General features: G+C 46.0%; 5 protein-coding genes across 9 annotated transcripts; 1 reads left to right on the top strand and 4 right to left on the bottom strand.

Annotated features, from left to right (window-relative positions):
• Positions 1-18798: 18798 nt before the first annotated feature.
• On the bottom strand, positions 18799-40395 carry PBLD (phenazine biosynthesis like protein domain containing). The gene is made up of 9 exons (XM_056113413.1): positions 40251-40395; positions 29861-29960; positions 29326-29424; positions 26759-26868; positions 25974-26003; positions 23614-23702; positions 23217-23395; positions 20569-20631; positions 18799-19538 (listed from the first exon to the last, which is right to left on the bottom strand). Exons 1-9 carry the CDS (start codon positions 40332-40334, stop codon positions 19426-19428), a joined length of 867 nt encoding a protein of 288 aa, XP_055969388.1. The 5' UTR covers positions 40335-40395; the 3' UTR covers positions 18799-19425.
• Positions 40396-55869: 15474 nt separating this feature from the next.
• HNRNPH3 (heterogeneous nuclear ribonucleoprotein H3) lies at positions 55870-64517 on the top strand. 4 transcript variants are annotated; one of them, XM_056113409.1, is made up of 10 exons: positions 55870-55986; positions 59095-59229; positions 59719-59857; positions 60333-60517; positions 60963-61049; positions 61295-61410; positions 62315-62450; positions 63076-63171; positions 63247-63339; positions 63473-64517. In XM_056113409.1, exons 2-10 carry the CDS (start codon positions 59118-59120, stop codon positions 63547-63549), a joined length of 1041 nt encoding a protein of 346 aa, XP_055969384.1. In that variant the 5' UTR covers positions 55870-55986; positions 59095-59117; the 3' UTR covers positions 63550-64517. The 4 variants fall into 4 exon arrangements, with proteins under 4 accessions (XP_055969384.1, XP_055969385.1, XP_055969383.1 ...); XM_056113410.1 differs by lacking the exon at positions 55870-55986 and having other exon boundaries at positions 58854-59229; positions 60333-60472; XM_056113408.1 differs by lacking the exon at positions 55870-55986 and having other exon boundaries at positions 58856-59229.
• A 3549-nt stretch (positions 64518-68066) lies between these two features.
• RUFY2 (RUN and FYVE domain containing 2) lies at positions 68067-107387 on the bottom strand. Of its 2 annotated transcripts, XM_056113406.1 has the most exons (18): positions 107378-107387; positions 104744-104917; positions 96889-97006; positions 95872-95973; positions 93851-93974; positions 93603-93664; positions 92517-92582; positions 91769-91838; positions 88880-88981; positions 88645-88761; positions 85304-85471; positions 83059-83156; positions 80555-80674; positions 77596-77725; positions 74645-74739; positions 72350-72398; positions 68376-68453; positions 68067-68286 (listed from the first exon to the last, which is right to left on the bottom strand). In XM_056113406.1, the coding sequence occupies exons 1-18, from the start codon at positions 107379-107381 to the stop codon at positions 68143-68145; spliced, it is 1821 nt and encodes a 606-aa protein (XP_055969381.1). In that variant the 5' UTR covers positions 107382-107387; the 3' UTR covers positions 68067-68142. The 2 variants fall into 2 exon arrangements, with proteins under 2 accessions (XP_055969381.1, XP_055969382.1); XM_056113407.1 differs by lacking the exons at positions 68067-68286; positions 68376-68453; positions 72350-72398; ... (1 more) ...; positions 77596-77725; positions 80555-80674 and adding an exon at positions 81631-82287.
• A 2765-nt stretch (positions 107388-110152) lies between these two features.
• On the bottom strand, positions 110153-149796 carry DNA2 (DNA replication helicase/nuclease 2). The gene is made up of 21 exons (XM_056113371.1): positions 149723-149796; positions 146804-146986; positions 143755-143938; positions 139497-139642; positions 137187-137318; positions 135766-135985; positions 133637-133754; positions 131697-131862; positions 128828-129022; positions 127479-127709; positions 125518-125634; positions 125324-125433; positions 124924-125038; positions 122765-122984; positions 119937-120130; positions 119391-119480; positions 119098-119302; positions 115550-115639; positions 114559-114741; positions 113183-113329; positions 110153-110430 (listed from the first exon to the last, which is right to left on the bottom strand). The coding sequence occupies exons 1-21, from the start codon at positions 149794-149796 to the stop codon at positions 110362-110364; spliced, it is 3189 nt and encodes a 1062-aa protein (XP_055969346.1). The 3' UTR covers positions 110153-110361.
• Positions 149797-161898: 12102 nt separating this feature from the next.
• On the bottom strand, positions 161899-196934 carry SLC25A16 (solute carrier family 25 member 16). The gene is made up of 9 exons (XM_056113412.1): positions 196761-196934; positions 190083-190175; positions 184671-184804; positions 179885-179948; positions 174249-174370; positions 173955-174021; positions 170068-170230; positions 167757-167825; positions 161899-162333 (listed from the first exon to the last, which is right to left on the bottom strand). Exons 1-9 carry the CDS (start codon positions 196882-196884, stop codon positions 162177-162179), a joined length of 993 nt encoding a protein of 330 aa, XP_055969387.1. The 5' UTR covers positions 196885-196934; the 3' UTR covers positions 161899-162176.
• Positions 196935-220967: the final 24033 nt, after the last annotated feature.

Here is a 220967-nt window from a genome sequence, read left to right on the forward strand (position 1 = left end):
CCTTCCAAAGAAAACTGGCCTGCTTAACACGGAATTGGAAAAGAAACATAATGCTTTGAGGACTTACAAATAACACACAGCATTTTTGATCAACCCCCAGGTCCCACCATTACTCTGGCTCAGCCTCACTGGCCTCAGAGGCTTTAATACAACTATCAGCGCGTTGTGAAGACGTTGCACTCCACTGGGACAATCCTGGGAGGATGCTTTGAGCTCTGCCTTGCCCATTAGGGGCTGTAAATTTGTGCAAATAACCATAAAATTAAACCTACCCAGGGAGGGAGGGACATTGATTTCCAATTGGCGTAGTTCGCCAGATGCTTCTTGGTCTGAGAATTGACCTCTGCTAGCCAGGCCACCTGCCCTGGGCCCAGCAGGGAGACCTCTCCGCTGTCCTTGCTGGCACTTCTGTTGCAGACCTTGGTGGGTTCCCCATATGTTGTCAAGGAGTCATCCACCACACTCGGGGTGGGAGTCACCATTTTATCCCACTCAGAGGCGAAAGCTTCCCCAGGAGATTACAGCCTGTCCCACCCCCAACTAATTAACTAGGTGGCCTCCTGCTGCGACCAGGGAATGAGGGCAGAAAAACAGAGAATGCCTGATTTAACTCAGAACCGGCCAAGTGGCTCCCCAGCCCAGACCCAGAAGCCAGCCATGCGTGCCTAAACCTGCCCTAATGGTCACAGCGGTGTGTGCCGGAGACCCACTCTTCTCTTTAACCTCGGCCCAATCTGTAGTTTGAAACCTTGTGAGAGATTGGTCCAAGAAGTTTTACAAAATGGGCAAAGGGTATTACTATCATTACATACAATCCTTGTGTTCAAATAACACGATGAAACAAGCCAAAGAGGATTCTATTTGTGTTCTTATACACATTTGTATTCTTATACACAAAGAGGGTTCTATGTGTATTCTTATACACATGCACATGAACACACCTTCACACCCAGTGAGAGAACAGCCTGCAGGCAGCCAGAGAGATAAGACAGTGGCGAGGAGTTTGCCGTGCGTGCAGGTTCGATCCCCGGCACCACCTAGAGTTTCCTGAGTATTGCCAGGAGTAATCCCTGAGTCAAACCCAGGAGTACGCTCTGAACACAGTCAGGTCTGGCCAAAAAATGAAACAAAACAAAAAACAAAAGAGCAGCCTGCTAGATTCCCTTTTTTCCTTTGGCTTTTTGGGTCACACCTGGTGATACTCAGGAGTTCCTCCTGGCCCTGCACTCAGGAATTACTCCTGGCAGTTCTCAGGGTACCGTATGGGATGCCAGAGATCGAACCCTGGTCAACTGCATGCAGGCTGACTCCTACCTGCTGTACTATTGCTCCGGCCGGCCTGCTAAACTCTAAGCCAGTGTCACCTACATTACCAGCACACAGTGGGCAGGGAGGGCAGGGATACTGCTCAAAGGGCCGAGGGACCTGCTGTGTCGGCTCCCAGACACAGCAAAGTCCCCTGAGAACCACTTGGAGTGATCCCCAGAATTGTGGCATGTGTACATTTAAATTGTAAGTAAAACACTTGTAAATTTAAATAGAAATTTTTTGAACAAATAGCATTTGTAAACAAATAGTGCTTGTAAATTTGAGTAGAAATCAAAAGCAGAATTTAGATTAAGGAAATCATGGTTTCAGTGTTTTTCAGGAAGGAGTTCAGTCTCACAAGTAAATTCTTAGTTATTCTCTTTTCCTTTTTATGTTTCTTAGTTACAAATCATATATAAGAAAAGAGGATCTGAAGACACAAAGAGGAAGATAGTCGTCATATGAGAAATTGAACTAAATTAAAATGATACCAAGTCAGAGCACCACAAGGCCTCTTTGCTGCCAACTTTTGACATTCGAATTAGGATTAGGGCTACGCAAATCTAGTGGGTCACTCATGTGGCCCCTAACTCCAGTGCCTGGGATTATTCCAAGGAACATTGCTGAGGATATAATGAAGGCTCTCCCGAAAATTAGATGGTCATTGGAGGACAAAGATGCCCTCATTTGTGAGCAGCGCTGCACAGCTGTCCCTTTGTCCACACCCTATAGTTGTTCCTTCCAGGACAATAGTGTGTGATACTGGTGGTTCTCCAGCTTCCATTCCGGGACCGGAGTGGGGACACAGGCAGACAGGAGTCGCTGGGACCCGGAATCACCTCCTTCAGGGTATGGCCAGTGGAGGAAATGAGGTTGTCGGGTGACTCTGCGAGAGCGCAGGTCACCTGGGTTTGGGGAGAACATGAGGCAAAACTGGCAACAAGCTGACAGCTATAGAAGCCGCAGGGTGGGGACACTGAGGGTGTTGATGGGGACAGTAGTTGGTGGGGACACTGTAGGTGATGGGGACCCTGCAGGGCGGCAACCCTGAAGGAGTACTTCCGGCCCTAACTTTCCTCAGTTTTTCCCCAGCTCTGAAGAAGACAGAGGGGGCCAGGCTTACTGAGAAAAGAGAGCTCAAAGGGGGGACCTCCAGAATGGAGGAGGAAAGTGAGTTATGATAAAGATGCAGAAGACACAATCCAGGGGCATGGAGAGAGAGTCCAGTGGGTAAGGTGCTTGCCTTGCACAGACCAGCCTGGGTTTGATCCCCAGTGTCCCATAATGTCCCCCCAACCCACCAGGTGACTTCTGAGTTCAGAGCCAAGAGTTACCCCTGAGCACCACCAGGTGTGACCCAAAAGACAGACAAAAAATAGACAACTGCTTGAGGCCATAAAGGTATTACAGTGATCAGGGCACTTGCCTTCCATGCAGCCAAGCAGAGTTCAATTCCCAGTCTACCACGTGGTCCCTTGAACCCCACCAGAAGTGACCCTTGAGTGCAAAGCTAGTGATAAGCCCAACACCCCACTCCACCCCCTCAAAAAAAATCCTATTTTAGTTCAGAAGAAATTCAAGGAGATATATCAATGGGTTGACCATATGCTTTATATGTGGGAGACCTGGGTTCAATCCCCAGCACTGCATGGTCCCCCAAGTACCACTGGGAGTAACCCCCAAGTGCCTTGCCAGGTATAGCTTCCAAGCAACACCAGATGTGGCCCCCAAACTAGCAAACAAACAAAAAAATTAAAAGAAAAATAAGTGAAGCTTCCAAATTTATAAAATAAAAAGTGCCTGAGGGTCAGATGTAGATTCCCTCATGGTTAGCAAGTCAGGAGTAAAGAAGCAGTTGGTAGGTTCATTCCAATTGGTGGAAGGTTTTCAAAGACAAGGTGTCCATGGCTACCGGAATTCGGGTGCAGAATAACTGTGGCATCATTGACCTTTCCTGGTACAGAACGATGCTTTTTGGCTTGGTTTGGTTTAATTTGGGGTTTTGGGGTTACACTTGGTGGCTCAGGGGTTACTCTGGGCTCTACACTCAGGAATCACTCCTGGCAGTGCTCAGGGAACCATGGGGGTACACAGGACCGAACCTGGGTCTGGTGTATGCAAGGCAAGTGCCTTACCCGCTGTATTATCTCTCCAGTCCTGAATGATATATTTTTTCTCTTTTCTCATCCATGATGGGGATGACAGTAATTTATGAGGTAGTTAAAAAAAACTGCTCCAGCCAGGTTGTGCCCAGTATTTCAATGCTTTGTTAGGAAAACTTGGGAGAATCAGTGTGGGCTAATTAATTGGTCTTCAGGTAGTAACTAAATCAAAGGTGTCTGTGGGGCCCTAGGAAGCCTGAGCTTCCTCTTTCTTAGAATCAATCAGCTCAAGATTGATGAAGGGCTGCTAAGGTCAGGTTTAACATCACAAAACCATCTGCCAACCCTCTAGGGCTGGGACTTGCAGTAGAGCAATTTTAGAAGAACAGGTGTTCATTTTCAACTTACCTTTTCCTTTTTTATGCTGAAATTGTGATTTTAGATTTTTTTTAAATAAAAAACCTCCTGTTGGTTGACAAAATTCACAAACTGTCTATTGTAACTTAAAATAAACTCACCCAAAGGTATTGTGATAACCTCTGGGCAAAGTCACAGACCATTCAACACAGCCCCTACTCTGGTATCTGCAAAGCACTTGGCAACATCAGGAAAGAGCATTCATGGGGCATTTACCCCTGAAGAACTGCGGGTAAATTTTTTGTGTCTTCCCAAATTCTATGTTCCCAAAATTAATGGTACTTGAGGAAGCATCTGGGTCATGAGCCTGGAACCATCATGAGTGGGATTAGCGCCAATTTGAAAGGTCCTGTGAGAGACCCCATATGTCCCAGGAGGACACAGAAATGATGACCATCTGTGAACCAGGATGTGGGCTCTCATCAGACACTATTTCTTATGGCAACTTGATCTTGGATTTGCAGAACTGTGAGAAATAAATGCTTGTATCTTATAAGCCCATGACCCAGCAAGTCCATCTAGAAATCCATTCTAGAAAACTTTTGCATGTGTCCATTGTGATACACGAAAAAATAAAGTAGTTCATAGCAGAACTTTTTGGTAACAAAACATGAAACGACTGTGCAGAGATGTTCTTTCAATAAAACTATACAACAACAAAAGGAAAATAAAAAATGTTAAAAATCAGACCAAAGATAAAGTACAAGGAATAAGTACCTTCTTGCATTTCATGTAACCAAGCAGTTTTATCCCCACAACTACTCTGTCAAGAGTGATTCTTGAGCACAAAACCAAGAGTCAGCCCTGGGCACTGCTGGGTGTGCCCCAAAAAATAAAGAAAAAATGCTACAATTGCAGAAACAGAATTCAGAATCCACAGAAAATGTTAATATATGGCAGAAGAGGTATTTTCATTTGGTGGAAGAAGAATGGGTTATTTAGCAGTTTGGGCACAAGCAGTAATCCATCTGAAGAAAAGAAAACATCTCCTATACAAAATAAGTATCACATTTACTTTTTTACAGATCTTTGTCAGGGTAAATGTTTTCATATGTATGACATGTAAAAGTTTACTATACATAATACATGGTGTTTTTGCAAACTGATAACAAAATGCAAATCAAAACAGAAGCCAAATACATGAGTAGGGCTAAAGAAAATGAAATACAAATGCCAAGTAAATCATCAAAAAATGTCCAACTTCCTCCATCAGGTAAATAAATGCAAAGTGAACAATGAATTCTTGGGAAAATATCAGATTGGCAATATTCTTCTAGTGGAGTTCAAGTGAAAAGGATACAGTGCTAATGGCTCAGGGAAGAGCTATTGGACAAGAGCTGTTAAAATTAAAAATGCCAGCAAGAGTGATGGTACAGGGGCTGGAGCAAGAGCTCAGCGGGGAGGGCGTTTGCCTTTCATGTGGCCAACCCAGGTTCAATTCTCAGCATCCCATATGGTCCCCCGAGCACCTCCAGCAGAAATTCCTGAGTGCAGAGTCAGGAGTAACCCCTGAGCATCGCTGGGTGTGACCCAAAAAGCAAAAAAAAAGAGTGATGGTACAAGGATTCTTACATAGGGCCTGGCCCCCATTATAAATGTTACTTCCCTGAGACATTAGCACTGTATCCTTTTCACTTGAACTCCACTAGAAGAATATTGCCAATCTGATTATTTTCCCAAGAATTCACAACTGAGTACCACTAGGAGTAACTCCTAAGTACAGAGCCAAGAGTTAAGCCCTGGACACCACCAGATATGCCTCCCGCCCTCTAAAATGTATATAAAGTTAAAAAAAATTCACTTAGAAAAAATTTAAAATGTAAAAACATATGCTTTTATAAACCATAAATTCCTCTCTTTCAAATCTAAAAAACCAAACAATCCAAGTCCTAGAGGCCCAGGATGGATTTAAGCAGAGAGCACACGACTGCATGTGCATGACTATGGTTCAGGTCTTGGCATTGCAAAAAAAAAAAAGTGAGCAAACAACAAACCAAAATTCCTGCCTTGCATGTATGAGATTGTGAGCTTCAGTCGGGTGTGTCACACCACAACCAAGAGTGAACCCTAGCAAGCACCACACAAGTGTAAAGTCCCCTGTCACTGTAACAACATAACAACACAAAGGGAAGGAAACAGGGAGAATTCATAAATAGAAGTACTAGGATATTAAAATAAAATCAAGTTTGTCTCCTTATGGCTTAAAATAGTAAAAATCTGGAAATAAGGTGAAAAGTCTTCAATAGGAGATAGAGAGGACAGATTGAGTAAATGTTGACAGTTCTGTGTTGGGATAATATTCTACCATTAGAAATATCCAAGAGGCTCAAAGTGTCCCAATGAAAACAGAACAAAATCGAAACATTTCGATGATAATAAAATTATTTAAAAAATTCTGATTATAATGCACTGTAGCACTGTCCTCCCATTGTTCATCGATTTGCTCGAGCGGGCACCAGTAACATCTCCATTGTGAGATTTGTTACTGTTTTTAGCATATCTAATACATCACGGGGAGCTTGCCAGGCTCTGCCATGCGGGCGGGATAGTCTTGGTAGCTTGCAGGGCTCTCTGAGAGGGACAGAGGAATCAAACCCGGGTCAGCCGCATGTAAGGCAAACGCCCTACCGGCTGTGCTATTGCTCCAGGCCGCTGATTATAATAAGAGAGAAAAAAGATAGGGCCAAGGAGATAGTGTGTTGGGTGAGGTGCTTGCCTTGCAAATGGCTGACCTGGGTTCCATCCCTGGCACCACATAAGGTCCCTCGGGCCCAGCTACAAATGATTCCTGAGCACGGAGCCAAGAGAAAGCCCTGAGCACAGCCAAGTGTGACCAAAAAACCAAACAAACAAAAGATGTGTTCCAGGAATACAAAACTGACTTAACATTCTAAAACCAAAGAAATTCACCTCACTAACAAATTAAAGGATAAAACTCATTGACTTCTCTCAGTAACTTAGAAAAGGCATTTACTAATGTGCAATATCATTTATGTTTAAAAAAATCTCAGAAGGGTCTGGAGCGATAGCACAGCGGGGAGGGCATTTGCCTTGCACGCAGCCGACCCGGGTTCGATTCCCAGCATCCCATATGGTCCCCTGAGCACCGCCAGGAGTAACTCCTGAGTGCAGAGTCAGGAGTCACCCCTGTGGATTGCCGGGTGTGACCCCCCAAAAAAATCTCAGAAGGGGCTGATATATTTGTGCCAATTTGTGCTTTTGACATACAAATTTATTGCACCATTAGCAATATGCCCAAACCTTGCATCTCTGATCTCTGATCTCTGAGTTTTCTGCTCCACCCCGTCTCTCAATCCTTCCTACCACCTCCCACCCAACTTGACAGCCTCAGTTGTGTGGTCAGAGCTCAAGGGATTGTTTTCACTGGACACAGTCCATTCCCTTACTTCTTTAGGGATGGGTGTTTTTTGTTGTTTTTCTTGTTACTGAGGGTAGGAGAGAAATTTTGAGATAATAGAAACATTCTATACCTTGATCAGGATGATTGATATCCAGTATGTGTACATATATGTGTGTATGTGTATATGTGTGTGCATACATATATATTTGATTAAAGGCACTGCATAACTTTTTTCCCTCTGTTGTGATGAACCTTTGGAATCATGCAGTATCAGATTGCGAGTCTCCTAGTACCCTGAAATTCTCACTGGTACCCTGAAATTCTTACCAACACAGAGGCAGTAGGCAACTTCCTCCAAGGAGTTAAAGTGGCTGGATGATCCCTCGCCCTGAAATCCAGGAGGTGGTTCAAGCTCAGGCCAATCAGAAACAGGCCCGAAGGACAGCTGGCGCACTTCCGATGCCAGCTCTAAACCCCACCCCGCAGATCAATGGTATCTGTTTAATCGAGACTCTATAAAGAGTTTGCATGTGAAACTGAACATAGAAACAGAGAGTACCTTCTGCCCTTTAGGGTATAGGGATCAATTCCTGCTGGAGAAGATTGCGAAATTATTTTGCGGTGGACGATTAACTCAGCCAAGCCAATCCCTAATATTGCACAGAACAAAGTAGGTGTGGGCTCTCCTAAAAATCCATGCTGCTTATTCTTGCAGGTCTCAGCAGCCCAACTTGCTCTGCATATGGTTGCATGTTTAATTAGTGATCCTTCTGTAAGTGTCTGCAATTAGCACCATGATGATTAATAAAATAACTCTTTAAAAGCGCCATTTAGCTAGCAGAACTGCACGATCAGGTATAATTGATTCCTCATTAATAAATCATCGCTGATTAACTAGCCTATTTATCACCAGCACACTACCGAACGGCTCCCACCTGAGCGCAGCTAATTTTTCTATGCTGAATTGAACTAGAAGTTCCTGCGGGTGTGGGGTGGACTCCCTGTCCAAAACTGCGCTAAGCAGCAAGAACATTGGCATGGTCAGGCAGATGTTGGGGGAACGCACACTTCAAAGTTACTGAGCTGCATATGTGATTGTGACTTGGAAGAAAAGAAGAGACTGAGTCTGGAAGCCTGAGTACTAGTGGTTTCTACACTTACGCATACGCCAGAGCTATCTAAACGAATTCTTTGGGGGTGTGTTTTGTTTAATTTTTTTTCTTTTGGCTCTGGGTTCATACCTGACAGAGTTTGGGGGCTACTCCTAGTGGTGCCAGGGATCAGACCCAGGCCTCCATGTGCAAAGCACATGCTCCTTGTGGCTTCTACACACCCGATTTGCAGTCTCCACCTCCAGAGTTTCTGACTCAGCAGGTCTGGCTACAGCACCCAGGTGTTGTCAATGTGCAGCTCAGTGCATCACACTGGAACCTTGGTTCGACCCTCTCTCAGATCTGGGGAAGACTCAACTTGCTGCAAGTCCCCCAATCCTTCCTACAAATATCAACACCTTTTGAAAAAAAACATTAAAAAATGGAGGAGAGAAATCTGGGGGTCGCGGGGCGGGGGGAGAGAGAGAGCTCAAAGGTCAGAGTACATGCCTTACATGCAGGGGACCCCAGTGAGTACCACATAGTCTCCAAGCAACACCAAGAGCAACTCCTGAGCACCAAGTCAGCAGTAACCCTTGAACACCACTGGGAAAAGCCCAAACAAAGCAAAATAGCAATAAGCACAAGCTTCTATATTAAGTATCTGTCCTCATACTTGCATGCTATAACTTCAACTTTTTAAATTCTCTCTTTTATTCTCTCTCCCTACACACAGAATCTGGCATCTATTTGATAGCGGTAAAATCTCAAGGCAATAGAGAAATAGGCTTTGTGCTTTCATCTCTTGTTCTTTGTTCATGATCCTGTCTACCTAAGGCCTATCAGAACTGTGTTTCAGAGGGGTTCCCTGATAAACCTTGGCCCCAAAATACAGGGAAGAGAAGGGAAAAAAAGAGTGGAGGGGAGGGAGGGAGAGAAGAGACAGATGAGAAGCAACAAGGGCCAGGAAAGGGGATCCAGGTACAAAGGGGTTGCTGAGGAACGATAGAACCAAATATCCAAAATGCAGAATGAATAACACTGAAATCAAGACACGCAAACTTTAACAACAAAATTTAGAAATTTGAGAGCCCGGCAAACTACCGAGAGCATCCCGCCCCCATGGCAGAGCCTGGAAAGCTCCCCGTGGCGTATTCGATACACCAAAAACATTAACAAGTCTCACAATGGAGACGTTACTGATGCCCGCTCAAGCAAATCGATGAACAAGAGGAGGACAGTGCTACAGTGCTACCTGACAAGAGGGCAGACTGGGGGGCAGGGGCAGAGGATATGGGAGGGACCCCGGGAACATTGGTGAGGGAAGTTGACACTAGCGGTGGGGTCGGTGCTACGATATTTTTTTGTCTAAAACTCAACTATGAATAACTTTTAAATAACAGTGCTTTAATTTTTCAAAGGTAAAGGGCTGGAGCAATAGCACAGCAGTAGGGCGTTTGCCTTGCACGCAGCCAACATGGCCGACCCGAGTTCGATTCCTCCGCCCCTCTCAGAGAGCCCGGCAAGCTACCGAGAGTATTCGATATGCCAGACACAGTAACAACAAAGTCTCCAATGGAGACGTTACTGGACCCGCTCGAGCAAATCGATGATCAACGGGAGGGCCTTTATTATTATTATTATTATTAATTTTTCAAAAATGGGGGGGAAAGAAGGCTATGATATATTAGATAACCTCCATTCAGGTATGAACTATATGAACACTGTGATTGTAATTTCAATGTCAATAAGTAAGAAATACATATTTAAAGAAGTTGGTGGGGTAGGGACAGACAGCAATGGCAGAGGTCTACAGAGCTCTCAGGGGACTCATCCTCTAATGTGGGGGACCAGCCTCATTGTTCATGAACAGATGGACACTGATCTTGATTAGGGTCTACATATGGCTCAGAGACCCAGAGCATGAGTGCTGTCAGGAGAGTTAAGGATAGGCCTTACCTTGCATGCAACCAACCTTAGTTCAATCTCTGCCACCATATGGAGACTGTATAGAGTCTCCTGAGCACTGCAGGAGTGGTCCCTAAGTACAGAGCCAGAAGTAGCCCCTGAGCACTGCCAGGGATGGCCCTAACCCACCTGGTAGAATCAGAGGAGAGAAAAACAAGCTCAACTTAAAGTTTTGGTTTTCGATCAAGGTGCTAAACTTGCCTCTCATCCCATCGCAGGGCTACCTGGGAATGTCTGATGACACTGATGGATGGAACTTGATGTAGCCTGATCCGAGCTCACGAGGAGGGCAGATAGGCAATGGGGACCCTGAGGAAAGTTGTTGAGGAAAACAAAGGTCCAGCCGGGTCAATTCTGGGAGAGAGACTGAGTAATGAAATAAAAATCCAGGCTTTGCTATAAGGCAGGTTATAGATAGTGAACGCACATCCAGTTCAGGCTCAGACTGACATCAGTGTGTCTTACAATCCTGTCAAACAGTGGACTGGAGAGACTGTCCAGGAGGTCAGGCTCTTGCCCTTCACGCTGCCTGCCCAGTTCAATCTCTGGAAGCACATGAGGTGTCCCAGGCTCTAACCAGGGAACGCTCCTGAGATCCCCAGGGCAGGGTACAATCCCCCTCACCTCCCAAAATATACATGAAACAATTCAGGAAGTAAAAATAGTAACTGAATATTCAATAATATGTAGTTCTTTGCTATAATCAATGTTCATCTCTATGTAACAATTACCGCAAACATAGTGGCTTAAAACAACTGTTCCAGTGGGTCAAGAGACCCGGCAGGGCTCACCTTGGTCTTCTGTAAGAAGGGCTGGAGCCAAGTTGTGAGCTAGGACTAGGGTCTGGATCTGAAACAAATATTCAACTCCAGGGCAGATCTACTTCCGGATCTATTAGTCACATATATCCTGTCATGTCACTCCAGTTGTGAGCAGAAGTCAGCTCGTTGCCACTAAAGAACCAAGGGCCTCATTTTCTTGCTGGCTGTCAGCTGAGAGGGGAATACTCTCAATTTCCAGAGGGCATACACATCTCCTTCCAGACTTCCCTAACAAAGGACTTTGCTTCCTCAAAGACAGCACAGAGAGAATCCACTGGTGAGACACTCTTATGTAACACGACCATATAATGTACATGTTGTCACATCTATTCCATCATCTTGGTCATAGTTTGCTGTTTGGAAGCAAGTCACACTCAAGGTGACCATACATCCCAGAGGCACACAAACCAATCTCAGAACCCAGCGGATTCCAGTAGAAATGATTCTGGACTGTGAATTAAGCTATGGCCCTGTGCTACCCCGGGGGGAAAGGGCATTGTCCCTTCCGCCTTCTTCCCCTCGGCAGCATGGTGACCACCATCTTTCAGAGCCTACTGGACTGAGAGGTACGCGCCTGCAGTGATGAGACACGCAGGACCTCACAGGATGGGGGCTGGAACCGGCCCTTCTTCCCGCTCTGAAGAGACCCCGAGTTGCCACCCACAAATGGCTCCTCCAACTCCTGAATGGCCATGATCCCAGATGCTCACAGACCAATCTCGGAACACGGCAGCTTCCGGCAGAAATCTCTTTAGACTTTATTACTAAAATATCAGAAATCCAAAATTGCACCAAGACATCATATGCGCTCTTCATTATCAGCAATAGAAAACAAATTATCTAATGATGCCTTCTCGGCAGGTCTGAATGCTGGGGGGAAATTCCAAATAATAATGATAAGTCTTCTGTCAAAAAATTGAATGTAATCAAAGTAGAGAGAGACTAACGTGGAAGTCATCTGCCACGCTGGCAGGGGAGGGATGGGCGGGGGCATACTGAGGTTCTTGGTGGTGGAAAATGTGAACTGGTGGAGGGATGGGTGTTTGATCATTGTATGACCGAGACTTAAACCTGAAAGCTTTGTAACTGTTCTCACGGTGGTTCAATAATAAAAAAAAAATTTTAAAAGGTGATTATACAGACTCGGGAGCATAAGGAGGCAGATATCATAGGGTCACCTTGAAAATTTATTCATGAAGATAAGATACTGACTTGGAGTATCTTATATTTTAGAGCTAAATAACAAACTTACTCACCTATGAAAGTGTGTAATGATATCAGTCTGGGATGACTTCAAAATATTTCAAGGGGGTACAGAAGTGGGTGAAGAAAGAGAAAATTGAAAATAGAATTGAAAATTGCAAGCCAGGACCATAGGGATTACTTACTGCAAGTTAAGTAATCATTACACTTGCCCTGCATGCATTGCAGCTGCTACCCTGGTTCAATCCCTGGCACCACACACAGTCCCCCAGTCCTGCCAGATGTGGGCCCTGAAAACTACAGGGTAGGACCCCAAAATTAAACATCAACCAAAATAAGGGACTTATTTCTGGGGCTAGAGATAGCATAAGGGTTAAGACATTTTGCCTTACACAGCTGTGCACAGTTATGATGCCTGAACCTCTGTACGTAGTTGACCCCAATTCAATTCCCAGCACTAGATATGGTCCCCCAAGTACTACCAGGGGTGATCCCCAAGTGTAGCCACGTGTGACCAAAAGCAAAATTCAAAGATGGAATATTTAAATCAAGATCAAAAATGGAACTTACATACAAAGGGAAACCCAAAAGAGTCACAGCAGATCTATCAGACCCTATAAGGCACAAGAGAATGGTGGGATATAGTAAGACAAACAAACCAACCTCAGAGAAAATGAACATCTTGCCAAGAATACTCTATCCAACTTCAGATCTGATTATCATTCAGATCTGAAGGAATGATATAGAGCTTCATAGACAGGCAACAGCTTAGGGAATTCAGAGTCTTGAAACCAATTTTGCCAGAAGTGCTAAAGGATCTTTATTTTTTTAAGTTTTTTAAATTTATTTGTTTACTTTTTATTGAATCACCATGAAGTGCACAGTTACACAGTTGTTCATGATCGGGTTTCAGTCATACAATGTTCCAATACCTATCTATTCACCAATGTACATTTCCCACCTCCAATGCTTCCAGTTTCCCTTCTACCATCCTCCCCCACCCCAGCATACCTCAATGACAGACACACTCTCTCTCTCTGTCTCTCTCTCTCCGTCTCTGTCTCTCTCTCCTTCTCTCCTTTTGAGCAGAATCATTTGCAACACAGGCACATAAAGGATTATACATACATAAAGGATCTTCTTGGGCTGAAATTATAGCACAGTGGGTATGACGTTTGCCTTGCATGCAGCCGTCCTGGGTTTGCTTCCCAGCATCTTATATGGGTCCCCTGAGCACCGCCAAGAGTAGCTCCTGGGTGCAGAGCCAGGAGCAACCCCTAAGTATTGCTGGGTGTGACCCAAAAAGAAAAAAAATATTCTTTAAAAGACAAAACAGGGCTGGGAAGGCAAGGTGTTTGTCTTGTACACGGCTGACCTGGATTTGATCCCTGGCCCCACATATGGTTCCCCCAGTCCCCCCCCCCCCCCAGCAGCCAGAAGTAAGCCTGGAGCACTGCCATGCTTGAAATAAAAACTTCCATATTTTTTAAAATGTAATAATAAAATTAAAGACAAGTCAAACTTCTTAGCACTTGTCTTTGAGTATGGCATTCACTTATGGCATTAATGAACACCTTGTTCCTAGCTTGTTGAGGGACTTTATACTTGGAAAATTGTGAATTAATATATTTTACTTATGTTGAATGTTCTATATCTGTTCAGGTAATTCTTTTACATTTATAAAGATTTTTATTATAATCTTTTCTATTGAATTCAGATACTTAAGAAATTCTGTAATATAATATTTTTCTAGCATAAGGTCAGTATTCCCTGTTAAGAATAAAAGACAGGGGCTGGAGCAATAGTACAGTGGGGAGGGTGTTTGCCTTGCATGCAGCCAACCCAGGTTTGATTCTCCGCATCCCATATGGGCCTCCAAGAACCACCAAAGGTGCAAAGCTGGGAGTAACTCCTGAGCATTTCCAGGTGTGGCCCAGAAAGAAAAAAAAAAGAATAAAAAACATTTTATACTTTTATAGGCCTCCACACATTTTCCTTTAAAATTCTCTTTATTGGGTGCGGGAGCAATAGCACAGCAGGTAGGGCATTTGCCTTGCATGTGACTGACCCAGGTTTGATTCCCAGCAGCCCCTATAGTCCCCTGAGCACTGCCAGGAGTAATTCCTGAGTGCATGAGCCAGGAATAACCCCTGAGCATTGCCAGGTGTGACCCAAAAAGAAAAAAAAATTCTTTATTGTCTTCTTCTCCCTCTTACTAAATTATATATTTGTAGGACTTATCTATTTCATGTAACTTTTTAAGCTATCAGTAGAGAATTGTTTATGCTATTAATTTTTAAAAGTTATATGTTCTTAAAAAAGAAAGATATAAGGGCAGGAGCGATAAAACAGTGGGTAGGGTGTTTTCCTTGCACTTGGCCGACCCAAGTTCAATTCCCAGTATCCCATAAGGTCCCCTGAGCACTACCAGGAGTAATTCCTGAGTGCAGAGCCAGGAGTAACCCTGTTCATTGCCAGGTATGACCCAAAAAGCCCCAAAAAAGAAAAAGAAAAGGAAAAAAGAAAGATATAAAGTCCTTAGAACTGAGTTTTCATGGGTAGCTTGCCTGGCTTTGCCATGCGGGCAAGATACTCTTGGTAGCTTTCCGGGCTCTCCAAGAGGGGCAAAGGAATCAAACCCGGGTTGGCCGAGTGCAAGGCAAACACCCTACCCTCTGTGCTATTGCTCTAGCCCTGTATGATATGTGTGTGTGAAAAATATAATTACTGCATTGCAAATCCTGGTACCTCAATATAAGTGGATTCTTAAAAACTTACTAGAACAAAAGAAGATGCAATCTTTTACAACCTCATCTCAGAAGAGACAAATCACCACTTCCAGGTGGAGTACTGGTCACGCAGCTCCAGCATGGGACAGGATGGGAGAGGAGCTAGCCCAGTTCTTAGGAGCCGAGACCATTTCCTGACAGCTGTTTTGGGAGAAAGCTACCTTGTGCCTATGGCACAAAAACAAGTATTGCCAAAATGAACCTTGAAAATCCTATGGATAACTTAGAAATCAGACAAGCAGATAAACTGAGGCACAAGCCAACACTGCCAGATTTTTCTCTAGTGCTAGAATGCATGACAGTTGTTGGGCATTAGCCGAAGTTGTTGTCTTAAATTAGATTGTTCCAGAAGTAATATAACTAAACACTAAGACCACATGCGAACCAGTTGTGTGCGACTATAGCTCAATTCAAGTAAATTAACGTAGTATAATAAGGTTCCAATGCACGGTTCAAGTAGAGGGTCCTAAAGGCATCTGTCATTTTAGGTCCATTTTGATGGTTCTCTTTGTTTCAGATTCATCATCACCAAGTTGGGTTTTTTTTTTTTTTTTTTTTTTTGCTTTTTGGGTCACACCCGGCGATGCTCAGGGGTTACTTCTGGCTCATGCACTCAGGAATTGCTCCTGGCAGTGCTCAGGGGACCATATGGGGTGCTGGGAATCGAACCTGTGTCGGCCATGTTGGCTGCGTGCAAGGCAAACGCCCTACCCGCTGTGCTATCACTCCAGCCCCAGTCATCAAGCTTTTTAATGATAATTTGACTTCTCAGGGCAATGGGATATATCAAGAAGAAGAAAATGTTCAGGTGCAATCCATCCCACAACCATAAGTCTTGTCATAAAGATTTTAAACGGTGTTCTGTCCTTACGTCTCTATGTGCTCGCTCAGTTCATGTGAATCTGCTCCTGAGAGATATATTCACTCTTAGTGCATTTACATAATAGACTTATGAGCCTGCTTCCCTGAGTCAGTGAACTGTGATGAATTTACCAAATAGCATCCTAGAAAGAACTATCCCAAAGGGCCTCAAATCTTGCCCAGGTGTGGCATCTATGTTCACTGAACACAGGCTATTAACACATACATCCTCACATTTCCCAGCTTCCCTGATATGGGTTAGGGGAACGTGACAGTGATGGCCAAGAGGCTATGAGCAGAACTGACTGTGTGTAACTTCCGAGCCAAAACACAGTGAAGTTTCCTCTTACTGCAGCCCTCACAGCAGTCTGCTGCTGAGATGACAGAACATGCAATCAACCCGGACCCCTGAGTGGGAGGAAGAGAACCCTTCGCAACCTGCATTAGACAAGTAAGAAGAGTGCAAATTAGCACTTGCTAGAATAAGCCTCCGTGACTTTGTAGGTCAGCATGACTTCATCTAAGCAAGCACACGAGGGTCGCCTACTCTGCCGGGAGCACTTCTTTAGAGTCAATGGCAACATTGCACCTGACCTTCTCCCTCCACACTCCCTGTCATCCCTAGGAGAAGGCAAGGGGACGCAGACAAGACAGCGAAAGATCTAGCTAGAAGTGGAGCTTTCAGACCTTCTCATAGCAGAGGAAAAGTTACTTTAAATAAAATACTCATCTGGCGCTGGAGCGGCAGCACAGCCAGGAGGGCGTTTGCCTTGTGCGTGGCCGACCCGGGTTCGATTCCCAGCATCCCATATGGTCCCCCGAGCCCTGCCAGGAGTGATTCCTGAGTGCATGAGCCAGGAGTAATCCCTGTGCATCACTGGGTGTGACCCAAAAAGAAAAAAAATAACATACTCATCCAACAGGCTCTTTGTTCCTGCTACTCGAAGCTGTCGGTTTCGTTTTCTCTCATTTATTTCTTTAGATGTTCTGTCCTTGTCCTCATCCCTACACCTTGTTGCCACTTCTAAATCCTATTCTTTGGAGTGGTGTTGGCACGGGATCAAACCCATGACTTGACACATGTGAGGCCTATGCTCTACCACGAATCACATTCCCCGAGAAATCACATTTCCTAGAGCGCTACTTATGCTTCAGTCAGTCAATCTTTGGCAAACTGGCTGAGAAACGACAGAATCAGTTGCCCTGACTTGATTGTTTTAGAGGAAGTGAGCAGGGAGGAACTGGAGATAGGGGCCACGTCTCTAATGGATCATATTACACCTCCAGTGAGCATTTGTGAAAGCTTGGTCATAAGGCTTCATAAGATCATCTTACAAAACCGTATAAAGGCCTATGAACTCTGACCCATCATCCCACAATCATCCCACACCTTCATTTGCTTATGCAACCATGTTGGCTGTTCTGGTCAGATGATCTCTTACAGTAAGACCAATCAGGGAGCAGAAATAACTAATGGGTGGGTAGTAACCCCTAAGCATCACCAGATATGACCTTTTAACTATGAATTTGCAAGTAAGGGGCAGGAGAGAGAGAGTACCACAGATAAAGCACTTGCCTTGCACTCAGCAGAGTTGGGCTCAATCCCCGGCACCACATATGGTCCCTGAGCACAGAGCCAAGAGTAAGCCCTGAGCACTGCCTGAGTTAGCCAAAAACCAAAAAATGTGAAAGGCCAGAGAGATATTACAAAGGCCAAGGCACTTAGTTGCAGACAGTCAATCCCAATTCCATCCCTCGCACTCTTAATAGTCCCCTGAGCACCACTGGGAGTGATCCCTGACCACAGAGCCAGGAGTAAGTCCTGAACGGTACTGAATCTGACCCAACCCCTCACCTCCAAAAACAAAAACAAAAATTTAATGGTACCAGGAAGATTGCACAAATGTCTGTGTTCCGTGCCCTGAGCACCACTGAAGAAATAACAAAAGAACTTCAAAAAGAACTTCACATATACTTGAGAGGTAAAATTCAGGCTGTACCAACCACTCCTTTATGTGTATTTTTATAAAATTATTCACATAGTTCATCCCCAACTGGGAAAATCTTGTACCCTGTGAAAACCCTGCAGGGATTCTCCCCTTAGAACCATGAGTCACTAGTGACTCAGTAAGTTAAAGCATTGAAGCTGGTAAATGATGAACTGATTTGCCAAGTAGGGAGAACACTAGATTTTTTTTTTAATTAATTTTTTTTTTTTTTAGTGAAACACCATGAGTTACAGTTGTAGATTTACAATTTTTTGTGCTTGGGTTTTGATTATACAATGATCAAATACCCATCCCTCCACCAGTGCCCATTTTCCACCACCATGGATAATATCCCTCCCACCCCCATCCTTCCCATCTCACCCTGCCTCTGTGGCAGGGCAATCCCTTGGAGAACACTAGATTTTTGCTGGAACCAATTCATCCTTCCATGCCTTAACAGAAGTAAAGGGATCCAAGGCACACCGCTCAGGGTGAGGCCCACTTGCTCCTGGGCTGGGGAGGTCCCTGAGAAGCACCATTACCACCACAATAAAAGCATCACGGCCACAGTAGGATTCCCCAAAGTCTATTCCTCACTCTGTGATCAACAGTCAGAATTCAAGGTGACAACATCGGTCTCTGTTATTGAATGCTAATATTTCAAACACACTCAAGTGGCCTTAATCAGGAAACCCTGAATCTCCGATTTGGAGCTGCGAATGCAGCTCAATGGTAGAGCTCACGCCTCTCACAGGTGAGGTTCTGGGCTTGACCCCCAGCACTGCAAAAAAATAAATCTCCATTTACACGTCATCATTTTCCCATATGGATCATAAAAATTAAGCCCCTGCTAATACTCTCCAGCTTGCTAAGACAGCACTTGCATTTCTTTTTTTTTATTTTCAACTACAGTTTTTAATTTTAAAAATGATTTCCTAAAATTTAAACCATTTTATAAGTATATTATTTAAAGGTTTAATAATATTTTATTTGAAAATGAGGGAAATTTATTTGTAGTATACATTTATTACTTTAAAGAATAAAATTGTTAGTTTTTTTTGTTATTGTTGTTTTTATTTTTTTTAATTTTTTATTAGTGAAACACCATGAGGGACAGTTGTAGACTTACAAACTTTCGTGCTTGGGTTTCAGTTATACAATGATTGAGTACCCATCCCTTCACCAGTGCCCATTCTCCTCCACCAATGAACCCAGCAGCCCTCCCAACCCCCACCCCAACCCCTCTCATTCCACCCCTCCTCTGTGGCAGGGCATTCCCTTTTGCTCTCTCTTTCCTTTAGGGTGTTGTGGTTTGCAATAGAGGTATTGAGTGGCCATCAATAATGGTCTATAGTCCACTTTCAGCACACATCTCGCATCCCAAGCGAATCAATCCTCCAAACACCCTTTCCTTGGAGTTTCCTTCTCTATCTGAGCTGCCATCTCCCCCTTGCATTTCTTCTTTATGCAGAAAATCCATGGTTGTTCGAGAGAGCAGCATGTAGTGTCACCAGGTCTAGGCTGTCAGGGTGCCTTCTAAGACCACCGCGGCACCACCGCGAATGTCAACTCTTCCATCAGAACGCAGGGAAATGCCCAGTTCTCCTCCTCGGGGGGAACACTGAAAGGCTAAATCAAACATAAGATGAGTCACAAATGAAAATCATTTTCATCCTTTTAGACTAGCCAAACAGCTTTTATTATGAGCTCTAGAGGTCCACGATCGGTGTCATGTAGAAATTCCTCCATTTGTTGATCACAGCTCCAGCCTCTTCCTGAGGACTGAGGGGTCACAATGGCAATTTGATCAACAAAACTCACAGCTCAGCATTTTCCCTTCCTGAGCCTTTTCCCTTGGGCCACTTGCTCAATCTCTTCCTGGAATGCTCCAGACACACCCACCTACAGGTCCCTCCACGCTCTCACCAGGAGTTAGCATGGATATATGGAGGGAAAAAATAGACAAAGAGACATAAGCTTTGCAGGTTAAGCTAATAAAGAGGATTGGTTTGGGCTCATTGTTCCAGCTCTGAACAGGCCAATGGGGGTCCACTCACTGTGCTTAGTAAGAAACTACACCTCAGTCAAGAGAGAGACGGTCTCAGCCTTCTTCAAGCTCAGTGCTAAGGGGAGTGACTAGTCTCGCCTAGGAGAACAGCCTCCCTGCCATCCCGAATCAGTTCCCATAGGCCTAATTCCTCCTGGTGAGTGAGACCTGACAGTTTCATTAGTGGCAGACTCCAGCTTTGACCGAAAAGGACAATTAATCGCTAGGATTCTTGGTTTGAAAACGACTGTTTGATTCAATTGTGTGACTGGCCACAACAGTAAAACTTGGTGACCTCCTACCTCAATTTGTCTTGTTATAAACAACCTCTTTGAGCCAAAGTTATAGAACCAATTAAATTCTTTCAGAAAATATTTACTGGGCACTTACCTCCTGGATGTGTGTCCATAGGTTGGGAGGGATGTGAGTGAGAGGTGTTTAGGATATAGGATATACAGCGTATAGAGGACTCAAGGGAAAGGAACTCAAATTTTTTTCCATGTGGATAATACGGAACATTTTATGACATCTTCAGTTGGGTGGTACTTATGAGAAGGCATATGTGCTTAGAGTTAGGCAAATAAGAAAGAAATTGAAAAAGAACTATCTTACCACGCATCTCTTTCTTCCCCAGTTGCTGAGACCAGTAGCTGCCGAGAACAGTATGTGCAGACCCTTAAAAGAAGTGAAAAGTTTTGCTGTAATTATGCAACAAAAACAAGGATGACTTTGTGTAAGCTTGTAAGCATTATAATCATTGTAAGCATTGGCCAGGCCATAGGCACCTCAACCATCATGTCAGTGTGGCCACCCAGGGAGTGCAAACAGGAATGAAGACATGAAGAAAACACATGGGCCATGCATGCAACCAAACCAGGTTTGATCCCTGGTACCACATATCGTCTCCCAGCCATGTCAGAAGGGACCCTTGAGCACAGAGCCAGGAATAAGCCCTGAGCACTGTTGGATGTGGCTCCAAAAACCAAAAAGAATTTGTAAACCCTGAGCACTGCCAGTGTGGCCCAAACACCAAAAAAAAAAAAAAAAAAAGTAAAAAGGAAAGAGATAAAAAAAGATAGACACAGAATTTAAGGATTCTTCTCTAAATGATGTGTCTACTCCATCTTAAACTTTCTGAAGGCTGGGGGCTGGAGTGATAGTACAGTGGGTAGGGCATTTGCCTTGCATGCATCTGACCCAAGGTTCGATTCCCAGCATCCCATATGGTCCCCCCAGCACTGCCAGGTATAATTCCTGAGTGCAAAGCCAGGAGTAACCTCTGTGCATCACCGGGTGTGACCCAAAAAGAAAAAAAAAAACTTTCTGAAGGTTAAGACAAGGGCAGGTTCTAATTCTTTTTTTTTTGGGGGGGGGTCACACCCGGCGATGCACAGGAGTTACTCCTGGTTCATGCACTCAGGAATTACTCCTGGCGGTGCTTGGGGGACCATATGGGATGCTGGGAATCGAACCCAGGTTGGCTGCGTGCAAGGCAAACGCCCTACCCGCTGTGCTATTGCTCCAGCCCCAGGTTCTAATTCTTGTCCAGCCTTCCAACACCACATTGTCAGCCCTTGGAAGGAAAATCAAGATTATATATATATCTATATATATATATATATATATATATATATATATATATATATAGAGAGAGAGAGAGAGAGAGGTGCCTTGCTTCCTGCTGACCCCAGTTCAAATCCCTGGCACCACATATTTTTCCCCAAACACTGCCAGTCGTCACTCCTGAGCACGGAGCCAGAAGTAGCCTGTGAACCCTGCAGGGTGTGGCCCCAGAACCCCCCCTAATAAATTAACAAATAAAACAAAATAGATTGCCACTGACAGAAAAGTCTTTGAAGGGTGGGAAAAAAACATGCAAGAGGGGCTGCAGAGATAGGTAGTACAATGGGTAAGGCACTGTACAATGCATGAGGGGGACCCAGGTCCATTCCCCAGGTCCATTCCCAGCACAGCATACAGGCCCCTAAGCCATGCCAAGCGTCACCCCTGAGACACGTCCAGGAGCTGGGTGTGGCCTCAAAAAGTGTGGAAGAAAAGTTTCATTCTTTAGAAAATCCTAAGAAGTGTTATCCGAGAACCCTGTGGGATCACCAGCCACCCCAGGGTGCCCACATTCTTGTGTTTGTTTGTTTGGGGTTTTGCCAGGGGGTGGAGTAAAACTGGCAATGCTCAGGGATTACTCCTGGCTCTGCCCTCCTGAACTCTTGCTGGAAGTGCTCAGGGAGCTATATGGGACGCTGGGGACAGAAACCTGGGTCAGCCACATGCAGGGCAAGCACCCTACCTGCTGCACGGTCTCTCCCATCCAGTTTCACATTCTTACCCGAGTTTCATTTCATTCCTAAATACCCAGGATCCCAGACTCAGGCCCAGACTTAGGGTAAGGCTGGCCCCCAGAAGGAAAAAGGGGCAAAACATTGTTCGATTTCTAGCTCCCAACCACCACCTAAGCGTCTTTCCTTCAGAGACCAAATCTCACCGAATCCTACATCAAAGCTCAGGTAGACTGAACAATGATAAAAAGCCAAAGTCTTTGGGAATCTAGGGACCTGAGTGACTCCTGGCAGGTTCGAAGGACCAGATGGGATGCCGAGGATCAAATCTGGGTTGTCTGCATGCAAGGCATGACTTTGTGGTAAATTGGTAAGCAATTACAATCAATTACCTGATTTGGCCAAGCCAGAGGTGACTTAATCATCAAGTTAGCATGGTCACATCAGGGAGTGGAAACGGGAATGAAGATGGAAAGAAAACACATGGGCCACGCATGCAGTCAACCCAGGTATGATCCCTGGTACCACATATGACCTCCCCATCCCTGCTAGGACTGATTCCTGAGAGCAGGACCAGTAGTAATCCCTGAGCACAGCCAGGTACAGCCAAGAAAACAAATAAACAAAAGGGATAAAAGGGGAGAGGAGGGGAGAGGAGGGAAGAGGGAGGGGAGGGAAGGGGAGGAAAGGAAAAGGAGGGGAGGGGAGGGGAGGGGAGGGAATTTATTTGCCCAAGGTGAACAGTTAAGGAGGAGAAGCAAGGCCAGCCTGTCTTACACTAGGTCTAGTCCTGCCACACTGCCTCAATGACACTGTTTTTAATATGAAGGGCCAGGGTGGAGGTCCACATAGGGAAACGAAGACAACTCAAAGTCCAAGACCAAAGGGTCACAGGAAAGTCACTTAAACAGCTACTAGTCTGGCTCCCTCATGCTCTCACCCCCTGGGACCCCAGCCCGAGGGTACCTGTTACAGGGTCTTCCGCCACGCCAACCCATGGGGCGAAGTATCTGGAGTAAAAGTCAATGGCCTGGGGCTGTGCACCCGCCTTTCCTTTCAGGGTGACGATGAGTCCTCTCACCCTCCCTGTGTTCTCGACCTGCAGCAGACTCTGCGCGTTCACCTTCAGGTTCTCCAGGAATGACCTTTTCAGAATCAAGCAGATTAGGGCACACCGTCACAGACGCCCCAGCCCCTCAGGCCACGCAGCAGGAGGAGAGGGCAGTGCAAGTGGGGACACCCTCCATTCGGGAGAAGTTTCTGGGGCTGCCCAAGTCATATTCTGACTACGCAGCTCAGTCAGACCACACGTGGGCGCGGTAGCCCTCCCCCAAGCACTGGCAAAGCTGTACGTCTAGTTTACCTGTCGTAGGTATCACTGAGTCGGACGAGGAGCTTGCGGGTGTCTGGAGAATAGCGGATGTCCTGGACCTCTGTGTCACCGAGGGCAGTCTGCACCGACAGAGTGAAAGGTCTTCAGGAATGTGTCTGAGCCCGGTTCTGGGCCTCAATAGGAAGTCACCTCGCCTGAGTGTCTGCTCTGGGCCTGACATACCACCATGGTCATACCACCATGGTCCACCACCTCAGTTCAAGTTTTGCAACTCAGCCTATTGCCAGAGAAAGTCTCACTGTTCAAGAAGCCTTTAAGAGCACTCGTGTTTGCTCCCTGAGAGCAGAGGACATTGTCCATGAGTATTTTCAGGGTCTGGGGCAACAGTGCAGGGGGAAGGACACCTGCCTTGCAAGTAGCCACCCCAGGTTTGATCCTGGGCACAGGCACCCCGTATGGTCCCCTGAGCCATATGAATAGTGATCCCTAAGTGCAGAACCAAGAGTAATCCCTGAGCACTGCTGGCTACAGCAAAGAGGAGGAGGAGGAGGAAGAGGAGGAAGAGGAAGAGAAGACGAGTTGTTTGTCTCTGTGACCATGACTGGTCAGTCTCTCCCTTTACCCCTTTACCCCACCCCCTCCCCTCCCCTCCCCCACGCCCTCTGACCCTGCAGCAATGAAAACTGAATAACCAGTCTACTACAGTGTTTCTCAACCTTCCTCAAACCACGACCCCCTTCTTGTTTCCTTCCTGTGGCCTCCGTGTCCGACCAGTTGACCCTAGTTGTATGCCATGGCCCTCGTTATGCCATTTTCACCTGCACCCCCTCCCCTGGAATACCCTGAAGTCTATGCATGCTGTTCACTGAGAAACACTCGTCTACTGCATTTAAGATGAAGAGAGAGGTGCTCCATAGCCACCTCTTGGATTTGTTGTGAGAATTAAATAAAATAATATATGGGGCCGCACTAACTAGGATGTTCTAGATGTCAAGAACTCAAGGACACAGGTCAGAGAGATAGCACAGGGGTTAAGGCCCTGTCTTGCATTCAGACAACCTGGGCTTGAAGCCCGGGACCCCACATGGTCCCCCAAGCTCCAACCAGGAGTGCTCCATGAGCACAGAGCCAAGAGTAGCATGCTGTTCTCACTTCGATTATTTGCTATAGATCAATACAGCAACATTTTCTAAAGACACCTGATCTTCCCTTTCCCTAAGATTCTCAATCATCTTGCTATTATCCACGAACATAGGTATTTGGCAGCTCAGGATTCTGAGAGAGTTGTGGAAGGTGACAGACAAAAAACTCTCCAAACCATCCTGTGGCGACAGTTGCTCAGAGCAGACGAGATTCCAGAGCAGCTGTGCGCTGGCAGGGCTAGGCTTGAGCTGCTCCAGCTTCCAAGGCCAAGGTGCTCTCCACCCGGCCCTGGGTTGTCTGCCTCTGTGACCATGACGCTCATGTCCCTCTCTCTGGAAACTCCTGCAGCCTAATCCCATCTGTCTTCTAGGAACTCTCAGCATCCCTGAAGCGGGATCCAGCTCTTTTTGACATGGATTCTCCTGACTCTGCACTCAAAACTTACTCCTGGCAGTGCTCGGGGGACCACGTGAGCTGCCAGGGATCAAATCCAGGTCAGCTGCGAACAAGACAAGCGCCCTACTTGCTGTACCATTAGTCTGGTCCCCGATGTGGGTCCTTTCTTCTCTACAAATCAAGCACCGCATTGGGCAGCTCTGGCCTTCTGTGGGACAATGACATTGCAACCCCACGGGCTCTAAAAAATGTTTTATGATTATTATGATCATGATTATTGTTATTACTTAGCCCCACCCTCATACAGACCCCTTTAGGAAGTCAGGCTACCTGTAATATCCCCTCTGTCAGGGACCCATGCCTTCCTGCTCTCCCTGTCAAAGCACTCTCGGCCACCATGTCGAATTTGGGGACAACATCAGCTCCTAGGGAATTTCCCCTCTTTACTTCCACTCTCTGCTTGCCACACAGTAATCCCCCACCCCCACCCCTCTACAATTTCCTGTGGAGGCTAATGCCAGAAGTCAAAGAGGTCTAGGCTTCACTAAAGAGATCAACATTAATGTTCAAACCCTGTAGGTCGGAGAGATTATGCAGAGAGTTAGACTCTAGCCTTGCATGTAGTCAACCCCCAGGACAGTCCCTGACAAGCATAAGGTCTCCCAAGAAGCCAAAAGAATAAATGAAAACAAAACAAAATTCAAACCTCAAATGTGCCATCACTGCTCATCCAAGCTAAGTCTAGATTAGTTGGATTGGGAAAAGACCTATCTTTGGGGAATCCAATCTTTCTGCGTGAACAATAACAAAGGACCAGATCACAGACGAGTGGAGCGAGTATCTTCACCAACCTTTATCAACTCCTTTACTTCTCCGAAGTCCTAGATGGGGGAAAAGACAAAATCATTATGAAACAAGCAGGCTATTGGTTGAGTCTTGTTTATGCCAATAGTTAGGAATAATCAGAAAGTGAACCAGAGAGATAGCATAGAGGATAAGGCACTTGTCTTGCACTAGGTTGACCCAGAATTTGTTCCCCAGCACCACATATGGTCCCCAAGCCACACCAGGAGTGCCCCTTCCTGAGCACAGAGCCAGGAGTAAGCCCTGAGCATGGCCCCATGTGGCCTAAAATCAAAAATGAAAAGAAATAGTTAAAGGGCTGAAGAGATGGTCTAGCAAGTTGGGCACTTGCCTTGCACACACCAGGCCAAGTTCAATCCCTGATACCCTGCCAGGAGTGATCCCTGAGCACAGTTGGGTATGAAGAGAATGAAAGAAAGAAAGGAAGAAAGAAAGAAAGAAAGAAAGAAGGAGGGAGGGCACAGAGAAAGAGAAAGAGAGGGAGGGAGGGAGGTAGGAAGGAAGGAAGGAAGGAAGGAAGGAAGGAAGAGAGGGAAGGAGGGAGGGAGGGAGGGAGGGAGGGAGGGAGGGAGGGAGGGAGGGAGAAGGAGGGACAAAAGGAGAAGGATAGATGGAGGGAGAAAGAGGGGGGAAGATGGATGGAGGGAGAGACGGAGGGAGGGGTGGAGAGAGAGAGAGAAAGAAAGAAAAGGGGGAAAAAGAAAGAAAGGGGGAGAGAGAGAGAGACAGAGAGAGAGAGAGAGAGAGAGAGAGAGAGAGAGAGAGGACTGACCTGAGGATTGGCTGGATAAAGAGGAAAGTCCAGGATGATGCTATCCTCTCCTTTTCTGGCTCTGAGTTCCCCACTCAGAGTCATGAAGGTCAGAGTGCTGTTCACATTTTCTGGTCAAAAAAAAAAAAGACTTCATTTATCAGGAAACTTTTGTTTTTGTTTTTGTTTTATTTTTTTATTTTTTTTATTTTTTTTTTATTTTTGTTTTTGTTTTACAGCGGGTAGGGCGTTCGCCTTACACGCGGCCAACATGACCAACCCGAGTTCGATTCCTCCGCCCCTCTCGGAGAGCCCGGCAAGCTACCGAGAGTATCTCGCCCGCACGGCAGAGCCTGGCAAGCTCCCCGTGTTGTATTCGATATGCCAAACACAGTAACAACAAAGTCTCCAGTGGAGACGTTACTGGGCCCGCTCGAGCAAATCGACGAACAACGGGAGGGCCTTTACCTTTACCTTTTGTTTTATTAGTGAAACACCATGAGGTACAGTTGTAGACTTAAAGGTTGTGCCTGGGTTTCAGTTATACAATGATCGAGTACCCATCCCACTACCAGTGCCCATTCTCCACCCCAGGAAACTTTTTGAGAATGAATCAAGAAATAGGAAAATAAGTTCTGCTCTTTGTCAGCACTTGTATTTTGACACTACTGTGTCTCCGTTCTGAGATGGGGGCCAAGTTCACAGCTAAGGGAGCAGAGCGAAAATTCTAGTTGGCTTCTAACTTGAGAACCAAAAAATAATCGATCAGACTTGACATAAAAGCACATTGCTGGGGGCTGGAGCAATAGTACAGTGGAGAGGGTGTTTGCCTTCTACGCGGCCGACCCGGGTTCGATTCCCAGCATCCCATATGGCCCCATGGCTCCACCTGGTGTCCAGGCTTAACCCCAGGCCACATGCATGCCCCAACACCCACTCCAGACCTTGGATGTATTTTTCTAGCCACTGGAACAAATTTAACCTCATTAAACTTCAATTTCCTCATCAATGAAATAGCATAATAATTAAACTGATTTTGATTTTATTTTATTTTACCAGTAAGACAGGAAAATTAAACCTCCTAGAAATACAAGGTATCCTAATGCAGATTTTTTTAAAATATCTACCCACAATAATTCTAAAGTTATATAAACTCTACTAATCTAAGAATAGTATTAGAATACAAAAGTTATAAACAACAGTTTGATGTGAGCAAATAAGACACCCTATATAACCAAACTGTACATAAAGTTTTTCTTTAAAGACTAGACTACAAATCCTGACATTTAATCCTTCCATGTCACTAACACAACTCAGGCCAACGATCTATCTGATCTCAACTGTGCAAAATTTTTAGGGAAAACAAATATTTGTGAATTAATTATTTTCTCCTTCCCATAGTATTTATATAACATTTAATTATGCTCATAGTTAAGGGAATTCAACTGCATTTTAAAACTACTGGCCTCAAAACATAAATTCTGGGGGTAGGAGCGATAGTCTAGTGGGTAGATTGTTTGCTTTGCACATGGCAGATCTGGGTTCAATCCCTGGCATCCCATATTTTCCCCAGAGCCAGGAATAATCCCTGAGCATCACCAGATGTGACACAAACAAACAAACAAAAACCTTAAATTATGAAATTCATACTTGACTTTCTCTCATATAATTGATATAAGACACAATTCCTGACAAGCAATTTTCAGGACTGATTTTATCTGAACTCGAGACCACCTTATATGGGAGAGAGCAAGTCCTCCTTTCTAAGCTTCACCTTCAAACCAATCAACATGGGGTCTGCAAAAGACACTCAACTTCAGTAAAACTCTTTTCTTTCAAACCCCAGCTCCTAGACCATATGTGAGTATGTTTGCTTGTCCTTTTTCACTGAAACTAAAATTATCTTTTAAAAACATTAACAGGGGTAGGGGGCCAGAGTGTATAGTGACTAGGTGGTACAGTGACTAGAGCTTGTATGAGGCCACCTGGGTTCGACCCCCAGCACCCCATATCATCCCCTGAGTCAACCGGAAGTGATCTGTCAGCACAGAGCCAGGAGTAGAACTTGAGTATCATCGGGTGTGCCTCCACTCAAAAAAAATTTTTTTTAGCATTAACAGTTTCTTGGGACAGAACTCAGAGACCCCTGTCTTGAATATGCAAAGGCCTGAGTTTGATCCTTGGCTTTGCACAGCTCCCAGGCACCGCTGGGGGCCTTCCTGGAGGCCCCAGTACTGTGGGCTACTCTCATGGTCCCCAGCACCACTGGTCCCAAGCAGCAGTGCCTGAATCTAGCACTGAACCACCCAACTGGCTGGTATTGCAATGACTGGGAGTACCCTCTCCACCAGAAAAATGACGAGAAGAAAGTCATTTTTACAAAACTGTAACAGATTCTATTAACAAAGATCTCACTCTCCTCAGTCTCAAGCCAATGCCCATCCCTCAGGAAGAGTCCATCACTGTGGTTACATCCGTGGCCTCTGCCCATGCACTTCCTCCCACTCTAGCTCTTTGTCCTTGTGGCTCCCCGGCCAGAACGTGAGAGTGACTGGTCAGTGAGAGCTCGGGAAAGAAGATCACATTACTTATTTTGTGAAACAGTACAGCTGCAGAAGCCAGGGTGGCGTGGCCGCAGAGGGGGACTTCACTCGCAGGTGTGAACCACCTTAGTCCAAAGCAGGCACCTTCGGAGGAGAAAAGAGATCATTCGATTACAAGTGGATCACCAGTAATTGATAGCTGTACAATGAAGGGTGAAGTTGAGGCAAGTGGCCTCAGCCCCCACAGTGCTGGATCTAGAACTGGCGCGCTCAAATTAACCAATACCCTCACACCCCCGGATAAACTGAAAAACAGCTCTCAATCTCCTCCAATATACACTTCCAAATATATTGTTCACCCCAAAGAAGATGCTCTGGAATAATTCAAAATGGCTTTAAAATGCATACTTAGGGTCTAGAGAAAGAGCACAGCAGATTGGGTGCTTGCCTTCAACACACCCCACCCAGCGTCCATCCCCAGTGCCGTCTATCATTCTCCAAGTCTCAGCAGGAGGGATCCCTGACGCAGAGCCAGGAATAAGCCTTGAGTCCCCCCACATTCAAATAAATGAATATTTACTTTGTGTAAAGTTGTCAGTTGGGCTTAGTTTTCGGATAAAAGCAGTTTCCGACAGATTCATTTCCCTGGCAATTTTTTGATGCATGTCTTCATCCAGTTCCTAAATTGGGTGGGGAAGAAGAACAAATTATTAACACTTCAGAAACACAAACAGGCTTCTTTGGACCAAAAAATGTCGTAGTTAATGAATATTAAACATTACATGCATTAAAAGGATAGGTGAATATAAAAAGACGCCCTACTGATGGGAAGAAAATATTTGCACACCATACATCAAGACAAGACATACAAATGAAAATCCAAGACATATAAAGCAAAGCGTGCAAAAAGCTCAGAAGTAATAGAAACCAAAAAACAGAACCAGAAGCTGAGCAGACACTTCCCCAGAGAGGATACATGGATGGTCAATAGGTATATGTACACGTGTGCGTCATCATGTATTACCAGGGAAGTACAATCAAAACGACAATGCGACATCATCTCACACCAGTGAGAATGGCAAATGTCAAGATGACTGAAAACAACTCATGCTGGTCAAGATGTGGGGGGAGATAAATAAATAAATAAAAAGAGGTGGGGGAAAAGGAACTCTCATTCCCTGTTGGAGGGAATGTGATCGGATTCAGTCTCTGTAGCAAACAGTAGCTTCCATATGACCTAGTGATTCCACGTCTTAGAATCAGCCCACAGAATGCAAAAACATTAATTCAAAAATATATTTGGCTGGAGAGATAGCACAGCGGGTAGGGCGTTTGCCTTGCACGGGGTCAACACGGGTTCGATTCCCAGCATTCCATATGGTCCCCTGAGCACCGCCAGGAGTAACTCCTGAGTGCAGAGCCAGGAGTAACCCCTGTGCATCGCCAGGTGTGACCCAAAAAGCAAAATAAAAAAAAAATTTGGACATCTATGTTCATTGCAATTCTTAGCACAATAGTCTAATATGGAACTAACGCAAATATCTGAAGAAATCAATAGCTATTTTCTCAAATCCCAAACAAAATGCAGTGGATCTTTATTTCTTCCTCAACATTTTCTTCCAGAAGAGTACATGCAATAACGTTTAGAAGAGTTCATCATAGCCCAACGCATAGTAAATGCTTGATAAATGTTAGCTTTTCACTTTGACTCAAAGCTTCAAGGTTAACCTCGAAGTTGAAGATTAAGTCATACTACTAGACCTCCCATGTCACAAACTATCATTATCCCTTTTACAGGCTACAGACAGGAACACCCATATTCCATGGATAAAATGGATGGGAAGCAGCCACCAGTCAACTAATGACTGCAGTGCCCATGAGCAGCACTGAGGGAACTTGTTAAAAATGCAGAATTTCAAGGCCAGAATTAGCTAACAGGGCAAGAGTTTGCCTGCTGGAGACTTACATTCAACTCCATTTTTCAATCTATTATTTCCCCCAAGCGCCTACCCTGAAATAGCCCCCCACTACTGATGGATATGGTCAGTGAGAGGTCTGGATATCTCTCTGGGCCCTTTAAGTCTCATCTTTAAAGACCCAGCGGGTAAAGTTTTTGCTTTGGATGCAGGAGAACTGGGTTTGGTCCCCAGCATCCCTGAGTACTGCCAGGAGTAATTCCTGATTACAGACAGAGCCAGGCGTAAGCCCTGAGCATCGCCAGGTGTAACCCCCTCCAAAAAAAAAAGTTCTAAATAAATAAATAAAGCTCCAGGGCAGGGATGCAGAGAGAGTACAGGAGATCAAGCGCTTGCCTTGCAGAAAGCTGACCTCGGTTTGATCTCTCGCACCACATATGGTTCCCTGAGCAACTTCGGGGATTGCTCCTGAGCACAGAGCCAGAAATGACCCCTGCGCACTACCAGAGGTAATCCCAATTCCCAAATATATAAATGAATAAATAAATAATAAGCAAAGATGAGGCTTTGAGATGGACTTAGAACAAGGGCAGATTCGGGTGAGGAAAATGTGGCCAAAGAATTTTGTATCGAAAGCTTCTTGGACAAATCGCTTGACCTTTCATTCATCCCGTTCCTCCAGTGACCTGTAAGGCCTTGACCCTCAGGGAGGCTGTGAGTCCAGGCGAGAAGAACTGAACAGGCGAAAGCAGAATGTGAGCGGGCACCTGGAGACTGGGGCATTACTGGATTTTGCCTTCCAGGCTGCAGGAACCAGCCCTTCCTCTAGAATCTAGTCAAACTCTTGTCTTTCCTGCCTTTGTCTGTTATTTCCCTCAATCTTTAGGGCAGGAATAGCTCAAAAGCATGAAAGCATCCCATTTTGTAGCCAGATTCACTACCGATTGGTCAAAGATTTCTTTGCAAATTGTAATTTTTTTTTTTTTTACATCAGAGCACTTCACTAACCACAAACTCTTATGTCCTCTGTACCTTGGTATATCATACCAATCACTATTGGAATTTTTGTAACGATAATTTCTGTTCCAAGACATTTTAAATGCATTCACTGTAGATGTAAGGGACCTACGGAAGGAGACAGTAGCAGCTCTTATATGTGCCTCGGGCCTCTGAATATCTATGCTGGAACCTAAGTTGAAGATAATAGTGAATGAAGAGCATTACTAATGTTGCTTCAACTTGGGTAGCTGTAGAAACAAAAGAAAGACTGCTTTTATTATGCTGCACAAGTTTGTGTCCGAGAAGCAAATGATAGTTATAGCTTTCATACCCATTTTTCCTTGGCAATCTCTCGTGCATCAAACTCTCATCACTCGAACAGAGTCACATTTGTTTCTCTGAATTCCTTTGTATGATCTCGGGACGCTTGGGAACTCAGAGGAACGTTTTTAAATACTCCCATCTTGTGGCAGTTCAGAAAAAAGACAAGTCCGGCTACTCATTTATTGGTCCCTCTACAAGACACTTCAGCAAAGGAGGAGCACTTTTTGTGTTGTTTGTTTTGGGACCACACCCAGTAATGCTTGGGACTGACTTCCAGACCTGCACTCAGGGATCACTCCTGGCAGGGCTCAAGGGACTATATGGAGTGCTGGGGATCAGCCCTACGTGCTGCACTCTCTCCAGTCCCAAAGGAAAATCACTTGGATATAGGAAGTTGTAAACCATCCAGGAATGGGCCAAGAGCATGCTTAATATGCAGGAAGCCTAGACTCAACCCCTCACATTGCAAGTTCCCCCAAACACCTCCAGGAGTAACTCCCAAGCTGAAGGTAGCCCCTGAGCACCAGTGGGTGTGGCTCTCCTAAAACCAAGAAATTAAAAATAAGTAAATAAGAGGGCTGGAGCAATAGCATAGTGGGTAGGGCATTTGCCTTGCACACGGCCGGCAGGGGTTCGATTCCCAGCATCCCATATGGTCCCCTGAGCACCACCAGGAGTAAATCCTGAGTGCATGAGCCAGGAGTAACCCCTGTACGTTGCCGGGTGTGACCCAAAAAGGAAAAAAAAGTAAATAAACAAATCTTCCAGAAATAAGTAGGCGATTCCTTCCAAGACACCTAGGTTTCCTGCTGTGAAGTTAGATCCACAGGATGCAGCACTCAGACTACAAGTCAGCTTCAGTTTCTAATGGTTCTTTGTGGGGCCAGGGCAGGCAGGAAAGGTTTGATCTATACCCAGCAGCGCTCAAGGGCACTGGCTCCCTGTTCATGGACTACTCTTGGGCTTGCTCAGAAGACTGAGTGTCTTGATCCCTGGACTCATTCTTTGGCCCCCTGATGAGAACCATTCTTTGGTTCTCATCGACACCTAGTCTCTAGTCCCATGAGGGACCGAAAGTCTATACCTGCCAATCACTCCTGTCCCAGTGAGAACATAAAATCAACCCTAGACTAGAACTCTTTAAAGATTTTGCCATAACTGAATGAAAATCTCCACTTTCACTCTGCAGGTATTCGGACCTCCCACATGCTAGGTCAGCTACGTTGGAACAAGTCAAAATGGCTTAGGATCTCGTAGGATGAGGACAGGCATTGGAGGACTTACAACAAGAGTGGTGTATGGAGGAGAGGGCAGAGAGTACAGGGGTGAAGGCTCTTGACTTGCCTGCAGCCAACCCCAGTTCAATTCCCATCACTGCTTTGGGTTACCCCAAGCACCACCAAGAGTAATCCCTGAGCACAGAACCAGGAGTAAGCCCTAAGCAGAGTCAGGTACGACCCAAAAACAAAAGAAACAAACAAAAAAGACATATAAACCAACTGGAAAGTAAGGAGAGGATGAAGAGGACTAATGGTGAACACGGTGGTTAAAGCATGAACTCTGGTCAGGCCGACCTGGGAGAGAAGCTGGAGTTACTCAGAAGTGCGTGGCCTCAGGTGAATTACTAAAAAATTACTCAAACTGCTTCAGTTTGCTTATGGTACGGTGGAGGTGGTAATAAAACCTACCAGAGATAGAAAGATTGAGAGAATGAAATGAGAAGCAGTAACACCCTGCTTGCCTTACATGCCTGGCGTCACTCCCCACCACTGACCTAAGCCAGTGAGGATGTGAGAAGCAGGAATTCGCAGGACAATGCCTCCTCTGATTTGCTCTCTTCCCCAAACACCGGGCAAAAGAAAACCATTCAATGTCCTAGAAGAATCTTCTCGCTTTTCGTATTCCTCGTCGGGGCATAATAATGAGATATGCAGAACACTCTAAAAACCTCAGGATCCCCTGACTCGGATGGTCACAATTGTTCAGTAACCCTCTCTCTGAGGAAGCGCACCAACTTTGGAAATGGACAGTGATGCTAAGCTTCCCCACTAAATTAAAGTATTGAACATAGTATTATTATATACTTTCTTTTCCTCAATCTATAATGCACCAAGCAATAAGGGGATTTTAGCATTCAGTAAGTTTAACAAGGAAAAGTGGACGAGCTAAAATTCAGGAGGCTAAAATTAAGCATTTCTCTTTAAAAGTGCAATTTCATGGGGAATAAGTGCAAGGTCATGGGTCAGAGCGATAGTACAGTGGGTAGGATAGTACAGTGGCCTTGCACGAGGCCAACCTGCGTTTGATCGCCGACACTCCATATGATCCCTCAAGCCTGCCAAGAATGATTCCTGAGTGCAGAGTCAGGAGTAAGCCCTGAGCACTGCCAAGTATGGCCCAAAAAACAAACAATAAAATAAAATAATAAAAGTACAAGAGCAGTCCTCCTTGATGTACTAGAAATGTTCGTTAGTGTTTATAAGAATAATCATGCAGATGTATGAATATTACATTTGATCCCAGCACAGTACCCAAAATGCCAGTTGAATTGAATAAATGAATACGTTGGGCATACAATAAAGCTAACTTTTATGGATAATTTTAGCAGGAGGGCTGGAGGGGTAGTTCACAGGGCTGAACACTTGCTTTGCATTGGGAGGCCTGGGTTCGATATCCTGCAATTAAACATCAGAAGTATTTTCTTCACCATAAAATGTTCCCAAGTGCCCATTGTACTTGAGCTCTGTGATAACCACTGAAATAATCAGGTAGACTTGTCTATTCCCCCACTAGACTTTGAACCCTCAAGTAATCAGAGTTACTAATCTTTGTAACCTCCTGTCCCTGCCGCTGTGCCTAGCTCCTGGTAGATGTTGACAAGTATTTGAAGAAAGCTTTAACAATGGAGTAAATGCCTGGTAAGTCGAGGTCTCAAAGTAAATGATAAAATTTACTTGTCTCTCTCTTTCACTTCCCTGGGAAAACTGTATTCTCTCTAGATGTTTCACCTCTCCAGTCACTCGACCATGGATAACAGAACCCAAGGACAGGGCCCGGAGAGTTAGTACAGAGGGTGAGGCACTCGCCAGGAGCAAGACCTGAGCACCACCCCAAAACCAGAAAAAGACAAGACAGAAAGAAAATCCGAGGACAGGACTAGGAGAGGGCTCAAAGGTCTGGAGTGCATTCCTGGCAGGCACAGGGCCCCAGGTTTGACCCTTTCAGCTCCAGCTGAAGCCCTGGTAATCCCCTGCCCCAAACACCAGAAGTAGTAAAAATAATTCAAGATCAAAAGTCACAATTGACAATTATTTTAAGTATGCTTATAAATGTAAGTATACACATTTTTGTTGGTTATGAATTCAGCAAAGTACTAAATTAGCCTCCAGGAGAACAGAATTCTCACGTTGACAAACAAAAACTAGTTGGGAGGTGTCAGTTCCCTGATGGACACTAAATTCACTTGGTGTCATTGGCTAGAGACGGAAGAGAATCAGGAGATCATAGAGAGAGCCCTAATAAGGGCTTCTTTGTCTTCTTTTACTTTCTTCCATTCAAACTGAGACATATTTTTACTTTAGTTAATTTTTTATCTTCTAGTTTCCCCAGACATATAAATAACATGAATTATATATGTATATATGTATTTATATCACTGACACTGTCACTGTCCTCCCGTTGTTCATCGATTTGCTCAAGCGGGCCCAGTAACATCTCTATCGTGAGACGTGTTATTACTGTGTTTGGCATATCGAATATGTCACGGGGAGCTTGCCAGGCTCTGCCGTGCGGGCAAGATACTCTCGGTAGCTTGCTGGGCTCTCCAAGAGGGGCGGAGGAATCGAACTCGGGTGGGCCATGTTGGCTGCATGCAAGGTGAATGCCCTACCCGCTGTGCTATCGCTCCAGCCCAGGTATTTATATATGTATATGTAAATATAAAATGGATATATACCTTTGAGGGGGGACACATCCGGCTGTGCTCAGGACTTATTCCTGGTTCTGCACTCAAGAATCACTCTTGGTGGTTTCTGGGAACCACCATATTTGCCATAAATTGCCAGGGCTCAAACCCAATCAGCCACAAGCAAGGCAAGCAGCCTACCCACTGTACTATCACTCTGGTCCCATGAAATATATTTTAAAGGAGAGAAATTCTTAAATCTGGTGGGTAATGAGTCTAGTGGAGATACAAGAAGTTAAATTGGGTGGAAATGTTAATTCTTAGTATCAGATAAGAATTAGTTATGTGGGGGCTGGAGTGATAGCACAGCAGGTAGGGCATTTGCCTTGCATGTGGCCGACCTGGGTTTGATTCCCAGCATCCCATATGGTCCCCCGAGCACCACCAGGAGTAATTCCTGAGTGCATGAGCCAGGAGTAACCCTTGTGCAACACCGGGTATGACCCAAAAAGAAAAAAAAAATAGTTATGTAAATCACCCACATCTGTTTTTCCAGAACTCTTTGTGAATGTTACAAAGAGACATGAAGCAAGTAATATGAGTACTCTTGATAAGCAATTTTGGTCAATTCCATAACTTCTTGACATGAAATTTTGTTTTCCCAACTGTTTTTGAGGAACTTTTGGGATTTAGAATTGAGTTGTTAATTATTCTCTCACTAAACCGCCCAACTCTTGCATAACTTGATCAAGTCTCTTAACTTAATGACTTTTTAGATAGAAAATGCCAGATACAAGGTCACATCATGAAAGCAGAGTTGAGATAAGGTGAGGACTTCATCACCAATTCACTGCTCCAATGAGGGAGAAAATAAGCGGAACAAGGACTCAGTAATATTCACGCGCAGGTTGGGAACGCAGCTCTGGGGCAGAGCACCTAAGGTAGCATGATGAGACTGGAGCTGCCTCACACTCTCCAAAGATGATGATAATAATTATTATTATTTCACTAACACCTCAGCCACTCTCTATTTTGAGTGCACACTGAAATCACGTGGGGAGCTAAAGTTCCCCAGGTTTTGGGCTGCACCTCCTCCCCAGTTTCTCTCCAAGGCACAGAAATTTTTAAAGCTTCATGGATGGAGCCGAGCGCGATAGTACCGAGGTTAGAGTACCCAGCCTTGCACACATCTGACCTGAGTTCAATCCCCTGTACCCTGAGCTCACCAGGATCCCTGAGCCTAGAGTTAGCCCTGAACATAGTTAGGTGCAGCCAAAAAACTTGAATAAATAAAGCTCCATGGATGACATTAATGTTCAGACCAGTCTGGCCTCTTAAAGTCCTCGCAGAGGATCTACTCTTTTGCCAACTGCAATCATCAAAAGAGTCTGTTTTCTTGCTTCTTTTTTTTCTTTTTTGTCCATTCTTTTAAATTTTACAGAAATCAACACTAAGTGCCTCAGGTCAAGGTGTTGGTGACCTTGGTAACTCCTCTGTTAATACTTTTCCTAATCAACTGAGTAAGCTACTTGTTAAATAGTAAACCAAAAGCTTATGCCTTTCTATTTTTCCACTTTGTTACGTAATTCCTTGCAAAATGTCTCACTTCCTTGGTTGTGAGTAAACATTCTTTTTTTTTTTTTTTTTTTTTTTTTTTTTTTTGCTTCTTGGGTCACACCCAGCAATGCTCAGGGGTTACTCCTGGCTATGTACTCAGGAATCACTCCTGGCAGCGGTGCTCAGGGGACCACATGGGATGCTGGGAATCGAACCTGGGGCGGCCTCATGCAAGGCAAATGCCCTACCTGCTGTGCTGTCACTCCAGCCCGCTAATAGATATTCTTATGTATCACTGTAGCACTGTCCTCCCGTTGTTCATAGATTTGCTCGAGTGGGCCCAGTAACATCTCCATTGTGAGACTTGTTGTTACTGTGTTTGGCATATTGAATACGTCACGGGTAGCTTGCCAGGCTTTGCCGTGCGGGTGAGATACTCTCAGTAGCTGGCTGGGCTCTCCGAGAGGGGTGGAGGAATCGAACTCAGGTTGGCCGGGTCGGCCATGTGCAAGGCAAACACTCTACCCACTGTGCTATCTCTCCAGCCCCAATTATAATGTGTGATAAAGGTAAAATTCAAGATCTGGCTACAATTTGGCCCATGAACATGGTTTTCTGAACCCTATTTTGGTTTGGTTTGGTTTGGTTTGATTTGGTTTGGTTTGGGGGGTGGGGTTTGGCTACAACCTGCAGTGCTCATGAGTTACTCCTTTCTCTGTGCTTGGGGATCACTCATGGCACCCCGCAGGACGAAACTTGGGTCAGGCGCATGCAAGGGAAACACCCCAGACCCCAAAACTCTGTTCTATTTTTTTTTTTTTTGCTTTTTGGGTCACACCTGGCAATGCACAGGGGTTACTCCTGGCTCTGCACTCAGGAGTTACTCCTGGCAGTGCTCAGGGGACCCTATGGGATGCTGGGAATTGAACCTGGGTCAGCCACGTGCAAGGCAAACGCCCTACCCGCTGTGCTATCTCTCCAGCCCCCGTTTGTTCTATTTTAATGGCAAGATTTCAATGTTTTGCCATTATTAAAATTTTGGCTTTTGCTTTCTTTATCATCTCAAAGAATACATTCTTCAAAAATACCTGCTTTGTTTTGGGGATGGTTTTATTTTTTATTAATTCCTATTTTTTTTACATATACCAAGATCATGACACTTTAGAAATCTTATTGATACTGCATTAATTCACGATCACGATCACGACCATCCTGTTATTCGTCGATTGCCTCGAGCAGGCCCCAGTAATGTCTCCTTCATCCTATCCCAGAGATTTTTTAAAAAGTGCCATATTCCAGGCTCTTTCAGGGTTAGGAGAATGAGGTCCATCATTGTTACTGGTATTTGGCATATTGGGTACGCCATGGGGAGTTTGCCAGACTCTGCCATGTGGGCAGGTTACATTCGGTAGCCTGCCAGCTGGGTTTTATAGTCTCTGATATCTCCAAGTCTGCTCAGATCGGGGCTGAGCATCCTCCACCCAGATCCTCCAAATTCCAATAGGCAGGGGTCACACCCACCAACTGGCCCCCTGGCGCCGTGTAATCCCATCAACGGCCAAGACTCAGAGACTATAAAAACCAGCTCCCGGAAGAGAACATCGCAGAGTCTCCTGCCCCCGTGTCTGGCTGTCCTCAACAGGGGCCCCTTGGAGGGAGCGGGTTGAGTTTCCCTCCCCGCCCCGAGCAGGGCTCCGGCAGCCAAAGACCTCCAGAACCAGCCACCACCATGCTGAGACCACTTCCACATGCCTGAAGGTACCGGCAGAGGAACAAAGGCATGTGGGTCCCGGGGCTGAGATCTCCAAGCCTGCTCGGATCGGGGCTGAGCATCCTCCACCCAGATCCTCCAAATTCCAGTAGCAGGGGTCACACTGCATTAATTGCATGTAGAAAATGTTGAACAATATTATCTCATGTTTAATCATTCTTATATCCTATACTTCAATCATCATCTTAAAAAAAAAAAGATATCCAGCTAAAATATTCTGTGCCAAATGCATTATCAGTAATGTCCAATCATATAAATCTCAAACTGATTTTTACATCTGGTGCTAACTAATGAAACCTGTTGTCTTTTCATTTCTTTTTGTGTATGTTTTGGCCACATCTGGAAGTGCACAGGAACTATTCCTCGCTCAGGGTCTGCGGGCGATTCCTGTTAGTGCTGGGGAGACCATCGGTGGTGCCCAGAATTGAATTCCAGCCACTAACTTGTAAACCAGGCACACTTGACCTTTGAACTGTCCCCCTAATTCCCACATACTTACATTTTCTAGGAGGCAAACAGCGGCAGGGTTCCCACGAAATGCTTCTGCTGTGAATGCATCCGCTATGAAAATTGGGAGCTTCATTTTCCCTGCTAGTCGGTTTCTGTGAGCTGTCAAACTTACTGGTGGACTGCTGTACTGCTTTCTTTCATATTGTTGGGGGAAAAAAGATAAAAAGTTAATGTTTAACTTGGTATACAGAAGTAACTAGCAAGCAATTTCCAAGTACCCAATCAGGAAATTGTTCTAACATATCTATGTTTAAAGGTCTATGATCCTCCAATTTTAAAAAAAAAAGCTCTAAATTTACTGTTTTAAAATACTAGATGAACAGAATAATTTCTGTTCAAATTTTGAATTGATATTTCACATGATCACATACACTTAATCAAATGATATTCTCTTCTCTGTGCGCTGTTTGGGGGCCACAGCTGGTCATGCTCAGGAGCTACTTCCAGCTCTGTGCCCAGGGGTCATTCCTGGCAGTACTGGGGGACCATGTGGTGCGTGGGCCTCCGTCAGGCAAAGTATGTGTTCCACTTGTTGAGCTATCTCCCCATTCCTCATAACCGTAATCTTAATTTGAGTAACCAAAACTAGCTTAGACTATCTATGTGTACACACACACACTCACTCTCTCTCCCTCACACACACACTATCTCTCTCACACACACACACTCACTCTCTCTCCCTCACACACACACTATCTCTCTCTCTCTCTCTCTCTCTCTCTCTCTCTCTCTCTCTCTCTCTCTCTCACACACACACACACACACACACACACACGTATGTATATTTGGCAGTGTCAGGAATTAAACCCAGGACCTTACATATGCAAGGCAAATGCTGTCACCAAGATACATGGCTGACCAGGCAATATTTTTGTTTGTTTTCTTGTTTGTTATTTGGGGGCCACTCAAAGATAGGAGTAGTGTGGCTACTCTGATCTTGGTTCTCAGGGGTTCCTACAAACAGAGCTCTAGCCATTTAGCCATCTCCGTGCACAGGGTATGTTTTAAATAAAATGTCCTTGGTGCACATATGTTGTCTACTGTCTCCTAAAAAATACTACTATCCTTCTAAAAGAACTCATTTTGGAGCCAGAATGATAGAGAATGAGAAGGGTATTTGCCTTGCATGAAGCCGACTCAGGTTTGATCCCTGGCACCCCATATGGCCCCCATGCCCTGCCGGGAGTGATCCCTGAGCACAGAGCCAGGAGTAATCCTTGAGCACCACCAGTTGCGGGCCAAAATTAAAAATATTTTTTTAAAAAATCGTTTTGGAGGCCAGGGAAGTAGTATAGTGGGTAAGGCACATTATTTGCCTTTGCACACACCTGGCCTGGTTCGATCCTCAAACCCCCTAAAAACAAACAAACCAACAAACAAAAAAGCTTGAATAAAAAGGGACCCATAACCAAGCAAAGCAGCAATAACATTTTCAGATTTACGCATAGCCTGAGCAGCACGGCATCCTCAGACCCTCACGTTACAACATCATTGGGCTGCAAATGACAGGAGTGGACACTGGGGCCCTGGGGACTCCTTAGGAGCACTCCACCCTCAACAAAATGTATTCCGTGCGGCTGAAAAGATAAAAGAGCGGGTAAGGTGCTTATCTTGTATGCAGACCGCCTGGGTCCAATCCCAGGCACTGGTATGGGCCCTCAAGCCCCACCAGAAGTGATCCCTGAACACAGAGCTAGCAGTAAGCCCTGAGCACAGCCAGGTGTGGCCCCCAAGCAAAACAAACAAAAACAGTAAGAAAAAGTCAAAGTCGGGATTGGAGAGATAGCACAGCGGGTAGGGCGTTTGCCTTGCACGCGGCCGACCCGGGTTCGATTCCCAGGATCCCATATGGTCCCCTGAGCACTGCCAGGAGTAACTCCTGAGTGCAGAGGCAGGAGTAACCCCTGTGCATTGCCAGGTGTGACCCAAAAAGAAAAAAAACAAAGTCAAAGTCTCGGGCCCTCCAGAGGGGGGCACTGAGAGACCTCCCAGGCCCCAGGGACCAGCTCCGGCAGCGAAAACCCCCAACCCAACCACCTCCACGCTCAAGGCCGAGCCTCAGGCATGTGCAACCCTGGTAATGCAGAACTTTGCGACCTTGGACTCTGGGCTCAACAGGACCAGGAGTGGAGATCCTCTGCCCGCTGTCCCCGGGCTCCAGACCCAGGGGTCATTCCCATAAGCCGCCAGCTGCCGGCGCCAGATAATCTCGCCATCGGCCACCGCCAGATCCTGGCTGCTTCCCCGGAAGGGAGTTTAGCAGGAGCCCATCGCCTTGCCCTCGGACCCCGTGCCAGGCTTATGCGCACGGGGCACCCCGGAGGGGAGCCGGTGGGAGCCCTCCCCGCCCCAAGGGACCCAGCCCTGGCAGCCAAGAACCTCCACAACCCAACCACTGCTTCCCACATGCCCAGGCGGAGCCTCACAGATGAGTAAACGTATTCCTGGACCCAGGGCACTGCACATCATAAGCATGATTACCACACCACATTTGATGGGGTTCAGATAGCAGACAACAAATCATAGAGGGAAATATATATATATATATATGCATATCTACATATTTTCAGATGTATCTACCAAAGCTCACATCACCCAAACTTTAACAACATGTTAGTGATATCCTATAGAATGTCTCAATGACATAATGGAACAAAGTGTTTCCTATGTGAACACTTTCTGGTAAGCACGTTCAGCAGTCCTCCAGAATAGATAATATGAAATATATTATTTCAGGTGTTATTTTGGGACAGGGCTTGGGGCTTGGGATGGAAACATTCCCAATTTGGCGGTGGGAAGATGTAATGGTGGTGGGATGGGTGTTTGAATATTAAATGTAATCAAACATTGTGACTAACTTATAAAATTTTAAAAATTAAAAAAAAAACAAAAGGCAAAGTCTCCCCTAAAGTTTCTACAGGGAACAAATGTACATTAGTCACCTCAGGATATCTTTTTTTTTCAAATGCCAACTATAGAGTGGATTAAATGAAACAGAATGGCTTAAATAATAGTATTGTGTTTTATCACAGTTTGAAGGACTGGGAAGTCCAAGATTAACTTTCAGCCTAGTAGCTCCGGGTCTGACCGTTCTCTTCCTGGTGTCAGTGTGGTAGGGAAAATTACCTGTCCTCTGGTCTCTTCTCATGCTGGATGAGTCCTCAGATTAGCAACAGATAAACTGAAAAAAAAATCAGGGCTGGAGTAATAATACAGTGGGAGGGTGCTTGCCTTGCACGCTGCCTCAGGTCCAATCCCCGGCATCCCAGATGGTCCCTCAAGCCCTGCCAGGAGTGATCTCTGAATACAGAGCCAGGAATAAGTCCTGAGCACTGCTAGGTAGGTGTTTCCCACAAAGTTTTTTAAAAAATCAATTTAACAAATATGTACGGGCGGGACAGAGAGATAGTACAGTAGGTAAGGTGCGTACTTTGCATGCAGCTGAACTGAGTTCCCCAGCACCAGTATGGTTCCCCAGGTCATACCAGATGTGACCCCTGAGCATAGGAGTAAATCCTAAGCACAGCCAGATGTTGTTGCCCCAAAACAAAATTAAAGAAGTGTATAGGCAGAACTTGTATAACAACAATAGGAAGCCCTAAGCTATTTGTCCTGTGTTAGGGAATCTTGAATATCATGGAGAAAGGGCACCCAAAGACAGTTCAAAGGACTGAAGTGTATGTTCCACTAGGTGTGGCCCCAGAAAAGGAGAAGGGGAGATCTCACATAACTGAGTAAGGGCTTCATGTAACTACGAAAGCCAAAAAACGAACTTCTCAGTTCGAAAGGGCCTATCAACTAACACCCGAATGATAACTTGGCAGTACTCCAGGGCAACAAACAAGCAGCAAAAACCAAATAACAAAAAAGCTGGGTTGGTTTGGCTTGGTGGCCACACCCAGAAGTGCTCAGGAACCACTCCTGGTGTGGTGCTCCCAGCTGGGGGCTATTCCCAGTGGTGCTCAAGGGACCAAGTATGGTCAGCAAGAAAATCTCAACTCCCATAAGCAAATCCTGCACGCTAGTTTTTGGAGTTCTCTCAGTGGCCCTTAAACTTTATTTTTAATCACCAAATGGAAGTATGAAAATTATCTCACAGGGCAGGAACGATAGCACAGCGGGTAGGGCATTTGCCTTGCACGCAGCCGACCCAGGTTCTATTCCCAGCATCCCAAATAGTCCCCTGAGCACCACCAGGAGTGATTCCTGAGTGCAAAGGCAGGAGTAAGCCCTGAGCATCGCCGGGTGTGACCCAAAAAGCCAAAAAAAAAAAAAATACCCGAAAATCCCAATCTCACAATACAGCTGGTAAATTGCTGTCTTGCACATGGGCGACCTGTGTTCAATACCAGCATTCCATGCCGAAACCCTCCAGGAGTGATCCCTGAGAACAGAGCCACCTAGAAGTCCTAAGCACTTCTAGGTGTGGCCCCAAAACCAAAACTGAACAAACTAGAGAAAATATTCTTGACAGGAAGATAGTACCTAAAAGAGTAATATCCCAAGTGATCTTATTCTCCCCAATACCTTTATCAGAAGTCTGTTAGATAATTTTGGTTTTTTTCCACAGTGCTCAGGATCTGTGTCATGGTCTCACATTAGGCAGGCATGTGCCCTATTCCTAAATCATAGTTTATTTGATTTGTGGGGAGAAGGGGATTAGGGCCACGTCCAGCAAACGTTTAATGCTTTCTGCTGGCTCTGTGCTCAGGATGTCACTCCCGGCAGCTTTGAGAGCGCTTAGACAATTTCCCTGAGTTGTAACCTTGATTCCACTTACCATAAAAATGCAGGGCAATGAGAAGCCTCCCTTGTTCAAATAGCTTTGTCGTTAAGCCTGCCCTGGGTGTGCCTGAAACACTGCTCATTCGTCACTCTCAAATTGTTTTCATTTGTTTACAATCTCCTGTGGCTACAGACAACAGAAAGTTGATTCTTGCTGTTGGCATACAAGAAACCGCGTAGCTTTTCCTAAGATGTTGCCTTAAGACTAGACTATCCATCAACAAATGCCACTTAGTTCTTTGAAATATAAATACTTAATAAGAGAATACAGGCATTGAAAATTTGCTTGAACACGGTATCCTCGCTGTTGAAAAACAAACTGGGTTTAATTCTAATAAAAAAGAAGGAGAGGCCTGGAGAGGTAACACTTGGCCTGAGCACACGCGCAATTGCGTGCAGGAAGCCTAGCTTTCAGACCCCAAGCTGGGAAGAGACCCTGAGGACTGCCAAGGTCAGCCTAAGGCACTCCTGCTGAAAAAACAGTTACAAATTATAAGTAAAATAAGTTTTAAGCCCAAATTTGGGGAAAGTAGTCTAAATTTTCTCTAGTCACTAAGATTATGTGCAGGTGTGTGTAGGTTTGAGACGAGGACAGAGGGGGACAGAGGAAAAGCACTCAGCTACTTTGTTTACTTTGTGAGCTTCCTAGACTTTAGAGAAGGAACATGACTTTTGTGAAATATTTATAGGCTGTGAATTCTTCAAATGCTTATGCTTACACACCCACTATTTTGGAAATTTTTCACTCTTCTGTTGAAGTCCACAGCTTCATCTTATTATCATGACTTTCTATTTATCAACCAAATTAATTTTCTCTTTTGGGAGGACCTCCCCTTCAATGCTCTGGGGGCTCAGAGGCCACTCTGGGAGAGAGTTGGCCCATGACACAAGTTGTGAGGTCAGTGCCCGGGTCCAGCAATATGGTGTCACTGGAGCTTGGAGATAAGCAGAGTTCTACCACGCAATGCTTGAGAGGCTATGTGGCGCTGGGTGTAAACTCTGGGCCCCATGCATGCAAGGCACACTTGCCACCCCTTTGAGCCTCCAATCAAATTTGGGCCATCCACAGCTGGTTGTGCTCAGACTTAGTCCTGGTTCTGTGCATCACTCCTGGTGTGTTTGGGGGACCATATGGAATGTCAGGGATCAAACCCAGGTCAGCTACATACAAGGTAAGTGCCCTACTCTTGCTCCAGTACCTCAATCATTTTTTTTCTTTTTGGGTCACACCCGGTGATGCACAGGGGTTACTCCTGGCTCTGTACTCAGGAATTACTCCTGGCGATGCTCAGGGGACCATATGGAATGCTGGAGTTGAACCCGGGTCAGCCGCATGCAAGGCAAACTCCCTACCCCCTGTACCATCGCTCCAGCCCCCAATCAATATTTTTTTGTCTCTTTGGCATTCAAATGGAGCAAAGGAAGAGTCCATGTAGGCAGGGGAAGGGTGGGAAAGGGGGATATACCGGGGATATTGGTGGTGGGGAATGTGCACTGGTGGAGGGATGAGTGTTTGATCATTGTGTGATTGTAACCCAAACATGAAATCTTGTAACTAAGTCACGGTGATTCAATAAAACTAAAAAAAAAAAAAACTCAAGCAAACTGGATGTTTGTCTTGTCTCATGTCGGAGGAAACAACATGAAAAAAATTAAAAGTCACTTTGAGATTGGAGAGGGAGAGATTAAGGGCTGGAGAATAGGCTTTGCACGTAGAGGCTCAGACTCAATCCTGGAACTGGTGGGTGTGCCCATGACCCCACAAATGACTCCTCAAAAATAAGACTGGCAAGGGCTGTGACGGGGATTGAACATGGGGCTCCCAGCCCTTTGAGTCATCTCCCCAGCCCCAAGACCTGAAGATTTTTACCTCCTTGGATTTGGATTAGACTATAAAAATAGACTAGAATTGACGTGATGTTATGATCCAATCTAAGTAAGACAAACATGATTCCGTGCTTTTAGGTTCATTCTGTTGCTCTATGAAAAAGTTCTATCAAAAACTGCACTGGATGTTTATTTTGAATTTAGAAGTCTTAGTGCCATGTCAAAGACACTGATATCAGGGCTGAAGAGATAGTACAGTGGGTGAACGTTTGCTTTACACACAACCAACCTGAGTTAGATTTTCAGCACCCCATATGGTCCCCCAAGCCCTGCTAGGAATGATCCTTAAGCATAGATCCAGGAGTCAGCCCTCAAAACTTCCAGGTGTGGCCCAAAACTAATAATAATAATAATATCTTCCCTAGACAGGTGAAAGTTACTTAAAGCAACTCTAAATGGGGCCAGAGCAATAGTACAGTGGATAGTGCGTTTTTCTTGTATGCAGCCAACCTAAGTTTGATCCCCAGCAATTCCCCAGCACCACAGAAGCAATTCCTGAGTGCAGGCCAGGAGTAAGCCCTGAGCATGGCTGGTGTGACCCAAAAAGTCATTGTCACTGTCCTCCCATTGTAAGACTTGTTGTTTCTGTGTTTGGCATCTCAAATATGTCACAGGTAGCTTACCAGGCTTTGCTGGGCAGGCGAGATACTCTCGTAGCTTGCCGGGCTCTCCAAGAGGGCGGAGGAATGGAAGGCAGAAAAAAAAAAGCACCTCTACCTTCTGCATGGCTATCGTAATTTGTATGTTATGACACATATACAATAGTGTCAACGTTTATGGCATTAGTGTTCAAATTACTGCACCCTACCACCATGAAGTGTGGACTGCCTTTCTCTACTATGCCTATTTCACCTCTAGTCCCCCTTCTTATTCCCCAAACTACTTGCTAATATCAGTTTCATAATAAATACCAAGAGTTGGTCATCATTTATACTGTCCATTCCCTGGTTTTGCCTCTTTCTAAATCATAGATGAGAAAGACCATCCAGTATTTGTCCTCCCTTGGACTGACCTCACTCAACATGATACCCTCCAGTTCCATCCATATTGCAGAAAATTTCATGTTTTCATCTTTTCTTGAAGCAGCATTGAAATTATGGCATATATCTACCACAGCTTCTCTAGCTATGTCTCTGCCATTGGACACTTGAGTTTTTGTTGGTTTTGGCTTTGGTTTCAGGGCCGTATCCAGAAATTCTCAAAGCTTACTCCTTGTTTTATGCTCAGGCATCACTCCTGGGGAGGCCCCTGGTACTATTTAGAGTACCAGGAATTGAACCCAGACCGCCCAAGTGCAAGACAAGCACTCTACCTACTGTACTATCGCTCTGGTCCAAAAGTGAATGAGGGTTTCTTTTTTCCACACATCCTTACAAAAACTGGTTAGTCCCAGTTTTTCCAATAAATGGCACTCTCTAAATGTGTGTGATGATCTCATTGTTGTTTTAACTTGCATTTCTCCAAAAATAAGTGATGATAACGAACACTTATATGCTGGTTGGCCATTTGTATGTCCACTTCAGGGAAATGATTGTTCACCTATTCACTTGATCACTTGACTTGACTTGACTTCGCATTAATCATCGATTTGCTCGAGCGGGCGCCAGTAATATCTCCATTTGTCCCTGTGGCGTGCTAGAGTAGCCCAATGGCGTCTGTTCGCTCTAGGAACACGAAGAGCCTCAAACCGATCGCTCATGATCTTGATGAAGAAGTCTGACCATCTGGTAGGTGGGCGGCCACGCGGTCTTTTGACAGTCCTTGAATCCAGTGGTAACAGCTCTAGTCCAGCGGTCGTCTTTAAATCTCATTACGTGACCAGCCCATCTGATTTTTGACACCTTGGCAAACGAGACAGCGTCCCTGATTCTTGATCGTCGACAGAGGTCGGAACTCCGGATTCTTTCTCTCACTTGAGTGAAACGTGATACACCAAGCAGAGCTCTTTCAATTCCTCTTTGGGAGACCCGAATAGCGTTCTCATCCCGTTGCGTAGGGCCCAAGTCTCTGAGGCATATGTTAATGCAGGAAGAACAGTGGAATCAAAGAGATGATCCGTTCGCCTGTAAATCCCATTTTTTGCTGTTGTGGCCCGTTGGTTTTGAGGCCACACCCAGAGGTTATTCCTGGGATTATTTCTGACTTTGCATTCAGATATCACTCCTTGAAGGCTTAGGGGACCACATGCAGTATCCGGGATCGAACTCGGTTTGGCCGCATGCAAGGCAAGCACCCTACCCGATGTACTTTTGCTCTGGCTGTTCTTACCATTTTTTGATGGGCTACTGTTATGTTTCTGTTATTGTTTTGAGGAGGACTGATTGGGACATACCCTGAAGTTCCCAAGGATTACTTCTAGTGGTAGGGAACCACCTGGGTGGGGGATGGAACGAATGCCTTCATCCCAGTACTCTCTTTGGCCCTACTGTTTTTTTGTTACTGTTGTTGAGTTTTGAGTGCTTTACATATCTTGGAAATTGGTCCTTTATTTGATCTATGGTGTACAGTTTTTTTCTCCCATTTATCAGGATACCTTTTTAGTTTGTGCAGTTTTCTCAGTTGTGAGTATGGTTATAACACATTTTCAAAAGTTAGAGGGGAGGGGCTGGAGTGATAGCACAGCGGGTAGGGCGTTTGCCTTGCACGCAGCCAACATGGCCGACCCAGGTTCGATTCCCAGCATCCCATATGGTCCCCCGAGTACCGCCAGGAGTAATTCCTGAGTGCATGAGCCAGGAGTAACCCCTGAGCATCGCCGGGTGTGACCCAAAAAGCAAAAAAAAAAAGTTACGGGGAAAAAAAGAAAAAGTAAGTTAGAGGAAATTAGGTATCTTAGGCATTTCCTACCTTTACAGTTTCTATTCTTCACTTATTAAGATTGGACACGATCTTTAGATAGCCCCAGAATGGACTTAAAGAAACAAAAATATCAAGAATATAAAACATGCAATTCAGATTTGTCTAGGAATTGAATCATAACAAGGGAAGAAAGATAACTGCTTTTTAAAGACAATGGATGTATTAAATAAACAAAATAAAACAAAAAACCCTAAGCATCTTATAAAACCTTCGCATCAAATTTGGTGTTCAAAAGGCATTAGCTACTTTAATTAGATACAGTTCTAGAGGCTTGTATTTGTTTTTACCTTTTGATATAGGCATAATGACAATGACAATCCCATTTCTAACGTTATCTTAGAATATCACGGATGAGTGGCCATATTAACAAATGTTGAGTTCATATGTCTTCTTGCCCTCCCGGGATCTCTCTCCATTCCTCTCTCCCTCAAACTCTGCATGGAATTTTCCTCTCCTCTTCCTCCTGATGGTGTAATCCATCATCACACAAGCCCATTGTCTTGTTTTCACTGAGTACGAGGGCACTTCTATTTCCTTCTCCTTTTTCGTCTTTTCTCTCATCCTGGTCTTTAAACAAGATCCTCTCCAGAGTGCCTCTGATGTCGATGCTAATAGGAAAACATCAAAATGACTGAAAAGAAGACAAAGGAGTGAGAGTTTGGGGAGCCCCAGAGCAGCTGGGAGTCCTTAATTCTAACCATCTCTATGGAAACAATTCCACAGAGATCAATCTGGAAACAATTCAGTAGGGATCATTATAGCTGAGGTGAGCCAAACTCAACAAGCCTAACAGGATTCAGCTTGCACACAGGAACAGTTTGATAGGCTCTTTTCTTTTTTCCTTTTGAGAAAAGTAGTAAAATAGAAAGCCAAATAAAAATTAGGCTTGTCCCCATGTGGTGGCTGTTTTAAACTCAAAAATTCTTATTTGCTTGTGCTAATTTCCAGTCTTTCTTAAATATTCATATTGACAAACTGCAGAGTGCCCAATACAAAGAAACTGTGGCTGGAAAGAAAGAAAATGCCAGAATTTGGTGGTAGAAAGTAAATAAAATGACGTTAGGATTATGATCCATATGCATACAAAGTTAAAATGAGAGGCATGCCCTCAGCATGTTAAACTATGTCTCTGGCCCCAAGAATAACAATTGTAATCAGGAAACTAGATTATGTCTCCGCCTAGATTATTCATAGACTGTGTTTTCACAGAGGGTGAAAGAGATTGCAGGATTCCATCTATCAAATCAGGGTGAAAGAACTGAGTAGCAGGGTATAATTGGACCCAGGGAAGGAGGACCAAGGAAGGACTACCGCTGTGGTATGGAGAAATGCCGTGTTCTAATCCAGCAATTACAAAAAAGAGAAAGAGGCAAGGGGGACTCAGTGCCGGAGACATCAACAGAACATCAAGGTTTAGGTAACTCAAAGTCCTGAAAGTTGTTCAAGAGTCTGATGTGTTTCCTTAATGCACAACTATTTGCAACCTCAGGGGGGTTCATAGGGATTTAAGACTTTGACATCTGGGACCAAAGAGATAGTACAGCAGGTAGGGCGCTTGCCTTTTGCACGCACCCTACCTGTTTTCCAACCCCTGGCACTCCTGAGTTCCACCAGAAATGATCCCTGAGCAAAGACCCAGGAGTAAGTCCTGAGCACCTCCATCTGTGGCCTCCCAAAACAAAACAGAACAAAAACCCCAAAACAGATTATTGAAAAAACCCTTGACCTCTGGAAGGACCAGAGGGAAAATGAGAATTACAGCTGTCTGCTATCTGAGTTGGGTCCCTGGCACCCACAGGGAACCCTCCCTGCTTCCCCAAAGACCCTGAAGAAAAGCTCTTTGGGATCACTTCCTAGCCTCCCGGTCTGTGAACTTGGGCAACATTTTTCAACTCTCTGGGACTCACGGCACCTCCTCTGTGAAAGGAAGAAAATAAGAATGAAGTTTCAAATTGCCAATGAGCAAGTGAACCAGCGAAAAGAGTACAGCACTCACCCAAGCGAGCTCTCAATAAAGTTAGTGACATTATCCTGGCTTTGTTCTTCTGTTTCTTCTGAAAATGACCACTTCCCCTTCTGAAGTGTTTTGAGGGCATAGGGTCATTTTAACTTAGCTATTTGTAATTGTTTTGGGGTTTTGTTTGGTTTGATTTGGGGGTCACACCCTACAGTGCTGGCGACGACTCCTGGTTAAGAACTCGGGGATTGGGGAAGAGTGGGGATTGTCCTCTGGGAGGTGTCGGGGAACGTGAAGTACAGAGGGTAGGTGCTTACCTTGCATTCAGTCAACCTAGGTTGGATCCCAGGCACCCCATCGTCCCTTAAGCCCTGCCAGAAATGAACTGCGAGCTCAGAGTCAGGAGAGACCGCTGAGCACTGCACAGTGTGGTACCCAAACCAAACCCATCACACCCGGGTCCCACTTGTTTTGCTCGTATGAAATAATCCCTGCTACTGGATTTCTCCAGGAAATGGTGGAACCCAGGCTGGAGCAGGAATGACTTTTCGTAGGAAAGAAAGGTAAAGGTAAAGGTAAAGGCCCTCCCGTTGATCGTCGATTTGCTCGAGCGGGCCCAGTAACGTCTCCATTGGAGACTTTGTTGTTACTGTGTCTGGCATATCGAATACTCTCGGTAGCTTGCCGGGCTCTCCGAGAGGGGCGGAGGAATCGAACTCGGGTCGGCCATGTTGGCCGCTTGTAAGGCGAACGCCCTACCGCTGTGCTATCAGGTCTGTCACCTTCACTTACCAAAAAAAAAAAAAATAATAATAATAATAATAATAAATTAAATAAAAATCAGGAGAATAAAGAAGTAAAACAAGTTTATCCAGAAAATAAAGGGAGGTGATGCTGGTGGGGGCTCTGGTGACTTGTGTGAAGTGGGGAGGAGAGAGGCGACAGCCTGGACAAGGAAATCTGCAGATTTCTATCCACCTCTGCCACACAGGGAGCGGCTCCGGTGAGCCGGGAGAAATCCGGTGGCAGGGATTATTTCATACGAGCAAAACAAGTGGGACCCGGGTGTGATGGGTTTGGTTTGGGTATCACACTGTGCAGTGCTCAGCGGTCTCTCCTGACTCTGTGCTCGCAGTTCATTTCTGGCAGGGCAGAAAATCTAGGACTGTTAAGAGTCTGCAGTGAGCCATGGCCTTTGCAAGAAAAGCAAGTCGGTCCTCGACCTTACCCAGGCCTTTCATGTCTTTCTTTGCCTCTCAGAGAAGAATTTCAGGAGACAAACAGTGAAGAACAGGTATTATATGGAAGTTCCAAAGGGAGAGAGAAACATGCTCAAGAACGTAGGTTTCTCCAGAGTGGAGAGAAAGCCCCAGTACACACCCCAGAGTTAAAGTATGAAGGTAAAAGAGTACACATCTCAAGAGGGAGGATGTGGGCAGCACATGGGCATGTGGCAGCAACATATGTGCACACTTGCTCTGTTCAAGTTGACTTTTATGGGGTTTCTTCCAACCTGCTCCACAGGGGCTCTCTACCCAGGTAAGAGTCCATGGCTAGGATGGCTCTCAAGGGACAGAGCAAGGAGCAGCTGGTGGTCTTCTTCGAGTCTCCTTTCCCGGCCTTTGTTCCTACTGGAGCTGCTCTCGGAAAGGGTCCAGTTTTCTCTGGGCCGATGCTAGCTAGTGCCAGGCAGAAGTCTTATCAGGCTTTAGTTCCTGCGATTACAGGGTGGGCTTTTTGGTTTTTTTTTTTTTTCAGCAGACTTGGTTGCTAAGCGTGATTTGGTTTTATTATTTCCCGGGAATTCATTGCAGTGAGGTGGGAGACATGCCAGGTGAGGGGTGTCCCTTCCTCCCTGCCTGCCTACTTCAGAGGGAAAGAGAGAGGCCTTTGTCGCTGTGGTAAATCCTATCCTCTGGGGTAGGGATCCGCGAGTGGGTCCAGTCATGCTCTGGTTGGTTCTGCACCTCGATGGTTTTCCTAGCCAGGCTCTTGGGCTGGTTTAGGTTCAGACAATGTTTTTTCACCATATACCTTACCAGTCCCCTACTCCCATCTCTCCGCCTGCAACACCATTGAGTCACACGTCCCCTCACCCCACCCCTTATGCACGTATTTATCTTTTTATTCATTCATCGCTTTCAAGGACTGACTTTCCCCTTGCCCCAGAAATGCAACTTGACTTTTGAAAGTTAGAAATGGGTTAAGAGACTTGTTTCCGAACGAGAACACAAAGGCATCTGTTAGGTAAAACCGATGGAAAGACACAAAGCTCTATTTTTACCTGTGTGCTCGGGAAGCAAGATCAAAATAATTGGGGAGGGGGAGAAGCTTTTGGGGCCACACCCAGCAATGCTCAGGGATTACTCCTGGCGTTGCTGGATTGGGGGTGCGGGGATTATATGGGACGCTGGGATGAACCTGGTCAGCTGTGTGCAAGGATCGTACCTGCTGTACTATCACTCTGGTGCCTTTTTCTTTTTCCAAATGGAGATAGTCTTGTGCGGGCACGAGTTGCAAATGAACAGAGAGAGACAGCTCGTGAGAGGATAATGAGTTGATTAGCGCAGCGCTGAGAACTCCAAGTCAGAAGAGAGAGAATTCGGAGGCCCGTTTGCTGAGAGGGTCTCTCTTTTATCCTGCAAAGGTGGGCTACAATCTGTGTACGTTCTCATCAGTTAAACAGGGGATGCAGAGGCAATAAGTAAAAGAATAATAATCAATGCATCGTTTCCACATGGTGCTCAAAAGAAAACCAGTGCCAGTATATCTTGCCCATTTTTGGTGCCCCCTTCAGATACCATCTCCCGTGGATTCTCATAAATCTGTCCATTCCAGTGTGCTCCCATCAATCTTGTGGGTCCTTAACTGGGTTCGTTGGGGTCATAAAAGGAATGCTTCTCCCTCCCTTCTCTTGTTTAACTTGGGGGGTTCCGATTCCCAGTCCCCATTACATTTTCTTAATTTTCATTAGATTCGTAATTCTCATCACATACTTTGTCACTACAATCGTTTTGATTGACACTTATTTAGAAAGCTACTTTGGACAACCTGGCAGGCTACCGACTGTAACCTGCCCACACGGCAGAGTCTGGCAAACTCCCCATGGCGTACCCAATATGCCAAAAACCAGTAACAATGATGGGTCTCATTCTCCGAAAGAGCCTTGAATATGGCACTTTCTTAAAAATCTCAGGGCTGGGATAAAGGAGACGTCACTGGGGCCTGCTCGAGGGAACCCACGAATAACAGGATGGTCGTGATCCGTGATTTAGAAAGATGTGTGTGTGTGTTTGGTGGGGGGAGTGGAAGTCCTTGCGGCCAAGAGAGAATCCAGGCTCCTCCCGAGTGGAACTGGGTGCGCAGAGGAAGGAAGGGAGGTGTGTTCTAGGGCGAACACAGGTTCCAAGGGGAAGCCAAAGTTCAGTTTGGAATGCAACTAGACTCCAATCGGGCCGTGAGGTCATTCAAGTGGGCGAGATCGGGGGCAAGAGCGGGGACAGGTGAGCAACAGGACTTCTGGCACGGGCACAGGAGCTTGGAAACCAGGGACGCGGCAGCTGCGGGCGGCGGGGTCTGGGCCCGGGGGACGGAGGCAGGACCCGGACCCCGAAGACAGGCCCGCGGGCTTCCGGATCTCGCCGCCGACGCCCCTTCCCTGCATAATGCGAACATGGTGGCCCAGCAGCGCCGAACCACGTGGCCTCGTCTCCACGCGGGGGGCGGCGGCGGCGGCCCCGGGTCTCCGTCCTGGGCGGGGCCGGGCGGGGCCGAGCTCCGAACCCCAGAACCGCGGTCCCTCCAAAACGGAGCGACCCCCGCCTCCGAACTTCCCCCACGGGGGAGGAAAGTCACTCAAAACCGGGCTCCGAGGGGGCCGCGATTCCCCAGAGCGGGCGGGGCCCGACAAGAAAGGCGCCCGAGCGCGCGGCTCCGCGCTGCGCAGGCGCGTTCGGCGGCGGCGGCGGGGGCCGCCGAAGGAGGGCGCGGAGTCTCGCGAGAGCGCAGGGCGCCGGCTGCGTGGGTCTCGCGAGAATAGCCGCCGGGCGGGGCCGCCCTGGCCCCGCCCCCTTCCGCCCGCCCCATCCCCCGGCGGTCGCTCTGCTGCGCAGCTCCCCGCGCGGTGGCCGCAGCCGGAGACGGTTGGAAGACGGTTGCGGCGCGCTCGCCGGCCAGGCCCTCCGCCCTCCGCCCTCGGCCGCAGCGGGACCCGCGAGCGCCGGCGCCGCCTGACAGGGTACCTGGGGCAGGAGGGGCGGTCGGGCCGCGCCGAGGACGGCGCGGGGAGTGTGGAGGTCGCCGCTCCGGGCCGTCCCCCCGGGCGGTCTCCCGCCTCGCGCAGGGCAGGGCCGGCCCGGGGGGCGCCGCGGCCGAGCCGAGGGCCGGAGCGGGGCTGGGCCGGCGCCTCCGTCCCCCGTCGCCCGCGGCCGCCGCCATTTTGGGGACGGTGGCGCGGCCGCCGCGGCTTCCCGCTCTTTGCCTCCCTCCCCCCCGCTCTCGTCGCGGTGGGATTTTCTTCGCGGCCCTCCGGGAAGGGGGTCCGGGAGGGGCCGGGGGCGGGGGGCGCGGCGCGGAGGGGCCCGGCGCGAGCGGGGCGGGCGGGGACGGGGCGGGCGCGCGCCCGCGGGAAATGGCGCCGGCCGGGCCCGTTCCCGTCGCCGCCGCCGCCTCGGGCTCGGGCTCGGGCTCGGGCGGGCCAGCGAGCGCACCTGGGGCGGCGGCGCCCGCGGGAGCGGCCGGAGCCGGGGAGGCGAGCGCGGCGGCGGCGGCCGAGGCCCGGGCCCAGGCCGGGCGCTGCTGCCGCCCCGCCGCCCCCTCCCCCGCCAGGACAAAGGCGGCCGAGGCGGCGGGCGGCCCCCTTTGTGCGCGGGCCGCGGGCGGGTCTTCTTCCCCCAACAGGACGCGGGGGCGACGGAGCGCCCCGGGATGTGGCGGCGAGCGGGGCCGGTGGTCGGAGAGGTCGGCGGGGCCCGGGGGGCGCGGGCGCGCGAGACCCCCCCCCCCCGGCTCGGCCCCGAGGTCCCGCTCCAGGCTCGGGGAGGCCCGGGCGGCGCGGGCAGCGTGGGACCCTCATTGCCCTGGGCCGGTGGGGACCCTGCCCGCCCCACGGACGGACGGACGGACGGACAGACAGACAGGCAGGCTGAGAAAGCGCGGCCCGGGGCGTGCGGGCGTGGGCTCTTGGCGAACTGGGCGCTGGTCCCCGGACGACGGCGGAGGACTTCGCGCGAACGCACGCCCGGGAGTCGGCGCGGCTCGTCCCCCCTTCCCCAGCCCGGCCGTTGTGCCGTTGGCGCGGCGCTCAGTTTCCCTGGAGGAACCGCCTGTCCCCGAGGGGTCGCTCCTGGCCCCGCCCCGCCCCCCGCCCCTGCGCGTCCTCGGGAAGTGCTGCTCCTCGGTCGCTTTGGCGTCTAGTAACGGGGCCGTCTTTGTCTCCTGGTTTTCCTTAGTAAACAAGCGCTGGAACTGCACCAGCGGGCCGGTAAAGGGAACTCTTTCTTTTAGAGGCAGCGAGAAATGTATTAGTGTTGCGCTGCTGTTTGGGGGCAGGTCACAGTCACGGAGCCTTCGAAAGGAATAGCGGGAATTTACTATGCCAGGCAGGAGAAGCATGTTTTGTCAAAACACTTAGGTTCCCTTAGGGGTTTGAATAGGGCTGAGATACAGGTCACGTATTCTTGATTCGTGAGAAAAACTGTGACCCGTTTCTTCCAGCTAACATTTTTAGGAAGGTAAAGCCTCGAAAATATAGTTACCTAATTATCAAGAGCCGTTCTTTTTTTTTTTTTTTGATTCGTATCGACTAACATTTGGAATTCTTGCGAAGAAAGTGGGATTCCTATAGCTGAATCGGTGCCCTCTTCTAGATTGAGTCAGCTGTATGGCAGTGTTCGAGCAGCTTAACGTTTGGAATGCCTTTTGTTTTACAAGTAGGATTCACGTTTTGGAGCCAGCCTGGCTTTTCTGGATTCTGCCTTCCAACACATCGGATATAGAGCCACTATTTAAATCTTTCTGTCTGATCCCATTTTTACTTTCCCCGCTTTAAAATGATCGATTTAGTGTGGTTTAATAAATTGAGTACTGTATAGTCTCATTGGTATAGACTGATAAGCTCCTTTGCTGCCTAGTATTTTTTGGACAGTACTAAGAGTTAACAGTGAAAAAGCAATTTCTAAATTGTTTCTGAAAAAGCATTAAATTTACATTGAAGGAAGGAGTGTGCTAAATGATGAAAAGCAAATTCTGTAGAGAAGAATGGTCTGAGTTGTACTTTCCTATCCGATGTGTTTTTCTCCTTAGCTTTTACAGGGCCCTTGAAAATCTAGCAAAATTGGCCACAAAGTAATGGTTCAGACCAAGCAGTGTCTTGTGAGACATAACTGCTATATTTTACAGTTGAATGTGGAGGTTAAACTGGCTTAAGTATCCACTGAGTGACAGAATACATTCAAACCTATCAGTTTTGCATACAAGTAAATTGTTTTCTTCCTGATTTGAATAGTTTTCTGAAGAAGCACCTAGAGTTTTTGTTCCTACAGACAGACAGTATTTATATTATATGCAGAGGTATTAAATAGTAACCACAATCAGGAACATTTTAAAGTCACTGATTTTTAAATGCATGAATTACAGGGGAATTTTTTTGTAACTCATATAATCAATAGTTGCACTGGTCAGATAAGAAATTAAACATTAGTGACTTGTTAAGCGTAAAGGAATCGGGTGAACAAATTGTTTTATTTACAGGGGTAGAAGGTGGTGGGAAAGGTATGAAATACTCCGGTGAGTGGGATTCCTACAGCTGCATGGTGACGTTTATATGGTTCTGGTAAGTTTCTGCAGCTGAGGGACTTCTGCATCAGCCTCTGACGCTGTTAAAACTGAAAGGATGGTTGTCTTGGACATGGACATGGAACGGGGTGAAAGACACAGAAGAGGGCCTCTGAATGTACTCTGCTAATATATTTTGGGTTTCAGTGTTGTGTTCAGGTGACAGTATTGTATTTTTTAAACAGTTTAAGGAAGGCGGGAGCTGCTACAAGGTGACAGGGAGAAGAAATGGAAGACTACTACAGTGTGATTTTCTTAAAATGTGTTCATGTATAATTGCTTTAGGAATTGGGTACATTTTGGTGGGGTGGGTCAGGTTTGGTCATCTTTTTCCTGTCTTTTGTGTCTACCGCATAATAAAGGATCCTGTGCCCTTGTATCAATGATACGGTTCCTGGAATCAGCTGAACACTGAGTTTCCTTTTGTGCACTACTGAAAGGTGTTTCTTCAGTACCCCTGGAAAGAGTATATTTTGATTGACTGATTTATGTGCTTGTTTATGTTTTATAGCATTTAAATCAAACGGTTTTGAGATGGATTGGGTTATGAAACATAATGGTCCAAATGACGCTAGTGATGGGACAGTACGACTTCGTGGACTGCCATTTGGTTGCAGCAAAGAGGAAATAGTTCAGTTCTTTCAAGGTACCTCTAGTATTAGTCAAAGTTTAGTAGTATTTTATCTGTATTGTGTATTTAGTTTCTAGTTTGTAAAACCAGTTGTGGGAGGGGGGCTTTTAAATTGGGGGGTAATGTTTTGGGGTTCTGTTGTGAAATGTGCTCCACTTAGTATTAAATGTACGCTTGTAGATTATGTAGAGCCTAATGATTGTATAGTAAGTTTAATTGAGAGTTCTTGTGTATTATGAGATGACCATGAAATTATATGGAGCACAGTTAAGTTTTATTTCATGTAATTTAGGTGGGCATTGGGAATGTGTAATTTTAAGTCTAGTTACGATATTTTAATGTAATCCAGTAATAATTGAAAACTTTGTATTGTGATGGGGTGATGGGAAACTGAGCTTTTTTGTTTTGTTTTGTTTTGACTTGTTTTAAATATTGATTCAGATGGGATTGTTTCAGCCTTTAACACTGTTCCCCTTGATGGGGTTATTTGTCCTTGGGTTAAAGGGTTGGAAATCGTGCCAAATGGGATAACATTGACGATGGACTACCAGGGGAGAAGCACAGGGGAGGCCTTCGTGCAGTTTGCTTCAAAGGAGATAGCAGAAAATGCTCTGGGGAAACACAAGGAAAGAATAGGGCACAGGTGGGGATGGAGAGTTTGGGATGGTGTTAAATTTTTATTTTTGGGGGTTGTGGGTCACTATTGCTTAAATGGGGGGGGTAACAATAACGTTTTCTGGGGTAGTTTAAAATTGATAATTATCTAAATTTAACTTGGAAACTACAGATTTGGGTGGGGAATTAATGCTAATAGCTTAAATTAAAATTAGATTGTTTCCATTTCTCTGTAGGATATTATTGATACTTGTTTTGTTATATAATCAACTATTTTCTCTAAACATAAATGTACTAAAGGAAACAAGCTAAAATTATATTTATAAATTGTTTTCAAGTAACTAATTTGTCCTTGTTTAAAAAAATGTTAACTTTATAATGTACATAGCCAATATTAAATTGGGTTGTGTATCTAGATGTAGAAAATCTTGAATTTTGCCCAATGTCTTTCTTACTCTAATGCATTTATGCTGAAACCTGTACCTTAAATCATTTTTAAATAGGTATATTGAGATCTTCAGAAGTAGCAGGAGTGAAATCAAAGGATTTTATGATCCTCCAAGAAGATTGCTGGGACAGCGACCGGGACCATATGATAGACCAATAGGAGGAAGAGGGGGTTATTATGGAGCTGGGCGTGGAAGTATGTATGACAGAATGCGACGAGGAGGTGATGGATATGATGGTGGTATGTGTATCTATGAACAAAGGTTCTGTTGTCATTTTCTTAATGTTCCTGACATTTTGTCAAGAAATACAGAAATGGCAGTGATTTCAGTACCTACTAGGTTTTAAAACCTGTTCATGAAAGTAAAAAATTCCCATGGCCTGCTATGGGGCTTGACTGATGCACATATTGGCACCTATATAACATAAGGAAATTTAAATGAAGTTCTTTGCATAGTGTGATATTCTTGTTTGACATCAGGATAAATATTAGTTTTGATAATCTAAATGATTTTTTGAGATTACTTTCAAGTGTGTTAACTTTTTTTTTTAAACAAATACTAATTTGGGGTTTGCAAACTTAGATTCATTAAGTAACCAGACTGCTTGCGGTGAAGTGTTTTTTTGTGAATTATAAAATTCATCTCTTCAAAGTGTATTTGTATGTTTATTTCTAAATTCTGCAGGTTATGGAGGTTTTGATGACTATGGTGGCTATAATAATTACGGCTATGGAAATGATGGTTTTGATGACAGGATGAGAGATGGAAGAGGTAAAAAAAATTGACAAAAGACATCAAAGTGACTTTAATTTGCTTTACCGCCAATTATTAACTACTATAGGCTATTTGTGTAGGACAATTTAGATGTAATTTTATATATAGATAGAACTTTACATGGATGGGTTTTTTGTTCTCTTTGATATTTAGAACAAAAGATTCTGTGATAGTCATTAATGGTGGGGAAAGAGGTACTTTGTTTTTCTACATGTCTTGATTTTGTCTTTGGAAATTCATAGGTATGGGAGGACATGGCTATGGTGGAGCTGGTGATGCAAGTTCGGGTTTTCATGGCGGTCACTTTGTACATATGAGAGGATTACCTTTTCGGGCAACTGAAAATGACATTGCCAATGTGAGTGAATTTAGTCATTGTTAGTATTAAATTTAACCCGGATGTTTAAATTATTGCTACTCTTCCCCCCCCCCCCCTTACTTTCCATTTTGGGCTACACCAGTGGTGCTCAGTGCTCTAGGATGGTGCTCAAGAGACCTTGCAGTGTTAGAAGACGGAAGCCAGGACTCTAAATTCTGAGCCACTTTATAGTTTCAGTGATGTATTCTTTTGCTAACAAAGACACTTATCAGCAAGACAAATTTGTATTTATAAAACCCACTTACAAATGGGTGAAGTGTCGACACAGTGGATTTTGGCAGTTTCCCTTGTCAAGTTTGAGATATTAAAAATCAAGGGCTTTGAGTCCTGAAGATTAGAAACCAAGGAGTTGAATATGTTGCTGTTACTGATTTGGTGTTATGTCAGCAAATCTTGACCTACAGACTGAGATTATCAATCTCATGAGTAATTAAAGTACTCTTAGACCAAGCAGTCTACAAGGAAGGCAAAGCACGTTTACCACCAACAATCTCTTCTGGCCTAGGTCTCAGGTGATGGGTGGACCAATGGTGTTTAGGTATCACTCGGGGCAGTTACTTGGATGCAACTTCGGTGTGCATGGATATATAAAGTAGATGCAGAAATCATTTACTGAATACAAAACATAAATCTATTTTAAAACCCTCATACAATTGCTCACACCTCATGAATTGTTCTCCATAGAGTAAGAACCTAGAACCTAGGTTAGAAATGGTTTTCCTTCTAAATTTTGTTGTTGAGGGGTGGGAAGATGGCTCACATGCTGTGCGTGTAGGAAGCCTGGGTTAGATCCCCTACTGAACACTCTAGATGATACTTAAATGTATATAATTACTATGTTCTAAGCAGAAAAATGTGACTGGTGTTATCTTTTTTTTATCAGTTCTTCTCACCACTAAATCCAATACGAGTTCATATTGATATTGGAGCGGATGGCAGAGCAACAGGAGAAGCAGATGTAGAATTTGTGACACATGAAGATGCAGTAGCTGCCATGTCTAAAGATAAAAATAACATGCGTGAGTGCCAAATTATTCCCCAGATGGAAAATTTAGCTATAATCAAGTATGGGTGATTCTAGGATTTATAAGTAACTGCATACATGTCAGAGAGGTGCACCTTGGGCTTTCTGAACATGGCCTGGTTCTGACCTTAGGCTTTAATGAAGAGTTAATAGAAACTCTTGAACACAGACGGATTGACGGTTTAAGTTGCTAAAGGGGAAGTAATAGTAACTGCACTTGTTTTAATGCCATTTATAAGATGATACATCTTTTGATAAGATATTCTGCATGCCATTAAATTGGTAAATTTTTCTTGAAGTGATGCCTAGACCTAGCTACGAAGTCACTTGATATTTGTTTTCCTGAGAAATAAGGGAGTGTAGCCCAGTGATACAGTGTGGAACCTGCATTTGATACTAAATACACCGAAAATTCCTGGATGATACCTTCAAGCTATTACCTCCCTCCCTGACCCCCAGAATTAAAATTTTAAGTGAAATCCAAATTTTTACAATCCTGTGTGCCTGTTTACTCCACTGGGGATTTTTATTTCTTCTGCTGAGAGTCAAATTGTTATTCCTGTTTATCGAAGTTGGCTAAGATGTTATGTTTATCTTTTGTTTGTATTGATTCTTTGTAGAACACCGATATATTGAACTCTTCTTGAATTCTACTCCTGGAGGTGGCTCTGGAATGGGAGGTTCTGGAATGGGAGGCTATGGAAGAGATGGAATGGGTATGTAACGTTTTGGATATAAGTGGGGCTGAACACTTTACAAGCAATAATTAATTTTTTTCCTGTTTTTTAAAGATAATCAAGGAGCTTATGGTTCAGTAGGAAGAATGGGAATGGGGAACAATTACAGTGGAGGATATGGTACTCCTGATGGCTTGGGTGGTTATGGTAAGTATCTTGGTTGTCTGATTTAGTTTATAGTTGTTGTTGTAAAAATTCAACAGTGAGGCCAGAGTGGGTAGGGAGTACAGTAGGTAGGGCCAACAGCGATGGCCTGAATGTCTAATGTTTTTTCTTTAAGGTCGTGGTGGTGGAGGCAGTGGAGGTTACTATGGCCAAGGTGGCATGAGTGGAGGTGGATGGCGTGGAATGTATTAAAGAAAAACCAACGCAAAAGCCCTGACAACAGCATCTGGTCTACTAGACTTTCTTACAGATTTCATTTCTTTTGTATTTTAAGAACTTTATAATGACTGAAGGAATGTGTTTTCAAAATTTTATTTGGTAAAGCAACAGATTGTGATGGGAAAGTTTTCTGTAGGTTTTATTTGTTGCATACTTTGACTTAAAAATAAATTTTTATATTCAAACCACTGATGTTGATACTTTTTATATACTAGTTAATCTTAAGGATGTACTGCTTTCATAAGATTTGGGTTTGATGTATTTTACTATAGCTCTACAAGTAGTATAGATATGATTTTAGAGGACAGTGTTTCACCTCTTAAAACATTCAAGTCTTAAGCAGACATCAGAAATAAAGCTTGGAAATAATTAGTGTACCTTTTTCTTAATTTCTTCTGGACAATATTGTAAATATAAAAGCTCAAGATGAGCTTAGATGGCTTCAGAAGTATAAATTCAGTTAACTCTGTATAGTCATTCTTTCAAGTGTCATTTATCAGGTATTGCTCTGAAATATTACTCTAAAAAGGTATCTGGAGTTCACAATATTCGTTGGTGTGTTGCCTGGGGGATGGAAGTGTTAGAAGATTGAATTCTAGAATTTTTAGAATAAAATTCCCTTGTTTGAAGTACCAAAATACTTCTTTAAAATGATGGTTGTATGTTATCAAGGATAGAGGTATTGGCTGCAGTATAATCCTCGGAGGTAAAGATGGGTTTTAAATCATTGTAAATGACTTAAAAGCGTAAGAGAAAAGTCATGTCTTCATAGTCAATTAAAATGAGGGTCCTGCATCTGATACCTGTTTGGAGCCATTGTTCTTTTTTTAATGCAAGGAAAAGGTGCTTTTACTTTTAATCCCTTTGATCAATGTTTTTGTTTTTTTGTTTATTTCAAATTGGCTAATTGATGAAAAATGAAATAAACCTGTCAATGTGAATTCGGTTATTGAACTTGTTAATTTTTTGGGCAAGAAATGTTAATGTAATAAATATCAATACGGGAGATAATAGTGTGTGTCCTAGAATGCTTTGTGTCCTTACTGTATATGAATGGTTTCTGACATTAAGTATCATTTAGGCTCTAACAGCTCACTTTGAACTCAGGAAAAATTATTCCTTTTAGGGCCTCTTACCTACTTGTTTGTAAATCTACAACTGTACCCCATAGTGCTTTATTAGTGAAAGATTAAATTTAAAAAATATATACCATTAAGACCTCTTAAAAGCAAAATAATTTTTGAAATAGTTTATTTAGCTTATAAAATTCACATTTTTAAAACATTACCGGTTAAAAGAATTACAATTCATTGGCACGGAGTGTGCTAGTACTGGTTAAATAAAGGAGAATGACATGGAGAGAACACTGAAGGAAAGTGGAAGTTAATCAGAAAGTATAAGTAGCAAGTTTGATTTGGGGAATACATCTGGCTGTGATCTGGGCTTATTCCTGGCTCTTCTTGGATGGCTCACTTAACGGCAGTATTTTGGGATCACATATAAAGTGATGGGGTGAACTGGGGCGGGCCATTTGCAAGGCCTATATTATCCCAAGTTTCTTGGGCGGGGATAGGAATGTACACTGTGAGGGACCTCATACGCACAAAGTCTGCCACATAGCTATGTAACAGCCGCATAAGTTGAGACTGGGCAGATGAGAGGCTCTCCCCGGTGGATCCTGCATTACCTGAGAATGCTCTGGTCCCTGGAAATAGGATGGATTTTTGTTTTTCCCTGGTTTGGGGGCGGGGGGGGGGGGGGGCACACTCAGTAGTATTCAGAGCGTACTCCCTCCGGATTCACTCCTGGTGGCGCTATGTGGTGCCAGGTTTCAAACCTAGGTCAGCCATGTTGCAAGGAAGGCCCTACCTGCTCCAGCCCCCAAGAGATTTTCAACATGAGACCTAAAATTCATTTCACAAAAAGAAAACCATAGTTACAGATAATAAAGGCTTATCTTCAAAAGCACAAACATGAACTCCCAAGTTTTAAATGACAATTTAGGGGACCATGGAATTTAACTGAAAAGATATTAAAATTTGTTCAGAACACAGTAAAACAATTGTTATCTGAACACAATTGAAAATTTTCATTGTTGCTCATTTTTTAGCCATAAAAATATTAGTTCATCCCACTGATACAAAGCAATTTAAAAATATAATGTATATCTTTTGAGAATACTATAGATAACTTGTATCAGAGGATTCAGTCTGTCAATTCTAACTGAAGAACACAAAGCTGGAATTAGAGAGAAAAATCTTAGAATTCTTTTCACACTTTGACAATTTAGAAAAGAGAAAATTATGTAGAATAATCCTCTTCATGGCCCTACAGAATTAGGGTCATGACTAATCGCTAGTGCTTGTAAAATTAGTGTTGGATTCCTATATGATTGGAGAGGTTCACAAACTTAAAAGTGTCTAAAATTACAAAAAAAAAAAAACCAAAAAACTAAGGATCCTGATCCTCAAGGGTGGCAATCAAAATTATATAAGCAATATGACAGAATTAGTGTTTACCGACATGCTTGAAATAGTTCCATTTATGTTGCTAGCAGCACATCCATCTACTCAATACCCTACCTCAGAAATGCTCAGCAGATAGTGAAGTTTTTTTCCTCTGGACCAAGTAAACGCTTAGGAGTTAAATTGGAACGGAAATGTAATTTGTTTTCAATTACTCATCCAGCATATCAAAGCTTTTCTATGGGCAATGCGCAGCAGGCAGTTCTACCCCTGGTTTTGCTGGGGGTCACCTACGTTGGTGCCTGAGACCGTGCTGTGCTGTTTGAATCTGGGTTCTTAACTCCCTGGTCCCACGCGCCAAGCATGTGCTCAGATCTCTTCAGATCTCTGGCCCAAGACTTCTTAGACGTTTAGAAGAGAGCCTATCGAGAGCGTACTCTCTGTAATTATATAAGCAATATAACAGGATTAGTGTTTACTGATATGTTTGAAATAGTTCGTTATGTAGCTGGCAATATGTCCATCTACTCAATATTCTGATTTTAGGAGAATATACCTTTTTTTTTATTTCTGGGTCACACCCGGCAATGCACAGGGGTTTACTCCTGGCTCTGCCCTCAGGAGTTACTCCTGGCGGTGCTCAGGGGACCATATGGGATGCGGGGAATCAAACCCAGGTCAGCCGCATGCAAGGCAAACACCCTAGCCGCTGTGCTATCGCTCCAGCCCCAAGAGTATACTTCCTTATGAAGGGTTTGTGTTTTCAATTTTCAAAAAGATACAAGCTCCCTCAAATAAAATATATATGGGGGTATATCTGTGCTCAGGTGACACTCATGGAAGACTCGGGACCATATGGGGTGCCAGGGATCATACCTGAGTCAGCCATGTGCAAAGCAAACACCATACCCACTAAACTATAACTCTGGCCATAGAGCTGCAAATAAGTAGTAAGCAAATAACTTAAGATAAGCAGGCAAAATAATACATTTAACGCGAAACTTGGACCTGAAAGGTGCCATTACATTACTTTCAGAAAGAACCAAAAGGAAGTATTACAGGATACATTTTCTTAAGCAAAGGAAGAGAAGAAAGCAAAGTTAAGCTGAAATTTTACTGGGCAAATAAAATTGTTGAAGTTGGTGTTTTCAACTTCTCTCTGAAGAAAAACTTAATTTTTTTTTTTTTTTTTTTTTTTTGCGTTTTGGGTCACACCTGGCGATGCACAGGGGTTACTCCTGGCTCTGCACTCCTGGCGGTGCTCAGGGGACCATATGGAATGCTGGGAATCGAACCTGGGTTGGCCGCGTGCAAGGCAAATGCCCCACCCGCTGTGCTATCGCTCTACCCCAAAGAACTTAAAATTATAGGCATCAAGTTATCAATTTGACAATCTGGAGAATAAAATTGCCCAAAGCCTTGTTTTTAAGTTCTTTTCACAAAATAAGGCAAATATATGCCAGTTCTTAAGAGTTAGTGGTAATTATACCAATTAGGAATTAGTAGACTTATTATGTGAAAATTTCATATATGGTTGGAAATTCTTTTTGTTTGTGTGTGGTTTTATGTGGGGGGTGGGTCACACCTGGAGGTGCACAGGGCTTGCTTCTTCCTGGCTCTTTGTTCAGGAACCATTCCTGGCAGGACTTGGGGAGTCAAATAGGGTGCTAGAGATTGAACCCAGGTCAGCCATGTGCAAGGCAAGCTTCATGTCATTCCAACCCCTAAAGTTGAAAATTCTTTTTGTTTTTTTGGCCACACCCAGCAGTGCTCAGGGTTTACTCCTGGCTCTGTGCGCAGGGATCACTTCCTGGCCGGGTCTGGGGGACCAGATGGCGTGCCAGAGATCAAACCCAGGTCAGCCATGTGCAAGGCTAGTTCCCTACCCATTGTACTACTGCTTCAGCCCTGGGAATTCTTTTTAAGTAGCAGTGGGGAAGGAAATGTAAAATTAAACAGCTAATTCTCATTAACTGAATAAAAGTGAAAACTGGTACCAATACTGTCGGAAAGCTGCTTAAGGGCTATATACATACGTACATACATACATACATACATTCGTCATATGTACTTTCAATACATAAGGGTATGTTCTGGAATCTCATGGCAAGTTAGAGGAGCATCTCTGAATCAGCAATGCGTGGCAGGAATCGCATACCCGCACTGGTTTTGGCGAAGAAGGCAAAGGTAGTTCGTTGTCAGAACAAGCATTACAGAAAATTTCCCCACAGTTTCTACAGTGGTGCTATTAAATGAGAAAATAAGAAAAACTTCCATGAATAAAATCAGAAGACAGTTTTTTGGACTAAGGAATTTAGACTACCGCTCCCTTACCTTTCTCTTCGAAAGTGAGAATTCCTTTTCACAGAGTTTACAGTGCGTTGCTTCTTTGTCTTTCAACCAAACGAGTCCCTAGCAGGAAGAAAAGCTAATGTTCAAACCGGAACACAAAACTACATGCGAACATTTTCTTCAACAAACATTTCATAATATAAATGTATGCATAAAAAGCAAAGTCTCTTGGCTTGCCTTCTCAAGCACATATGAACATATACCTTTGAGTGCTTTTTTCATCGTGTTAAAAGCCCATGTTCTCTTTCAAATGCATATTCTTTTTTTTTCTGGATTTTAAAAACTTATTTTGGATGCATATTCTCTTTCCCCTCACATCTAAGTAAATTTTGTTCAATAAAAACTATTTGCTTCACTTAAAAAAAAAGTCTTTCTTTGAAAGGCAAGGAAATCTTTTTAGATTAAGTTGAAGCTGCTTCAAAGTGATGTAAGGAGAGAAGAAAGGAGATAGAATAAATGTAAGTGAAACAACTGTTTATATAATGATAATGAAACTTGGTAATGGTTTAACTCTTACAATAAGTAGAAGTACTCTCATGATAAAACAATGGATAATGTGAATACCTATTACTGATGAAAATAACAAAAGGATGAGAAGCAGGGCAGGGAGGGGACAGAGCAATAGAACTACAGGAAGAGCCTTGCCTTGTATGCAACTGACCTGTGTTTGATTCTCAGCACCACATATAACCCTCTGAGTCCCACCAGGAGTGATCCCTGGGCACAGAACACCCTGAGCGCGCGCGCACACACACACACACACACACACACACACACACACACACAAACAACAAGCAGCTTTTACTATGCAAAATGCATGCTTGGCATTTTGGATGCTTTATAATGTAGTAAGTGTCTAAAATCTGAAGAGAAGTTGTAATCAGATGTGAGTTTAGGTAAGACTTTACCTTAAATTCAGTTTTATATGGCTATTAAAATACAGAGCCTCCTCTCTGGCTCCTCATCAAGCTGCTCAAGGGCCATGATCCCAGAGACTCAGGAGCAGATCTCTAAACCCAGTGGCTTTTGGCAGAAATCCCTCCAGATTTAAGTGTTACAATTTCGGAATTTCAAAATCACATGGCCCTACTGCAGCCACGCAACATCATATGTTATTCATAACCAGCAATAGAACACAAATTGTCTACTGCTGCCTTTTCAGCAGAGTTGAGTGTTGGGGTAAAATCTCAAATAATAATGGTGGGTCTGGTGTTGAAATATTGAATGTGATCAAAGTAGAGAGAGAGTAATGTGGGAATCATCTGCCCCACAGGCAGGGGAGGGTGTGGGATGGGGGTATACTGGGGTTTTTGGTGGTGGAGAATGGGCACTGGTGAAGGGACGGGTGTTTCATTGTATGACCGAGACTTAGACCCGAAAGCTTTGTAACTGCTCTCACGGTGATTCAATAAATAAAATTATAAAAAATGGAAAAAAAAGTAAGGTGGAGTTCATGCACAATTCAATCAGCTAATCAGTGGCTGAATAAATAGCAGTACTCCTACAAAAAAAAAAATAAAATACAGAGCCTCAAGTTCTGTAATTCACAAACTTCAGTAGAAAAGTGCGTACAAAACAGTCTTAAGCAGGTTGGAGTAACATGAGGCCTACAATATCTTTCTTTTTATTTTTTTTGTTTCAAGGACACACGTGGCAGAACTTAGGGCTCAGTCCTGGCTCTGCACTCAGGGATCACCTTTGGTGGGCTTGGCCCATCAGGGTATCAGGGAGCAAACCTGGGTCAGCTACATGTAAGGCAATCGCTTTACCCTAGCATATATTTTTCAGTATTTGAAGGAAGATGGAAAAAGTACTATTACTCTGCTCCCTAAAAATCCATTCTTAACCAAAATCTTGGCTAGAAAAATATTCTTTCCCTATTAACTGCTAGGTGGTACTAATTTCATAATGAGAAGACCCAGGTGGGGGAAGCCATCAGTGCTTCTGATTAATCTAAAAGGGTCAAAACTAACACACTGCTACTGCTCAGAAGACTCAAAAGCATGGCCTAGGACATAGTACAGCAGTTAGGGTGCATGCTAGGCCCAGCTTGCGTTCCTGTCACCAGAGTCCCCTGGGCATCAGCAGGTAAAACCCTGGAGGTCCCCAGCACAGTCTGGATGCCCAGAACAATCTCCAGCACCCCTACATCTTTGCAGCACTGCATGCTCAGACCCAGCAGTGGTCCCTCCACCCTGCAAAAAAATAAGATGAAAAAGATCCACCAAGTATGACGATCCAACGGGGAAGACTCAGAAAGGGCAACCTGTAAAGTACCTCCCTGGGAGGAGGCAAATGGAGTGGGGGACCATTCTCAGCAGTGCTCAGTGGACCATGAAGCATTAAGGATTGAACCTGGGACCCCCGCATGCAAAGATGTACTAACCTATGAACCACCTACCTGGCTCTGGAGTTGGTGGTTTTTTTTTTTTTTTCTCTTTTTGGGTCACACCTGACGATGCACAGAGGTTACTCCTGGCTCTGCATTCAGGAATTCCTCCTGGCGCTGCTCAGGGGACCCTATGGGATGCTGGGAATCGAACCCGGGTCGGCCACGTGCAAGGCAAACGCCCTACCCACTGTGCTATTGCTCCAGCCCCAGGAGTAGGATTTTTTTTAAAAAATTAATTTATTTTTTCAGAGCAAGGAGGAACATTAATCCTCCTTGGTGAGCAATTTGGTGACCACCACAATAACGCAAGTGACTTGGGCCAGACATTACAGAGGGCAGAGCACTTGCCTTGCATGTGGTCGAACTTGTTTTGGTCCCCAGCTCCACATATGGTTCCCCAAACTCCACCAGGAGTGAGCCCTGAGCACAGCCAACGGGAAAAAGAGAGAAACGGCTTTCCAAACGTTCTAAAGCCACTCAGTGGAAACAGCTTTGCATGCCTCCCATCTATACCTGTACGATATGGAGAACTGGATGGAAAGCAGATTCCAAGCAGCATCATTAGGGAAAAAGGAAATCTTCCTAACACCACTGCAGGGCTTCCTGGACATCCTTTGAATTGATCCTTCCACTTACTTCGGGAACATCGGTGAAAGGCCCTCCTGCGTCAGCACTCACCGAGGTCCAGAGAGCTAATGCTCCTTCCTCACGGAAAGTGGCGCTCCTCACAGACAGAGCTAAGAACAGAAGGCAGCAAGCTACTGCTTCACAAATCAAGGGCTGCTTTCTCTGCTCAGCTCCAGCATGTCACATACGCAACTTCTGACTCCCATAAGGAATATTAAAAGCATTTCGCTCTGTGTGCCAGAGTTCAGAGGTAAGGAGTACAGCAGGTAGGGAGCTTGCCTTGCACGTGGCTGACTTCGGTTCAATCCCAAGTACCACATACGTTTCTCTGAGCACCGCCAATCGTAAGGCCTGAAAACTGCTAAATATGGATTGCACCCGCAAACTCCACCCCCCAAAAACAATTAAAAACAAAAAAAGAAAGAAAAGAAACAGGTATCTTGGAATTGGAAGCCATCTGTCACCAAAGTGCTCCTGCGGAGATCATATCTGCTCTTGTACTGTAGAGGAATTCATGCATGCAGACACACTCCGATTTTACTGATAACTTACACTAATCCCTCCCACTTACATTAACCTACTTAAATCATAAACCCAGGGGCTGCGGGCGTTTGCCTTGCACGCGGCCAACCCGGGTTCGATTCCCAGCATCCCATATGGTCCCGAGCACCGTCAGGGGTAATTCCTGAGTGCAGAGCCAGGAGGAACCCCTGTGCATTGCCGGGTGTGACCCAAAAAGCCAAAAAAAAAAAATCATAAACCTGATTCAGAGCAAAAATGGAGACTTTATGAGGCTACATGAATTGATGAAGGTCAAAAACCTTCTGTGGCGAGGGGGCTGGCATGACAGTACAGGGTTAAGGGGTTCACCTTGCACTGCCTGACCCTAAATGCGCATCCCTCTTCTCTACCTGCCTGAGGAAGGCTTCCTACTCACCTGCAGTGCTTTGTTGGCTTCTTTAATGTCTTCAATTTTAAGTTTTGATCTAAAAAAAGATAACAAATAGGTCCAATTTTCAGCACATTTATAAATAATAGCATTTAGTCATTAGGTAGAAAAGTACTTGGTTTATCATAGGATATAAAATTACACAACTGGTATATGAATTTTTTTTGGGGGGGAGAAGCCACACTTGGTTGTGCTCAGTGGCCACTTGCACCTCAAATACTACATTATTCAAATACATTGACACAATGATCACATACGATGATCAATTCAAAGGATGCCTGGATGTCTTTGGCTATTGGGATAATATTTTTATTTTAGAAATTTCCTAAAGCAAATAATACATATTTTCAATATTAAAAATTGCTTTAACAAACATTAGCATTTTCATGTGATTATGACAATATTATGGCTATCATTTACTATAGGCTATGGTATATAAAACACTATTCTATATAATCTCTTAATTCACAAACTGTTTTATCATTAAAAAACCAACCTGACTGGAGAGATACGGAACTTGCCTTGCATGCCACCAGTCTTGTTTTTTTCTGTTTTAGGGGCCAAAACCTATCTTAAAGAAAACTGTGGAGGGTGAGTCCGTTCTAACAAGTCACAGAATTAGTAACTGTGAAGTCAGGATTCAAAAGCCAGGCCTTATGACTCCCAAAACCCATATGCTAATCGTTATGCATGTGTGTTACATGCTTTGATCCAGCAGATGCAAAAATAGTGTGTTAGGGCCTGAGAGATAGTAGAGCGGGTCAGGCAATTGCCTCGCAGGCGGATGATTCAGGTTCGATCACCAGCATCCCAAATGGCCCTCTGGGCATACCTGGAGTAATCCTTGAGTACTGCCAGATATGGCAGGTGCAAGCACCACAACAAAGTTTTAGAACCCTGGTGAACATTGCAGCTGAGTGTGTGAGCACTGCCACCGCAGGGAGAATGCCCAGAAAACACAACTAAGTTTGTGTGTGAGACACAAGCAGATGTCTGGCCCAGGTTCAGTTCTCAGTGCCAAAACAGTCCCCTGAGTATGGCTGGGTGCAACTGTGGGGCCTCCTGAGCACCGCCAGCTGTGGCCGCAGGGGTCCCCCAAACATCAGTGGGGTGGTTTAGGAATCCCTGGCACTACAGGGCCTACGGAGTAATCCTTGCACTAAACCACCAGCCCAGCAGACCAAGAATCACTGGTAAGGTCCCCCTGCCACCCAGGCACCATCTAGGAGGACCCCAAAAAAGAAAAGGAAAGCTGCACAAACAGATCAGCGAAGATAGCACGTAGATGCCCAACAGACACATGGGAAAATGCTCGTTGACAGGCAGAGATAGTCCAGGGGTTAAGGTCCTTGCCTTGCATGCAGCTGACCCAGAATTATCTAGGGTCCCTGAGCTCCATGGAATGTGGCCCCCGAAACTACTCAACCAAATGAACAAAAGCCCCACAGATAGGGCCTGCCTGCCTCCCTCCCGCGACGCTGCAGGGAGCTGTGAGTGGTGACGATTCTATCAAGGCTGCCCTGGCCATTACAACTGGAACAAGAACCCAACAAAAGAGGCAGAGAGGAAATGTGCCCTTGGGGGAGAGCGCCAGCAAGTCACAGGCTGTCTGCCCCCGCACCTGCAATCACAGCAAATGTTCAGAAGAGCTACAAGATACGCATATCTGTGGTTTATACTGTGGCCCTAATGCCAGCAAACAGAGTTTCATTATCCGAATCCTGTGCTCTCTTTCAGCTTTTTCATCGCTGTCACCGAATCCCTGATATTGCTGATTGTGTGAATGGCCTCAGAACAAAGAATAATCTGGGGAAGCCTACCAAAATGGAATGTATTAGAATGATTACCTATAGAACCAGCTATTGTAAATACAACACATCTGCATATATCTAATAATAATAATGAAAAAAATGTAAGACAGGGGCTGGAACAATAGTACAGCGGGTAGGGCGTTTGCTTTGCACACGGCCGACCCGCGTTTGATTCCCAGCATCCCATCTGGTCCCCTGAGCACCGCCAGGAGTAACTCCTGAGTGCAGAGCCAGGAGTAACCCCTGTGCATTGCTGAGTGTGACCCAGAAAGCAAAAAAAAAAAAAAAAAAGTAAGACAATTTTTTAAAGATCAGTAGCAGGCCAGGGAAGAACCTCCAATGTGCTGGAATGCACATTGGAGTCCCCTGAGTACTCCCGGGAACAACCCCCAAGTATCACAAGGTGTGGCCCCCTAAACCAAAAAGAAATAAAATTAAATGCCAATGACTTAATTGAAAGAAGAGAAATTACTCGCTAAGTTTGTTGCCGAGTTCTTGAAGAGCTTGTTCCTGTTCATGATATATTTTTTTCAGTTGTTGATTTTCATCCTGCAGGTTAAGGAAATCCTTCAAAACAATGAAAGAAACAAAATTCAATTTTAAAAAAACTTTATAAATATGCTGGGAAGGAGAGCATAAGGAGAGGAAATAAATTTCAAAAATGTTTAGAATTAAAAGAAATTCCACATGTAAATATACCACTTTTTAGGAAAACATGTCCTTCAGGCTTTGATTGTTTTAAAAAAACAGATTCAGATGTATAGTTTGGCAGTTTGGGTTTGGTTTTTTTTTTGTTTGTTTTTTTGCCTTTTGGGTCGTACTCAGAGATGCTCAGGGTTTCCTCCTGGCTCTGCACCCAGGCATTACTCCTGGCAGTGATTGGGGGACCATGTGGGATGCCAGGATTGAACCCCGGTTGGCCGCATGCAAGGCAAACACCCTACCTGCTATTCTATTGCTCTGGCCCTATACAGTACTTTTTATAACTCTTCTAACAACTATTTTCCATTCACTTAATCAACTAACTGATGCTTTCCTGAGCACTGCTGTGAGTAACTATGTGCTCCAATTCAGAAGAAACATCCAAACACCATCAGGTATGGGTACCACCCCCAGCCCCCATAATAAAATTAATGAGAAAACTAAAAAGACTAACGAGAGTACATAGAAAATCACAGGTAATTTACAATTTTATTTGTTTGATTTTAGGCCACACTCTGCAGTGTTCAGGGATTACTCTTGGCTCTGCACTCAGGAATCACTCTTGATGGACCAAGGGGACCATGTGGGATGTCAGAGATTGAACTCAGGTTGGCTGCATGCAAGATGAGCACCCTACCCACTGTACTATCTCTCTGGCCCCAGTAACTACAACGTTAAAGAAAGCATTCTTGCAAGACCATTTCTTCCTTTTTGAAATAACCAGCTCCCTTTCCCCCTCCCCCGCCTCTCTTCTCAGCCCTCCCTCTTCCTCCCTCCCTCCCTTGTTTGGGGCCACTCCCAGCAATAATGTTCAGGGGTTACTCCAGGCTCTGCATTCAAGAATCACTCCTGACCTGGCAAGCTTGGGAGACCATTTAGGGTACCAGGGATCAAGTACAGATTGGCTTTGTGCCAAGCCTGACTCACTGTGATATCGTTCTAGCCCTGAAATTCTTCTGTTTCTTAAGGAAAGTATGACTATACCTTCCATTTTTAGTGTTTATAAAATTTAAAGAGATAAAAATTAAGTTGCGGGGGCCGGAGTGATACTACAGCAGGTAGGGCATTTGCCTTGCACATGGTCGACCCGGGTTCGATCCCCGGCATCCCATATGGTCCCCCAAGCACCACCAGGAATAATTCCTGAGCGCAAAGCCAGGAGTAATCCCTGAGCATCGCTGGGTGTGACCCAAAAAGCAAAAAAAAAAAAAAAAAAAAAAAAATTAAGTTGCAATGTAATCTTAAACACATTGTTTTACCATCGACTGGGGCTTAGGCACTTGCCTTGCATGCAGCGACCCCAATTTGATCCTCAGAACTAACTATGGTCCCCTGAGCACAGATCCAGAAGTAATCCCTGAGCTCTGCTGGGTGTCACCAAAAACCAAATAATATATATAGATATAGATATAGATATAGATATAGATATATAGATATATAGATATAAAACATATATATATAAAATTTTAAAACTGCCTTAGGTTCAAAGTCTATGCATTGCAGGCAGTAGAACCTGTTTGATCACTGGCACCACACAGCCCCAGAGAACTGCAGGGTCAGTCCGAGAAGATCCTAAGTATCCACAGGTGTGGCCCTGGAGGTTCCCGAGGACCACTGGGGTGGCCCAGGTGATCTGTGCACTGTAGGACGAGAGCAGTACTGCATCCTTGTGCACTCTCAGAATTGCCAGCTGGTGCTAAGAACCACCAGGAGGGAAGCGCCCTGATAAAACAGATTAATTCAATTTGGTAACTTTCATCAAAATATATGATTTTCTCATCTAAATATATTGGGAGAAGGTGGTTTTTCTGGAGGAGAGGTAACACAGGGGCTGGGAACTCAGCCAACTCCAACCTGAACCCCAGCACCACATGGTTCAATTCCCAGCACCGAGCTCCAGCACACTGTCAGGTGTGGCCCAAAAATCCAACCCCCACAAATCTGGGAGTCCTCCAACGCAGTACTCGGAGGGTTGGCAACCACTCCCGGCAATTCTTGGCCAACTAGGCCTTTCTGGGATTTGTTTTGCTTTGCTTTTTGGGTCACACCCATTACATTACAGTAATGTACTGAGAAATTACTCCTGTCGATGCTCAGAGAACTATATGGGATGACAAGGATTGACCCCGGGTCGGCTGCATGCAAGGCAAATGCCCTACCTGCTATACTATCACTCTGGCCCCAACCAGGCCTTTCTGGTGCTGCTAGGGGCGGGGGACATGCAGCACTCTTCAAACCCAGGAGTTCTTGGGACCACAAGGGCCACACTGGAGATGCTCAGGGGTCTTCAAGCCAGCACTAGGGACCATACAGTGCTGGAGACTGAACCCAGCAAACATATGTCCTAACCCTTATACTACCTCCCAAGACCCTCAAAAATCCCACCAAGCAGTGCTGAGAGGGCTCCAGACCACTCCTGATGATGCTTGGTCAAGGAGAAGGTGTCATCGCCCCTGTTCAGTGCTCAGCCTAGGAGTGCACTGGAGCCACTAGGACTATCCTGGTGCTACTGGTGGGCCTTCCAGGCAGCGGCAGGGATAAGACTCGGGACCTGGGCCTGGAGAGGAAGTACTGAGATGAAAGCGCTTCCCTTGCTTGTGGCCAATTCTGGTTCGATCCCTAGCACTTCATCTTCCTCATACACACCAGCCTTTTTTCCCTACCACTTAAGCTAGCTCCCTAATTCCGAAACTTAAAATATAAAATTTTGGCACCACTTACTTTTTTAAGACTAATGATTTGTTGGGTCTCATTTCTAACTTGAGATACGGAATCTTTCTCCTTTTGAAGATCTTCCTGCAAAGTCTGTCTCCATTCCTTCTCAATCTTCAGATCAGTTTCCAATTGCATCCTGGATGACAATTCACAACAATCAGAGCTGTTTCTCAGATAAGAATTACTTACACCTTTTTTTGGTTTTGTTTTAGGGCCACACCCAGTAATACTCAGAGCTTACTCCTGGCTCTGCACTCAGGAGTCACTCCTGGTGGTGCTAAGAGGCCCATGTGGGATGCCCAGGCAAATGCCCTACCCACTGCTATTGCGCTCACCCTCACAAGTGTTTCTGGTAAACAATCTGAGCAGTACAGGGTCTTCTGATCCCAAATAATCAATTTATTAAACTTCCTGTCCAGGGAGATAGTGCAGTGAGCTCCCTGTGTTAATCTTCTGATCACTTTTAGTTACCTTATCAAGTTAGTGTTTCTACTTAGCTACATTATTTTACAAAGAAGTAAACTGTATGTTTTATAATGCAGGATGAACAGAACAGATTTGACTCAAACAAAACTTATCAGTTGTTAAAAATGCTACTTGGGGGCTGGAGAGATAAGACAAAGGAGTAGGCACTTGTCTTGCATGAGGCTGACCTGGATTTCATCCCTGCTCCTCTGAACCCGCCAGGAGTTGATTCCTGAGCACAGAGTCAAGAGAGAGCCCTGAGCACAGCCATGTGTGCTCCCCAAAACCAAAACAAACACAAAAAAGGCTATTTAAAAAATAAATACAAAATAAATAAATAAATACAATGATTAAAATAGAATTTTAAAAAGCTATTTTACTATATGCTGAAAAGAAATTGAGATTTTTTTTGGGGGGGGGGCTGGAGTAGCAGCACAGTGGGTAGGGTGTTTGCCTTGCACGCGGCCGACCCGGGTTCAATTCCCAGCATCCCATCTGGTCCCCTGAGCACCGCCAGGAGTAACCCCTAAGTGCAGAGCCAGGAGTATCCCCTGTGCATCGCCAGGTGTGACCCAAAAAATAGAATAAATAAGTAAGCAAATAAATACAATAATTAAAATAAAATTTTAAAAAGCTATTTCACTATATGCTGAAAAGAAATTGAGATTTTTTGGGGGGGCTGGAGCAACAGTGGGTAGGGTGTTTGCCTTGCATGCGGTTGAGCCGGGTTCGATTCCCAGCATCCTATATGGTCCCCTGAGCACCTCCAGGAGTAATTCCTGAGTGCATGAGCCAGGAGTAACCCCTGTGCATCACTGGTGTGACCCAAAACTTAAAAAAAAAAAAGAAATTGAGATTTTTGTTACTGAAATCACCAGTACAGAGTGCTTTGTTGAGTGGCCTCTCACCTTAGAATCAGAGAATCACAAGTGAAAATCAAAGGAATAAAATTAGGGAGGGGGCACTGAAGAAATAGTACAGTGGGTAAGGAGATTGCCTTGAAGGTGGCCAATGCAGGTTGGATTCAATCCCTAATGCTGCATGTGGTCCCCCAAACACTGCCAGGGCAGAGCCAGGAGTATGCCCCGAGTATAGCTGGGTGCAGTCCAAATCCCCAGCCCCCAAAAAGACAGACTGGGACTGGAGACAGTATAATGGGTAAGGCGCTTGCCTTGCAAGCATCCAACTTGGGTTGAATCCCTGATGTCTCATACGTTCCGCGAGCACCACCAGGAATAATCCCTGAGTGCAGAGCCAGGAGTTAACACCTGAGCATCACCCCAAACCCAAAACCAACAACAATAACAAAGAGATTGATTTACCAGTAGGGAAGTGGAGTGGGATTTGGGTGAAACTGAGTGAGGGAGATCATTTACTGGTGTACATACTTTCAGTAAAAAAATAAATAGAAATATGTAATTTATAGTGTGGGAACTAGAGTCAACAATATTGTAAAGTACACTTGAAAGCTCTTAAGAAATGATGTTAGGACTGGAGCAGGTAGATAGCATAGCAAGTAGGGCACGGAGCTAACTAGGATTCGATCCTTGATCCCTGGCACCATATATGATCCCTATGCAGAGGATCAGGAGTAAGTTCAGCACCACCAGGTGCAGCACACCACCCCTCAAAAAAAAAAAAAAAGACAATGTTAAACACTGCCATGGTCATTTTTTGGCACAATGTGGTCATCTTATCATTATTGTGCATGTCTTAAACTAAGTGATGTTGCATGCAAACTATACTTCAGTAATTGTTTTACTTTGTTTTTCCTTTGACTCAATCACGTAACTAACATCCTCATCTACTGACATATGGATCAACAGATAAAGTACTAATAGAAAGTAGTTCATTGAAAATACAAAGTCCTGGGGGGCTGGAGCAATAGCACAGCGGGTAGGGCGTTTGCCTTGCACGCGGCCGACCCGGGTTCGATTCCCAGCATCCCATATGGTCCCCCCCGAGCACTGCCAGGAGTGATTCCTGAGTGCATGAGCCAGGAGTAACACCTGAGCATCGCCGGGTGTGACCCAAAAAGCAAAAAAAAAAAAAAAAAAAAACAAAGTCCTGAAGTTACAAAGGCCTATTTTTCAGTATCTGGAAACATAAAATCAAACATTAATATCATTAATATCAAACAGTAGCAAAAATAAAAATCTCTCATTGAGCTAAAAGATAGCAAGAACAGATTTAAAAGAACTCTAAAAGCAACACGGGAAAAGTATGTTTTATCATAACCATGTGTGTTTCCTTTTTAGAACTCCAAGATCAGGCTAACATCACTAAACAAATGAGACTCTAAGTATTCTACAGTCGCTTCAATAGGAGCAACAGGCTGTGCTGCTCGGCCCAGAGGTGCTGGGGGCCTTTTGGAGGTGGGGGTCAACTCAATCGCCCAGAAACTCTGGCTGCATTGGGATTCTATCACCAAGTTTGAAAAAAAGAGGGGGAAGGGAATTACGTTACACTTAGTGTTTGTTTCCGAGAGTCAAATACTTACAGCTGCTTCTCCTTTTGGGTGATTTGTTTCTGCAGATTGTTGGATTTACTCTGACACTCTTGGAGAGATTTCTTGTCCTCGTCTTCAGCTGCCATTTGCGCCTTCTCTGCTTGCTGCAATCTGGTGTAATTCAAATCAACTTTGGGTAAAACTGAGGCTAGAACTAGGGTGTAAAAGGGTGAAGAAGACAAATAAAAGAAAAATGGGGAAATAGAAACATTTCTAAATGAAAACAAAGTTTGGGGAAAACTCACAAACTCAAACGTGAAAGAGCCACACAATGTCTAGGAATTGCTTTGTGATCTTTTTTTTCCAATATAACATAATATGCCCAAAATACTATCTTCAAGTTTGTTTTATTTCTTATTCGTATTGAACAATGCCAAGCAATACAGCCTTTACCACTTATGTAGAGTATAATTAATCAACTTTCGAAGTCTAATTAGGTGCATTACTGCCATTTTACAAAACCATGAAAGCACAATGCTTGTGTCTACACTAGGTGAAGAAGCAACATTGCTGTATTTTGTGCTGGAATGTATATGCCAGGAATCAAGCGTGCTACGAGGCCAATGGTAAAGACCTGAAATTACATCAAGGAACAGCTGAGCCCTCCATACAGGATGTCTTGATGTATTTGAAAAAATTTGCCAAAGCTGTATTTGTGTGTGTGCGCGCAGAGGTGTGTTTTTTTAAGACTTGACAGAATTTAGTGCTGTTGACAACATTTTCTAAAAATCATTTTTGTTGAATTTTATACCTTAGCTAAAAAGTGTAGTTTTCAGTATTTGTTTTTATGTCTCCGTCACTGTTTCTCCCTGTGCTGAACTCCACTCCCTGCCTCCTATGGCTATCATAGAGTTCTTAGATTTATTTTAATAATTTCATAAGAAAATATCCCCCAAGTATTCAAGAGACATTAACTCCTTCCGGGAAATTATAAGGAATTTCTAGTCACTAATAAATATAATTTAAAAAAATTGCCTCTTCCCGAAAACCAGTGAGGTGACCCTCAGACAATCCAAGGAAACACACTCTCGAAATCTAAACTAAGGAGATTAAGGGGCGAGGGGGTCGGGGGACGAGCCAAGCTTTTCTCTCCGCTCACATACACTACGTGTCAAAATGAGGTAGGCCTGGAAGTTGTGCTATCACAGCAGAGGGCAAAGGGGAACTGGAAAGCTGAAGTGCTGAAGCGAAGACGACAGGGACCAATCTGGGCCAGAAACTATTTTAAAACATATTAAGGAGCGTTAGGCAGAAAGCGGGGGACCAATGGGGCAAATAATCTGTGCCAAGAAACTGTCAACCAAAGAGAACTTATTTTTAAACAGTTTTAATGTTTTCCGTCAAAAAGTAGCTAGAAAGATGAAGCTGCATTGAAAATCCTGACCCCCAAAGGGTCAATACTCAAACCAGCACTGTGCACACGGGTGGAGGAACGTGTTTCTGGAAGACCAGGTGCACCCCTCTGCTTTATGGCAGTGAATTACCACGGCAGCTGATCAAGAAGTGTGTAGGGTTCCTACGCCCTTTTAGGGTATGTAATAGCATAAATTCTTCTCTATTTAATAGATCATAAAACTGTTGATATTCTCCTAGTCTGTTTAAGTACAAGTGTTTTTCAGAAAGATATATCTTTGACCAGCTTGTACTGGTCCTGAGCGTCACTGTTGGCGCATTTCACCAGTGACATTGCAATTGTCCTAGTTTGAGTTAACAAATCGTTGTCACTTCATAATGGAATGGACAGAAATAAAAGACAGAAAAAGGTAATAAAGATGTTCAAAATGTAAAAATGGGGATAAAGAAAACAAAAAAGAAAAAAGAAGAAAGAGGATGTCAATAAAAGAATATTCATGTCAATAAAGCATTAATAGTTATGTTTTTCATAAGTAGATTCAAAGAAAGCAATGATAAGACATATGTTGACACCAACATGACAGATCAATGGAAATACATTACATTTTCCAACAATAAAAGTGAAAATGCCAATATAAAGCAATTCAATTTAAACAAAATTACTTCTTGGGTTGGGTTGAGGGTCCTAACTCAAAGAAACACAACTAAACTGCCAACTCAGAAAGTCTGATTTCAGATGGTGAATGACAAAGGTATGAGAGTCAGTATGCATGGAAATCAATTGGGATAATTCCATCATGGATATTACTCATTTTTTCAAGACTTCCGTGTGTATTTATTTTATGTAACAGATTAAATCATATGAAATTGCTAATATTAGGCCTTTAAAAAAAACCTACAGAATGGCAAGTTCAAATTAATTAGCCTAATACGAAGCAACTTGATTCCATGCAACAACCAAAGCAAAAATATTGAAAGTAAAGATTCTGCTGGACTTAAAAATAGTAATACATGTCCTATCCTAAATGTCTCTAGTGGTTCTGTGGCAGGTGTCAGAGTCGAATAAAGAAAAGATGGGGAAGTGGGGGTGGGGGCGGGGTGGGGAGAAAGGGAAAAGGAGGCCACGCCCAGAAATGCTGTACCTTTGTTCCAGCTGTCTCATGGCTGCGGTGATTTTATTGGTTTTTTCTTCTAGTCGGGCAATTATTTCACTTTTTTCTTTCAAACCATCTTCAGAACTCTACTTACAAAAAACATAAAGACTACAGTGGTTTTGATTTTTAAACCTGAACAGTTCTACATTTTGCTATAAGATAATTGCTTTGAAGTGAGCACAGTTATTTAATTCAGAGCTTAAAATACTCATTTTCAACATACAGCAGCAGCGTCATGATAAAGTAAAAAAAAGAGACTCAAGTTTTAAGTGTTTTTGGAAAAAAAAACTCGTAAAACATATGCTATTTTTCTAACTGAGCTGTAAAGAGCTTTTGGCAAGTCTGCTCAATGGCAGTGTCACATTTTTGAAAAACCTAAATACGTCCCAGGAAGTCATTTCAATCAAAATTGTTTCTTAAAGCTATACTAAGAAGTTCATATAATGTCTTACTAAGGCATGAAGACATATTAAGAAGTTCACAGAAATGTCTTGCCTTTTTGGACCAGAAGCTAGGTCAAAGGACTGAGCACATGCTTTGCATGTAGGAGGCCCAAGTTCAATCCCGAGCACCACACGGTCTGCGCTGGGAGCCCTGAGCACTACTGCGTATGGCCCAAGAAAATCAAAACCAAAAACAAGTCTCACATTTCAGATTAAAATGCTTTCAGGGAGGGCGTTTGTCTTGCACAAGGCTTACCTAGGTTGGATCACAAGCATCCCGTATGGTTCCCTGAGCTTGCCAGGAGTAATCCCTGAACACAGAGCCAGGAGTTTGCCCTGAGCACTGCTGGGTGTGGCCCAAAACCCAAAAAGGACGTTTCTAAAAGATTTGGTGTTTATATTGTCATTTACTATTATTAAGCCTTTCAATAATAAGAAACAAATCAGGGATCTGGAGATGTGAGAGCAGTAAAGCTCACAGCTTGCATGCATGAGACCTAGGTTCAATCCCAGCAACTCCAAAAAAATAAAGGAAAGAAATTCAGACAGATTATTTTTGTTTGATTTTTGATAACTTTTCTTTTGTAAAGTGGAGACACACCTGGCAGTGCTCAGGGATTCCTCTGTGCTCAGAGTACCACTCCTGGCAGGCTCAGGGGACCATATAGAGTACCAGGGATTGAACCCAGATTAGCTGCGTGCAAAGCAAATGCCCTGCCCATGGTGCTATCTCTCCAGCCCAACCTTTGATAACTTTTCATTGTTACATTTCTTAAGCTTCCAAGATAAGAAAAAAAAATGTCACTGGCTTTATTGCTACTAGGGTGTAGTGGGCACATCTCTTTAAAAACTAAATCTGATGATCCAGCAACACACGAAAGAATCTTGGAACCGGAACCAAGCAGCTCACTGCAGAGATGCCTCTGGACCTTGCGCCAGGTCGATTTCACAGGGGTGCCTCAGACAGGAGCAAGTGTTGTCCCCTCACCTGCCTCCTAGGAATCCCGGCGTCCGCCAATTTCCAGAACCCTACGAGAAGCCCAGGTACGTGGGAGCAGTTGCTACCAACTCCAGGCTTCAAGGTCCTTCTCATCTCCTGGTCCCTCTGGGAACCTGGAGGTCACACCCACAAACTGTCTCCAGCTACTATTTGTTCACTGTCACTGTCCTCCCGTTGTTCATCAATTTGCTTGAGCAGGCCCAGTAATGTCTCCACTGAAGCCTTTGTTGTTACTGTGTCTGGCATATCGAATACATCACGGGTAGCTTGCCAGGCTCTGCCGTGCATGCGAGAGACTTTCGGTAGCTTGCCGGGCTCTCCGAGAGGGGCGGAGGAATCGAACTCGGGTCGCCCATGTTGGCTGCGTGCAAGGCAAATGCCCTACCGCTGTGCTAGGCTACTGTTTAAGTTTATTAATGGCCATGTTCCAGAGACACACAGATGAATCTCGAAACCAAGCAGCTAGTTGCAGCGATTTCTCCAGGCCCTAATTATCTAAAATTTTAGGATTCTAGGAACACGATATCTTACACTATTCATAACAAGCAATGCAAAATAAATTATTTAGCATCTGCCTGTTTGGCAGGTTTGAGTGGTGGTGGGAAAATTCAAAATAATGGTGGTGGGAAGGTGTAATGGTGGTGGGACTGGAGCCAAATATTGAATGTAATCCATTATTGTGAACAACTTTATGAAAATAAAAATTTAAAAAAAACCTAAATCCTTCATACAGTTAATGATTGTCAATTTATATGGCAAGAAATTCTAAGAATTTAAGAACATTCCTCACCTGCAACTTTTGATACATCTCTATGTTAATTGCTTTAACTTCTTCTAGTTGTTGTCGAAGGCCTATCAAGGTGTCTTGTTTCTCATGGATATCTTTCTCCAACAACTTCATGGCAAGTTCAATCTCCTGTTTCATGCTGACTTGTACTGCTAGCTCATTCTCCACATCCTGCAATTTCAACACATACTCAATTCACACAAAACCTCATGTCAAAATCAAACGCACGATTAAGGAGATCTAAAAGAATTTCTATTCAGTAAGTAAGCTACATCTTACAAATTACAAGCCCACTTAAAGGGATTCAGTTTGTCCTGCGAACAACATAACAATTTAAATATTTTCTGAATTACTCCTAACAATTCCCTTGAGGGTTCAGAGCAATAGTACAACGGTGAGGGCATTTGCCTTACACAAGGTCAACCGGGATTTGACCTGGGTTCAATCCCCTAGCATCCAATATGGTCCCCCGAGCACGGAGAGGAGTAATTCCTGAGTGCAGAGCCAGGAGTAACCTCAAGCAGACAGAAAAAACAATCCTCTTGATTGATGTGCGAGCACAATTTTTTTTAGTTGCCTTGCTCCTGGCAGTGGTTTGGGTTCAAAGTGTTTGTGCCAACCAAGGACCACACACATACATCGGAGCTGCCAGGATGACACAGCACAAACAGCAGCACCCAGGACCAAACCCAAGGCCCTGTGCCTGCAGTGCAGGGCTTCTAAAGTCACGGAGATATGAGTGCCTCTACACAAATTTTTAGGTGGGGAGGTGCTGGAGCACACCCAGCAATGGTTCCAGGTGGTGCTCGGGGGATTATGTGGGCTGGAAACGGAACTGGCTGATTATAAGGAAAATGCTGCTATTCCACTGTTTAATAATTATTTGGAGGAAGTGGTGTTCAGGCCACAATCAGTCAAGCGCAGAGACTATTCCTAGCTTTGTGCTCAGAAGTGAGCCCTGGCAGTGCTCAGGGGAACATGTGCAGTGTTGGCTCCATACTCACTGGTCAGTCCTGGCAGGCTCAGGAGACCACACGGGTTGCCAGGGATTGAACCTAAGTTGGCCGCATGCAAGGCATGCACCTTATCCATTGTACTAGAGCATCAGGCCTCTTGGGGGGGGCGGGGGGGGTACATTTTAAAGGTACTTTAAAAGTCTGGAGAGACAGACACTGGGGGAGAAGGCAGCTGGGCTAGAGAAGGGACCACCACGACAAACATAGATGGAAAAGATCTCTGGAGAAGAACTGAGTGCTGAAAACAGGCAAAGGAACAAACATGATGACCTCTCAGGACCTGTATTGTAAGCCATAATGCCCCAAAGGGGAGAGAGAGACAGAGGCAGAGACAGAGAGAGAAAGAAGGAAAGTGCCAGCCACAGAGACAGGCTGGGGCGAGGGTGGTGGGAGGAAAACTGGGGACACTGGTGATGGGAAATGTGCACTGGGGGAGGGATGGTGCTGGAACCCTGTATGACCAACACCCAACCATGATCAGCTTTATAACTCTATCTCACAGTGACTCAAAAATAAAATAAATAAATAAAAAAAAACCCCTGGGCTCTCACACTGGGGTGGGGGTTGGAGGAAGGTTAGAGAAATAATACAGAGATTAATGTACTTGTTTTGCACACGGTCAACCCTGGCATTGCATAAGTAAGTACCCGCTGGAGTGATCCCTGAGTAGACAGGTGGGGGCCAACCCCTGCCAAATGCAGTATTACTTTAAAATATTATTTTATTAATATCTTAATATGTCATTCTATTCCATTTCCCTGGTTACTTGGGTAGGTAGAGGAGAGAACTGGGTGATAACGGACGGTGCTCAAGAGGCCATTTCTGCCTCTGTGCTCAGGGGTGATACCTAAAGGTGCTTTGAGGACCATATGTCGTGTCAAGGTGAAAAACGCAGGCGAACCACATGCAAAGTAAGGGCCTCGCCTCCTGTACTGACTCTTCAGCTACTACTTTATATTTTGCCATGCTGGATACGACCCATTCATTATGAAATGAATTTATGAAAATACATGTTAAAACTATTCAAAACCACTGTTCTGTTTATTTATTTTTTTATGAGTGAAACACCATGAGGTACAGTTGTAGACTTACAAACTTTTGTGCTTGGGTTTCAGTTATACAATGATCAATACCCATCCCTCCGCCAGTGCCCATTCTCCGCCACCAATGATCCCAGTAGCCCTCCCACCCCCCCCACCCCATCCCCCCACCCCACCTCGCCTCTGTGGCAGGGCATTCCCTTTTGCTCACTCTCTCCTTCAGGGTCTTGCAGTTTGCAATAGAGGTACTGAGTGGCCATCCTGTTCGATCTATAGTCTACTTTCAGCATGCACTCTAAAACCACTCTTTAAAACTCTCTAACAATGCTGAGCAAAGAATCAGGAGTAATCCCTGAGCACTACCAGGTGTGCCCTACAACTGATGCAGGTAGGCCAACAGACAGGGAAGGGCCCCAAGGCAATGAAATTCCTTCAAGTAATAAAGCCACTAGTCCAACCCACCTTGTGGATACAGAAAACAAGACTTGGTAAGACCTTGTCCAGCAGAGGACCCCGAGGAGATGACCCCTCCCTACAGAAAGGACCTGAAGGAAATTCCCTTAATTCCTTCCTTTAATCGGATTAACCCTCAAGGCTCCACAGTATTCCAAGCCAAGGCAACCCAAAAACATATCCATAAAAAAAAAAAAAGGTCTTAAATGCCACTCAAGGCTCTCCTCTTTGGATAAGCCCAACATATTTCTTTCTCTCTCTCTCCTCTCTCTCCTTTCTCTCCTCCCTCTCTCCTCTCCCCTCTCCCCCCCCCCCCTTCCCCTTCCTAAAATCCTCCAAACAAACCTGTTCACTGCTCACTGTTCACTGCTTCTCTACTCCTGAAATTCCTCCGGGCAAGGAAAGACAAGGACCTGGAAACCCTGGGTAAGGCCTAGGACTTTGCTCTCCTACAAAGAGCAATTCCCCCCACCCCCACCCCCACCCCGCCAGCCTGAGTCCTTGGCTCCTAGAGAAATTGGGTTCCACAGTGGCTCGGCGTCAAATACCAGTACAAGCTGCTGCTTATGATCCCCAGCACCACAAGTGTGTACAAGCACAACCAAAGTGTTGACCCCTGGCAAGGACCACAACTGGGTGTGCATGACTCTGGGTCATCCCGACAACAAAGGCAGGAAAAATCACTGATACAGGGGTACTTAAAAGAATTTGAGGGGTTAAGGGATCTCCCACACCAAAGATGAGAAAGAAATTGTGCCTGTTTATTTTGCGGGGCTGGAACTGAACCCTGCTGCTGAAAGCCAAGCCTGCTTCCGGGGACACTACGGGAACCCACCTGTCTTAACTGAGATTCATCCCGAAGCTGCCTCCTGGCTTCATTGTACATTTCATCCAGCCCCTGTCGAGAATGTTTGTATGTTTGAAGCTCAGTTTCTACATCTACTTTAGCAACCTTGAGGGGGGAAAAAAAAACATGAAATTTTTATTTCTATAAAAATTCTCAACGCAAAAGTCCAAAAAGTAGCAATTTTTGACATAAGACAGGCTGTATACAATCAGTCTCTACTTACCTCTAGTTGCTGCTGTGTTTTCATTATAATCAATTTATTTTCACTTCGTAACTGATGATTTTCTTCCTGCAGTTTAATGATGTTATTCTTCGCTATTGCCAACTAGAATTAAGAAACAGGGTAAGATGATATTTTAAACTTATTTGTACTTGCTTTAACAGGTTATGTCCAGGGCAATGATATCAACATACCTCTTGCATGCAAACTTTATTTTATTTATTCATTTATTTATTTATTTTGCTTTTGGGGGTCACACCAGTGATACACAGGGGTTCCTCCTGGCTTTGCACTCAGGAATTACTCCTGGCTGTGCTTGGGGGACCCTACGGGGTGCTGGGGATCAAACCCAGGTTAGCCTCATGCAAGGCAAACACTTTACCTGCTGTACTACCGCTTCAGCCCCTGTAACCCTTTATTTTAGAAACATGCTCCTGTAGCACCATAGCACTGTCCTCCCATTGGTCATCGATTTGCTCGAGCAGGCACCAGTAACGTCCCACAACAAATTGTGAGACTTGTTGTTACTGTTTTTTTGGCATAACAAATACGTCATGGGTAGCTTGCCAGACTTTGCAGTGCGGGCTGAATACTCTCGGCAGCTTGCTGGGCCCTCCAAGAGGGGTGGAGGAATTGAACCCGGGTCGGCCGCATGCAAGGCAAACACTCTACCCGCTATGCTATCGCTCTGGCCCAGAAACATGCTCCTAATTATACTAAAATGCCAAATAAGTAAATTATATTATTTCTGCCATCCATTTCCTTGTGATCAAACTCCCAAAGTATGTGCTTAGCTAAAGCTTTTTAGTTTTTTTGGGGGGGAGGGGCCACACCCAGCGGTGTTCAGGGCTTACCCTGGCTCTATACTCAGGGATCACTGGTGGCAGTTTGGGGGACCACAGAAGGATGCCAGAATTGAATCCGGGTTGGCTGCATGTAAGGCAAGTGCCCTATCCACCATACTATCTCTCCAGCTCCAGAAGCTATCATTTAATAAGAATTTCTTACTAAGGGCCTAAGAGATAGTACAGAGGTTAAGACACATGTCTTACATGAGGCTGATCTTGGTTCAATCTCCAACAGTCCCAGCACCACTGTGACTGACCATGAGCAGTGTTGGGTGTGGCCCAAAACCAAACCAACACAAAAATCTCTTCCCTGGCTAACTGGGACAGAAAGTTCAATGTTACAGAGCGCTACTCAGGTCCAGCACATGTTGTGGAGCTTCTAGGGCTACACTCAGTAGTGCTCAGGGGGCCACCTTAGGACACTCCAAATGCGAGGGGCATCTGCCCCAGACCCCCTAAGCTCTCTCCCTGTCCTTTACAAGGATTTCTAGTAATAAGTGAAATTTTACTTTACTAAATCTCAATGTTTAAATCCTAGGTCATACCGATTTTTTTAAATGAGAACTACAGATTATCAACAGAAGAATTTGCATGGGTCTAATTAGGGAACACGTTTTCTAGAGTGTCTCAAACACCGAGAGTCACCTGAAAACCTGCCTAAGAATTTGTCTAAGTTGCAGCCCTGTGACATCTCATACTTTACATCACTAATATACCAAGAGTATCACAAGACATTTGGTGGGGTTTAAAGCAGAAGGCTGCCAGGGGTAATTCCTGAGTGCAGAGCCAGGAGTAACCCCTGAGCATGTGGGTGTGACCCAAAAAGCAAAAACAAAAAACAAACAAGCAAACAAACAAAAAGGGCTGGAGCAATAGTACAGTGGGCAGGGCTGTGTCTGCCTTGTATGGGGCCAACCAGCCAACCCAAGTTAGATTCCCAGCATCCATATGGTCCCTTGAGCACCGCCAGGGGTAATTCCTGAGTGCAGAGCCAGGAGGAACCCCCTGAGCATCACTGGGTGTGACTCAAAAAGCAAAAACAAACAAACAACAACAAAATAAAGTAGAAGGCAACCAACCATAGGGGGAAACATATTTATACAAGGCTCAGTCTTTAACATGTTACTAATCTCCTATATAAGGGCTTAATGGCTCCTGGGTGAAACAATTTTCACACACTTTTCCTTAAGAAACCTTTTTTGGATCATTTTTAGTGAATTATTCATAACAAGCAATAAAAAATAAATGATTTTGGTTCTACTTTGGGGGCAGGGTTTTGGGTTCTGGAAACATCCAAAATATAATGGTGGGAAGGTGTAATGGTGGTGGCATTGGTGTTCGAATATTAAATGTGATCAAGTATTATCCAGCTCCCGCATTCGCGGCCGCGCCACATCTTATTATGACATCTCATTCCTACTTTGGACAAACTGGCAGGCTACCGAATGTAACCTGCCCACACGGCAGAGTCTGGCAAACTCCCCGTGGAGTACCCAATATGCCAAATACCAGTCACAAGGATGGGTCTCATTCTCCCAAAGAGCCTTGAATATAATCTCAGGGCTAGGATGAAGGAGACGTTACTGGGGCCTGCTCGAGGCAATCGACGAATAACAGGATGATTTGTGATTTGTGAAGTATTATGAACTACTTTATAAAAATAAATTTTTTAAAAAATAATTGAAAAAGGGGGCTGGAGCAATGGCACAGCGGGTAGGGCGTTTGCCTTGCACGCGGTTGACCCAGGTTCGATCCCCAGCATCCCATATGGTCCCCTGAGCACTGCCAGGAGTAATTCCTGAGTGCAGAGCCAGGAGTAACCCCTGTGCATTGTCAGGTGTGACCCAAAAAGAAAAAAAAAAAAATTTGCTTAAGTATATGTTGCTTCCCTAGAGCTTATAATCACCAATTGTAACTCTATTATTATGAATATCCCATAATGTGATGAAAACATATATATATACGTAATACATTCGTATAAAAATTGGAAAGGATCACAAACAGTGAGTGCATGAGACCGTGAGAGATGGCGCCATGAAGATACCTCTTCAATCAGCTTAGTGTTGGATTTTTCCAGGGAGTCAACTCTTGAATGGAGGCTGCTCACAGTGCTGCTGAAATTCAGAAAGGAAAACTCATTCAAAATTGACACAAATGCAAAAGCAAGGAACACTGTACTATCCTGGACTCCTTATGATGTCGTCGTAATATTCTTAATGTTTCATTTAAAATATCTAAGAATGGAAATTCCACACAGATTCTAAATATTGTTAAAAATAAATTTTACTGATTTATTTTTGGTTTGGGGGTACATCCCCCGGTGCTCAGAGCTCATTCCTGACAGTGGTTAGGGGATCCTATTGTAGTACAGAAAATTGAACCAGGTTCAGCAGGCTGAGTACAAAGCAAGCCACTTTAATCCCTGTACTGTCTCTCTAGCCCTGGGGAAAAGAATTTTGAACTATTAAATTCATAAACCTTCTACCCTACCTAGCCTTTTTTCTCAATGGTATAATATAATTTTTAAGTGGTTACTAGTTTTGTGTGTATGCTCAGGGCACCATTAGGGATGTCGAAGATCAGGCCCAGGTCTATCAAGATTTACACAAACTCAAATGGGCTGGCCATGTACAAGGTAAGTGCCTTACCCACTGTGCTATATCTCCGGCACCAGGAATCTGAAACTTTTGTTTTTGAATCATATATGGCAGTACCAAGGGGCTACTCCTGACTCCCAGCTCAGTGCTTAGGGGAGATGCGAGGCTGAGTACCTTAGTGTCCCTAATACTTACTTCAGTTGTCTATTTAATTCTTCAACATAATTCTTCTGATCCAATATGGCAGCAATTTGAACATTCCTAGAGAGAGAAAAAAGTACATTTGGGCTAGTAAGAAAGGTATTTCTTGGATAAAATAAATTCTAAATCACCTTAAAAACTGTTGTAAAACCATAATGGTAAAACACCATCTTGCCTTTAAAATATAATTCAAGACTCTTTAGGATCATAGAGTAAGAAACTTAGGAAGTAAGCTACTTACTAGTAACTATAGCCTTTTTTAAGTAACCTACTTGCTAATACTCAACAATGCCATTTACACATTTAAATTTTTGTTTGTTTTTTGAGGCCATATCTGGCAGTGCTCAGGGACTCTATCTCAGGAGCCATTCCTGGCATTGCTTGGGGAACCAAATGTCATGCTAGGATTAAATCAGAGTCAAGAGTCTAATATATGCAAGGCAAGTGCCTTACCGCCATGATATCTTTGTTGTCGTTTTTGGTTTGGGGACTACACCCGGCAATGCTCATTGTCCATTTGGGTGCCAGGGATCGAACCCACGTAGGCCACATGCAAGGCAAACACCCTACCCACTGTACTCTCTCTTTGTTCAAATTCCTGTACTATGTGACTCCTATACTATCTCCAGAGACATTTATCCCAGGAGTAAATATATCCCTATACATTTTCTATCTAAACACAATTAGATCTTGAAATAAGCCTGCTTATGCAACTCTGTGAAAAATAAGCTTTCATTCCTTTTGTCATAAACACAGTTAACCATTAAAATGAGTCTCAGGGGTGATCTGTTCAGGACTCTAACCTTCCCTTCCAGGAGGGTGCTTTGTACTTCACTTTCTTAATATAAACTGAGCTTGCTTGCAAAAAAATAAATCAAATGGGTCTCAGAAGTTTCAGAAATTTGTACTTTATACTAAAACCTCCTCCTACATGATTTTTACAAGGCTTGTCAACTGAAGTAAAAACAACACTGAAATTACAAAAAAGGAAACAAAAGTTACCTTGTACACCAAGTGATATCAAATTTGTAAATGAAACTACGTGAAAAATACATGTGGAATAATTTATGAAAATCATACCTTTCTTTATTTCCAATATCTTCCTCATTCTTTAAATACATGGAAAAATCAATCACTCCAACCTGAAGTTAACAAAGATATTTTTTACTTATGGGGGAAATGTATTAGAAATACCTATACTACAAATCTGAACTTCATTCTTAAGTTTTTCTTTACTGCTAATAGCAATCTTGACAACTAAAAACTAGCTGGATCAAAGAGCAGGACAAACTGAAAACATGCACTTGGTACTAGTCACTGTTACTTACTTGTGAGTCTAAATCTTCACCCTTTACACACAGGTTAGCATCTATCACATTCAGACCGACCAGCAGTCCAACAATTACTGCTCCTTCTTCTTCCATCATTAGTGCATGATACTCATAGAATTCACTGTGAATATCAAAATAATAAAAGCCTTACACCACAAATCTATTTCAGAGACTCAATTTAAAATTTCACGGTACCTTATTATAAAGATGAAATCAATATATTATTATCAAATTAGGTTTCCTATATGCACATAACTTTATAAATTTTGTCATTTAAATGCATGTCTGAAAATGTTAAAGAAATACTGAAGGAAATTCCTGAGTGCAGAGCCAAGAGTAACTCTGAGCATCATCAGGTGTGGCCCAAACACCCCCCTTAGTGTCCCCCCCACCCCCCGCCAAAGGCAGCCATCAAGATACTTCCTTAATCATCAGGGTCGGGAAGATAGCTCAGAGGGCTGCAGCACAGGCTTGACGTGAGGAAGGCCTGGCTTCCATCCCCAGGACTACACAGTCCCCTGAGCATCACCGGGAGCAACTCCCAAGCACTGAGCCCAGAGCAGAGCCTGTTGACGGGGGCTGAGGATGCAGATGTGCAGATAAAGAATCATCAGAGGACAGGAGGGAGAGTACAGTGCAGAGGTTAAGATGCTATTCTTGCATTACCTATGGCCACAATGGTTCAAATCCCAGCCCCGCACATGATATGGTTCCCCAGTACTAGCAGAAGCGGCCCGGAGACTGCTGAATGTAGGATGCCCTCTACCCTCAATATTCAAAGATTTTTTTCCCCACAAGTCCTTGTTTACCTGCAATGCTCAGGATTGAATCCAAGTTAATAATCATCAAGATACTTTATTTGTAGGGCCTGAAGTGATAGCACAGCAGGTAGTGTGTTTGCCTTGCAAGCAGGTGATCCAGGTTCAATCCCTGGGCAACCCATGGGGCCCCCGAGCATAACCCAGAGTAATTCCCATGCACAGAGTCAGGAGAAAGCCCTGAGCATTTCCAGGTGTGGCCCCAAAACAAAACAAAGCAAAAAAAAAAACAACCCACCAACAATACTATTCTGCTTCACAAGAAAAAAAAATTTTAAGTGATCACAATTCAGTACAAGGAATAGTCTCAAACATTCAAAGTTTTAAAAAGATAGTTCAAAGGGCTTAGTGCGTGTGCCTTGCATGTGGAAAACCCAAGTTCAATCCTAGCACTGGTAAAAGCTTCTCTGAGCACCACAAGCACATACCAGAAGTAGCTCCTGAGCACTGCCTGGTTTAACCCGAATTTCCAAGAGGAAAAAAAAAAACCTTAAAAACCTTAAAGGCAACGCATTTACAAACTTTTTTTCATAGAATCAAATGTACTTATAAAAACCTAAAACTTGTAAAACTGTAATTCAGTGGTAGTGATCCCCAAGCACCCAGCTGGATAGAGCCTTGAGCACAACCAGGTCTGGCCCACGCAATCGCCATGGTATTCACGTTCCCCCTTCCTTTCTCTTCGTTGTTTACTGTAGCAATGAGTGGGGGATGGGGAAGGGAGGCTTGGTGCTCAACAGGGAGGGTACCATGATCCGGTTGTGCTTGCTGAATGCTGGGCTACAGTGTTCACACGTTTTGGTCATGGTACTTGCAGGCGGTCATAAGCTTGTGTTGCAGCGTTTGCACAGTTCTGACAGCTCTGTTCCAGACACTCGACACTCTGAGCGCTTGGGGTCTGACACAGCATAACTGCTATATGTACAACAGTACATGTGGGTGGCACCAGAAGCAAATTCATGGCCTTATATCTGCAAGGTTTCTTTAGTCACTGAGCCAAGGTATTCATTTTTAGGTTGGTCCCCATCCAAATTATGTCCCCATCATAATAGTCTTTCATTTTGGTTCTCCATTTATTTTATGCCTAATTTTGTGTATATATATATACATATATATATCCTTTTGTAATATATGTCCAACACTTTAAGGAAGACTGGGTATAAATAAAAGAGAAAATAAACATGATTTAACAGCACTAACCTCAAGAGATCCCTTTGAATAATTAAGCAACGTAGGTAATCAGCCATTTTTTTCTGCATGAGGGCTAATCGAAGCCAGGCTCTTGCACGACCCAGTGGGGTCCTAAAAAGCAAAACAAACTTGTCAGAAAATAGCCCAAGTTCAAAAATTAAAAACTACACGTTCTTTCTCTGTTTTCATTTTTAGCTCACTCCTGGCAGTCCTTGGGAGATCGTGCAGTACCACGTCATCAGGTTTTCCACAAGCAAAGCTCCAGGCATCTAAGCCACCTCTCCAGCAAACTGATGATCCCCCAAGTCCCACCAGAAGTCATTCCCGAGTGGCGAGCCAAATAACCCGTGAGTATCATCTGGTATGGCGCCCTCCCCCTCTCCAATAGCCTCTATTGCAAAGCACCTTCTCTTTCCTTTTGTTGTTATCACTAAAGTTGAGGTCAGGACACAGGCTGCTCTCACACTCCCTGGCACTGGGGACTGCATTCACCACCATTGGCCAGTGCTGGGGATGGAGCTCCCAGCCTCAGACCAGCAAGGCAGGTGCTCAACCGATGAACTATTCTCAGGCACCAGATGAGCAGCACATTTTTTAAACAAAAAACAGAGGCCACAGAGTAGAGCGACAGTACAATGGGTAAGGTGCTTGCCCCGCGTCTCGCAAACCCAGGTTCAATCCCCGGCACACCCAGAGGTCCCCAGAGCCCACCACGAGTGATCCCTGAGTGCAAAACCAGGAGTAAGTCGTAAATAAACCACTGGGTGTGGCCCCACAAATCTACAATAAAATAAGAGGTCACCACCAGCTGTGCCTGGCCAGGTGGGCCAGAGGTATTCTCTATTCTCGAGCTGTCAGGACCACATCCAGGGGTGCTCTTGGAAAGCCTTACAACACCAGGGATGGGACTCAGGGCCTTCCCCATGCTCTGCCATTTAAGCTATGTCCCAGGCCCTGTGTGAAGTACTTAAAGGAACAGTGAGTACCCTCCTGTGGCCAGGGATGAGCAAAAATCAGACTACCTACTTGAGACCGGGCAAATCCCGGACGCTGGCCCCAATCTCCTCTGCTTCTGGGTACAACTTCTCCACCAGTTCCAAAGGGCCCCAGATAGTTTTGTTGTAGCTCAAAAATGATTTTCTCACTGAAAAAGGAAAAAAATGTAACACAAATAAACATACAGAAGCGTAGTTGATTTCCTTTTAAATTTTACTTTCAGTACTTTCCGGCAGCTGAAGACCTCCGGAACCCAGCCACAGCCATGCCTAAGACCACTCTCCACACGCTCCAATGAGCCTCACGCATGAAGGAACCAGCAGAGGAACCCAGGTATGCGGGACCCGTGGCTGAGATCTCCAAGCCTGCTCAGATCAGGACTGGGCCTCCTCCACCCAGATGCCCCATCTTCAGTAGCTAGGGAGTTACACCCACCAACTGCCCCTGGCACCGTGTAATCCTATCAATGGCCAAGACCCAGAGACTATAAAACCAAGCTCCTGGAAGCGTGAGGCTGCATTTGCAGCCATGTGACCTCTTATTGTCTAGTTCTCTCTCTCGGAGAACCTGGCAGGCGACTGAGAGGATCCTGCCCGCATGGCAGAGTCTGGCCAAGTTCCCCGTAGCGTATTCGATGTGACAAAACCCAGTAATAATGATGGGTCTCATTCCCCTGACTCTGAAAGAGCCTCCAATGTGGCACTTGCTAAAATCTCTGGGTTAGGATAAATGGAGACGTTACTGGTGCCTGCTCGAGGAAATCAATGAACAACAGAATGACAGTGAGACAGTGATACTTTCTACCTCACATACAAATTATTTATAGACCTTTCCTCTCTTACCACTCTAGTTGATTAGATGCCCATTCATCAAAAGTCTGATATTTTCCTGAGCAGAAATTTTCATGTTTTTCTTCCATGTCATAAATATGCACGCAGGTACTTAAAAGAATAAAACTAGACTCATTCCTTATCAAAACCAGAAATAAAAGGCTGGTGGCTTTAGTGGGTTAGTGCTTTTTAGTTTATAAAATAAATCAAGGGGGGTGGAGAGATAATACAGCTTGTAGGGTGCTTGCTTTGCATGCAACTGACCAGGGTTTGATCCCTGGCATCCCATATGGTCCACTGAGCACCATAAGGATTAATTACTGAAAGCAGAGCAGGAGTAACTCAGAAATCAAAAAAATAAAACAAGAACAACTTGCTATTCTGCTTTTAAACATGAAAAATTGTGCCTGCTTTTTCTATGATCTGATTCTGAGATCTGGCAAATTTAAAACCACAGAATCACAAAATTTTTTTCCTAAATAATGACCAGATTACCCATAGATCCAATGTGCTTATCATATGAATCACCCAAGGGCAAGGCTAAAACAGGCAATTTTTACTTAGGGAGAAATTTTTGTTGTTGTTGTTTTTAGTTTTTGGACCACAGCCTGCAATGTTCAGGGGTTACTCCTGGCTCTGTACTCAGGAATCACTCCTGGCACTGCTCAGCGACTATTTGGGATGCCGGATATCAAACCCAGGTTCGCTGCATGCAGTCAAAGGCCTTACCCGCTGTACCATCTCTCAAGCCCCTACGTGGGGAGTAACCTAATTAGCACAAAGTACTTTATAAGATTTGCCAAAATAAGGATGGAGAGACAATACAGTGAGTAGGGAGCTGGCGAGGCAAGTAGCTGACCTGGATTTGATCCCCAGCATCCCACATGGTACACCTGAGCAAACCGCGAGAAGTAACCCCTGAGCATTACTGGGTGTGGCCCCAACAACCTCCCTCAAAAAATTTTTTGCCAAAATACCCTGAAGAGTGTTAGAACAGATTTCACAAGAATTTCAAACTTGAAGGGAGTGATGGTACAGTGCATCCATATGGTCCTGCCAGGAGTAATTCCTGAGCACTGCTGAGTATAAGCCCAAAACAAAATTAAACAGCAACAATTTACTACTTAACTAATTTTGTAATTCTTTGCAAATTCTGTTTTAAAAAGTGGGGGAAAATATCTATGTTATTGCTACTAAATTTTTTTCAAAAAAGAAAACCAAAATTCAAGGTTTGAGACTAGACACTGACGTGCTGAAATATTAAAAGAAGTAGTTAGAGACTGATAATCCCTATAAGCTATCTCCCTGTCCCCAGAGAAAGGCTTTTATTGGGGGCGCTGGGATGAAAGGACTGGCCACACCTGGTGGTATTCAGAGGCCACTCCTGATGCTGTCTGGGGGACCGTAGACTATGTTGGGGATCAAACTGGGATGGGTGGCATGCAAGGCAACACCTTAACCCCTGTATTATCTCTCCTATCTGTAAGGATACACTAAAAGGAGAGTAGTTAAACGGATTATGGTATGAAATGTTATGAATATCTTGAATAGTACAAATACACTATGGAATATTATATAGACCTTATATAAGTACACTATAAATTTCTTTGTAATTGGCACGGTCTCCAAATCATACCAAGTTCTTTCTTTAAAAAAGAGGATAAGACAGAATGACTGTATGATCCAGCAGTATCACTTCTTGGCATCTATCCCCAAAACACAACATTAATTCAAAAGGATCTGCGCACGCTTATGTCCTCGGTCACACTCAGTACAATAGTCAAGATAAGGAAACAGCCCTAATGCCCAACAACTAATGCATGGATCAAGAAGTTGTGCCGGCGATCTTGGCAGCAGACTCAGTACGGGCCTGTGTCGTGCGGTCTCCTCTGCTCTCTGCCCTGGCCTCCAGCACGAAGGGGCCTCCCGCTTGGGTTTCCTAGCTTCTCTCCTGCATTGTCCTTTGGACCTGTTTTAGTCCACCGGTTTCTTCATTTTATTCTATTTGGTCACTAACAGACACAAAACTTGCCTGTTGCACCCCTGCATGTGTCCCCTGTGTTGGGAATGCTGGCTGCAGGCTGGGGGGGCTCCACTAGCCAATGGCGGCGTGGAAGGGCAGACTACAGTGGATTCTTCAGGAGGGCTCTCCAGCTCCCTCCCACATGCTGCAGTCTCCAATCTGCTCGCTCAGAACACTCGGTGGCTCCTTCTCTTCCAGCAGCTCAGCTCAGCTGAGCCTCTCCGGTGCACTGTGGGGTGGCCCTTAGGATCCCCGGGGCCTGTCCTGAGCTCACTCCTACTCGGCACTGTGGGAGTGCAGGGGAGGGTGGAAACTGTCCAGGGGAGGGTGGAAACTCTGCCCAGGGTTTTTGTGCACTTTGAGTCCAGGACTTCCCTTCTGAGACCAGCCAACAAGCCCTATTCATAACTGCTCTTCCTGGGGGTGAGAGGTGGGGTAAAGACAGAGGCCCTGAGCCCTGCAACCAAGTACAGGGTCCCACCTCCCACCTGCCTTGTCCTGCCTTGTCTGTTTGCTGAATGACCCCGCTACATCTGGATGGAGGGCAGGCGAGGGGCCTGTGTCCTCACCCCCACACTGGCGGGAAGATGCCAGGCGGCTCATGTGTTTGCACCTCTTTCCCTTTGTTTTTGATCAATTTATTTCAAATTCCTTTATCACTTACCACTTCAATGTATTTAGCCTACTCCAGTGGAAAACAAAAACCTTTCAGGGGAAAAAAAAAAGTTATGTTACAGCCACACAATGGAATAGTATATAGCTCTAAGAAAAAAAACCAAATCATGCAATCTGCAGCAATATGCATGGAACTAGAGGATGTCACGCCAAGTGAAGTCAGTCAGAAGAAAAGGGATAGAAACAGAATGATCTGTCTTATATGTGGGATTCAGATACACAGCAAGGGAGCAACAAAGGGCCAGAGACAACATAATGGGCGATCCGAGCCACATAACTGAGTTTGAGTGGGAGGTTGTTGGAGTCCTTAGGAGAGGCAGGGGGTACACTGGTAATGACTGCAGTATTGGAATTATGTGCATGAGTAACCATATTAACAGAAATGTAAAGCACAGAATCTTAAAATATATTTTTTTTCAGGGCTAGAGCAAAAGCAGGGTGTTTGCCTTGCATGCAGCCAACCATATGGTTCCCCAAGTACCCCCAGGAGTAATTCCTGAGTGTAGAGCCAGGAGGAACATCAGAGCATCGCCAAGTGTGGTAAATAAAGACTTCGTGGAGTCAGTGATGGGCAACCTCTCCCCATCTCCCTGCCCTTCCAGTTTCCTTGCAGTCACACCCACAAATAATGACCATGATTCAGAGAGTCACAAATAAATCTTGGAAGAGAGAGGCATATCACAGAGATGCCTCCAAACCCCCAATATTTTTTAAAAACTTAGAATTCCAGGAGTGCACAGCTGCTTTTGCGGCACACATCTCATACTCTTCTTAACAAGCAATACAAAATAAATTATTTAGCATCTGCCTATGGGGCAGGCCTGGGTGATGGTGGGAAAATTCAAAATAATGGTGATGGGAAGGTGTCATGATGGTGGGACTGGTGTTGAAATGTCAAATGTAAACAATCATTGTGAATAACTTTATGAAAGTAAAATTTAAAAATGAAAAAAAAAATCATGTGGAGTTCATGCCTGTTTCAGTTTGATCTGACTGAATAATCAGATTTAGTGGCTGAATAAATAGCAGTACTCCTACATTTAAAAAAAAAGAAGTGTGATGAAAGGAGATAACTCCAGCAGCAGAGAATGTGCCGAGCATGTGTGCGGCCTGGACTGTGCAAGTCTGGTACCCCATGATCTCTCACTGCTGGGTGCAGCCCTGGTGACCCATGGGTCAGCTGCCAACCAGTCAGACCAGTCAGCTCAGCACCTGGGACTTTACTGGGAGTGGTCCGATTTAAAAATAAAAAACAAAATAAAAAAAGGAAGTCAGAAAATAAGACTTTTTGCAGGATTTATTCAGAGCACAAGGGAAAAAAGGATGGAAAGGGTTCCCTTTGGAAAATGAAAGAAAAGAAGACAAGCTACGTTTTACACTTCATGTTTCCATGTTGTCTGAGTCAGGGACAAAAAGTCCATCTCACTCTTATACAACTGAAAACCTGGGGCTGGGTGAGAACCTACAGGACATACCTATATGTGTCAAACCCTGCATCTGATCACCTGCACTGGGCAAAAAGTAGTTTAGTTGTCTAACTAAAGCGAACTAAATGGGTACATAAATAATATCATGTGGGGTATCTTTTTTGTATTTTGATGGTCTCACAGTTTAAAATATATTTGATTAAAACCACATGTCTCAGAGTCTTGGGGGTCACACCCACCAACTGGCCCCCTGGCGCCGTGTAATCCCATCAGCGGCCAAGACTCTGAGACTATAAAAACCAGCTCCCGGAACCGCGCGGCCACATTCGCAGCCGCGCAACATCTTATTATGACATCTCATTCCTACTTTGACAAACTGGCAGGCTACCGAATGTAGCCTGCCCACAGGGCAGAGTCTGGCAAACTCCCCGTGGCGTACCAAATATGCCAAATACCAGTAACAATGAGGGGTCTCATTCTCCTAAAGAGCCTTGAATATAATCTCAGGGCTAGGATGAAAGAGACGTTACTGGGGCCTGCTCGAGGCAATCGACGAATAACAGGATGACCTGTGATCTGTGATCTGTGAAAACCACATGTGGGCTATTTCCCACTCTGGAGAAGCCCATGTTCTCTCTTAAGCATGTTATCTTTCTTTCCTCTCACATTTCTCTAAATTTCTTTAAATAAAACTATTTTATATATTTTTTTAAAAAAACCACACGTAGGAGACTCTCATCTTGCTTTCCATACTAATCCCAACTTTCACGCACCTTGTCAGACTGCAAGAATTCCCAACTTACCCAGGTTCCTAGTTTACCAATAAGAAATCAAGATTCTTTGTGTTATGATCACTATCACAGGGGTAAGAGAGATAGTACTGCAGGAAAGTCTTCTTGCCTTGTACACAGCTGACCTGCATTTAATCTCTGGCACCCCATATGGTCCCTAGAGCCTGCCAGGAATAATTCCTAAAAGAAAAGATTCTGAGCATCAATGGGTGTGATCCCAAAACAAAAACAGGCAAAATTATCCACGTCTTTTTTATTTGTTTTGGGTTTTTGTGTTCTGGGGGGCCACACCTAGCAGTACTCAGAGCTTACTCCTCTCTGTACTCAGGGATCACTCCTGGTGAGGCTCAGGGTACCATATGGTGCTGGGGATCAAACCCAAATCAGTCATGTGCCATTCAAGCACCGTACCCACTGTACTACCTCTCAAGTCCCCACTATACAACTCTTACTTAAAAATGCTTAGACAAACTGCTGATCATATGAGCTAGAGATCAAAGCTGCCAACAACTATAAGTACTCACTGTTATAAGTCAAAAATATGTCCATTTAAAATGTGTACTGAATTAAGTATAATAAATTTTATATATACTAATTCCATGGCTGTATAAAGAATATAATATCCACCATAATACTTTTAGGAATTATAGGGCTGGAGCGATAGCATAGCGGTAGGGCGTTCGCCTTACAAGCAGCCAACATGGCGACCCGAGTTCGATTCCTCCGCCCCTCTCGGAGAGCCCGGCAAGCTACCGAGAGTATTCGATATGCCAAACACAGTAACAACAAAGTCTCCAATGGAGACGTTACTGGGCCCGCTCGAGCAAATCGACGCTCGAGCAAATCCACTTTTAGGAACTACTCACATATATACAATAATCTAGTACAGAAGGTAATTTTCTAGACAAGTTCCCATGAACTAAGGAAATTACATTTTAATAATCTTTTTTTTTTAAATTTTGCTTTAGGGCCACACCTGTGCTCAGAAATGACTCCTGGTGGGGGTCAGAGGATCATAAAGGGTGCCTGATAATGAGCCAGGGTCCACCGCATGCAAGGCAAGTGCCTACCTGCTGTATGATCACTCTGGTCCTCAGCAATCATCTTAATCTAGTCAAAAGGGTTCAGACTTCTGCTTTTTGGGTGTTGTTGTTGAGGGGAACACCCGTCATTGTTGAGGGCTTACTCCCGGCTCTGTGCTCAAGGATGACTACTGATGAGGCTCAGAAGTACACACGGGGCGCAGGGCAGACCATATGCAAGACAAGGGCCCTACCCACTGCACTATCTCGCCAGCCCTTTCAGTAGAAGAGTACCAGGTTCATGAAATTTCAAGTTCTTTTATTTTATTTTATTTAGCTTTTTGGGTCGCACCCGGCGATCCACAGGGGTTACTCCTGCTAATCACTCCAGCCCCGAAATTTCAAGTTCTAAAAATAACTGTGTAACCATCCTAGAAAATGAAACCAGTTCAAAGTTTGAAAACATTGAAAAACCAAATACGCTTTTTTTTTTTTAAAGACAAATCACACATGTTTATTTTATTTTTATTTTTTGGGTTCTGGTCCACACCCAGCATTACTCAGGGTTACTCCTGACTCTGAACTCAGGAATTATTCCTGAGGGGACCATATGGTATGCCAAGGATCAAACCTGGCTTGGCCACATGCAAGGCAAACGCCCTACCTGCTGTGCTGTCGCTCCAGCACCCTATCCACTGTGCTATATCTCCAACCCCAAATATAATTTTCTAAAGTATTTCTAAAGACTAGCCATTAAAAAAAAAACACAAAACAGTGGAATATTTTCTCCCAAAGTCAAACTACTGGTAGTTTCAAATATAAAGAACAATGCCCTCAAAAAAAATATATTTCAAGGATGTTTAAGATGGAAGGAGGAGGGGGCTGGAGCCTTAGCACAGCGGGTAGGGCGTTTGCCTTGCACGCAGCCGACCTGGGTTCGATTCCCAGCATCCCACATGGTGCCCCAAGCACCGCCAGGAATAATTCCTGAGTGCATGAGCCAGGAGTAACCCCTGTGCATCACCGGGTGTGACCCCCCCAAAAAAATGGAAGGAGGAGACCCTAAATGTTAGTAACTAAAAAAATTTTTAAAAAATCGAAAAAAATCCTCTCATACCTTTAAGACCATGCTTCAGACAATGTTCCATAACAACGAAGAACTGCTGCAAGGGCGGGTAGTCAGAATCCAAAGTCCGGCCAAAGCTTAGAGCAGATTCAATGAGTCCTTTGATACTCAGTTTGGCCATGTTCAACAAATTTGCTCTCTCAACAGCTGTGGGGTCTTTTGTAGCTGAAAGCAGAAAGGAAGAATTTCACATCCCTTGCAAGGCATGGCAGTGAAATAAACACAAATCTCCCTCAGTCTTCCTAAATAACACCCTATGTAGTTTCTCTTTACTCATTCTAGGATGCTAACATGATCACTCCGACGAGATTAATTATTCTCAAGATCCTGCAAGTTCTCTATATTTATTTTACTTCTGTATTACTTCTTCAGGAAGAATGAGCTGGGTTGTTTATTTGCTGGGGGATGGAGGGGTGTCCGGGCTCAGAGGTCCGGGCTTGGGAGACCATAGGTGATGCCTGGGCCAGCCCTGTGCAAGGCGAGCGTCTTAGCCCTGTATTATCTCTCCCAGCTTGGTTTTTTATGACTTTCTATGGAGATAAGTTTGGCTTAATGACAAGATGGATAGTAGGTAGAGTCAAAGGATGAAATCAAGGCCAAAAAAATTGTTCAATAAACTGGCAATGAAAAACAAGGGGCTGGAGCGATAGCACAGCAGGTAGGGCGTTTGCCTTGCATGAGGCCAACCCGGGTTCGATTCCCAGCATCCCATAGGGTCCCCCGAGCAGCACCAGGAATAATTTCTGAGTGCAGAGCCAGGAGTAACCCCTGACCATTGCCGGGTGTGACCCCCTAAAAATACAAAACAAAACAAAGGGTCCTGAGAGACGGCAGAGATTAAGGAGCATGCTTCGCTCAGTCACCCTAGTTCGATCTCAAGAACCACATATAGTCACATGACCCCGGCTACCAGGAGTGATCCCTGATCCCAGCTGGCTGTGGTGCAACCCTCACATACTCAGCCCCCAAAAGTAGTCATAACCCTAAAATTCCAGTATCATCTATAACAAATGATGAGTAAATAAAAACACAGGAACGATCAGAACTCATTTAATTCTTTCAGGGTTATTTGGGGGGCCTTCTCCGGCACGGCTGGGTGGGGGAGAAGCAATATAGCAAGGTGGCCTGATTCAGTGTTCCTGCCGGGAAACAAGATATGCTGGAGGCCACAAGGGACCACCAGACCTAAACTTCACAGTACTGTGGGGGAGCGTAGCAAGTGGACGCTGAGGATGGGGCATGCAAGGCTTGGAAGGTGTCCTAGGCCCTCTCAGGAGCTGTTTTAACCCTCTCTATTGTCTTTCACTGCAACTTTAATTCAGCGTTGTAGCACCTGCTGATCTTTCCAGATGGGGGTCATTCCTGGGGAGTACCTGCACCGAGCTGGGGAGACAGAACCAGGGTTGGCCTTGGGCAAGGGTAAGCGCTCATTTCTCTTGTTGAACAGATGCGCGTTAGAGTCTTTTTTTATTTTATTTTGCTTTTTGCTTTTTGGGTCATACCCGGCGATGCACAGGGGTCACTCCTGGCTCTGCACTCAGGAGTTACTCCTGGCGGTGCTCAGGGGACCGAAATCGAACCCGGGTCGGCCGCGTGCAAGGCAAACGCCCTCTCCGCTGTGCTATCTCTCCAGCCCCTAGAATCTTATTCTTAACTGGTATGTTCAACGCACACAAAACTCTTTTATGCTCGAATTAGACGCTCGGCCGCAGGCATCCTGGACACTCACGGTCGTGAATGCCAGGTTCATTTCCAATCACACGGCTCCTACAACGGGCAGAAGCACCGAGTCGAACATTCTGTCATCTCTGGCCCACTGACCAATCCCATAAAACGAAGGGGTCCCTATTTTCTCCCCAGGGAGAGAGAGAGAGAGAAAAAAAAACGGGGTTTCCAAGGAACTACCGCCGTCGTTCCGATCTCGGATCACTAGGCGTGCAGCCTAACGCTGAACCCTCAAAAACGCTGAACCTTGGGCTGGAGCGATAGCACAGCGGGGAGGGCGTTTGCCTTGCACGCGGCCGACCCGGGTTCGACTCCCAGCATCCCATGCACCGCCAGGAGTCATTCCTAAGTGCAGAGCCAGGAGTAACCCCTGAGCGTTGCTGGGTGTGACCCAAAAAGCAAAAAAAAAAAAAAAAACCCCAAAAACCGCTGAACCTTGAAAACCGACCGCAGCGGCTGCCAATCGGGCGCGAAGGAAGGGCCCCCCGCAGACCTCGCTGCTGCGAACCTGCAAGCTGACAGCCCCCCCCCCCCCCGCCTTTTTCATGCATTTCATTCGTTTTCCAGGGCGGGGGCGGGAGGAGGCGTCAGCGTCGGGGTTTCATCACCCCCGCACCGTCCCCGCCACGACCCGCAGTCCGACCCGAGACAAAGGCGGCCCCGGCCCGCAGCGCCCGCGGCCCGCAGCCGACCCCAACCTGCGCGTCCAGCCCGGGCGGGGGTCGCGGGGAGCCCCCCGCCGCCCTTCCCCCCCCGCCCCCCCCGCCAGCAGGACCCTCTGCGGGGCGCCCCGACCCGCGTCCGGGGCCCCCGGGGGCGGGGGCCGGAGGGGCCGCCCCCAGCCTCGCGCGCGTTGCCATGGCGACCCCCGCCGCCCCCGCGCCCGGCCGCTCCCCTTACCCATGGCGGCGGCGCGTCCGGCCCGGGCCTCCCTCCCGGGCCCGCCGACTCCCTGGGCGCGCGGCCGCCCCACAGCGCTCCCGGCGGCGGGAGGACGGGACGGGGCGGCGCGGCGGGGCGGGCGGGGCGGGGCGCGGCGCTGGCCCCTTGGCAGGGCCCCCCGGCCGCCCCCGGCCCCCGAGGACGACGCTCGAGACACGCGCGCGGCCGGCCGGGCGCCCCGCACGCCCCCCCGAGCCGCGTGACCGGCGCCGCCCAGGAACCGCGCGGGACTCTTTCCTGAGCCGCGTCGCCCGCTCGGCCGCCGCCGCCGCCGCCGCCGCCTTCCGGTCGCCTCCGCCCGCCCGGGCCCTGCCTGCTCCGGCGCGTCGCGGCGCGACCCCCTCCCGCCCACGCCGGTCATCGCCCGGGGTCGGCCGCGGGCACAGGCGGATCCAACAGTGGAAAGCAACTGGTTCAAGAAAAAAATCATCTTTTGTGTGTGTGTGTCAAGAAAAAAGCCATCGTGTGTGTGTGTGTGTGTGTGTGTGTGTGTGTGTGGTGTTTCGGGGTGTGTGGTGTTTCGGTCATCGCCCAGGGTCGGTCACGGGCACAGGCGGATCCAACAGTGGAAAGCAACCGAGAAGAAAAAAATCATCGTGTGTGTGTCAAGAAAAAAGCCATCGTGTGTGTGTGTGTGTGTGTGTGTGTGTGTGTGTGTGGTGTTTCGGTCATCGCCCAGGGTCAGTCACGGATGTGTGTGTGGTGTTTCGGGGTGTGTGTGTGTGGTGTTTGGGTCCCACCGGGCAATGCTCGGGGGTTCCTCCTGCCTCACGACTGGTTTAAGAAAAAAGCCATCGTGTGTGTGTGTGTGTGTGTGTGTGTGTGTGTGTGTGTGTCACACCCGGGGATGCTCGGGGGTTCCTCCTGCCTCACGTCCTCAGGAATCCCTCCTGGCGGTGCTCCAGGCACCACACGGGATGCCGGGAATCGAACCCGGGTCCGCTCCGCCGCGGGCAAGGCCAGCGCCCTTCCCTGCGATTGCTCCAGCCCCCAGTCGTCATTCCGTAAAAACGCCTGAGGGAGCCGGAAGTGAGGCTGAGTCCTCAGTTTTGGGAGAGGAGAAACATTCCCCGGAAGGAGGTGGCGACGCGGGATCGTTCTTCAGGAAGGGTCTCCAGCACAGACCCGTCGTTTCTCTGAGGTGATTTGTTTGACAGACGTCTTTTCATAGAGAAGAGGAAAAGGGATGACCCGGAGCCAAAGGGCTCGAGAACGGACAGGTGGAAACAAGGATGCGCCTCTTGATTCGTTACATAAGCAAACAAAACCTCACAGGACGACGCGTATTTTATTTGAGACCGAGATCTTCAACATCAGACACCGAACGCTGAGGTCGAAGAATAAGAGGAACCAGAAATGAGGCGGAGAGGGGACTGGCAAGAGCACAGGGGAAGGCGCTTGCCTCTTCTGCAAGCACCACATGCCGTCCCAGAAGGCACTGTCAGGAGTGACCCCAGGGCACTGCCCTTTGAGGCCCCAAACCAACACCACCAAAAGGCAAACAAGAAATTAATATATCAGAACTTGAAAGACCAGACTTCAAGATGGTCAGCAGAAAACAAAAAGAAGGAAAATCAAAAACAGATTTTGGATGAGGAATTCAAAATACATACTTTCTTCTTTTTGTTTTTGTTTTTTCCACCACACCTGGCAATGCTCAGGGGTTACTCCCAGATCTGCACTCAGAAATCACTCCTGGCCGTGCTCAGGGGACCATCTGGGGTGCCTGGGATTGAACCCAGGTCAGCCACATGCAAAGTTAAGCTCCCTACCTGCTATACTATCTCTCGGGCCCCCTTCTTAACATTAAAAAGACTGTGAACAAAAGAAATTTTTTTTTTCTGGTTTCAGGGCCTTACCCAGTAGTGCTAAAGGGAGGAGTGGAAAGGAACAATGCAATGCCAGGATCTGACCCAGAGCCCTTGCATGGGTCCCTGACTGTCTGCTGGGCCCTGAAAAGTGGAATCTATACCCAATTATTTAAATGTACAAAATATGGGGAAAAAAATTAATCTTGGGGGGAAAAAAAGCTTTTTTAAAAGTGCACTGACTCATACCCAGATAGGGCATCACACATGTGAGGCATATACTCTACCACAGACCCACATCCCCAGTCAAAACTTTGTTTTGAAATTTTTATTTCTAAAATGTTAAACTCAGGGCCCAGAGAGAGACAGCAAGTACAACAGACTGAGTGCACATGCTCTGCACTCAGGACCCAGGTTTGGCCCCAGGCACCACATGCTCCTCTGGGCACCAGGACATAACCCCACCCATGGAGTCAAGAATAGACCCTGAAGACTGCTGAGTGTGAACTGAAAAAAGAAAGTTAAGGCTCAGGACTGGGAGCCAGAGTGATAGTACAGTTGGCAGGGGGTTTGCCTTGCACATGGCCAACCCAGGTTAGATCCCCAGCATCCATTAGAGTCCCCAAAGCACCACCAAGAGTCATTCCTAAGCGCAGAGCCAGGAGTATGCCTAAGGAACGCCTAGGCATTGCCTAGGATGACACCCCCCTCCCCCAAAAAAGTTCAGGCCCAAAGTTAAACTGGGTCAAAATTTATCAGGATCTTTTTAGGTTGCACAAAAACACATTTAGAGCACCTAGTCTAGTTCGATGTAGCAGGAAAACTTTTGTAGCACCAAAACACAGTTGGGGAAAAGAAAAGTTCAGTTTAGTTTTGGATACATCTGAACTGAAAAACAAAATTACTAAGTTAAATTTTATTATGGGTAAAGAACTTCAAAAAGAATATACCTTAATTAAATAAAAAATAAATAACCTGAACTCTTAACAGAGTGTGCTTACTTCATATCATGTCCTTTGATTAAAAGTTACTTTCACATTCTAATCAGGCAGAGTTATGGCACATCCAAATTATGAATAGACAATAGAAAAAAGAACCACCACACTAGTAGAGAAACTCAAGGATGACACGGTATTAACTTCTTTGAGAATCACTCAATATGTGACAAAGACTATCTTGTTCTCCTGGTGGCAGATCAATGATGTAAAATAAGTTAAGGAAGATATATTTTAATACAATATGGAATTTCACAAAAATACTTATAGCTCCAATTTTTTTTTTGGGGGGGGTCACACCTGGTGATACTCAGGGCTTACTCCTGGCTCTGTGCTCAGGGATTACTCCTGGCAGTGCCGGGGGACCAGATGAGATACCGGGGATCGAACCCGGTCGGCCGCGTGCAAGGCAAACGCCCTCCCCACTATGCCATTGCTCCAGCCCCATGACTCCAATTCTAAAAATATAGTTATGCAGGGGCAGGAGAGATAGTACAGAGAGTAAGGCACTTGTCTTGAACACAGTTGGCCCGGGTTCAATGCCAGGTACCCCATATGGTGCTCCAAGCACCACCATGAGTTATTCCTGAGTGCAGAGTCAGAAATAAGCCCTAAGTACTGCTTGGTGGGGCCCTAAAAACAAGAAAAGGTTTAACTAAAGAATGCAACCCAGGGGCCAGAGCGATGGTACAGCAGGTGCAAAGCCTAGGACGTGGTAAACCTGGGCTCAATTCCTGACACCCCACCTGGTCCTCCGAACCCGCCAGAAGTGACTCCTTAATGCAAAACCAGCAGTGACCCCTGAGCATCACCAGGTGTGGCTGAAAAACAACAAAAGAAAGAACAGAGAAAGTATAAAATCCAATAGTGTTTTTCATTCTTCTTGATGTCAAAACTTCAAAAATAAAACACATTTTATTTATTTGTGCTCAGAGGTGCTCAGATGTGCTCAGGGATCCATGCAGTGCCAGTGAGTAGGGTGCCTGCCTTGCATGCAGCTGACCCAGATTTAATCATCAGTACTCCTTATGACCCCCACCAGGAGCGATCCCTGAGTCCAAAGCCAGGAGTAGCCCTAAGCACTGCTGGGTGTGGCCCAAATAAACAAATAAGTAGGTTTTAAAATTTGGATTTTTTTAAAAAGAATCTCGTTTATGTTTTGTCTGTCAAAAGGAATGTCATGTAATTTAGGTGATGATAAATGGTTTTCAAAACATAAAAATCCTTCACAAAGCCTAAGTCCTTCATGAATTAAAAGAGTAAAAAGTACAAGTCATTCTAATATACAACATTGTAGCACTGCATAGTAGCACTGTCCACCCGTTGCTCATCGATTTGCTCCAGCAGGCCCAGTAACGTCTCCATTGTGAGACTTGTTACTGTGTTTGGCATATCGAATATGTCACGGGGAGCTTGCCAGGCTCTGCCGTGTGGGCGAGATACTCTCGGTAGCTTGCTGGGCTCTCCGAGAGGGGCGAGGAATCAAACCCGGGTCAGCCAGGTGAGTTGCATGCAAGGCAAATGCCCTACCACTGTGCTATTGCTCCAATCCAAAATAAATGTAATTTAAGAGATATCCAAAATTATATTATCTGACATTTGTGACTTTTTATTTATTGTTTTGCTTTAGCTGCGGCTCTTGATTTTTAATCACGGGAGCAGTCTACTGACTCAGGGATGAGCCAGTACAGGTGACACATTCCACATGCGTTTTTCTGACATGTTGGCAGCTAAGTTTACACTGCATTTACCAGTAAGACGGACTTCACTTGTTCCTAGGCATCTGTCACTTTAAAAATGTAATTTCTCATCCTGAATTTTAAAAGGATCATAAATTTGGAATAACCAACTTTCCTGTATGTATTTTAAGAAAAATTTGCCTTGTTCCTAAGTCCCTTTTTGGCCCTTTCTCACTCATGAATTATTCCTCTGTAATGACCTTCATTACTTTATTTTTGCTTAAAGGTACTTCCTGGGGCTGGAGCGATAGCACAGTGGGTAGGGCGTTTGCCTTGCACGCACCCAACATGACGGACACAGGTTCGATTCCCAGCACCCCATATGGTCCCCTGAGCACCATCAGGAGCAATTCCTGAGTGCATGAGCCAGGAGTAACCCCCGAGCATCACCGGGTGTGACCCAAAAAGAAAAAAAAAAATCCTAAAAAAAAAAAAAAAAGTACTTCCTGTCAATTGTTTTCTCTCTTGCCTTAGAGACACAGATTTCTGAATTTAGTCTATGGAAAACACAAGACACTGAGTTGTTTTTGGTTTGTTCCCCACCCCCCGCCGCTCCCCTGCTTTTTGGGTCACACCCAGCCGATGCTCAGGGGTTACTCCTGGCTCAGCACTCAGGAATCACTCCTGGCGGTACTTGGGGGACCATATGGGATGCTGGGAATTGAACCCGGGTCGGCCGTGTGAAAAGCAAACGCCCTACCCGCTGTGCTATTGCTCCAGCCCCAAGACACTGAGTTTTAATGTATGCATTATTCTCAACAGTGCAATCAAGGGGTTGGAGTGATAGCACAATGGGAAGGGCATTTGCTTGCCTGCAGCTGAGCAGGGTTCGGTTCCCAGCATCCTATATGGTCCCCTGAGCACCGCCAAGGAGTAATTCCGGAGTGCATGAGCCAGGAGTAACCCCTGTGCATCGCTGGGTGTGACCCAAAAAGAAAAAAAATGCAATCAAGGGGTTGGAGAGACAATGGATAAGGCAAGTCGTGCAATAATAAAAATAAGAACCATGTTCACCCACTGTAACACTGTCTCTTGCTTTGCAAGTAGCTGACCTGGGTTCAATCCAGCATCCCAAATGATCTCGGCAGCACTGCCAACACTGATTCCTATCAAAGAGCCAGAAGTAAGCTCAGAAGATTACCAGGTGTGGCCCACAAAGCTAACTAACACCAACAACAGAGGTGTAATCAAATGTGACCCCATATAAGATAAAAAGGATATGAGTTTTTCTGAGTTCAGATGATGAAGAAGCTTCTCCAAAGGGGGATAGCGGGTGAGCGAAGACACAGATCCCAGGAGGATCAGTTTATGTTTGGCTCTGGTAATAGCAACATTAAGACGTCGCCAATCTTTCAAGAGTTCACCAATCTGTAAAGAAATGCAATTTTCAATTATTTCAGTTTTCCTATGTATTTGAGATTGTTCTGATGAACCATGACGTTCTATTTGAACCATTTTCCTTCTTTTGAAAACAGATTGTGAGTTGGTTGGGGGAATAGCTCAGATTTCCTATATAGAAGGTCTTGAGTTTGAACTCTAGAACCAAAAGAAAACGAAACAACAACAAAAGCCCACAGACTGCAAAAATGAGTTGTCAACATAGTTAAAGCTCCAGACAACTGGAAAAACTTGTTCTTAGTGTCAACTCCAATACTTTATCTTGGGTGTGAAATCAGTCATAATTTCAAATAATAAGTAGTGCAATAATAAAAAGAAGAACCATGTTCACCCACTGTAACACTGTTTCTAACAGTAATTAAATCTTATAATAGGAGCTAGAGAGTCAATGGGAAGGGCGTTTGCCTTGCACGTGACCAACTTCAGTTTAATCCCCAGAACCCCAAGCCCCCTATTGGGCCCCTGAGCCTTGCCAAGAGTGACCCTTGGGCATGGAGTCAAGAAAGCCCCAAGCACAGCTGGGTGTAGCCAAAACAAAACAACAACAACAAAAAAGTCAGACTCAGGAGAAAGATGATTATACCATGACATGTATGTATAACAGATAAACTATGCAACAGTAAGAAAAAAAAACTCTCTGTATTCACATGGAAAGATTTCTAAGCTATTAAGATGAAAAAGGAAAGTCTAGCATTGAGTTATAAATACATAATTAACTTTTGGAAAAAAAAATGAAAATATAAATGCTGATTCATATCTATTAGCATATGCAAATACGAAAACTAAAAAAATTGTCAGAGAGGTTCAAAACTGAGTACAAGAGGGTGTATGCAACCCTTGGTCACTGCAACAACAGTATCAACAACAATAAAGGGAAGGGGATGAAAAAATAAGCCAGTAACAAAAGGAAAATTATTATTTGACTCCGCTAACAGGATGCACATAGAAGTATCATATTAATGGAAATAGAAAATAAAACAGTGAGTGCCAAATGCTGGGAAGTGGGGGGAATGGAAACTATTCCTGAAACTATTCAGTTTTGCAAAGTGAAAGTGTTTTGGAGACTGTTATATATATACCACGTTAATAGATTTAATACTACTGAACTCTAAACTTTAAACCAATTAAGACAATACATTTTATGCTTTAATAATTAAAGCGAGAAGACTCCGAACAAACAGGAAGTACAATTCACTTACAGTTCCATCTTTATTACTTCTAACAAAAGAGACCAGAATAATACTTTTGTCTCTTCCTTGGTATCTGTCTACTGTATTAACTTCAACCATCCCAAGAGACAAGTGTGCCAATAAGTCATTGATGATCTTCAGTTGCTTCCTGTATGGTGCAATGATGCCAATATCACAGGGATTACATCCAGCCTACAGACAATAAAAACATTAAAAGACACAATTTAAAAATAAAAAATTCCTGATTTTCATTGTTTTTTACTAAATCTACCATACTAAATGTCTATGTACCGTGCCCGAGTGAAAGTTACAATAGGTCTTTTTAAGAACTAGTATTACTACTACTAGTTACTGAATCTGCTATAAATCTATACCCGTACTTCTGAGATGAAATCATCTATCCCATGATCTTTAGAGGTTCAGGGTGGCATAAAGGTTGGTGCATCACTAAAACAGGGCCATTATAAAGAACAGTAACAACACACTTCACTTCCGGCTCGTCCTCACAGGGAGGTTTTCACATCCCAATTATACTGACTACAATTCTGCCTTAACAATAAGAATTTTGCTTGCAAAAAAGTTTCCTAAGTGAAGACCCAAAAATGTCACTATGAAAAATTGCATCTTAGATAAACTTTCTCAAAATAAAACAGGCTGTAGGCTTTATGTCTCTCACCTTAGTAAGGATTAAGGCCAGATGTTTTTGTTTTGGCTTTTGTTGTCTTGTGGCAGTGCTCAGGGACCATGTGGAGTGCTGGGGCTCAAACCAGCGTCAGATTTACGCAAGGCAAGTGCCCTACCCACTGTACTCTGTCTGGCCCCAAGGTCAAATCTTAAGTTTCTTGTACTCTGACTTTTCTTTGAGAGATGGGAATTTGGGGACCACACCTGGCAATGCCCAGGAAGTGCCTGAGTTCTCTTCCCCGCCAGCACTTTAATATCCTATTACTCTACAACTAAATATGAATTCGTTATCAAAATTCATGATATTCTCAATTACCTTGATAAAAATTGAAGTCAGGAAAACTACAAGTTTGGCTTCTGTTATGTTGCTCACACCTCCCTTTTCAATTTGTTCTGGTGCTGGAACCTAAATAAATAAAATAAGCAGCCAGTTTATAAGCCAGTCTCTGGAGTGAGAGTCAGCACACAGGCATAGAGGCGAGCGCATCAGCAGCCTGAGGGCGCCTTCAGACTTCCAGATACCCCAAAATTGCTGCTGTGCCTTTGGCCAGACCCCAAAAACTTGGGGCAAAATTTACCAAGAAAGTCAAGGGCCAAAAGTTAGGTACGTGACAGAGAAACAAACCACCACAAACCACCTCCGGCTCAGCTATATAATTGGAGGCAAGGCCTCTTTGGTTCCTGATTGAACTGCTTAATGGCCATGAACCCAGAGACTCAGAAACAAATCTCGAAACCCAGCGGCTTTTGGCAGAAATGCGTCCAGTCCCTGCAGTAGGTTACCGGTGCTGGGCCAACCCAGGTGGGAATAGGTTTCCTGCCTTGGCCTGTTCCCCCCAGCGGCCCAGTGGCTGCCATCCTTCAGAGGTCACTGGACAGTCACGTTTGGGCCCCCAGTGATGAGACTCGCAGGGCCTCACGGGATGGGGGTGGAGCCGGTCCAGTCCTCCCCACCCCAATGAGACCCCAAGTCATCGCCCAGGAACGGCCTCTCTGGCTCCTGATCAAGCTGCTTAACGGCCATGATCCCAGAAACTCAGAAACAAATCTCGAAACCCAGCGGCTTTTGGCAGAAATGCGTCCGGACCACGCAGTAGATTACTGTCGCCGGGCCACTCCAGGGGGGAAAGGGCGTTGTCCCTCCGCCTGCTCCCCCTTGGTGGCTCGGTGGCCGTCATCCTCCAAAGGCCATTGGACAGTCAGGCTTGGGCCCCAAGTGACGAAACTTGTTGGGCCTCACAGGATGGGGGTGGAGCCGGGCCTGTCCTCCCCACCCCAACGAGACCCCAAGTCATCGCCCACGAATGGCCTCTCTGGTTCCTGATCAAGCTGCTCAATAGCCATGATCCCAGAGACTCTGGAGCAAATCTTGAAACTCAGTGGCTTTTGGCAGAAAGCCCTCCAGGTTTAAGTGTTAAAATTTCAGATTTTCAAAATCACATGGCCCTACTGCAGCCACGCGACATCATATATTATTCATAACCAGCAATAGAACACCAATTGTCTACTGTTGCCTTTTCAGCAGAGTTGAGTGTTGGGGTAAAATCTCAAATAATAATGGTGGGTCTGGTGTCGAAATATTGAATGTGATCAAAGTAGAGAGAGAGTAATGTGAGAATCATCTGCCCCATAGGTAGGGGCAGGGTGTGGAATGGGGTTATACTGGGGTTTTTGGTGGTGGAGAATGGGCACTGGTGAAGGTACAGGTGTTTCATTGTATGACTGACACTTAGACCCAAAAGCTTTGTAACTGCTCTCACGGTGATTCAATAAATAAAATTATAAAAAATGGGGAAAAAAAAGCAAGGTGGAGTTCATGCCCAATTCAATCAGCCTAAACAATGGCTGAATAATTAGCAATACTCCTGCATTAAAAAATAAATAAATAAATAAAATGGAGAAAATCAATATGAATAAATGGTATTAAGTCACCTTTTAGAAAGCCACTCAGATAAAGCTCACCTTAAACTACTACAGTTGAGACCAAAATCTATCAGCACACGTGGAGTTTCACATACCATATTTTGTTACCTCCAATTTTGTTTGTCAGAGACCAGGAGAGATAAGAAATTTTCCCCAAACCTAGTAATAATAGCTCTAGGGGTCAATCAATCTGGCACTAAGATCTGTGCTTTTCCTATTCTCTTGCATCTTTTATACAAAAACTGCACTGCATTGTCACACTGTCATTCCACTGTTCATCGATTTTGCTCGGGCAGGCACCAGTAACGGCTCCATTCCCGTGGACCATTCCCTCTCCTGTGCTAATGCAGCCCAATGCCGTCTGCTCGCTCCAGGAACATGAAGTGAGACCTGTTGTTACTGTTTTTGGCATATCGAATACGCCACAGGTAGCTTGCCTGGCTCTGCCGTGCAGGCGGGATAATCTCGGGAGCTTCCCGGCTCTCTGAGAGGGACGAGGAATCGAACCCGGGTTGGCCATGCGCAAGGCAAATGCCCTACTCATTGTGCTATCGCTCCAGCCCTATACAAAAACTTAAGCAGATAAAACTGTCCAGGTTCTGCTAAACTTGATAAAACTCTCCAAAGGCTATTCGGCTCTTCTATCAACCTTAAGTAACCTTATTACTATTATTTTTATTGTTATTATTATTATTTTTATTTTCAATGTCTGTTTTCATTTTTGCTTGTTTGGGAGCCACAACTGGCTGTGATCATGGGCTCTATGCTCAAGGGACCATGCAATAGTGGGGACCAAACCCAGGCTTCCCTTATGCAAATCATGAGCCGAGCCCTTTGAGCTACCTCTCCGGCTGCTTAAGTATTCAAAATCCTAGTATTAAAAGGATGGGATTGGAGCAATAGCACAGCAGGTAGGGCGTTTGCCTTGCACGCGGCTGACCCGGGTTCGATTCCCAGACATCCCATATGGTCCCCTGAGCACTGCCAGGGACGATTCCTGGGTGCAAAGCCAGGAAGAACCCCTCTGCATTGCCTGGTGTGATCAAAAGGCAAAAAAAAGAGGAATGTGAGGGGCTGGGGTACAGTACAGTAGTACAATACAGTACAGTAGTACAGCGGGCAGGGCGTTTGCCTTGCACGCGGCCGACTTGGGTTCAATCCCCGGCATCCCATATGGTCCCCCAAGCACCGCCAGGAGTGATTCCTGAGTGCAAAACCAGGAGTAACCCCTGAGCATCACTGGGTGTGAACCCAAAAACACAAAATGTGAGTTGCAAAAACTGTCTGAGCAATCATTGGGAAGGTCAACAATAAATTGTAGCCAATAAACAGGAGTGACGGTTTATAAAAGCAGTCACCCAGGGACATGCAGTGGACAACCTGGCAGGCTACCGACTGTAACCTGCCCACACGGCAGAGTCTGGCAAACTCCCCGTGGCGTACCCAATATGCCAAATACCAGAAACAATGATGGGTCTCATTCTCCTAACCCTGAAAGAGCCTTGAATGTGGCACTTTTTAGAATCTCAGGGCTAGGACGAAGGAGACGTTACTGGGGCCTGATCGAGGCAATTGATGGATAACAGGATGATCGTGATCGTGATCATGATCACCCAAGGACTGACTGGTAGCTCAACAGCTGAGGGCATGCTGTGATGTGACTGGGTTCAATCCTTGGCACTACACGCTATCACTGCCAATTTCTAGGAAGTATAATTAGACTTAAAACTTAGTTTTCAAGCTTTACTTTTTTCAAAGTCCATTTTGACACATTATTCATCAGAATAAACTTTCTCCCAAAGAGAATAAATATATACAGGGAGAAGTAAGATTATCCTGTGTTGAAGCACCATGGTTTTCAAGCTCTCCAGAAGCATTCACTACTGGAAACTGTGGAATTTCAATAATAGGACGAATACAGAAAAATAGAAAGTGTCTTACCTTATCTGTATTAAGAAAACAAACAGGATTGTTTGGCTCAAATGCTCCAGCCAGCCAAGGGTTTTCAGAATAATCAGCATAAAATTCCAGTTCCAGTTTCACATCCTTCAAGTTAGGAAGGTTTGTCACTGCATTAGCTACTTTGTCTGATCCACACTCCAGCTTCCCCTCATATGTCAATTTATTACTTAAGGACATGATCTTACTACAAAGATGACAAAAAAAATAATTTAGGCAGATGAAAAGAAACTTGAAAATCTTCCACAGCTGACCAGTTACAAATTACCAGTTACCTGTTCATTCTGTACTGCACAGTTAACTGTACAACAGCGTCTTTATTCTTCTCCAGCCTTTTGAATAAGCTTTCACTCATGCCGAGATCTCTGTCAACAAATCGAATTCAGGTCTGTCAGTGTACTGACACTGTCCCTTAAAAGCCCTGCCAGGGGAGCTGGAGCAATAGCACAGTGGGGAGGGCGTTTGCCTTGCACGCGGCAGACCAGGGTTCGATTCCCAGCATCCCGTATGGTCCCCTGAGCACCACCAGGAGGAATTCCTGAGCGCAGAGCCAGGAGGAACCCCTGTGCATCGCCGGGTGTGACCCAAAAAGCAAAAAAAAAGCCCTGCAAGGGACAGCGGGAGTGACAGTAGAGCAAGTACTTTGTCTCGCCCACAGCTGACTGGGGTTTGATGCCCAGCATCCTAAACAGTCCCTGAACCCCAGCAGGGACCACGTCCCTGGGCAGAGAGCCAGGAGTCAGCCCTGAACACCGCCGGGTGTGGTCCCCAGAACAAAACAAACAAGAATCCTAGAAACGGAAACCGCAGCGTCCGCCTACCTTGCCTCCCGGTTCAGCACAAGGGGAGGGAGCTGCTGATGATCCCCCACCAGCACGAATCTCCGGGCAAAGAAGAGGGGCCCCAAGCAAATGGGCTGGCTAATCTGAGACGCTTCATCCACAATACAAAAATCGAAAGTTTTACGAGAAAATATTGGGTGGTTTATTCCCATACATGTCGTTGCGACTATAAGCTGAAAGGAAAGAAAACAGGAAAGTATGGCATCATTGTACAAGTCAAAGAAATATACTTCTGGAGCATGCGCTTTGCATTTGAGAGCCTGACACTGCCTGGTCCCCTGAGCACTGCCCCAGGAGTAGTTCCTAAACTCTGTAAGATGTGACCCCTCCAAACCAACAAAATACTTCTTCCATTTTTAAGTCAAGAGATAAAAAAAAATAATTCTCTGTTCCCATAGCAAAAATCCTCATGATATTTAATTCTAAAACACTGATTACAGGATACAAATAAAAAAACTTTTTCAACTGTGAAACTGATTTTTAGGGGAAGGAGGGTGGTGTGATGCCAGGGCGAACCCAGGACTTCACACACACAAGGCAAATGCCCTACTGCTGAGTTACATTCCCAGCCCCTTTACTATAAAGTAAAAAAAAAAAAACTCAAACACATTTTCTAGTTCTTACAAACAATGCTCAAATTTGGATATTTCCAGATGGAAATCGAAGACATTTAAGAGGCAATAAATGAACACTTTTTTTTCAGAAGCTGACTGACTTAACTTTCGAGATCCTGTAATACTTCCTTTTACTCATCCCACCAAGTACAACCCAAAATACATGAGCGTTATATACAGAACTAGAAGGACTTTAAAGATGAAGACAGTCAGATCAACTAGGAACCCTGGGACCCGAGCAACAGGACGTAGGTCCCCCAGCTCTGCTCCTGTGCGCATATCCCAGGGTAAGAGCTGAAGAAGCCTGATTAGTGCCTACAGACGAACAAAAGGATCTAACAAAAGCCTACTGCTCCAGCCCAAAGGGAACAGGAAGGGAAAGGCGTAGTGGAACCCCTTCCCATGCGCCCCTCACCACCAAAAATAAGCTGTTCTATAATACTCTCGGAGAGCCCGGCAAGCTACCGAGAGTATTCGATACGCCAGACACAGTAACAACAAAGTCTCCAATGGAGACGTTACTGGGCCCGCTCGAGCAAATCGATGATCAACGGGAGGGCCTTTACTTAAGGGCTGGAGTGATAGCACGGCGGTAGGGCGTCTGCCTTGCACGGGGCCAACATGGCCGACCCGAGTTCGAGTCCTCTGCCCCTCTCGGAGAGCCCGGCAAGCTACTGAGAGTATTCGATATGCCAGACACAGTAACAACAAAGTCTCCAATGGAGACGTTACTGGGCCCGCTCGAGCAAACCGACGATCAACGGGAGGGCCTTTACCTTTACCTTTTATAATAAATACTCTACTGTCGTCAAAACTCAGAGGGAAAAAATGCAACCCCACCCCACTGAAGCTGCAAAGGCTGAGTGGGCACCTGCACTCCCATTTCATAAGACCAAGTAGGGAACTGGGAATATGCGACTGTTCAAACATTGCTGGGGGCAAATGAAAGATAGCACAATGGGTAAAGTAGATAAAGGGCCAAACATGACAACCTCTCAGGGTCTGTACCGCAACCCATAATGCCCCAAAGTAGAGAGAGATTTTGGGGAATCATGTCTGCCATCTCGGAGAGCCCGGCAAGCTACCGAGAGTATTTGATATGCCAGACACAGTAACAATAGTCTCCAATGGAGACGTTACTGGGCCCGCTCGAGCAAATCGACGATCAACGGGAGGGCCTTTACCTTTACCTTTATGTCTGCCATGGAGGCAGAGGGAGGGTGGGAAAAGGGGGGGTTATACCAGGGATATTGGTGGTGGGGAGTGTGCACTGGGGGAGGGATGGGTGTTTGATCATTCTGTGATTGTAACCCAAACATGAACGCTTAGAACTCTCTCACGGTGATTCAATAAAATTTAAAAAAAAAAATGAGTAAGGCCTCGAGGCAGTCTGTGAGGTTGAACCCTGGTTCAATCCCCAGCACCAGAGATGGTCTCTGCAGACCCACCAGGAGTGATTCCCAAGCACAGAGCCAGGAGTAAGCTAAGCTGTGTGCGGTGCAGACCAAAACACACAATTAAATGCATCATTTTCCTCGTGCTGTTTTCCTCCCCTCTCTCAGGCTGCAGAGCGTGTTTCTTCTCCCAGCCTGCAGCCATGGTCTGGACTGGAGATTGCACACTTGCCCGGCAGTGGTGTCTGGGCTCCCAGTGGTGGGGTGCCCCACTGTCTGCTTGTGGGACTTGCTCCCGCGCTCTTTGGGTTCACTCATAGCTGAGGCACAAGTGATGGCTGTCACACATAAATGTGTGTGTGAGTGTGACTGTTCAAGGGGCCCAGGGGAGTCCCACCAAGAGTCACCTCTGAGCACAAAGCCAGGAGTAAGTCCTGAACAACGCTGGGTCTGGCCCCCAAATCAAACAATCCGCAAGTGTGTGCTTGCATGACTTGGCTGCTCACAAATGTTCTCACTGGTCACAGTCCCCTGGCTGTGACCACTACGTCAGGTGCAGCACTCACCAGGGTGACGCTGCTTTTCTGGGCCAACACGAGTCTCAATGCCATGTGGCTGGAAACGGCCTGTGATGCCGGAGACCACACAGGTTGCAGATCTGTCAGGATCAAGCTAGACACATGCGGAACACCAGGAATCTGAACTCGAGACCTTACATTTGCAAGGTGGCAAGGGCGGTGCTCTTCCTGGGCTAATCCGCCAGGCCCTGAAAGAGTCATTATACAACCGCAGTACTTACTTGACTGTTGTAGAGCTCTTCCAGGTGAGCTAAGGACTTAATGGACTTGGTTCTGTAAATTTCCTCCTCTGTAAACTTCTGGATATCTGGGTGAACTTTCTGCGTCTGGCCCAAGCGCAAAAATCCGATTTTAAACTTGGCTAACTTCAAGAGAATATTGTCAACAGCTGAGTGTGTATAGCTGGTCAGCAAGACACTAAAACCACAGGCATAGAGAATTCTTACCTAAATAATAAATAAGAGAAAAGAAATTACGGCTCATTTTGAACATGTTTCTATTTTCCACTAAGAACGAAAACACTAAAAAGGAAGCTTATTTAAAAGCTAAGGCATGGGACATGTTTTTAAATCATAAAGTAAAAATGCTTTATAAAAATTTAAATGGCAATAGCACTTTATTAATATATTAATATTCCATAAAAAGAACCATATATTCATATAATAAGTATATATCAGCTTTTAACAGTGTGAATCAACTACTTGAAACTTTACTGAAGTAAAAAAAAACCCTACTAAATCATCATTATACACTTTTTCTTTGGTTTTGGGGTCACATCCAGCAGTGCTCAGGGCTACTCCTGTTTTGGTTGTTCCTATCTGGGCTGTTGCTGTCAGTGCTCAGGGGACCGTGAAGAAGAGCCAGGAATCCGCAGCCTCCAATACGCAAAGCAAGTGCAATACCACTGAGTCACATCCCCAGTCGCTACAGAATTTTCTTTTTCATTTAGGGTGAGGCTAAACCTGGGAGTATTGTTCAGGTTTATTTTGGGGGGAGGGGGGCAACACGGCAGTGCTCAGAGTACCACATGGGATGCCAGGGCTTGAACTCAGACCTCCTACATTCAAAGCATTTACTCGAGTCAACTGAGCTCTCTTTGATCCCCAAAGTAGCTAGTGTTCAGGGACTATTCCAGGCTTGCTACTTAGGGATCATTCCAGGAGTACTCAGGGAACCCTGTGGCACCAGAGATCAAACCTAGAACTCTGGCATGTAGAGTATGCTCTTCCGCCCTTTGAATCATCTCCCTGACCCATAATTTATTCAATCTCTTTGGTGGAGAGGGGAATTGGGGCCCCTATCAGCAATGCTTAGTTTACTCCCGGCTCTGTGCTAAGGGGTGACCCTGGTAGTATTCAGAGGACCAGATGTGCTGTTGGAGATCAGAGTCATGGACATGCAAGGAAAGCACTTCACTTCCTGTGCTATGTTTTTGGTCCTATTATTTTTTTTTCTTTTTGAGTCACACCCGGAGATGCACAGGGGTTACTCCTGGCTCATGCATTCAGGAATTACCCCTGGCGGTGCTCAGGGGACCATATGGGATGCTGGGACTCGAACTCGGGTCAGCCACGTGCAAGGCAAACACCCTACCTGCTGTGCTCTTGCTCCAGCCCTGGTCCTATGAATTTTTTAAAGGACAAGAATTTACAATACTAGCAAGAGTGATCTAAGACATTTCACATCTAAAAACTCCAGCGTCATACACCCCCACCCCCACCCCAAGAAATCAATAAATCAATCCATAAAAAAAAAAACCTCCATCGTCCCAGGGTGTATCAGAGACTGTGAGGCCCCTGGTTCAATCCCTGGCAGCAAAACAAAGTATGTGGCTCTAACATAATTGTGTGACTGCCTCCCCACCCCCAACCTTTAATGATCTCCTACCAATAACTAAGAAATCAAGACTTCAGGGTCAGTGAGATAATACAACGGGCAGGGTGACTGCCTTGCATGCGGCTAACCTGGGTTTCATCCTCGGCATCCCACATGATTCCCTGAGCTCTGCCAGGAGTGACCCCTGGGCATTCAAAGTGGAGCCTGAGGTTATCGTGCCACTCAGGCCCTGCAGTGCTGGGGACATCTGTATCCTACCTCTGCCTAAAAAAATGATGTTCTGGGGCTGGAGCAATAGCACGGCGGGTAGGGAGTTTGCCTTGCACACGGCCAACCCGGGTTCGATTCCCAGCATCCCATATGGTCCCCCGAGTACCGCCAGGAGTAATTCCTGAGTGCAGAGCCAGGAGTAACCCCTGTGCATCGCTGGGTGTGACCCCCCCAAAAAAATGATGTTCTGCCTAAAAAGTTCAGCCCTTTGAAATAAAAATCCTGAGCTGAGCACTCTAACGTCAGTATTTACTTGGAGCAAAAGAATAATAACCTTACAAGAGTACATATTGTCGTCGTTTTTCCCGTGCCAGGCATGCCCACGATGAGTGTGTAATCTTTTGAAAGAAGGACCTTTTTCATGGCTTGCCTCTGAGGTTTATTCAAACCTACATTTAAATTTTAAAATAACAAACAAAAAGGTATTAACATCAGTGAGCAAATAAACCATTTTCCAAGGAAAGCAGCCTTGTTTTCAATACACCCTTCTCACAGTAATAAAATATTATTGACTTTCTTTTAATAATAGTAAAATATTATTGACTAAGGATATAAATAAACAATGTGGAAAGGAATGAAACTCGTGAGAGCAGGCTTAGAACGCGTGATGGAGCTTCGATGATAAACAGAACCAAGACAGAGGAATGGGCTCAGCCACACTGACCACGGCCTACCCCTGAGAATGCAGGCAACAGTGTCCTTTGCGTCATGTGGAAGAACAGAACTGAGGTAGCATATAAACTGGGGTTCGTGAAAGTCAATGATTAACTCTCGAAGCTTTTGGCTGAAACACAGAACACATGTTTTTAAGCAATAAAATGCCTTGAGAGAAGTAAGGTCAACTGCAGATCTGTTCACTGCTACAAACCTCACAGCAGTATTTTCCATCAGTTTAGAAAGATTTCCTAATGGCGTATTTATATCACAATTCTTTTCTTCTTGGTCCATTCTGAACAAAGTTGATTCTGGAAATACTGACAAGTTCCTAAAACAGCAAAATACGAATGTTACTCAGTTAACATAGTGATCTGTAAGAGAAATAATTGCTGTCATCTGAAATAGTAAATGGATGGGGAGATGGGAAGTTATTTGCCTTGCAAGTGGCTGACCCAGGTTTGATTCCAGCCAGCACCCCATACAACCTCCTGAAGCACGCCAGGAGTGACCCCCTGGAACTGAGTCAGGAGCACTGCCAGATGTGGCCCCAGACTAAAAGGTAAAAGGTAAAGGCCCTCCCGTTGATCGTCGATTTGCTCGAGCGGGCCCAGTAACGTCTCCATTGGAGACTTTGTTGTTACTGTGTCTGGCATATCGAATACTCTCAGTAGCTTGCCGGGCTCTCCGAGAGGGGCGGAGGAATCGAACTCGGGTCGGCCATGTTGGCCGCTTGTAAGGCGAACACCCTACCGCTGTGCTAACAACAAAAAAAGCGTAAGAGGCTGGAGAGGTAGTACAGTACGGTAGGACGTTTGCATGGTACGTGGCCAACCTGGGTATGATCCCTGCATCCCAGGTAGTCCCCCAAGCAGTGTCAGGAGTAATTCTTGAACACAGAGCCAGGAGTAACCCCTGCACACTGCCAGGTGTTGCCCAAAAACGAAACAAAACAAACAAAAAGAGAGAATACTTTATCCTGTTCGATTCCTCCACCCCTCTCGGAGAGCCCGGCAAGCTACCGAGAGTACCTCGTCCGCACGGCAAAGTCTGGCAAGCTACCCGTGATGTATTCGATATGCCAAACACAGTAACAACACAATGGACACATTACTGATGCCCGCTCGAGCAAATCGATGAATAACGGGAGGACAGTGCTACAATGCTACCCTATTTTGCTAGGTTACCATTCAAAGCCAAGGAATGACACATGCTTTACCAACGAACTACAGTGAAAAAAAGCTCAAGGTCATTAAACTAGCTTTGCAAGACATGGTTTCCTGAAAAAGGCAGAGACTCTACAGGGGCAGAGATAGCCCATCAGGCTGTGTGCATGTCCGGGTTCGATCGCAAGCACGGCATATGGTTCCCAGGGCCCTGTCAGGAGCAACCCTTCATGCAGTGCCCAAAGTAAGCCCTGAGCACTGCCATGCCATTAGTACATGAAGTACTAATACACGCTAATAAATAAAGATGAACCTCAGAAAGTGATGCTGGGTTGAAGAGACGGCTCACAGAGCTGAGTAAGCACCCTGCATGCAGGAGGCCCAGTTCCACGTTAGGGATTGCATGGTATGACCCACCGAAATCTCACCACTCCCCAGCCCAATCAGGGGGACTGCAAGAAGCCAGTGATCCACCAATCACATAAGAATGATCACTTCTACACAGAATGTTCAGAACAGGCAAATCGAGAAAGTCAGAAAATAAAGGGGTGTTTGTAGAGGGCCTCGACTTATAAGGCAATAAAAGCATGCCAAAACTGACTGTGGTGGTGGCTGAAAAATTCTAGAATATAACAACAAATATACCCAACAGAAATGCCTGATGCTATAAAAAGGCTAGAATAGAAACCTACTAGAATGTTCCAAATACCCTAAAAAACACTTGTTTTTGAATTCTACTTTTTTTTTTTGGCGTCACACCTGGCAATGCACAGGGGTTACTCTGGCTCTGCACTCAGGAATTACTCCTGGCAGTGCTCAGGGGACCATAAGGGATGCTGAGATTCGAACCCGGGTTGGCCGCATGCAAGGAGGCAAAAGCCCTACTTCTCTCCAGCCCCAGAATTGCACATTTCAAATAGATGAGTGGTATGTGGAAATTATCCTCAAAAGCCGTGACTCCCTCTTCCCTGAGCATCCCACCCTCCCACCCCAGTTAACATTTGAGTACCTGTCTAACAAGCAGGTTACTCCTGTGGCATTAATCTCCTTCACATATCCCCGTGACAAAGCAAACAGCGTCCTTGCTTCTCCACTTAAAATAACTCTGTCACCGGCCATCAGGTTTGTGGCAGGCATGGCACCATTTTCACGGCGAAACGTATGTAAATACTGTCCATCACAAACCGCTTTGACGTGTTCTGTTCTTAGCAGGTTTCCAACGCAGCTGCCACTCTCCTCCCTGAGAAAGAGAGACAGCAGCCACGGATATCGCAGGTGGAAACATTCAGTCAGCATCTTCCCCAAAAACCACTTTTTCTATTGATGCTTCAGTGTGTGAATGCTAGTACGGAGTCCACCATTTTCACATTTTCCACAATCCATATGGGAGCGCTAGAAAGGCTGAGGAATATCACTTATTCTGGTTTTTAAATAGTCTCTCACCAAAAGGAAGTGCTAAGGACCAATCCGCTTGTTGCACCAACAGACTGTGAGCTTTGACCAAGGTCGGTACTGGTGCGTTCGGCCTTGAAAGAGCCCCATCTCCTGCACTAAATACACATAACATTCAGAAGACAAACTAATAACCAGTTTCTGGAACCTGGGGCCCAGAAAATAGCAGCCTATTTATTTAGTGTTGACATGAGGATTTTAATTATTGGTATTAAAATAATGCCAAGCAAATAGATAATTCTACTGCTTCTAATTAATATGCATTAAGCATCTGCAATCTTTCAGGCATGACTAAATATTTAGCTTTAATTCAGAAAAAATTTCAGAAACTTGTGGGGCCAGAGAGATAGTCAGAGGGCTGGGGCACAAGCTCTGCATGCAGGGGTTTATGCCCGGCGATACATGGTTTCCTGAGCACTGAATGGCAACAACCCTCTGAGCATTACGGGCGATGGTCCCAAAACGAACAAGAAGAGTCACAATCTGGGGCAGTAGAGACAGCGCACACAGTCAGCCCTGGTTCCAACCAGTCCCTCGAGTTCCCACCAAGAGTGACTCCTGAGAGGAACCACGAAGAAGAAGCTCTGAGCACCTCCAGGTGTGGCCCCCCACAAAAAGAGACACTTGAGTTTACATTCTTCCTATTGACAAAAAGGATTTACTAATAATTTTTATTTATTTATTTTACTAACAATTTAAAAAAATATTTCTTCATGATTACTTAACTTCATGAAAATAACGGGTACTGGATACAGTTTACTGGAAGTCATCAAGCTGGCATGAATCTATAAAATCGCAGGTTTTTAACAAGCTACATAACATGTGTTTTCCCAGAATTCCAGATGACATTCCACTAGCTAATCCAAACTACTGAAGTTTTATTGTTATACTAGATGGAGCACTTACGATGCTGAAGGAGGCATTAGCCAAATATTTTGCTGACTCTTTTTAATGTCCTTTGATTTTGATTCCAGGGTTAACATCAGGCACCAGCGGTGGAAATATTCCAAGTGAATAAGCTTCAGATGCTGGGTTTCTTCTTCAATTTTGTGCAGCGTCTCAATAGGCACCAAGAGATCATCCATTTGCTGTTCAATTGCTCTGAAGATAAAATTCCGTATTAGAAATACATATAAAACATTTCACTGGCTGGCTCTGAAATGAATTATTTTTAAAATAATTATACGTTCATTCATCATAGTTAACAGAATTTATTAAAAGAAGTTTTTCTTCAAAAATATTTCAACATTGGGGAATTGGAGAGATTGTATAGCTGGCAAGGTGCCTGCCTTGCTTGTGGCTGACCTGGGTTCCATCCCTGTCATCCCATATGGTTCCTTAAGCCCCACTAGAAATGATGTCTGGGCGCAGAGCCAGGAGTAAGCCCTGAGCACTGCTGGATCTGACTCCAAACCAAACAATTAGAAATATGAAACGATTTGAATGTTGGGCCAGAGAGAGTTCAGGGTAAAAGCATTCGCTCTGCACGTGGCCATCCCTGATTCAATTCCCAGCACCATGTGGCCCCCCAACGCCACCGGCAACAACTCCTGGGCACTGAGCATAGTGGCCCCTGTCACAAAAAAAAAGAAGAAAAAAACCACTTCGGTATTTTGTGATCAGGGATGAGGCTCGTGAGAACCCATGTCTTGCATGGGCAAAGTCCTGGGCTTGGTCCCGAGCACTGCACTATTCTAGGAAAGGCCGAGTATGGCCCTTCTGGTTCCTAAACACTGTTGCCTGCAGGGCCCCTCCAGGAGGTTATTCCTACTGGGTATGACCCTCCACAACTAATAACACCGATGAAACTTCAACTTTTTAAAATTTTCTTTGTTTTGTTTATGAGCCTCACGCAGCGGTGCTCAGGGCTTTGCTCTGCATTCAGGGACCACTCCCAGCACGACTCAGAGAACCATACGGGGTATACCAGGGATGGAACCTAGGTCAGCCGCATGCAGCCTTACCTGATTTACTATCTCTCCGAGTCCAGACTTCAGCATTTTATGAGTCAAATAAATGGCTTTCCTGTTATATTTTTCTCAGGCCAAATCCAGCATTCCTAAGTGGCTATTCCTGGCTTGGGATTCCAGAGTAACTCCCAGAGTAACTGCTCAGGGAATCAGGCTCTTTCAGAAATGGAACCAAGTTCTCCCAGGTGCAAAACAAGCACTCGAAGCCTTGGAGCTATCTCCCCGACCCCAAATTATAAAACAAATGCATTAAGAACCCAATACTGTATCACCCTGCCTTTAGTGACTCTCTACAAACAACTGGAGTTTGGCATACACTAGTCATCATCCTTGTCAGTTCTAAATTAATGGCTTTTTGTAAGTCTGGAATTCTTGAAATAAAAGTCACTGGAAGAAAGTCAACAGAAGGGGCTGGAGTGATAGCACAGCAGGTAGGGCGTTTGCCTTGCACGCAGCCAACATGGCCGACACAGGTTCGATTCCCAGCACCCCATATGGTCCCCTGAGCACCGCCAGGAGCAATTCCTGAGTGCATGAGCCAGGAGTAACCCCTGAGCATCGCCGGGTGTGACCCAAAAAGCAAAAAAAAAAAAAAAAAAAAAAGAAAGTCAACAGAAGGGCCGAAACAATAGTACAGAGGGTAAGGGCACTTTTCCTTGCACACAGATGACCCGAGTTTGATCCCTGGCATCCCGCATGGCCCCAAGCCCCACTAGGGGTGGCCTAAAAACCAAAAACAAACAAACAACATAAAAACAGGGAGAATGCAGAAAATTCCTATCAGGGCTCTAGGTTCGATCTCCAGCACCCGATGGGCTCCTGATACTGCTGGGGAGAGACCCGATGGCCCTGAGCACTGCTGGACAGCTCCAAAATGAAACCAAAATGCACTGTAGCACTGTCCTCCCATTGTTCATTAATTTACTTAACGTCTCCATTGTGAGACTTGTTACTATTTTTGGCATATCGCAAACGCCACGGGGAGCTTGCCAGGCTCTGCCGTGTGGGCGGGATACTCAGTAGCTTGCTGGGCTCTCAAAATGAATGAAACCAAAATATAAGAAGATGGAAAATCATGTGAAGGATCAAAAAAATTTTGCTTACGGGGCTGGCATAGTGGGTAGGGTGTTTGCCTTTCATGCGGCCGACCAGGTTCGATTTCCAGCATCCCATAGGGTCCCCTGAGCACCGTGAGGAGTAACTCCTGAGTGCAGAGCCAGGAGTAACCCCTGAGCATTGCCGGGTGTGATCCAAAAAGCAAAAAAAAAAAAAAATTTTGCTTCCAATTAAATTTAAAGTTTTAATCTAGGGGCTGGAGCGATAGCACAGCAGGTAGGGCGTTTGCCTTGCACGCGGCCAACCCGAGTTTGATTCCCAGCATCCCATATGGTCCCCTGAGCACCACCAGGAGTAACTCCTGAGTGCAGAGCCAGGAGTAACCCCTGTGCATCTCCAGGTGTGACCCAAAAAGTGAAGAAAAAAAAAAAGTTTTAATCTAGAAACAAATATAAGGCAGCATAGAAAATGAGACATGATTTCAAAACGGGAAACGCACCAGGATCCAGGCAGCGCGCTCAAACGGGTAGTGAGCACATGCTGCCCGCGGGAAGCCAGAGGGCAGATCTGCAACGCTGCAGAGAGGGAACCCCGAAGAGGGGTCACTCGGTGGGGCTCCGAAACAAAGCACATCAAGACAAAACAAACATGACAAGATCATCAGGGCCGGACCAGGTAGCAGCAGGGTCGACCCATACTGCACTGAGCGCGTTCTCCACCTGAATCCTCGCTTTGGGAAGACGGCGTACCTGCTGTACAGAGCACAGCTGCCCGCTTGCGAACAGTATTTGCAGGTCTGCTGCTCCTCAATGATCTGTGGCAACGCAGCAAGCTTTGTCTTCTCCGTCCCAGCAGCCGATTTGCTAAGGCGGTGAAACAGAGAGAATGCCATCTGGTTTCTGAGCTTTAATAATTCTACGGAAACAAAACCAAAAAAGAGGTTTTACTTTTTTGAAAGACTGAAGTAAAGCCTGTATTTTTTCCCCCATTACGTATATCGCTCCAGCCCTGGAGCGATAGCACAGCGTAGGGCGCAGCCAACCCGGGTTCGATTCCTCCGCCCCTCTCGGAGAGTCAGGCGAGCTACCGAGAGTACCTCGCCCACTTGGCAAAGCCTGGCAAGCTACCGGGACGTAGTCACAGTCACAACAAGTCTCACAATGGAGACGTTACTGGGCCTGCTCGAGCCAATCGATGAACAACAAGAGGACAGTGCTACAGGACAGTGCATTATTCATATAAAACTCGATCCCTGGGACCCCACATGATCCCCCGAGCACCAGCAGGAGTGATCCTTGTGCACAGAGCCAGGAGTAAGTCCTAAGCACCGCTAGGTGTGACCCCAAAACAAAACGAATTTAAATAAAAATCACCACCAGTAACCCCTCCCCCCTTTTTGATTTCTGGGCCACACTGGGTGATGCTCAAAGGTTACTCCTGTCTCAGCACTCAGGAAGTCCTCCTGGCGGTGCTCAGGCGACCATATGCGGTGCGTGCACTGCCAAGCACCCTGCCTGCTCTACTATCTCTCCAAAACACTGTCCTGAGATGAGTCCTATCTAATAAACGCTGTGAAGCTGTAATCCCCTGCTCTAGACCAGTGTTTCTCAATCTTTCCCCAGCGGCAGCATCCTCCCAACCTTGCTTCCTTCCTGTGGTTTCCTCATTCTACTAGTTCGCTCTTATCTCACACCATGCACCCCTCATTTATACAATGGCCCTTGAACACCGCTAGGATCCTGAGGACAGAGCCGGAAACCCTGAGTACCTCGTGTGAGGACCGAATTCCCACGCAACCCCCCAACCCAAATATAAGTAGTATCAGAGATAGTTCAGCAGGGAGAGTGTGTGCTCTGCATGCAGAAGGCCTGGGCCCGATCCCAAACAAAACCAGGTCCCAAGCACAGCAATAGTAGCAATTCCTGAGATCTGCCAGGTGTGCCCCCACCCCCCCAGAAAAAAACAAAAACAAATTTACTTTTAAAAAATATATCAAACTAGGTACATATGCTGCCCAGGTCCATGTGCTGTTTGTGCCCACGTAGTCAAGCACATGCGTCGCCCGCAACTCCCCTCCTGAGATATGTGCTTTCATATGTTCATATCTAATGCTGGACATGTGTAGGAGTTCCCTCTGCCTTTGGAGAATCCCGTGTTCTCTCTCAAGTGTGTTTCTCTCTCTCTCTCTCACTTTCCCTACCTCCTGCCCTTACAAAACCTCCAAATAAAATTTGTCTTAAAAAAATATATATGTATGTATATGTGTGTATATCTAGATCTATATCTAGATCTAGATCTAGATATAGATGTGAAACTAGAGGCCAGGAAGATAGATCAGGACTAGACCTCCAGTTTAACCTACCCCCAGCTACCCAGTGTGGCTCTCGAGGTTTCAGAGTCCCTGGGTCCAAGCAGCACAGCATCACTGAGCCCCAGCAGGGAGTTGTCTGTCTCCAGGGCCAGGCTGGAAGCCATGAGTGGCCACAAGCCCTCCTGAATCTTGTGTGGGAGCAGCCCCCACACACAACCAAAAAAGAAACATCACAACCAAAACTACAGTCTGTGGTCAACTGGGCCTATCAAGTTCAGTCAGCAACTGTCAGAACCATCCAGTTTCAATATTTATCTCCAAAAGTTGAAGACCCCCCCAACAAACCAAGTCGGTGAAACAGAAAGCTAACACCCCCACCTCGCTTGTCCAGATGATTGGCGGGCACAGGGTACAGCTGGCCAGTCTTGAGGTAAAGGAGCAGGCCAGCCTCGGGGTCAGCTCTTCGCTCTTGGCTTAGCAGCGTGTACAGAACAAGCTGTGGAAACATGGCAAACCTGGTCAAAGAATCCAGGAACTCCGCATAATCACCGGGATGCCGGGCCACCCACACACCAAAAGGCAGAGACCTTCCAGGGTGTCACGGTGACTGTAGACTGTCCTGGCAGCCTTGGGTGTGGTTTGGATTGTCTAAGAGCTAAGCTCATGCCTCCTACACCCCAGGCCCTGGGTTTGATCCCTTGGCATCACTGTGAGGGAGAGAGCACACGGATGTGTGCGGTGGGAGAGAGTGGGAGAACAGGGAGCAGCGAGGCTGGCCCTGGGTGCTTCGACCAAACGTCTGGCAGAGTGACGACAAACTTAGGGAAAGCAGGACATATCACTGGGACATCGTGACACCCTGGAAGGTCTCTGCCTCGGGGGAAACCCAGGGTTGGCAAGCATCCGTCATGGGAGGCGCCCTCTGAGCAAGCCGCACTCCGGGAAGACTAACAAATCCAAACCACACCCTCGGCTGCCAGGACAGTCCACAGTCAAACTCACGGACAAGGTCAAATGCAACCTGGACCTCCAATTCCAGGTGCTTGCCGCCCAGCTGGGAGAGGAAGAGGAGAAAGAAGAGGAAATGGAGCGGGGAGAGCGTGAAGTCACAAGAAGAAGAGAAACAACAGCTGTGGTGTTCCACAGGGACCCCCAAACCTTTATTTAATCCCAGCCAGGGGCTTTCTTCCTTCATTTCCCTCCTCTCCATTTTATTTAACTAACGTATTGGCTTTCGGGCCACACGCGCCAGTGCTCAGGAATCATTCCTGGCAGGCTTGGGGGACCATCTGAGATGCCAGGGATCAGGCTTGTGCAAGGCAAACGCCTTCCCCGTGGCACTATGGTTCCAGTCCCTTTCTGTTCCACTGACAATAAACGCCTGCCTTAATTAATTTGTGCTCACGAAATCCACAGAACTAGGGACCAGCTGGCGGGGGGCGGGGGGGAGTGGGCTGCCCCCCATCACATTACCACCCCCAGAAGCAGCAACTCCAAAGCACAGAACGAAAAGCCCCTGAGCACTTTCAGGTGGGATCCGACCCCGACCCCCCCGAAATGAAACTCATCAGTGGGAAGGTAGAGCCCTGAGGCTGTGGGAAGGGCGTCCTCCACAGTGCCTGAGGTTCACGAGTTTTCCTCCTTGAGCACGCAGGCTCCCTCTGCTATACGTACCAGTAGGAAACACAAGTCTGAACTAAAACGCCCTCGGTATGATAAAAGGGGAACTGGGTTGACGTTTTACAATGCTACTGTCACTCTCTACCTCTCAAGTTACAGGGTTTCTGGAAGCTGACGGAGGGATCCCAACCCAGGTGACATTTCAGGGCCACACCTGACTCTGCTGGGGATCTCTCCAGCCAATGATGGAGAAACGTGGGGCTGGGAACTGAACCAGAATTGGCCACCCCTGTACCATTCCAGACACTGCTAGTGCACCTTTGAAAGCTGCCCCAAGTTTTCATCCCAGGGGCCAGGGAGATGAACTTGGTAGGGAGCAGCTTCCCACGGGGTACCAAATTAATACTTACACTTACTAATGGGACCATTTTGAAATAGGTACAAATGCTAAGCCATTGTGCTAGGTACCTGAAACTAATAATGCTGTATACACATTAACCTAATTTTTAAAACATTCTTATTCTTAAAAATTCTTAGAGCTGGAGCTAGAGACAGCACAGTAGATAGTTACTTGCCTTGCAGTTTGACCCCAGAGATGGTATACATGCTTTGCATGTAGGAGGACAGATTCAATCCACTGGGGAGTTGGGGAAGATACCCACATTGTCCCTCAATCATCACTGAGAGTGACAGCCAGCAAAGCACCACAAGCAGTCCCTGAACACTGCTGGCTGTCGCCAAAAACAAAGCATCCCACACACACACACACACACACACACACACACACACACATACATACACAGATGTTATATGTGTATAGACATAAGTATTAAGCAGTATAATGTCTGAATGTTAGACATAGACAATTTTCTTATTAAGACTAATACCTGACTACGATGCTCAATAGAGTTTGATTCTTTACCAGTTTTCAGTTCCAGGGGCATTATCTTATATTTCATTTTACCTCCTCGATGTATTTTCACACCAACTGTAACATCTATTTTGCCCTTCAATCCAAACCTAGGAGACCAAATGCTTTCTTCAATATCCAATGAGTTTACTACTTCAATATTGCATACTGGGCTACTGTTATTCCCATCACTTGGCCTAAAAAAAAAAAATAATAATTAGAATATTTAGCTAATTTCTTATCTGCTACCACAAGTATACGGCTGATCTTGGGTCCAATCCCTGGCAGCCCCCCCAACCCCCCATGGTCTCCCGAGCTTGACCAAGCATGATCCCTGAGTGCATTCAGGAGTAAACCCTGAGCACCACATAGATCAGAAGTATCTGCATCACTTGCAAACTTACATTTTTAACTCCAGATCTACTCTACAAGTGAGACCTGACATATACTTAATAACCCTCCAAGTGATTCTCATACGTGCTCTAGACTGAGAATTAACTACATACAGGCTCTTACTCATAAAATGTCAATTTCCTTAATATTGATCCTATGACTTGTTCAATTTGTTCCTCCCTAAGGTCTTTATTTCCTTCGGGGGCTGGGGTGGAGTGGGGAAAGTCCGCCCACACTCGTCTACTGTCAGCACTTGCCACTGGCTGTGCACGCAAAGATAACCTCTTGTAGGCTCAGGGGATCATTTTGGGTATCAGGAATCAAACCCAAGGGAGCCACATGCAAGGCAAGTGCCTCACCCACTGTACTATCACTCCGGCCCCTGAGGTCTCTAGTTCCTTTGGCCTCGATCACAGGAAGAGTTTTGCTCCTTAGACTGCTCCAGCTAAATTAATACTTTTTGTTCTTGTTGTTTGTGAGAAACACCTGGTGAGCTCAGGGGACCATATGAGATGCCAGGGATTGACTCCAGAGTAGCAGGGTGCAAGGCCAGTGCTCTGTCCACTGTACTATCAGTCTAGCCCACACCTTCACACAATTACCTAAATGGCAATTTTAAAATCACAATCACAACCATCCTGTTATTCGTCGATTGCCTCCAGCAGGCCCCAGTAACGTCTCTTCGTCCTGGCCCTGAGATTTTTTTTTTAAAAAAGTGCCATATTCAAGGCTCTTTCAGGGTTAGGAGAATGAGACCCATCATTGTTACTGGTATTTGGCATATTGGGTACGCCACGGGAAGTTTGCCAGACTCTGCCGTGTGGGCAGGTGACATTCGCTAGCCTGCCAGTTTGTCCAAAGCAGGAATGAGATGATAAGATTGCCATTGTTAAGGCAATTTTAAAAAGTTTTTTAAAAACAGAACAGTTCCTTCAACATATGAAATAGAACCCTGATCCAAACATACAAACACCACGTAAGACAAATAACAAATGGGCTCATTACAGAGAGAGCTTCATCTGAGGAAAGTCAGCTGCACTCTCTTTGTGCATGAAGTCGTCAGCCCATTTAGAAAACGACGGAAGGTATTCCTCTATGTCTTGTTTTATTTCATCTTGATTCAGATTTAAGCGATACCTGTCAAAATAAGAGCAATAAATACGATACTGTAAATCAGCTAGAAAACATGAACCGATCAACCCAAGTTCTTTTCGTTTTGGTTTCATTTGGGGGCCACACCTGAACATTCTCAAGGATTATCCTGGCTCTGTACTCAGGAATCACTCCTGGCAGTGCTCAGGGGACCATATGGGGTACTGGGGATCGAACCCGGGTCCGCCACATGCAAGGCCTTACCCCCTATATTAGCTCTCTGGCCCCTCAACGCAAATTCTTATCTATTCAATACTGGATAAGAAAATATACAAACAGTGGGAAAAATATCCAGCCTTAAGATGGAGGAGAACAGAAACCTCGTACTCCTACAAAACAGCCAGTTCAGGGGCCGGCGTGATCACGCTGCCCAGAGGGCGCTGGCCTTGCACACAGCCAACCCAGAACTGATCCCAGTGCCCCATAGGTCCCCCAAGCAGGGTGGGCAGTGCCAGCAGTAAGGCCCAAGCACCACTTTCTTTTCCCAAACACACAGAAAGTGACAAGAGAGACCGTTCAACAGGGCAAACAAAATGAGCAGCCATCCTCTGCCAGCTCCGCTTTTACTAAGAACAACAGGGACTTGCAGTAAAAAGAGAAGCTGAAACAGCTCCAAATCAGGTTGTGACTGGTGTGGCCCAAAACCAAACTAAATAAATAAATAAATATATTTTTTGGCTTGCACCCATTGGAGATCAGGGATTACTCCTGGCGGCGTGCTAGACTATCTCACTGGCCCTGACATTTCTGTGGGGGAGTGGGGGTGGTTTGTTTGGCTTTTGTTGTTTTTTGTGGCTGACACTCAGCAGTACTGAGGACTTACTTCTGGCTCTGCGCTCAGGGATCAGTCTTGGTGGGGTTGGGGGGCCATATGGAGTGCAGAGGATTGAACCTGAGGCAGCGGTGTACAAGGCAAGGGCCCTACCCACTCACTGTACTATCAACCTGGCCCCAAGTTCATTGTATCCCTTTGATTTGCCTCTGGGCCCACTCCCAGCAGTGCTGAGGGGCTACTACTAAGTCTGTGCTTGAGAACTCCGCGGTGCCAAGGGCCAAACCCAGGCCTCCTGATGCAAAGTCCACGCTCACCCCACTAGCCCCCTCCAGCCAACACTCCAAATTAGCAACATTTTCAGCATCCACAAAAGGGCATCTGTCCTAGAGGGGAAAACGTGCTATAAGGGACATTACCAGATGAAACTAAGATGTGGACAGATGAGGAAAAAGTATCCAAACACTATTAAATTTCTTGAAAGTGGTTAGCTATACTATCACAAAAGAGAAAATACTCTTGGGAAATACGAACACAGTATTTTTTTTTTCTTTTTCTTTTTCTTTTTTTTGGCCTTTTGGGTCATAGTTGGCGATGCTCAGGAGTTACTCCTGGCTTTGCACTCAGGAATTATTCCTGGCAGTGCTTGGAGGACCATACAGGATGCTGGGAATCAAACTGGGTCGGCTGTGTGCAAGGCAAACGCCCTACCCGCTGGACTATCGCTCCAGCTCCAAACACTTTCTTTTCTTTTTTTGGCTTTTTGGGTCACGCAGGGGATGCTCAGGGGTTTACTCCTGGCTCTGTGCTCAGGAATTACTCCTGGCAGTGCTCAGGGGACTATATTGGATGCCGGGGATCAAACCTGAGTCGGCCACGTACGAGACTAACACCCTACCCGCCGTGCTATCACTCTGGCCCCAACACTGTATGTTCTTAACTCCAGCACAAGCATGAGGTCAACCTACCCAACCCCACAAATGTAAAGGGAATAACCAACAGTTCATTAAGTGAAATGCACAAAGGCCAACGTACAAGCTTCAAGAATTTTTCATGCGTTTGTTTTGGGGCCACACACACCAAAGCTCAGGGGTTACTCCTGAGTCTTTGTTCAGGAATCTCTGCTGGCCAAGCTCAGGGAACCATATGGTGTGCCAGGGATCAAACCCAGGTTGGCTACAAGCCAGGCAAATGCCTATCCTCCATGCTATCTCTCCAGTCCCATCTTACCCGTTCCATGGTGGTTTAACATATGTACCGATGCTAAAAGATAGCATTAAGGTCTGGGGACGTGGCTCAGTGGAAGAAAAAAACAAAAATCAATTAAATAGACAAAAAAACGTATATGATTGAATGAGAGCCATAGTTCCTCTCATAGCTACGGTACATACATTTCCTTCAGATGTCTTATTTCTTGAAGAGTTTGAGATGCAAGTTGTCGTAGCTTTTCTAGCGCAAAGGTATCACGTATGGCTTTTTGGAAAACTTCATGGAGAACAGTACCAACCAGCATTTGGCGTGTGACGAGATCGGAGCTCTACACAAACAAATCATACAAACATTTCATTTCACAGCATAATGACCTACATGATCATATGCATACTTCCTACCAAACCACCAGAGCCAAAACGCACTGTGGTATTATGGAGCAAGACCAAAACAGATCACAATTTTTATCTCAGTGGGTAGAATTACATGTGATTTTTCTTTCTTCTTCTCAAAATTATCTAATTTAAGAACAGGCTGGACATGAACAACCGGTGTTGACATGGATGTGGGGAAAAAGGAACGCTTATCCACTTCTAGTGGAAAATCTTCAACCATTTTGGAAAATACAGACACCTTAAAAAAAAAACTGAGAATTGAGCCTCAAACACAAATAAAAACCTAAGAATCAAGCTTCCATGTGACTAGCAATTCCACTCCTGGCGATCAACCCTAAGGGATCAAAAACTCTATTCTGAAAAGATACTTGAACTCCTGTGTTCACTGCAGCACTATTTACAATAACCAAAATCTGGAAACAACCCAAATGTCCAAGAGCAGATGACTAGTAAAGAAACTGGAGGAAAAATAAATAAAGAAAAAAAAAGAAGAAACTGTAAAATATATATGGGGACCAGAGCGATGGTACAACAGATAAGGCATTTGCCTTGCATGAGGTCAACCTAGGTTTGATCCCTGGCATCCCATATGGGCCCCCAAGCATCACCAGGAATGATTCATGAATGATGAATGCAGAGTCAGGAGTAAATCCTGAGTACCACTGGGTATGACCCTTAAACCAAAGGTAAAGGTAAAGGTAAAGGTAAAGGTAAAGGTAAAGGTAAAGGCCCTCCCGTTGATCGTCGATTTGCTCGAGCGGGCCCAGTAACGTCTCCATTGAAGACTTTGTTGTTACTGTGTCTGGCATATCGACCCTTAAACCAAAAAAAAAAAGAAAAAGAAAAAAAAAGAAACTTTGGAATACATACACAATGGAATATTACTAAACTGAAAAAAAGGTGAAATCATGTAACTTGCTGCAATGTGGATGGAAGTGGAGAGAATTGAGCAGAGTGAAGTCAGTCAGGAGAAGGACAGAAGATCTCTCATGTGTGAGACACCAAGAAGAGCAGAAGGGGAATAATAAGTAACCCAAAGCAGCAGAACCTGTGAAGTGGCCTGCAGAACTGAGCTCACCATGCCAGGGAGACAAAGGAGGGTTCCGGGGGCAGGGGGCGGGGCCTGGATCCAGAGCCAATGGTGGAGAAACAGACACTCGAGGTGGGCTGTGGGGTTAGCACCCTGCAGGGAAGGCGCCCTCAAGTCTATGTTCTCCCTCCAGCACCTATTTCACTCGCCTGTCTCTTTCGTTTTCACTCTGAAAAAGGCCGTGTTCTCTCTCGAACACATACTTCTCCCTCTCTCTCCATTCGCCTCAACCTAAATAAATTCCAATAAAAACTTTCTTGCTTCACCAAAAAAAAAAAAAGTGTGTGGATGAAATCCTATCATTGACAAGTTCTGTAAATCTTGGGTAGTAAAAATTCTGTTTAAGAAAAGAGCCAACAAGAAAGAAGAACAAAAAACAAAAACAAAAAAAAATGAAAAGAGCCAGGACTGGGATTGGAGCAACAGCAGAGCGAGTAGTGCATTTGCCTTGCACACGGCCGACCCAGGTTCGATTCCCAGCATCCCATACGGTCCCCCGAGTACCGCCAGGAATAATTCCTGAGTGCAGAGCCAGGAGGAACCCCTGTGCATTGCTGGTATGACCCCAAAAAAGCAAAAATAAATTAAAAAAAAAAAGAGTCAAGACTAATCCGTGAGCATTACTGGGTGTGGCCAAAAAAACAAAAAAAAAAAAATTTAAAATAAAAAAATAAAGGGGCTGGAGAGAGAGCACAGCGGGTAGGGCGTTTGCCTTGCACATGGCCGACCCGGGTTCAATTCCCAGCATCCCATATGTACCTGTGCACCGCCAGGTACGACCCAAAAAGCAAACTAAATAAATAAATAAATAAATAAGTAAATAAAGAGGAGACAGAGATAATTCCACAGCATGGTACCTGTCCTGCACACGGCTGATGATCCAAGTAGAGCCAGGAGTAAGCCCTGAGCACTGCCAGGTGGGCATCCCCCTCACGGTGCCCAAATCACAGATATATATAATATATATGTGTGTATATTTTTATGTACAAATAAATTTTTTATTGAACTGTTTTGTTTGGGGGGTCACACCCCCAGTGGTACTCAGAAAGCTCTCCTGGTACTGCTTGAGGGACCTTATAGGATACCAGAAATCAAAGCCATGTTGGTCACATGCAAGTTACGCGCCCTGCTTACTGGACTATTTCTCCAACTCACACATTTCATTTTTGTTAAAACACATCGAACATTAGAATCATTTAAGAAATTACTATTGATTATGAGAAAGTTATATTTTCTTTTTTTTTTTCTTTCCTCCCACCCAAGGATATTTATTTACGAAAATCTTTACCCTTCTTTGACCTGCAAAATCGTACCTGGGGCCTAGGGATTTGCTCAGCGACCCATCTCTTACCTGGCTGAAGGGGTCCTGGTTTCAATTCCCAGCACCACTTCCCGAAAGGTTGGAGTACGGAAAAATGGAGGCATGGAAGGCTGGTAATTCCTTACGCATACTTGAAATTTTCCCTGCCTTTTTATTTTAGTTTTGGGCCATCGCCAGCTATGCTCAGGGCTCACTTCTAGCTCTGCACTCAGGGGACCATATAGGGCGCTGGGGATCGAACCCCGGTTGGCCACACGCAAAGCAAATACCCTGCTCTCTGTAATAGTGCTCTGGCACCACAGTCTTAGAGACCAAAATTATCTTTTACGGAAATCATATGAAGCGGAGTCTAGAATGCATAAATGTATTAAATTTTTTTAAACGTAATCGTTTTGGGGGGAGGGGTGTTGGGCACATTCAACAATGCTCTTATTCCCAGCTCTGCACTTGGGGTCTCAGGGAGCCGCAGTGCCAGGATCAAGTCCAGGCTCCTGCACGCACTCAGTCCCCTGACATCTCTCTCTGGTTCTTATTTCATCCTCTTGGTTTTTTGGCTTTTGTTTCTGTTTTGTTTCATTTCGGGGGAGGCACACCTGGCAGCGCTCAGGGATGACTCCAGGTGGTGCTCAGCTGACGGTCTGGGATGCCAGGGACTGAACCTGAGTGGGGCCTGTGCAAGGGAAGCACCTACCTGCCGCACTACCACATCAGCCCCCTTACTGCATCTTCTCACTGGAATTATTCTTTTTTTGGGGGGGGGGGGGGCGGTCACACCTGGCGATGCTCAGGGGTTACTCCTGGCTCTGCACTCAGGAATTCCTCCTGGCGGTGCTCAAGGGACCCTGTGGGATGCTGGGAATCGAACCCGGATCGGCCACATGCAAGGCAAACGCCCTACCTGCTGTGCTATCTCTCCAGCCCTGGAATTATTCTAAAGGGCTAAACAAAATGCAAAGAATTGAGGCATCTGGTCCTGAGTTCTAGCACTTACTACACCAGTGTGATTCAGTAATTACCTTCTCTGAGTCTGACTATCCTCCTAGGCAAAGGCACAGGATTCTGGGGGAGAAGTCAATGAAAGTAAAGTGTAAAAGAGGGGGCTGGAGTGATAGCACAGCGGGTAGGGCGTTTGCCTTGCACGCGACCGACCCGGGTTCGATTCCCAGCATCCCATATGGTCCCCTGAGCACCACCAGAAATAACTCCTGAGTGCAGAGCCAGGAGTAACCCCTGAGCATCACTGGGTGTGACCCAAGAAGCAAAAAAAAAAAAAAAAAATGTAAAAGAGACTAAGGAGGATTGGAGCAACAGTACAGCAGGCAGGGTGCTTGCCTTGCACGCAGCTGATGCTAGTTCAATCCCTGGCACCCCAAAGGGTCCCCCAAGCACCGCTATGAGTGATGCCTGAGCACAGAGTCAGGAGTAAGCCCAGAGCAATGACAGGTGTGCCCCCCCCAAAAAATGAAAATAAAAATGTGGGGATACTCGGAAGACAGTTCAAGGACTGGAACACATCGCCAAACCAAGCATCACCATAAAGCTCTGGTGGTACCCAGCACTGCTGGAAAGGAAGTATAAAAGTGCTCCGCAAATTCTAAGCCCCGATAGAAACATCAGCTATTAATATTATTCACCCTGAAAATTTCACTCAAGACAGCTCGTCTCATACATCGGATACTACTGGCAACGCTTGTACCAGAAATAAACATATCTGGATACAGAATTAAATATCCCGAATCTTCATCTATTATCCAAGTATCAGATGTGCAGTCTCCCTCCAAATGGATGATGTCCCCAGGAGCAACTGGTACAGAGCACCTGAAAATAAAGCATAATTAAAGCATAAATACATAGTTGGCATCCTGTACATAAAAAAGGCTTCAAAAAATTATCTTGAGAAATAAAAAGTTTTGGGGCTGGAGCAATAACACAGCAGGTAGGGCGTTTGCCTGGCACACAGTCAACCCAGGTTCGATTCCCAGCATCCCATATGGTCCCCTGAGCACCGCCAGGGGTGATTCCTGAGTGCAGAGACAGGAGTAACCCCTGAGCATCACCAGGTTTGACCCAAAAACAAAAACAAGAAAAATTTTTTTTTGCTTCACTAGAAAAAAAAAAAACAGATTTCCAATTTTCAGGGGTCTATATACAATTAAACACCAGACTGCAGTCTTTCTACCGTCAAACAAAACCCATGGATTTTCCTGAAATTCCAAAAGAAAAAGTTTTTGCTCCAAGTAATGATTTTATTTTCTTTTGGGTCACACTCAGCAATCCTCAGGAGTCACTCCTAGCTGTGCACTCAGGAATTATTCCTGGGGGGCTGGAGCGGTAGCACAGCGGGTAGGGCATTTGCCTTGCACTCGGTCAACCCAGTTTCGATTCCCAGCATCCCATATGGTCCCCCGAGCACAACCAAGAGTAATTCCTGAGTGCAAAGCCAGGAGTTACTCCTGTGCATCGCTGGGTGTGACTCAAAAAGCAAAAAAAAAAAAAAAAAAAAAAGCATTACTTCTAGCTGTGCTTGGGAGACCATCGTCACTCTGAAGAAGTGCGATGCCGCACTGGACGGCTACATGCAAAAAATAGGCTCAGAACTCTGCCTAACACCATGTACAAAAGTAAGATCAAAATGGACTAAAGACCTCAACATCAGACCAGAAACCATAAGGTACATTGAAGATAAAGTTGGCAAAACCCTCCATGACATTGAAGCTAATGGTATCTTCAAAGATGCCACGCCACTGGCCGAGCAAGTGAAAACAGAGATAGATAAATGGGACTATCTTAAACTAAGAAGCTTCTGCACCTCCAAAGAAACAGTGACCAAAATACAAAGACAGTCTACAGAATGGGAAAGGATATTCACCAAATATACCTCTGACAAGGGGTTGATATCCAGGATATACAAAATACTGGTTAAACTCCACAAGAAGAAAACATCCAACCCCATCCAAAAATGGGGCAATGAAATGAACAGAAACTTTCTCAAAGAAGAAATCCGAATGGCAAAAAAGCACATGAGAAAATGCTCTACATCATTAATCATCAGGGAGATGCAGATCAAAACCACAATGAGATACCATCTCACACCTCAGAGACTGGCCCACATTCAAAAGAACAAAAGCAACCGATGCTGGCGTGGATGTGGCGAGAAAGGGACACTCCTTCACTGTTGGTGGGAATGTCCACTGGTTCAGCCCTTCTGGAAAACAGTATGGACGATTCTCAAAAAATTAGAAATTGAGCTCCCATTTGACCCAGCAATACCACTCCTGGGAATATATCCCAGAGAGGCAAAAATGTATAGTCGAAGTGACATCTGCACTTGTTTGTTCATTGCAGCACTCTTTACAATAGCCAGATACTGGAAGAAACCTGAATGCCCAAGAACAGATGACTGGTTAAAGAAACTTTGGTACATCTACACAATGGAGTACTATGTAGCTCTTAGAAAAGATGAAGTCATGAAATTTACATACAAGTGGTACAACATGGAAAGTATCATGCTAAGCGAAATGAGTCAGAAAGAGAGGGATAGACATAGAAAGATTGCATTCATCTGGGGGATATAAAGTAACAAAGTATGAGATTAATACCCAAGAATAGCTGAGATCAGCCCCAGGAGGATTACTCCATAACTTAGAGGCCAGCCGGGTATCCTAGAGGAAAGGGCAGTTCAGATAGAGAAGGGAGCACCAAATAAAGGATGTTTGGAGGATCCTCCCAGGAGGGGAGATGCATGTCGAAAGTAGACTATGGACTGAACATGTTTGCCACTCAAAGCCTCTTTTGCAGACCACAACACCCAAAAGGAGAGAGAGAACACAGGGGATTTCCCTGCCACAGAGACAGGGGGGATGGAGGGATGGGGGTGGGAGGGATATTATCCATGGTGGTGGAAAATGGGCACTGGTGGAGGGATGGGTATCTGATCATTGTATAATTGAAACCAAAGCACAAAAAATTGTAAATCTACAACTGTAAAAAAAAATAAAAATAAGATATTTTAACTTAGCAAAAAAAAAAAAAAAAAAGAAGTGCGATGCCGGAGATTGAACTCAGGTAGGCCACTTGCAAGGCAAATATCCTGCCCACTGTAATATCGCTCCGGCCCCTCCAATTTATGACTGTGGGGCTTTCTGTTTATTTTGGGGGTCACACCTAGCAATGCTCAGGGATCATTCCAAGCAGGACCATATGAGATGCTGAGGCTCAGACCTGAGTAGCAGAGTGCAGGTCAAGCGCCCTACCTGCTGTACCATCACTCAGGCCCCTAACAATTGTGTTTTAACAATAATTCTCTGATTCTAAAGATTTACAATGTGATAAACAGCTTCCATAAGTCTTAAGGTACAAAGCAAAATTCAACCCAAGCACAAAAATTTGTAAGTCTGCAACTGTATCTCCTGGTGTTTCGCTAATAAAAGTTCAAAATAAATAAGTAAATAAAGCAAAATTTAGTGGAGCAAGAATTTATCTTACTGTTCAGTTCAAAGAACAAATAGACTTTAAGCTGCATTATTGAAACAGAAGATACCTGAAGATAGAAAATCGATTGAATCGATAAGGCAAATGCCTATCTGCCAGGGGTGACCCCAGAGCAGAGTCAGGGAGAAGCCCTTAGTATAGCACAGCCTAAAAATCAGCCAGATCAGTGTTCAAATATCACAAAACTCTTACCAGCTGTTCCTCAGGATGCACAATTCTTTATTCTGTAGTGACTGAGAAGCTGTGATTGTCAGGTGCTTTTCAAGTTCCCCGTCTTCATTCTGCACAGGATTGACGGCTAAGACTAGAAATCGATTATCCATCCCTTGGCTCAGCACTGTTTTAGAAAAAGAAGCTTCCACATTCTTCTGAAATCTAAAGCATACACCAAAAAAAAAAAAAAACCGAATTAGTACAAGCATAAAGTAAGAAATCACCCTATCTCCTTTATCCAGGTGAAAAGAGAAAAAACGACCTAAGGATCAATCACTAGATGCTCAGGGGACCCTCTGCACTGTAAGGGGCCTGATGGGGGTCCGCTGCATGCAAAGCAAACACCTCGTGCCCTGTATTCTCTCTCTAGCCTCCCGACATACCGATTATTTAATGCAGGAAATCCTTCCATGAGACATTACTGGGGATCAACTAAGTAGCCTCTGCTTTACAGAAAAAGCAAGCGTAATTCCTGTCTCTCTCGGTCTTTCATAAAGTAACTCAGAAATTTTCATATTCACAAGGAGCTAGGCCAATTTCACACTCTTCTTCCCACGGATTCCAGCTACCTGAAATTATGCCAAATACATTAACCTCTCCAGAAAACAACCCTTCTCTTACGATGTGCCACTTATTTCCTGTTTCTAGCAAGTCTTTATCAGTGACAATCAACAAGTTTCAAATCATGGTTGCTAAAAACCGAATCGCTCACATTCGACCCCTAAACCATCTTCATCATCCAACCCTTCGTTCTATTTCGTTCTATGACAACTCACTCACCTGACCTAGGGAGCTTCACGTGAATTTCCCAAGGTCAGTGGGGGTGCATTTCACAAAAGGATTTCACTAAGTCCCTAAAATAAAATGCAAGGATCCATCAATAATTTGCATCAGTGTCATTACCACTGAAAATAATTTCATCAAATATTTCTTTACATATGAGGGTAATACTGACCCGGAAAAGTCCTGCAATAACTTTTAACTGTTCAAGAAATATCACCCAAACTCCCTGCTAAAACTCCATGGATATAGTGTTCCACAGAAGTCACACTCTGGAAAATGCTGGCCGCCTACACAAGATCCTCGTAAAAGCAAAGCTTATTTATATTTATATTATACTTTCAACTGTTCCTCTTCCTTCTTGTCTCTACAGCCTTCATTTTTCTAGCCTCTTGCTTTCAGATCCTGTCACTTGACACCCAGTTTTATCACTATTAAAATTCTCTCTAAAGTCACCCAGGGGGCCAAAGAGATGGCAGAAGGGTAAAGTGTGTCTGGCTGACCCTGTGAGACCTGGGCATCAAATATGGTCATCTCCACGAGCACCACCAGGCACAACCCCTGAGCACTACTGAGTGCGGTCTGAAAACAAAGAAACAAACCAAAAAAACTCCAACTTTAATAAACACTCAGAAAATAAAGTTACCCAGGGACCTGAGTGATAGAACAGTGTGCAAGGGATTATTGGTAGTACAAGGTAGGGTGTTTGCCTGGCACACAGTCAACCCAGGTTCAATCCCTGGCATCAAGTGTGGTTTTCTGAGCACCTCCAGGAGTGATTTCTGAGTGCAGAGCTAGGAGTAAGCCCTGAACACCGCCGGAAGTGATCCCCCGAAATAAATTAATTAAATTAAATCAAGTTATCCAGAGCTGGGGATGTGGCTCAGTAGTAATCTACAAGCCTAACATGTATAAGGCAGAGTTTGATTCAGAACTGAGGGGTGGAAAAATTCCTCAAAGTTCCTTACTGTTCATCTAGTGAGTGGATGTTCAATTGTACTCAAGAAAATAAGTATTTCTGGGGCTGGGGCGATAGCACAGCAGATGGGGCGTTTGCCTTGCACGCGGCGGACCCAGGTTCGATTCCCAACATCCCATAGGGTCCCAACATCCCATAGGGTCCCCGAGCACCGCCAGGAGCAACTTCTGAGTGCAGTGCCAGGCGTAACCCCCTGTGCATCACCGGGTGTGAAGTAAAAAGCAAAAAAGAAAGAAAGAAGCATTTCCTACTTGATGATTTAAAAAGGAAATAAAGGGGATGGAGCCACGAACAGCAGGACTGTACGTGGCAGCTGCCTTGCACACAGCCGATTGGGGCTCCATCCCCGGCGTCCTACCTGGTCACCCAAGACTGCCAGGGATAATTCTTTTTTTTTTTCTTTTTTTTTTTCTTTTTTATTAGTGAAACACCATGAGGTACAGTTGTAGATTTACAAATTTTTGTGCTTGGATCTCGGTCATACCACGATCAAATACCCATCCCTCCACCAGTGCCCATTTTCCCTGGGATAATTCTTGAGTACAGAGCAAGGAGCAAGCCCTGAGCATGCTGGGTATGGCCCGAAAAGAAGAGAGAGAGAGAGAGAGAGAGAAATAAAAGATCCCCACCCCAATGCCAATATTCCCGGGCCACTTTCAGCTCCTCCTTTAATAAAAATCTTCCAAACAACCAGAGAGCCAGCAGGGAGTTGCATGTGCAAGGCTCGTGCCCTGCACATGGGAAACCTCCTTGGGTCCCCAGGCCCACTCGGGGAGGGCCCTGGGCGTAGCCAGGAGAGACCCCCGAATGCAAGGCCAGGAGGCACCCCTGAGAACACCCTGCGAGTGCAAGACCACGAGGAAAACCACCAGTTCCTCCGACTGCAGAGCGAGAAAAGCGCTGGGCACGTGGCGTTTCCTTTCGCAAGGACGCTTAGCCCACCTTGGCCCCCTGGGTTCGGCGGGAAAGAGGCGAAAGCAGGGCAGGAGGGCCCTGCTGCGCGGACGCCGGCCGCAGAGGGCCCCCGAGGCCCAGCTCCGGGGTCGCGTCCAGCGGGCCCGCGGCCTGGCGTCCAGCCCCTCCCTTTCAAATCTCCCGCGTCCTCCCCCGACGCTCCACCCCGCCGCGCTCCCGCTCACAGCGCCTCGGGCCGCGCCGCTTCCTCCCCGAAGCTTCTCTCCACCAGCCACTCCACGTCGTCCAGCTGCTCCATCCCGGCGGGGACGCGGGGGTCGCCCGGGGAAACCGCGGCACAGTCCCACTCCCGCGGCGCGGGAAACGGGGCAGGGGGGCGGGGGGGGGAGGAGAAGCGGCCCGGCCACGCCTACGAGCCGCCGCGCGCATGCGCCCTTCCGCCGCCGCCGCCGCCGCCGCCGCCGCCCGGAGGCCACGCCCCCACGCCCGAGACCCCGCCCCTGCGCGCTGGTAGCACCTGGGCACAGGCCTCATCCAGGGCTTCATCACCTCCTGGAAAAACGCTCTCCGACTTGCCCAACGCTAAGACCTCCCCCTTTATTTATTTATTTATTTTTATTTATTTATTTTTTTTGCTACCAAATGTAACATGCCCACACGGCAGAGTCTGGCAAACTCCCCGTGGTATACCCAATATGCCAAATACCAGTAACAATGATGGGTCTCATTCTCCTAACCCTGAAAAAGCCTTGAATATGGCACTTTAAAAAAAAAAATCTCAGGGCTAGGACGAAGAAGACGTTACTGGCACCTGCTCGAGGCAATCGACGAACAACAGGGTGGTCGTGATCGTGATCGTGATTTTTTTTGCTCTTTTGGGTCACACTTAGTGATGCTCAGAGGTCACTCCTGGCTCTGCACTCAGGAATTACTCCTGGCGGTCCTCGGGGGACCACATGGGATGCTGGGAATCGAACCCGGGTCGGCTGCATGCAAGGCTAACCGCCCTACCCGCTGTGCTCTCGCTCCAACCCCAAAACCTCCCCTTTTTAGTCCAGCACCCGTTCCTAGTTTGAACATAATTATTGCAATTGCCCAGACCCGAGTGTCCTGCTTAGGCTTTGTGATTTTGTATTCTTTAGAAAACTCTTTTACCAGAAAACCGAGAAAATAGAAACTGACGGAGAAGAACGCCTTCATCAAGCTCCCGCTGAATCCAGGAAGCTACCAATAACATCCAGGTCTGCTTCGTCACTTCTTCCCGCTTTCAACTGTAGGCCAAGCGTTCATCCTATCAATTGCATGCTCAGATCTACCATTCTCAAGGGCATTGTTGGTCTTCCTTTCTCTCTTTCTCTCTCTTTCTTTCTTTCTTTCTTTCTTTCTTTCTTTCTTTCTTTCTTTCTTTCTTTCTGGTCACCCCCCCGGCGATTCTCTGAGGTTACTCCTGTCTCTGCATTGTTACCACTCCTGGTGGTACTCAGGGAACTGTATGGGATGTCCAAGATTGGCTGCATGCAAGGCAAACGCCTTACCCGCTGTACCATCGCTCTAGACCTCTCTTGCATTCTTTCCTGTCGATTGGTCCTATTTTTTGTTTCTATTCCGCTTTTTTCATCAGTATCCTCTTGTGTTTTATGCATTATGTTCCATGAAATATGTTTGTTCATTTGGGGGAGGGAGGGGTCAGACGTGGGTACTCATGGTTCTGTGCTTAGGGATCACTCCTGGTGGGCTCCAGGACCAGATATAGAGGTATAGAACTTGTGTCAGCTGTGGGCAAAGCAAGCACTGCCTTTTCTTTCCAGCCCCCAGAGAGGGGGTGTGTGTGTGTGTGTGTGTGTGTGTGTGTGTGTGTGTGTGTGTGTTTATTGCCCAGTCACCGCTGAGTCATTTAACATTTTTATTTTTGCTATCTTGAATAAAGCTGCTACCAATATATTTGTGTAATTTTTACTTTTTGCCAGAGGATAGTTAGTTTTGTCAGTCGTTACGGAGTAGCATCCACAGGTTCAAAACGGGTTGCAGTGTTTGGTCCTTCATGGGTAGTATTGAGTATTCCTGAGTATTTTGCTTTGAAAGGCACAGCACATTCAGTAATTTCATTCCACACACAGCTGGCAGAGCACATAGGGCGCAAAGACACTCCCTTGGGAAATAACCCCACGAGCTTCAGACTCTTTCCTTTGAAAAACTTTACCACCACTCCTCAAGGGATGGAGGGTCTCTGATGTGGACCACACCCCACATAATCAGAATTTAAATATGACTGCTTAGGGGTCACTCCTGAGAGTGTTTAGGCACCATGGGAGGTGCCAGGATCGAACCCTAGTCAGCAGCAAGTAAGGCAAGTGCTTGAACCATTGTGCTCTCTTTCCAGCCCTTGAACTATTTTTTCATTTTGGCTTCTGGACCACACCAGTGTCCTCAGAGGTCACTCCTGACAGTGATGAAGGAACCATATGTGGCACCAGGGGTTGAACCCAGATCGGCCCATGCAAGGCAAGCTAGACCGTCTTTGCAGCCTGAACATCTTAATGACCTTGTTTGGGGGCACACGTAGCGAACAGCTGGTGCAGTAGCGAAGCTGCATGGAGCCTTTCCCGGCACGTCACCATTGGTCATAGGAAGGACTCAAGCCAAATCAGCTCAAACGAGTCTTTTTGTAGATACGTGCTTTTATTCTTTGGAGTAAACATTAGGGGCTGGGGCTACGGATGCAGTAAAACAGATGCCTTTCAAGTCTAAGAACCTGGGTTTGATCTCTGGCTCTCCGTGACATGCCAAGCACCTCCGGTGGCTATTCGGAGACATCTGAGCACAACTAGGAGCGAGTCTGGGCCCCCAAACTACCAGGAATGCTTTACCTCCACAATCTTAGAACGAAATATTTAGGGCATTGATGGTTTATGTTTTCCAGAAACGGACTTTGAAATTGTTTTGTTTTGTGACCACACCTGGCAGTGCTTATGCCTGGCTCTGCCCTCAGGGATCGCTCCTGGCAGGGCTCAAGGAACCCTAAGAAAGGCAAGGTATTGAATCCAGATTAGCTGTATGCAAGGAAAGCACCTTACCTGCTGTACTTCCACTTACAACGTAAGAATTCAATTTCTGCACATCTTTGGCATCTGGGGCTGTTAGTCTGTTTGGCCTTCATCTGCATGTCGTCACTAATGACCCTGAGAGCTCTTTCACATGCATAGTGACCCCATCATTTGCACACCTGCATTTTAAAATAACTTCAGGGGCTAGAGAGATGGTAACATGGGTAGGGCACTTGCCATGCACACAGCCAACCTAGGTTCGATCCCCCACATCCCATAAGGTCCCCTGAGCACCACCAGGAGTAATTCCTGACTACAGAGCCAGGAGTAAGCCCTAAGGATTGCTGGGTGTGGCGCCAAAACCAAAATTAATAAAATAAATGTGACTTCAGAGTCCAGTGAATCAGTTGTGGCTCAGTTGTAGAGCACCGAGACTCCCATATATGAGGCCACAGGAACAATCCCTGGCATGGAATAATATATATATATATATATATAATAAAATATATCCTCAGATTTTTGCTCATTCTTTTCATTAAGGCACTGGGGCCTACATCGTTATTCACAGTTGAATTTCAGGCATACCTTGTTCCAATACCAATCCAACCAGCAATGTTTTCCTCATTTGGGGGTGGGGAGGAGGCAGTCTGCCGGCTGGCCGGTCTGCGTGTGTGCGTCAGTGTGTCTGTCTGTGTGCGGGTGTCCAGCTCTCTGTCTCAGACGCACACACTTGGAGGCTGGCGGCCGGTGCCGGGGCACACAGAGGGCCGCGTGTGTGGGCGCTGCACCCGGGTGGCCTTTTCAGGGCGGGTCTCATGGCAGGCGGACCGTGCAGCCGGGGCAGGTGGTGCAGGACGGCAGGGGTCAGGGCCAGCGAGGCCAGTGGGCAGCGGGCAGATGCAGATGCGCCCCGCTGGGCTTCTTGAGGGCAGCAGAGAGACATGAGTCCGTCTATGGCCATACCACCCTGCATACACCTGATGTCGGAAGCTAAACAGGGTCGGGCCTGGTTAGTACTTGGATGGGAATACCAGGTGCTGTGGGCCTTTTGTGGGGCTTTTGGAAATGTCTTTCTTTAATTTTGGCTCCCTTTTCTTTGGCCTTGGAAGGCGGAAGGGGGGGGGAGGCAGGGCCATGGCCCCTGGCCTTGGCCCTGCCCTTAGCCCCAAGAACCCAGGTGCCTTGCCCCCTTCCCTCCCCCCACCCCCAGGCTGGGCTGCCTGCTGCTTGCCTGAAAATAATGTTTGCGAGAATGTCATTGTTCTTTTTTTTAATATTTAAAGTCTTTTATTTCATTTTCCACAAAAAAATATACATGCTATGATGGCCTATTTTTAAAATCCCAGTGTAAACACAGAAAGACATACTAAGAGGAATATGTAAAATCTTGCTGGGTCATTTATCCATTATTAGAATCAATAAAGTAAAAACAAAGGAACCTCGTTCAGGATTGGGCTGGGTGGATCCCACAGGTCAAACATGCTTCCTACATCCTGAGAGGGTTTTCTATGAAGCTACTTGAAAAGCCAAACTGGCTCACAGCGATTTCATCGTGATTTTGTCCAGCTGAAACTAGGTGATGCTGAACTCTGACTGCAGTAGGGTGCCCAGCTGGGATGAGAATGGCGCCAGCCATGCCCTGCTCTGCCTGCTCCCCCCAAGCCCCAGGAAGGACCTCCCAAGTGTGGCAGGAGGTGTGCCCCACGCCCCAGGACAAATAACTAGAAACGGACAATGCCCTGTTGCTCTCACTGAAGAACATACCTGTCCTGAGACCTCCAGGGGTCTGACCCCACGTCGCAAGGATTGCCAAGTGTTGGTCAGTGTCCCGGAAGCCCAGGGTCCCCTTTCCTGAGTCTTTTGAGACCCTTCATAGTGACGGGTCACCCCAGTTGTCTTGTTCATCACCAGACTGGGTAAAGTAGGTCCCACTTTCCTTCTGGAAGCTTCTGAGAAGTCACAGGCCTTTGTTTTCGGCAGGACTCTGGGGCACTGAGGCTGTTACCTGGAGCCTAGTGAGACCCAGTTGTGCTGGGGGCGGAGGTGCAAAAGAAAAGGTGTATTTGGTGTCAAAGAACTTAGGGCCTTGCCATTCCCTACTATTTTTGACCCAGTTCACGACCTTTTTGTTCTCTTGGTCTTGTTTTGTTTGGGGACTACACCCAGAAGTGCTCAGCGGTGTTAAACAGAAATAATGCTTTTCATCTAAGAATACTTTGGTACTTTCATAATCTTGTAGAACTTTATCTCTAATCTTTGTATTAACTTAGTGACTCTCCCCACTGATCCTTTCAAGTTCAATCAAACAGCTACTACTGTTTGCTTTCAGTATTTCTTAATTTTTCTAGAACTGAAGAGAGAGTATTATAGGGGTTAAGAAACCCCAGTGATGACCACTTTTTTTTAAATCAACTGACTTCTAAGCTGATATAGGCATCATTACCAAATTGACCAGCCACCGATTTTTACCATAGTAACAAAGCTAATGTGACCTCCTCTAACTTAACAGATTCCAAATAAAGAAAATTGAGTTTCTTCAGCGCTCAGACACACAATGGAATCACCATTTAGTCTGTTGAATTAGCATCAAGTCCTGACCCCCTCTCCACATGCTTCAGCAATTCAATCTTTTCCCTTCCATGGTGTGTGGCAAGAGCAGGAGCGATAGCACAGCAGGTAGGGCGTTTGTCTTGCCCGAAGCCAACCCGGGTTTGATTCCTCTGCCCCTCTCGGAGATCCCAGCAAGCTACCGAGAATATCTCGCCCGCACGGCAAAGCCTGGCAAGCTCCCCGTGGCATATTCAATGTTCCAAAAACAGTAACAAGTCTCACAGTGGAGACATTACTGGTACCCACTCGAGCAAATCGATGAACAACGGGAGGACAGAGCTACATGTAGTGGGGTGTGGAAAAGGCGCAGGGGAAGTGGGGAGCTAGGACCGTCTCAATGGGAGAATGGGCAAACTAGGCAGAATAAGTCATACTTTCGACTCTGGTGTTATTCAGGGTAGTCCTCAGGGCCCCGTTGTTTGGGCTTATTACTGTCATGACTGGGGCGCCCCGGTGTTAGGCCACCACGTTCACCAGACACAAAGAGAACAAGACAGAGTTCAAAGGGAAAGAGTTTAATAAACGCTTAAAAAATCTTTAATAAACTCTCAAGCCAAACAGACTTGGAGAGCTCCAGCTGTTCCTTTATAGAATTTTGCATACATCCCACCCAAACATCCCTGCCCTTATCTGGGCATGACAGAGGTGTAGAAATGATGGCGGTCAGCACACCTCATCCTACTGGGACATACATCGTGTCTATGAGAACAATCTTTCTCCAGTTCTTTATCTCTACGGAGCGTTGCCCTACTGTCTGGGTGTTTCAGTCTTTGGCTTGTGCTTTTCGTTCTGAGTTACACAACTACTGCTATTTGCTTTAACAGTTGTTTCAACTAACACCTACAGTTTCTATTGACTCTTACTGTTGACCTGGAAACCCATAAAACACCAGGCATATAAACTCAGGGCCAAGGCAAGCAGTAGGGTGGGAGGAGTGAATAGTGGAGATGGCTCCAGTGGGGGTGGGGGGCCTCGCCTGTGCCCACTCACTGGCCTCTAGCTCCTCTGGAGGCGAGCACATGTAGCCTGGCACCTGGTCTGAACGGAGGGGAGCCAAGCGGCAGCCGCAGGGGAGGACCCGCGGGGAACGGGCGCCTGGTCTCCCCCCCACAGGTTCTCAAAAGCGTTTTCTATTGCCTGCTGTACGCGGCAGTTTTGGGTCTCCAGCTCCTGCAGCATCTGCGCCAGCTCCAACTCCTGCTGCTGCCGCCGGCATCTCTCCACGTCCAGATCCTGCAGCAGAGCGTCCACTTGGCTTGTCAGGGCCACTCTGAGGCCAGCTGCACTGCAGTCAGTGTCGCCGTGGTCAGTGTCAGTCAGGCTTAGCAGTGTGGCCTCCTCCTGGGGCCGAGTGTGCTCCTGCTTGAGGGCGCGCAGATCACCGGTGTACAGGCACGTGAACTGGATCCGCTCGACCAGGAGGACCCACTCCCACTTGTAACGCTGACTCCATAAGCACCATACCAGCCTGCCAAGGACCAGCAGCAGCACCACGGGGCCCACGATCACCAGCTGGCACACCACGCCCTGCAGGACATGGAGAAAACTCCAAAGGAGCTGAGGACCCATGTCACCCTCGCGGTGACACTGTGGTCACTGCCCCCACCAGTTTCCTGAGGAAATCCAAGATTTGCTGAGAACAGCAGTCACTGTGTGTGGCTTTGAACTGCCCACAGAGTGTTACTTCGTCACCAGGGCCACAGCAAAGGCCACAGAACTCTGGACACTCCACCCGGAACCCAGCAGCACCCCCCCTCCCCCATTCCTTAAAGGGCAATGATATAGTGGCAGGGAGGGGGGAGGGTCGGCTAGAATAAACCAGATTCTCTCCATGAGGGACCCTTGGCCTACTGGGAATGGCAAAACTGGAATGAAAATACAGCAGGCAGGGAAACTGACTTGCATGCAGCAGATTCCCAGCACCCCAGAGGGTCCCCCAAACACTGCCGGAAGTGATCCCTGAGTGTAGACCCAGGACGAAGCCCTAAGAACCAACTGATTATGTCAAAAAAAAAAAAGAAAGAAATGGGAGTGGCATCGCTAGGCCTTGCTGCACTCCCAGCACTCAAAAGGCCTCGGCCATGTTTGTCACCAGGTGACCCTGGCGAGTGACCATGCAGCGGAGGTCTTTCCCACACTGTGGACAGGAGTTAGGACTGCTTGCCCGATGGATGCACCAGTGCTCGGTCAGCAAATGGTTGTGCCGAAACTCCTTGCCACACTTGGGGCCCCGCGGGCAGAGCTTCAGTCCGACTTGAAGCTTTTGCCACATCACTCACACTGGGAAGGTTTGACACCTGCGTGCAGTTTACAGGGGTACCTGAACCCCTGGTGGCACTTGGGGCATTTAAAGGGCTTCTCAAAGGGCTGGAGCAATAGCACAGTGGGTAGGGCGTTTGCCTTGCATGTGGCCAACCCAGGTTCGATTCCCAGCATCCCATATGGTCCCCCGAGCACAGCCAGGAGTGATTCCTGAGTTCAAAGCCAGGAGTAACCCCTGAGCATCGCCAGGTGTGACCCAAAAAGCAAATGAATAAATAAATAAATAAATAAATAAATAAAGAGCTTCTCAAAACCTGCGTGGGTCTTGGCGGGCTCCTGCAGGTACGTGAGGTAGCAGAAGCCCTTCCCCCTCGTGGTGCTCCCTGATGTGACAGGCCAGGACAAAGTTGCATCTGAAGGTTTCCACACACACTTCGTAGGCATTGGGGTCAGGGTGCCTGGGATCCACTGTCGGTGTTGCCTGAGGTTCTCCTGGCACCCTGATCGGGAAAAGGGGTCTCTTACTTGGGCAGTCGAATAAGGAGACACCCCCGAGTCAGTTCACATGAAGAGAGCCGTGCAGAGACGCAGGTGGGGCCGTGTGTGCAGGGGGGAGGGGGAAGAACACCCCAGAGAGGGGGTGGCAACAGTACTTTGGGGCCAGGGAGGCTTTAAGTCAGCCTCGGGGTTCCTCCTGCACCCACCAGAAGCTCCGTAACGGTCACCAAGATTGTCCAAGAGGCATTTCAGCCACCGCTTCTGGGTTTGCTGCGGATCACCAGTCAGGGAAAATCGCTTCTCTCCACAAACAGCTTACGAGCTTTATGGTGCTGTCTTCACTGACCAATTCAACCTCCACGGCACCCCCAAGAGGACCACTGTCTTTTTACTAGTGCAACCCTCCACAAGGGCCAGGTGGCTCCAGATCTTTGGCATCATGGCTCTGTAGAGGCACCTCTGCGCCTGACCCAGCAAAGCCCATTCTGCCTGGCTGAGTTCACAGCCGTGTCCTTGAAGGCCACCGAGTCCATTTTTGTGCAAGTCAGAAGTCAGAAGACAACGGTTCTGGGCCCGTGAAGAGACTGCTCAGAGAAGGGTTCCAAACTCTCTCATCCTAGTCTAATCCCTAGGTTGTTTTTGCTTTCAGTGTAATGATTCCTGATCTGGAATCTGTCTAGCTTATGGCTGTCTGTCCAGGAGCTGACAGCCTGGCCTGGTGCAGCACCTCTCTCGGCACAGCTGAGGAGCAAAGCACGAGGCCACTCTTCAGGAAAGAATCGTATCTTCTATCTCCCCAGCCCTCGCGTTCCTTTTTTGGTTTTCGTTTATTGGGGGGTGATCCCTAATGTTGGTCGTGGATCACTCCTGGCAGAGCTCAGGGGACTGACGATATGGAGAGACTGGGATTGAAGGCAGGTTTGGCTACATGACTAGCACATGTCCTACCTGCTTTTTTTTTTATCTCTCCAGCCCCAATATTTCTTTTTAATAGGAGCATCTAGGCAGTGCTGAGGCCACCCGAGCTGTGCCATGCTCAGGGGTAATGTAGTACCGTCATGGCCTTAAATAACAAGCATGGCTCCACCCCTTTGAACCATCTCTTCCCTTGGGTTTTTTGTTTATCTTATTGAGCTGGAAAGCTACCGAGAGTATCCTGCCCGCACGGCAAAGCCTGGCAAGCTACCCGTGAAGTATCAGATATGCCAAAAACAGTAACAAGCCTCACAATGGAGACGTTACTGGTGCCGCTCGAGCAAATCGATGAACAATGGGAGGACAGTGCAGTGCAGTCAGTTTTGGGGCCACACTGGAGGTATTCAGGGCCTACTCCAGGCTTTGCGCTCAGGATCACTCCTGGTGGTGCTCGGGAGACCATATATGGTGCTGGTGCTGGGTCAAACCTAGGTCAATGGCATGTAAGGCAAGTGCAGTTACCCACACTGTACTACTGCTCCTGCCTAAGTGGGTTAATATTTTATATTCTTAAACTAATGAGTGGGACAGGGACTGAAGCCTCGCGGAGAAAGGAGGGGTCTCACATGACGAGTAGGGGTTGATCATGGCGAAACTCAGTGTGCCATTTGTCCTGTGTAAGACAGTTTGTCTACGGGGCTGAAGTAATAAAGCGGTGGTAAGGAGCTTGCCTTGAACAGTGTCGATCCAGGATTGATCCTGGCACCACAAACAATCCCCACGCTCCTCTAGGAGTGATCTCTGAGCACAGCGGGGTATGGCCCCGAAACCAAAATATAGTAGCAGCAGCTGTAATAGTAGTAGTAGTAGTAGTAGTAGTAGTAGTAGTAGTAGTAGTAGTAGTAGTAACAGATTCCTCCAGGCGCTGGAGAGATACCCAATAGGCCAAGCACATATGTTGCACCAAGCGCCACTTTCAATGCCCGAAGCAGTGCTAGAAGCAACTCCTAAGTTGGACGTAAGTACCCCACGGGTACAGCCAGATCTAGCCCCACCCCCACCCCCAAAACTGTTGAACAGAAAATCTTTTTCGACTGTTAAGGTGTGGGGGAGCAAGATGGCATATTCCTATGTCTTCAGGGGAAACTCCCAGTTCAAGGACTGCCCCTCGTGGTCCCAGAGGGCTGGGGATCAAACCTGGGCCCCGATATTCAAAGCTTGTGTTCCAACCATTGAACCATCTCTCAAGTCCCAGAAAAAAACGTTTTTAATTAGTGACACAGGGGGAACTGAAGAGCTAGTACTGCAGATAAGGCTCTTGCCTAGCAAGCGGCCAACTCGGATTAGAGCCCTGGTACCAATATGGTTCCCCAAACATAGCAGGAGTGATTCCTGAGCACGGAGCCCAGAGTAAGCCCTAAGCACTGCCAGGTATGACCAAAATTAATAATATAATGATGATGAATTTAGAGAATAACTGCTGAAATGCAAATAAATTTTATTTTTAATATTCTATGATTCTACAATATAGAATGTAAACTTTGATTAAAAATTAATTACGTGTAGTCCCCTTTTATTGGTAACAGACTGGGATACTTATTTTATACACTTAAAGTAACCTGAAATTTGATAATCATATTTGCTACAGTGTAGCCCCAAACAGAAAATATACAAAATAGTTTCAGGAACACATGCATTTCTACTTTTCTATGTGCAAGCACACTTATAAACCATACAAATTTATGTATTTATTTTTAAATATTTTGTAAATGAAATCAGTTTATATAATTTTTGTGAAGATATGGTAAGAAATCTGTTATGCAAAAAATAAAAACTGAAGCAGAAATAACACTTTCAACTTCATTTTCTAATGTCTAAAAAGTCATAATTTTACAAATTACGATGCTTTTTATGTATTTTTTTTACAATAGTGCTAATATTTATGCTTTTGGTATACAAAGTTATGCACCTTTACTACTAAAATGCTATTTCTGAGGACAGAATTGTTCCCCTCATTTCTATCATGCTTATAATAAAATATATAAAAAGTAAACACAGAAAATGAAATTCTTACAGTTTATACCATTTTAATATAAAGGATAACAATTCCTGTTTTTCACATTTCTACTTAAGTTTATATTGCACTAAAATTATTTTACATGGAAGAACTAGTTGATATATCATGATATAATATAAAACACTTAGACATTCACATCTACGCTTATGGATATTTCACAGTCCACTTAAATAAAGTGTTGAGTATATAACCAATTACCTAATAAAAACTAATCTAAAATGTTAATTGGTTTCGAAAGATATTCATTATGTAATATTATTGCCTTTGGAAAATACACTGATGTTTAAAAAATATTTAAATTATTCATATTACCCGGTGATAACTAATGAGCCATACCTGAATATTCCTCATTCACTTGAACTGCTACATGGCTACATTTTAAATACAAACATTTAATTCCAAAATGAAGAAAAATGTGTTTGTCCTTTTAGTGAGTGGAACAGATATATAAAAAGAGAGTAAGAAAAACGCTTTCATGCTGACTTCTACACTGCTAAAAAATTCTGTTCACACCATTCTGCTGTAATGTAACCAAGTTTATCTTTCACCACAATATTACCATCCCTATCATAATAATAACCATACCGAGAACCTTGAAAATCATGATTATAGCGAAGAGCTTGAAATAGCGTGATAGAGCTAAAGACCCTTTAGGATCCCCCATTTGCAGGGGTGTTAGGAAACAAACTCATGCATATGTGGCCTGTGTTCTACCAGTGAAGAAACCCCCATCCCTTCAGTCCCGTTATGAGGTCAGTCATATTTCCGAGGGCTGGAGCGATAGCACAGCGGGTAGGGCGTTCGCCTTACAAGCGGCCAACATGGCCGACCCGAGTTCGATTCCTCCGCCCCTCTCGGAGAGCCCGGCAAGCTACCAAGAGTATTCGATATGCCAGACACAGTAACAACAAAGTCTCCAATGGAGACGTTACTGGGCCCGCTCGAGCAAATCGACGATCAACGGGAGGGCCTTTACCTTTACCTTTACCATATTTCCAAATAACACTTTAAAATGGTCTCAAATAACCTAACTGATTAGCTAGCATCAGCATCTACAGAGGAGACTGCCCCCCAGTGTTCAAAGGTATAACTTTTGGCATCAAGAAGTAGAGTAAGCACTTCTGATTTGTGATAGAGAAAATCAAGTACTGAAATACAAGTGCTTCCTGTAAGAGGTCAAATATCCCCCTTCAAGTAATGTGCCCCCAAAATTAAAGTTAACATTTTATTTCTAAGCTCTGAGAATAAAGGAAAATAAATCAGTTTTTTTTTTCAGTTCAGGTGAAAGAACTGCTTCATAAGTTCGTACGTCGTAAAAGCCACTGCTTGAGATGGGATGCAGCGAATGTAATTAAGAGATAAACCACGATACAATCCTTTTCGAATCCCATGGTGTCCATAAACGTACTTCATCGTCTCCCGCATGGTACTGAAAGACAATGATTAAAGCGTAAGAATTTTATGTCTACTCACCAAGAGGAACGTTCACGATCCATACAAGAGCATTTCTTTTATGTGAAGCAAAATCATTTTATTCGAAGAAACTTAGAAAGGTGTGAGGGGACAGGACACCTGTTCTCTCAAGAGAGAACACAAGTTTCGTCAGAGGGGAATAAAAGCTCACATGAGAGCATTTTAAAAAGCAACGAAAACGGAGGCTGGAGCGGCTGGAACAATGTGACGGCAGGGAGGGCGCTCGCCTCGCGCATGTGGCACACCGGGGTCAGTCCCCAGCATCCCCTGTGGTCCTCCAAGTACCACCAGGAATAATTCCTGAGCACTGCCGGGGTGGCCCCCAAACAAACCAAAAGTAAATAAATAACATACTTAGCTTATTATGTGCACAAAGGCTGGGAATTCTTATGGCTTTTTTTTTTTTTAAGAAAAAAGATGCATATTCACTATTAATACCATACCAAAAGAGGAAAGTTAATTTTTCCTAAAGTTGTGTTTTTCCTGAAATATGAAATCTAAAACCATAAGGAATTTTTAATTCTTCTATTTCATCAATTTGCCTTTAATTAGAGGGTTTGGGTTTGGTTTGGTTTGGCTCTATGCTTTGCTTCTTTTAGGGGGATTTCCCAAAAGTGCTGAAGGCCCCTGGGGACCACTCCCAGAGATTCTACAGCCAGAGTGAGGGTCTGAAGGTCTGGCTCACCCCTCACACTTGGGCTACCTGGCCCGGCACTGCTGGGGACACCAGGCTACAGCCAGCAGCGAAGGGGATCAGATGGGCAAGAATGCAATCTAGCATCTCCAGGGCTGGCCTGTGTTACGCATCTGAAAGGGGAGCCCCCACAAGGGGAGGCTAGGGGCACGTAGAACTGGAACTGACCTCAGGGCCCTGTGCAAGCCCGGCATCTGCTTTAACACATGCCGCTTCTATGGCCCCTGTTCCATTCTCTGTTTTTTTAGGCCACAACTAGTGATCCTCAGGGGTTACCCCTGTGCTTAGGAATTATTTCTGGTAGTCCTCAGGAGGTCATCATCTGGGATGCCGGGGATCAAACTTGGATCAGCCACAGTGCCCTACCCTCTCTACTATCTGTACAGCTCACTTTTTCCTATTTCTTTTAATTTTTTTTTTGATTCACACCCAGCAATGCTCAGGGCTTACTCCTGGCTCTGCACTCAGGAATTGCTCCTGGCGGTGCTCAGAGGAACATATGGGATGCTGGGAATTGAACTCGAGTCAGCCGCTGTGCTACTGCTTCAGACCGTCACTTTTTTAAACGTGGTTACCAGCTCAATGGGTTATGTATATGCTTGCATCCCAGAGGCCTAAATTCAATCCTCAGCACCACAGGGATCCCCAAAAATAACTCCAGAGAGAAGAGCAGGGATAAGGCCCTGAGCAGCAATGGATGTGGCCCCAAAAACCAACTAAAGAAAGTGGTCATCAGAAAAATTAGCATCGGGCCAGAGCAATAGTACAGTGGGTAAGGGGTTTGTTTGCCTTGCACAAGGCCGACCAGGTTGGATCCCTGGCTCCCCATATAGGTGCCCAGCACGAAGAGTAATCCCTGAGCGCAGAGCCAGGAAAGCCCTAAGCACTACTAGGTGTACCCACCTCCCAACCCCCACCAAAAAAAAGAAAAACAATTCTGTTTTGCTTTCAGGCCACACCTGGTGATGCTCAGGGATTACTCCTGGCTCTGTGCCATAGTATCACTCCAGCCACCCCCAAATTTTCTGTCACTGTCACTGTCCTCCGGTTGTTCATCCATTTGCTCGAGCGAGCCCAGTAACATCTCCATTTTGAAACTTATTACTGTGTTTGGCATATTGAATACATCATGGGGAGCTTGCCAGGCCCTGCCGTGTGGGCAAGCTACTCTTCGTAGCTTGCCGGGCTCTCAGAGTGGGGCAGAGGAATCGAACCCGGATTGGCCGGGCTGGCTGTGCGCAAGGCAAACGCCCCACCACTGTGCTATCACTCCAGCCCACCAAATTTTCTAATTTTTAAAAAGGAAAGAAAAATATGGCTATATTTCAATTCAACATAATTCAACAGATAAATTAGTTTAAATTAAACAGTAATTTAACAGATAAATTATTTTAAAAATCACTTTTTTGGGTAAAGGTAAAGGTAAAGGCCCTCCCGTTGATCGTCGATTTGCTCGAGCGGGCCCAGTAACGTCTCCATCGTGAGACTTGTTACTGTGTTTGGCATATCGAATACGTCACGGGGAGCTTGCCAGGCTCTGCCGTGGGGGCGAGATACTCTCGGTACCTTGCCGGGCTCTCCAAGAGGGGTGGAGGACTCGAACTCGGGTCGGCCATGTTGGCCGCTTGTAAGGAGAACACCCTACCACTGTGCTATGAGCCCAGGAACTCACACATGCAAAGCAAGTGCTCTCTAACAGAGCTATTTCCCTGCCCCTAGAACGAACAGGAGAGCTAATACAGCTGATAAGCACTTGCCTTGCACATGCCCTGCCCAGTTCCAATTCTCAGCATCCCGTAGGGCCCCTGAGCCTCACCAGGAGTGATCCCTGAGCACACAAAAAGGAAGTGAGCCTTTTTGCACCAGCAGTTGCGGCCCCAAACCCCAAAGAAATGTTTAAAATGAAAGTTGCCAAAACAGGGCCAGAGAGATAGTACAGCAGGAAGGGCGTCTGCCTTGTATGCAGCCGACCCTTCATCCTGTACAGTCACGAGAAGCTGACGGAAGTGATCCCTGAGAGCAGGGCCAGGAGTAAGCCCTGAGTATCACGAGATGTGCCACCTTTTCTGTCACCCCCCCAAAAAACACACTCAAAAAAGTTACCCAAATAGGGGCAGCGAGATGGCATGTCGAGTAGGGTGCTTGCCTTCCGTACAGCCAACCTGGGTTTCACCTCTGGCACAATCTAGCGTCCCTGTTCCTTCAGCACCAGCAGAACCAATGCCTGAGCACGGAGCCGGGTTAAGCCCTGAGCACAGCTAGATATGTACCACAACAAAAATAAAAACAAAAGTTACCAAAATAGGGGGTCTGGTGCCGCCAGCAGGTCAATCTGCACCTGTGAGGCGAGTGCATCAGCAGCCTGATGGCACCTTCAGACTTTCAGATACCCCAAATTGCTGCTGAGCCTTTGGCCAGACCCCAAAAACTTGGGGCAAAGTTTACCAAGAAAGTAAATGGCCAAAAGTTGTGGGAGACACACCCACAAACCACCTCCGGCTCAGCTAAATAATTGGAGGCATGGCCTCTCTGGTTCCTGATTGAACTGCTTAATGGCCATGATCCCAGAGACTCAGAAACAAATCTGGAAACTCAGCGGCTTTTGGCAGAAATGCGTCTGGTCCCTGCAGTAGGTTAACAGTGCTGGGCCACTCCAGGTGGGAATAGGTTTTGTACCTTGGCCTGTTCCCCCTGGCAGCCCAGTGGCCACCATCCTTTAAAGGCCATCAGACAGTCAGTTTAGGGGCCCCAGTGACGAGACATGCAGGGTCTCACGGGATGAGGGTGGGGGGAGCCGGTCCTGTCCTCCCCACCCCAACGAGACCCCAAGTCATCGCCCACGAACGGCCTCTCTGGCTCCTGATCAAGCTGCTTAATGGCCTTGATCCCAGAGACTCAGAAACAAACCTCGAAACCAAGTGGCTTTTGGCAGAATTGCGTCCGGACCCCGCAATACGCTACTGTCGCCGGGTCACCCCAGGGAGGGAAGGGTGTTGTCCCTCCTCCTGCTCCCTCTTGGCGGCTCGGTGGCAGTCATCCTCCAGAGGCCACTGGACAGTCAGGCTTGGGCCTGCAGTGACGAAACTTGTTGGGCCTCGTGGGATTGGGGGGGAGGGGGAGGGGGAGCCGGTCCTGTCCTCCCCATCCCAACAAGACCCCAAGTGATCTCCCACGAACAGCCCCACTGGCTTCTGATCAAGCTGCTTAATGGCCTTGATCCCAGAGACTCAGAAACAAATCTCGAAACCCAGCGGCTTTTGGCAGAAATGTGTCCGGACCACGCAGTAGGTTATTGTTGCTGGGCCACCCCAGGGGGAAAAGGGTGTTGTCCCTCCACCTGTTCCCCCTTGGCGGCTCGGTGGTCGTCATCCTCCAGAGGCCATTGGATAGTCAGGTCTGGGTCCACAGTAACGAAACTTGTTGGGCCTCACAGGATGGGGGTGGAGCCGGGCCTGTCCTCCCCACCCCAACGAGACCCCAAGTCATCGCCCACGAATGGCCTCTCTGGCTCCTGATCAAGCTGCTCAATGGCCATTATCCCAGAGACTCAGGAGCAAATCTCGAAACCCAGTGGCTTTTGGCAGAAATCCCTCCAGATTTAAGTGTTAAAATTTCAGAATTTCAAAATCACATGGCCCTACTGCAGCCACGCGGCATCATCTGTTATTCATAACCAGCAATAGAACACAAACTGTCTCCTGTTGCCTTTTCAGCAGATCTGAGTGTTGGGGTAAAAATCTCAAATAATAATGGTGGGTCTGGTGTCGAAATATTGAATGTGATCAAAGTAGAGAGAGAGTAATGTGGGAATCATCTGCCCCACAGGTAGGGGGAGGGTGTGGGATGGGGGTATACTGGGGTTGTTGGGGGTGGAGAATGGGCACTGGTGAAGGGACGGGTGTTTCATTGTATGACCGAGACTTAGACCTGGAAGCTTTGTAACTGCTCTCACGGTGATTCAATAAATAAAATTATAAAAAAAATTTTTAAAAAAGTTACCAAAATACACTATAGGAGAGAACAAGAGAGATCTAGACAGTGTTTCTCGACTTTCTTCTGACTGTGGCCCCCTGCCTACCTTGTTTTCTTCCTGGGCCCCTATCCTGTTTGTCCCACATTGATGCGATTTTCACCTGTGGTGGCCTGGGAATATTCTGTTGGCTCACAGTGAGTAACATGGCCTCTGATCTAGACCACTGAAGAAAACACATTCCTGAACTTCTACTTACCTATTTTGTTTCAGCTTTTTTGTTTTTTGAGGGGGTTCACACCCAGCCATGATCAGCAACTACCCCTGGATCATGACTCTTTTCTGGAGGCCTAGAGAGAACTCAACCGGCTCTACGTGGCTTCACATGCAGGGGTCTTAGGGTTCTACACCGTCCCCTCAGCACTGCCAGGAGTCATCCCCGAGCACTGAGCTCTGGCCCAAAAACAAAACCCCACCAGAGCAATAGTACCGCAGGTGGGGTGATTGCCCTGTGCACGACTGGCCTGGGTTTGATCCCCAGCATCCTAGTTGGGCCCCCAAGCACAGCCAGGAATATTTAATTCCTGAGTTTAGAGCCAGGAGTAATCTCTGAGCATCACTGGGTATGGTCCAAAAACAACAAACAAAAACACCAAAGAAAGTGAATAAAATTATACTGTCCTAAAGAAAATGAATAATGACATGGAAAACTTACAGGCACTTCTCGAATTCTGGAAGAATAGTTCCTAATTGCATTCGCCGACGCGTTACATCAAATGGATAGCTGAAAGAAGACAAAGGTACAAAGACCAAAATGAGTTCTCATACTATACTCACACTCATCAAATGCAAATATCTGCCAGGAAATGATGTATTCCTATGAGTTTACTGCTTTGCCTAACCTGAGAGTCAAGATGGGCACATGAGAAACAGCAGAGAAAAACAGGAGTTCCCTGCTTTTGCTTCCTCCATCACCTGTGCTCTTCCCTCTGGGTAGGGACGCATCTCTCTGATCACAATCATCCTGAAGGCCAAGCCCAGTCCTTTTCATTTCACTAACATTTCAGGTTCAATGATACTTCGGTTGGTTTGGGTTTTAGCCACACCTGGTGGCCCTCAAGGGCTACTCCTAGAGGTGCTGGGAATCACTTGATATCAGGAAGGAACTCAGGCCCCCTGCAGGCTCAGCAGGCACTCAGCTGATTGAGCTACTGCTCGGGCCAAGTTTTGTGCTTCTTTTGTTTTGTTTTGCAGTGCCAGTGACTGAAGCCAGGGAGTACATATGCAAACCAAGTGCTCCACTGAGGAGCTCCATGTCCCGTCCCAGAATGAATGATTCAGAGTTGTGGCACTGTTAAAAAGCATGAGAGTTGTTTCCAAATAGACTCATTTTGGGAAACGCCCACTCACCTTCATGTAGCCAAGACTGAAGCTGATTACATATTCAGCCCCCCCAGACATGAAAGTAGTGCTAGTTAAGTCACCTGCCTGAAAGATCCCTCCCCTCTCTCAAAGGAAAGTGAGCCTGCCACAACCATCTCTTTCTGCCCACTATGTCTTGCTTCCTCCTGCTTCCTTCTCCCTGGCAGGTCTTTCACTTTGTGGCGCTCTTTGGAGCCCTTTTCTATTTGCTAGATAGGATGTAGCCCAGCTCATGAATCTGAGTAAGACCAGTAAGACGTCAGATTTTCACTTGAAGTGTTATTTAGAGGGCTGGACAAACAGCACAGGGGTTAAGCATACTTGTCTTGCACTTATGTAGCTGACGTGGGTTTGATCTCCAGCATTGCATATGGTCCTGAGCCTCACACCAGGAGTGAAGCCAGAGCAAAAAGCCAGAAGGAAGCCCTGAGCACCTGCTAGGTGTGACCCAAAAAACCAAAGCCAGTTGTTTTGAGTTTTGTTTTTCAACAAGGTTGTTATGGATGACAGAATGTTTAGATGCTTCCTGCTCTCTACTTACCAGATGTCGTACTCAGGCTGTGACAACTAAAATGTCTCCAGGGATAAATAAATGTCCACTGAGGCAAAAACCACCAGGAGTGGAAGATCACAATTCTTGTGAATTTTTGTTACAGGCTCTGTGTTACTGTTAGAAATTGTCTCCCTGACAGGACTGGAGCGATAGCACAGAGGGTAGGGCGTTTGCCTTGCACACGGCCAACCCAGGTTCGATTCCCAGCATCCCATATGGTCCCCCAAGCACCGCCAGGAGTAATTCCTGAGTGCATGAGCCAGGAGTAACCCCTGTGCATTGCTGGGTGTGACCCAAAAAGCAAAAAAAGAAAAAGGAAATTGTCTCCCTGACTCTGGCTAGGCACCTCGCATGACAGTGAAGACAGCGTGAGGTCTTACGACCAGGAATCCTGAGGAGAGGAGCAAAGAAAACCTCCAGAGCCTTGGGCCTCAGTCTCACAGGTGGCGCTAGAAGCAACACGAACTAAAGGCCAAACTGAGTTATTCATACTTTACAATTAATTCTGAAAATTGAATGAATTTGAACGAATTTGGTCAACTTAGCAAAATGTTAAATATGCTTCAAGTGTGTGTGTGTGTATAGGAAAATTTCTCAAATTAATTTTAATTTTTGGGAGGAGATTGGTTGGGCCACATCTGACTGTGTTCAGGGCTTATTCCAGACTCTGATCAGGGATCACCCTGATGGGAACTGGGGGCCCTTATGTGGAAGTGGATCAAACCAGTCTTGGCTGCACGCAAGGCAAGTGACTCAATCGCTATACTATCTCTCCAGCCCCAAATTAATTATTTTCTTGCAGGGGTTTAGGGTCTGGTCACATCTGTGGTGCTTAAGAATCACTCCTGGCAGTGCTGGGGGAACTGTGCTCCCTCTGGGGATTAAACCAGCACATGCAAGGCAAGCGCCTGATCTCGGTACTCTCTCCCCAGCCCTAGTTTTTATATTTTATAGGGGATCCTATGAACAATCTATTGGGGGAGGGCGGGGGATGATTAGCCAGCACTGGAAATAGCAGGGGTAAGCGAACGGAGTTGAGGAACAAACTTACGATATTGTCTGTGCTATGGCTCCTGCAACACCACCACAAAGTAAGTTTATGTGGGTTTTCAAAACTAAAACGTTAGGATTGTCTGATGAAGGTCTGCCGAGAAGGGTTGGAGCATGAGAAAGCCCAACACTCTTTAAGGTACCAAAAGTGAAAAAGGAAACACCTGAAAAAACAAAATATAAATTCGCCATGAGGACTGGCAAAACAGAAGCTGTACAAAGAATCATTTTTACAAATTAAGAAATTATGTCGTGCAACCAGCCCTCTACCTTCCTGACTCATGACATTTTATTCATTCTAAGACATAAAGATAATCGTTAGTGTTTATAAATACACTGAAAAATAATAAAAAAAATTGTAAAATTAGTATCCACATACTGAACCACAGGTGACATCAGAGAATCAGAGATAATACAGCAGGTTGAGCATTTTCTGGCATGTGGAGGCCCCAGGTTCTATCCCCAGCATCCCATACGGTCCCCGAACACCCCCAGGAGTGATTCCTGAGTTCAGAGCCAAGAGGAACGTCGCTGGGTATGATCCAAACAGCAAAAAATAAAATAAAGGTCACATCACGATATGAAGCAGCTGTTGAGTACAATCGAGTATAAAAATGCAGTACAGAACGGCCAGAGAGATAATACGGTGGGAAGGGTGCTAGCTTTGCATATGGCTGACCAGGAGTGGACCCCGACATCCCATATGACCTGCAGAGCCCCACTAGGAATGAGTCCTGAGTGCAGAGCCAGGAGTAACCCCTAAGCACTGCCAGGTGTGACCCATAAATTTAAAAAAATACAGTATACATGAATAAGATTGAACAGTGAACAAGAATCATCCGAACGCATGAACTGAATCAAACAGTTTACCATTGTTTCACATGAATACCAAATGAATTCATTATCACTAATCAGAAATATGACAACATGAAGACAATGATGGGCAATAAAGAGAGAAGCAAGAGCCTATCCAAAGCACTCGCTCTCTTCTGTCTTTCGCACCATTCCTGACTTGGAGCTGGGGGACGGCTCGGTGCTGGAGATCAAACTTGGCGCCCTGCGCGCTCAGATTATGCTCTAGATTTGACCATCCTGCAGCCCAGCACTGCGTTCTTCACTCCATGCTGTTGGGGAACATCCCTGGCAGTGCTCAGGGGCGCAAGGCTTGGGCCCAGTGGTGCTCAAGGGTCCCCAGACCCATTCTGAGGTGTTTGGGCACCAGTCTTGAAATGCTGAAGTGGTGCCAGGGATTGTTACCCAGGGTCTCTCCATATGCTTGACCACTTGAGCCACATTCCCGAACTCAACAATGCTTCACCCCACCCCTTTTTTAACTGAATCACCATGAGATACACAGTTACAAAGTTGTTCATCATTGCGTTACAGTCATGTGACATTCCAACACCCAACCTTCACCAGTTACATTTCCTACCACCAACATTGCTATTTTTAATTCAGTGTCTAATTCTACATTCCAGGATGAGTTGTGACAACGAAGGAAATATTTATATTGAATCATAAGACATAGAATCTGTCCAAGAGTGAGTTAAGGGCGGGAGTGATAGGACACCAGGTAGGCGCTACCCCAAGCATCTCCAGGTGCGGCTCAAGAACAAAATAAATTCAAATAATAGCGAATCCCTGGCATTATATATGGTCCTCAAACCTGCTAGGATTGATCCCTTGGCACAAAGCCAGAAGCACATCACCGGGTGTGTCCCAAAAGTCAAAATTAACAAAAATGAAATCAAATCACTTAACAAGGTACTGAGGCTCAAGAACACATAAATACTAACAAAATTCCTGTTAGTAAATTACCACAATAAATGTATTTACTCTTTAGTCCAAAAATGACAGTACCATAACATGATTATATAAAGAAATGCAATATATTAAAGAAAGAAAAAAGGAAAGAAAGAATAAAGAAATGCAATATAATGATATATAGTTTTAGAATATTTGCATACTTCTATATTTGGAGATTCTACCACAAGGACTTAAATACTGGAAAAGTTTACAAAGGCTCAGGGACCCAATTCCAGTGGCAGACACAAGTCACCCATGTGCAAAGCTCCAGATGCTAATCCCCTCACTATATGCTCTTCCCTAGCATCTCCTGGTAATGTCCTAGTGGTACCTGAGTGCCACACAGTCAGCTAAGCCGAAAACCACCTGCCAAATAGTGCCCCACGGTGCCAAGGATCAAACCAGGGTCAGCCTCATTCAAGGGCATAACTACAACCTCTCAAGCTCAAAACCTGATTTTTAACAACCTATAAATTGACACTATCAATATAAAAGTCATAGAGAACAACCTTTGATACCCAATGCATACAAGAATAGCATTAAGAAAACTGAAAGCTTGGGGGGCTGGAGCGATAGCACAGTGGGTAGGGCATTTGCCTTGCACGCAGCCGACCCAGTTCAATTCCCAGCATCCCATATGGTCCCCTGAGCACTGCCAGGAGTGATTCCTGAGTGCAGAGCCAGGAGTGACCTCTGAGCATCACCAAGTGTGACCCAAAAAGCAAAAAAAAAAAAAAAATTGAAAGCTTGGGCCAGAGCAGTAGTACAGTGGGTAGGGTGTTTGTCTTGCATGCAACAGATCCACATATGGTCCCTCAAACCTGTCAGGAGTGATCCCTGAGTGCAGAGCCAAAAAAAGATCCTTATTGCAAAGCCAAAAAAAAAAAAAAGCAAATTGAATCCAGTGGAATATAATAAAGCTATTATATATAACTAGAAAAGACACATTAATATCTTAATGCCATTTGACACACTGAAAGACAAAAACCAAGAGTTATATGATTACCCCTGAAAAACCAGGAATTTGAATATGACAAAATTAAACACCAATTCAAGAGGGAACACAATTTAATTTGGGGGCTTTGGAGCCATACTGATAAAGCTCAGCAGATATTCCTGGCTCAGGACTGACCCCGGTAGTGCCCTGGAGAAAATATATGGGGATAGCACTGGGGCTCAGCAAGATGTAAGGGAAACCCCATTTTCCCCCTGTGCAATGTTTCTGGCCCCTCGAGAAAAAATTTTGAGGCTAACAGGTCCTATTGTACAGAAATTCAAGGAAAAAATAAAACTGTATCCCACTAGCAAAATGTACACAGTTAAGCTTCCCGCTGTAAGGAAATCACAGGCGTCAGCGCAGCCAGAATACAAAGGCCAGGAAACCCATATTCCTAAGCTTGATCAGATGAGATACAAACTCTCCCAATGGTCTGGATATGCAGAACAAGGCACTCGCCTTGCATGTGACCTATCCTAGTTCACACAGAGTCCCCCAAGCGTCATCAGGAGTAAGCCAGAGCATTGCTGGGCTTGACTTGCAAAGGAAATAAATAAATATTAGGACAGGGTAACAGTACAACAGGTAGGGTGTGCTTTGCAAAAGCCCGATCTGGTTTCGATCCTTGGCACTACACAAGATCCCTCTGACCTACCGGAAGTGATCCCTCAGTGAAGAGCCAGGAATAAGCCCGAAGCACCACCAGGTGTGTCCTGCCTCCCAATCAGCCCCACAAAGACAAAGAAAGAAACCAATTAAATAAGTACCAGCTCAAGGGCTGGGAAACAGCTCAGTTGAAGAGCTGCTCAGGGAACAGATGTGGGCTTGCTTGCTGGCGCCAGCAAAAAGCATCCGTTCAAACCCAGGTCAGAGATGTGACTGAGCAGTGGAGTCCTGCATGGAGGCACTGGGTTAGATCCCCACATGACAAAATACACCGAGGAAAATCCAGAAAAACTGAAACAGGTGGTTATCCTCAAAGGGAAAAAAGATCCAGACATATTAGGAGCTTACATCTAAATGTAAACCTTTGAAAAATTACCATTTTCACAAGACACCAAGACTATGCCAAATGCGAAACATACCTGCATATGGAGCCATTCCCAGTATGGTTGGCATCAGGCCTCTGTAGAACCCAAGGAAACCGCCCTCCTTGCAAGTAAAGAAACATTTGAAGTGAGATTACTGTGTCCGTTACAATAAACATCAAAAAACTTCAAGGACATTATAATGGAAAAATTATTATGGACCTATGCGAATATAAAATAGACATGCTTTCATATTAGTTTGAAATATTACTATAAGAATACTAAAATCATGTTCGAAATATCTTAAGATACAAAAGGACATTACTGGTCCGAAAAGTAACTACGAAATACCTTTGCATAAATAGTTTTGAAGGCATGGATGATTCCTGTGTACGTGTGCTCCCCCTTCACCTGGAATGCGAGTCGGACTCTGACCATGTCCAGAGGGTAAGTACAGATAACAGCTGTCATGCCTGCAAAGAAAGGAGCCGCTTCACCAACAGAGCTCAAACCCAGCAAACTTTCATTTATGAAATACGGACATCTGGGCTAGAGTGATAGTGCAGAAGGGAGGGCATTTGCCTTGCACGCGGCCAACCCGGGTTCGATTCCCAGCATCCCATATGGTCCCTCAAGCACTGCCAGGTGTAATTCCTGAGGGCAAAGCCAGGAGTAATTCCTGAGCATCGCTGGGTGTGACCCAAAAAGGGAAAAAAAAATCGTACATCTAGTCATCATCCCTGACATGGAAGGCCCTCCACTAAGTCAAATCCTCGCTGGGAGGAGGACAAGGAGCCTCTGTCACTGCAATGAGGGGCTGAGTAAACTCATCTGTGGAAAAAACAAACCATAATTAGGTTAGTGGCCTGAGAGACAGCACAGCACGGAAGGTGCTTGTCTTGCATGCAGCTGACCCAGGCTAGATCTCCAGCACCCTGGAAGGTCTCCAGAGACCGGCCAGGAGTGATCCCTGAGCACAGAGCCAGGAGTACGCCCTGAACATAGCCTGAACCAAAAAATGAAACAAAAACAGCTGAATGAATGTTTTGCATGCATGCAGGAGGCCTGGGTTTGATCTCCGTTACCACATAGTCCCCATGCACCACGAAGAGTGACTCCCGAGCACTGAGTGAGAATTAGCTCCCAAGCACTGCTAGGTGTGGCCCCAACACCAAAAATTGGACCAGACAGATCACAGGGATGAAGGTAATCGCCTTGTATGCAACTGACCCTGATTCAATCACTGGCACCACATACAGTTCTCCAAGCACCACCAGTGCCATCCCCAAGAAGCATTCGGCACAGCCCCACACAACACCTGGTGTGACCCCTCCCCCCCAACACATACCTACACAAAAAAGAAAATTGGTGATGTGGTTGACTCAGCCCCTGTGGAAAAATCCCAGGATAGTCCAGATTGTGCAGGGAATGTTTCAGAAACAGTTAAACATGCTCACAAATGCTGTCCTCTGCACCCCACACTCCTTTCCTGCAGTGCTCACTCGCCACCCTAGTAGGCTGTGTGCTCCCCATCTGCATCACTCACTCCTCACCTAGCTCCCCAAGGTCCCAGAGTTACTGGTCAGTGAATACAATAATATGATTTTACCTTACCCCCCCCTATCTAAACGGCTACTTGGGGGGCAACCCAGAAAGGCAGTGGCTCTCCAGCAGGCGCTAACAGACTATCACGTTGCTCCTGTCTAAACAGCTCCTGTCTCTCACTATTTAATGAAAAAAAAAAAAAATGGGGGGGGGCCTTTTTGGGTCACACCCAGCGATGTTCATGACTTACTCCTGGCGCTGCACACAGTGAATACTCCTGGCGGCGCTTGGGGATCGAACCTGGGTCAGACGTGTGTAAGGCAGACATCCTACCCACTGTGGCATTGCTCTGCCCTCTAATAAATGTACCAGTCATCCCCATGAGACCCTCAGGATCTCGGGTCAAGGAACCCTCTTCATTTCGGCACCCAGACGTCAAGCTGAGTTACACATCCTCACCCTTCCTTCTCTTTCCAGTCAGGAGACCCGGGGGATTCTGTGGGGGATTTGGAAGCTCAGCTGCAAATCTGGCAGATCTGGGGGCATCTCCCTCAGCCACGAGGTGCTGGAGGCTCTCGAAGGGGAAGGCGAAGGACAGAAAGGCTTGAGGAGAGGGCAACCCTAAGAGACCCAGCCCAGGCCTGGTCACGTCTGCAGCCTTTCTCCTGTCCACTAAGCTGCGTCAGAGGTCTGCTATTTCTCCCCGATCTCACTCCTTCTTTGAACAAACCTGAATTTCCTGTTCTTGACCACCTTCTGACACCTCTACTCCAGGCCCAACATTTTCGCCCTGAGCTGTCATACGGACTTCAGACAGAGATCAGAGAATCACCCCTACTCCTCCATTCCCCTCACAAAGAGAATGACTCACTTAGCCCCGGTGACTCCCGGAAGCCTAGGCCTGAGTCCAGTCGGTTGGAAAGCCTTGAACAACAGACACCAGATGAGTCAGTCCACTGTGGGACACCCCACCGCCTGCCCAAAGGCTTTGTCCTTTGCTCCCCGCCTAAGGGGACATGCCAGGCAAGTAATCAAAGACAAGCAAGTCTTGTCCCTCGCCCATCTCCAATGACTCACCCTTGCGGCACATTCTGTTTCTACGTAAGGCCAGGAATTCCGGATAGCCACAGGACCCTTTCCTATAATTCCATCTTCCGATTAGACATTATTGCCGCAAGCTAGAAAATGCTAATGACATCACACCTTGGAACTCACCAATGAACAGAGACAACAAGGTTAGGCACTTGCCTTGCATGAGGCTGACCCCAGTTCAGTTCCTGGCACCCCCAAGAGCCCCAGGAGTGACCCTGTAGCACAGAGTCAGGAGTAAGCCCTGACCACAGCCAATTGTGGCCCCAAAATCCAAATGAATAAATACAGACAGCACAGTAACAAAAAGTTATCAACTATTTTGTTACACTTCTCTTATCCAAAAACATGTCTGTTTGCTTCTCTCTAACATGGGCCCCCTTAAAACAACTAAAAACATGGGGCTGGAAAGATAGTACGGGAAATAAACACTTGTCTTGTTATGCGCCCAACCTCAGAGTAATGCCCAGCACTGCATATGGTCTCCTGAGCACAGACTAAGGAGTAAGCCCTGAGCACCACTGTGTATCTCTTCATAAAAACTAAAAAATATGCTAAAAAATCTCCCTTCCTCTTTAGTCAGGACAATTAAAAATTCCTTAGAAGGCCGGAGCTATAGCACAGCGGGGAGGGCGTTTGCCTTGCACGTGGCCAACTTGGGTTTGATCCCCGGCATCCCATATGGTCCCCCAAGCACTGCCAGGAGTGATTCCTGTGTGCAGAGCCAGGATAACCCCTGAGCATCGCTGGGTGTGACCTAAAAAAGCAAAAAAAAAAAAAAAATTCCCTAGAACAGGGGCTGCAGCAATAGCACAGCGGGTAGGGAATTTGCCTTGCATGCGGCCTACCAGGGTTCGGTTCCCAGCATCCCATATGGTCCCCTGAGCACCACCAGGAGTAATTCCTGAGTGCATGAACCAGCAGTAACCCCTGTGCATTGCTGGGTGTGACCCAAAAAGCAAAAAAAAAAAAATTTCTTAGAGCAAATCTCAAGGGACCAACCATCATAAACCAAAGACTCTATGGCTCATTTTGGTGCCAGCCTGAGACACTGCCTTCTTACGAAAGGCTTCCAGGTTACTCTATTCCACAAAATTCCCTTCGTGCGCCAGCAACTCCCAATCAAAAGGTTGGTACAAAAGGTTGTTTCTCAACCTGTCCCCAAGCCAACCCAAATGTAAAATACAGTGCTGGACTGTAAAGCCAACTTAAAGCCACCAATTTCTGGGTAAGTCTCTTGGCAGGCAGGGCTTTTGCCCTGTGGACTGTCCTTCCTTCCAGGTTCTGGCAGCAACTGCCTCTCAGAGCACCGTCAGTTCAGGGAAACAGCTGGGATGAATTGATCGACCGTGTGTGTATGTGTGTTTTGTTTGTTTGGGGGCACACTCAGCATTGCTCAGGGCTTACTCGTGGCTCTGCACTCAAGGGACACTCCAGGCAAGGATCAGAGGACCATAGGAGAGGCTGGGGCTCAAAGCCAAGTTAGCCACGTGCAAGACAATTTCCCGACTTGGGTCTGTACTACCGCACGGGCCTTAAGCTTTTCTACATACTGATACGGCAATATCTTGTTTGCACAGACACAGAAAAAACTAGTCACATTATCTCAAGGACAATGCTACCTTAAAAATTAAGATTATGAGGGCCAGAGCGATAGTACAGCAGGGAGGGCGTTTGCTTTGCATGCAGCCGGACCCGGGTTCGATCTCTGGCATCCCATATAGTCCCCCAAGCACCACCAGGAGTAATTCCTGAGTGCAGAGTCAGGAGCAACCCCTGAGCATCGCTGGATGTGACCCAAAAAGGAAAAAGGAAAAAAAAAACCACAAAAATTAAGATTAAGAGGCTGGAGCCTTAATCTCCCGTCCCTTAATCTTAATTTTTAAGGTTGGATTGTCCTTAATGTCGAGTGGGAAGTGCTCTTGCCTTGCATGCAACTAACTGGGGTTTGATCCCTGGCACCCCATATGGTCCCCCGAGCACTGAAAGGAGTGACTCCTGAGCACAGAGCCAGGAGCAAGCCCTGAGTACCACCAGGTATAGCTCAAAACAAAAGGAATAAAGGAAAAAAAGTTCAGACAGTGCCCTAAAGACCACACAGGCTGAAAACTTGATGAATGGGCCACTTATTCATCTAAGAAAACAAAAGAAGAACTGGACAAACTGGTTTGTTAATCCCCAGTGACTATCCAAGCTCTTCCTCTTCTGGGGTCACTGGTTACAATGGTCCTTGCTATTCAGGCCCCAGTTTCTTTGCCTAATAAAGAACCGATTCTCTTCTCTCTAGAACACATCATGTTCCAATGGTAATAACCTCCTAAGAAAACGGGACCCCTCCCACCCTCAGCCACATTCTCAAGTCACCCCTTGACCAAAGGGGACCCTTCTTCACTATGGACCCCTAAACTCAGACAGACTCCCAGAAGCCCACCTGTGCCTCACTTCATCCCTTCTCCGCAGAAAGAAACTACCAAAGCCAGATCTTTGCCCCATTCCCTAAAAGAGTTTCTTTGGGCTATGGGGCTGGAGAGGAATGAAGTAGTTTGACTGAGTTCCATGGGAAAATCCTAGGTGGTTTAGTCCAGTTTGTGCAGGAAATGACTCAGAGACTCTGTACCACACACTCCTCTCCTGCAGTGCTCACTCAACCCCCAGGGTTTCTGGCAGTGAATACAGAAGTGTGCCGTACCTTGCCTCTCTGTCTAAACAGCTCCTGGGGGCACCCAGAAAGGTTCTGCTGAGGTCTCGGCTGCCTTCCTCTGCCAGTGGGAGCTAACAGACTATCACTTTGCTCCTGTCCAAACCTCGCTATTTGGGGTAACTGATGGTCTGGTTATTTTTACCCCAGAGCTGGTCATTCTTTTTCTGAGAGAACTGGGACCTGCCCGGGTCCGAGGACCTCCCTTCATTTCTGCGATTTCGTATGACAGAAACGAAGTGCAAGGTAGAGGTTCGCTCTTCGAAGCCCCTGTTCTCCCCTGAATCCATCTCACTTGCTGTCAGTCTCTCTGCTATGCATTCATTCCCACTCTGAAGAAGCCTGGGCGCAAGCTCTCTCCTCCCCCCCACCCCTCTACCCCCTCCCTCCCCTTATCTTTCTAAGGAAATTCTAACAATGACCATGAAGCAAGAGCAAGAAAGAAATGGAGAAACAGTACAGCAGGTAGCGCCATTTGCCTTGCACGCTACCAACCTGGGTACAATCCCAATCCCGGCATGCAATGAAATACCCCAAGCACCACCAGGACTAACTCTTGAGCCCAACGTCGGGAGGAACTGAGCTTCACTGGGTGTGGCACAAAAACAAAAACAAAAAAGAAGGAACAGAAATCAAATCTAGCCACTCATCTTACCTGCCATGGACCCAGCCATCAATCTGTGTACATGACCAGAAACTCCCAGTTTTGTCGTAATAAACTAGAGACAAAAAATGCCAAGCATTATTATTATTTTAATAATCCCACCATTATCTTAAACTAGTTTTAACATTTAGGCATGCAACAAAGTTACAAAAGCAGTGAAAAAGAAAATTAGTATTAAATCAGCAAAATGAGCATATAGTTCTATGAAGACGGTCGATGTGAGACGATGAGGTTTCTTCTGCTAATCCTGCGCCTTTACAGAAGCAATCTTAGAACTACATTCACACACACCACTTCGATGACCCAAACTCAAGTGTGAGTGGTAGGAAGCAAAACTGCTGCTACAAACTATAATAAAGTCTTGGTACACTGTGGTTCAATTCCATTAGCCTAGAATACTTGCCCTCATCTCTAGTGTTTACTTATCACCTCACGATACCAGACAACGTATGGGGACTGGAGAGACAGTACAGGGGTAGGGTGCTTTTCCTCCACGTGGCTGTCCAAAGATCAATCCCCAGCAACCCATGGAAGTTCCTTGAGCCCCACCAGGAGGGATTCTGGACCAAAGAGATAGGATTAAGCCCTGGGTACTACCACGTGTGGCCTCAAAATAAAAACAAGCCCTACAAAGAATAAAATACACTAGCGATAGAAGAGCAGATAGGGTGCCTTCCTTTCATGTGGCTTTCCATCCTCAGCACCGTGTGTGGTCTCCAGAGATACACGAGGACTGCTCAATGAATGCAGAGCCAGAAGGAGCCTTAGCACAGTCAGGTATGGCCCCCAAATTTAATTTTTTTGAAAAATTAAAAAGGGGCTGGAGAGATAGGACAGCAAGGAGGGTGCTTGTCCTGCACATGGAAAACCCAGGTTCGATCCCCAGCACCCCATATGGCCCCTAAAGTACCGCCAGTAATAATTCCTGAGCACAGAGCCAGGAGTAAGCCCAGAGAATTGATAGCTATGGCCCAAAAACTCAAAATATAATTAATTAAAAGAATGTAACACACAACATCTGTGTTGATATGCTTGAAAACTAAGTTCCAGACAGCCAGAGAAGAAAAAGTTAATGCTTTTTATTGTGGGGTGTACCTGGTGATGCTCAGGGGGGTTACTCCTGGCTTTGCACTTAGGAATTATTTTTGGCAGTGCTCAGGGGTCCAAATGAAATGCCGGGGGTCAAGCACTGGCTGGCCCCAAATAAGGCAAACACCCTCCCTGTTGTACTATCGCTCTGGGTCCCCCCCAAAACTTAATGCTTAAGATGAGAAAAGGTGCTAACTGATAACTCACTTCAACAATATGGTCTTCCTATTTTATTTATTTTCTGTTTTATTTAATAAGAAAATCCAGAGCCACAACTCTCCTCTTCAGTAGTTGAGAAACAAACAAGTACAGCTTTTTCCCTCTGGAAAGAAAGATGGCAGCCGCTTCGGAGCTTTATGGAAAGCCAGGTATGAGCCGGTTGTGATGGGGCGACTGAAACCTCATGGGAAGGGGGGTGTTTCTGGCTCGTCCTTGACGCCCTACCGAGGTCACGAGTTGCCCCCCACGAGCGGCTCTCCAGCACGGCCATGGCTCCAGAGCACAGAAACCAATCTCTTAATTATCTGACTCTCAGCAGAAATACTTCCAGGGTCAATAAGTAAATAAGCAGAAATCCAAAAATGCGCAGCCACAATAGCGGCCGCACGACATCATTTAATTCTTGAACCCAGCTGTAGAAAGCAAATCATTTCACAACGCTTTTTCAGCATGTCTGATTGGGGAGGGGGGGGTGTCATAAACTCTAAAGAATAATGGTGCATCTTTTATCGAAACAATGAATCTAGTCAAAGTAGATAGAGTGTTAACTAGAATTCATCAGCCTCATAGGCATTGGGGAGGGCTGGGGGGGGAGGTTATTGGGGTTCTTCATGGTGAAAAATAAGTATTGGTAAAGGGAAATGTGTTTGATATTTGCATGACCGAGACTTAAACCTGAACACTTTGTAACTTTTCCCACAGTGATTCAATAAATAAGTTAAAAAAAAGTAGATAAAGGACCAAAAGTGATGGCCTCTCAGTATCTGTATTGTAAACCATAATGCCCAAAAGTTAGAGAGAGAGTATGGGGGAAATTATCTGCCAGGGAGGAAAGGGGAGGGTGGGAAAGGGGGGATACACTGGTGAAATTGGTGGTGGGGAATGTGCACTGGTGGAGGGATGGGTGCTGAACACTGTATGATTGTAACCCAAACATGAAAGTTTGTAACTGTATCTCACGGTGACTCAATAAAATTTTTAAATAATTAAATACATTAAAAAAAAAAAGAAACAAACAAGTACATTAAAAAAAAGCCTGCATTGGGGGTATGTGCCGCCAGCAGGTCAGTCTGTACCTGTGAGGCGAGTGCATCAGCAGCCTGATGGCGCCTTCAGACCTCCAGATCCCCCAAATTGCTGCTGTGCCTTTGGTCAGACCCCAAAAACTTGGGGCAAAGTTTACCAAGAAAGTAAACAGCCAAAAGTTAGGTATGTGGGAGACACACCCACAAACCACCTCCGGCTCGGCTATGTAATTGGAGGCAAGGCCTCTGTGGTTCCTGATTGAACTGCTTAATGGCCATGATCCCAGAGACTCAGAAACGAATCTCAGAACCCAAAGGCTTTTAGCAGAAATGCGTCCTGTCCCTGCAGTAGGTTACTGTAGCCGGGCCACCCCAGGGAGGAAAGGGTGCTGTCCCTCCAACTGCTCACCCTTGGCGGCTCGGTGGCCGCCATCCACCAGAGGCCACTGGACAGTCAGGTTTGGGCCCACAGTGATGAGACATGCAGTGCCTCACGGGATGGGGTTGGAGCTGGCCCTTTCCTCTCCGTCCCAACAAGACCCAATGTCGCCAACCATGAATGGCCTTTCTGGCTCCTTATCAACCTGCTTAACAGCCACAATCCCAGAGACTCAGGAACAAATCTCGGAACCCAGCAGGTTTTGGCAGAAATCCCTCCAGATTTCATTGTTAACATTTCAGAATTTCAAAATCGCACGGCCACTACTGCAACCACGCGACATCATAAGTTATTCATAACCAGCAATAGAAAACAAATTGTCTACGGTTGCCTTTTCAGCAGATCTGAGTGCTGGAGTAAAATCCCAAATAATAATAGTGGGTCTGGTGTCAAAATACTGAATGTAATCAAAGTAGAGAGAGAGTAATGTGGAAATCATCTGCCCCACTGGGGGTTTTGGTGGTGGAGAATGGGCACTGGTGAAGGTACGGGTGTTTTTATTGTATGACCGAGACTTAAACCTGAAAGTTTTGTAACTGCTCTCATGGTGATTCAATAAATAAAATTATAAAAAAAAAAGTAAGATGGAGTTCATGCCCAATTCAATCAGCTAATCAGTGGCTGAATAATTAGCAGTACTCCTACATTAAAAAAAAAACAAAAAAAAAAAACCTAGCTTTGGGGGCTGGAGCAATAGCACAGTGAGTAGGGCGTTTGCCTCGCACAAGGCCGACCTGGGTTCGATTCCCAGCATCCCACATGGTCCCCCAAGCATCAACAGGAGTGATTCCTGAGCACAAAGCCAGGAGTAACCCCTGAACATTGCTGGGTGTAATGCAAAAAGAAAAGGGAAAAAAAACACACCTAGCATTGGGCCGGAGAGCTAGCACAGCACACATGGCACTTGCCTTACCTGCAGTCACCTGGGTTCAATCCCTAGCACCCCATATGTCCTCTGAGCACTGTCAAGAGTGATTCCTGAGCACAGAGCCAGGAGTAATCCCTGAGCATTGCCGGCCGTGGCCCAAAACTCAAAATAAAGAAATAAATTTAAAAACTTGCATTATTTACGGGTATATTAATATGTACTTAATGATACTTGGACTCTTCTTATATGTATAAATATTAGCAATTCACTCTAAAATTATTAACAGTTCTGGAATAACTCCAAAATAATGTTATATTTAAAGTTTTAAACTAACAGTAGGAAGGCCGGAGCGATAGTACAGTGGGCAGGGCATCTGCCTTGCACACGGCCGACCTGGGTTCAATCCCTGACATCCCATGTGGTCCCCCAAGCACCTCCAGGAGTAATTCCTGAGTTCAGAGTCAAGAGTAACCCCTGAGCATCGCTGGGTCTAATCCAAAAAGCAGAAAAAGAAAAATCATTAAACTAACAGGGAAGAGATAAGAGGTCAGCAGACTGAACACATGATTTCGTGGAGGAGGCCCAGGATTTCCCCTGACATCACAATGGTCCATCTCTCCCTCTTTCCCTCTCCTGACTCTCTCTGTTTCTCTCTCACTCCAAAGCCAGTGATCAAATCCAGTAATTAAATGCACACAGGCAAATCCTCTACCAAAGAGCCACATCCCCACCCATACCTGCTTCTTTTATGGCAGCTCCTCTCTCTTTTCTCTCTTATATTACCAAAATAAAACCACAGTAAATAAACATTTAAGTGATCACAAGTCTAATTCCTTCAGAACAGCATTACTTGGGGACTGGAGCGATAGCACAGTGGTAGGGCGTTTGCCTTGCAACCGGCCCAACCTGGGTTCAATTTCCAGCATCCCATATGGTCCCCTGAGCATGCCAGGAGTAATTGCTGAGGGCATGAACCAGGAGTAACCCCTGTGCATCGCTGGGTGTGACCCAAAAAACCACAAAACAGCATTACTTTATATACTCTTCCAAAGTAATCTGAAGTCAAAACAAATTCTTGTCAACTAAGCATGACACTCCAGAACACAAAAGAGTAAAACAAGATAAAAATTCAAGTACCGTTTTATAATGTTCAAATGCCATGAACTGGATTGCACCATATGGAAAGATTCGAATCATCATTGCACCGTTTCCTTTGTACAATCCAAGGTATCCCTCCTTTTGGGGAACAGCACACAGTGTCGAAAACACACCTAGTTTTATAAAGATTTTTAGGAGGAAAATACTATTAGAACAGAGAAAGCTATTTCAATGACAATTTTCATGATATTCACAGGAAATGTTCACTAAACTATTAATCGTGACATAAACTGTGTTTAAAGAATTACATATATAGTAATTTCTGTGTAATAAACCTTCTTAAAATACATTATATCCAAATTACATAAACATGCCTTCAAGTAAAAATAGAAAGTTTCACGGTAAGAATAGCTACATTTCAGTGTATATTTATAATAATTGCATGTTACATTAAGCTGTAGCTATCTGGGCCTGAGTACAACACAGTGGAAATACAGTGGGTAGGGCGCTTATCTTGCATGTAGCAGACCAGGGTTCAATCCCCTACATCCCATATGGTACCCCGACTACCGCCAGGAGAGATTCCTGAGTGCAGGGTCAGGAGTAATCCCTGAGCATCACCGTTATGACGTAAAAACCAAAAATTAAAAGTAAATAAATAGATAAACTGTAGCAATCTAGAAATGCTCAAACTCAGCCATGTTCAAAGGGCTTGGCAATAAAATTTTTTTTAAATAAATAAAAATTTAAAAATTAAAAAAAATATATAGGTATGTAACAACAACAACAAAAACAAAGGGCTTCGCAAGCGAGAGGCACAGAGTAATCCTTGAGCACAGAGCCAAGACCAGCCCCTGAGCACTGTGCTAAGTGAGGTAGACTAGAGGTGACACAGGGCAGTGCAGCATCGTGGGTGCTACAGTGGGGAGGGGCACAGCTACTATGCACATCAATACCATAAACAATGACACTATTAGAACCATGTCACCGACACAATAATAAACAATCACTGAAAATGAGCTGCTTGGAAAAAGAAAACAGGCGCTGAAGACCACAAAGCACAATAAACAGCAATAAATCAGTGAGTGAAAGAAAAAAAACCTTAATCTCTCTACTGAAAGACAAAGGTTCTCAAGTTCTGTTAAAAACCGTACTTGACTGTTTACTATAAAACTTTCACTTAAGAGGGCCTGGGCAATGGTACAGCAGGTAGAGACTTTGCCTTGCATGTGGCCGACCCAGGTTTGATCCCCGGCATCCCTTAGGGCCCAAGCACCACCATGAGTAATTCCTGAGTGAAGAGCTCCTGAAGGAGTAACCCTTGAGGACCACCGAGTATGACCCAAAAGGTTAAAAAAAAAAACCCCACACCCAAAACTGTTATTTAAAATAATGAACAAGGACTAACAGTGGGCAGAGCACAGTACAAAGCACTAGTCCACATGCTTTTATTATTGTTGTGCTCTGATAGCACAGCAGAAGGGCGTTTGCCTTGCGCGCAGACAGCCTGGCCGAGCCGGTTCGATTCCTCCGCCCCTCTCGGAGAACCTGGCAAGCAACCGAGAGTATCTTGCCCCTCGACATATTCGATATGCCAAACACAGTAACAAGAAGTCTCAAAGTGGAGACGTTACTGGGCCCGCTCGAGCAAATCGATGAACAACGGGAGGGCAGTGTTTTGTTTGTTTGTTGGTTGGGGGGAGAACACCCAGCAAAACTCAAGGGTTACTCCTGCCTCTGCATTCAGGAATCACTCCTGGAATGTTGAGGGCAGTGTGGGATGCTGGGTACTGGGAAGGGAAGCAGGGTCGGCAGGCGTGAGATGAGTGCCCTACCTACTGCACTATTGCTCCAGCCCCTGGAGCACGTGCTCTGAGTGCGGGAGTCCTGTGTTCGATCCTGGACATCGCCAAGTCACCCCACGTACCACCCAATGGGGCCACCCCCAAACAAAAAAGGACAAACAGGTAGAATGGATACTGAATGCTTAGAAACGGGTTTTAAATATTCACTGAGATGATCACATAATTTTTTCTCCTTCAACCTAGTTTGTACAGTTTCTATTTGGGGAAATGAATTCAGATTTTCTTTATGGCTTTACCCTGGACCAATTTTTGAAAACACTACCCACAGCGATAGCACAGCGGGTAGGGCGTTCGCCTTACACGCGGCCAACATGGCCGACCCGAGTTCGATTCCTCCGCCCCTCTCGGAGAGCCCGGCAAGCTACCGAGAGTATTCGATATGCCAGACACAGTAACAACAAAGTCTCCAATGGAGACGTTACTGGGCCCGCTCGAGCAAATCGACGATCAACGGGAGGGCCTTTACTTACCCACATGTTTGAAAAAAATATATGTACCCATAAGGTGTCAAGTCCACTGTGTATCTCTTATATAACACTTATATATTAGCTTGTTTGTTTGCAGTACCAGGACTCAAACCAGGGGCTTTACATATACATGACATCTACCACTGAACCACATCCCTGTTCCCAAGCTTCAATATTATTTAAATGCTTTGAAAGTTATTTAAATGCTTCTCTGGGGCCGGAGAGAGAAGACAGGTCAACAGACGGGATGCGCTGCTTTGCTTGCACTCAGGAGGCCTGGGTTCAACCCTGATACCACATGGTCCCCAAGCACAAACAGGAGTGACCATAGAAGACCGGACAGGGAAGAATTGCTAAACACTGCTGCATGTGGCCCAGAAAAAGAAAGGGCAGGAGGGGTATAAGGAGGAGGAAGAGGAGTAAAGGGGCTAAAGAGACAACACTTTGGGCTGGAGTGATAGCACGGTGCATAGGGTATTTGCCTTGCACGCGGCCGACCCAGGTTCGATTTCCAGCATCCCATATGGTCCCCTGAGCACCGTGAGGAGTAATTCCTGAGTAATTCCCAAATAAAAAAGAGAGAGACAGCAGCACTTTGCATATAGGTGACAGGTTCAGTCCCTGCCACCACAAAGTCCTCTGAGCACTGCCAGCAGTGACACCTAAGCACAAGGAATAACTCACCACTGCTTTAAAAAAAAAATCAACAAATCTTTCTAATGTGCACTGAAGCAACAGTTTCTTGTTGCATTGCAGGCACACCATTTCCAACCCCGCATGCCTCACAGGGCCCACTGCTGCCAATGGCATGCGGTCCTACAGAGCGTGAAATCTGCTATGAATGCAGAAGTTAATGATCACACATCAGGAGACCAAACGAAAACATGTCAGCATGGAAGTTACAGGGGTAAAACAATCTTGCACAGACATTCCCATGTTGAGTCATTGTAAAACACCCCAAGATACCAGATAACACAATTCATCTCCTTTACACACGCAATTTCCACAACAGAAGAAAATCATTTCCTTGCCTTCCGGTGTTCTCTTATCGCTATTAGTTCAAAGGTCTGAGCATACTGTGAAGATATACAGAAGTCACTGCCGGGCCAGGGAGCAAAAATGTCTGAGCATGCGCTTTGAAGGCCCAGGAGCGACCTCTGAGGACAGAACTGGGAGGAATCCCCAGAACCACCGTGTGTGAGCCTCCGAAATTAAAACAAACAAAAAAACCAAATTGCTGGTCACAGAGACATGACAACTTTTTTCCTTTCAGTTTCAAGCACAGACTGATTTAGTACTTGAAACAGCGACAAGAAAATGCGGCTACAGGGATCTGAGCACTGAGTCAACCACAGCCTTCATCCCTCCGGGCACCCTTGTGTTCAAGAACCAAAAACAAAGAAAAGGCTTTAAAAAAAAATGGGGGTTGGGGTGGGGATGGGGAGTTGGGGGCCTATTGGATAGACTATCGAAATGAGGGCACAGGGGGAAAGAGATCATGAAGGAAAAGAAGAGACTAGAAGGTGACAGTGTCAGACACATCTATGATGTAGAGATGAGGTGTACGTACATCTAAACCACAGAATCAGGAACACTGCAAGCAGGAAACCCAAACTGCAACCAAAGTTTAAAATGTGCCTCTCAAGGGGCTGGAGAGATGGAACAATGGGTAGGGCACTTGCCTTGCACGCAGTTGACCGGGGTTCGATTCCCCAGCATCTCATATGGGACCCCAAGCACCTCCAGGAGTGACACCTGAGTGCAGAGTCAGAAGTAACCCCTGAGTATTGCCAGGTGTAGTCCCCCAGAAAAACAAAAACAAAAAATTTTTTTTAAAAAGTGTCTTGGGGCTGGCGCAATAGTACAGTGGGTAACGCCCTCGGCCGACCCGGGTTCAATTCCCAGCATCCCATACGGTCCCCTGAGCACCACCAGGGGTCATTCCTGAGCACAGAGCCAGGAGTAACTCCTGTGCATTGCTGGGTGTGACCTAAAAAGCAAAAAAAAAAAAAAAGTGCCTTATAAGGAAGGAGGCAAGCAGCAAGCGGTGGGGGAGTGGGGGTGTAGGAGGGAACCCAGGGACAAAGCGGAGGGAAGCTGACACTGGTAGGGGGAAGGGTATTGGAACACTAGAAACTCTACTATGCATAACTTTGCAAACCATGATGTCTTAATTTAAAAATTCAATGAAAAAATAAAAATTAGAGGGCTGAGCTGGAGCAATAGCACAGCGGGTAGAGCGTTTGCCTTGCACGCAGCCGACCCAGGTTCGATTCCCAGCATCCCATATGCTCCCCTGAGCACCACCAGGGGTAATTCCTGAGCGCAGAGCCAGGAGTGACCCCTGTGCATCGCCGGGTGTGACCCAAAAAGCAAAAAATAAATAAATAAATAAATAAATAAAGTTTTTTAAAAAAAAATTAGAGGGCCACATAGATACCCCATGGGTTCCACATGTCCAAACCAGATTCTATCCTTGGCACACCACAGGGTCCCTGAGCACCTCCAGGAGAGATCCCTGAGCACAGAGTCAGGAGTACACCCTAAGCACTGCTGTGTGTGGCCCAAACTAAAAACACCAAAAAAGAATAAATCTAACTCCATCACTATTGGCCCCCAAACCCAAAAAATAAAAATAAAAACAATTTTAAAATAAATAATGCTGAGCTCTTAAATGTATCGACATCGGGGGTGACTTGTTAATTCTAGTGAACAAATACCTCCTCCGTGATTCCACCACTTTGATTCCGAAAACATCAATATTCTGAAGATCTTATAGAACCACTAGTGCAAAAGTAAAAATTCCAACAGGTAAGAAATCCTCCGCCCCTCTCGGAGAGCCCAGCAAGCTACCGAGAGTATCTCGCCCACACAGCAAAGCCTGGCAAGCTCCCCGTGACGTATCTGATAGGCCAAACACAGCAACAACTGTCACAATGGAGACGTTACTGGGCCCGCTAGAGCAAATTGATCGAAGAAATGCATCACTTACAAATTCTGCCCCCGAACTTGAATCCCTTTTGTGATCGCTTTCCACTATAATTCATCATCACTTCCAAACCAAGTCGGCAAACAGATCACATTTTCATTTGTGCTTATCTTTAGTATTGATGACTTACCTAAATGTCTGTAATGGTGATTGTGTGCTTGTAATAAAACCTTCACTCGATCCAAAGGAGCAACTGTTGTTTTGGCACAGCACCCAGCGATGCCTAAAATATATTTAAAAGGTCAGAAAGAAGCATTACTGGCTCAGCCGGCACATTCTCGGATATCTAATTTGGTCTCCATGGCTAAAACAACCCAGAAGCAGCTATATCCAGATGACTGCCCCATTTCCTATAATTTAATGACTGAGCATGCCAAACCTAAATTGAGTTTGAAGAGGGATTTGCTAAATGTGATTATGGAGGCAGACACTTGTAAGTATTTACCCAACAAGCCTATGTTTGAAGTAATATTTTCCTCCGGATAACTTTCCCAATGAAATAATCAACTCTAGACATAAAATTCAGTCAGGCATTTAAACATTTAGCAATCTGTACTGGTCCCTACCACATGCCACTCTACAAACTGCAGAGAACAACAAAAAATTTTTTTTTCTTTTTTATCATTTTTTTTATTAGTGAAACACCATGAAGTACACTTATAGACTTATAAATTTTTGTGCTTGGGTTTCAGTTATACAATGATCAAGTACCCATCCCTCCACCAGTGCCCATCCTCCCCCACCACGGGTCCTAGCATCCCTCCCACCCCCCATCCCCCCCCAGAACAACAAAAAATTTGAGGTTGCTGAGAGTACGAACATTTTAAAAAATATTTTTATTTTATTTTTTCGCTTTTTGGGTCACACCCAGCAATGCACAAGGATTACTCCTGGCTCATGCATTCAGGAATTACTCCTGGTGGTGCTCAGGGGACCATATGGGATGCTGGGAATCAAATGCCCTACCCGCTGTGCTATCACTCCAGCCCCCATCTCCACTTTGTTTTCTATTAAATTTTTTTGGTTTGTTTGGGCCATACCCAGCAATGCTCAAGGGTTATTGCTTGCTCTCTGCTCAGGGATTACACCTGGCAGTGTTTGGGAGATCATATGGGATGCTGGGGATCAAACTTGTATTGACTGCATGCAAGGTAAATATCCTACCTGCTGTACTATAGCTTCGTTGACCTTGATCTTTTGAAGACTTCCCCTCTTCCCAAATCAAGGGATTTTTGGACCACACTTGACCACACCTAGGACCTCTTCCTGTTTCTGTACTCAGGTTCACTCCTGGTGGGGCTCTGGAGACTATATGGGGTGCCGGGAATGATAGTGGGGTTTGGCTGCATGTAAAGCAAGTGCTTTATCTACTGTACTGTCTGTACTTCTCTGGGGTTTTTAGAAGGACACATTCTATTTACAGGGATGTGACCCAAAAAGAAAAAAAAAAGTGGGAAGGGAGGCAATACTCAGTGGGGCATTGCTGGGGACTGACCCAGGTCTCCGAGAGCAAAGCACAGGCTCCAGCCTTTCAGCTCTCCCCCCAGCCCTACCAAGCTTCACTTATCTGTAACAAAGGAAATAATGGAAATGACACTCAAGGCAATCCAAAACTGAGAAAAAGCTGAAAATAATTTGTATTTTCGATATATTTGGTTTCAGAATATCTCATTACATTATCTTCATGGTCATAAGTGAACCATGGAATGAATTATTTAGTTTATGCTTAATAAAAACTGTCTCCTTTAAGAGTATCTTAACTTGCTTATTATTTTATAATTCAGTTATGATCACAACGTTCCATTGCCTTAGGTGGGTCAGGCTGCTTCCATCTTCCTTTTGCGCAAATGATTTGCCTAGGTCACAGCTTGTCATCAATGACTACTAACTCTGTCTGAGCACTATGCCGAAGGTTTACAGGCACCTCCTGAGGTAATCATACAACCTTCTGAGGTAGCTACTCTTATTTTCCCATTTTTAGGATAGGAAAATCAAGATACAAGGCGATTAAGTTACTTGCTCGAGATACTTTTTCATATCACTTGGACCAAAAGCTCTTATACAATCTTCAAAGTTAAGCATCACTTGATCACTTGACATCCCGTTACTCATCGATTTGCTCGAGCGGGCACCAACATCTCCATTTGTCCCTGTCATGTGCTAGTGTAGCCCAATGGCGGGCGTCTGCTCGTTCTAGGAACACAAACAGCCTCGAACCGACCATTCAGGGTCTTGACGAAGAAGTCTGACCATCTGGTAGGTGGGCGGCCACACGGTCTTTTGACATCCCATGGAATCCAGTCGGTAACAGCTCTAGTCCACCGGTCGTCTCCAAATCTCATTACATGTCCAGCCCATCTGATTTTCAACGCCTTGGCAAACGAGACAGCGTCCCTGATTCTTGATTGTTGACAAAGGTCGGAACTCCAGATTCTTTCTCTCATTTGAGTGAAGCGTGATACTCCAAGCATAGCTCTTTCAATTCCTCTTTGGGAAACTCGAATAGTGTTCTCATCCTGTTTGCGTAGGGCCCAGGTCTCAGAGGCGTATGTTAATGCAGGAAGAACAGTGGAATCGAACAGATATGCCGAAGCAGGAGGTTCTTTGTCCTCTGAGCTATTTCTTTGACGCTCTTGAGGGCGTTCCAAGCCGTTCTTCCTTCTGCGCAACTCAGGTGCCAGGTCATTCGTCATGCTGATTTCTTGACTGTTGCATTCGGAGATGTTCGTTCCACTGAGAGTGAATGGAACATCAGGAACGAGACTGTTTCTCATAAACACTGTCTTCGTAAGATTCCGCTGTAGTCCGACCTTTCCACACTCACGATCAAAGATTCAGCTGTAGTCCGACCTTTCCACACTCACGATCAAAGTCGGCCAGCATTTGTGCCACTTGGCTAATGTTTGGTATTAGAACAATGTCATCAGCAAAGTGGAAGTGGTGTAGTTGCCGACCGTCTATCTTCACTCCCATTCCTTCCCATTCCAGTCGCTGCATGATGTCCTCGAGGGTGGCACTGATGAGTTTCGGTGAAATGGTATCACCCTGACGAACCCCTCTCTTGACATCAATGATCACCTCCCTGTAGAACGATGAGATCCTGGTAGTGAATCCGCAATACAGCTCACAGAGGAGCCTGATGTATTGAGTTTGAACGCCCTGTTTGGCTAGGGCGATGACCGCTTTAGCGGTCGATGACCGCTTCTGTCTTAAAAGAATCAAAGGCCTTCTTTAAATCAATGAACGTTAGACAGAGCGGCATCTTGAACTCCCGAGAAACTTCAATGAGCTTGGTTATCGTGTGGATATGGTCAATCGTGCTGAATCCTTTTCGGAAACCAGCTTGCTCGCGTGGTCGTCCTTCATCTAATGTTCTGCCAATCCTGTTCAGGATGACTCAGGAAGTTAAACGTATTTTCCAAAAATCTTTATCAAGTAAAGGTACAAGAATCTGGAAGAAGTTAGAGCCAGATCATAGGGCCGAGTACCTGCTTGCATGCAGGAAGGCCAGGTCTGACCCCAGGTACCACAAAGCCCCCGAAGCAACGCTGAGAGAAATGTCCAAGATCACCCAGTGTGTCCAAAAAATTGAAAGCAAACATAAAAGTATGCTCAGCACCAGTGAAAATACTCATTAAAATCATAATTAGATGTAACTAAACACCTATTAAAATGAAAAAGCACACCAAGGCTAATAACACCAAATGCTTGTTAGACAGGATGTGGCCCAATCACAGGACTTGCAAGTATGAGACTCTGGGTTAGATCCCAGAAGCGCACAAACGCACAGACACAGAGACACACCACACGAGCACACACAAACAGACACAAAGACACACAGACACACATGAGCATGCACACGCGCGCGCACACACACACACACACACACACACACAGAGTCACAGAGATAAGTGTGCCCCTACAATAAAAATAAAACAATGGCAAGCACTGACAAGATAGTACTGATATAAAATGTAAAAAAAACTTTAGAAAACCTCTGACAATTTCTTATAGTGAGATACAAGACTTTGTTACAGCAGCATTCCACAGCTATCTACTGAAGACAAAAGAAAACATATACCCAACTGAGTGATAGCATAGCAGGTAGGGCGTTTGCCTTGCAAGCAACCGGAGTTCGATTCCTCCACCCCTCTTGGAGAGCCCGGCAAGCTACCGAGAGTATCTCGCCCGCACGACAAAGCCTGGCAAGCTCCCCGTGACATATTTGATATGCCAAGCACAGTAACAAGTGTCGCAATGGAGACGTTACTGGGCCCACTCGAGGAAATCAATAAACAACGGGAGGACAGTGGCAGTGACCCAATTAAAACCTACACAGGGGTCAACAAGTACAGTCAGTAAGGTGCTTCCCTTGTCTATCACTTGTGGCTAGTTTGTATCTTAGCACTGCCAGGCATGGTCCCGACCGCAGGGAACGGACTGGTGTCTGACCTCAGAGTTAGTTGTGGCTTTCCTCCAAAACCCCCACGAACAGTCCTCTGTCAAACTCTCTACACTTTTAGTTCAAATTCCTTTTCTTTCTAGGGCCTAAGAGATAGTAGATGGGTACGGTATTTTCCTTGCACATAGCCAACCTGGGTTTGGTCCCTGGAATCCCATATGTCGTTCTGAACACAGCCAGGAGTAGTCCCTAAGTGCAGTGCCAGGAATAACTCCTGAGCACCGCTGAGTATGTCCCCAAAACAAAAACATTTTCTTTTTGGGTCGAGTGACAGTACAGCAAGTAGGGAATTTGCCTTGCACTCAGCCGACCTGGGTTCAATCCTTGGCATCCCACATGGTCCCCCGAGCTCCGCCAGGAGTAATTCCTGATTGCAGGAACCAGGAGTAACTCCTGAGCATTGCCGAGCGTGACCCAAAAAGAAAAAAAAAAAATTCATTTTTTTCTTTTAACAGATCAGTGTAATGATATGAAGGAAATAGAGAGAAAAGTGTAGAAATCATACCAATACCCCCAAAGGACCACCCAAATGGATAAAAGATAAGCCTTGCAAGTGTGAGGCCCGAGGTCCAATCCTGAGTCATATAAACATATAAGAGCTAGAGAGATAGTACAGTGGGTGGGGTACTTGCCTTGCACACATTCAAACTCGGTTCAATCCCCCGCACCTTACATGGTTCCCCCTGAATGCCAGGAGTGATCCCTGAGCCAGGAGGAGGCCCTGAACACCACCAGGTGTGAACCCCCACAAAATAAAAGAGTATCAGTCTCCCTGAAGTCTCCTCTATTCCCCAAATCAGCATCTTCCTTTTTCTTCGGAGGGAAAAAAAAGTGATCAGACATGAAACAATATGAACTTGGTTCTTATTTTTGGGACAAACCTGGCGGAGTTCTATGGTCTTTCCCTGGGAACTTCCAAGCTATCTATGCAGCCTCAACTTGGATTCAGTTTTGATGGTTTTTGATATTTTACACAAAGAAAACCACATACCGTGCATTGTTTTTGAGCCTGGCTTTCTATGCTCATTAATATGCTGTGAGAGCCTTCCACATTTTAGTAAACAGCAGGACTTCACTCATTTTTCAGTGCTGCATAATATTGTGCTGAAGCCCGTTTCATTTCATCTACCTCTTAAGCTACTCATCCTAGCCCTAATGAACATCTGGGTTTTGGGAATACTGCATCTATTATAAACGTGGAAAATGTGAACAGAACTATGATAACTGGAACTGGGAGTGGCTGATTATGTGTCCTATGATTGATTGTTCAGCTTCATTTCCCAACCAAAGGCTACACCGACTTACATCTCCATCAGCAAGCAGAATTAGCAAGAATCCTGGTTGCTACTCTCATCTACATCTTAACAGAGACTCCACTCCTCCCTACTTGTAACATGCTCAGAAAGGAACTAGCTGGGGGTCAAAAGAACAGTACAGGGGCTGGAGAGAGAGCACAGCGGGTAGGGCATTTGCCTTGCACGCGGCCGACCCGGGTTCGATTCCCAGCATCCCATATGGTCCCCTGAGCACCGCCAGGAGTAACTCCTGAGTGCATGAACCAGGAGTAACTCCTGTGCATCACCGGGTGTGACCCAAAAAGCAAAAAAAAAAAAAAACCAACAAATAGTACAGCAGGTAGGGCTGCACTTGCCTTGATCGGTGTCCACAAGGTTAGATCCTCCTCCCCCAATAGGGTCCCCTGGACAGAGCCAGGAGTAACTCCTGAGTGCAGAGCCTGAGCACCGCCAGGTGTGGCCAAACCAAACAACCAAAAATAAATAAATAAATAAATAAATAAAAACGAAGCCAGCTGCCCCGCGAGCTGGTGCAGAGCACTGAGCTCGAGCTCCGCAGGCAGAAGGGCCGGCCGGGCACCACGAGGTCCCCGCACGAACAGCTGATGACGTGACGCCTGCAGAACCGGGCGCAGCCCCTGAGCACCGCGGCGCGTGCCCCCCGCCCAAGGGGGGAAAAAAAAAATCCCAAAGCAATTTCTTCGGCTTGGGGGGCCACACCCTCCGGCGCTCAGGGGTCCCTCCCGGCGGTGCTCGCGGGGAGAGGGGCCAGAGGGGAGGCAGGAGAGCAGCCGAACCCGGGTCGGCGGCGCTCGAGGCCCCCCTCCCCCGACCCACCCACCCCGCTGACCCGAATTCCTCGCCTCCCCCCGCCGCACCGCAGGGAAAACGGCTCCGACGCGCGACCCCGGGTTGGCGGAGCGACCCGGCCCAGGCGGGCCCGCGGCGGGCGCCCCCTCCCTCGGCGGGCCTGCCCGGGCCCTTCCCCGACGGCGGCCCGAGAGCGAGCCCGACGCCCCTGGGCGCGGCCGCGGCGCCCGGCGCCACCCACCTCCGGCCAGGAACGAGCGCAGCCAGTAGAGGTCCCGGCGGGCGGCCGGACCCCCGGCCCCGGCCGCCGGCGGCATCGCGGGCGGGGGATCGGCCGCCGCCAGGGCCGCCGCCGCCGCCGCCATGGGCCCCCGCGCCCGTGCTGAGCTCCGCTCGCCCGCTCAGGAAGCGCGGCGCGGCGCCATGGCCGCAGCGGGCAGTGCCAGGCCCCGCGAGGGCCGTGCCAGCCGGGCGGAGGAGCCGCCGGCGCGCGGCGCGGGCTGATGGCGTGGAGTGGGCGTGGCCTGCAGTCCGGCGGAGGAGCCGCCACCGCGCGGCGCGGGATGATGACGTGAGGAGTGGGCGTGGTCTGCTCCGGCCCGCCCCGCCGCGCGGCCGGAGGCCCGGCTCGGCCCGACGAAGATGGGAGGCGGGGTCACTTCTAAAATGAGCGCCTTGGGCCTGAGCGGTAGCACAGCGGGGAGGGCGTTTGCCTTGCACGCGGCCGACCCGGGTTCGATCCCCGGCATCCCATATGGTCCCCCAGCACCGCCAGGAGCGATTCCTGAGTGCAGAGCCAGGAGTAACCCCTGAGCATCGCCGGGTGTGACCCAAAAAGGAGAATAAATGAATAAATAAATAAAATGAGCCCCTCCCAGAACCAGTCATCTGCCCCCCTTCCCCCCTCCACCCAGGGTCCTCTGAAATTGTCTCATCTTGATCTTATCAGCACCGCCCTCTCAGAGTCCTCAACCTGTTGCTTTTGCTTTTTTTTGTTTTTTTAATTTGTGATTGCTTGCTTGCTTTTTCTTTTTTCTTTCTGTTTTTTTCCTTTTTGGGTACACAGGGGTTCCTCCTGGCTCTGCACTCAGGAGTTACTCCTGGCGGTGCTCGGGGAACCCTATGGGATGCTGGGAATCGAACCCGGGTCAGCCACCTGCAAAGCAAATGCCCTACCCACTGTGCTATCTCTCCAGCCCCGATTGATTGCCTTTTCGATCCCATCCAGCGATGCCAGGGCTTACCCCTGGCTCTGCACTCTGGAATCACTCCTGGTGGTGTTGGGGGGACCATAAGGGATGCTGGGGATTGAACCTGGGTGAGTCGCCTGCAAGGCAAACGCCCTACCCGCTGTGCTATCTCTCCGGCCTGCTTTTGCTTTTTTTAAATTTTTACTTTTTTTTCCTTTGGGGGGGAGGGTCGGGGCCACACCCAGCGGTGCTCCAGGCTTTCTCCTGGCACTGTGCTCAGGGATCACTCCTACCGGCACTTGGGGGACCATATGAGGTATCGGGGATCGAACTCCAGTCGGTCGAGTGCAAAGCAAGAGTCTGCCATATTCCCTCTGCTATCTCCGGCTCCAACCTCAGTTTCTTTGTGGGGAGGGGGGTGGATTGTTCTGTTTTCTTCTCTTTGGGGGCCACACCCAGTGATGCTCGGGGGTTTCTCCTGGGTCTGCACTCAGGCTGTGCTGGGGGACCATATGAGATGCTGGGGATCTAACCTGGGTCCTGGGTCAGCCACGTGAAAGGCAAACGTTCTGCCCGCTGTCTCTCTGCCCCCGACCCCAACCTCAGTTTTTGTCCTCCCCGTTACGCTTCATCTTCATCCCTATCATCCTGCCCAACATACATTGCTAATGCAGTTTCTTTCTTTAAACTATATTTATTAGAATCAACAGCGACATCAGTCAGGCAAAACCGTCGATTGAATATGATGTGGTCTATTTCGTTGTGGAATCGTCCACCGGGAGACTCCCATGTCCATCGTTTAGATTCTGCCTTCTGGAACTGTGAGTTACCATGAATGGTCTTGGTCGACATGATGAACTCAGACAGTCTCTCACCCTGTTCGTTCCATTCTAGGCCATGGGTTCCGATGTGAAGTTCTTCAGCTGATCTTCTCGGTCCTATCTTGGCATTAAAATCACCCACAATGATCTTGTAGAAGGTGTGGTCTTCTTTATAGAATTTCTCTAGCTCCATGTAGAACTTCTCGATTTCTCTTTCATCATAATGAGATGTTGGTGCGTAGACAACGAAGATAGAAACTGCAGGCAGTGAGCCACATCTATTCAAATGTAAACGTCCGATTCTGGTTGTTAGGCATTCGAATGAATCAATGCTCTTGGCCAAGTTTGTGTTGATAAGGACACCGACGCCTCCAACACCTCTTTTATCGCATGTTCCGAGGAACAATTCTTCTCCAGTGTCGAAAACGGCATGGTGAGATTCGTGCCTTCTTGTCTCAGTCAGACCAATGATGTCGTACTTGATCATTCGCGCTTGTACCATCAGGTCCTCGATGGATGCATCTGATGCTAGCGTACGTGCATTGAAAGTACAGACGATCATTTTTGTCTTCCTTCGTTGTGGCAGCCTAGGTCGGCCTTGAGATTTTGTCGGCCTCTCCTTTCTCATCCTTCTCAGTGCTGCCATGTCGGTGAAGCCTTCAGGGTCAGGTGAATGAGACCAGTTGTAGTTACTGGTTTTGGCATATCGAATACACAGCGGATAGCTTGCCAGGCTCTTCCGTGCGGGCGGAATACTCCGTGCGGGCGGAATACTCTCGGTAGCTTGCCAGTCTTTCCGAGAGGTATAGAGGTATAGCTGACTGATGTCGCTGTTGTCCCAAAATTTCGAACGGGATCGGACCACCGTCTCCTTCGTGCAAAATTCTACTTCACAGAGCGGGGAGAAAGGGCTGCAAAGTTCAAAAAGAGAACTCCCAGAACGACCACCAACTGGGAACTCTTTGGTACTATTGCGGCAACATGGGAAGATGCCATTGTTGACAACATTGACGAGGAATACGATCGACTGGTTCAGCACCTCCATGAATGTGCGAGGAACGCCAAGAGAGAGATAGCCACAAAAAGTCGCCTATCTTCGAAAACTCTTGAGCTAATTCGCCAGCGTGGTTTGGCGCATGCCTCAGGCAACCGCAAGCTAACGTCCGAGCTTGCAAAGCAGTGCAGAGATGCGATCAAGGAAGACCTCAAAGAGAGAAGAGCAGAAGTACTGGTAGATGCGGCAGAAGCCGGGAAAAGTATTCGTAACGCTCGCCTGTCCTTCGCCAACTATAAGACCAAGATGACTGCCCTCCGACGTCCTGATGGATCCATCACATCCTCCAGAACGGCAATGGAGAAGATTATCCATGACTTCTACTCAAATCTCTTTGATAGCCATGTCCACTTGCCGACATACCAAATTCCACAGGATGGGTATGTCGTTCCCAATGTTCTCCCTTCCGAAATCCGACACGCCATTTCGTCGGTAAAGAAACAAACAGCACCCGGCCCAGACAAGGTCAGACCTGAACACCTGAAGAACCTGCCGTCAGTACTCATCAATACACTGGCTCGGCTCTTCACTCGCTACCTGTCTGAATGCAAGGTTCCATCTCAATGGAAAACCAGCAGGACTGTACTACTGTTCAAGAAGGGAGACATCCATGACATTGGCAACTATCGCCCGATCTGCCTATTGTCTGTCATCTACAAGTTGTTCACTCGAGTCATCCTGAATAGGATTGGCAGAACACTAGATGAAGGACAACCATGTGAGCAAGCAGGGTTCCGCAAAGGATTCAGCACCATCGACCATATCCACACGATAACCAAACTCATTGAGGTTTCTCGGGAGTTCAAGATGCCGCTCTGCTTAACGTTCATTGATTTAAAGAAGGCCTTTGATTCTGTTGAGACGGAAGCGGTCATTGAAGCCCTAGCCAATCAGGGCATTCAAGCCCAATACATCCGGATCCTCCGTGAGCTGTATTGCGGATTCACTACCAGGATCTCACCATTCTACAAAGAAGTGATCGTTGATGTCAAGAGAGGGGTGCGGCAGGGTGATACCATTTCACCAAAACTCTTCAGTGCCACCCTCGAGAACATCATGCGACGACTGGAATGGGAAGGAATGGGAGTGAAGATAGATGGTCGGCAACTACACCACCTCCGCTTTGCTGATGACATTGTTTTAATAACACCAAACATCAGCCAAGCGGCACAAATGCTGGCCGACTTTGACCGTGAGTGTGGAAAGGTAGGACTACAGCTGAATCTTACGAAGACAATGTTTATGAGAAATAGCCTTGTTCCTGACGCCCCATTCGCTCTCAATGGAACGACCATCTCCGAATGCAACAGCTATGTGTACCTAGGTCGAGAGGTCAACATGACAAATGACCTGGCACCCGAGCTGCGCAGGAGGAAGAGAGCGGCTTGGAACGCCTTCAAGAACGTCGAAGAAATAGCTAAGAGGACGAAGAACCTCCGGCTCCGGGCACATCTCTTTGATTCCACTGTTCTTCCTGCATTAACATATGCCTCAGAGACCTGGGCCCTACGCAAACAAGATGAGAACGCCATTCAGGTCTCCCAAAGAAGAATAGAAAGAGCTATGCTTGGAATATCACGTTTCACTCAAATGAGAGAACGAATCCGGAGTTCTGACATCCGTCGACGATCAAGGATCAGGGACGCTGTCTCATTTGCCAAGGTGTCGAAAATCAGATGGGCTGGTCACGTAATGAGATTTAAAGACGACCGTTGGACTAGAGCTGTTACTGATTGGATTCCACGGGATGTCAAGAGACCGCGTGGCCGCCCACCTACCAGATGGTCAGACTTCTTTGTCAAGGTCATGAACGATCGGTTTGAGGCCCTCCATGTTCCCGGAGCGAAGAGATGCCATTGGGCTACACTAGCACGCGACAGGGACAAATGGAGACGTTACTGGCGCCCGCTCGAGCAAATCGACGACTAACGGGAAGTTAAGTGATTAAGTGATTATTAGAATCAGGCAAATAGCTGCCTTCTAAGCCTTCTGCTTAGCTCTCAAATTCTGTTAAATTCTACTCTCTCAAGACTATTTTATTTCTTTGTGTGTGGGGGGGTGTGGGCAGGGGGGGCAGCACAGGAGGAATAGGTGGCTCCAAGCTGATCCATTTGGGGATCATGCTTTGGATGCATCTACCGGCGTCACATGCAAAAATTGGGCCTCTGATCAGTCTCCCTGAGCCCAAGACTATTTGTTGTTGCTTTTGTTTCATTTTAGGGATATGCACAGTTGTGCTCAGGTTCTGACCTCACACATCCCAGGGATCAAACCAGAGGCAGCAGTATGCAAGGATATACAATTTCTGGCTTTGGGGAGGTGGGTTTTATTTTTGTTTTTGTTTTCGGTCTGTTTTGGATCACGATGCTCAGGGGTTAGTCCTAGCTCTGCATTCAGAAATTACTCCTGGTGGTGCTTTAAGAGACCATATGGGAATCCTGGGATTGAACCTGTGTCAGCTGCATGCAAGGCAAATGTCCTACCCACTGTATTTTATCTCCAGCCCCAAGGATGTACTGTTTCATTTTTAATTTTTTTTCTAGAGTGCCAACTTTATTTTATGGCAATTTCTTTCATGGTACAAAAGTATTGTAATCATATCTAGTTCCATTTGTTTCTTCTTAAATTTTTTCAATTAAAAACATTTTATTATTAAGATTCTCTGGTTTACAATGCTATCAGTAACAGTTTCTCATGTACATCATTCCAACAACCACACCTGTTTGACCGGAGTCTTTTTTTTTTCGGGGGGGGAGTTCTTTGGGGGGGGTCACACCGGGCAATGTACAGGGGTTACTCCTGGTGGTGTTCAGGGGACCATATGAGGTGCTGGAATCAAACCCAGGTTGGCCGTGTGCAAGGCAAACACCCTACCCGCTATACTATTGATCCAGCCCCTGACTGGAGTCTTTCTGTCTCTGATGTTGAGGTTCTAGAGTGTATCAACTCCTTTTTTCTATTTATTTTTCAGGTTATGGGTCTAATATCTACATTTTGAATCTATGCTGAGTTAATTTGTGTGGATAGTGTTAAATAATGATCATTACATTGTTTTTTTCCAGACTGGAGCGATAGCACAGCAGGTAGGGTGTTTACCTTGCAAGCAGCTGACCTGGGTTCAGTTCGTCCGTTCCTCTTGTAGAGCCTGGCAAGCTACCGATAGTATCCTGCACGCACGGCAAAGCCTGGCAAGCCACCCATGGCGTATTCAGTATGCTAAAAACAGTAACAACAAGTCTCACTTCATTTTCCTGGAGCAAGCAGACGCTATTGGGCTACACTAGCATACGACAGGGATGATTGGAGACGTTACTGGTGCCCGCTCCAACAAATCAATGAACAACGGGACGACAGTGCTACAGTGCTACATTTTTCCCATCTGGCAGTCAAATTTTTTTTTAAAGAGGCCAATTTATTTATTTTCCCTTTTTTTTTTGGGGGGGTCACACCCAACAATGCTCAGGGGTTACTCCTGGCTTTGCACTCAGGAATTACTCCTGGCGGTGCTTGGGAGACCATATGGGATGCCGGGGATCGAACCCAGGTCGGCTGCGTGCAAGGCAAACGCCCTACCCGCTGTGCTATCACCCCGGCCCACTTATTGAGAGACTTTCCAGCACCACTTATTGAGAGACTTTCTGGGCCCGCTCGAGCAAATCGATGATCAACGGGAGGGCCTTTACTTACTTTACTTTATTGTATGATTGTGGCCATTTTATCATATAGATTAGAAGCCAGTATATCTAATTATGTATGTGTATTTATTTCTGGGCTCCTTGTTCTTTTTTTTTTCTTAAGATTTTATTATTGAATCACCGTGAGATAGAGAGACCCTTACAAAGCTGTTCGTGATTAGGTTTCAGCCATCAGTGTTCCAACACCCATCCCTCCACCACTGTACATTTAGGAAGTACTATTTCTGTGGTCCTCCCAAGACTTTGTTTTTTTGCTGTTATTGGGGGCCACACCCAGCAATTCTAAGGGTTTATTCCTAGCAGGGCTCCAGAAACTGAATCACCAACAACCTGCAAAGCAAATTTCCTTTCAGCTGTACTATTATTCTGGCCCCTATTTGTTTTTTGGGGGTTTCTTTTGGGGGGGGGTCACACCCAGTGGTTGGTTCTCAGGGATTACTCCTAGGGGCATGGGGACCACATGTGGTGCCAGGGATCAAACCCAGGTAGGTTGCTTTTAAGGCAGACATCTTACCTGTTCTACTATCTCTATCTCCAAAACTATTTCTTTTATTTTTTCTTAATCTGTTACTTGACACTGGTCTCCTCTCTCTCTCTCTCTCTCTCTCTCTCTCTCTCTCTCTCTCTCTCTCTCTCTTCCTTGTTGCTGTTGCTGTTTTGGTGAGGGATACACCCAATGGTGCTCAGGTCTTTTGGCTCTGTGCTCAAGGATTACTCCTGGTAAATCTTGAGGAACCATCTATGGTGCTAGAGATTGAATCTGGATCAGCGCATGTCAGGCAAGAGCCTTTCTTTCCTAGTATGCGATCTCTCCTGCTGCTTTTTGTTGTTGTTTTCTTGCTTTCCTGCCATACCTGGCAATTCTAAGGGGCAAGTCCTGACTCCATGCTCGGGAGTTGCTCTTGGTTGTGTTCAAACGACCATATGTGGTGTAGAGGATCAAACCCAGGCTTCTGCATGGAAAGCGTGTATTCAGCCCTTTGAGCTATCTCTCCAGCCACTCAAACGATTTGAGCTCAATTAATTTTAAGATTTTTTAACAGGGGCTGGAGAGATAGCACAGTGGGTAGGGCATTTGCCTTGCATGCGGCCGACCCGGGTTCGATTCCCAGCATCCCATATGGTCCCCTGAGCACTGCCAGGAGTAACTCCTGAGTGCAGAGCCAGGAGTAACCCCTGAGCATCTCAGGGTGTGACCCAAAAAGCAAAAAAAAAAAAAAGATATTTTTAACATACTCTTATGAAGGAGCTTTGTCTTGTCAAAAAGAAAAAAGATTTTTCCAAATTCTAATGACTCTTACTGGAATCTAACATGTGAGATGAGAGTATGGAGTACATGTGAACTCAAATGCATATTGAGAACCTTGTTCTGGGCTTAAAGGACACTACCATGGGTATACCGCCAACGGTGGTGCAGTGGTTAGCATAGCTGCCTTCCGAGCCGTTGACCCAGGTTCTATTCCCCGCCAAGGCAGAATATTGCTAGAGCAATAACACAGCGGGTAGGGCATTTGCCTTGCATGCGGCTGACCCAGGTTTCCTTTGTCCCTCTCGGAGAGCCCGGCAAGCTACCGAGAGTATCCCACCTGCACGGCGGAGCCTGGCAAGCCACCCGTGGTGTATTCAACATGCCAAACACAGTAACAATAAATCTCACAATGGAGACATTACTGGTGCCCACTCGAGCAAATCAATGAACAACAGGAGGACACTGCTATGGTGCTACAGTGCTACTTATTCAGTTCCTACAAAACCACCGATTTCCAGGTGTTATAATGTCTCAGGAGGCTGACGGTGTGTTTGGGAGGCCCTGTAGTTCTGGGGATTAAACTCCAGATTTCATATACAGGAGCGGTGCACTTAGCCCTTTAATTAAATCCCAGTCCTTCAATTTCCTAGTGTTAATTAGCTTTTTGTATGCAAAGAACTCCCAACCTCCAGACAAATCTCCAATAATACCGATCCACATTTCCAATGTTTTCATCTGCCTATCTAACTGGCATCTATTTATCATATTCAAAACTAAATTTTGCACCTTCCCTTGCAAACACGATTATCCTGCAGCCTTCCCTCATTTTTTTTTTTTTTTTTTTTTTTTTGCTTTTTGGGTTACACCCAGCGGTGCTCAGGGGTTACTCCTGGCTCATGCACTCAGGAATTGAACTCGGGGGTTCCATACGGGTTGCTGGGAATTGAACCTGTGTCAGCCATGTTGGCTGCGTGCAAGGCAAACGCCCTAGCCACTGTGCTATCGCTCCAGCCCCTCATTTTCTTATTTTCTCCACCCTCAGCCCATAAACCCTGAGTCTAATTAGTCTCCCTGCGTTCTCTTGTCCCCTGCTGTCAGCTCTTAACATAGCAACCAAAGCAATGCTTGATTTCTTTATTCTCTTATGGGCCACATCCAGTTACTCCGTTTCAGCGCTCAGGGATCTCTCATGGGTACTAGGACAGCCATACAGTGCTGGGGCTCTGACAAGCAAAACATGTGTTTCAGTCCTTTGCGCTGTCTCCTGACCTCAAAGTAATTCTCTAAAACTTTTTTTAAGAAGTGGCTAGAGGGCCAGAGATATCCTACAGCATGTAGGGTGCTTGCCTTGCATGCCATTGAACTGAGTTTGATCCCAGCACCAGTTCAGTCTACTGAACCCTGCCAGGGGTGATCCCTGACTGCAGCACCAAGAGTAAGCCCTGAGTATCGCTGGCTGTAGCCCCCCAAACAACCAAAAATTAAAACTGATGACCAGAGAAATAGCTCAAAGAGCTGAATGTATACTTTGCAAGTGGAAGGATCAGATTCAATTCCCTGCCCCAAACACCACCAGGTATAACCCAAATACCCTGCCCCCCCCCAAAATGTATGTTTGGGAATCCACACCTGGCATTACTCAGGAACTATACCTGATCCAAGCTCAGGGATCACTTTTTAGCAGTGCTGGAATTTAAACAGGGTCATGAGGCCACAGTCCAAGACCACAGTTTAAATAAGTGCTTGAAACTTTGTACTGTCTCTCCAAGTCCCCATAACATGTCTTGAAAAACAAGACTTGAGCCAGAGGGATAGTACAGTGAACAGGGCATTTCCCTTGCAAGCAGCTGGTCCAGATTCGATTCCCAGCACATATGGTTCCCAACTACATATGGTTCCCTGAGCCATGCCAGGAGTGATTTCTGAGTGCAGAGCCAGGAGTAAAACCTGAGCACTGCTGGGTGTGGCCCCAAAAACAATAACAAAAGCCCCCCAAAACCTGAGATCTGACATACTGAGGTTTTTGTTTTTGTCTTTTGGGATCAGGGGTCCGGGGTTCACAGTGGTGCTCAGAGCTTACTTCTGGCTCTGTACTCAGGGATCACTTCTGGCAGGCTCAGGGGACCACATGGGGTTCCAGGGATCAAAACAAGGTCAGCCACATCACAGGCAAACACGCACTCATTGTCTTATTCTCTGGCTTCCCAGACATCTGGCATTTGCTAGTTGTCTTTTTCCCACAACTTACCAAATTTATACATTGTATTTCTATCAACGTGGCATAGAGGGGAAGAACAGAACTTCTAGTGGCTAAATAAACTTAAAGACTTACTGAAGGGGGTGGAGAGAGGGCGCAAGGGTTGAAGGCATGTCCCCAGCCTAGTTCCACTATCTGCACCACATGGTTCCCAGGCATTGCCACATACCTCCCTGGAGACCCCAAAGCACCCCTGAAGCGACCTTGGTTCCTCCGGCCCCTCAGGACCAAACAGCACTGCTCCCTTGGGTCCCAGCACCAAATCCCCAGCCCAGTTTGGCCAAGTGTCACTGAGATGGTTTTCGGGGCTCTCTGAGCACCTTGTGGGAGTCTCCCTACACAAAAGACTTACTAAATAGGAACCAAGGAGATGGCTCACGGGACTGAGTGCAAAGAGCCAGGAGTAAGCTGTGGCAGGGGGTGGAGGGTGGGATGAGGCAGCAAAAAAAAAAAAACCTGTATTGCACGCTTCGTGTCCATTCTCTGGCCCCCCAGGGCCCTCTGAATATCATCAGGAGCTGCCTTTACACACACACACACACACACACACACACACACACACACACACACACAAAGCTAAAATATCTGATCTTCCATTAGTTAGGTTTTGGTTTGTGGGGAACGCTCATTAGCCCTTGTGAACTCTTTCTTCTGTGCGTTCTGTGCGTGGGGGTCACTCTAGGTGCTGCTCAGAGGACCATGAGTGTCCCCCGATGCCCTGGGGGTTTCTATATGTAAAGCATGTGCACCAGCCCTTTGAACTCTTGCCCCAGGTCCTGTTTGTTCTTTCAAGACAGAGGTAATGTGCTGACGCCAGGTTTGAGGGAGTGACCTCTCATGCCAGCACGAACACCTGATCATCAATCCTAGGAACCTCGAAAGGAACAGGTCTGCAATTTCTTTTTTTTTTGTTTTGTTTTTTTTGCTTTTTGAGTCACACCTGGCGATGCACAGGGGTTACTTCTGGCTCTGCACTCAGGACTTACTCCTGGCGGTGCTCAGGGGACCAGATGGGATGCTGGGAATCGAACCCGGGTCGGCCGCGTGTAAGGCAAACGCCCTACCCGCTGTGCGATCGCTCCAGCCCCCAGGTCTGCAATTTCTAATCTGCAAGATGTGCGCAATTCCTTAGTGCCCGTGTTATGTGACTATCAAACAAGATTGCTCAGCACAGAATACAGCTCTGTTCTTCTCATTTTCCTAGCAATATATGTGGACCCCTAGACCTCCAGAAGAGTTATTATGCAGTCCATCACCAGACACTGGCTACTGGCAGAATTGTGTGTCTGTGGGGCCAAGAAGGTGCTTGCCTTGCATGCCCCCAACTAGGTTCAATCCCCGGCAACCCACATGGTACCCTGAGAACCACCAGCTGTGATTCCTGAGTACAGAGCCAGGAGTAACCCCTGACATCATCCTGAAACAAAACAAAAAAGAACTGTGTGCCCAATATTATGCTAGATTGTCAAGATAAAAACGTTGGGCTGGGGATTGGGGGGAGATAGGGGCAGAGTGATGGTGCAGCTGGTAAGATAATTACTTTGCACCTGGCCAACCTGGGTTCAATCTCTGGCATCCCATATGGTCCCCCAAACACTGCCGGGAGTGATCCCTAAGCACAGAGCCAGAAATAAGACCTGAGCAATGCCAGGTTTGACCCCAAAACCAAAAGAGGAAAAAATAAAACGTTCATTCAGGGATGGAGAGAGAGCTGAAAACTCTTGTTTCGCAAGTGGCTGCTGTCTTGATCTGGTTCAAATTTTGGCACCACATATGGTCCCTAAGCACTGCCAGGAGTAAATTCCGAGCACTGCTGGATATGGTCCAAAAGCAAAAACAAAACAAAACAAAACAAAATGAAACTGAACAAAAACAAAACCAAAAGCCAGTACAATTTGTTGATGTTATTCTAAATTGGCAGCATGGATGAAGTATTTCATACAAACTGGGGAGAAAACTGTTTTGTGAGAGTAGAGAAATTATGAGAAATTAGGGACTTAAGCTGAACTTTGAAATATGAGCATTTCCAGGTAGTTGCAAGAGAAAGAGTTTTTCTTTTTTTTTCTTTCTTTCTTTTTTTCTTTTCTTTTTGGGTCACACCGGCGATGCTCAGGGGTTACTCCTGGCTCATGTACTCAGGAATTACTCCTGGCGGTGCTCAGGGGACCATAGAGGATGCTGGGAATCGAACCTGGGTCGGTCACATGCAAGACAAATGCCCTACCCACTGTGCTATTGCTCCAGCCCCAGAAAGAGTTTTTCTTTAAATGTCTACGGTGCTGAGAGATAGTACAGACGATAGGGCACTTGCCTTGCATGTGACCAATCCAGATTCAGTCCTCATTATCCCAAATGTTCTCTGAAACACCACCAGAAATGATTCCTTCCTGAGTTCAGAGTCAGGGGTAACCCCTAAGGATCACCAGGTGTGACAGCCCCCCCCAAAAAAATAACAAGAAAAGCCTGATTCCTCTCACTTGTCATTATAATTAGATAAAACAATGAATTAAAACTTAGAAGCAGGCTGGAGAAATAGCCCAGCAGTAGGACATATGCTTTGCACCTGGCTGACCCAGGTCTGATCCTCAACACCACATGTGGTCCTCTGAGCACATTTTGGGGTGATCCCTGAGTGCATAGTCAGGAGAAAGCCCTGAGCACTGCTGGGTGTGGTTCCCCAGAAGCAAAACAATTAGACAGAAACCTAACTTTATTTTATTCACTTATTTATATATTTATTTTCATTTTATTTACTTAGAGGGGTCTGGAGCGATAGCACAGCGGGTAGGGCATTTGCCTTGCCAGCCCGGCCAAGCTGGGTTCGATTCCTCCTCCCCTCCTGGAGGACCCGGCAAGCTACCGAGAGTATCCCGCCCGCATGGCAAAGCCTGGCAAGCTACCCGTGACGTATTTAATATGCCAAACACAGTAACAACAAGTCTCACAATGGAGACGTTACTGGTGCCTGCTTGAGCAAATCGATGAACAACAGGAGGACAGTGTTTATTTGTTTGTTTTATTTAGAGCTAGGGTTCGAGCCCTGAATTTCTTACATGCTTTGTGCCTTACTACTTAGCCTATATCCCTTTAACTTATTGTTTTCTTTGTTCAATTGGAAGGTTTTTTTTTATAGTCAATAAGTGTCTCAGGTATATAATCATAAGTAAAAACTACGTTGGTCTGTGCCTTCCATTGAGGTTTTTGGTTTTTGTGTTTTTGTTTTTTTTTTTTTTGCATTTTTGGGTCACACCCTGCAATGCACAGGAGTTACTCCTGGTTCATACACTCAGGAATCACTGAATCACTCCTGGCAGTGCTCGGGGGACCATATGGGATGCTGGGAATCGAACCCGGATCGGCCACGTGCAAGGCAAACGCCCTACCCGCTGTGCTATCTCTCCAGCCCCCTCCATTGAGTTTTGATGATAGTAAGAGAGACAGAACTTTATCGAGTAATCACAGAGATTTGTGTAAAACTGAAACATAAATCCTCAGAGGGGACTTGGTGCATGGTGAGATAAGACCATAAAACAAGGAGAGATAGATTAGGGGTAAAGATTAGGGGTAAAACTACACTTCTTGCATGTGGCCAATCTCAGTTTGATCCAAGGCATCACATGGTGTTACAAGCATTCTTGAGTGGAACCCTCTACACACACACACACACACACACACACACACACACACACACACACAGAGCCACTGCACCCCCCCCCCAAAAAAAAAGGTGGGGGGATTGACTTAAACAAGAGGGTTAGACTAGGTTTCCTTAAGAAAGTGATGGTTGGGGCTGGAGCGATAGAACAGCGGGTAGGGCATTTGCCTTGCAGGCAGCCAACCAGGGTTCAATTCCCAGCATCCCATATGGTTTCCCGAGCACCGCTAGGAGTAATTCCTGAGTGCATGAGCCAGGAGTAACCCCTGAGCACCGCTAGGTGTGACCCAAAAAGCCAAAAAAAAGTGATGTTTTAGGGGGCCAGGAAGATAGTACGAGGATAGGCATTTACCTTGCATTCAGTAAACCGGGGTTCAATCCCAACATCCCATAAGGTTCTCCCTAAGCACACCAGGAATGCAGAGTCAAGAATAACCCCTGAGAACTACCAAGTGTGCCCTGACCCTTGAAGAAAGAAAGAGAGAGAGAGAGAAGAAAGAAAGAAAGAAAGAAAGAAGGAAGGAAGGAAGGAAGGAAGGAAGGAGAGAGAAAGAAGGAAGAAGGAAGAAGGGAGAGAGAGGGAGAGGAAAAGAGAGGGAGAGGGATGGGAGAGGAAGGAAGGGAGGGAGGGAGGGAGGGAGGAAGGAAGTGAAAGAGGGAAAGAAGGAAGGAAGGAAGGAAGGAAGGAAGGAAGGAAGGAAGGAAGGAAGGAAGGAAGGAAGGGAGAATTGGTAAAGTGATGTCAGAACCCCAAAACTGAGGATGGCTGGGGGTGAACTGAGGAATGGGAAAAGAAAATACATTCCAAGTGGCCACGTGGCACAGAGAAGGTGGCTGAGTGTCTGAGGATCTGTGTCCCCATCACTGATTCTGAACCTCCATTGACCCAGCCTGTTCCTGTGATCGCCGGTCCTCCACAGCTCCCCACTCTGTGCAGTGCTCTGGGCAGGAAGCTGCGGCGGGGGGTGGGTGGGGAGTGGTATGAGGTTCCTCCAAGCCAGTGCTCACTAGCCCCTCTCTCGCCTGCTAGTCTGTATCCCTTTACAAGGCTGAGCCAAATTTGGAGAAGATGATCCTGGCTGCTTGCTAGCAGCTCTCCTCCCCTGGAGTTTTCCTCTTTGGAAGTTTCCATCCACTGCCTCCACCTCCCCTGCTCTTGGCGCACCCCGTTCCCCGTGCATGCAGGCTGTCCCCCAAATTTGACATGCAGCTGATCTGGTAAGATCCCAGCATCCCACAAGGTCCCCTGAGCACCACCAGGAGTAATTTTGGAGTGCAAAGCCCTGAGCATCGCCAAATGTGGTCCAAAGAGAAAAAAAAATATAAAAAAAAGAATGAAAATATGTTCCTTGAAAGAAAAATAGATTGTTTCTTCTGTATGGTGGGAGCGATGTGTCTTTAACACTTTTTGTTTGTTTGTTTGCTTTTTTTGGGGGTCACACCCAGCGATGCACAGGGGTTACTCCTGGCTCTGCACTCAGGAATCAACCCTGGCGGTGCTCAGGGGACCCTATGGGATGCTGGGAATCGAACCTGGGTTGGCCGCGTGCAAGGCAAATGCCCTACCCGCCGTGCTATTGCTCCAGCCCCGTGATGCGTCTTTAGGAGCTGAATCCCAAGGTCAAATTTAGCACCACCTCAGTATTGAGAACTCAGACACCTTCCAGAAACTGAGCTGGTCACTTACACTAAAAATACACGAGACAACAAGGGAACTGTAGAAATTAGTGCTTACGCTGCCTGAAATGAAAGATATATTCAAGAAAGATGCACTGATTTCCAATAATACAATTATTGTTAACCAGTACAATTGAAGAGCATTGTGAGAATGAGAAGAACTTGGAGCTGTGTTTTGTAAGATGAGTCTGTAGACTCCGGGGACCCTTATAGCCACTTGAAAAGTCTCATTATTATGCTAGGAGCAACATAAAGCCAAGTGGTAAATGGTGTATGTTTTCCAGTGATGGGACACGGGTCATAAATTAGGGGGCTAGAGAGACAGTACTCGGTCTCAGGGACCATGTGGGTTGCCAGGAATCGAACTTGGGTTGGCTGTATGCAAGGGAAATGATGCGCCCACTACCTGCTGTGCTTTTACTCTGGTCCTTAAAAGCTCTCCTATTGTCTTCCTTTGCCTCATTTTTCCATACCAGTTCAGGTGCATACCAATAGAACCACAGAAATTTCCGGTCTCCACCAAGCAAAGAACAGCCCTGGAACTGCCGCAGATTCTTGCAGACAGCCAGTGGAAGCAATCTATCCCTTTTTCATTTGATTTTTGGACCACACCTACAGGACTCAGGGCAAACTCGCGGTTCTGCACTCTGCATGCAGAGAAGTCCCCTTAGCCCCTGTACTCTCTCTCTGGCCTGTCCTTTTTTCATTTGCCCACTGTTACGAGTACAGTGAAATTCTTATTTTGCTAAGAATAAGATTTCACCTTCAGAATATTTATATTTGGGGCTGGAGCGATAGCACAGCGGGTAGGGCGTTTGCCTTGCACACGGCCGACCTGAGTTCGATTCCCAGCATCCCATATGGTCCCCTGAGCGCCGCCAGGAGTAATTCCTGAGTGCAGAGCCAGGAATAACCCCTGTGCATTGCCGGGTGTGACCCAAAAAAGCAAAAAAAAAAAAAAAAATTTATATTTTCTCTTTTCTAGACATAAAAAGTGTCTGGAAGTCTCCTTCTTTATCTCTTTCAGGGCCAAAGAGCTCAAAGGTTCAAGCACATATTTTTCATGTGGAAGCCTGCGTTAGGGTGCTGGAACAATGAATGGTACAACAGGTAGGTGCTTGCCTTGCATGGAACTGATTCGGGTTTGATCACTAATCCCCAGCACACATCATGGTCCCCCAAGCCTCACCAAGATTGATTCCCGAGTACGAGGCTAAGAGTAAGCCCTGAACACAGTCAGATAATGTTTTACAGTAACAAGTTACAGTCAACCACATTATTTCATATTTTATTACAGCTTCATAGTAGTCCATTGTTTATAGTTCACAGCTTGTCTACCCACTCACCTGTCATTGGAGATTTGTGATGTTTTAATATCACAGCTATTGTATTAAGTGCCGCAAATATCTTTTTGAATTAGTGCTTCTGTGTTTTCGGGAAAGATGCTAAGAAGCATAATCACTAGGACATATGGAAGCTCAGTTCTTACTTGGAAGACCAAGAAAATAATCAAATATATTTTAACTATACTCAATTATGAAATGGAAAACAAGTTGGAATAATAATGTATCTTAAATCTCAACAGAGAAATAATATCTGTTTCAAAATAATTATTTTAGAACTGTGAAAAATCAAACACACAGAAAATGAAAACTGGGTTGGACCTTGGTCCAAGGAGTAATTCCCTTCGCACATATCCAAGGACAGTCTGGGCTCTAGTAAGTGTAGCCACAAAACAAAAGAAAACAAAGCATTCCATCCTCTCCATCTTTCCTTCCCTGCTAACCTCCACCATCCGAAACACGCTGTTTTGCTTATTTGTCTTCTTGACCTCCCACCCTCATTCTTTGATCGATGCCAGCCCTGCAAGCTTTGCCAAGGCAGAAGGCAGAGGAATTAGTTTGTTCGTTGTCATTGGTTCAGATCTTGCACATAATATTGACACAGTGATCATCAAATGAATGGAGTATATTAGCATGAACACATGTGATTGTCCATTTATTATTTGTGTGTGTGTGTGTGTTGGGATCGAACTCAGGGCCTCACAATTTTTAAAACTGAATCTCTGTGAGATACACAGCTATAGAGTTGTTCATGACTGATTTTCAGTTATACAATGTTTCAACACCCATCCCTTCACCAGTGTGCATTTCCCTACTGCCAATGTTCCCAGTTACCACACACACACACACACACACACACACACAGAGTTTGGAGTGATGTGCTCTGTCACTGAGTCACATCCCCAGACTCATTGTAGCATTTTTTTTTTTAATTTGTGAGAGCGATACCAAGAGATGCTCTCAGGGGTTATTTCTGTAATACTCAGGAATTACCCCTGGCATGGCTCAGGGGACCATGTGGGATGCCATGGATTGAACCCTGTTGGCCATGAGCAGGACAAGTGCCTACTCACTGTACTATCGCTCTGGTCCCCTAATTATAATGTTATATAAAGATATTTTTTACATTTACTGACAAAAGTCAAGATACATATGTATATATATTCTTCATTTATTTCATTATGAAAATTTAGTCAAACGTTCTCATACTTTTCTCTTCTTCTTCTTGGCATACTTTTCTTTTCTTCTTCTTGGCAGTGCTCAGAATTTACTTCTGGCTCTGAGCTCAGGGACAACTCCTGGCAGACTCAGGGGACCAGATTGTCAGGGGTCAAACCAGGGTCTGCATGTGAGCTGCAAATGCCCTAACCACTGGACTATCTCTCCAGTCCCTCTGCTACTTAGCATAGATAGTTCCTGACACAGTAGTAGATATAAGGTTTTGGAAAAACAAACCGAGAGGGGTTGACTTTTGCTCATAAGATTCATTGATAACGTGGCATCTTTTTCTCCTACATATTTCCTTATTTTTTCCCCCCTTGGTTTTTGAACTACCCCCAGCTGTGTTCAGGGCTTTGCACTCAGAGATCGCTCCTGGCCGGTTTCTGGAACCAGAGGTAGTCCCAGGTATCAAACTGCAGCCAGATGCATACAAGGAGACCAGGAGAGCCGCGTATCCACTGTGCTATTGCTCCAGCCCTGCAGACAATTTTATTCAGACTAAAACAGTAGGAGCTGGAGCTATAGGCAGCCGGTATGGCCGCTTGCCTGGCACGCGGTTGAACCATGCAATTCTCTGCACCCCCGTATAGTCCTCTGAGCCCACCAAAAGTGATCCCTGGACATAGAGCCAGGAGTAAACCCTGGGCTCGGGAGGATATGGTCCAACCCCCCAATTAAAAAAAAAAAAGACTAATACTGTAGCACTGTCCTCCCGTTGTTCATCGATTTGCTCCGGCAGGCGCCAGTAACATCTCCATTGTGAGACTTATTGTTACTGTTTTTGGCATATCAAATACACCATGGGGAGTTTGCCAGGCTCTTCTGTGCTGGCAGGATACTCTCAGTAGCTTGCCAGTCTCTCTGAGAGGGGTAGAGGAATCGAACCCGGGTTGGCCGCGTGCAAGGCAAACGCCCTACCTGCTATGCTATTGCTCCAGCCCACTGTAGGTACTGTAAAACAAAAATACAGAAAGAGAAAATCATTTTACCTATTTTTTTTTTTTGGTTTTCTGTGTCCCACTCAGTGATGATTGGGGATTACTTTTGACTCTGTGCTCAGGAGTCACTCCTGGCAGGCTCTGGTGACAGGAAGGGGAAGAATGTGGGGTGAAACTCCATCAGCCCTGTGCAAGCAAGAGCCAGACCCACTGGATTATCGATCTAGTCTCCCAAAACATTATTTTAGGCTCGTTTTTCATTGATAAGAGAAATTCTTCTATCCATGTATTTTCATTTTTTTAAAATAAAAGGACTGTCCGGGATCTGGATTTTATAGTCTCTGAACTGGGACGAGAGCAGTGCAGTCTCTGCCCCCGCGCTTCGGTGTTCCTTCCCGGAGTCCCTTGGAGGGGAGCGGGTTGAGCTTTCCTCCCCGCCCCGGCCAGGGCTACGGCAGCCGGAGACCTCCAGGACCAGCCACCACCATGCTGAGACCACTCTCCGCACACCTGAAGGTACTGGCAGAGGGACAAAGCCACGCGGGTTCCGGGGCCGAGACCTCCAAGCCTACTCGAATTGGAGTCGAGCATCTTCCACCCAGATCCTCCAAATTCCAGTAGGCGGGGGTCACACCCACCACCTGGCCCCCTGGCGCCGTGTAATCCCATCAGCGGCCAAGACTCAGAGACTATAAAATCCAGATCCCGGAACCGCGCGGCCGCATTCGCGGCAGCGCGACATCTTATCAGAACATCTTTTTATGACATCTTATTATCTCATTCCTACTTTGGACAAACTTGCAGGCTGTCGAATGTAGCCTGCCCACAGGGCAGAGTCTGGCAAACTCCCCGTGGCCTACCAAATATGCCAAATACCAGTAACAATGATGGGTCTCATTCTCCTAAAGAGCCCTGAATATAATCTCAGGGCTAGGATGAAAGAGACGTTACTGGGGCCTGCTCGAGGCAATCGACGATTAACAGGATGATGAAAAATCGACGATGAAAAGGACTGTAGCACTGTCCTCCCGTTGTTCATCGATTTACTAGAGTGGTCCCAGTAATGTCTCCATTGTGACACTTGTTACTGTGTTTGGCATATCGAACACGTCACGGGGAGCTTGCCAGGCTCTGCCGTGCGGGCCAGATACTCTCGGTAGCTTGCCGGGCTCTCCGAGAGGGGCGGAGGAATCGAACTCGGGTTGGCCAGGTTCGCTGCGTGCAAGGCAAAGGCCCTATCGCTCCAGCCCAATCAATCATATTTTATTCTTTTTAAAATTTCATTTATTTCTTAAAATGGATCCCCGTGAGGGAGAGTTACAGGCTTACAAACTTTCGTGGTTACATTTCCGTCACGCAATGATCGAGTACCCCTCCCTCCACCCGTGTCTATTCTCTACCACCAATGATCCCGGTGTGTCTCCCCAACCCCCACTCTATCCTCTATCCACGTATTTTCTAAAGTCATGCCAAAACCAGTGCCAAAAACTGTGGTACAAGCACTAGAATCTATCTCTGTTATAATGACATGTAAGTAAAAAAAAAAATTTAAATACCAAATAGGATTTGGGGGTCTGGGGGGTACATATAGAGGTGCTCAGGGCTTAATCCAGGCTTTGCCATCGGGAATCACTCCTGTCAGGATGGAATTTGTGAAGACTGAATGCAAGGCAAGTGCCCTACCTGCTGTACTGTCCTGCAGGACCCCCAAATAAAATTTTTTACGGTGGACAGGGAGGGGGGGTCACATCCAGCAGTGCTGAGAGTTTACTTCTGGCTCTGCTCAGGGATCACTCCTGATGGGCTAGAAGCGAACCCGCAGAGGCCAAGAGCAAGGCAAGAGAGCCTTGCTGCAGTAAAGTCTCTCTAGACAAGATATTTTATTTATTTATTTATTTATTTATTTATTTATTTATTGCTTTTTGGGTCACACCCAGCAATGCTCGGGGTTACTCCTGGCTTTGCACTTAGAAATTACTCCTGGCGGTGCTCGGGGGACCATATAGGATGCCGGGGATCGAACCTGGGTCGGCCACATGCAAGGCAAACACCCTACCCGCTGTGCTATCACTCTTGCCCCTAGCCAAGATATTTTAACAGTATCTCTACCAAGATTTTTTTTATTATTCTTTAAATTATTTATTTATTTAGCTTTTTTTTTTTTGTCACACCCGGCGATGCCCAGGAGATACTCCTGGCTCTGCACTCAGGAATCACTCCTGGCAGTGTTGGGGGACCATATGGGATGCTGGAAATCGAACCCGGGTTGGTCGCATGCCAGGCAAACGCCGTACTTGGTGTGCTATCACTCCAGCCCCTCCAAGATATTTTTATTTTTTATTTGTTTCTTTTAAAATCCCTCCAAGATATTTTTAAAACGTCAAAAACAAAAGCGGAAAAAAAGCCCTGAAAACTTGTGTGTGTGGGGGGGGGGGCGCGTGGGGGGACAGACATTAGGTCTTCTTTTTTGTTGTTGTTGTTATTTTTGTTTGTTTGTTTTGCTACCCAGCATTGTGTGTTGCTTCAGGCATAAGGCAAATTTTATTCTTTTCTGTAGGCTTGAATACAACTCGAAAATAAATTTAAATGAAACAAATGAAAGGCGGACAGTTTAGAAGTCTGTCTGAAAAGAACTAAATGGTTGCCCTTGTTAAGGGAAGCATAACAAAGAAGAAAGATTGTGTGGTAATGGGCGCAAAACAGCGTGGAGGTGTGGAAGACAGTGAATAATAGAATGAAGCTTTCCACCCAGTTGAAGTTTGACCCCGGAGGATGAGTGTTTCCCAAACAGTATTTGCCTTTCCACTGAGACCAGATTAAAAGGTCTGGATTCTGGGGGCAGGGATGTGTCTCAATGGTAGAACCCATTGATCTGCATTTGAGTCCCCAGGTTTGATTTCTAATATTGAGGGGGTGGAAACATATTTTAAAAAATTGAATAAAGGTCCTAAGGGTTAGTGGCAAGGGTAGGGTGCGTGCCTTGCACGTGGGCGCCTGGGTCTGTTTGTTCTTAAGCATCCAATGTGATCCCTAGAGTCCTCCGGCACTAATCTCAGAGTATTGGCTGGTATGCCCCCCCCATATTAAATAGAAATATCCTTGTGGCTAGGGGAGAGCTGTCAGAAAAATGGTATTCTTAATTACTGAATTTCTGAAGCACAGCATATTTAGTCATGCCTTTTTTTTTTTTTTTTTTTTTTTTTGCTTTTTGGGTCACACCTGGCGATGCACTCAGGTCACACCTGGCAGAGCTCAGGGGACCATATGGGATGCTGGGAATCGAACCCCGGGTTGGCCGAGTGCAAGGCAAACGCCCTACCCGCTGTGCTATCTCTCCAGCCCCTAGTCATGCATTTTTTAGCTGAATTCGTAATAATGTAATAATGGAGAGAAAAAAAAGAAAATTTTCTAGTGAAGTAGAAGTCAGAATGTACAAATGGGAATATATATGATACATAAGCGATACTGTTTAAAAAAAAAAAAGAATACGGATAGCACAGCGGTAGGGCATTTGCCTTGCTTGCAGCCGGACCTGGGTTTGATTCCTCCGCCCCTCTTGGAGAGCCCTGCAAGCTACGGAGAGTATCTTGCCCCCACGGCAAAGCCTGGCAAGCTACCCATGACATATTCGTATGCCAAACACAGTAACAACAAGTCTCACGATGGAGACGTTACTGGGCCCGCTGGAGCAAACTGATGAACAACGGGAGGACAGTGCTACAGTGTAATGACTCAGAGCTGGAAAAAATGCAGCCATAGAACAGTTAGGGAGGAATCTAGACATTCGGTGCCTTAATTTTACCTGAACGCCACTTTTTTTTTCTTTTGGGGCCACCCGTCGATGTTCAAGGGTTACTCCTGGCTCATGCACTCAGGAATTCCTCCTGGCGGTGCTCAGGGGACCCTATGGGATGCTGGGAATCGAACCCGGGTCGGCCGCGTGCAAGGCAAACGCCCTCCCCGCTGTGCTATTGCTCCAGCCCCTGCACGCCACTCTTTACCCTTCCTAAAGATAAAAACTACGAAATTTTTTAAATTTTTTGCTTTTGGGCCACACCTGGCTCAAGCTTGAAGCTTACTCCTGGCTCTGCGTTCTGGGTTCCTCCAGGCGGGGCTTCTGGGACCATATGGGGTCCTGGAGAAGGAACCGGAGTCAGCCACGTGCAAGAAAGTGCTCTACCCACAGACAGTATTATCGCTCCAACCCTAAAGATAAAAATTCTCGGGGCTGGAGCGATAGCACAGCGGGTAGGGCGTTTGCCTTGCACGCAGCCGACCCGGGTTCGATTCCCAGCAGCCCATATGATCCCCTGAGCACCGCCAGGAGTAACTCCTGAGTGCAGAGCCAGGAGTAACCCCTGAGCATCGCCAGGTGTGACCCCAAAAATTAAAAAAATAAATTAATTTAAAAAAAGATAAAAATTTTCTGTGCTTTTTTCCCCCTAAGGCGAGCATACTAGATGTTACAGGTTCAAATAACTAACACAAGTTAGTTAAAAACAACAACAACAAAAAACAACCTAACAGGGATGAACTTAAAAAAAAAATAAAAGATGCATCATTTTTATATCAAGAACTGAGTCAAGGGGGCAAAGGAGAAGCATCTCGCCTCTCTGGGGTATGGTAGGGCGATTTTCTTTCTCTCCAGGTCTAGTTACTGACAATGCTGTCGCATGTCACCCCATTCACATCTCTGCAACATGAAGTTCGGACACACACACATCCCCCCAAACACACACACACAAAAACCCGTTTTCCTCTCGGTCCAAGAGTTCTTTAGGAAACCAGATCACAACAAGCAGATCTTGACACCTCTCTTCTCACCAACACTCAGAGCTTCACAACCACGACCAAGAAAAAAAAAAATCCCCCCAATCAAGCACACCAAAAAAGGATGCGGGGTGGGGGGTGCGAGGAGGGCCCAGGGGAAGGGGAGGGGTCGAGGGGAGTCCCGCTCCCGCTCGGGGGAATCCAGCTCGCGTTTTGCCGGTCGCCCCGCGGTGCAGGGTCCAGCCGCGGCCGGCCCCAGCCCCACTCCCCGAGGTCGGTCCCAGGGAGCCCGCAGCTCCGGGGGGCTGACCTGGCGGCCGGGGGCTGCGCTCTCCGCCCGGGCGCCGCTTTGTGCGTCCGCGCGCGGGACTGTCCCCCGGGGACGCCCTGCACCGCCCAGCCATGCAGCAGGACCTGCCCCTGCGCCGCGGACCTCTGCCGGGCAGCCGCCCACCCCGGGGGCCCGGGCCCTGACCGCGTCCGATCGGGTAGGTGCGCCCGAGGGCCGCGGAGTTGCGGGGCCGAGCGCGCGTGCAAACTTCGGTGCGCGCTCGGACCCGGGAGCGTGCGTGCGCGCG

The sequence above is a fragment of the Sorex fumeus genome, unplaced genomic scaffold (genome assembly GCF_029834395.1).
Source record: "Sorex fumeus unplaced genomic scaffold, SorFum_2.1 ptg000020l, whole genome shotgun sequence".
Lineage (NCBI taxonomy): Eukaryota > Metazoa > Chordata > Mammalia > Eulipotyphla > Soricidae > Sorex > Sorex fumeus.

Coding starts and splice junctions, on each gene's coding strand:
- DNA2 (XM_056113371.1), bottom strand. CDS start 149,796: ATGGAGCAGCTGGACGACGTGGAGTGGCTGGTGGAGAGAAGCTTCGGG. Junction 125,635..127,478: donor GTAACCTGCTTGTTAGACAG/GTACTCAAATGT, acceptor TTGCTGTTTTAG/GAACTTGTCAGTATTTCCAG. Junction 115,640..119,097: donor GTTTTCTTAATACAGATAAG/GTAAGACACTTT, acceptor TTATTTATTTAG/GTTCCAGCACCAGAACAAAT.
- RUFY2 (XM_056113406.1), bottom strand. Junction 93,975..95,871: donor ATTCAAAGGGATCTCTTGAG/GTTAGTGCTGTT, acceptor TGATATTCACAG/TGAATTCTATGAGTATCATG. Junction 88,762..88,879: donor AAACACAGCAGCAACTAGAG/GTAAGTAGAGAC, acceptor TCCCCCCTCAAG/GTTGCTAAAGTAGATGTAGA.
- HNRNPH3 (XM_056113409.1), top strand. CDS start 59,118: ATGGATTGGGTTATGAAACATAATGGTCCAAATGACGCTAGTGATGGG. Junction 59,230..59,718: donor AATAGTTCAGTTCTTTCAAG/GTACCTCTAGTA, acceptor CTTGGGTTAAAG/GGTTGGAAATCGTGCCAAAT. Junction 59,858..60,332: donor AAGGAAAGAATAGGGCACAG/GTGGGGATGGAG, acceptor ATTTTTAAATAG/GTATATTGAGATCTTCAGAA.
- PBLD (XM_056113413.1), bottom strand. CDS start 40,334: ATGAAGCTCCCAATTTTCATAGCGGATGCATTCACAGCAGAAGCATTT. Junction 29,961..40,250: donor CTGTTTGCCTCCTAGAAAAT/GTAAGTATGTGG, acceptor CACCCAATTTAG/GAACTGGATGAAGACATGCA. Junction 20,632..23,216: donor GGCGGAAGACCCTGTAACAG/GTACCCTCGGGC, acceptor ACTTCTTTTAAG/GGTCTGCACATACTGTTCTC.
- SLC25A16 (XM_056113412.1), bottom strand. CDS start 196,884: ATGGCGGCGGCGGCGGCGGCCCTGGCGGCGGCCGATCCCCCGCCCGCG. Junction 174,371..179,884: donor GATGGCTGGGTCCATGGCAG/GTAAGATGAGTG, acceptor CTTTCTTTGCAG/GCATGACAGCTGTTATCTGT. Junction 174,022..174,248: donor TCAAAACTATTTATGCAAAG/GTATTTCGTAGT, acceptor TTTACTTGCAAG/GAGGGCGGTTTCCTTGGGTT.